Here is a 238,307-nt window from a genome sequence, read left to right as displayed (position 1 = left end):
AAACACTGAACACTGCTTGAGCTCAGCAGGAGGGCAGTAGAAGGCTCCGGGAATGAAGTCATCACCTGACTGAAGGCCTGGTAACTGGAGGCTAATAATGATGATCGTGATAATGATGATAATAACTCACATTTATATAGTGCTTTAAGGCTTGTAAAGTACTTTATATCCATGATCTCATTTGAGGCTCATCATAGCCCTGTGTATAATAATACAAATGGCCAATTCTGGCTATTTCTAGCCAGCAGGGCTGGAGCACTAGCCCCCTTTCTCTCCAAGAGGTCCATCTTAGCTTTTCACTTGGTCCTACAGACTAGGTTCAATCCTAGGGGAGCCTGGCATCTAATGGAGGGAGTGTCTGTGTGGGTCTGGTCAAGCTCTTTTATTTGTGATCTCTGGCTTTTAATGCTCAGACCACTGAACCCTAGGGAAAATCACTTAAGGCTCAAGTTTTGTTTGGTCCAGGGCCTCCTCTAAAGAGTGGAGTAGACAGTGCAGCTATTATGAAATGCTTAACATGAGAGATTTGCAAATGTGCATTAACGAGGACAATAACAAATAACTTCTAACTACTGTTATGCTTTCCTGGTAAGTTGGTACTTAATAGAGAGTGAAACATGAAGTCTTTCTGTAGGATTGCTGAGTCAATGTTTCGCCTTCCCCTGGACTCTGCACTGTCCATAGAAATTCTTCCAGGTCCTCATCTGCTGACAAGGTAAGCCAGGGCTTGGTCTCTTCCTCCTGTGTGTGGTCATCATCACTGAGAAGCAGTGGGGTAGTTATAGTGGCTCCTTTGGAAGTGCAGCTGGCACTGATGGAGGCTCAGAAGCCCCTAATCTCTTTAACTCATCAGATTGCCTCCATAACTGGAAATAATAATAATAGAATCACTCCTCAGTCAGCTCCTCGGGAAAGGAGTACAAAGCAGAAGAGGAAGCTGGGGCTTTGAAATTCAATCTAAGACTTAGCAAGACCTGTCAAACAGTAGGCACTTAATAAATGTTTAATGACTAAGCCAACATGTTATCATTAGCTGTCATGTATTTGAAACCATCATGTGGCTAGAATGAAGGAAGGGCAACCCTTCCCTGACCCATAATGAGAAATACTCATTCCCTTTTACTGAGTGGGCTATAGTTCCCAGTCCTACCCAAACTCACCTTAGGATGCTAGAACATATCTTCCTATCACTCGGAATAATTGTAAAGATGGAATTTTGCAATCTATAAAGTAATAGTAGGAATTCTCATTATCTCCCTCTCTAGTACTCAGGTAGTAGGAGTGGAAGGTATGGCTCTTTCTTCCTCCTTGTAGATGTTCCAAGGAACAGCTCTGGGGTACTTTGAATAGAGGAAGGAAAGGGATGTTTTCTTCTCTGCTGTGCACTTTTTACTTAATTTTCCCCTCCTCCTCTCCTCTCCCTTCCACTCTTGGCCCTAAAGAAGGCTACAATTAAACACAAAGGTAGATAGATAGATAGATAGATAGATAGATAGATAGATAGATAGATAGATAGATAGATAGATAGAAAGATAGAGATGCATATATCTATAAACATATACATATGCACACATATACACACATACACACTCATACACTTATAAGTAAGACCATATACTATGCTTATTTCCACTTGTCATCTGTTTCTCTAATTGTGGGTAGCATCTTCCTTCATATATCTAACTCTTTTCTTGTTTTTCTAAATTAACCAGCTCATCATTTTCTATACCACAGCAACATTCCAACCCAATCACATATCTGCATCCCTTCTATTCTTTTTTTTTTTAAAGTGAGGCAATTGGGGTTAAGTGACTTGCCCAGGGTCACATAGCTAGTAAGTGTTAAGTGTCTGAGGCTGAATTTGAACTCAAGTATTCCTGACTCCAGGGCTGGTGCTCTATCCACTGCGCCACTAGCAGCCCCTGCATCCCTTCTATTCTTGGCTACGTAGGTTTTATTTATACAAGAAAATTTTAATTTAAAATGATCAAAATTATCTATTTCACACTTGAACAATTCTCTCACCTTATAATATAGTTCAAGGTCTGATACTGCTGAATCTGCTTTCTTTACATCTTTTATCTCTAGTTTGTTTGAAGTTCCTGACCTTTTGTTCTTCCAAATGAACTTTATCATTTTTTTAAGTTAAATAATTAAAAAAAATAATTTAGTTGGGATATCTTTGAATAAATAGGTAAAATTCTCATTTAAAAAATTATGCTGGCTTTACCTACCTATGAACAAAAAGTATTACTTCAGTTATTTAGATCTGATTTTATTCATATAAAAAGTATTTTATGCTTATGTTCATATAGTTCCTGTGTCTCTTTTGGCAGGTATACTCTGAGGTATTTTATACTGTTTAGTTGTTTTAAATGATCTAAGATTATTGAAGAATATTGCTCACACATAGTATAGTTTCCTTATTTTTCTCTTTTGATTAAATCTATTTTAGCTTTAACTTTATCTGAGATCATGATTACTACCCCTGCTTTTTTACATAATAAATTCTACTTCTGCCCTTTATTTTATCTTTGTGTGTATCTCATTTTTATAGCATTTCCTGAAAGCAACATATTATCGAATTCAAATTTTTAATCTGCTATCAGTTTCTTTCTTTTTTTTTCCAGGGCAATGAGGGTTAAGTGACTTGCCCAGGGTCACACAGCTAGTAAGTATCAAGTGTCTGAGGCCAGATTTGAACTCAGGTCTTCCTGATTCCAGGGTCAGTGCTCTATCCACTGTGCCACCTAGCTGCCCCTGTCAGTTTCAATTTTGTGGGTAAATTCATCCAATTCACATTCACTTATATATTTTTTAAAGCTAAGAAACTTCAGCTTCAAATTCTCTCCCTCTACTTTCTTTTCCAGTAAAGGAGAAAGCAAGAAAAATAAAACTTATTATAAATATAACTAGTCATACAAAACAAATTTCTTCATTAGGCATGCTAGTAAAATAGAGAATGAAGGTGAAAAATATAGATACTTCATTCTATACTCTGAATACATCAGTTTTCTGTTTAGAGGTCAATAGCATAACTCATGATGGAATTGTGGTGGCTCATAGCGTTGATGAGTTACTAAGTCTTTCAAAGTTGATTATCTCTATAATATTGTTATTACTTTATAATATTGTTATTCTTCTACTGGTTCTGCTTACTTCACTTTGCATTGGTTCACATAGGTCTTCCTAGGCTTTTAAAAAATCATTCCCTTTATCATTTCTTATAGCGCAATAGCATTTCATCACATTCATGTACTACAACTTGTTTAGCCTTTCTCCAGTTGTTGGGTATCTCCTCAGTTTCCAATTCTTTGCCTCCACAAAAAGAGCTGCTATAAATATTTATATGCATGCTCCTTTTATTTTTCTTTGATCTCCTTGGGGGTATAGCCCTAGTAGCAGTATTGATAGTTCAAAGGGTTGTTGTTAATCCTTCATTCAGAAGAGGGAAATTTTGGAGGGAAAAATAATGAGTTCTGTTTTGGACATATTCAGTTGAAAATTTTTTTTTAAATTATGAAAGTATTTTATTATTTTCCAGTTACATGTAGAGATAGTTTTCAACATTTGTTTTTATAAGATTTCTAGTTCCAAATTTTTTTCTCCTCCCTCCCCATGTTTGAAATTTCAATAGGACATCCAGTTCCAAATACTCCAATACTCAGTGGGTAACCTGGAATTGGAGCTGATGAGAGAGTCTAGTATTAGATATATAGATATGGGAATCATCTGCATAGAGATGAATCCATGGGAGGAGATTACCAAGTGGGAGGATAGAGAAAGACAATAGAATAGATCCCATGACAGAACATTGGGGAACACCAACAGTTAGTGGACATGATATGGATGGAGATCCAGCCAGAGAGACTGAGAAAGAGTAGTCAGACAATTAGAAAGAGAACCAAGAGAACAGAGTCTTAGAAACTTAGAGAAAAGATAGTATGCAGGAAAAAAGGTGGTCAATAGTGTTTAATGCTGCAAAGTGGTAAGGAGGAACAGGATAAAAAATAAAGGCAGGAAAGTGACAGAAACACACTACATGCCACAATCTTATTTTGTGGTTCTCTGGAAATTTTAATAGCATGATTATTTGTCTCGGTTAGTATTATTGCATAAGTAATGTAATTGTTTTTGGATTAGTTGGACTTTCATACTAATGCGTTCAGTTGTTACTACATTTTTTCTTTTCTCTTGTGATTTCCAAGGTGTTCTTTCAGTGATGCTGATTCTAGCTTAAGACACTGATTCGTGATAAGTAATCAGAATTTCAGAGTTGGAAGAGACCCCTCCACATTCTTTTTTGGTGACATTATCAACTCTCATGTGTTTAATTCTTGTCTCTTTTCAGATGACTCATATATATATATATACATACATACATATTATACATATATGTGTAATATATGTATATATTACATATATATATATATCCAGTCTAAGTTGCTCCTTTGATCTTCATTTTCACATCACCAACTGTCCATTAAAAATTTTAAACTAGATGTTCAAAATTTTAAAAATTTCTTATTTATTTATTTAGAATTTCCCCCCACTTTACACGTAAAAACAAATTGTAGCACCAATTTAAAAAACTTTGGGTTCAAAACTCTCATTCTTCCTCTATATCCCCCCCCCTTAAGAACTAAAGCAATTCTATGTAATTTATACATGTGCAGTTGTGCAAAACATAGCCGACAAAAATATTTTAGAAAAAGGAACTAATGACAACAAAATATACTTCCACCTTATTCAGATATCAGTTCTTTCTCTGTAGATGGATTGCATTTTTCATAAGTCCTACAGAGTTGTCTTGGATCATTGCATGCTGAAAATAACTAAGTCATTCTCAGCAGATCATCTTACAATACTGCTGTTATTTTGTATACCCTACGTTTCACTTTGCTCATGTAAGTCTTTCCAGATTTTTCTGATAATATTCTGCTCATCTTGTTTTTTATAGTAAACTACATTTATATGGTGCTTTAAAGGGATATTTCCTTACAAAACACCCAATAATAGCTAACATTTATACAGTACCTTATACCTGACAAAGAATTTTCTTCCAATAGCCCAGCAAATTAAGTACCACCACCATCATCATCCTTATTCTCATTTTACATTGCTCTTGCCTCTGCTTCAATTTTTTTCCCAGTTACTGTTGCTGTTTCCCTCTATCCTATTTGCTCCCCATGATATTTACTCTATTTTCTATCTTCTTTTACCCTATGCTTCCTTAAAGTGTTTTGCTTCTGAATGCCCCTCTCCCAATCTGCCCTCCCTTCCTTCACCCCTCCCCCTTCATCCCCTTCCCCTGCCACTTTCCTGCAGGGCAAGACATATTACTATACCCACTTGATTGTGTATGTTATTCCCTCTTTGAGCCAATTCTCATGAGAGTAAGGCTCTTTCACTCCCCTGTTCCTTCCTCATCTTTCCCTCCACTTCATACGTTTTTTCTTTCTTTTTTTATGTGAGATATTTTGCCCCATTCCACCTCTCCCTTGCCCTTTCTCCCCATGCAGTCCTCTCACTCCCTAATTTTATTTTAAATATGTCATCATGGGGCAGCTAGGTGACACAGTGGACAAAGCACTCACTCTGGACCCAGGAGGACCCATGCCCAAATCCATCCTCAGACATAAGAGACTCCCCAACTGTGTGACCCAGGGCATGCCCTTTAACCCGGACTGCCTCACAAAAAAAGATAAACAAACAATAAACGCTTTATAGATATCATCACTTCATAATCAATTACCACGTGTGCCCTCTGTCTAAATTTATTCCTTTCAGCTGTCCTAATACTGAGAAAGTTATTATGAGTTAGAAGTATCATCTTCCCATGTAGGAATGTAAACAGTTTAACCTTTTAACATCCCTCATAATTTCTTTTTCCTCTTAACCTTTTTATGCTTCTCTAGGGCCTTGTTTTTTAAAGTCAAGTTTTCTATTCAGTTCAGGTCTTTTCATCACAAATGCTTGAAAAAGTTTGAAAAGCCTAAGAGAAGATGAGTGTGTACTTTGGGAGATAATTGAACAAACAAGAGGAACTCTGACCACAGGGAACATTTATTGAAATTAAGTAACTGGGGCATCTAGGTGGTACAGTGGATAGAGCATCGGCCCTGGAGTCAGGAGGACCTGAGTTAAAATCCAGTCTCAGACACTTAACACTTACTAGCTGTGTGACCCTAGGCAAGTCACTTAACCCCAATTGCCTCACTAAAAAGAAAAAGAAACTAAGTAACCAAGCCTCTCCGAATAGATCCCCCACGCCCACATGGGCTTGGCCAGATTATAATGGGGACAGCCCATGTGAGTGTGCTGAGAGACTAAGAACTGCCCCCTTCTGGTAGGAGAGACAGTTAGAGGCAATTAGAGGCAGTAAGAGGAAGAGGAGAGTGCTCTAAGAGAAACGGGGAAGGAAGGCAGACAGAGGAGCTGCTGGTGTTTGACCTTTGGACAAAAAAACAGAAGAGATTACAAAGCTAGTTCTCCTTAAAACTACAGATTTTGGGTGGTGGTGAGTTTGTTTTTGAGGCAAAGCTAGCTCTTTGGAACTAGTTGGGCTGGAGGCAGGTTTGGGGTGCCTGAGGCCTTTTTACTCCAAAGATTTAAATTCTTTCTCATTGTCCCTAGCTCTATTAATCTCACTTGTGTTTTAAATTTGTTCTCATTAATAAACCTGTTTTGTTTTTGAAAGAGGCTGTTTCTTTTCTTACCCCAATACTATGGCGAGCTGCTCAATTAACTCTTCCCATACTAAATTTGGCCCTTACACATTGAAGTCCCATTTTTACCCTGAAAGATTATACTCAGTTTTGCTGGGCAGGTGATTTTTGGTTGTAATCCCAATTCCTTTGCCCTCCACAATATCATATTCCATGCCCTCTGATCCTTTAATGTAGAAGCTGCCAGATCTTGTGTTATCCTGACTGTGGCTCCACAGCACTTGAATTGTTTCTTTCTGGCTGTTTGCGATAATTTTTTCTTGACCTGGGAGCTCTGGAATTTGGCTATGATATTCCTGGAAGTTTTCATTTTGGGATCTCTTTCAGGAGATGATCAGAAGATTCTTTCAATTTCTATTTTACCTTCTGCTTCTAGAATATCAGGACAATTTTCCCTGACAATCTCCTGGAAGATGATGTCTAAGCTCTTTTTTGATCATGGTTATCACGTAGTCCAATAATTTTCAAATTATCTCTCCTAGATCTATTTTCCAGGTCAGCTGTTTTTCCAAGGATATATTTCACATTGCCTTCTATTTTTTTTATTCATCTGGATTTGCTTTCTTGTGTCTTGATTTCTCATAAAGTCATTAACTTCCATTTGTCCAATCCTAATTCTTAAGCAATTATTTTCTTCAGAGAGCTTTTCCATTTGACTTTTCAAGCTGTTGACTTTTTCCCCCATGACTTTCCTGTATCACTCTCATTTCTCTCTACATTTTTTCCTCTACCTCTCTTATTTTATATTTAAAGTCCTCTTAAAGCACTTCTATGACCTGAGACCAATTCATATTTTTCTTGGAAACTTTGTATGTAGGAGCTTTGACTTTGTTATCTTCTTCTGAGGGTGTATTTTGATCTTCCTTGTCACAAAAGAAACTTTCAATGGTCTTCATTTTTTTTCTGTCAATTCATTTTTCTCAGCCTATTTCTTGGCTTTTGACTCCTTCTTAAAGTGGGGCACTGCTTCCGTGATGCACTGTCCCAAACTTCAGGGGGTCCAGGTGGATCGATTTAAGGAGAGGTAGGTTCTTCACTCTCCTGACCTGCACTCTGGTCTGTAGAACATATATATTTTTTAAATCAAAAGAGTATTTATTATTTTCCAGTTACATGTAAAGATAGTTTTCAACATTTGTTTTATAAGATTTTTAGTTCCAAATTTTTCTCTCTCCCTCTTTTCCCTACCCCCTCCCCAAGATGGAAAGCAAGCTGATATAGGTTATATATGTACAATCACATTAAACATATTTCTGCATTAGTCATGTTGTTAAAGAAGAATCAGAACAAAAGAGAAAAACCTCAAAAAAGAAAAAACAACAAAAAAAGGAGAAATAGTAGGGTTCAATCTGCATCCAGATTCCACAGTTCTTTTTTCTGGATGTGGAAAGCATTTTCCATCATGAGTCCTTTGGAATTATCTTGGATCACTGTATTATTGAGAAGAGTTGAGTCTATCACAGTTGATCCTCACACAATGTTGTTCATACTGTGTACAATGTTCCCTGGTTCTGCTCATTTCACTCAGTATTAATTCATGTAAGTCCAGGTTTTTCTGAAATCCACCTGCTCATCACTTCTTATAGTACAAAAGTATTCCATTACATTAATATACCACAACTTGTTTAATCATTCCCCAATTGATGGACATCCCCTCAATTTCTAATTCTTTGCCATGAAAAAAAAAAAGCAGCTACAAGTATTTTTGTACATGTGGGTCCTTTCCCCTTTCAAAGAACATCTTAAACTCACTTGTCCCAAACAGAATTCACTATCTTTGATTCAGCCAAACTGCCTTCTTTGTTTCATGCACTTGATACTCCATCTCCCATCTTGGTATGTTTGCACTTGTCATGGGAAGCATTCCCTCCTCACATGTGACACATAACAACATCTCTCTCTTCCTTCAGGATGTAGCTGAAGCACTACCTTTTACATTAAACCTTTCCTTATCCACCCTATGGCCAAATTCTTCCCTTCCTAACTACCTTGTAGTTAAATAAATTATATCTATTTGTATGCTCTGTATATTTATTGAGTCAACACTCAACATTCATGTGTTTAACTTTCATGACTTCAAGCATTTTAGTGATTTTATTAGTAATCTCATTTTCCTTTTTGTGTGAGCAACCTCACACATTTGGGGTTATCACAGTAGAGAAAAAAGAGAGGGGCTATGTGTACAAGTTTGTGGAGCTGCTGATACTGTACTAGGAACTTCACTGGTCTTGTTCACCCTCCCATTGTAAAGAACTACAATTTGTTGCATATTTTCATCCTTTGCCTTTAAAACTCAACTTTTATTTTAGAATTATGCTCCCAAAGTGTTGTCTAAATCCTTTGGATTTGTAATGATTGTAATGATGCCCCCTGCTGAAGACTTACTGTAGCAAAGGTCTGCCATGAGGAGAAGGCCTCTGAGGGCAAGCCATGCAGTCAAGGTCCTTGGTGTCAGGAAGTGACATTTGCTTGTGGGTACTGTCTATCAAGGCTACCAGCCAATCAACTTGAGGAGCCTCTCATTTCTGGGAGGAGGACAGGAAGGAGGAAGCAGACGCTGGTGGATGGTGGGTTGGATGATAGTGTCTCTTAGAAATAGTTAGATTTTTACCCTTCTCTCTGATCCTAATGCTCTTTAATAAATACTTAAAACACTTAAACACTCTTGCTAATGCTTATAATTTATTGGTGACCACTCATTAGATTTTAGATAGTATAGCTAGAATTTTAGCCCTTTACAGATTCCGAGCCCAAGTGTGCAAAGTTAGTGATGTCGGTTAGTGAAAAAATAAAGGTGTCAGATAAACTTTATGCTGGGATGTCTGCAACTGCTTTCAGCATAATCAACCAGCTGGTTAGGGACATCAAGGCTGCCCATCCCATCAATCAGTTGCAGCCTCAAGGTCAAATGTCAACTGGCTTCTGTTATGCTCCCATATTCTGAGACCCTTAAGGATCTCAAAACAGCATTTGGAGCAGGCATTAATGACTGGCATGTCCTTCATGATTTCTGATTTCATTCACCAGCCCTTCAGGGCTGACAGAGTGTCAGAGGTGATGGTGACACTTCATCAGTCCTGGTTCTTCTTACAGAAGCAAGTAAAATCTCAGCAACCTTTCCCTTGCTTTTCAGAATGCAGCCAAGGTGAACAGATTTATAGCAGTAGAATATACCATACAATGTTCTCATACAACATCTGGCACAGTGGAAGATAAGATTCAGGTTAAAAATATTTTAGTTTTAAGAATTTTATTTGCTTCATAGTTTTTATGAAATTATACACTTAACATATTACTAAAAGTGAATATTGTCAGAAATAAAATTTAAAAAATCCATATGTTAGCACAAATGGTCACAGAATTCTAGGAAATTACTGTGCTAGCAAAAATGTTTTGCATGTCACTATTTTTTTTGTGTACTACATTTTATAGGTTATTTCATGGTTACTATGTTAGAAAAAGTTCATATTATTAGAATTGATGTTTTGTTATAAAGAATTGAATGCAGAAAAATGTATTTTCAGCAATCTCTAGTGAAAGATTATAGTTTTTGGTGATGGCAGGAATCTAACGACCTATTTCCTATAAGTTCAATGTATCAACATTTGCATTTTTCATAAATTTTCTAGGAACATTACCCCTGCAAAAGTTGAAGGTCAAACACACACACATTCTTGAGAATAAGGATTATCTTTTTGTTTGTTTTTTTGTATTTGTATCCCTGGTGCCTACTACATTGAATGGCAATAGTAGGTTTTGCCTATTATTTATTTGCCTAACAAATAGGTTTTAATTAATTGACCTTAGTGGCCATTTAGTCCAAACTATGTTCACCAAAAAAAAAAAAATCCTTCTCTGACATGACGAAAAGGTTTTTAATATATCTTTGATTGAAGACTGGCACTGAGAGGAAATCCACTACCTCCTAAGGCAGCCCATTATAATGTTTTTTGGTGGCTCCAGTTAAGAAGTTTTTCCTTATTGCCTTTTTTTTTTTTTTTTTTTGGTGAGGCAATGAGGGTTAAGTGACTTGCCCAGGGTCACACAGCTAGTAAGTGTCAAGTGTCTGAGGCTGGATTTAAACTCAGGTTCTTCTGAATCCAGAGCAAGTGCTTCCCTTATTGCCTTTTTGCAAATACTACTCACTGCTGTTAGTTCTACCATCTGGGTCAAAGCAGATCAAGTTTTGAATGTGCCAGCTCTCCAAATACTTGAAGACAGCTGCCATTACTCTATTGTTCCCCCATTTTTCCATTCCTCACATGCATGGCATGGATTTGAGGTCTTTTGACATCCTGGTTACCCTCCAACTTATCAGTCATTACCTTTCCCTGATATACACCCTTAAAATTTTTTTTGAAGTAATAAACATTTTTATTTATAGTTTTGGGTTCCATTTTTTATCCCTCCTTCCCTCCCTCCCCTCATCCCTCCCTGAGATGGTAAATAATCAGATATGGGTTATACACGTATGATTATGTAAAACATTACCATATTAGTCATTTTGTATAAGAAAACCTGAATAAAAGAAAAAATGAAAGAAGGTGAAAAATAGCATGATTAAAAGTCTGTGTTCAATCAATAACAGTTCTTTCTTTGGAGAGGGATAGTATGTTTCATCAATAGTACTTTGGGATTATCTTGGATCTTTGTATTATTCTGGGTTTTTTAATTTTTTAATTAAAAAAAATTATTGAATCTTTATATTGGTGAGAATAGTTGTCATTCACAGTTCTTCATCAATATTGCTATCCCTGTGCATAATGTTCTCTTGGTTCTGCTCACTTCACTATACATCAGTTCATACAAGTCTTTCCAGGCCTTTCTAAAGTCACCCTGATTGTCATTTCATATAGCACAATAATATTCCATCACCATTATATACCACAGTTTGTTTAGCCATTCCCCAATTGATGGGCATTCCTTTGATTTCCAATTTTTAGCCACAACAAAAAGAGCTGCTATACTTTTGTACAAATAGGTCTTTTTCTTTTTTGGGGGATGCCTTTGGGATATAAATCTAGCAGTGGTATTGCTGGATCAAAGGGTATACACTGTTCTATAGCCCTTTGGGCATAGTTCCAAATTGGTCTCCAGAATAGTCAGAGATTATTATTATTTTTAATTATGATCTCGTGATTATGCTCTCAGTTTGTAGAATTAGGCTGTATCTATGGTTTTCATTCATGGGCATAAAAGACAAAGAAGAATGCCTATGCCAGCATGTGAATTTAATCTCCTCTGAGGGAATTGAGAAAGACGGCATAGATCAAGCTGTGCTCAGAGGCAACTATGGGATAACTTTTGGTTTCTTAACTATGTGAGTTGAGTTGGAGGTGGGGAAAGGGCAGTGCTTAAGCAACCATGATTGTGCATTCTTTTATAAATGGAATATTTGTAACCAGAGGAGTTCTTGTGTAATGTGCATGCGTCCTCAAAAGACTTTGGGACAGAGAGCTGTGTTTATTGGAAGAGGGTCTCCAGAGGCTTTGCAAAGGGTGAGCATAGAAAAGACAGCTGGTAGTGATAGAGTAGGGAGGTGTTAAAGAGGAAATTATACTGTAGCAGAAGATCATAATGCCTGCTATTTCTCATCCATATGTGATCTTCAGAAACAACCATGTTAAGGAGATAGAAATAGTATGCTTGGGAGCAGAGTTTACAGTCTATAGCTGTGTGGAGCACCCCAGATTTCTATGATTATCTGCAGAGTGTTTTGCAAATCCCAGTACAACTGCATGACTTTCCTAAAGTTTCCTAATACCTCCTAACCCTGTGAATTCTTTCCTAAAAGACTCAACGTTTTACTACTGATAACATGACATCACATGGTACTATCCATTTTTGGCAGTAGTCTTTTAGGAAATAATTCAGAAGGCCAGTAATTCATGAGACTTAGTTTGAGAAGAACAAGCTTGAGCCAGGTTTTAAAAGCTTGGGGGCAGAAAGGTGGTATAGTGGATAAAGCACTGGCTCTGGATTTAGGAGAACCTGAGTTCAAATCCAGCCTCAGACACCTGGGTAAGTCACTTAACCCTCATTGCTCCACAAAAATCAAAACCAAAACCAAAACAAAAGTAATATGGAAAGTTTTTTGGTTTTTGTTGCTGTTGCTGTTGTTGTTTTTGTTGTTTGTTTGTTTTTTTTTTTCAGGGCAATGAGGGTTAAGTGACTTGCCCAGGGTCACACAGCTAGTAAGTGTCAAGTGTCTGAGGTCAGATTTGAACTCAGGTCCTCCTGAATCCAGGCCCAGTGCTTTATCCATTGCGCCACCTAGCTGCCCCTCCATATTACTTTTATTTGTTTTTGTTTTTTTTGTTTTTGTTTTTGTTTTTTTTTGGTGAGGCAATTGGGGTTAAGTGACTTGCCCAGGGTCATACAGCTAGTAATTGTTAAGTGTCTGAGGCCGGATTTGAACTCAGGTCCTCCTGAATCCAGGGCTGGTGCTCTGTCCACTGTGCCACCAAGCTGCCCTCCTCCATATTACTTTTAAACTATTTTTTGTCACCTCATGACTCTCCCACTCCCAGGATGTACCTCCATTAGAACTGGAAAGAACCCTAGAAGTTTTGCTTATAAGACAGCTGAATGAAAGTGACTCAGACATCATTTAGTTTAGCTTCTGTTAAAATACCAAATCCCATATCTGGTATCTCTAATAATTGTTCATGTAGAGTCTATTTGGAGGCCTGTACCACTGGGGAATCACTACTGCTAAAGGAACCTTATTCTAGTTTAGAACAATATCAATTTTTAGAAAGTTTTTCCATACTCTGGATTTAAATTTATATCTCTACAATTTTCACCCACTGGATCCAGCTAGTCCCTCTTGCCTTCCTGGTCCAAGAAGGATAAATATAATCTTTAATCCACATAACAACTCAAAATATTTGAAGACTGCTCTCATGTGCCCCTTAAGACTAGGCTAAATGTCCCTGGCTTCCTTAGCCTGTTTCAGTTATGATATCGTTTCAAGTTCCTTCATCATCCTGCTTACCTATCTCATGACATGTTCTAGCTTGCCAATAACCCTTCTGAAATGTGGCACCTTCCCAGAACTGAACACAATACTACAGTGGCGTGCTGACCAAGACAGAGTACAATACAGGCTATTGTCTTCTTCACTGAGCGCTAAAGAGGTCTTGATTCTAACTAGTTCACTTGGACTCAAATTCTGGCCCTGTGGCTTAACTATTTGTACAACTCTAGGCTAGTCATTTAACCTCTGAGTCTTGCTTTCCTCATCTGTAAAATTAGATGATTAGGTGATATCTACAGTCTTTCTGTTTCTAAATATAGGATCACAGGATTTTGTTGTCAATTTGAGTGCATTAGCTTTTTTGGCTGCCACATCATATTGCTGATTCATATTGAGTTTACAGCCCATTAGATACCTTATATCTACTTTTTAGCCATGATTCCCCCTTTCCCTCTACCCTCTTTCCCTCTCCTGTACTTGAAGAATTAATTTTTTTGAATTCTACTATAGGAATATTATATGCCTATATGCACACACACACACACACACTCATTCACACATATACATATACACACATATACATAAGTGAAATGAAAGTTAGGGTAAGTAACTGAATACAAAAGAGTAATATGATCTATAAGAATAGTGTCAAAAAGCCTAAAGTTTAATAAGAGCTCAAGTTATGGGATAAATGCTAAGGAAAGCCATAAGATTTACAAAAAATTCTTTTATCTACATATATATAGGGGAAAAGGAAGATCAAGTAGAGAAATCCTGTTCATTGTATATGGGAAAAAGATAAGTGATTAGTGAGAAAAATCAGGACTACTAAATTCCTTTTTTGCTTCTGTTTTCTCTACCATGGGAATACTTTTCACATTAGGAAAGGTAGACCAAGAATTGAAACCCAAGATAAATAAGGACACACACTTATATACACACATATGCACATGTGTGTATATGTACGGATTATATACACATATATGTATAAAGAAAGAACTTTATATTAAAAAGTTTATATATACACATTTGTACATATACACATATATGTATACACATTTATGTATGGGCAGCTAGGTGGCACAGTGGTTAAAGTTCTGGACCTGAAGTCAAGAAGACTCATCTTCCTTAGTTCAATTCTAGCCTCAGAAACTTATTAGCTATGTGACCCTGTTTACCTTAGTTTCTTCATCTGTAAAATGACCTGGAAAAGGAAATGGCAAAACCAGCCGAGTATTTTTTTCAAGAAAACCCTAAATGGGGTCATAAGTCAAACATGACTGAAATGACTAGACAGTGTATAAATAAAGAACTTTATATTAAGTTTATATATCTGTCTACATATACATATGTACACACATGTTCATATCTATTTCCATAAAATTTCATCTTGTTTGTGTCAGTTCACTGTTTGCCTTTTGAGCTCTTAAGATCGCAATTTTATCACCCAATAGATGAACTAACACTCTCATCTTTGTGTCATTTATAAATTGATATGTCTTCATTAATGCAACAACATTGCCAGTCATACAACAATATTGACTGGGACAGATCCATTTATCAAATGTAGTACAGTATAAGAAATACTAGCTTTAGAGCCAGAGAACCTAAGGTTTGAATCTGGTCTTTGCCATTTGCTATTTATATAATCTCGAGCAAATCATCTAACTTCTCTGAGCCTCAGTTTCTTCCTCTGTAAAATGAAAGTTAGTCTAGATTATATATGATATCCATTATATCTCCAAATCTATGATCCTACCAATGTTATTTGGGTCTTTTAGTCAACCATTTTGAAATTCACCTGATTATATTCTTATCTAATTAACAAGGATATTATAAGACATTTTTCAGATGCTCTGATGAAATTCAAAATACGCCAAATCTACAGCATTACCATGATCTACTAATTTAATAACCCTGTAAAAAGATTAGGTTAGCCTTGCATGACTTGTTTTTAATGAACCTGTACTAGCTCACAGTGTTAACTACTTCCTGTTCTAAGTGATCACAAACCTTTCCTTTAATAATCTTTTTGTAGAATTTTCCCCAAATTGTTGTCAAGTTCACTCACCTATATGTTCAAAGTATGTGCCTATATGTATACATGTTTACCTTTATTTCAAAGTGTCCGATTTCTTTCCATTCTTAAAAAATTGGTTCATTTGCTTGCTTTTTCAAGGTGTATTGATACAAGTCCATTAGTCATAATTCCCAGATTCTTTCAGTAGCCTGTACATATATTTCCTCTCGTCTCCAACTCTATTACTGCTAGGATCAAATAAAAAATCCTCCGTCATTTAAAATTCTTGACAACCTGGCCTTTTCTACCTTATTAATCTTAAACTTTATTCCCTTCCATATAATTTACGATCCAATTGCATTTTTCTTCATGCTTTTCCTGTCATATAAAGCTTCATTTCCCAACTCTGTGCCTTTCACTAACTGTCCCTCATGCCTGTAGTGCTCTCTTAACTCATCTCATATAATGAATATAAAGAGGGATAGGGATACAACTTGTGTGATTTCATTGGTATATGGAACTACTCAATGAAGAAGTACTCTCTATCAATGCAAGCCAGCATTTTCTTTTCAATTTGTACCCTTACAGAGATGCCTAGAACATCAAGAGATTAAGTGACTTGCCTAGAGTAACATAGTATGTGTCTGAGGCAGGATTTGAACTCAGGACTTCCTGGTCTCAAGGCCAACTCTCTATTCCATTTCACCACCTAAGCATACTGCTTCCTAAGAGAATATATAGAGATAAAAGCATGGTAATTAGGGAGAGAATGTATGAGTAGGTGGAGGATTTAGAGGGTGGTGCTCATATTCAGTCTTGAAGGGAGAAAGAGTCTATGAGGTCTAAGAGAAAGTGGATTCTAGGCATAGGGATGACTAGTGCAAAGGTAGACATGTGGGGATATAATACCATGGATGAATATGTTGTGTATGAGGAGAAGAAAAAAGGGCAATTTGGTTGGTCGGGTCACAGAGTGTGGGAAGGGGAGTAATATATAATGAGCCTGAAATGGTAAGATGGGTCCAAGATGTGAAAGAATTAAAAAAACTAGACAGAGGAATTTAAACTTTATCGTAGAGTCAATAGGGAGACATTGGAGTGTATTGAATTGGGGAGTGATATCTATGTTTAAAGAAAATATCTTCATGGGGGAATGGACTGAAGTAAGTATAGACTTGAGACAGGGAGAACTAATAGGAAGCCATTTGAGTAAGGTAGGTGGTGAATGTTAGATGCTAAAGATGTTAGGATATGCAGTGTGAGGAGTCCAGGATAGTGCCAAAGTTCTGAGCTTGGGATGCTGGAGGTATGCCTTGGAAAGAAGGTGGAAGGTTTTCTCTATCCCTTCTTTGGTCATGAAGTCTTTCTCATTCATATTTCTGAAGTTATTTCCTTCCTTGCTCCTGATGTGACCTGATGTGTAGGTGGCTCAGTGAATAGAGATGATGGGCACTTTAGTCAGGAAGACCTGAGTACAAAATCTGCCCTCAGACACTCACTAGCTGTTTCACCGTAAGCAAGTCACTTAATGTCTGTTTGCCTTTGTTTCCTCATATGTAAAATGGGGATAATACTAGCACCCACTTCCCTGGGTTGTTATGAGGCTCAAATGAAATAATATTTGTAACATGGAACAGTGTCTTGCACATAGTAGATGCTTAATACAATAATATTACATTGCAGTCCATTCTCCAATAAATGAACTTCCATTTTGTTTCCAGTTCTTTGTTGCCATGAAAATTGTGGCTACAAGTATTTTATTTTATAGGAAGTCTTTCTTTTTTGTCATTGATATCCTTGGGGTATATACCTACCAGTGGATTTTCTGGTAAGGGTATAGATATATTAGTTATTTTATTTAAATAATCCAAATGGGTTTCCAATGGCTTTACCAAATCACAGTTTCACTTGTAATACATTAGTGTGCCTGTCTTACTACAACTCCTCCAACATTGAGTATTTTCATCTTTACTAGTTTACTGCGGGTGAAATGAAACCTCATGGTTGTTTTAATTCACATTTCCTTTATTAATGTGTGGTTTGGAGCATTCTTTCAAATGGCTATTAAGAGTTTGCAGTTCTGAGAACTATTTGTTCATATCCCTTGAGCACTTCTGTACTGCAGAATGGCTTTGCTTTTCAGGATTTTGGACAGAAATAAGTGTAACATTTTGTCAAAAGTTTTAAAAACATCTATTGGTATAGTCATGTGATTTGTATTCGTTTTTGTCAATGGTATGGTATATTATGTTATAGTTTTTCTTATATTGAAACAACTTTACAATCTTCCTATAAATCCAACCTAGTGCTACCACCTTTACTAAGAACTTCTTATACTTCACCCCACCCTTTCATTCTTTAATTCAGCCATATGCTCCACATATGATGTTCCATTTCCTATCTCATTGCTTTTTTGCACTTGTCCTGCTGCATGCCTGGAATGCATCCCCTTCTTAACTCTACCTCTTGGAATCCCTGGTTTCATTTGAGACTCACCTCAAGTGTCACGTCCTTTTTGTGTGTGTGAGGCAATTGGAGTTAAGTGACTTGCCCAGGGTCACACAGCCAGTAAATGTCAAGGGTCTGAGGCCAGATTTGAACTCAGGTCCTCCTGAATCCAGGGCCGGTGCTCTATCCACTATCACATTCTTTATGAAGCCTTTTTTAGTTTATCCTCCCTCCCTTCCCCAGGCTGGTAGTGTATCCTCTCTCTAAACAACCTTGTATTCATTTGTACATATTCTGAATATACTTTTATGTTTATTTGTTCTCTCCTACATTATCATGGCTCTTGAAGGTTCCTCTTTGCCTTTGTATTCCTAGCTCTTAGCATAGTACCACCCCATAGTAAGTTCTTAAGGAATGCTGTTGATTGTCTGATGCCTAACCATGAATGTATTGGATAGTTGTTAAAATTGTAAGAATTTCAATGACCAAAAAAACTCCTAGAAGGAGAGATGAAGAAAATAGGATCTAGAAAAGTGTCTTACTTCATCTAGGCATCTTAGCTAGTCCTGCCAAGTTCAGTGAAGAAAGGAATATATGCTAATAGTTAAATTCGGAAAAGTAGTCATTTTAATTTAGATATAGGAACATTAAAATTATCATGTTTTCCTGGGCCCCTTAAAAATTACCAGGTCTTGAACCATGTGTACATCTGACTTGCATTCACAGTGACTCAGTGTATGCTGCCACCTGCTGGTACTTATAAAATGTTCATGTCTGACTGACAGCTATTCATGGCCACTGCAGCTGCTGCTGTCAATTCTAAAAATTAATTTATTATTTCACTCTATTTTTCCTGCCCCTTAATGTCAATAATAGTTTTTGCCAGTGACCATAATGGAAGCAAATCTTACCTCAGGTGTCATTTGTACCATCAAATCTGACCTAAGCTTCCATTTCCATCATAATGGCTTGTATGGGTTATTCTTAGTCACTTGACCTTTTGTTTTTTAGTGACTACAATGGGATTATCTGAATTCAGATCATTGTCAGAATTGCAGGATCTAAGAGTGGAAAAGGCCTTCATAGGCCACTAACTCAACTAATATCTGAAAAAGCATTGCCTCCCCCCCACACCCTCTTTGCCCATCAATTGGGGAAATGGCTGAACTTGTTGAAGTATTTGATGATGATTGAACAATACTGTGCTATAAGAAATGATGAGGGGGATGGTTATATTGATTTCATTGAATATTTCCCAATTACATGTACAATTTAAAAAAACAATCATTTAAAAATATTTTGAGTTTCAAATTCTTTCCCTTCCTTCCATGCCTCTCCCCCCCTCCCCCCCTTGAAAAGGCAAACAATTTGTGGGAAAGTTTTTCTGACTTTAGGCCTAAATTTGCTTTTTGCAGCTCCTACTTATTGTTCCTAGTTCAGCCTTCTGAGACCAAACAATACAAGCTTAATTCCTTTCCTATATAAAAGCCTTCCAAATTCTTGAATCTGTGAATTGTAGTAACCCATTTAGTATCTTTCCTCAGAGGTTCATTACTACTTTCCTGTAATAGGATGTTCTGTGAGTTTATACTTACAAGACTACAGAGTGTAGTAATATTAAGTTTTAGAGAATGTTTCAATTTTTTTATTATATGTTTCATGCATAACAACTGGACAATAATTGTAAAATCTCTAAAAGATTATGAATTTCCTTAGACACGTTTTTGAGAACTCTTTTTTTTTTTAACCTTTTTTTTTTTGGTGAGGCAATTGGGGTTAAGTGACTTGCCCAGGGTCACACAGCTAGTAAGTGTCAAGTGTCTGAGGCTGGATTTGAACTCAGGTCCTCCTGAATCCAGGACTGGTGCTCTATGCACTGGAGAAGTCATATTGTTTGATTTGGTTATTGGCAAAGCTATTTAAAGTTGTCTTAAGCTTAATTTTGTAGGAAAATTTCCCAGTTGATTACCAGTATCTGAAATACCTGAGGGACTTTACAATCACACCTGAAACTCCACAGCTGAGACTTGATAGCCTTGATCATCAGCATCTACACCTGAAAGACTTTCCATAACTACACCCAGAGGACATCTCAAGATTCATCTGAGAAAAGACTTCCAAAGACTTAAATGGTCATTTTCCTGTTTATAATGTCCACTTACTAAAGGGGAATGCCCCCTTTAATTTTTTCTCTGTAATATCCACCTGCTAAAAGGGGAGTGCTCCCTTTAGCTTTTGTTAATGGGTTGCTCAATTTCTTTTTCTCTTTTCATTCTCTTTACTTTGTTAGTCATAAATATCTGTAATGTTATTGCTTCATGTAAGGAAACAATGTTTCTTCGTGAAGCACAAGGGGGACTGTGAGAATCAGAGTGCCACCTGCCTTCTGAGAAAGACATTGTGAGAACCAGGGCAATGCCCTCCTGAGGAGAAAGCATGTGACTAGCATCTGGAAGTTACATCTATTCAGAGAACCATCTGTAAGTCATGTCAATCAATGCTACCAGCAAATTAGCTTGGAGCTGTATATGGGGACCACACATGGGGAGGACTGCAGGGAGCTTCAGCTTGAGGGGTATGGGGGAATCTTTATTTTGGTTTGGAGGTCACGGTAGGAGCAGCTGCAGGTGCAGGGAACTAGGTTCTTTCTTTCTGAACTCCACATGTTTTCTTTACTAACCGCTATTATACTTAAATAAATGCTTAATGCCCCAAGGACTGGTGCTATGAGTTTCTAATTTAAGGCGACCACACATTAGATTTTTAGACATCACAATTAGATTTTAAGCTTCACAAGATCATGAGCTCCCACTAGTGTATCTCCTATTAACAGACAGTAGCCTTGAATAGTTTTTAGCAAAGGCATTGCACTTACCGAGATGGCATTGCACACATCCTTTTCTTCCCAAAACATTGGGATATACTTTCCTACAAATACACAGAATCCATTGGAATAATGGTCCCAAACTTAGAATATAGTGATATTGTGTCACACATGTTAGGAGCACATGTATTCAAAGCTACTCTATTTACTATAGGGTCTAGATATCTTTTCATTCCTAGTGAAGTCCTCACCAGGCTCACAAAGCTTCCTCCTAGAAGCAGCATTCCTTCTGGTGGGTCATCTAGGATCCTTGGGCCTGCTCTTCTCTGTAGTTTGATTCTTGATTGCTTAGGCTATCTTTCTCATAAGTCACTAGTTAACACTAGCTATGCCCTTTCTTTGTTGCCCCAGGTCACATTCCTTGAATCTGTTTCTAGCTTCAAGCAGCTGTCTGTCTGTCTCTATCTTTTCGGAGTGTTTGTCAATGATCCCTCAACTGTACCTCAAACTTAGACTTTTCCAATTGCTAGATTGTGTGTTTCCCTCTGGGCATGTATATAGATACCATGGCTAATATAGGTAGGGAAGAGAGAAATTCCTCTTGGTTCTTCCCTACCTATAGTTCTAAGCCCTCTGCTCAGCTAGATTCAGCTGAGTTTGTCTCTCTTCAAGCAGCAGGGAACAGTCCTTCATTTTTTTGGGGGGGCAGGGCAATGAGGGTTAAGTGACTTGCCCAGGGTCACACAGCTAGTAAGTGTCAAGTGTCTGAGGCCGGATTTGAACTCAGGTCCTCCTAAATTCGGGGCCGGTGCCATCTAGCTGCCCCGGAACAGTCTCTACTACTTGAAGTTCCCCTTAAATTTTCTTCCATCTTTGCTCTTCTTTTTGGGTATTCTCTGCTTCTGTTCTCTTCCATGAGTTCTGTTATTCCAAAGCTTTGAAGAAGAGTTTCCTTGTGAGAAGTAACTCATTTCTGTCTTTTGGCTTAGAAACCTAATTTCATATTTCAGCTAGACATTCATGACTTAAGTAGGCAATATATAATTGGTCTATAGTCACCAAAAATTCTAATGATTAAGATTTCTGATATTCACTATGCGTAAATGAACTCCTATTAAACAGGAGATTTTGGCCATCTTTACCTTCAGTTAAGTACTATTCTCTGAGGGCTGATTTCTCTACCAGAATTGTCCATGTTTTTGCCCTTTTCTACAAACAAAACTACACATACCTAAAACGAGCTGCATCTTACTTCTAGATTATCACATACATTTGGATGGGTTACCTATAGAATTTTTCCATCAGTTATGTATATCTAGGACAGAGAATACAGATGTGGGGTTCCATTTTGTACAATCTACAATAAAAGAAACTGAGGCAGAGCTCTGAGTCAATAGCACTTTATTGAAGGGTCCATAGCCCCCTCAAATGAAATAGACCTCAAGCCCCCTTTACTTAAAGTCCTAGTTTTATTGTGCTTGCTACCCCAGATGATACAGAAGAGGCAAAGCAAAATACATAGTCTTACTGGTTGATAGACCTATGTCTCGACTTTTGAGGAGAAATTTTAGTTCCTTTTTATGATAGATTAGCTGGCAGAGGATAACCAAATATGGACAGAGCTGATGGTCTTTCATTTGTCCCATTCTGGGCAATAGATGGGGGAAAAGAAAGAAAGAAAGAAAGAAAGAAAGAAAGAAAGAAAGAAAGAAAGAAAGAAAGAAAGAAAGAAAGAAAGAAAGAAAGAAAACAGGGGACAGCTAGGTGGTACAGTGAATAGAGCACTGGCCCTGGATTCAGGAGGACCTGAGTTCAAATCTGGACTCAGACACTTGACACTTACTAGCTATATGACGGCAAATCACTTAACCCTCATTGACCTGCAAAACAAAAACAAAATGAAAATAAGGTCATCCATTGGTCAAGTCCTCATAGGACCTATTGGCCAAGTGTCATAGGACCATTTCCCTAGTGAAAGGATAACAAGGGTGGAGGCACAACTAAAAATAGCTGGGGGGCTTTCCATACCATTAAGTCACCTCCACCACACTGGACATTGGTTAAACAATTGGATTTGCTTGATTGACTAATTGTATATCAGTAGTTAAGTACAATAGTAACAATCACTGTTCCTATGGAATCAAACTCAACTGAATAATACTAACCTGGGTCTAAAGAAAACCCAGTCTTAAAATACCAACATTCTACTGGTGTTGCTCCATTGCAGCAAAGCATGGAATATAACATATTCTGACGAATTAAAAATGACTATCACCCAGAGGGCAATGGAAAAGAGAATGATTAGTGTGTGTGGTCTGTTACATATAACCAATGAGTAATTTCAAAGAACAGGAGCAAAAAAGACGTCAACAAATTATAAAGTAGGAAAGGAAGATAGGCTGGTCATTAGGTGAGGAGTGACAGGAAGCTAAAGTGTACTGTTGCAATATTAGTAGAAATCAAAGAAAGTCTTTAGCATGTTGAATGGAACTTCTGTGGTAAATTTTTGGACAAGAATCTCATAATAATAGCAGGCATGGGGAGTGGGGAGAGGTTGCAATCTGTATCATTGGAGGGCACTGCCAAATCAATGAAATCACAAATCTATTTGAGTATTTGCGGATAACTTGTGACTCTACGAGGAATAGGGCCCCAAACTCCTATAACAGATACTCAATGTACAATATCAGGATTAGGTATTTCCAGACTTGACTTTACCCCACAGAAAATGTATCACTAGCCACAGAAAGAAAACATTCAAACAACTGGTCCTTTACCCCTGGAAAGGAACTGAATTTTGGATTATTATTGGGGCAATCATTTGTTATTCTGATGCCCTATTGCTGATGAGGACAGCTAGGGGGCACAGTGGATAGAGTGCTGGGCTTGGAGTTAGGAAGACATCTTTCTGAGTTCAAATCGGGCCTCAGACACTAGCTGGATGACCCTGGACAAGTCAGTTAATCCTGTTTACCCCAGTTTCCTCATCTGTAAAATGAGCTGGAGAAGGAAATGACAAATCACTTAAGGAACTTTGCCAAGAAGAGCCCAAATGAGGTCTTGAAGAGGCAGACCCAAGTTAAATTGACCTAACAACATTACTGAGTGCTCAAAAGCTATTCTTTTAACAATGTGTTCTGCAACTCTACTAGGAATAGAATTGAAGCTCACCGTTCCATACTTTGTAGCCTCTAACCTCTTCTTGTGAAGATCAGGGCAACATTTGATCTTCTCCACTTCGATAGGGCATGACTCCCATTCATGAAGAACTTTCCGACGTCATTATGGCTCATCAATCCCACAAACTAGTTCTTTCATTATTCTAGGAATTTGATCGACCAGACCTGGTAACTTAAACTAATTGAGGGCAGCTAGATGCTATTCTGACCTACTCCTCACTTGTCTTCAATTTCTACTCCCTGCTATTTTTCTTCTAGGCTTCCCAGTTGAAAGATCATTCCCCTTATAAAACAGTTTCTCTTTCCCTGGATTCTTGTCTTCACTTCTTTTAAAACATGTGATCCATTGCAGAACACTTCTATTCATATGTGAGGAAATGGGGATGGTCTCCTCTCAATAAGAATGTAATAGTCACCATTCAAATTATACTCCTCCAGACCTGTTTTAGGACGAAGGTCTCAGTTCCCTTCCTCCCCGTCTGGCAAACAAAATCACATGGTTCTTAGACCCCTGAGCTGGTCTCAATTAGGTCAATAATTATGGAAATTAAGGTCAGGAATACTGAATTCTGATTAGCTAGTTTTTTCCCTTAGAATGTAACCCTTGAGTAATTGGACCAGTGATGAAAAAGGGGAGGTTTCATTCACGTTAGGGACTAGGGTTTAAAATGGGGTCTTCGAGTCCTCATTCTTTGCACCCATCAGCTGCACACTGGGTTGCCCATTCTCGCGAAAATGACAGCAAACGAGCCTTTGTCACGTCACTGCTGAGTTCCAGAGAATTATTGAGCAGGAGTCGTTTTCCTCACATCATATATATAGCACTCATTCATGTAGTATGGCATAGTAGAAAATACCTGGGAAAAGGAGTCCTGGTTTCTAATCCTAGTTCTGGCACCAGCTAGCAACATTGGATAAGGTATTTAGTTGTTCTGTACATTAGTTTCTATACTTGTAAAATCAGTGGATTGAATTTACCATCTCCATGGCTTTCACTAGCTCTGAAATTCAATGATTTCATAGCAACATTTTAAGAAGCTCCCTTTTCTCCAAATGCTATCTATTCACTTGCTTTCCTGTCTAAAAAGTCAGGAAAAAAAGGCTGCAATAGATACTCTCAGGCAAGCTAGGCTGACCCATTTGGAAAACCTTTCTAGGGCCATTTAAAACCAAGTGAATTTTGAATACACTTTAAAGAGGGCAATTAGCCTTGCCAAAGAAAGGTTAGCTCTGATTAGATAAGTAGGGTGAACAAAAGAATGAACTCATTAGAAACTACTTTGGTAACATTCAAGCTTTGAGGATTGAGGCTGTAGAGTCTGGTGGGAAGAGTATTGGAGGAGAGTCAGGAGACCTCAATTTTAGTGTCAACTTTGTTATTGACTAGTTGCCTCTCCCTAGGCAAATCTTTTAACTGTTCTGCAGCTTTTTGGGGATATTAACATCTACTCTTCCTACCTCTTAGCCTTATTAAGATAAAATGAGATGCACATGGTTTGAAAAGTTAATACAAGTGTTTTTTTTTTTTTTAAATGACTGTGGAAAGTAGTAGGATTAGTTCTTACTTGGGCAGAGTTTTATTATCCTACTTGAAATGAAGAACTATAATAATTTTAAATAGTTCTAAAAGGCTATAGCATTTCTCTGGACTAACTGTTAAGTCTCTCTATAAAATGGGAACATTTCCACCTATAAGTTGTAGCCTTTTTAGTGTACCTCCAATTCATGATTATTGAATAGCAAAAAGGATTTAGGTAGAAATAGCATAGTTAGCTGAAATCTGTTGAAAATTATCATATTTCTGTGACACTTCAACTATACCTGAAGATTTTTTTGGAGCTGTTAATAGCACATTACTTAGTTATCATGCTACATTTTTTTATTTCTTTTGCCTACTTTCTTTACTTTTCTTGCAGTGAAATGGCCCCTAGTTCATAACATCTGAACTGGACAGTTAAGCTCAGAATATTTTTTGGAAAATAGTTATTTATGAGGCAAGGTGGCTCATATCATCAGCTTCTGGATGGTTCCTACTGTAGGGGCTCACTTACCCGCCTCACACCATCTTCTCATGTCTTCTGACTAGTCTCCCAGACTCCAGTGAGTTAAATCTTCTTCTTTAGGGGCAGCACATCATGAGGTTAGGCCTTAAGGGACATCTTACTGTTTAATCATATGCCTCCCTCAGGGCAGCTAGGTGTCGAAGTGGATAAAGCACTGGCCCTGGATTCGGGAGTACCTGAGTTCAAATCTGATCTCAGACACTTGACACTTACTAGTAACCCCCATTGCCCTACAAAAAGAAAAAAAAAATCATATGCCTCCCTCAAAGCACCTCTGTCAACCCTCTCTGCTTAGACTTATTCCTTAATATTTAGTATATACGGGGCAGCTAGGTGGCACAGTGGATAGAGCACTGGCCCTGGAGTCAGGAATACCTGAGTTCAAATCCGGCCTCAGAAACTTAACACTTACTAACTGTGTGACCCTGGGCAAGTCACTTAACCCCAATTGCCTCACTAAAAAAAAGAAAAATTAGTATATACTTACCCCCTTATATACTCCTCATCTCAGTGATGGCGAATCCCTCTGCTCCAAATCTCCCTTCCCCAACCTTAGCTCTTCCTTCTCTTATTCCTACCTACCTCAACTCTGCTCTTACACTGTCCTGCTCCAGATCTTCTGGCTCTCCCACTGTGCCCTGTGGAACACACGTTCCATAATTCACAAGTTTCCCTTTATCTTAAACCTCTTCCTTTCTCACTCCTTCCATCTTCTGACATTCGCTGAGATGGGGCTTCTGCCTGATAACATCTCTTCCTTGGCCAAACTTTCCAGCACTTGCTATGGTTTTTTTCCCCCTTTACATTCTCTATTCTCTGGTGTATGAGTATTTCAGGGAGAAGGGTTGCAGTTATAATACTCCTTGCTCTCCATTGGCTTTACTAGATGTTTCCTTTACCATCATTACACATCAACCTCTGCTTTGAGGTTCCTGCTATCAAAATTTATCACCCAATACAGATACTAGAGGACATTATCTACTAAAACTTCAAGGTTCACTGTCTTTTTTTCTACCTTAATTCTTTCTCCCATACTGGAAGACTTCAATATTCATATTGGCTTCAATATTTATATTGATATTCCCTCACATACTTTAACTTCCTAATTCCTCAAGTGGCTTAGTTTTTCTGACCTGCTGTGCCACTTCACCTCAGCTACACACAGACATGGTCATAACTTTGATCTTGCCATCACCTAAAAGTGTTCAGCTTCCATGTTCATGAACACTTAAGTTCCTTTATCTGATCATAATCTTTTATCATTCCATCCTTCCCTTTTCCTTATTACCCTTAACCTTGTTCTTCCTCCTCACCAGGACCTCAACCCTCTCTTCCTTAATACTTTCCTAAGCCATCAGCCCTGCCTTAGCTACACTTTCCTGCCTTTTGGAATCTCAACCCTTTGGTGAATCAGTTTAACTTTAAACTGTCCTTGATTCTCAAATACTTGCTTCCTTGCCCTATCTACTAATCAATCCTTGTCAGATCCAAACCCTGGGCACTTTCATCATCTGCCTTTTTCTCCTTATCTTGACAAACTGCTCAGTGGAATTGGAGGAAGTCTCAAAACCATATTAATTGAATATACTACAAATTTATGTTATTTACTCTCAACTGGGCCCTCACAACAGCAAGGCATTTCTTTATTGCTTTCTAATCAAATCTCTGTTGCACTCAACAGAGCAACTGTTCCAAAATTTCTCATCTCTACTGGTACTCTCCGTCCTATCCTCCCTTCTCAGATGAAGACCTCATCTAACACTTCACCAAAAATAATCTGGGCTATTTGCCAAGATCTCTATCCCCTCTCAATCATACATTGCTGATGTCCTTCTCTACTCTCTCTCATACTCCAATCTCTTATGAAGAGGTGGCCCTTCTTTTTGTCAAGCCCAACCTTTTTTCATGAACCCTTGATCCTACCTCCTCCCCTTTCTCCAACAGATTGTCCCTACCATCATCATCATTTTTTAATCTTTAATCTCTCCTTATCCATTGGCTCCTCTCCTGTTCCTTACAAACACTTCTCCCTCATCTTCAAAGATGCTCATTCTATCCTACTTTCCCTGCTAGTTATCATCCTATATCTCCCCTCTTCTTTGTTAATTCCTTAAGCTGTCAACACTTGATTCTTCTTATTTCATTTCTCTCATTCTTTTCTGCAGTTTCTCACTTTTTCTGTAATCTTCCTTCTGACCTTATTACTAAAATAAAACTGCTTTCTAAAAAGTTACTATGAACTCCTAATTGCCAAATATAATGTCCTTTTCTCTGTCCTCAACCCTATTATCCTCTCTGTTGCATTTGACATTGTTAATCACTTTTTTACCCTGGATACTCTCTTCTTTCTGGGTTTTCATGATATTGCTCTGACTTGGCTATCCTCCCACCAGCTTTACCATTCCTTCTCCAGTATCTCTTGCAAGATATTTGTCCATGTCATGCTGCAAACCAGGGTGTGCTCTCCAACTCTGTCTTGGGTTCTCTAAGGGAAAACAATCCTCTTCTCAATAATTCTCAGGAACTCGGCAGCGATGTGACAAAGGCTCATTTATTTCCTTCTCATGAGGAGGCATCCTAGTGTGTAGCTAATGGATGCAAAGAATGGGGGCTAGTAGGTCCTGTCTTAAACCCTAGTCCCTAATGTGAATGGAACCTCCCCCTTTTCATAACTGGTCCCATTACTTAAGGGTCACAATCTACTTGCAAAAACTAGCTAATTGGAATGCAGTATTCCCATCCTTAATCAGTTCTTCCTTATATGGGAATGGACCTTATTCTTCCTTATATGGACACAACTCAGGAGCAGACCTTATTGAGACCAGGGCTCCTTGAACCATGTGATTTTGTTAGCTAGAGGGGGAGGAGGGGATCTGAGACCTTTGTCCTAAAAAAAGATCTGGAGGAGTATGATTGACTGTTATATCCTCATTGAGAGGAGACAGCTACCCATTTTCTCACAGGTTCTCTTTTCTTTTCTCTCAATATTATCTCATTTGTTGATTTCATAGGCTCTGATGGGTTTGATTTTTGTCTCTATGCAGATGAGTCCTAGATCTAGAATCCAGGCTAGTTTTGATTCTGCACTTCAATCCTTCATTTCCCAAATAGGTGCCAGAGGTACCTCAACTCAACAAATCAAAAACAGAACATGTTATCTTTCCCCTCTATAATCCTCCCTCTTCTGAACTTCCTTATCAGTATTGAAGACAAAACCATCTTCCAGGACACCCATGTTATCCTCTTGTGGCAATCTTGTCATTTCTACTTCTACAATATTGCTGCGCCTCCCCATATGTCCCATCTGTGAGTATCTTTCCACTCATATAGCCACCACTCTAGTTTAAATTCTCACAACTTTTTTCCTGGACTATTGTGCCTTCTAATTGGTCTCCAAGCATTAATTCTCTCTTCATTTAAATCCATCTGCCACACAGCTGCCAAAGTGATTTTCCTAAAGTATACATCTGAACATGTAACCTCCTCTATTCAATAAATTCTAATGGCTTCCTGTTATATCCAGGATCAAATGTAAAGTCCTTTGGCATTTAAATCTCTTCACAACCTGTTTCCTAGTTTTCAAGTCTTAGATTTTTGTCCTTTCCATGTAGTCTGTGATCAGCTCCATTGGTCTACTTCTTTTCCTACACACACAACTCTTCACCTCCCATCACCAAAGCTTTATACTGGCTGTCTGTTTCCATTCTCCATCAGCTGCTCTGCCTAGTTCTGATTCCCATGCCTACCCCAGGATAAACTCATCACTTGAAATCTCATCATCATGAAGATTTGATTCAACTTTGTTACTCAACCCCTTCCCAGCTTCCTTAGCCACTGATTGGAGGGCTGGAGGGCAGAGCAATAAGCTCCTCCCAAAGCCTTCTTTTATAGAGGGCTCAAAAGTTTCTAGCTAACTTTTCCTTTTAACTCTACAAATGTCATGTCTCTGAGCTGGGGACCCTCTGGTGTTTCCTACCCCTGAACCCTCTTCAGTTTCTTTTAGTGTATTGTCTTCCGGTAAGCTCCTTGAGAGCAGGGACTGTTTTTCTTTTTCTTATTTATATGCTCAGAGCTTAGCATAGTGCCTAGCACATAGTAGGAGCTTAATAAATGTTGACTGATTGACTCTTATGCTTAGAATGCTCACCCTCCTTACCCCACTCTCCTTTAGAATTCCTGGCTTCCTTTAAGTTTCAGTTCAGACGCCATGTTCTGCAAAAGGCTTTTCTTGTTCCCTCCAGACTCTGGAGTCTTCCCCACAAAGGTTATCTATGTATGTATTTGTTTATACCTATTTATTTATATGTTATCTATTCCATCAGAATGTAAACTACTTGATAACAGTTACTGTTTTTGCATTTCTTTGTATCCCAGAGTTTAGCACAGTGACAAATATTTGTTAATTGATCTAGAATCAAAGAATGGCTTAATTTAAAAAAAAATATGTATTGCATTTGTAACTCTTGACCCAAAGCCCATTGGTATAGGTCTCTCTCCCCTTCGATGGAGATGAATGCCCTGCTCTGTGTGAGGGGTGGGGTGAAGTTGGTGATAGCAGATCTCTAGCCTTCTTCAACCCTCTTTGAGACTCTTCAATCATTTAGTCACTTTGGGGGCTTTTGCCTTCCAGATTTGAGAGAAGAACCCACTTCGGGTTGCTGAAGTGTGAAAAACCCCAAACCCAAGCCTCTGGATAGACAAGAGCAGAGCTGGCAGTCTCCAGCACGTTCTCATCCCCAGATTGCTAAACTGGGAGAATGCAGAATGGGTTTGATTTTTGTCTCTATGCAGATGAGTCCTAGATCTAGAATCCAGGCTAGTTTTGATTCTGCACTTCAATCCTCCATTTCCCAAATAGGTGCCAGAGGTACCTCAACTCAACAAATCAAAAACAGAACATGTTATCTTTCCCCTCTATAATCCTCCCTCTTCTGAACAGAAGAGGGTGAGATACAGAACTCTCTTCTCTTTCTCTTGATTGAGGTGGATTACATTTCTTCCAATCGGAGAGCTCCTTCATTGTGTATCATATGGTATATATTCTCCTATGTATAACTTCTCTGATTTCTGTTTTGCTATGTTTTGAATAAATGGATTTCTTTGCTCTTTGCCATGTATGTTCATTGTGGAACTAGTATTGGTGGGAAAGGGGTCAAACCTTGAGTATAGAGCTTGGGGTCCTGCTTCCCCCCAATGATAATGACATAGTGATCATAAGTTAGATTGAACCCAATCATATCCCCTAGATTAAGAATATTTAAGGGAGCATAGCAGGGGGATATAATTCAAGCCTGACCCCCTTTCCCTCTGCCCTCAATTTCCTGCTTTTCCTCCTGGCAGGAATTAAAGTCTCTTTTAGAGAAAGGTGGGAGGAGATAGAGATGTCTATTCTGCTTCCCTTTGAGACACATGTGGACACTTTCATGATACAGGTGGGGGAAAGCCCTCACAACAAATGAGTCTCACTACACATGTGGAACCCACTCTCTATAGATGGGGTCATTATCATTACACATTAGTTAAAACCATCTATGATGATGAAACATCTTTATTTCCTCTCCATTTTTCTAGGATCCATTCAGTTCTTCCCTGTTGTAAAAACAAAACCAAAGCAACCAAAATTAGGATGTCAGGATATGTGGAATTCAAGAAGTATTAATTTTTTATTGTTATTTTTGGGTATGGTGTATTATAAAATGGTTTAGGTTGATGGACATTTCAGCTGCTTTAGCATGCTACTCCCAGCAGATGCCACTGTGGTCCTGTTTATCAAACATTTCTTCATGGATTTGAGTCAGTAGATTTCTTACACAGTATATGAATTCTTTTTTCTTACACAGTATATCAATTTTTTTCTTTCTGTCTATAACTTCTCAGGGTCTTTGGTTTATGCCCATATTTTTCATTAGGTTTCATTTCTCATTGTCACTTTCCTGTTTAAATATAGGTATATGTGTGTGTGTGTATACATATATATATATATATATATATATATATATATATATATATATATATATATATATATATATATATATATATACCTACATACACATCATGTGTATGCATGTGTAAATATGTATGTTTCAATTCCCTCAAATGAAAAGAAGTTTATTGGAGATGCAAGGAAAAAAAATGTTTCCTTTGACTTTCAGACATTGTGGTTTTGCTAAAAACACACATCAATGCACAGTCAAATGGGTGACCTCTTTTGTTCTCCCACTCTGTAGGGAAACTGAAGTGTAGAGTACTGAAAGGATCCTACTCAAAAAATATTGTCTTTGTCAAGAAACTACATTATGAAAAAAAAGTAGAGGGGTCTTCTGGAGTCACATGCATTTTGACCTATTTGCATAATGGATAGAGTTGGATTTGGGGTCAGGAAGACCCAAATTCAATTTCTGTCTCAGAAACTATTTGTAGGATTCTGAGCAGGTCACTTAACTTCTCTGGGCCTCAGTTTCCTCATCAGTAAAATGAGGGGGTTGGACTCAATGCCCTCTAAGGACTCTTTCAACTCTAAATATATGATCCTCACAATAGCTCTGTGAGAACTAGAGAAGCAGTGTCATGTAATGGAATGAGGCCTAGACAAGAGTAAAAAAGCAATAATTAGCTGTTGTGATGGGGCAGCTAGGTGGTGTAGTGTATAGGAGGCCTGGAGTCAGAAGTACTCCTCTTCCTGAGTTCAAATCCTGCCTCAGACACTTACTAGCTGTGTGACCCTGGGCAAGTCACTTAACCCTGTTTGCCTCAGTTTCCCCATCTTTCAAATGAGCTGGAGAAGGAAATGGCAAATCACTCCAGTGTCTTTGCCAAGAAAACCCCAAATGGGGTCATGAAGAATATGACACAAGTGAAATGACTCTACAACAAGAAGCTGTTTGTTGTAATAGTGAAAGTGTCATTTAACCTTTGAGCCTCAGTGTCCTCTTCTGTAAGATGGAGGTAATAATCCTGGCACTATTTGCCATGCAAGGTTATCGCAATGTTACAACAGACTCTAAAACATTATATAACTGAGTTGTATTTATTATTCTCATTTTTCACATGGGAGAGACAGCCTTAGTGTAGTTAAGTGTCCAACTCTTTGTGACCCCATTTAGGGTTTTCTTGGCAAAGACACTAAAGTATTTTGCCATTTCCTTCTCCAGCTCATTTTACTGATGAGGAAGCTGAGGCAAAAAGGGTTAAGTGACTTGGCCAGGGTAACTTAGCTAGTGAATGTGTGAAGCCAGATTTGAACTCGTGATGAGTTTTCCTAACTCCAAACCCAATGCTTTATCCACTGTGGGGCTACCTAGCTCCCCTCAGTAGTACTAAGAATGTATCTAAAATTGTAGGGAAGGTACATTTCCCCCCTCTCCACAAGGAAAGGCTATTCCATAGATATATAGTCCTTAAAATTATAGCTCATGAGCTTCCATGATGCGTTTACCTTAAAGAGTCTGCCAAATTATACCTTTAGTCCAAAGAACTTCCTTTTCTCAGGCTACCTCCTTCACAGCCTCTTCAACCACCACTTACCACCCATACCAGAGACCATGCCCTAGAAGAGCTTCTACCTAGGGGCTCCACTCCATTCTCCTGATTGCTGACTGACTCTGGGAACACTATTTCAAGAATGCCTTAGCCCTGCTTTACTTTATTTTATCTACTCTAAGACAGAGAAGGGCCCTATCTTTTTTAACTTAAAGCAGCTCGGTTGCACGGTAGATAGAGTACCTGGTCAGGGAGACTTCAAGTCTGGCCTCAAACATTTACCAGATGTGTCACCCTAGGCAAGTCACAACACTTTTTGCTTTAGATTTAAAATGAGCTGGAGAAGGATATGGCAGATTAGTCCAGTGTCTTTTTCAAGAAAACCCCAAATGGCGTCCTAAAGAGTCCGGACTGAAACAATGGAGCAACAAAAGCTTACAGTGAAGATTGGGAGATTGAAGAGTAAGTTTCCTGACCATTCAGGAAGGCAAGATGAATACAAATATGTGCTGAGTCCTTAAGAGCTTTGGGTACTGGAAGATAGCTGTGGTAAATAGCTGATTTTTAGGTCCAGTACTTGGGTTGTCTCTGGGCTTTCTGGTCTAGTAATTTAAGCCTCTTCTAAGTTTTATTTGGGGATTTCTTCAGAATTCAGTTTACTTTTTTTTTTTTTTTTTTTTTTTGGTGAGGCAATTGGGGTTAAGTGGCTTGCCCAGGGTCACACAGCCAGTGTTAAGTGTCTGCGGTCGAATTTGAACTCAGGTCCTCCTGACTCCAGGGCTGGTGCTCTATCCACTGCGTCACCTAGCTGCCCCTCAGTTTACTTTCAAAGCAGCCAGGTGGGATTGATTTTTTTTTTATGATTGGAAATATTTTTCTCCTCATTAGAAAAGAATATGGAAGAATGAGATTTGATCTGCCTTTGCTGAGACTGAATGTATTGGCATTACTATTGGCCACCATCACCCAATTGCCTCTGAAGAGGTCTACTGAAAGAAGCTCTAAGGGAATCATATTAGTATGTGAATGGGGAAAGAATTGTTTTATTTTGAATAACTTTTTGGAAATGAAAGTGTATCTAAATAAGCAGTCCTCATTCCTATAGTTGTTTATCATCATAACCAGTCAGTTGAGGTGTGACATGAGGGACCCTGACAGTGAGAGAATGTAAAATAAGTAAAATTTCTGGAATTTTGGTTTTATCTAAAATTATTCTGAAGAAACTATTCTATATCTATATATTACATAACTGCTAAAGGAAATGGTATGTGTATGTGTGTGTATATGTGTGTGCATGTATGTGTGTATGTACGTGTATAAATTTGGCATTGGAAAGGCCAAGAAGCATTGTGTCACCATGGACTTTGCTGTGATTCTTTTGTGTAAACCATGGGGGAGACACTTGAGAGGACAATGATTAATTCTCTCCAGGATCCCAAAGAGCTTTATGGAATTGGGGATATGAACAGGTATGCCAACTGGACCCCATTTGATTTGTTAAGGAAAGTGGGTGCTTCATCAGTTTAAAAAAATTAAAAATAATTTCCAGTTCACTCTGAACTTTGGATATTGATTCTTGTTTGGTCTCTTCTAGTTTTTAGGAAGTCTATTTTCAGGGCTTGGTTTACTATTTTATCTCCTAAGCTATTTATTTTATTTCTAAGTTTTTGATCTAGAGATTTTAATTCTTTTAAAAAATGTTTTGCTTCATTTCTGCTAGGTGTTCATGAAGTCCTTGCTGAAAAGACATATTTTCCTTGTAGTCACTGCTTTTTGTTACAATTACTCTTTCCCTCAAGGATGGATTTTTGGGTGATGCTAGATCTATGATAATTTTTGATACTGATCAGTGTCTTATTTGGTTTACTCATCTTTTCAGCTTTAGTTTATGAATTGGAGATTTGTGCCAGGACCAGACTCTATCTTCCACTGAATTTTTGGGAGGTGTTGTCCACTTATCTTATTCTTGCTCTGAATCACTTGGGTTCCTACACTGACCATAACCTATATCTTTAACGATAAGAGCAGTGGTTTTTCTGAACCCTCTATGACATTTCAAGACTAGGGATCTTGGATTCTCTGGATTCATGGCATGTCCCAGACTCAGCACTGTTGTGCCACACTGGTTGCTGCTGTCCTGGTGGCTTGCAAGGTTTCTGCTATTGATTTCTGATCACCCTGGAGCATTGTGACTACCCTGGGATCTGTTTTTGCTGCCTCTGGACACAGAGCCCTACTGGCTGTGACTTCTTCCAGTCTATCTCTAATCATGCTGGGAAGATATAGGCTTATTTGCTTGTGTTAAAGCTGGATTTGGTGGTAATCTCCTTTCCTATTGTCTGTGAGGGCTCAGCAAACTCTCACACCAGGGCTGCTCATCCACCTTTGATGTCTGCCTTTCACCTAACTCTCACCTATGGCTCCAAGAAGCTGTACTATTCACAGGGGCCTGTAAAACTGTCTGGACAGAAGGGCTAAACTAGGTTAAGGGCAACTGACAGGCCTCAATCTCTAGTTGAGTTAAGAGAATGCCTACCTTAAGCACATGAAGACTTTCCTCTGTGGAATGGGAACAGGGGAACAATTTGTTCCAAAGGCCACGGAACACTTAGAGCCTGGTCAGAGATCAAAGATGCCAAAGTCATCCACTGCATCCTAGGTCACTTCCAGTTGTCGGAATGTTTGTTCTGACCCTGGATTTTGAAGACTGGAAGATAGAGGGAGGCGAATGACTTTGCACAACTCTGCCTCACACTTAATGGACATTCTAGTTCTGGTATTCACTGGACTAATTGACCTTTGAGGTCTTTTATAACTATGAAACTCTTGGAAAACAGTAGCAGAGTCTAGTTCAGGGACTAATTTCTTTAAAAGAAAAAGGGTAGTTGCAAAGGGTGATGGTGGGGGGAAGAAGAGCTCAGGATTTAGTAAGCCTAGTGATTTATTCAAAATAGAGTGTAATTCAAACAACTCTTGCTTATTTTACAAATAACTAGCTACCTTATTTTTTAAAATAAAAATATTGAATAACTCAAGTCTATTTAGCTCTGGTCCCCTGTGTTTGGAGGTAACAAGGGGGTGACTGTATGGTGAACAGCAATACAGGCTGTCCCCAATTTACAAAAAAGTTGTGTTCCAAAAGTTCATTTGTAAGTTGGTTGTTTGGGACTTGGAACATATTTTTCCATAGAAGCAATTTATGTATGCTGGTTAGGTTTCCAGGCCAGCTCAAAAAAAGCTGATTTAACTCATAATGTAGCTGAGGGATATTACTAAAGTTACTATTTCAGTGCAATCTAATATAACATTGGTTTATGGGAAAATAGATTTTGAATTCCAATCCCAATCCAATAAAATTTTATGAAGTACCTACTATGTGCCAGGTAGGGCAGCTGGATGGTGAAGGGGATTGAGCACTGGGCCCAGAGTCAGGAAGACCTAAATTCAAATCTGGCCTCAGACACTGGCTGTGTGACTGTGGGTAAGACATTTAACCCCATTTACCTCAGTTTCCTCATCTGTCAAATGAACTGGAGAAGGAAATGACCAAAGCATTCCAGTGTATTTGCCAAGAAAACCCCAAATAAAGTCATGAAGAGTTGTACATACTGAAACAACTGAATGATAACAACAAAATGCACCAGGAACTGTACTAAGAGCCAGGGAAACAAATAAGAAAGGCACTCTCTGCCCCCAAGGAACTTACAATTTAATGGGGGATAAAACATTTAAAAAGAGACAGAAAGGTGGGGGAATGATAGAAGTGGGAATATGAACTGCGGAATTTTGTTGGAAAAACAGCATCTGCAGAGTGGAGTGAGTCTAGAAGTCCAGTTTCTGCCATCTATAAAGGAAGGCATTGGGAAGAGTTTGGTACTCTACTCTTCAGTACTCCAGTTAGAGGGGAGGAGAGACTGAAGGAGGTCCAGTCAGTAGAAATGCTTAAGTTTGCAGCATGATGAAGAGCTTAATCTGGCAGGGGCATCTTGTTGGGGTCAGGGCAGGGTGAGGGTTGGGGGGAGGGGAACTTGAGGGAGTAGGGTCATAGTTTGGAGATTGTTAGATACTCCTGAGCATGAGAAATTTCTCGATTGTTTACATGTCCTTGAGATGTATCTTTCTATTTCAAACACTTACCAGGAATTCTGAATTAAGTAACAATAAGACAGTTGATATTCACTTACACTCCTCAGCTGCAAAGCTATATAAGGGTTATCCATATACCAGAAAATTTGTAAGTCAAAGATTTCCTCTATTTTTTAGCTATAGTCCTCACTCCTGATAAAATTCCTACAGGATCTTGTGTGTCTTATTCAATAGGTCTGTATTGCGATTGTTGAAGTGTGTGAAATATTTTTACATCATTATTCTTATAATTTGAAAATCATTTTGCGTTTTACTCTACCCAGTTGGTGATCTGGTTATGCAAGAATAATTGATTCTATAATGGTTGAATATTTATAAAACATATAAAATACTCAGATGACTAGAACAAGAAATTATTTTTGCATATTAAGTTATTTCCTATATGCTAAAATATGATAAGCTTTAAAAAAATGATGTCTTAGGGACTCACTCTGCCTAGCACCTTTTAACGCTTCTTTTTCTCCATTCAAATGTTTTATTGATGCATTTTGCCTTATATTACAGTCATTTCACCCCCACCCCCCAGGCTCAAATTAAAACCTTCCTTGGGATAAAGTAAAACAATTAAGCTAACTGCTCATTAAGAAGGCAATGTGAAAGGTTACAAGAAAGATTAATTCTCCTATACAAAACTCCCAAATATCTGAAATAACCCCATGAAGAGCAATGATTAAAAAAATAAGCTAAAAAGAAACAAGTAATTTCCTTCACCAGTCCAGAACTATATAAAAAAAAAACAACAACAAAAAACAAAACCAAACGCCAAACACCAGAAACTGTTGTAGCTGGTATAGGGGTGTCTCCAGAGAAGCCAACACAAATATAGATAAATGTGGAAAATGGAAGAAGAACAAATAAGGATTTATGCCAGAGAAGCCAGCATAAACTCCAATACACCAGCATGAAGCCAGTGGATATAGAAAGAAGAACCTTGCCAGGGAAGCCAGCATGAGGTTCCACAAATAGAACTTAATCTAGCTAGCACTATGAATAGGGCAGCTAGGTGGTGCAGTGGATAGAGTGCTGAGCTTAGAGTCAGGAAGACTCATCTTTCTGAGATCAAATCTGGCCTCAGATACTTACTAGCTGTGTAACCCTGGAAAAGTCACTTAACCCTGTTTGTCTCAGTTTCTTTCTTCATCTGTAAAATAAGTTGGAGAAGGAAATGGCAAACCACTTCAGTATCTTTGCCAAGAAAACCCCAAATGGGGTCATAAAGAGTTGGACACGACTGAACTACAATAGCACTATGAATGGGGGCTCATAGGCCAGACTCTAGTCTGTTAGAACAGAAATTACCCAGACCCAGACCCCATAGGTCACTTGCATAGGGAGACAGGACACGATTGCCCTACTTGGATTATTAGGAGCCCATGACAACTTAGCATCTGGGTATTAGCTCCAGGAATGTAGAATGCCTGAAACCAGAGGGATCTCCAGCATCATACTGGGGCTTGTTAGGGTTAAAGCTGGAGATGGAATCAACCCCCTGACTGGGGATCATATAAGAAGACAGGGTCTGTCCAAGGCACCACCATTAGACTGACACAGAAGCCATGGGTTGAGGTTGAGGGAGGGGCCTAATGCCAGCTATCTGATTTGGACTGGAAGTAGAAGAAGAATTCAAACCACAGAGGGGACAGGACCAAACAAATTCAACCCAAATTATCCCAGAATGCAGGATGGCCTAGACACAAAATCCTAAACCAAGAACTGGGTAAAAATATGAATAATTTAAAGAAAACAGGAACTCAATGAAGAAATATTATGGGAGAAATCCAAGAAGTTAATATGGAAGAAGAGAATAAGAATAAATAAGCAGAGCTTGAGGGAGGAAAAAATGGCTTGACCTCAAGGAACACAAGATTATAATGAAAAAAAATGAATGAAGATATAAAAGATGAAATTGTAAATAAAATTGAAGTTTAGGAAAAAAATTAAAGGAGAATAAATAGCTTAGAACAAAAAGCAGAAAACTTATTCAAGTAATGGATCCCTAAAAGATAGGGTGGAGAAAACAGAAATCAAATACTTAATGAGACAAGGGAAAATATTAGTTCAAAGTTTTAAAAAATGGACAAAATGTAAAGTTCAAAAAATATATAAAAACAACTTTACTGGAAAAGAGGTCAAAGTAAGATAATTTAATAATCTTTGAAATCTCTGAGAACCATCACCAAACAACAGTCTGGGAACTGTACATTAAGAAATCCTAGAAGGGGGGGCAGAGCCAAGATGGTGGAGGAAAGACATTAAACCCACAAGGCTCCTGATACAATTACCCCCAAAATAGCAATAAAAGAACCCTTGGGGAAGAAAAATACACAAAAATACGGGCTGAGAGTTTTCTCCAGCTATAGATAGATTTCAGGGGGCCGTGCTGGGCCACGAATAAAGCCTAACCCTGAAATCAGGCCAATACACCAGACACCCACCAGAGGAATTTGCCCCAATGCATCTGAATCGGCTGCAGCACCGGTGTCTTCTGGAATTGAGTGTGCGATCGGACTGAAGGGCTAGCGGGGGGGGGGGGGGGTAAGTGCAGGGGTACCAGTGGACTAGGGAGAAGGATTCGACTGTCCCACCCCAGCGGGGAACCAGGAAGAAATCCTGAGTGGCAGGAGACCCAGGTGGGGGAGGGAAGCAGGGGAGCAGTCTCATCAGAAGCTGAGAACTACACCACAGAAAGCTTTGCTGGTTGGTTGCTTAGTAAAGTAGGCTTGAGGTTATCTCCAGACCTGAGAACAGGCCAGGTGAGATTAAAGCCTGCCCCCTCTCAACCCAAAACACCTGGGACCCTTTGAAGCTGAGAACAAGAGTGGAGCTGAGAAGCAGCCCCGCCCCCCACCCCGGCATCCTACCCCTCTCCAGTGGAGAGTTTAAAATCAAATGAAAGTGAGACCAGGCAGGCTGAGAAGAAGCCCAACCATCTCCCGGGCAATGCTGTAGCTTGAACAGTGTGTCCTGGAAGCAGCGCCACACTTTAAGAAGGAGTTAAAAGCCAAGAAATAGTAAGCCAGGATGAGTAGGCAGAGAAAGCAGAAGATCATCAAAAACTTCTTTGGAGGTAAGGTAGACCACAAGACAACCTCAGAAGAAGAAGATAATAACAGGGTCAAAGCTCCAACACCCAAAGCTTCCAAGAAAAATATGAACTGGTCTCATGCCGTGGAAGCTCTTAAAAGGGACTTTGAAGAGAAAGTAGGAGAAATAGAAAGAAGATGTAGAGAAAAAGAGGAAAGAATGGAAAGGGAAATGAGAGTGATGCAGGAGAGTCATGAGAAAAAAGTCAACAGTTTGAAAAGCCAAATGGAAAAGGAGATTAAAAAACTGTCTGATGAAAATAACTGCCTAAGAATTAGGATTGAACAAATGGAAGCTAGTGATCTTATGAGAAACCAAGACACAGTAAAGCAAATCCAATTGAATGAAAAAATAGAGGGCAATGTGAAATATCTCCTTGGAAAAACAGCTGACCTAGAAAATAAATCTGGGAGAGATAATTTGAAAATCATTGGACTACCTGAAAACCATGACCAAAACAAAAGCCTAGACACCATCCTCCAAGAGATTGTGAAGGAAAATTGCCCTGATATTCTAGAAGCGGAGGCTAAAATAGAAATTGAAAGAATCCATTGATCACCTCCTGAAAGAGATCCCAAAAGGAAAACCTCCAGGAATATTATAGCCAAATTCCAGACTTCCCAGGTCAAGGAGAAAATACTGCAAGCAGCTAGAAAAAAGGAATTCAAATACTGTGGAGCTCCAATAAGGATAAAGCAAGATCTAGCAGCTTCTACATTAAAGGACCAAAGGGCATGGAATATGATATTCCAGAGGGCAAAAGAACTGGGACTTCAGCCAAAAATCACGTACCCAGCAAAACAGTATAATTTTTCAGAGGCAAAAATGGGATTTCAATGAGAAAGAGGTCTTTTAAGCATTTGTGATGAAAAGACGTGAACTGAATAGAAAATTTGACTTTCAAATACAAGATCCTGGAGAAGCATAAAAAGGTAAATAGGAAAAAGACTTCATGAGGAATATTAAATGATCAAACTGTTAACATTCCTACATGGGAAGATAATACTTTGAAATCATAAGAACTATCTTAGTAAGAAATTCACAGAAGACAGGGCTGAACTGAATATGAAGGGATGGTATCTGTAAAGCATTTATGTTTTGTTCTTAGTGGGGCAGACAGGGTGGGGTGTCTTATGTCTGGGGCCAGATTTGGGCTTGGGGCCTCTTCGGTCCAGGGCTGGTACTTTGTCCACTGTGCTACCTAATTAATCCATGATTACATCATTAAAACAGGGTTGAGGTGTAGAAGGAATAAACTGGGGGAGGGAGAAGGGGAGAGATGGTCTGGGGAGAGGTAGTTCACATGAAGGAAACGAGAAGAAAGCTTATGGAGGAGAGTAGAAGAGGGGGAAGGAGTTGAGGAATGAGTGAACCTTAATATCATCAGAATTTTCTCAAAGAAGGACTACATACTCAAGTAGATAGAGTAATATATTTTTGCCCTGGGTGAGGGGTGGGAGAAAAGGGGGGATGAAAGAAGGGAAGGAGGAAAGGGAAGATTGGGGGAGAGAGCAGTAAAAAACAAAACACTTTCAAGGAGGATGAAGATGTTCTGCATTACTGCACCAGTATGACATATTGAATTGCTTGATCTCATAGGGAGGGTTGAGGAGGGAGGGAGGAAGAAATATTTAGAACACAGAATTAGCTCAGGGACCCTGATCTCACTGGAGTGGGCTCATGGAGGGAATAGTGTTCATACCCAATTGGGAGGAGCAATCTATTTAACCCTGCAGGAAAATAGGAGGGGAAGAGGATAAGGAAGGAAGGGCGAAAAAAGGGAGTGCAGAGTGAGGGAGAGGATAGTCAGAAGTAAAACACCTCTGAGGAGGAATAGGTAAAAAGAAGATAGAGTAAATATCATGGGAAGGGAGTGGGATGGAGGGACATAGTTATGATGATTGATTATAATGGCAAAATGTATGGTACCTACTTTTTGTTTTGTGAGGTGGTTGGGGTTGAGTGACTTGCCTACGGTCACGCAGCTAGTGGGTGTTGAGTTTCTGAGCCCAGATTTGAACTCAGGTCCTCCTGACTCCAGGGCTGGTGCTCTGTCCACTGTGCCACCTAGCTGCCCATATAGTACCTACTTTGCTGGGCTTTTATGAAGAAAATTCTCTGTCAAGCTTAAGGTACTATATAAAGGTTATGATGAACAGGATACTATCAGAAAAATGTGGAAAGACCTACATGAACTGAAGCAGAGTGAAATGTACTGTATACAAAATAGCAGCAATAGTGGGGGATGATCTGCTGGGAAGCATGTGGTTATTTTCAGCAAGGCAATGATCCAATATAACCCTGAAAGACTTATGAAGATTGCAGCTCATCTGCAGAGAAAGAACAGATAGTATCTGAAAACAGATGGAAACACATTAACATTTTTATTTTAATTTCCTCTTTGACAATTCCTTAATCTGAAGTTTTGGGTTTTTTTGACTGTTTTCTCTGACAACTAGCTAATATGGGAATTTTTCCATGACTACTCATGTATAACTTATTTTGAATTGCTTGAGTTCTTGTGGGTGGGGGGTGGGCATGGAGGGGGGAAGAGAAGTTGGAACACAAAGTTTTTTAAACATTGATGTTAAAATTTTGTTTTTACATATATTTTGGAAAGTAAAATTCTAAAAAAAAATCCTAGAAGAAATATATTCAACCTATTAGAACTAGATAGGAAAGGGAAAAGAGAAAGAATCCTCTCATGCCCCTTTGAAACAAATCCCAATCTGAAGCTCAAATCCTGAGCTTTCAAGTAAAAAAAAAAAGTACTTTGAGCATTTAAACAAAAAAAAAAAAGAAAGAAAGAAAAAAAGAGTTGACATATCAAAGAATCAAAATCAATATCATGCAAGCCTTCATAACAACTAGAAGGAAATGAGATCTTGGGATTATATTAAAAAAGGCAAAGATAAAAACTTACAACCAAAGATAAGTTACCCCCAAAAGCTGAATATAGTCCTATAGGGGAATAAATAGACTTTTAATGAAACAGGACTTGTAAGCATTCCTGATGTAAAGACTAGAGAAGAGTAGAAACTTTGGAATGCAAAGGCAGGAGTTAAGAGAAATCTAGAAAGGTTAATATACTTGAATAACTGGAAGGGGCTACACAGTGATAAAATAAGTGTATTCTAATATGAGAAAGAGACATGTCCCTTCAGAATCCTACTTTCTCCAAGGGTTACAATATGACAAATACCATAGATATGGTTTTCTTCTGTTTCATTGATTCTCAAAAACTAAAGAAAAGGGAGGGGAAAAAGAGGGAATAATGGTGAGGAATTTCTGATTTAACTTAAATAGAATGTGTAAGCAGAAGAGCATGCAAACACATTCAGGGGTGAGAGGAACAGCTATCTCATGTCTTCATTCTTATTTGAACTGAATGAAAGAAGGTTGAACAGACACACAAAATTTGGTGTAGAAACATCAAATGCAAAATGGATGAATGCAGGGACAGGGTGAATTAAGGAATATTTACTATAGTTTAGGGCTCTCTGAGTGAGTTCCTATATTTAGTGGCAAAGGCCTTTCTTTTTTAATTTAATAAAATTAATTAATTAATTAATTAATTTTGGGGGCGAGGCAATGGGGGTTAAGTGACTTGCCCAGGGTCACTTGTCAAGTGTCTGAGGCTGGATTTGAACTCAGGTCCTCCTGACTCCAGGGCCGGTGCTCTATCCACTGTGCCACCTAGCTGCCCCCCAAAAGACCTTTCTTAACTACTACTTGTGTTAATTTGATGTTCAGAATACAAGGAAAAGGAAAAGGCCCCCACACAAATCTAATGTATCCAACAAAAGAGTTGTTAGATGATGTTCAGTACAGACAATCAAGGACTCAGGAGGGCTGGAAGTAAGGGTGGAATGCTGTCATCCTCCAAATGGACATCTAAATTGGTGTGGTGACATGGCTATTATAAGGGATAGATTTGCATCTTTCCTTTTTTTTTTTTTTTTTGGTATAGAATATATGCTACAGATATTCTCTCCATTTCAAGGATTCCAGGATGGTGATTGGTGGGTAGTATGGTGTTATCTGTTACTTCTTCCTTTCTTCCTTTCTTCCTTTCTTTTTTTTTGGTGAGGCAATTGGGGTTAAGTGACTTGCCCAGGGTCACACAGCTAGTAAGTGTTAAGTGTCTGAGGTCGGATTTGAACTTAGGTCCTCCTGACTCCAGGGCTAGTTCTCTATCCACTGTGCCACCTAGCTTCCCCTACCTCTACTTTCATATCTATGTTTTGAGATCTTTGAACTTGATAATTGGTTGAAGGAGATGAGTGTACGAGGACGAAATGTTATTTGATTTAGTCAGGGCTGGTGAACAAGAGGTCTATAAAGAGTCTTATCCATTATACCAAGTGCTATGGGGCCATCTGGGCTCAGATGGACATTTTGTGGTTATTATTAGAAAAATAAAGGGAGTCTTCAGCTGGTTTCAGAGGAAAGAGGAAAAAAGGAAAAACCAAAACAAATTAAAAAACCAAGGGACAATTAATATTTGTAGTACACATATGAAGTATTTTGGCTATAAAATTATCCAAAAATTATCTGCACCTGTTTTAAATTTTTTGAAATGTCAGAAGACTGTTTTTGGATTATTCTCTCAAGAGAGGCATCAATCAATCCATCAATAAATTAATCATCAATAAACAGTTTTTAAAGTGTCTACTATATGCTATACATTGTGCTAAGTGCTGGTGATACAGAGTCAAAAGACTATCCTGTCATCAAGGACCTTACAATCCAAATGGGGTAGACAACATGCAAATAAATCTACACAAAGCAAGCTATATACCAGATCAATAGGAGATAATTAATAGAGAAAAGGCAGTGGAATTAAAAGGGGTTGGGAAAGGCTTCTTGTAGAAGATGAGATTTTAGTTGAGACTTAAAGGAAGCCAGGGAAGTCAATAGTTGGAACAAAGGAAGGAGAATATCCCCGTCATTGGGAACAGCATGGGAAAATGTTCGTAGTGAATCAGAGGCTTTATGGAGGTATTTACACTCTTTTTTTCTTGGAACTATATTTGAAATGTTAGCTCAGATTCTGTAGAGGAGGAGAAAGAAATTCTAATAAATGAAGATCATCACAGAGAAATAACCTTACTTATTAATGCATTTATGTAAAAATGTAAGATTTATGTATATATATTCTATGTCAGTGTTGACTAATTTATACTAATAGAGTAAGAAACAATAGCACTTGCAATTAAAAGTTTAAATAGCAAAACTATATAAAATCACATACAACTAATAAGCCATAGAGATCATAGATCAGATACCATGAAATGAATTTAAGCAAATATTAAAAAATATTATATCATTATATTTATTTGAATACTATACAAATTATATGTAAAATAGATGAATAAAGGGCCTAACAAAATAATGGTTCTGATATATGAACCAAAGAGAGAGAAAGAAGAAAGAGAAGTACAGGCCAATATTCTTAATGAATATTGATGAAAAAATATTAAATAAAATGATATTAAAGAGGTTGTGGCAATATGTCAAATATTATATATGAGGTTGGATTTATACTAGAAATTCAAGACTGATTCTGTATTAGGAAAACTATACACATAATAGACTATATTACTATACTACATAGAGTTCCTGGACCTGCTCTCCCAATCCATATTCTGAGTTGGAGCGTGGGTGTTCCTAAATAGAGGTTGTCATGAGTTAATCACCACCTGGTGACCTGGGTGAGGAGTTTCTGCACCTGGAAGCTTACAACATTTCTTCCTTCTTATTTGAAACCTGCCAAGGTAGAAGTGAGTGGTCATTTATTTTGTGCCTTTGTATTCACATTCAATTCTAGTTCAGCAGCCAATTAAAGAGCTTTCTATTGCATATAGTAAGCTGGCAAGAAAAAGTGAAATAATATCTCTACATGTTCTGACTTGGTGGCAGATGGTCTTTTTATTATTTACTATCACACATTTCTGGAATAAGGCTCACCAACCCTCCATTCAGATTGTCAGCAGGCAGAGCAGACTCTGAATACTCCAAGTAATGGGTCTCCATCTGCCAATTCCCTGTTAGGTCAATAACAAAAGAAATAATAAAAATCACATTATTACATCAAAAGACGAAGAAAAGACTTTTGAAAAAATAGCATTCTCTTATATCAAAGGTATTAAAAATCATAGGAATAGGGGACAGCTAGGTGGCAAGGTGGATAAAGCATCAGCTGTGGATTCAGGAGGACCTGAGTTTAAATCCATCCTCAGACGCTTGACACTTACTAGCTGTGTGACCCTGGGCAAGACACTTTACCCTCATTGCCCCTCAAAAAAGAAAAAAAAAACATAGGAATAAAAGGTACCTTCATTAACATGGTAAATAGTATCTATCTGAAACAAAAAATTGGCATTATTCATAAAGGAGAAATGCTAGAAGCTTTCCCAATAAGATTAGTGTAAAGCAAGGATTTCTATAATTTCCACTGTTATTTCATATAGTTCCCAAAATGCTAACCATAGCAATAAGGAAAGAAATATAAATTGAGATATTTACCATAGGCGGGATAGAAATAAAATTAGTGGGTTTGTAGACTACATGACAGTTTACTTAGAGAACTATAGAGAATGAAATAACGTTAGTAGAAACAATAATAAATAATAAAGTAATGAGATATAAACTAAAATTATTATAACCATTAGACTTCTTGCACATTACCAATAAAACGCAGTAGGAAGAGACAAAAAAAAGAATTCCCTTTCAAAATAAAGGTAATTGTCTCCTTTTTTGCTATGTTTATGCTTTTAATTTCTTGTCCTACTGCTATTACTTGCATTTTAGAATTAAGTCAAATAACAGTGAGGAAGGAGAACATCTTGTTCTACTTGTATTTATTAGGAAAACTAGTCATATGCTATTGTAATTATAGTAGCTTTTGGTTTTAGGCATATATGTTTTATTTGTTGATTTATGCTTATATTTTATGTTTTTCCTAGTATAAATGGATATTATACTCTGTCAAAGGCTTTTCTTGCATTTTTTTGTAGACTCATTTTATTTGGGGTTTTTTTGTTTTGAAGATAATTAGACTAATTGTTTTTCTATTGTTGGAAAACAATCTTTGTTATATATCTGACCTGTCATGAGTAATTTTGTGGATGTAATTGTTTCAGTCTTTTCCCTAGGATTTTATTGAAAGATTCTGCATCAGTATGTATAAATGATGTTTGTTTATAGTTTATTTTCTGCATCCTTTAAAGACATACCTTTTCTTTTTGTAACTAATTTAATTTATTTCATTTTTAAAAACCTAACTGATTTTTTTGGTTGCAATTTCTGAGTAGAAATACTTCTCCACTGCATGACTAAAAGCCCCTTCCCTTGTTACAAAGAAGACTGATGCACAGGACAGACACTATATGCAGATAGCATGCTCATTGAATTTGTAGCTCACATTAACTTGGGAAGGATAGTTAATAAACAGGTTGACAGAATAAAGATCCATAAAGTTCTTTACAGGATAGAACATTGGGTTGAATCTAATAGGATGTGATTTAACAGAGATAAATGTAAAGGCTTGGGTTAAAAAATCAACTTAATAAACATAGAATGGCATGGTTAGGTGGCATTTTATCTGAAAACTTGCCATGGAATGCAAGTTCAACATATGCTAGCAGTGTGGTGTGGTAGTCAAAAAGCTAATGTAATTTGGGATGCATTTAGAGAGGCATAACTTCCAGGAACAAGTTGGTGATAGTTCCATTGTACTATGATTGATTAGATCCCATCTGGAATATTATGCTCAGTTCTGGGTGCCATAGCTTATGAAGGGTAATCAATATGGTGAAAGACTTTAAATCAATATCATATGGAGTTCAGTTGAAGGAATTAGTGATGTTTAGTCTGGAGAAGAGATGACTCAGGAGAAAGGAACATGATAGCTGTCTTTAAGTATTTGAAAGACTTTCATATAGAAGGGGGATTAAATTTACCATTTGGCCCCAGAGGGCAGCAATAGTTGAAAATTGCAAAGAGGCAAATTTGGCTTGATATCACGAAAAATGACTTAATAAGGATGATAGTGGGCTACCCCTCATTGGAGGTACTCAAGAAGGGGTTGGATGATCATTTTGAATATCTTCTTGTGGGGATTCTTCTTTAGGCATAGGTTAAGAAAGTAGGAAAGTCCATTTCAAATCTCATATTCTATAATCCTTTATATTTTGGATTTCCTTGGGTTATATTCTTAGTAAGAGTATGAAAAGTTTAATAAGTTTCCTCTCAATTCCAAATTGTTTTCCACAGTTAGGATCAATGTATTGCTACATCAATAGTCCATCATTTTGCCTAGCTTCTCACCTCGTCAACATTAACAGTGTCTATATTTTTTCATCTTTTCCAATTATGAGATTAAAACTCAGTTATTTGATTTGGTGGTGTGCTCAATATGCTTTTGGGAGTTTATAATAGTCTTGAATAGCATTCATATCCTTTGATTACTTATCTATTGGGAGACAACTCTTTACCTTATATATGTATTGGGAGTATGGTGCATGCCCAGCGTGCCTCAGATAATGTTTCTTCATGGAATTTGCTAGGCTGAAGATGACATCTGTCCATCTGGATAATGCTAAAGAGCTGCTTCTAAGAGGATCATGATAAATGTAGAGGAAGTGTCTTGGAGAGACTATGGAGCTGGACTAGGGTACACACTTCGTAGCTGGTTTTCATCAGCTAATCGTATCATGAAGAGGAGGTTTTTTGGCTGCAGTTATTTAAGAAGGCCTATCAGCTTCTGTTTCTTCCTTCTCTTCTTGGCTTATGTGCTCATGGGGGAACTTTGCAACCAGTGAAGGAAATAAAGCCTATGGCCTTGTAAGTTTGAAAGATCCAAAGTGTTCTTTAGCATCCCCTTGTTCCACCATCTAGGTTTTATAGGCAGTGTAACATTGATATTCCAAGGAGCAAGGTATGGCTTTTGGGAGTGACCTTTGGAAATGCCATGCAGTGGTAGCTGAGATACAGGCTCATCTGCTGTTCAGGCAGTACGTGGAAATAAAAACAGTGGGACCAAGGCTATGTGGTAATTAAGCTAAGTTTTGAGCCTAACCGAACATCCCTCTTCCAACTGAGGTAGTGTAGGGGGGGATTATGTATATTTTTTCTTGCTATTTTTTTTTGAAACAGAGGGAAGGGATTCATATAGTGTCAGGCACTGTGCTAAGTGATTTTGACAAATATTATCTCATTTGAAGTAAATATCCTTTTATAAAATTAATTTTGATGTTAAGTGATTACATGCGACTGTGGTTTTATAGTTACTGACTCTCTAACAAATGGAGCTGATGGCAATAATGACAAAACCTTGAGTGGAGAAGTAGCCTGCCTTGACCCTGAGAGAGTGGGGCCAGAACATTCATGATATATAAAAATGATTATTTTTTCTATTTTTCCCCTCAAAATGAAACCAACTTTGTCAACTCATTTGTTTACCCCAAGGAGAAAAACCAACAATACTTCCATTTAGCTATGATTCCTTTAACCAATTCCATTTCTATTTATAATGTGCCTTCCAATATTGACTTGGTTCATTTCTTCTATTAGTGCTTTAACTTATTGGTCAGTGGACAAAGATCATAATTGAATAAAAACAATTAAATTCGTATTTGAAAATGGGCCAAGCATTTGATAATTCTCATTGTACTTTGTCCCCCCCTTTTTTTCTGTCACTGCCACTATAATTATAGCAATAAGAAAAGAATAATCTGACTTTCTCTGGATATTTCCTCATTTGAAAAAAAATGAGATTGGAATAGATGACTTCTAAGTTATCTTCCAGTTCTAAATTTTCATAAGTCCAAGCAAATTATAATAAATAAGCTAACATTGGAGCAGCTAGGTGGCACAGTGGATAGAGTACCAGCCCTGGAGTCAGGAGGACCTGAGTTCAAATCCAGCCTCAGACCCTTGACATTTACTAGCTGTGTGACCCTAGGCAAGTCACTTAACCCCAATTGCCTCACCAAACAAAGCAAAACAAAAAACAAATAAGCTAATATCAGGGATCTACTTATTTGTTAAATTAAAACAAAAAAAAATTACTTTATAGAGTTAGAAAAACAACAAAATTCATTTGGAAGAACAAAATGTCATGAATCTCAAGGGAATTAATAAAAAATGGAAAAAAGGGGGACTTTGCCGTATTAGATCTCAAACAATACTACAAAGCCATAAACATCCAAACAGATAAGAAACAGAGAAACTGAACATCAGAACAGATTAAGTACACAATATATAGAAGCAAACAACTATAGTAGCATACTGTTAGATAAAACCAAAGACCACAGTTATTTGGGCAAGAACTCATCATTCAACAAAAATTGTTGATAAAACTGGAAAACAGTTTGGCAGAAACTAGGTGTAGACCAAAATTCATACCATTTACCAATATAAACCCCGAATGGGACATAACTTAAGACATAAAGGATGAAATTATCAGCAAAATAGAAGACCAAGAAAGAAGTTACATTTCAGATCAATGGATTGGAGAAGAGTTCATGACTAACCAAGAGTATACCAGAAGGTAAAATGGACATATTTTTTTTTGGTAAATCTTTTCATTTAAACAAATACAGGATGAGAAAAGAAAAAAAAGGCCATGTACACAGCATAATATGAGAGGATTCAATATAAAACAATAAATTTCCATTTCAAGAAATATAATATATATATTCAAGAAATATAATAAATACTACACATTGTTTTCAAAACTGCCTAGCTTTTCATTGCTTCCTTCTAGGTTTTCTTTTGTTTTCTGTGGTGCACTTTTTACTTTATTTCTTCCCCTCCCTCCCCCCACATTAAAAAAAAGTTACAATTAAACACAGACATATATATATGTACATATCCACAGATATCTATAAATAAATATACATGTACACATAAATGTAAGACTGTACTCTGCTTATTTATACTTGTCATCTGTTTCTCTGAAGGCGGATAGCATCTTCCTTCATATGTTCAAGTCTTCCATGTTTTCCTAAATCAACCAGAGCATCATTACCTATATCACAGTAATATTACAACCCAATCACATCTTATCTGAGAGACTGTTTATGATAGTTTTTCCACCTAATTTCCTGAATTCCTTCCACTCTTGGTGGCATAGGTTTTATATATACAAGAAAATTTTAATTCAAAATAATTTCCCTGTACACTTCAACAATTTTCTCACCTTATAATATAGTTTAGGGTTTGATACTGCTGAATCTGCTTCTGTTATATCCTTTCCCTCAGGGTTCTTTGAAGTTCCTGACCTTTTATTCTTCCAAATGTATCTTGTCATTATTTTTTCTAATTCAATTATATAATTTTTAGTAATTTAATTAGAATGGCAGTGAATAAATAGATTGGTTAGGAAAATGGGCACAAAATAAAAGAAACATTTTTGCATAAACAAAAGCAATGCAGCTAAAATGAGAAAATAAGCAGGTAAATGAAAAAAATATTTCCAGGAAGTTTCTCTAATAAAAGCCTCTTTGTCAAGTTCTGGGGATACAAAGAAGGCCAGACAGTCCCTACTCTCAAAAAGCTCACAATCTAGAGGAGGAAAACAACACAGGAAAAGGAGGGGAAGGTACCGACAATAAATCATGATAAAGCCCAGAGGATTCCAGTTGGGTAGGAAATGAAGAGATGGCTAGCATAGATTCCTGCATTAAAGGAGGATCTAGGAGAAGCTTTTCACTTCATGTCCTTCACCCTTTCCAAGAAGAGGGAAGGAGGGGCTCCAGGGGCATAAGGTACTAAACATATGTATGTTCCAGGCTTAATGTGATTTGGTTGTATGATGAGGTTTTTGAGGCTATGATGGAGTTCAGAGGAGTGCAGCCTTGTAGGAAGTGAAGCCAAAAGGGATAACAGGTACCTCATACTGAAAATAGCATATAGTAATGTACTTTTTGGTAGAGCTGTGAACTGGCCCAGGCATTTTGTAAAGCAGTTTGTGACTATTCCTCCCCCCAAAATTAAGTTGTGCATACTCTTTGAACTAGTGATACCCCTACTATATCAATACCCCAAAGAGATCAATGAAAAAGAAAAAGGACAAACATTTATACCAGCTCTATTCACAATGGCAAAAAATTGGAAACTGAGTGGTGCCTGTCAGTTGGGGAATGGCTGAATAAGTTATGATATATAAATGTGATGGAACACTATTGTGTTATAGAAAATGATGAAAGAGGATGATTTTTTTTGCTTGTTTTTTGGGGGGCAATGAGGGTTAAGTGACTTGCCCAGGGTTGCACAGTTAGTAAGTGTCAAGTGTCTGAGGCCAGATTTGAACTCAGGTTCTCCTGAATCCAGGGCTAATGCTTTATCCACTGTGCCATGTAGCTGCCCCCAAAGGAGGATGATATGAAAGATATCTGGGAAGATTTGTATGAATTGATGTATATTGCAGTGAGCCGAATCAGGAGAAGAATTTATACATTAACAATAATATCATATAGATTATCAACTTTGAAAGACCATAGAACTCTGACTATCATAATGACCAACCATGATTATAGAGGATACCAATATTTTAATAGGGAGATGATAGACTGAGTACACAGATTGGGATATAGTATTTTTGGACATGACTGATGGGAGAATTTATTTTGTTTGACTATACATTTTTGTAACAGATCTTATTTTTCTTGCTTTCTCAATTGAGAGAGTAGAATGTGGGAGGAAGAGAAGGCAGATTTTCATTTTAAAAAGGATATAACTAAAAGAAGAAATCTGACATTAAGGATCTATTTTTTAATCATTAAATTCTAAATAAAAAACCCTAACAACTCCTGAAGGTAAGCATAATCTATAGATTTTATATCCATAGTCCTAGACATTGGGAATTGTCTGTACTGATGACTCAAAAGTATGGCAAAGTTTTTATGTATTGAGGGAAATTTAAATTACCTTCAGAGTCCAATGCTTATTATGAAAGAAAATTTGACTGTAAATTTTTATATTTTCAACTAGTTTGGAAACAAAAGTATTTTGGGGTTAAATTTCAATTAACCAGAAAATTAAATTATCTGAATCTCCCATTTCCTGAATATTCCAGTTAAAGATTTACTCCATTAGTTACTTTCAATTTAACACAGCAACAAAAAATTAACTATTTTCCTTGGATTTTTTTTGGGGGGTGGGAACCTGTTTTTAAAACTTCCTTAGCTTGTTAAATTTCTTAAGAGAGAAATGGAAAAATTAAGGAAATAATGGCAGAATCTAAAAATGTAAACCATATGGGAAAACTTTACAAGTGGTATAAACTGCAGATGTTATGAATTGCTATAAACAAATATTTTTTATTTTAGATATTTATTGATCTTTACATGATACATGAAATTTTGCAAAAGGTCATTTATATATTAACATTTTTATTTGTGTTTTTTTGGGTGTTGTTTTGGTCATATTCTGCATACTCCTTGGACAGAAATTGACATAATTAAGTGAGTTTCTTTGTAGTTGAAGAATTATATCATTCCAATAGTCAAATTTTTACAATAGCATGATTAGTGTAAAATAAGCCATAAATAGAGGAAAGTAATAAAAATCAGGATGTAAATGCAAAATTAATCTAATGCATTACTAAGGGAAGGAATAAAACTACCTTTTTTTTTTGAAATGAACTAAGATAAAGGAATAAAAGCCAATCAGGAAGGTGTCATATAAAGACAGAAAGATTATTCCTCTTTAATATAAAGCATGATTAGACATTTTAAAAAGTTCCAAACAGACACTTTTTGTCTGATGAAAGTCTTTTGTTTGTCTCTTTATGTGGTCTTTCTTAAATTCATTATACTATTGTGAGAAAGTAGGTTATTTTTATAATTTAATTTCTTCTCTTCTCAAGAAAGGCTTAACTTAATTAAAGTCTTTTCTTTGTTTGATGAAGTGCATTAGGTTTGTACATGAAACCTCCAGCATTTAATTTTTTTTCCTTCTTTTTCTGGGCTGTTGAAAGCTGTTTTGTTCTGCACAGCTGTGTTCTCTATTGCATAACAGCTACTGCAGTTCACTTTATAAACCTTTTTAATAGGGTGGACAAAATTGTCCCTGGGGTTTTGCAAATTTAGGTCAGTAGCATAAAAACACCAGTCCAATTTGTGTATTTAAGCTGACTTGTTACAGCCAATCAGCAGTAACTTAAGCCACCGAGTAGTTCTGTCTCTGTGGAGCATCCTTTTGCATTGTTACTTTGATTTCTTGCAGAACATTTGTTCCAGCAATTAGAGGGTTAGATGTTCAGAAAAGACAGGGATTTGCTTTTTGAAGTCATGTTTAGTTTTCCTTTATCAAAAATGGTCTTGAGAATGTCCTTTAAAGGTAAATAGAACTTTCAGCAATATACCTTGGGATGATTTATAAACTGAGGTGTATAGCTAGCCTCTTTTGGAATGTTGAAATGAGCTTTGCTAGAAAACTTCAAGGGCTTCAGAAAAATCGTAGTTTTTGGCCTTACTATTTAAAGGTTATTTTCTCTTCTCAAGGTGGCCTTTCTTGGAAATAGTTATGACAGGCAGTGAAGGTATCTCAGAAATGCATGTTCAGAGAAATATCTGTTGAAACTAGTATTGAGTCAGTTCTCAGTGGCTATTGGTCCCAGTGACCTGACCTCCTGGTACCAGTTCCCCGGCTGACAAAGATTTGTACAACTTCTTCCCATCACAAAAAAACCCCTGCTTTTCTGGAAACACACACTAAGACCAATTTTTCTTATGTAATCAATTGAAGGTATAATATCTGTGTGAACGATTCCTAGATACCTCTCTTGAATTAATCGAAGGTAATTATCTAGGTAGGATCAACCTGCTTAATCACATTGCGAAAGAGTGAAGTGCTTCTTGCCTTTGCACAAAATCAGATGATGAAAGGTGTTGGAATTGGTTAAAAGAATTAGATATACTTCTGGGCTTAGTTATGTGAGGGGAGGAGATTCAAGCAACTTTATTTCCAGAGTCGCTTTTCAAGAATGCTTTGAGAAGATAGACTCTTTGTAATTTATATGAGAAGGAAGCAAGAGTGGGAGAGACAGAGTCCAGAGGATCTGTCCCTTTTCTCTTTTCTCATTTCCTCACTGACCATGTCATCACAGAGGCTCTGCTAGTAATAATGCATCCATATAGTATCTGAGAGAAGACAAGCTACAGAAGTGAAGAGAGTGAAGCTAAGCACTCTACAAGTGGGAAACTTTGTACAACCCAGAGAGGAACTTAACAAGGATTCCACAGAAAAGAAAAAGTCTTCCATCCAAATAGGACATTTGAGTTACTCTTTTGCTACATGTACTCTTAAAGCTTGAGCTCAATTTCCTCTGGACTCTAAATATACTCATGGGAGAATGTTTATGGGAGTGATTTGTACCAATTGTTCTTATTATACTAAGTAAATACTCTTAACTAAAAGCTAAATAATTCTGGCTGGATAGTTGATATCAATTGATAATCAATGGATAGTACACCAATGGGAGCTTTTGAGTAACAGTATTAGAAAATTACCATCAACACCTCAGGATAACCCCTATTTCCCTGAAGGGAGAAGTGGTCAGCTACCATTAGGGGGTCCTGGCTTGCTAATTTGAGTGGCAATTTGGCAGCCCAGAGCCAGTGCTATTCTTGGATAATACTTGAGTACTTGAGTCTTTGGCCAAGACAAAGTCATTCTTCTGAGATCTTAAGGTATATAACATCCCTGGCAGGGCAGCTAGGTGATGCAGTGGATGGAGTGTACTGGGTTTGGAGTCAGGAAGACATCTTCCTGAATTCATATCTGGCCTGACACTTACTAGCTATGTGACTTTGGTCAAGTCACTTAACCTTATTTGCCTCAGTTTCCTCATCTGTAAAAATGAGCTAGAGAAAGAAATGGCAAACTACTCTAGTATCTTTGCCAAGAAAACCCCAAATGGGGTCATGAAGAGCTAGACATGACCAAAACAGCTGAGTAACAACAAAAAGTATCACTAGTAGAATATTGCTGTTAAACTGTGGGTTATTTAGAAAGTGTTATTATTATTTTTATTATTATTATTTATGGAATACTGGACACTGGAGGGTTGGAGTTCTTGGGATGGCCAGTCCTCCCCAGGCCTCCTCACTATAGAAATAGAATTCTTGCTCTATAGTCACTTTTTTATAGGGGTGGTGAGAGAAGTATCTAATCAATTCCTTAGTACTAGAGAAGTCTTTGGTACTGATTTAATAAATGCTTATCCCGACTGGTAGTGACTAGTGGCCTAAATCCACATCTCGCATTTGGTGACTTGTTTCCTCTATTAACAGTAACTGAGTGATGAGTGTGATCTAGCTGAAATGAAAACTTTTACTATGGATCCTGTAATGTTTCCCTGTTGTCTTCAATTATGAAGAACCCAGAACATTCATCTTAGAGTTTAAAATTATTTCAGCTTTTCATTGACTACTAGACATTTATGTATGATGCATTAAAGTGAACACATCTGGTAATATTTGATGCTTGCTAAAATTCTATATAGTATTCTAAAGAAGGGGGAGAAAGTCATTAACTAGGGCTAGAATGGGTTCATTTAGAACAAATTATGCCAGGCTTAACTAATTTTCTTTTATGGTACCTTTACTAGAGTCATAGCTTAGGATAATCCTCTGAACATGGTATAGGTGACTTTCAGCAAGGCCTCTGACCAAATCTCTTGTTCTACTCTTGTGGATATAATAGAGAAATATTAGCTAAGTGATAGCAACATTTGCCATATGCACAGAATTGGTTAATTGACCAGACCACAAAAGTAGTGAGTAGTCAGGAGGTGGCTCGTACTGAGCTACCACAGGACTCTATCTTTGCCCTTTTATTCAATGTCACTAAACCCCATGAGGATGGGGGCCTTATCTTATCTAAACTTTGTATCTTTCCCTCCTTTGTTTCTATCTGCCTTTCCTGAGGCAGCTGAGTATTGTAGTGGCTAGAGCACTGGACCTATAGATTGGAAGGCTTCATTTCAATCTAGGCTCACGCACTTACTAGTTGTGACCTTGGGCACTTAACCTCTGTCTGCCTCAGTTTCATCATCTATCAAATGGCGATAATAATAGCACATATCTCCCCTTGCTTTGACAGGATCAAATGAAATAAATGCTTGTTTCCTCAGTTCCTGGCACAGTGGTTTGTACACAGTAGGAATTTAATAAATGTTTAGTTTTAATTCAATCAAATATAATTTCATAAAGACCTTATCACCCTTACTTATCAATTCAGATTTGAATGGCACAAACTGGAAAGGATAGCTGATTCGTTGGATGTCAGAACTGGCATTCCAAAACATCTCAATAGACTAGAAGGAAGAGCTGGAGCTATCACTGTGAAATAGAATAGGATTAAATATAAAGTCCTTTGAACCTTTCAGAATTATAAATCAGCTGAACAAGTGCCAGATTGAGAGACATATCTATAATGTGATTCATATGAAAAGGACTCAGGGGTTCTAATGGATTGGAAGGTGTTTTGAAAATTTCTAAGTCACAGTGTTAGACAAAGAAAAAATCAAAGTGTCCAAGCCAAAAGAAAATAGATTTCTTGAAAGAGGGATCCTGTCTTACAATAAAGTTGGTCTCAGGTTTTAGGACCCAAAGACCCCAAGCCTTAGGATGCATGGATATTTATACACAATTCAACAAAATCCAAGTGGTACATATACACTAAGAATGGAATAGGAAGAAAGACACCACTAGTCAGATATCAGAATAATCATTTGCCATTCTATATACCCTACTTAAAATAGCATTGTTACTAAGTAACAGGTTCATAACATAGGAAGCCATCGATTGGCATGTGTTTGCCATTTTGGATGATGCCTCTCTTACCTCTATTCCTCTGAGTTGTTTTCTGTTGTAAAGGACTTTGACCATATTGTCACGGCTTGGATTTCCAACTCCTCACTGGCTCTGATTGGTTCCTTATAGCTCAGAAGTTAGTATTTTAGGTATCTGACCTTTAAGTTGATTGTTAGCTATACCTAACCACAATTGGAAGTTAGATAGTTGAATTTTAGGTAAGTTGTAGAGTAGATAAGTTGACAATATAGCATTTGCTCCTACCAATGTCTATCTTACTTACTTCATTATCATTTGCTTAAGCTACTAAAGAATATCATAGTTTGTAGTCTATAAACTGCTTAGTACTACTATTAAATCACTTGTATCTAAGAGATGGGGAAAATCCCACCCACAGAGGTTATCAGATTTTAAGATGCTAAAAAACGGGGAGGGATAATTTAGATACTGGATCATAGAGTCAGAATTCAACTTTTTTTTTTTTACTAGTTAGAACATTGGACTGAATCTAGTGAGATGAAATTTAAGAGGAGCAAATGTCAACTCTTACACTTGGTTACCAAGAATGAATTTCAGAAGTGTGAGATGGGGAAGGCATGGCTAGATAGCAATTCATATGAATAAAATTAGGGTAGGGTTTGGGGATTGTAAAGTCAATCTATGTCATCAGCGAAATATGGCAGTTAAAAAATGTTAATGCATTTTAGGCTACATTAAGAAAGGAATTGTATCCAGACTAGGAGAGTGATAACCTTACTGTATTCTTTATATGTCACACCACATCTGTAGTATCATATTTAATTCTGGGAGCCATATCTTATGTAGGGCATTAATAGTACCTAGAGGAGCATGACTGTGATGGAGAAGTGCCCTGAAATGATGGATTGGTTAATGTAAGGCCTCTTAAACTTTAACCCAGGTATATAAAATAGATATACAAATTCAATATTTACTGACAAATTTTTATGACCCCTCACATTCAGTTATGTGACAGGGTTGGAACCCATAGTTTTGTTTTTGTTTTTTTTTGTTTTTTTTTGCAGGCAGTGGGGGTTAAGTGACTTGCCCAGGGTCACACAGCTAGTAAGTGCCAAGTGTCTGAGGCCGGATTTGAACTCAGGTACTCCTGAATCCAGGACCGGTGCTTTAACCACTGCGCAATCTAGCTGCCCCACAGAACCCATAGTTTAAGAAGCTTTGGGTTAAAGGAACTAGGGAGGTAAGCTTGAAGAGAAGATTCAGGAGAGTCATGGAACCTGGGTTCAAAAAGTTGAAGATGTATCATGCGTTAGGCATTAGAATTGTTCTGTTTGACCCCAAAGGCAAGTTGCAAAGAGACAAATTAAGACTTGATATAAGAAGGAACTTCCCAACACTAAAGTCATCCCTGAATAATGAGCTGGCTACTTTTACCTTTTCTTTGTAGTAAACATGAAAACATTTAGTTCTCTCTGTTCTTTTAAATGAAATGTCATCTTGGTGGTGCAGAAAATGTACTGCCAAGGTTGCTGGGAGTAATGCAACAGGAGGATAGAGAAGTGTTTCTCCATTCTGCCCTGCCACTGCCTGCCCCTCGACGTGCAGCCTCAGACAAGTCACTGTTTCATCATGGCTCACTTTCTTTTTATGTCCAAGGGGGATAGCACCTACCATAGCACTATGATGAGAGCCAGTGAGATGGTTTAAGGCTCTTCTTGAATGGAAATATTTGAGTCAAGACTTTGATTGTTATATTCCAGACTGGCTGTGTTGAAGTAAAACATCAAGAATGACTGGTATGTCCAGAATTAGGACCAAGATTTTTGTATAGTATGATGTTCCTGATTTCTTCTGCAGATAAATTTTAAACTCAGTGGGTGGCTGTTCTTCTGGTATAATCCAGTGCCTTTGAGGAGTTTCTGCCTTGTGCCCATGTTTAGCAATTGCACCATGTTCATTAAGATGGGACCTAGCTCCACAAGGCTGACTTGCTCTTTCTTGGTTATGTTCAGTTCATTAGGAACATGCATTTCATCTGTTTTTAAAGTGAAATTGACAGGGAAAACATTTTCAGCCTGGGATTCCAGTGAATGGAATTCACTCCTGCCAGACATTCTCTTGAGACAGAGCCATTCAAACCTGAACCAATAGCATAAGGCTCTTTTCTTTGCCTGACCTTTCTATAATCCACGTATGTGGGCCCTGGAAAGCTACCTCAGTAACCAGCTTGCTCTCCAAAGACAGCTCCTCAAGATCCAGCTGCCAGGTAAGGAATGTGGAAAAGGGACCTTCTCATGCATGGATACTTTCTTCTTGGTGCTATGGCAAATGGATTAGAAATTGAAAGGTCAATAGGGTGACACAAACTTATCCTGCTCAGAATAAGAGACCTGAGGTTTAATAAAAGTTCTCTCTGTTCAACTTAGGGAAATTTTTAATTTTACTTCAAAACTTAAATTTAGCTATTTTGAAAGCAACATGGAATGGGTCAGGAATTTTTAGAAAAACCACTGGAATTTTCCCATCTTGTACAAGTCCCTCCTGGTTAAGCTGACACTTGTACTGTTTATCAAACTTCGAACAATCCCATTTAGCCCTCTCTTACGAAAGCAGTGACCTTTTAAGCTGATAGGCCCCCCCTTCGCCCCCAACTTATTCATGCTCTAGATTTTTGTCATCTTTCCATTTAAACCTCTTTCAGGGCATTTATAAACAAACATAGTTTCCAAATGAGAAAACAGAGGCAGGAGAAAAGAGTAGTATGATACCCTGGCTAAAGTCACTTAATTAAATGCTAGATAGATGCAACTTGGGGCCAGTTGTGACTTAGAAGAGAGGGGTCAGATTGTTATTTAATGAGTTTGAACTTCTCAAGTCCATAGACCTAGCATGTCTAGAGCCCTTATAATTGGGATGGACCTGGAACCAATTCCTGGTACAACTTTGGATCTTATGGTCTGCCCTGCTTTGGATCTGTACCATTGGGACTTTTCATAAGGGTTTCAGCAGACCATCCTTCCTACCTCCCAAAGGGTTTACTTCTCCAATCCCATGCCCCAAAGAAGGGGATCTGATCAAGTCACCAGGAGGTGGAATAGAGGATCCTTGATTCAATCTCTTCTCTTTATCTCTTTGTAAATTCACATTAACACCTCCCTTAACCCTTGGCCATTCATTTTTAGTCCTTTGAGGATGTTAACTATAAATCTAACCCACTACACCCAGTTCTCAGAATAAGGAAACAGAAACCTTTCCTTTAGCCCATTTTCTTTTTAATGTCAGAAGGCCATGCTTCTTTCTCTTATGACGGGCGATTGGTAAAAAACCTTTTCACAAAAATTAAACTCTTTGGTACATGGCAGCTGTGTTGACAGTTCTCTTGTACGATTAAATGTTGATGTTGATTTTAATTTGGGCCTCTCCTCTTCCAGAATTACTCCTCTTCCTTTCCCAAGTCAGTACCCCTTCATTCTTTAAGTATTATTCCCTTCATTCTTTAAGTATATAGAATTCTTGTTAAAATCATATGTAAAGCCTAATAGTCTTTATTTAATTCACAATTAATAAATATTTATCAAATACCTGCAATGCAATGTAATGTATTTATGGGTTCATGTATATATGCATATTTATATACACATACATGCATGCATACACATGTACATACATACATATACATCCTTATACATATAATGGAGCTTTAACAGAATAAGGGATGGTATTGATGCTGTTTACTACTGGGGGAATGGTAAATTGAGATTTTGAACTAGTTTATATTTGGGTTGTCCACCTAAATATGTAGTTAGCTTTTTCCCCTTCCTACTTTCCCATTTAATCTTCTTTCCCTATCCTTCCTGAACATCTTTTTGAAAAATGTTTTATTGATCTCCTTTGGTTTAGTATAACTTATATTTACCTCTTACTATTGTATTTAATGAGTGCTTAAGGATCCAGAATTTTACCATTGGGGAGACAGGCATGTAGATACGAATGACATATATAAATGGAATATGGGCATTTAAAAATATTTTCAAATAAGTTCCCTTCTGGAGAACTTTTACAACTGGCGAACATTAAATCTGGAACAGGGTTGTTAGGTTGCTATTGTTAAATACAAATCTCCAAAAACTGAGCTTTCTCTTTGGTAGACATTGAAATTTCTTCTGATTCCAACTGTTGTACAAAATTATTCCCATATGTGGCACAGGAAATGGAATCAAACCTGGCTGGCCTTGGAGTCAAGAAGGCCTGAATTTGAATCCTGACTTGACCCTTACTAGTTGTGTGATAGTGTTTAAGTCACTTAGTCTCTTTCAGCTTAATTTTCATTTGTGCAATGGGAATAATAATAATAATAATAATAATAATAGCACCTACTTCACATGGCTGTTAGAAGTATCAAATATCATGATATAAAAGTATATATACATAACATTTTTCAAATCTTTGTATATATATATACATATATATATATATAAATGTATATACATAAATTATTGTGATTTTTTAGTGAAAACTTAAAAACTGGAAATGTGGTAATTAAATGGTTTCAAAGTAGACTGAGGAAGGAAATAGGTTATAATAGTTCATCAATTATAGTTTAATTTCCAATTAAGTTGCAAACTTGTGGAGGACAGAGATTGCACCTTTTTGCTTTTGTGACAGTCATAAAACAGGCATGCAAAGTGTGCATGTTTAATGAAAAGAAACAGTATTCTCGTTCTCTCTAGGGAATAGTGCTTCTTGAACATAGATAAGGAACATGGTCATATATTTGAGGATAGTCATGTGGTCATTTTAAAGGAGCATTGGAGTGGGGAGTGAGAAAACTTAGGTTCTAGTGCTGTGCCTATTAAAGTCATTTTGCTTCTCTGAAGTGGATTTTTTCTCAATTTGTCAATTGATGAAGTCCATTCCTGTTCTAAACTACTATTATAGCAAGTTGTTATCTTCACTCTGTAGTAAAATATATTCCTCTCTTTTAAAAAATGACAACAGAAGGGCCAGGAAGCTAAAGTCTTTATTCCATAAGCACCTGCCCAGCTTGTCTGACAGGTGGGTCAGTGGAATGAACTGTCTCTTTGCCAAGTGCTTAGTCTGCTGCTGGCCCATCTGGCTTTTGTCAACCTTTTGGCTGCTTTGTGTCTCTTTGACTTTTCTGATTTTCTTCAGGCAGCATTTCACTTGTACGCTTTTTATCTTATAAGAAACAGTCAAGCAATGAGGGATAATGTGTTTTGGGTCTTGGGTATGCGGATGTCAATGTCCATTATGTATGCAGGCCAGAATTTGCTGGATCAGGAAGTCTGTCACCTTTGTTAATGACTTGAAACCCTTGGTGAATGATGGGTTTATTTGGCAATTCTTGATAAGTGGGTTGTTCGAAACTTCGCAATGTCGGGAGTTATTTGTAATTCCTACTTGAAAGGATGTCTGTGAACGATGACTAAGTAAGTGTCCATATTAAAAGATCATTCCTAGTTGCTTAACATCCTGTCATATATCATCTCTGATTTCTGTTTTTATTGTTTTGATCTCAAAAATATCTAATTTTTTTTTAAATGAGAACTGGAAATTTGGAAATGGTAGAACTATTTATGTTCTCAGCAAACAGCTGACCAGTATCAGTGACAAACATCATAAACATGTTGTGCTAAAACCAAAGTCCTTTGCCCTCTGTTTTAATTACTTGGAATTCACTGAACTTCAGGCACCCTCTATTCCATTTCCTACCAAGACTCAGGAATGGTGACATTTTAACTTGGCAAAATGAACAGGACCTTGCTGATTCATGGTCCTCTTAACTTCATCCAGGTTTCAACAAAGCTAAGAATTAGAATTCGGTCATTTTGCAGGTGTCTGGTAGTTCTCCCACTGGATGATGCTAAATAAAGTAACTATAAACTTAAAAAAAGTTCCAAAGCACTTTCTCTTTTTTTCCTTCTTAAAGCAAATTGACTTACTTGCAGCCTGGCTTCTGACCTCCTTATTCACTCAGAACTGTTCTCTCCAAAGTTAATAATGATTTTTAAATGGCCAAATCTAATGACCTTTTCTCAATCATCACCCTTCTTGACCTTTTAGTAGTCTTTGACACTGCCAATCACCCTCTTCTCCTTGATTCTCTCTAGGTTTTTCTGACAGTTCTCTTTCCTGGTTCTCTTCCTACTGTGTGACTTCACATTCTGTCTCCTGTGCTAGATCTTCATCCATGTCATGCCTTGCTAACTCTGGATGTCCCCCAAAGCTCTGTTCTGGGCCTTCTCTTCTCCCTCTATACTATTTCACTCATCACCTCCCTTGGATTCTACTATCATATCATCTCCATGCATATGAGCTTTCATATCTCATTTTTACTTATTAGGGTTAGCCCTAATTTCTTTCCTAACATCCAGACTAGCACCTCCAATTGCCTTTTATAAATGTCAAACTGGGTGTCCTGTGGACATCTTAAACCCAACATGTCAAAAACTGAAGTCACTGTTTCCCCTCAAACCCTCTCCTCTTCCGAACTTCCCTATTATAGACAAGGGTACCATTATCCTCCCAGTCTCCTAGCCTCACAACCTAGATGTCATCTATGACTCATCTCTATTTCCCTCATCCAAACAGTGGTCAAGTTCTGCCTTTTTACCCTCACAGAATCTCTCATATATGTCCCCTTCCCTCCACTGATGTTGCCACTATCCTCCTGCAGATCCTTATCACCTCACACATAGACTGTTGCAATAGCCTCATGGTTGGTCTTTCAGCCTCAAGTCTCTTCTGATTCCAAACATCCTCTACTCTGCTGTCAAATTCACCTTCTGAAAATGCATGTCTGACCATATTACTCCAATCCCTTCAGCCCTATTCAATAAATGCCAATGGCTCCCTCTTACTTCCAGAATCAAATAAAGAATCATTTGCTTGAATTTTATAGCACATACTGGTCCCTCCCCATTTTTCTTGTCTTCTTACACCCCTCCCCCTCCATATCCTCTAAGATCCAGTAACACTGGCCTCCTTGCTGTTTCTCCCACAAGACACTCCATTTCTTGACCTTGTCACTGGCTATCCCTCCATGCCTGGAACTCTCCACCCTCACCTCCACCTCTTGGCTTCTCTGGCTTCCTTCAGGTCTCACTTCAAATCCCAGCTTTTGCAATAAGCTTTCCTGGTCTCCTTTATCATAATGATTTTCTCCTGAAATTACCCCAATTTGTCCTGTATATAACTTGTTTGTTTGTCCCATTAGACTTTGAGCTCCTTGAGAACAGGGGATATCCACCCTCCCCTTTTTTTTTTTTTTTTAGGATCCAGTCCTTAGTCCAGTGGTCTGGCACATAATAGATATTTAAAAATGCTACTTGACTGAATGACTGACTATATGGACGTTATCCTGGTTGATTAGAAGCAGCAGAATAACAGTTGAATTCCTTGGTACCTTTGTTTTATTCTGTGACCTAAGCAACAGCCTTAAAATAGGCAAGCCTCTATGTAAATATTTGAAATTGGCCATAATGACAACAACACAATTCCATCTATGTGCATACTTTATCTATATTATTATTTCTTCCTCATAATGATCTTCTAGGGCATATAGGACAAATATTATCATCTTAATTTAATTCTGATAATTTGAAACTTGTCCTCACAAATACAAGATGGGCAAAATATGGCTGGACAGCAGGCTTATTTATTTTTCTGCAAAAGATTTGGGGATTTTTTTAGTGGACCGCAAGCTCACCATGAGTCAGTATGTGACATAATAGTCAAAGAAACCAATCTGAGGTTTAGGCTGCACTGAGTGAAACATAGTGTTGAGGAGGCAGCTAGGTGGTGCATTAGACAAAGCACCGGCCCTGGATTCAGGAGGACCTGAGTTCAAATCCAGCCTGTGTGACCCTGGGCAAGTCACACAGTTAACCCTCATTGCCCTGCCAAAAAAAAGAAAAAAAAGAAAAAGAAAAAAAAGAAACATAGTGTTGAAGGATAAGGAGTTGAAAATCTCACTGTATTCTTCCCCAATCAATCACATCTAAATATTCCATTCAGTTCAAAGTGCCATATTTTAGTAATCTGGGGAGGAGACAGATGAGGAAAACCAAGATGGTGAAGGGGCACAAGTTTATGCCATATGAAGACCAGTTGAAGAAAATGAAGTTGTTTAACTTGGAGTATAGAAATCTTGGTAGTATTGGTAGTGGTGTGAGGTACTGAGTCTACAAATCTGAGTTTAAGAATTTGAAGGTATGTCCAATAAAGGAGCGGGGAGGGAAGAGAATAAGCATTCATTTATGTGCCAAACACTGTACTAAGAATTTTCAGTCTGTTTTCAGATACCATCAGTTCTTTCTCTATAGGTGTATTGCAATTTTCATAAATCTTCAGAGTTATACTGGATCATTGCCTTGCTGAAAATAACCACGTGCTTCCCAGCAGATCATCTTACAATATTGCTGTTATTTTTTTATACAGTACATTTCTCTCTGCCTCAGTTCATATGGGTCTTTTCAGGTTTTTCTGATAGCATCCTGTTCATCATAACTTTTATATGGTACTTTAAACTTGATAAAGAATTTTCTTGACAATAGCCTAGCAGAGTAGGTACCATATGTTTTGCCATGGTAGTCAATCATCATAACTATTTTCCTCCATCCTATTCCCTTCAAATGATACTTACCCTATTTTCTATCTTATTTTGCCCTATTCCTCCTCAAAAGTGTTTTGCTTCTAAGTCCCCCCTCCCTTGCTCTGCCCTCCCTTCTTTTACCCTTCTCTCCTTATCCTTTTCCCCTCCTACTTTTCTGTAGGGTTAAATAGATTAGTCCTCCCAATTGGGTGTGTATGTTGTTCCCTCCTTGAGCCCACTCTGATGAGGTTAAGACCTTTGAGCTAATTCTGTTTTCTTAAATTTTTCTTCCTCCCTCCCTCCTCAACTCTCCCTATGAAATCAAACAATTCAATATATGTCATACACGTGCTGTTATGCAGAACATCTTTGCCTTCCTCAAAAGTGTTTTGCTTTTTATAGCTCCTTCCCCAAAACTTCCCTTCCATCCTTTCCCTCTTATCCCACCCCCTCTTATCTCCTTCCCCACCCACTTTTCCACAGGGCAAAAATATATTACCATATCCCCTTGAGTATGTATGTTATTCCCTCTTTGAACCAATTCTGATGATAGTGAGGTTCACTCACTGCCCTATTCCTTCCCCCTCTTCCCCTCCCCATCATAAGCTTTTTTCTTGTTTCCTTCATGTGAGCTACCTCTCCCCATTCCAAGTTGTGAGAAAATAATGGGATTTGGCAGATACTCAAAGGCTCACCTGGAGATTAATCTAAACTGATTGAATTAAGTGTGAGTGACTGCTGTTTAGCCTACCTCAAGTTAATTAGATTGTAACCACACCTGGATAGCCCTTAAGAAGGTATTGTTCTCAGAAGCTAAGGACTTTGAACTCAGCTGGAGACCACCTTCAAGTCCAGTGAACCAATGGATTTGGATGACACCTACCAATCAGCTTGAAGCAGTGTGTAAGGACCGCCTCTTCTCCAGACCTATAAAAAGCTTCCACATTCAGTTTGAGGGGAGTTCATGGTTGAAGCAAGCTCGTGGCAGAGGACTTGAAGAAGAATCCAACCAGGCTGGAACTCTAGGCTAGATAGGCCTTTTCTTAACTCTCCGAACACCATGTGAATACCTGGTATGCTTTAATAAATGCTTAATGCCCAAAGACTGGTGCTAAAGCTTCTAAGGCGACCACACATTTAGATTTTAAACATCATAACATCTCCCCTTCCCCCTCCCCCAGTCTATTCCTCCTACCCCTCAACCCTATTTTAAAGATGTCATCATGGGTTAGCTAGGTGGTACAGGGGACAAAGCACCAGTCCTGGACCCAGGAGGACCTGAGCCCAAATCTGGCCCAGACATAAGATATCCCACACTGTTTGCCCCACAAAGAACAAGACCCTGGAGAAGCATAAAAAGGTAAACAGGAAAAAGAAACCATGAGGGACATTAAAAGGTTAAACTGTTTACATTCTTACATGAGAAGATAATGCTTCCAACTCATAAGAACTTTCTCAGTAAGGAATACACAGAGGACACAGGTCTGAACTGAATATGAAGGGATGATATCTATAAAGCATTCATTTTTTGTTTATCCTTGTTCTTTGTGGGGCAAACAGTGTGGGGTATCTTATGTCTGGGGCCGGATTTGGGCTCAGGTCCTCCTGGGTCCTTGACTGGTGCTTTGTCCCCTGTGCCACCTAGCTAACCCATGATAGGATAAACAAAAATATGCTTCTCCAGGGTCTTCCATGGCCTGAGGCCAGTTCATATTTTTCTTGGAAGCTTTGGATGTAGGGGCCTGAGGTTGTTTTCTTCTGAGGGTGCACCTTGATCTTCCTTGTCGCTGAAGAAACTTTCTATAATTCTGAACTTTCTTTGCTTGCTTATCTTTTACTTGACTTTTAACTCCCCATTGGGAGGCCCTGCTTCTAGGCTACACTACTGTCCCAAGATTCAGAGGGTCCCAGGTGTTTTGGTTTGAGGGAGGGCAGGTTTTTCTCCTGCCTGACCTGTTCTCTTGTCTGAAGATAACCTCAAGCCAACTTGCTAGTTAACCAGCCATCAGAGCACTGTGGTGGTTTTTAACTCTGATAAGCCTGTAACCCTCTCCAACCTGGGCCTTCTGCCACTCAGGATTTCTTCCTGGTTCCCCACTGGGGAGGGACAGCTGAATTCCTCCCTAGGTTCCACCAACACCCCTGCACTTTCCACCCCTGGCCAGCTGTTCAGCCCTTTCAACGGACTGCAAGCTCAGTTCCAGAAGACACTGGTGCTGCAGCTGATTCGGAGGCTCAGGGGTTAGGTTCCTCTGGTGTGTGTGCCCGGGGTCTCTGTTGGCACCATTGCAGAGTTGGACTTTACTGGTAGCTCAGCACAGCCCCCTTTAATCTGTCTATGGCTGGAAAATAATCGCAGCCCGTATTTTTGTGAGTTTTTCTGCTCCAGGGGTTCTTTTATTGCTGTTTTGGGGTAATTGTATCAGGAGCTCTGTGCGTTTAAAGTCTTTCCTCTGCCATCTTGGCTTTGCCCCCAATAAGGACCCCCTTGCCTCTTGAGCCAGGCCATTCCATTTTTAGACAGAAATAATTGTTAAGAATTTTTTTGCTGATATTAAGTCTAACCTTGCTTCTCTATAACTTCCATTCATTGTCCTTGAACTTGCTTTCTGAGACCAAACTGTACAAATCTAATCTGTCCTTCATTTATTTCTTCTCTAGATTGAATATTCCAAAATAAGTGAGCATCATGTGTCTGGGACTCAAGACCCCTTGACAAAAATCTAAGCCATCATTACCCTTGTTAGCAAATATTGTAGCAAGTTGGATATATCAAAAAACTGTCACATTCCCCAGAAAGAAAAGGAATTATTTCAAATTCAACGTCCAAGGCCTTAGATGAAATAGTGGAATGAGAATGAATAAATGAAATAAGATGGGAAATTAAATTAGCCAGCACATCATATAATTAGCTTCCTTAAGATGTCTATTTAAGGAATAATTTTTTGAAATACAATTAAATTGACTAATAATATACATGTCGTGCTTTGAACAAGACAGTCCATTTCTGAATCTATGCCTTATCATTGGTTATGCCCCCATGCTTCCTGGAATTCTCTTCTTCCTTATCTCCATCTCCTAGCTTCCTTTAAGTGCCAGTTACAATCTTACTTTCTATTAGGAGGCCTTTCCTGATCAGCCTTAATGCTAGTGCTTTTCATCTGGTATTATTTACAATTCACCCTGTATAGATTTTCTTCGTACATAGTTGTTTGCATATCGTCTTTCCCTTTGACTGTGAGTTTCTTGAGAGCAAGACACTGAGTTTTGCCTCTCTTTGTATCCTTATCCATTAGCACAGAACTTGGCACGTAGTAGGTGCATGATAAATGCTTGTTAAATTGATTTGACATGTTTTGAAAATCTTAAAGTATAGGGAAAAGGAAATGAGGGTCTACTGGGTTGTTTCTTTTCCTGTAACCATAGAGGGAAATTGTTTTATTTTTGTTTTTGTTTTTTTTAATCACAGAACCAGAATATTCATTTTTACTGAAAAGACACAAATGTTACTCCAAATCTTTAATCAAGAATGTCCTGCCTTCTTAACCACCTGTCTGCCTTTCTAATATTGTACTTTATTTCACAGCTTCTATAGAAGTTTTATAAACTTCATGATAAGAATAACTCTTCATTCAGTAAGAGGATAGTGAGAAAGAAGTGAGCTTTTCTTTTAAAGAGAAGCTATGTACTATGTTACTGTTATACAATGCTGGTTTAAAGGGGACTTAGCTAGCATTCTTGTGAGTTGTAAGATTTTCTCATCTGCCCCAGGCAATATTTTGCAGTTGACTACTCCTAATGAAAATATGTTCATTTCCCTTTGTATTCTTCCTGAATTTTGAATAAAGGAAATTTTGATGAATAAGACTTTCTCTTGAGGGGGAAGTGGTATATCGGATTTGTGATCCTCACTTCAGGAAATATGAGGAACCTTTGTGATGGCCAATAAATGAATTTCTATTTGTTGCTGAACAATGAGACACAAAGACTTAGTCTTCCAAAGACTTTTAACTAGAATCTGTGTACTAAATCACAGACGATATGGCTGTGATTCCATTTCTTTTGGTTTAGAGGCTCATTTGTTGTTCGAAGCTACATTTTTTTGTCAATAAAATACATGGCATCAATAATAAATTATTTCAACCAGAAAGGAACTAACGTGAAGCTACTTGTGCCTGTAATTATCATGTTAGTCTAGTCTCTGGCAGCTGCCTTTGGAGTGTTGCCCATGCCACTGAACCAAGAGTGAATGTGGGCAGGACAGTTGTGCACTCATATTAGGGGATATGTTTTGATAATGACAGATTTTATAGGTCTGGAACATTATCCCTTTGTAAAAGTGTTACTTTTTTGTGAGTAAAGATATTTAAATAGGATTCCTTGAGGAGAGAAATAGGCACACTGTTCCTTGCAGTCAGCAAATCTATAATATGTGGTCCTGGTGTGAATGAAAGTATCACAGTTGCAGTTGGAAAGGATCTTCCAAAGGCCCTTGACCCCAGATAGGATTCATAGGATCATTATGAGAAATCAAGTCTAGAGCTGGAATAGAACTTGGAAGCTATCTAGCTCAATGCCCCTCATTTTACAAATGAAGAAGCTGAGGCTCAGAGAGATCAGATGATTTATCCAAGGTCACAGAGGTACCATGGTGCAGGAGAAGAGAGCAGTGGAAAGAGCACTGGTTTCAGAGTCAGGGACTTGAGTTCAAATCTCACCTCTGTCGCTTACTATCTATGGGACCTTAGACTAGTCACAATGTTTCTGGATTTCAGTTTCTTCCTATGATTGCTTCTAGTTCTAAACCTATTGTACTATGACCCTTTCTGGCGGAACTGGGATTTGAGTTCAAGCCCCGTGAATCTGAGTATGAACTCCAAGTTAGCTGCTTTTTTCACTGTGTATAGCAATTCTACCTAAACTATTTAGGGCAAGTAGTTATCTCTTTGTCTCTTTTAAAGAGATCGCCAAGAAGAAAATGCCACAATGCTTGTTAACCTGTTCTAATATTTAGTTATTCTTATAGCCAAGTAGTTCTTCCTTATGTCCAAAATAATTTTATCTTTGTCTTTGTCTTTTTCTCCATTTTGTCAAGTCAAGGATAGACACGGTATGTGCACTTTTAGCTATCAGTGATGATTGAAAGGAATTATAACAATAGATATCATTTATATAGCACTTAAATGTTTGCAGATTACTTTGATCCTACTTTGTGAAGTAGGTGCTATTATCATTACCCTTTTACAGGTGAGGAACTGAGGCTGAGAGATCTTAAGTGACTTGCCTGTTGACACAGAACTAATAAGTATCTGAGGTAGGATTCAAATTCAGTTCTTGCTGAACACAAGGCCGGTGATATATCCATGATGCCACATTTTAGAACCACATACAGCATCCCTGGATCCAGAAGGAATTTAAATGTCTACCAAAGACTGTTTTTTGATAGCAATAGCAACCTAATCAAAGTTGAACCAGATCAATTTATCAGCTAAAATTGTCCTGATGAGATTTTACTTGAAAATATAAAAATATAGTCTTTAATTTATATTTGAAGGATTAATCAACAAATAATTATTAAGCCCCTACTTTGTATCAGGCATTATGCTACGTGCTGTGGGTTACATTATAAAGAATAAAACAACTCTCTACTCATATTGAGATTACATTCTAGCCAGAAAGATAACAAATACATATTATATATGTAAATATATGTATACAACACTAATATGGAGTGAGTAAATACAAATCCATACACAGTAGTTAAATACAAGGTAGTTTGGGAAGGAGGGTGAGAGCAATTGGGAAAGGCTTCATGCAGAAGATGGTACTTAAGCTCCATTTTGGAGGAAGAGTGGGACTCAGGCAGATTTAAAGAGAGAGTGTATTTCAGTGATAGGGGATAAGTGCAAAGGCATGGAGATGAGAGATCTAGCATCACTTGTGAGCAGCAGAGATAAGGCCAATTTGGCTGGATTGTTGAGTGTGGGATGGTGATTGCTGTCCAATGAGGGTAGAAAGATAGATTAGGGCTGGTTTGCATAGGGCTTTAAAAGCTAATCAGGGGAGTTTATATCTTATCCTAGGGGCAATAGGAAGCCATTGGTGTTGATTGAGTATAAGAGGTGCATGGACAGATCTGTGCTTAAGAAAAATTGCTTTGGAAGCAGAGTATAGGATAGGCTAGAGTGGTGAGAAACTTGATGTAAGGAGTTGAATTAGGAAGCTGTTGAAATAATCTAGATAAGGGATGATGAGAACCTTAACTAAGGTCTTATCTATGTGAGTAAAAAAGAGTCAGATGAAAGAAGCATTGGAAAGTTAGGAATAGAAAAATTTGGCAATTGATTTGCTACATGGAGTGAGTCCAGGATAATGCTAGGAGTATGAACTTGAGATGGTGCTTTTGATGAAAACAAGTCTGGAAGAAGAGAGGATTTGGGGAAAGATTATGAGTTGAATTTTGGATGTATTGAGTTTGAGAGAACTCCATGACATCCAGTTTTTTAAAAAAAAATCCAATAGGCAACTGATGAGCCAGATCTGAAGCTTAAGGAGATAGAGAAGCTGGTACTACATATATCGGGATTTATGAGCCTTTAGCATAGAGGTTAAACCCATGGGAGATGAATTTACCAAGGGAGAGATTATAGAGAGAGGAGAGAGAGGCATAGGAAAGAACCTTAGAGAAAGAAGCCGAGGATAAGTGAGGTTAAGTGACTTGCTCACAGCCATACAATGAGGAAGTTTTTGAGACAGGGTTCTAATCTGAGTTTTTGACTTCAAGCCCAGAGCCCTAGCTAAACAACCAAACTGAGAACGATCAGTCAAATAGATATCATGACTTCATGGACTATGTGACTACCTCAAGCTGCGAAACTAGTGGAAGGAGAACCAGTCTTGTTTCCTTACCACTAAGGTCCCTTCCAACTGTAAGTTTATAATTCTTACGATCCTTTACCCAGATCCTGCATTAAAAGAGAGCATATCTCATTTCTCACCCAACTGGTTTATTGGACTTTATCTGCAAGATCATATCATCTCTGAAACTCACATTACCCTCTGCCTCTAGGCCTCCTATTGGAGAGGGTGAAGGGTAGACATCAGATGGCTCCTCCCAGATCATGCAATTTCTTACCCAGCTGTAGAACTTCAGCTTACTCTTCCCACACCACCTTTCCAGATTCTTTTTATGTATTGTTTTCCCCCATTAGATTGTGATCTCCTTAAGGGCAAGGACTGTTTTTTCCCTTTTTTGTTTCCTCAGTGCTTAGTATAGTGCTTGGCACATAGTAGGTGCTTAATAAATGTTCACTGACTTACTGACCTTATGGCCTACATTACAAATGGCACCTACTTGGCCCATTTTTCAGGTTAGAGGGTTCTAGCCAAGTGCGATGATATTTGATAAGTTGTCAAATAATATTTTTATTTGATAAATATTATAAATAGGGACAGCTAGGTGTCGCAGTGGATAGAGCACCAGCCCTGGAGTCAGGAGGACCTGAGTTCAAATCTGGCCTCAGACACTTGACACTTACTAGCTGTGTGACCCTGGGCAAATCACTTAACTCCAATTGCCTCACCAAAAAAAAATGTAAATATTATAAATAGATATTTGTACTTATCAAAATTCCTAGCAGATAGTATGCCCTTAATAAATGCTTATTCCATTCCCTGTCTCCTATTAACTACTCCAAGGAGCCTGCTGAGTCATCAGAAAAGGATGAGATGACATTCACTAGGGTTTCAGTTTTGTATATTTCATTGTATTAAAAATCTCTGAAAATCAGCAAAGTATGCATGGTGTATATGATTCTATTCCTTGACTGGTACTTGGGTAATAGGCATGACAAAAGTGTATTTGCAGAGAAAATCAGAAATCATCATAGTTTCACCTGAAATCCAGGAGGTATGTGATCTGAAGGGTTTATACTGTGGTTGTTTCCCTGCTGCCCTCAGTTTTGCCAAATGGAAGCTTTTGCTAGAAGAGAATGTGAAAAAGGGCTTAAAGAGAAAATAATCCCCAGAGGAAGTCAGGAAGAAAAAAAAAAGAATCTGAGGAGCCAGAGGGAAAATAGGATGTGTCAGGAAAAAAGAAAAGAGAAGTAGTAACATAGAATAATGAAAAGCTAGAAAATTCTTTGCTTCCATTAGAACTTTTCTAACCATTGAAACTACATAATAAGTCTGGGGGGCAGGGTGTCTTTCCATAGATTAAGAATCCAGATTTTTTAGAGAAGAAGCAATATTTCAAATTCCATGGAACAATAAGGAGGCATCCACACCTTATGTATGGATTAAAATCAACAAGCACTTAAGTGCTTACTTTGAACAAAGTACTGTGCTAAGTATTAAAGATAGAAAGAAGAAAAGAAAACAATTCCTGCCATCAAGAAGTTGGTATTTTGCTGGCACCCCCCCTTCATCTCCCTAGTAGAGAGTTAATGTGGGGGAGGGTTATATATACATATATGTATATACATATACATACATACATATGCATATTAATGTTAATTGGAGGAAGAAGAAATCCATAAAATTGGGTGGATCAGGAAATACTTTGTGAAGAAAGTGGTACCTGAGCTGAGCCTTGCAAAAGTCAAGACTCTGAGGTGTAGAGGTGAGGAGGAATTGCATTCCAGAAATGGGGGATAGCCTGTGCCAAGACACGAAGAAGGGAGATGGAATGTTGAGTTTGGGGAACAGCTAGTAGACCAGTTTGGCTAGAACACAGAATGTGTGAAGGGGGAGGTGTGATGTGAAATGTTTGGAAAGGTAGGTTAAGCCACATTGGTAAGGGTTTTAAATGCCATACTGAGGAATTTTGTGTTTTATCTTTAAGGCAATAGAGAATCAATGAAGAATTTTGAGTTGGGGATTGACATGGTTAGACCTTTGTCTCAGTAAATTGTTTTGGTTGCTGAGTGGAAGGTGAGGAGCAGAAAGCGGGAGAGACTAGAGGCAGGGGAGTGAAACTAGGATGTTATTGCAATAGTCTGGTCAAGAAGTGATGTGGTATGTTAGTGGCTGTGGTTGCAGAGAGAAGGGGATGGATGTGGGAGACATTAGGTAGACTTGCCAAGACAACTAACTGGATAGTGAGCTGAGGGAGAGGTAAGTCAACAATTATTCTGAGGTTGTGAAACTATGAGACTGAAAGGGTTGTGGTTGCCTCAACAATAGTAACAATAAGAAGTAAATGAAGAGGAAGAGGAGGAGGAGGAGGAGAAGGAAGAGGAGGAGGAGGTTTAGGGGAAACTAAATGAGTACCATTTTGGGCCCATTGAATTTGAGATGCTGATGGAACATTCATATGGAAGTGTTCAGCAGACGATGTGGGAAATTAAGGCTGGAACTCTGGGAAATAGATGAGATTGCCAAAGGAGGGAAAATAGAGAGAAAAAAGTCTCAGACACAGCGTTGGTAGATATTTTCCTTGGGACAGGGCATGGCTGATGATCCTCTAAAGGAGACTGAGAAATAATAGACAGATTGGAGGGGAATTAGGATAGTTTTGTGTTACAGAAACCAAGGGGTTCCAGAGGAAGGGGTAGTCATAATTTTCAAAAGTTACAAAAAGAGCAGGGAAAATGAGGACAGATAGGGCTATTGGATTCAGCAGTTATGGAATGATTTGTACTATGGAGAGAACAGTTCCAGATGAGTAAAGATGTCTGAAGCCACATTGCAAGGGATTGAGAAGTGTGTGGGAGGTGAATAAGTGAAGGCAATGACTATGAATGTCTTTTCCCAGGAGTTTGGATGTGAGGGGGAGAAGAGATATAGGATTATAACTTGGGGGTATGGCAGAGTATAATAAGGGTGTGTAATGTGTACATTTGTGAGAGCCTTTTGTTAAACATTTACTAGCATACCCTTGGTGAAGGGCTACTTCCTTTTTTAGAATAAAGGAGGTGAAAACAGATAATTTAGAAAGTCCACTTCTTTTTCTTAGAGTAAAGGAAGTAAAAATGGAGGGTAATTTAGAAAGACTTTGAGGCATTATGTAGAAGAGAAGAGACATATTCTGTTAGATGTCCTCAATTTTTCTCAGAAAGAAGGATGCTTGAATAGAGAATGCTTGAACAGATAGGGGAGGACTGGGAATAGCCATTTCAGGGAGTGATATGATATCAGGAGAGGATAAGTGGATTGCTGTTCTACAGCAAGGGCTAAATTGGGATGAGCTTTTGTAGATTAGGTTTGAATTTGCAGTGGACACAGTCAGTTGTGTGGTGTGACTTTTTCTTCCTGTGGCATTCAGAAGAATAGAAGTAGGAGCAGAGGAAGCAGAGAGACTAGGGTAACCCAGGGTCAAGGGTTGGCAAAATAAGAGGTTTGATTGAGCAATTCAATAATAAAAATTGGATGAGAGATTCAGGGATAGAAGACAATAGTGAAGACTCCTATTACTGAGCCAATGAGGAAGAGATGTGCTGTACTGGTGAATAATTCTCCAAAAGAGTTTGGGTTCAGCCAACCAGATACCTGACAAGGCCAACTAGGATAGAGGCTATTTTCTTAGATGATGTACCCTAGTTATGCCTGATCCTGTGGAGACATTACACCTACCAATTACAATTCACTACTTCTGATTCAAGTGGGAATAAATAAAGAAACCTAAAAAGTACCTCTACTATGAATTCCTTTATAGGAAACCAAAGGTTATGTGTTCATCTTCAAATAGAAGAGATATTTAAAAATCAATTATTTTGAAGAGAGGGACCCTTATAACCTTTGGTTCTATGAACTGGAACACCTTGTTTTGTAAACAAAATTTTTTTTTTTTACAGTTTAGTTTATTAACAGACAACATTAGTTTTGCTATTATAGTGTGTTGGTCTATAGCCTTACACAGCAATATGTTTCTTGATTCTGTTTTATAGTATTTTTGGTAATAATAAGAATCATCATAATGATGAGGAAATTGAAAAAAAATCCCTCTGCTTGTAGGAAGAATTCAATTTGAATGATTTCATTCTTTAAAAACCTCCTCTCACAGGGAAACAAATAGGATTAGTTCTCTAATTCAAAAGAAAAAATATTCAGGCAGAGTGACTTGGAGTGCATTAATTTTAATTTTAATTTTTTTTAACCTCAAGGTAAAAGAACTGACAGAGTTGATTCTAGCATATGTGATATTTTAGTTGTAAAACATTCAACTGTTTCTGTGAAACATGCTTAGTATGCTGAAGAAAGGTTAAACTAACCCTGGATTTATTTATTTAAAAAAATCCAAATTTTACTCTGTCTCCAGCCTTTACTTATTGACCTTGCATTTAGGTAGCACAATCTAGATCCTCCTATTCTTCCATTACTATCCCTTCTTTGCTGACATTACACTTGTACTTTGTTTTATTCTTAATGGCTGTCCTTTGATACTTCCTCTTATCCTAGTGAATATCCCTGCTTTTTACTAGCCTCCATACCCAATCTCAATGCTATGGTTACTCAAGGCTGCAGATTGTCATTTTGGGAACATTGGGAAATGAGGTGGATTATGGTTAGTGAGTCATTAAGGAAAGGACTCTGGGCTTGACCCTGTTCCTTTTAACATTTTATATCAATATTGTTGTTCAGTCCTTTATGTCTTGTTTGATTCTTCATGATCACATTTAGGGTTTTCTTGAAAAAATACTGGAGTGGTTTGCCATTTCCTACTCCAGCTCATTTTACTGAGGCAAACAGGGTTAAGTGACTTGTCCAGGGTCACACAACTGAGGTCAGATTTGAACTCAGGAAGATGAGTGTTCCTGACTCCAGGCCCTGCACTCTAACCACTGAGCTGCCCAGCTGTCCTTTTCTATCAATAACTTGTCTTTAAATACCAAACACAATGTATTATATTTGATCCTGGGGGCAGCTAGGTGGTGCAGTGGATAGAGCACCGGCCCTGGAGTCAGGAGGACCTGAGTTCAAATCTGGCCTCAGAAACTTAACACTTACTAGCTGTGTGACCCTAGGCAAGTCACTTAACCCCAGTTGCCTCACCCCCCCCAAAATAAATAAATAAATAAATTTGATCCTGCATGTAATAGAGAGCCATGGGAGCTTAATGAGCAGTGGTGTGACATGGTTAGATCTATGTTTTAGAAAAATCATCTTGACAACTCAGTGGAGGATAGATTGGCATAGAGAGAGACTTTAAGCAAGGAGACCAGTCACAAGGCTATTGCAATAGTCCAGGCAAGAGGTGATGGAGGCCTATGTATGCAAGGGTAGTGGCTGTGGGGATGGATAGAAAGGAGAAGTATGTGAAGGTTTAAGTGACAAGATTACCAATGAATTGTTTATGTGAGGTGAATGAGAATAATTATGAGGAGTCACAGATGGTTTTGAGGTGGTCAGCCTGGGTGACTGGGAGGGATGGCAGTGCTCTCAACAGTAATAGAGAGTTTGGGGAAAAGATAATGAACTTTTATTTATTTTTTATTATTTATTTATTTATATTTATTTTGGTGAGGCAATTGGGGTTAAGTGACTTGCCCAGGGTCACATAGCTAGTAAGTGTCAATCATCTGAGGTCGGATTTGAACTCAGGTACTCCTGACTCTAGGACCAGTGCTCTATCCACTGCTCCACCTAGCTGCCCCTGATAATGAACTTTTATGTTAGTCAATGAGATCCTACTGTTTGTCAATGGACAGAATGAATCACAGAATGAGAGTTGGAAGGGATTTAGTATGTTGAAGTTGAATTTTTATACCCATGTATAAAACTTTACATTGATCATTACTGAATTTCAGGGCTCTAAATGGTTAAGATACTTTTGGATATCCCCTTGAAGACTCTGCCTGTTTTGCTCTATTAGGATCTCCTTTAGTGTTCTTATCAGCTCCTCTGGGTTTAATCACCATCTCTACATATGTATATGTACTCTATGGTAAATGGGGTTTGAGAAGAAAGGAACAATTTTTAGAAGAGTCAATCAAGAATGGTAATTAAATTAATCAGTCAAGAATCAATAAACATTTATTAAGCACCTACTATGTGTCAGGCATTGTGCTAAGTGCTGATCAATGTGATTGGCCTGTAGTTTGCATGCTCCATTTCTCCCTTTTCTGAAAACAATATTGATTTTAATTACTTCACTCTTAATTAAATTCCTACATTCTCCAAAATATTTCAAGGATCATGCAGTGGTGGAGTAATCATACCTGCCTATTCTTTCAGGATTTCAGGATGAAATTCATTCTGTTCTAGTGACTTGAATTTATCAAAGGCCAATAATTGCTCTCTTACCAGCTCCCTGCTTATCTTGTACATGACCTCCCTATTAAGCCATTTTTGACTTGTCCTTTCCAGTCCAAAAAATCATTCTCCTTGTCAGAGAAAACAGAAGCAAAGTAAGAATTTAGTTGTTCTGTCTTTTCTCTGTAGTTAGTTAGTTCTTATAGATTAATCAACCCCAAGTAGTGGTCCTATCCCTTCTTTGACTCTCCTATTTCCCCCAATGTAGCAGGAAAAAGAAAAACTTTTTGTTCTCCTGAGCCTTAGCTTATTCTGAACTTTAGTACTCCTGATACCATGCATAGGGCCATGCCACATATTTTCAATATTACCTGCCTTTGCTATCATCTTCCTAAAATCTAGGTCTATATAAAATCTTAGGCTTTCAGAAGTTCCCTATACATCTGTATAAATATGTTTAGGCACATACTTTTTTTCCTTATCAGAATTTTGTCTCTTTATGTCTCCAGCATTTCATTCTTATGTCTTAAGAATTTTATTTTTAAGTCTTTGTGGACTCACTTCCCCTATAAAATTTTCAAATAGGGAAGCTAGGTGGCACAGTGGATGAAGCACCAGCCCTGGATTCAGAAGGACCTGAGTTCAAATCTGGACTCAGACACTTGACACTTACTAGCTGTGTGACTTTGGGCAAATCACTTAACCCTTATTGCCCTGTCCCCCCCCCAAATTTTTCAAATGGACATGGATCATTTTCTTGTTGATCTCCTCAGCTTCAATTAATTCATCTAAAAGTATCCACCTGTCACTTCTCTAATGAACTTTAGTCTCACATTTCCAAACCCCTGGTGGCCATCTCTACCTGGATGTCCCACAGACACATTGAATTTAACATATCCAAAGCAGAACTTATTTTCTGTCCCACCAAAGCCAGCCTTCCTCCTAACTGGAATATTTCTATTGAGGGTAACAATATTTCAGTTATCCAGGCTCCCAAAATATGAATTATTCTTGAATCTTCACTCTCCCTAGTCTTCCCATAGCTAACCAGTTGCCAAGTCTTACTGATGCTGTCTTTACAGTATCCCTGTCATCTATCTCCTTTATCCACTCATTTGCCCACTGTTGTAGTTCAGGCCTTCATTGCCTTTCACCTGTACTATTGCAATAGACTTCAAATAACTCTCTTTTTTACATTCTCTCCCTTCTCCAATCCATCCTCCACATAGTTGCCAAATCGATAGTCCAAAGCATAAGTCTGACCCTGTCAAAAAATACACTGACTTCTTCTTGCCTCTAGGAGAGAATAAAAAATCCTCTGTTTTTTGGCATTTAAAACCCTTTACAATCTGACTCCAGACTGTCTTTGCAGGATGATTTCACATTACTCCCCTTCAGACACAATTTTCTAGCCAACCTGGCTTGTTTGTTGCTTCCTGCACATTCCATCTCCCATGTCTTTGCCTTTGCACAGACTGTTCCCAATGTCTGGAATACTTTCTCTCCTTTTTTCCCCACTTTTTGGAACCCCAGGATCAATCAATCAATCAATCAACAAGCATTTATTGAACAATTATTATGTGCCAGGCTGAGCACTGGGAACACAAAACCAAAGAGAATCCCTGCCTCCAATGAAAGTACATTTGACTGGGAGGGGGTGGTACAATATAGTCACAGATAGGTAAACATGAAACATATGTAACATGCGTATATATACACACATAAACATGTATACAATACATTTACACACAGTCAATGATCTGAGGGAGGGCACTTACAACCGGGGAATCAAGAAAGGCTTTTTGAAGTCCCACTTCCTCTTCCCCATCCTGTGGATAAACGGCTCTTGAGTTCAGGGATTTTTTTCCTTTATATGTCCATGTACTATGTACTAGGTAATAAGTACTGAGAACATACAAGGACCTTAAAACCCTAATTTGTCTTTATATAAAGGAACAGCATACTGTTCCTCCATGTATAGATGTCCTGTGGTTGTTGGGAAGACAAATGGCTTACCTATTTTGAAATATCTTAGCATAATAAACACATTTTACAAATACAATATCAACTGAATTTTCCACCAGACCCATAATTTCTTTAGGATTCATTACTCAGTGGCACAATTGCTTGTTCAGTTTCCCAAGTTTCTGACTTTGGGTTTATCTTTGACTCTTTCCTCTCCTTTACTTCTCATTTCCAAGAAGTCATGAAGTTTCTTGGATTCTCCCTCTACAAAATCTTTGAATATATCTTTTCTTCTCTATTCACACTACTACTCTCTTAGTATAGGCATTCATATGCCATCATTACCTATTGTAATTGCCTTCCAACAGATCTTCCTGCCTCTACTCCCCTTTCCCCCATTACTCTTTCTGTTGCTAACAGACTAATCTTCCTTATGAATATATTGGTCATGCCATTACTCCACTCAAAAGTTTTAATGTCTTCCTTTTGCCTCCTAGTTAAAATTCAAACTCATTTGCCTGGTACTTAAGACACTTAATAATCTGACACCATATTATTTTTCTAGTCCTTTATCATACTACTTCCCTCATGTACTTTATATTCTCTGCAAATTAGGTTCCCTGTACATGTCCTGTGTTTTTCTGCTTTTGTGACTTTTGCTAATTCTCATGCCTTGGATTTCCCACTCCTACCCAGATGCTGTTTAATTTAAAATCAAGTTAAATTTCAAATCCCACATTCCCAGTGAAATATTCCCTCATATTGCCCTCTACCAGTTGATAATAACCTTTCTCTCCTTGGAAGTTCCAATTGCATTTCACATTATTTTATAGTAAAGTTAATTTTACTATCTATCATATACCCCTACTGGGCTATAAATTTCATGAGGGCAGATCTTATCTAAATTTTGTATTTTCCCCAGTAGCTGACACATTGTTCTGAATACATGTTGAGTTTAAAAATTTAGAGTAGGAAGTTTTAAAGGAGAGGAAAATTTTAGTAAATGTATTTGTCATAGAGACAATTTTAAAGAAATGTCCATGTGTTAAAGAGTATCAGAGCATTCAAAGTTGGGTGAAAATTTTATAAGATTACCAAATTAAAATGAAGTCAAATTTTAGGCAGTCATGTTAAGAATGAAGATATGACATGGGGGATGATAAGAAATCTCCTTGATTTTCTGTTTTTCCCTCTCCCTTACTCATTGGACATATTACTAGCTAGTAGAATAAAAGCTAATTTAATTGCTCTATCTGTTCTGGGGTGCTTTCTACATGCCCTTCAATTTTATCTATTTACCCTACAACCATGTGTGCATGTACCCAGAAACAGGTTTTCCAGACTAAATTTTTGACTTTTCTTTTACTCTCTTCTCTTTCTTTCTCCTCTCTGCCTTTCTCTTTCCCACCTATGACTTTTAAAATGTATACATAGTTTTTTTTCCCCCTGAACTCATAATTGAAAGCATTAAAAATGCTTCCTTGCTTCAGTTGGCATTCAAGTACTGGAAAAGGTGCTTTATATTAGGGTTGTGGTGGAGGAGTTGGACAGTACAATATTTTTTCCCATTAGCTTCAGCATATTATTTAGAAATTTTTCTGTGGTTGTTGGGAAAATAAGTATTAATAAGGGTTAAGTATTTTGAGATATCTAAGCATAGTAAAAATGTTTTAAACATACAAACTCTCTTTCGTAACAAAGGGGACTCCACTCTCATTCTTCCCTTTATTCCTTTAGAGTTGATTTTGTAGTGTATATCTGATAACTTTTCCATTTCATCAATAAAATGTAAGCTTGATTTCAGGGGAATTGCCCATAGAGATAAGGGAGCAGTTTTACAAGATGAATTGATCAAAAACATTTAGTTAGTAATTTTCAGCTCTGTTTTACCACCAATTTGCTTTGTGACTAAGTCACTTAGTGACTCTACTTTGCTATTAAATGCCTTAAATTTTTCCATCTAAAGCAGTTTGAAATAGCCAAGTATTATTGGCAAGTTGGCTGTATTGTTATTCTGGATGTCTATTATAATTTTTATGGATCCCTTTCTAAAATGTTCAGAGCAAAAGAAGTATAAAATGGGTTAGTGAATTGATTCCCATTTTGAAGACATTATACTTCTCTACCTTACTGATCTTTTCCTATGCTTTTGCCAAATGACCAAAACATAATTTCCCATTAGGGTGCCATTACTTCAGATCCAATTTCAGGTGACACTAGGTGAATCTGAATGTGGCATGAATTCTATTGCTTTTTGCTTCTGGTTAGATTTTATTGCTTTTGGCCATAGACCATTTATTGCATGTTTCTTACTTGTAGAATTGTGCTAAATTTATCATGTTAACATTTATACTTATAAAATTTCCAGGCCCTTGCTTGGGCCCTAGAAAATTAACACATGTTCAAGGCACTCTGTGGGTTATCATCCACTCAGAATTGTAGTTTATGAGTTTTCACTTTTACAAGACAATGAAAAAATAAATTGGCTAGAAGCAAAAGACATTCAATCAAACAGCATCACAAATTTAGCAAAAGAAAAGTTGTCCTTATATACACATGTGGCTAAATTTGAAAAGTAATTGTTAAAACTTCAATGTTAACATGGCAGGAGGTCTCTAGGGAAGCATCAAGGCCTTGTGCTATTTAATATTTTTATCAATGACTTGGATAAAGGCATCAAATTTGTAGATGACAAAAAGCTGGATGGGATGGATAATAAAGTGGATGACAAAAGTCACAATACAAAAAGATCTTGAGAGACTGAAGTATTAAGCTGAATATACAAAAACTTAGTAAATGTATTTGTTATGGAAAAAAATATTTTAAGAAATGTCCATGTGTTGAGCATTGAAGTTTTTGAAGTATGGTGAAAATTTTATAAGACTGCCATGTTAAAATGAAGACAGATTTTAGGCAGTCATGTTAATAATGAAAGTATGAAATATGAAATTAACCATGAATAAAATGCAAAGTTTTACAATTGGGAAGAAGCATTTACTAAGCACCTAATATATATCAAGAACTGTGCTAAGCACTGTTCAAAAAGTATTTCACTTGATGCTCACAACAACACTGGGAATTAGGTACTAGTATTATTTCAATTTTACAGTTGAGAAAACAGGCAAGAAGAGGGTAAATAAGTGACTTGCCCATGGTTACACAGCTAATAAGTGTTGGATTCTGGATTTGAATTCAGATCTTCCTGAATCCAGGTTCACCACTCTAGGCACCACCTAGCTGCCTATTGGGTACAAAAAATCAGCTTCATGAGTATCAGATGGCAGAAGCACAGGTTTGTTGTTGGTCAGTTGTTTTGGTAGTATCTGACTTTTCTGGTCTTAGATACTTACTAGCTTATTAGTATTAGTACTTATTATTTCTATTTTCTTTGCCTTATTGAATAAAAAAGTAGTGTTAATTGATAGTTTGATCCTTCAAGGAATTTAAAAATTCAAGTTATAAATATTATAAAAGTATATAACTAAAACCAAAAGTTAGTATTATTTGTATTAGAATGACATTTTTAGCTTTTCCAAGAAATATAATAATGCAATGATGCCTTCTCTTCTCCCTCTTATTTGAGAGTGAGATGTTAGTGAAAGTAAAAATAGAAGAAAATGAAATTACAAATAAAGATAGAGGCAAAAACTTGACAAAATTGTTCCTGTTTGTTGACCTGAAGTTTAATTAAAAGAAAAAATCCAGAGAATCCGCAAAGTGACTGAGGCAATACTTTTAATTAGGTAGTAGGAAACAAAATACAATTTAAAAATTAAGATTTCTATATAGTAATAACAAAATTCAGGAGGAAATAATAGAAAGGGAATTCTCATTCAAAACAACAACAAAATGCACAAAATGTCTTTGAGGCAATCTATGAAAGCATTCTTGTTTTAACTAATCGCTATTCCAAAACAGTCTATGAAAAAAAGGAATGAAAAATAATTGGAGAGACATTTATTGTTCATAGTTAGATCATACCATCATAGTAAAAGTGATGATACTACCTAAATTACTTTGCAGATTTGCTGCTCTTATCATGAAACTACTAACTGACAACTTTTTGGAACTCAACCAGATAGTAGCTGAAATAATTTGGAGGAACAACAGATCTGAAAATTCAAGGAAAATTATGAATAAAGCAGAAATGTGAGGAGATTACCATTTCCAAACTTCAAGTTATGCTATAAAGTAGAAACCATCAATCCTATTGAGAGAGAGGTATGTGCGTGTGTGTATGTATGTATGTATGTATGTATTTAACCATTTGAATACAATACCACTGTGTTCAGTAACCTTGACAACATAAATTACTTGGGGGGAAGAATGCCTTATTTGACAAGAATTCCTGGGAAATTGCTGGAAAGAAATATGGTATGAATTAGGTTTATATCAACAGCTTATACCATATGCTATGACATCTTTAAAATGTATCTGAATGTGAGAGGTCACATCTTAAAAAAAAATTAGAAGACAAACAGATAAGGGAAGTTTCGCAGCAATGGATAGGTAGAGTTTTTAACCAAATAATGAATAGAAGTGGGGAAAAAAAGATAAAATAGCCATTATGATTTTATGAAATTGCAAGCTTTTATACAAACAAAATCAATGCAGCTAGGTTTATAAGGGAGGCTTTTATTTGGTAAAAATAAAATAAAACCCCCAAACCTTTGTATCAAATAGCTCTGACAAGGGTGTGATATCCTAGATTTGTAGGTTTCTATGATAGATAGATGGATAGATCAAAAGCCATCCCCAATGGATAAGTTGTAAAATGACATGAAGAAATGTTTTTCAAAGAATTAAAAACTATTAACACCCATTAGCATATTGTTCCACATCACTAATAATAGAAAAGTGTAAATAAAAAGAACTCTGAGGTGTCCCTTCCTACCCAGATTAATTTTACTAATGACTCCATGTTGAAAATGTTGAGGAAAGATATTTGTGTTAATGCACCGTTGTTGGTGGTGTGAATTGTTTCGTTCATTTTGGAAAGAAATTTGGTATTGTGCTGAAAAGATTATTAAATATTAACATTCTCTTACCTCCAAGTATTATATAATACTGGTAGTAATATTTCTACTCATGTCCACCATATGCTTCTCCCTTCTCTGAATGAAGATCGAGTTCTTCAGAGATTGAGATATTCTTTGACTCAAAAGTCATACAGCATAACTGGACTAATATTACAGTTAAAACCACTGGCTTTTAAGTCAAAAGCTTCATGTCATTAAAAGTACTATGTAATTTCCCAAAGCTCACTCTTCTATTTAATTTTGGATCTAGTTTATTGTCTAGGCACACTGTCCAATATGTGCATACTGAAGGACTTGCTTTATGAGCTTCATGTCATAGTCGGCTCAATAATTATTCTTCATCAATCTTTTTTTTGGGGGGGGCAATCCCTTGTGGGTGGTCATGGATCTAGATGTAAGGAGGATCTGAAATGTTTTGGGACTGGTTACAATTAGCATAATGTCATCTGCCAACAAGAACATCTGTAGAATCTGATCACTTATAGCAGAGGTTCATTTTTTAAATTAAGTTTTTTCAGCTAACAAGCATTGATTTTCTCTCCCTTCAACCTCTCCCTTCCCCCTCTGGGAAAAAGGAAGAGAAAAGCCAAAAACCTAGAAGAGATTTGCACAGTCAAGTAAAAACAAATCCCCATATTAGCCATGTCTAAAATTGTATGTTTCTTTTTTTCAAATTTAGTCCATTGTCTCTCTGTCAGGAGGTGAGGATCAGAGGGATTCCTCACCTTCCTTGTGTCATGAACTCCTTTGGCAACCTGGTGAAGCCTGTGGGCCCCTTCTCAGATTCATATTTTTTTAATATATAAATAAAATACTTAGAAATACAAAGGAAACTGATTACATCAAAATAGCCTTCAGTTGTGTCTAAACTCTTTGTGACCCCATTTGGGGTTTTCTTGGTTGAGATACTAGATTGGTTTGTGATTTCCTTCTCCATCTCATTTTATAGATGAGGAACTGAGGCAAACAGGGTTAAGTGACTTGCCCAAGGTCATAGAGCTAATATGTATCTGAGGACAGATTTGAACTCATGAAGATGTCTTCCTGATTCCAAGTCTAGTGCTTTATATACTATGTCACCTATTATTCATACTCTACTTCCTAATTCTGGGTGTATCCTAAAGCCCGACCCTGGGCCCTCTTCTTTTCTTTCTCTATGTTTTCTTGGTAACCACATCAGACCCTATTAGTTCAATTCAATTTTTATGCAGATAACTTCAAGATCTCTGTGTGTAGCTCCATTTTTTCGCCCAAGTTCCAGTGCTGTTTGCCAACTGCATGTTGGACATTTTCAGCCGGATGTCCTGGAGGCATATCAATCTTGAAACATCCAAAATGGAAATCATGATCTCTCCCATCCACCCTCCACATAGTAGCTAAAGTAATAGCAGCTCCTAAACCATAGTTCTGCTTATGTTCCTCCCTGGTTCAATTAAGCTCCAGTGGCTCCCTATTCGATTTAGGATTAAATGCAAACTCCTTTATTTGGCATTTAAAAACCTTTACAACCATGCTCCCATCTAATACCTAGCCCATCAATTGCTATTCCCCTTTCTTCACATTTTGTTCCTGTAAAAATGGACTTCTGCTTATTTTTCACATATGACATTCCATTTGCTGACATTTGGGAAGAAGCTGACGTGAGAGGAGTCAGCAGTCTCCATCATACTCCTTTCCCTAGCTTGCTACGCTAGAGACTTTAGGAAATTTCCTCTTGGGTGAGATCTGGGATTCTCTTTCTTGGTCAGACTGAGTAGCCTTGCTCCCAACAGGAGAGTTCCTTCATTCTGTATTGTCTGGTGTATATTCTCCTGTGTATACCTTCTCTGAATTCTCTTTTGCTACTGACTCAGACAAATGTGTTTCTTTGCTACTTATGTGTGTTCATTGTGGAATCGGTATTTGGTGGGAAGGGAGGCATGCTTTGGATATAAAGCTTGAATCTTCCCTTTCTCTTTCATGAACAGTTATCAGAAGTTTAGCTTGAACCTAAACACCCAATTCTGTATACTGACAATATTAAGGGGGGTGGATAGAAATAATTCTAGCCCATTACCCCCTCTCTCTGAGGAGAGTAGAGTGGCCAAACATCTGGCCTCCAACGGCCTGCTTCCCTTCCTGGCAGGGATTAAAGTCTCTTGGAGAAGGTTTGGAGGAGAAGAAGCTAGATAAATGTATTCTGTCTCTCTTTGAGCGACACTATGATACCCCAATATAGTAATGGATAGTCTCACTGCAATAGTTACAGGTGGAGCATAGACTGTTATAGGCCTGTAGGGAAGGAAATGAACATTTATTAAATGCCTACTATATGCTAGGAAGTGTGCAAAGTGATTCACAAATGTTATATCACTTGATGTTCCCAGCATTTCTGGGGTGTGGTTGAGAGAATTTTTGGTTGAGAGGATTGAGACTAAAAGAGGTTTGACTTGCCCATAGTAAATGTAAGAGGCTGAATGGAATTTGGGGCTTCCTGACTCCAAGCCTGGTGCTCTGGGCACTATGGTGCCACCTAGTGGCCTCCTAAACCCAGAGAGAACTACCTGGTCAAAATGGCTTTCCCTTTGTATGTTCTGGAGTAAATGTCCTTTTAATAAAAGTACAGACAGAAACTCAGGTTTCCCTATTGTCCAGTTGCCTTTCAATATTATCTTGTTTTTATTATTATTGATTTGGGCTCTAATTATAAGCCCACTCCCTCCATGTAAGTTCTTTGTTGAGTTGAATGAATGGCACACATTGGACACAATGGATATTCATAGAATTAAAATGAGTAAATGCCATTACTTAGAAAATTAGAAGTGTGATAAAATAATGGGATTTAGCAGATACTCAAAGGCCCACCTGGAGATTAATCTAAACTGATTGAATTAAGTGAGAGTGATTGACTGCTGATTAAACTACTTCAGGTTAACTAGATCTTAAGCACACCTGGCTAGCCCTTACGAAGGTATTGTTCTCAGAAGCTAAGGACTTTGAATTTAACTGGAGACCACCTTCAAGTCCAGTGAACCAATGGATTTGGATGATGCTAACCAATCAGCTTGAAGCAGTGTGTAAGCACCACCTATGCTCTGGACCTATAAAAAGCTTCTACACTCAGTTTGTGGGGAGTTCGTGATTGAAGAAGGCTTGATGCAGAGGACTTGAGGAAGAACCCGACCAGGCTGGAACTCTAGGCTAGATAGGCCTTTTCTTAACTCCATGTGAATACCTGGTATGCTTTAATATGTGCTTAATGCCCAAAGATTGGTGCTAAAGCTTCTAATTTAAGGCGACCACACGATTTAGATTTTAAACATCACAGAAGGTTATTGGTGTCGTTGGTAATCTTTGGGAGAGTAGTTTCAGTACAATGGAGAGGTTGCTCTGGAGTCTATCTATTGGACAGTGATTATAGACTTTTGTTTTCCTATATATTTTTTTTTTCCAGTGGAATGGAGGAACAAATGAGACAACAGCTAGAGAAAGTGGCAGGTTCCAGTTAAGTTTTATTTTCAGGACAAAGAAGACCTGAACATTTTTATATATAAAAGGGAAGGAAGCCAGTAAGGGGACGGGGGAGAGATGAAAAATAGACAAGAAAGCAAAGGTTGCTAGAATAACCATCTTCTTGGGCCTATATGTCTTTATTTTGACACATATTCTAGGCCAGACACCTTACTTGTCTTCCCCAAGTTGTGTTCCCAGTCCCAGTAGTCAATAGGAAAATTCCTATGTAGTCTCACAGGGCCCAGTGATAGGGCAGAGAAATATAGCATAAAGATTCTCCAAAGGGAGCCTTTTAGGGATGCCTTTCCTGAGGGGGGGGGCATAAGGCTAAAAAAAAAATCCCTATAGGAAGCAGATATTTGATCATATTATACAATATAAAGCCCCTGTAGGCTAAAATATATCCACTGGTTGCTATGAATCAGGATAGGACAGGAAGTGAGTAATACTGCTTTTGGTTGAATTTTCAGGGAAAATGTATTTATTTAGCAGAATGTAATTATCCAAAATGGAATTCAGCCAGGGACTATGCTTAATGCTTTTATTCCTAAAACAGATTTTAAAAAAAATTAGGTATTCTAAAATGGAATTGATGAATAAGCCCAGGAAAATTTTAAAATTTCCTTTGCGCTCGGGACCACAAGTTGGTCTCAGTATCTTTCCATACCTAGGTTTGCTGTCTTTAAGAATGTACTCTAACCTGTGCTTTGGTGTGAAATGATTCTTAAAGTTACTAACTTAGGGTCAGAAATTGGACCTGTGATTTCATTAGTAGAGGGAATTTCCAATTGAGGAAAATCCATTTTCCAATGCAGCTTGGTACCTTCTATGTAATTTATAAACTTAGACAATTGCCGAGAGGTTAAATGATTTTTCTAGGGTCACCCAACTAGTATGGGTAAAAGGCAGTTCTATTTAAACATTTCTCAGTGCCTATATGCCTAGCATCGCATTCAAATCCCCTTCATTTTTTTCACCTACTTTGGTGTGTTAACTGAAGGAACAGACCCTTATTTCTATAGTAGAAAAGAAAACTTATTCCAGCAGAGGGCAGTATTATTTAACAAATTTCTTAGTCTTTTGAAGTTATTTACCTCTAAGTACATTTAGTGAATTAACTTTAAGTGCCAAAAACTGTTTTAAAAAAATGGTCAAGCTTGTTTTTCAACCAGGTGTTAAATGGTGTTAAAATTCTAATGATATTTATTCCAACACCATTTTGTTAGCTGATTATATGGTAATCTGGCCTGTTTGTGTTGATAGTAAGTAATAAAAATGCTGCAACCAAATTTATTTTGGCTTCAACGTCCATTAATTAATGAATTCATTTATTCAATAAATATTTATTGCATGCCTGCTAGGTATAGAACTGCTGTTAGGCACTCTGGAGGGAACAAAGATGAATAAGATTCTTAACCTTTAGAGTTCTTAGTTGTTTTTTGTGTCATTAATTAGGAATCTGGTGAAGTGTATGGACCCTTTTTCAGAATAATGTTTTCTACCTACATTCATAATTGAAGGAAATGCTGCATTTCAACTGGAAGTTAATGAAAATAAAAATGTAATTTCCTTCCCATTTCAGGTTCAGACCCTGTGAAATCTCATCATGGACTCAAGATTGAGAACCCCATGTCTGGTTCAACCTCTTTATTTTAAAGATGAGGAAATTGAGACCTACAGAAGTCTGACTGGTAGTAAGTTAAGAGGCAGGACTAAAATTTGAATCCAGGTCTGACATCTAATGTAGTACCTTCTCTACCATATCATGTGTCCTTCCATTAGAGTTAGAAGACATCTTGTATGCCATCTAGTCGAGCTCCTATAGTACAGATGAAGGAACTGAGTCTTATAGAGGTTAAGTGAATTGCTCAGTCACACAGGTTATAAGTATCTGAGGCAGGATTTGAACCTAGGTCCCCTGATTCCAAATCCAACAATTTTCCATTGTGTCACACTTCCCTAGTTCAGCATCTTAGGGTGGGTTCAAGAGTGTCTCAGCCTAAACTTTACTCATGTATCTGAGTCAGAAGGTGGTACCTCAGGCCCAGGCTGTGGCGTATCAGTACTTGGCATGGGAAACTCACTCAGACATAGTAAAAAAAATAACGCTTTGGAGAGATGGATTGTCAGACAAGTCGACCACTCTGACATTCTGTGCAATAGAACCTTGGTTTGAATACCAGAACTGTTCTTTACTTACAAGGAGAGGCTTGGAGCTTCTCCTACTTCCCATTCCCTATACTGGTGGGCAAATATAGACACTCATATCTTGGGAAAGTCATAATCTTCCTGGGCCTCAATTTCCTCATCTGTAAAATAGAGATGTTAGACTAGATGGCCTCCAAAGTTGTTTCCAGCTCTCAATGCTAAGATCTCAAAGTAGGCTGAGAGATATACATTAATAGGATTAGGAGTTCAAAAGAGAGAGCTAGTCTAACCCCTCTTTTACAGATGAGGGAATCAAGGCATAGAGAGGCTATGTGATTTCATCCAGGGTCAAAGCAGAGCTCAGATTCAAACAAAATCCAAGTCCTTCCATTGTTCCTGTTCCCTTTCCTTTTCCCCCCCTTTTTTCAGGGCAATGAGGGTTAAGTGACTTGCCCAGGGTCACACAAATAGTAAGTGTAAGTGTCTGAGACAAGATTTGAACTCAGGTCCTCAGGGCCAGTATTTTTTCCACTATGCCGCCTAGCTACCCCCTTCCTGTTCTCTTTCTAACTAGCAGAGCTAGAAAAGTGGCTTGATTAGGACATTCTTGGCTTTAAGTTAATATTTGTTAGACTTCAAATGGATTCAACAGATTTTTATTAAAAGTCTACTATGTGCAAGACATTATTTATACTAGGCACTGGGGAAACAGAAGACTGATACATTGTCTTTACCTTTAAGGAACTTAGGTTCTATTTAGGGGGAAGGAGATAATATCCACAGGTAAACATAATACTGGGTAATTTGAGGAAGAGAGTACTAGGAACTGGGGAATGGATTCACTTAGGTTGACATTTATTCAATATCTACTATGTAGAAGGAATGGTGCTTGGGATTAGTCAACTCTGTTTTTTAAAAATGAAGTTTTCTTGTTACCTTAGGTGCCTCACCATTCTTTCATTTTCCATTTGTAAATGTGTCTGAAATCTTCAAGTAGTTTTAAAAATGTTTTGGCTCCTGCTAAAACTGATTTTTGCCAAGGCTTATTTCATACTAGTTTTGAAATTCAACTGTATTTTAAGGGCAAAAGAATCTGTATCTTGCTTTTGCTTTTTCGTAGGTTCCCCCCCCCCCCGCCCTGCCCCCCCCACATACAATTGTCTGGAAAGACCTGTTTTTCTGACTGCTTTTAACTTGTCTATTTCTACTGGGGAAAAAAGATTATAAATAGATGCTACCAAGTCCTAGTTAAGACATGACTTCAATTCAAAAGGCTCACGATTACTAGATAAGAGCATTTTCCCCTTTTTTCCATTGTTGAACATGCTATGAGGCAACTAGCTTAAATCATACTTACACCTGACTCATCAGTATAAGTAGGACTTGGAATAGTTGTCTCTCATGTCTTCCTACTGTTCTAAGGATTTGGGGAGTTTTGTTTGTCTAGTGTTATATAACTCAAAAAGCTAATGAGCCCCCCACAGGTGCGTTTCCTGTTATGGTCATTGCTATTGTTTAGTTGTGTCAGATTCTTTGTGACTCTGTGGACCATACTGTCCATGGGGTTTTCTTGGCAAAGATACTGGAGTGGTTTGCCATTTCCTTCTCCAGTACATTAAAGCAAAGAGTTGTTAATGACTTGCTCAGGGTCACAAAGCTAGTAAGTATCTGAGGCTGGATTGAATTGAAGTCTTTGTGACTCCAGGCCCAGCACTCTATGAACTAAGTCATCTAGCTGCACTGGGCATTAGTTGATATCAGTTATTCAGCCAGATTTAATTAGCTTTTAGGAAGGGATATTTACTACAATGTTATCATTGGTACAAAATGTTCCCTTCACAAGTCTTGAACATACTTCTCCACAGGCATATACAGAGTTCAGGGGAAAGTGGGCTCTAAGTTGCAGAACACATGTGACAAAGGAACACCTCAGCTTCTGGAAGTCCCTTTTCTGGCATCCTCAAGATGCTCCCCTTAGGTAACATAACATTTTCTGCTGGGCTCTGAAAAGAGTTGTGAATGTCTATCAGTCTGTTCTTGACTCCAAATGCAGATGCTGCCATTAGTTGATCTGAGGTCACTGCTGGGAAGTCCTCCACACCTTTGATGTTAGGATCATCCTTAGGAGGGAGAGATTGAAACTCTGACCATGGCCTAGGACTCTGCTCTTTCTTCTCTGCCTCCAAAAGATTCCTTCTCCAGGTAAGTTTAGCTGCAAAACTCTTCTCTCTCCACTTGCTCAAAGCTTAAAGGGCCCATGGGCATTGCCAGGTTTCCTTAGCCAGTCTAAACACATTTCCTTTGCAGTGTCACAAGATTTTTTCATGCTTAATCTAAAGCCTATGGCTGATTGAGTGAAGCATCTTTTTACCTTGTTAAGACTTTTGGGTATGGTATTTTATCAATTTACTCCATCAATCTCCACCCTTATATTATCAAAGCCTCAGTTCACCTGGTGACACAAATTTTTGCGAAAGAATGTGGATTAGTTGATAAACCCCAGGCCTGGGATTAGCTTCACAATTTCCAAATGACTCATTTTGATTTAGAGAGACTTGGAGCTTCCCCTACTTCCCATTCCCTGTACTGGTGGGCAAGTATAGAAACTCATAATAATAATAGTTTGCATTTATATAGTGCTTCAAGATTTGCAAAGCATTTTTTTTTGGTGGGGCAATGAAGGTTAAGTGACTTGCCCAGGGTCACACAGCTAGTAAGTGTCAAGTGTCTGAGGCCGGATTTGAACTCGGGTCCTCCTGAATCCAGGGCTGGTACTCTATCCACTATACCACCTAGCTGCCCCAAGGCATTTTACAAATATTATCTCTGTAATATAAATATTACAATATTAACGCTGGGAGGTGGCCATTATTATCCTGATTTTACAGATGAGAAAGCTGAGACAGAGGTTAAGTGACTTGTCCCAGGATCACTCAACAATTAAGTGTCTGAGGCTGGATTTTAGTGTAAGTTTTCCGGACTCCAGGTCCAGTGCTTTATCTACTGTGTCATATTTTATTGGGCAGGAGTTTAGAGATGGACTAGATTGCAAGCCACCTTTCAGGACCTCTGACCCATCAGTGGTTCAATTGACTCAGAATTAAGGTCAAATTTCATCTCTCCATATCTTCCAGGACCTGACAAAACTCTGACATTAAGGAGCCAAATGTCACAGCTTCTGGCAAGGTGTGGTTTGGCCACAAAGACCCTGGGAGTTGAGAAGAAACTAATGCCAGATGAGTCCTTAGATGGGAGGATAGAGGTTTATCACTGGTACAGGATATAATGCAACACTGAAGGAACTCTCCGGGAGAATGGAGATAGGAGATGGGAGAGGGAGGGGGAGTAGTCATTCCATGGCAGCAGCCCAACCTTGGCAGCTGATATCTGTGATATTTGCAATTCCCTTTTCAAGACCACAAGAGATTACCTTTAAATGGACAATGGGAGAGAAATGCCCATAATCACTGCCCTCACTCCAGCAGAAAGAGGGAATACTGAGTGAAAACCAGACAGCAGGAATAGGTGGTCTTTACCCTTCTCCTAACTTACTTCTGCTTAATCGAGTTCTTAAAATTTATTCTGCTACAGGATACTTTTGCTGGATTTAAAAAATTCCCATAAACCTCCATGATTGATCCTTTCCTTACTTTACCTGGTGTCCCTTTGTTTTTGGCAAGAGGGCATGGGAGAGTTCCAAAGTCCCCACAGGAGAGAGTGGCCTTTCCTAAGACAAGGCTGGGAGTTCAGCCCTCCAACCCATTCTTGTAGTTTTGTTCTCTAAATTTGAGAATAAGCATGAGTCATCATGTAAGTACACTTCCAAAGGCAGAATTATTATAAATGTGGGCCATTAAACAAAAATATTTGCCCTATGGACATGAGCCTAGGAGAAGACATGATAGATTTGCCCTGGACATCTGCCCCAGCCTAAGAACAGGATATATGGGACGAACAGTGCCTTTGATGAAGGATCGAACCATTAGATATTCTGGGGTAGACTTTTCAGCAGAACAAATCTTGGAACGATCTGCCCTGTGTCAGAGTTCTATATTGTCAGAAAGTTTATATTGGGTGTATAGAGTGGTGAGAAACAATATATGATAACCAGCAATGATAGGACTTCTCTGTTGGTTCTTTTAGTTTTTATTTGCCTCTATCTCAGTTGTGATAGGCAGAGCTACTGCTTCATCCTAGATGCTCATAGTAGCAATAGCTATGCCCTGTGGACTATTTTTTCTTGTGGCAGCCAGGAACCCAGTACTCAATGACTCAGGTTTGTTATCACCAAGACCAGTGGTATCTACTACAACTTAACTGATGACAGACCTGGCTGAAGGTTGATATCTGTCAGTTACTTTCTCCATCTCAGGGATGAATATGACTATTTGGGTTAAATTAGTCAATACATTTGCCCTAAACAAAAAACAAAAAAACTGAAACCCTCCAAAATCTTCCCCAAACCACTTGAATCTGAACCACATGTTTTTGAAACTAACTTTTCTATGATTGTCTGGCTTTTCAGAACTTTGGAGTAGAAAGAGAGGGGTACAGAGCAGGTAAAATGGTAACTTGCCTATTTTTTGGTTCCATGTGCTCTAGGATTTGGCTAAAAGGCAAGAACTGGGACTGAGAATGTATCAAGGAAGTTAAACTGATGGGGTTGTTTAAAGGAAAATGGGAACTTTCCAAATTCATGGCTCCTGAGACCCTCAGATCACTTCCTGGCATGGGGTACTTGGCTGTATCACTTTGTAAATTTTACCATTCTCTAAGTCATGCTGTTTCCCCCTTATAGTGTGTCTTTAATTCCTTCATTTCTTTGGCTATGTTTTTTCTTCTAAGCCTAATTGGCCTTGGAAACATGGAACTATCATGAAGCCTTCTAAATATAGTTGGGGAAACCCATGTTTCCCTCCTTGCCTCTAAGCTACTTACAACTGATCTATGGATCTATGTATATCTCTAAGCTGGCCCGTTTGCCAAGATAAATGGTCCAGTTCAGGATTTCTCTGACTAATTTGTTCATATGTAAACTTCCCAATTCCTTTAAGTCTTTTCTTCTTCTGTTGGCCTTCCCCTAGCCACTGACCTTCACAGTCCTGGGGTTTTTTTGTTTTGTTTTGTTTTGTTTTTTTGTGGGGCAATGGGGGTTAAGTGACTTGCCCAGGGTCACACAGCCATTAAGTGTCAAGTGTCTGAGTCTGGATTTGAACTCAGGAACTCCTGAATCCAGGGCCAGTGCTTTATCCATTTTATCCACTGCACCACTTAGCTGCCCCCCCACAGTCCTGTTTTTAAACCTGGAGTAGACCAATTAGCCCTTGGCACACTGGAGCTTAGACGTGACATGATAGCTGACTTTAAGTATGTAAAAGACTATCACTGGGAAAAGGATATAGATATTCTGAAGCTTGGTCCTTGAGACTGGGACAAAGAATAACATGTGGGAGTTGGAGAGAAGCAGATTTCTGTGTTTTGAACAAGGAAAGACTTCCAAACAGGTTTTCCAAATGGAATGAATCCTAGAAGATAGTGGATTCCCTCTCACTAATGGTCTTCAAAAGTAGGTATTATAGGAATAATTGCTGGCAATGTTGTGGAGGGGATTTTCATTCATGGATAGATTGGTTTGTAAAGTCTTTTTCAATTCTAAAATGTTCTAAGTTCATATTCTTCTAATTAACCAAATAGTGAACTTAATTCTCATTGAAAATATATTTTCTTTAGGATCACAGATGTCTTTTGATCATTTATTAACACTGAGGATAACTAGTAATAAAACATGATCTTAAATGACTTTTTGTAGCACCTAGGGCATCCCTACTTACACAAGAGGATCTCAAAGAAGTTACCCAGATTCAAGACCCTCTGGAATGCTGACTTTTACTTTTAATTTCTTCCTTTGTTCTTATAAAATAAATAGCTTGCACAGTGTCTCGTATGCATGTACTCAATATGTGTCTGTTGATTAATTATTGATAGCTTGACAGTTATTATAGTCATGTATTAAATGCAAAGCATTTAATAAACAAATACTAATAGTAAATAATAAACTGAGGTCATGCAGTCCTACAAGTACATTCATCATTAGTGGGACAAGTAGACACACATAGGGAACATGCATGATGGGGACACAAATATAGAGGACACAGACCATTAAATTATACAAGATCTCTTGCATTAATTACTTACTTTTCACTCCCACTGCCTCCACTCTAGTTCAGGCAACTACGATAATAGAATAGTATAGTAGATAGAACATAGACCCAGGATTCTGGAAATCCTGAGTTTAAATCCAGCATCAAACACTTATAGCTGCATTGACTATTGGCAAGCTGCTTCACTAATGAAATTCTTCCATTTGATTCTACATATCTTTCTGAGGCATCTTTTTCAGATATGAAAGCCATTAAAACTAAACATTGAAATAAACTGAACTTAGAAGCTGACCTTCAGATCATTGCATCACAAAATATTCTTCTTTTTTTTTTTTGGTGGAGCAATGAGGGTTAAGTGACTTGCCCAGGGTCACCCAGCTAGTAAGTGTCAAGTGTCTGAGGCCGGATTTGAACTCAGGTCCTCCTGAATCCAGGATCGGTGCTTTATTCACTGTGCCACCTAGCTGCCCCATCACAAACTATTCTACAAAATATTTCAAAAATACTCAAGTATATTAAATCACTTTGTTCTCACAATACTATTATTCAGTTAGAGCAAAAATAATTTTTGTACCATTAACAAATATTATTTTTGGATTGTTATATATTTTACTTTTAGCTCATACTTTAAAGATTTTTTTTGAAAATAATTACATATTAAATTTTTCAAACCTTATAGCTCAGTTGTGTGTGTGTGTGTGTGTAAAATAACTGAGCTATAAGGTATATGTATGTATACATATAATTTATGGAGAAATCTACACATAGAGAGACTATATGTTCAAATCTTTGTGAATGATATGAATAAATAGTAAAATTATTGAAGATCAATTCTCCGGGCTATCCTTAGGGTATTTGGGGATCTAGCAAAATATTTTTTGTGGGGGTAGATTAGAAAAACCTATAACAAAAATCCTAGAGCCATCTGGCATGCTGACTGATTTATTAGTGAAGATTTAGAATAATTTAGTTTAAAACATTTACCTTTTCATAAGAGATACTGTGATTTAAAACACTAAACTGTGCAGAGCTGAAATAACCATTTAAATTTGGATTACGATTGTAATTCACTCAGCCACTCAGGTTACACTTTGCAGCATGTAGGACCACTGACCATGAAAGAGTAAATCTTCCCAACCACCCTCCTGGCTATGTACCACACTATCCATCAGATATTATGAAAAAAAATAGTTTACGCCATGACAGTTCACCTATTTCCTACTCTGCCCACAGTTCCTCGACATGACACAGTTATCTGATATAGTCACATTTTCAGAAAGTACTTTCAACACCATCCAGTAGCTGATAACTGCAAGTTATACTATATCAAACAGCCAATAATACACATTGCAAGAAAAATAAAAGCATTGCTCTTTTTTCAAAAGCATGTGTTAAGAATAAAACAGTAACTAAAACCTTCTAATCATAGATTGGAATTCTGTTTTGGTACATTTTTCATGAAAAAAAAGGCCCTGATAATATTGGTTTTCATGAAATAGATGTTTTTAAAGATATTGTTGTTACATCTTACACTAAATTGTTATTTTAAATCATTATTTCATTTTTTGTTGTGTCGACAGTCTAAATAAAACAGAGTGGAATGATGATTGGGCATTTCATAGTAACATTTTTGGAAACTTCACATACAATGACTGTCATTCTTGAAATTAAAATAATAGTAATTACTTCTTATTCAATATAAAAATATATTAAAATTATAATTTTAAGAAAATGAAATCAAGTAGAACTTCCTGTTCAATTGTTGATAAAAACATTTTCAGATATGAAAGCCATATACTAGGCAGGAAGGTATTAACAGTGGATAGAGAGCTGGGCCTGGAGTCAGAAAGACCTGAGTTCAAATCCTGTTTCAGACACTTACTAGCTATGTGACACCAGGCAAGTCATATGATATCTGTCTGTCTCAAGTTTCCTCATCTGTAAAATGGGGATAATAATAGCACCTACCTCCTAAAGTTTGTTGTGAGGATCAAATGAAATAATATTTGTAAAGTGTTTTGCAGTGTACCTGGCACGTAGTAGGCGCTTAATATATGTTTGTTTAAAAAAATGTTTCCACTGTATACTTGGTTCAATCTCATGGCATTTGGGAGTGTGATAGAAAGAGGCAGGGGCAGCTAGGTGGCGCAGTGGATAGAGCACCGGCCCTGGAGTCAGGAGTACCTGAGTTCAAATTCGGCCTTAGACACTTAACACTTACTAGCTGTATGACCCTGGGCAAGTCACTTAACCCCAATTGCCTCACTAAAAAAAAAAAAAAAAGAAAAAAGAAAGAGGCACTCAATGTAGGAACATGACATTGATAGGGTTCCCATGCCTTTAGTGTCCTCATCCTGCTGTTGGAGAGATCTGTCTCCATTCTATTCAGTTTAAAGCTATAACTCATAGCTAGTTCATGCCCTTGTCTGCTTGGACTTAGCTTTTCAAAGGCGATTGAATGCAGACTTAAGAGAGTTGAAGAGAGATAGCAACAGAGAGAATGGGGGCTACACATAGACACAGACTTGATTGCCAGAAAAGAGGTTATTGCAACAACATAGTTGTCTAGAGCAGGATTTCTTAAACTTTTTCCACTTCCTATCCCTTTTTGCCTGAGAAATTAGAATTACCAGAAAGGCAACCCTCTCTTCTGGTAGATCCCATCTTCCTGAATCAGGACCAACCCATTCCACAGGACTCAGATCCCAGTAATAATGCCAATCCTTTCCCCCCTTCATGTCTCTAGGCTGAAATAACTCATTCTTCCTTTCAGGATCTTTGTCTCACAGTAGATCTGTGTCTCTAATACTAAACTATCCTGTCATGTTGGGGCTGTGAGGTAAGGGGGTTGTTTTGAAAGTTTATGGACTGTGTTCTGAACCCCAGGTTGTATTTGAAGGAGTGTAGTCTGAAATAAGATTGAAAAGTTAGGATGGTTCTGGTAGGTACAGAAACTAGATTACAGGGGCTTGAGGACTGAGTGGGTGGTAAATAAGCGAAAGCAATGATTATAGAGTAGAACTATTTCTAGAAATTTAGCAGGGACAGAGAAGAGAGATGTTAGAGAATAACTTGAAGGATGCTGTGAGTACATGGACTTTGGGTGATACTTTGCCCACTCTTTTTTTTTTTTTTTGCAGGGCAATTAGGGTTAAGTGACTTGCCCAGGGTCACACAGCTAGTAAGTGTTTAGTGTTTGAGGCTGGATTTGAACTCAGGTCATCCTGAATCTAGGGCCAGTGCTTTATACACTGTGCCACCTGGCTTCCCCTGCCCACTCTTACCCAACAAAAGCCTGTTAATAAGATGACAGCACTCCAGATATGTTAAGGATGAATGCTATAAGGGTCGTTCTAACGATGGCCATTATAATGTTTGATGAGCTGAATGCCACTAAATAAACAGGAAGATTTACTCAAGAGTTGGGATAGAGATTTAATAAAGACGAATGAGAACATGAATCATCAAGGAAATTCTTAGTTGAATACAAATATATAATCTATCAAGATAATTCTTATACATGGAAACAATCCTTAATGATAAACCTCATGATATGAAACATATTTATTCCTGAAAGGGTGAATTTATGAGCAATTCATTTAATATAAAATATAGAAGAACTTTAAAAACAAAAAACAAATGCAATATAGTATTATTTAAGTCTTTAGATACCTCCTGAAATAGATAATTAACATGTGGATAATTAGGGTTTAATTTTTCTTATTCTGATGAGAGGTATAGGACTTTTTCCAAGAGCTGAAGAAGAAAATACAATAAGATTTGGGTCCTTCCAAGATGTTAAAGTCTACTTGGGGGCTTAAATTGATAGTAGCTATTCCCTGCCTCCCCCTCTACCCCAGCCAGATTAAAATAAAACATTTCTACTAGACTTTCATAGGCTTTACAAAGGCACATAGGGAATACTGCCTTACTCTTGTCTCTCTACCAAAAGGATTAAATCCTGCTTTATGTCTTGTTGGATTAATGTCTTTTGAGATATGGCAGTCTATATCTCATTTCCTAGTTTGTATTTATACCTTTCTGGAGTTTAAAAAGAAATGTTTATTTGATAGGAAGAGAAGCTATTTGTGGTCCCCATGCTTTCTCCACCTGTCTGTTCATATTTTCTTTGCTCATGTTTCTCATTTTTTATAGTAACTTACAGAATTCTGTTGATCAAAATTCTTCCCTTTCTCCCAAATGAGAGACTGAATTCTATTGATTCTATTGCAAGGGATCATCAGACACACTACTAGTCTTTTGACATACATCTGTCTGCCATACCTAGTAATAACCATGCAAAGGATTAAAGGAAGAAATTTCTCAATTGAAGCTCTCTGGCTATAGAACTGTCAATCACTGGAGATCTGGCTGAACCTAGACATCAGGAATTTTAGGAGGAAATGTAATTTCAGGTGCAGCTGCCACTCCAACAGGTCTTGAAATGTTTAGGAGTCTATTGAAAGGGGAGCAAGGCTATTTCTTGGGGATGGTTGCCTAAAATGTAAGACAATTTTACTTAGAGGCCCATAATTCAAACATATCCCTTGATGCAACCTGATTATTTTGGATTCAGCTGGGTGGTGCAGTCCTACAGTGTAAGACTTGGAGTCAGGAAGACCGGAGTTCAAATGCTATCTTAGATACTTACTAGCTGTGTGACATTGGGCAAGTCACTTGACCTTTATGTGCCTCATTTTCCACATCAGTAAAATGGGGATACTAATAGCACCTACCTTTCATCCTTAAAGTACTATACAAATGCTATTATTATAATCATTACTATTACTGCAAGCATAGAGCATTATAATACTATTTAAATGCTACTATTAATATTATTATTATAAGCACAGGGTATTATAATAGCCTAGCACATTCTTTCAAAGATATTTTCTTTAAAGATCAGGTCACAAAAATTCGGTCCATTTCTCCTCAGCTGTCCAATGCTAGTGCCTTCCCTATGAGATTACTTTCCATTTACAATATTTTTAGCTTAAATGTATATATACACATATGTATACACACATATATATTATGTGTTTATTGATTTATCTATTTATACATAAATTTATTTAATTATTCATCCATCCATCCATCCATTCATTCATTTATTTCATTTTAGCTTTCCCTTATTAGAACGTGAGCTCCTTAGGGCAGGAAAGTGTTTTTTCCTCTTTGTATGCCCAGCTCTTAGCACAGAATCTATTATATAGTAAGTATTTAATAAACAAAGGCTTGTTAATTAACTGTCTTACTGATTCTTCACATGTGCATATTATCCAGATATATGCTTTGCTTTAAATTGTTTACATATTTCAGATTTTCCTCCAAAAGCCCTACTACAAAGTCTCATTGTGACATGGAGGTGATCCAAATTTCTTAAAGCCAGTACAATGCAATAGAAACTCTGGCAGGTTCTATGAAACTGGGAAGTTTTGAATGTGGCTCCAAAGACAAACTGTTGTCCTTTTTGGTTTTATTTTGCTTTTATTCATCATGGAGATAGGTTGCTAGGTGATGAATATTTTGGCCATGGCCATCTGTGAATGAAAACCACAAAGTGACCCTCATTTCTTTGTGGCCCTGTGATGGTAGAAAAGTAGTAGAAAAAAGGGATGGAAGGTGCTGATTGTCTATAAATTAAGTGTTAGTACTCTAAATGCACCGTTCTTGTTCAGTGCCTAAATCCTTAAATAGCAACAACCCCATGTCTTTTCACTGACTGTCCCTCATTCCTGGAATGTTCACTCTCCTTGTATGGACCTCCCGGCTTCCTTCAAAATTCATTTCAAATTCTTCCTTCCGTAAGAGGCCTTCCCTTGACATACTTCCTCCCTATCCCCAACCAGAAGCTAATACCTTCCCTCAGAGATTACCTCCAATTTATCCTGTATATATCTTGTATTTACATAGTTTTTTGAATGTTGTCTACTCCATTAGATATTTAATCTCTTGGAGGGTAGGGATTTTTGGGGGGGCCTCTCTTTGTTTCTCCAGGTTTAGTACATTGTAAATGCTTAATAAATGTTTGTCCACTAGGCTTGTTGATGGACAGTGAGGAGCAGAATCAGATTGATATCAACAGTTTTACTCTAAATGAAGTCAGAAGATATAAGGAAACTTCAGCTAATTAAAGTATGACTCCCAAGTCTTTCTTAGGGAGAGGGATAAAAAGAAGGTGGGTAATATTTGTGCACCAAGAACCATAATTTCACGGAATCCTTTGTCACTACACCATGCATTGAGCATCATGAATCAAAGCAAAACAGAACATTTATTGCACAGAATGAAGAGGTAAACAAACTGTGAAGAACTCAAGCAGATCCACCAAATCAAACCAATGTATATTTGGATACTCAGTTAATTTGATATAGAGGTGAGCAAAGTGAGGACTATGAAATATGTTGGAATATGTGGCCCAAGATTAAGAAATGAAGGAGGTCAATGATGTAGACACTACTCCAAAGTGTGACACCTATATATCATGACCATTTTCCTCCAAGAAGAGAGCTGGCAGGTGCTAGGCATGGCAGGTGAAAAACTTTATTGCAAAAAGTGTACTTAGTTACTTCAGAACAGGTAGGGGGGCAGCTAGGTGGCGCAGTGGATAAGCACTGGCCCTGGAGTCAGGAGTACCTGAGTTCAAATCTGGCCTCAGACACTTAACACTTACTAGCTGTGTGACCTTGGGCAAGTCACTTAACCCCAATTGCCTGCCTTAAAAAAACAAACAAACAAACATAACAGGTAGGTAACCACTGATTACTAATGTGAGTCACCTAAGAATTAGCTGTTTCTAGTCAGACCATCAATTTGTTGGAGGAAAAGTCTAAATCAACACAAAATTAGTAAAAAAAAAAAAGGCTGCAGATGAGAAGAGTGTGTATAGTTACTAATATTCTTACCCTAAACTATTTACATAAGGTATTAATGCAAAAAATGAGAAAATAATAGCAGGAAAAGATACTGACATGTTGAGCTGGAGAAGGAAAGGGCAAACCACTTCAATATCTTTGCAAAGAAAACCCAAATGGGGTCACAAAGAATTGGATACAACTGAAAGGACTGAGCAACAACTACAGTAAAGAAGATAGCACGTGAGGGAAATTAGGCCTTATTAAGAGGCAGATGTGAAAGGGGAAGCTAGGTGGTGCAGTGGATAAAGCACTGGCCCAGGATTCAGGAGGACCTGAGTTCAAGTCCTGCCTCAGACACTTGACACTTACTAGCTGTGTGACCCTGGGCAAGTCACTTAACTTTCATTGCCCTGCAAAAAAAAAGCAGATGTGAAGAAAGAGTGCATTCAAAGAATGGGGGACAGTCAATAAAAAGGCACATGTATGAAAGATATAGTGCCATATATGAGGAACAGTAATAAGAGCAGTTTGGCTAGACCACAGTGTGCATGAAGGGGAGTATCATGTTATAATATTGTGAATGTAGGTTGGGGGGACAGCTTGTAAAGGACATTGAATAGCTAGTGAAATTTCAATTTTGTCCCTCAAGATTAAAGTGATTCACTGGACTTTATTGAGCAAAGTTGAGGCATGGTTGTACCTATACTTTTAGAAGCTCATTTTGGCAGATTCATCAAGGATGGCTTAGAGAGGGAAGAAGCTCCATGTAGCTCTTATGATAATCCTGAATTAGCATTATACTTATGTGTGAAGGGGATGGATAATAGAGAAATTATGGAGGTGGAAATGGAAGATTTGGCAACTGATTGGATATATGGAGTGGGCAATGATTTCAGGCACCAAGGCTGTGAATTTGAGTCACTGGAAGTATAATGGTATCCTTGACAACAATAAGGAAGTTTGGAGGAGAGGTAGATTTCTGTAGGAGGTGAGAATAATGGGAGAGGAAGATAATGAACCTTGTATTGGACATGTTGAATTTGTAATTCCTATGTGATATGTAGTTGGAAGTGTCTAATGGTCAGTTGGTATGTCAGAAATAGAACTCATGAAAGAGTGGATCTTAATTTTGGATTTATCTACACAAAAACTATAATGGAGCTCATGTGAGCCAATGAGGTCATCAAAAAAGAGAGTGTATCAAGAAAAGTAGGCCTAGGACAGAGCCTTAGGGGAAAACATTCAAGTTAAGGCATGCGATATTGATGATTTAGCAAAAGACAGTAAGAAAATGTCACATAGGTAGGAGGGGAACCAATGAAGAGCAGTGCTGCTATGACTCATAAGAGGCAGAATCCAGGATGAGAGGATGGTCAAGTATCAAAAGCTACAGAGAGGTCAAGAAGGATGAAGACTGAGAAAAGACCATCAGATGTGACAATTAAGTGATCGTTGGTAACTTTGGAGAAAACAGTTTAAGTTGAGTGATGAAGCAAGAAGCCAAATAGCAAAGAGTAAGAGAGAGAGAAAAGGAAGAAGAGGTAATGGGTATAGAAAGTGCCCCAACCCCTGCTAGGAATTTGGTTGAGAAAGAGAAGAGAGATATAGAATAAATGCTTGAGGTGTTGGTGGGTCTAATGAAGGTTTTTTTTCCCAGGGCAATGAGGGTTAAGTGACTTGCCCAGGGTCACACAGCTAGTAAGTGTCAAGTGTCTGAGGCTGGATTTGAACTCAGGTCCTCCTGAATCCAAAGCCAGTGCTTTATACACTGTGCCACCTAGGTGCCCCTTTTTTTTTTTTAAGGATAGAAGAGACTTGAGTGAGTTTGTAGGCAGCAGAGAAAAACCTTTGCATACTCACATGTCTATAAATGTACAACATACATATATATTACATATAAATATCATATACAAATTACACACTATATATTACATGCATAATACATAGATAATAGACATACAAGTTTTACATCCATTTAATTTATATATGTGAATCTTGAACCCAGATCTTCTAACTTGTTATATTTTTTAGAAAAGTTTTATTTTTCTGAACTTAAGAAATAAGTAATCATTTCTATAACATTGTAGAATAGAAAAAAAGATGTTTGCACATGAAACTGCAAATCTATCATGTACAACTTGTTTTTTATTTTAAATATATATTAAAGTTATATAACTTTTTCCCTTTTTTCTTCTCTCCTCCCACCTTTACCCTAGACATAGCTACCAATAGACACAAATGTGTGTGTATATATACGATACATATATGTATACATATACATGTAAAATCATTCCATACATACTTCTATTTATAAGTTCTTTCTCTGTATGCAGATAGCATCTTCCTTCATAGGCCTTTTGTAGTTAATTTGGGTTTTTATAATAGTCAAAAATTACTTATTTGTTTGAATTTGTTCTTAAAACACTATTGCCATTACTTTACACAATGTTCTCTTGGTTCTGCTCATTTTGCTCTATTTCATACAATCTATCCATGTTTTTCTAAGATCATCTATTATACCTCGGCAACCTTGAATTCAGAACTGATAATTATCTTCTTGTAAATGTTTTCAGGGAGGACTACCTATATTGTTGGCACCTTCAGTATTTTATCATAAGATTTTAGATTTAGAGATGAAAGTGACCTGAGATTACTTAGTCCAACCCCTTCATGAAGAATGTAAAATTAGAAGAGAAAGATTATAAGTTTTAACAAAATATAACAATAACTTCTTACTTGTGTTGCTCTCCTATCCCTTTTTCTTGTGTAGTCAACATATCTCACTTCTTTAATAATGCTTTTATTATTTTTTTTTCCGGGGCAATGAGGGTTAAGTGACTTGCCCAGGGTCACAAAGCACGTAAGTGTCAAGTGTCTGAGGCCAGATTTGAATCCAGGGCCCGTGCTTTATCCACTGCACCACCTAGCTGCTCCAACATATCTCATTTCTAATGCTACTTTCTTTCTCCCTGTAACAATTTCTGTGAGTCTTTCTTATACCATTCATCTTTGTCCTATTTTATGATTCAGTAATATCATTTTATTTCTAGATCACAATTCTTTCAATTATTTCCCAATTATAGGTTGTCTATTATGTTTCACTTTTATAAATAAAGCTGTGACATTGTTGTACACAAAGGTGCTTCTTTCCTTTTCATTATCTTCATGGCTGTGCTTTTTACTCCTCCAAAATTTACCACCATGACTCAGCCACCTTCTCATCCTGGGATTCCTCTGTGTCCCCGCCCTTCTTACCCTGAAACCTCCTTTCATCCTCTTGTCTCCCTTATCCCATTGGTGAATTCCTTCTGGAGGGGCCTTCATTTTTGGAATGGGCCCAGGATGGTCATGTTTCATCCCTCTCCCAGTTGTGATTCAGACTCTTGGGTCTTTGCCATCATCTCACCCCCCCCCATCCCCATCAGTACTTTTCCCCTTCACCTCCAGGATTAGAATGTAAACTCCTCTAGGGTAGGGACTATCTTAGCATAATATTTGTCACATAGTAAGCATTCAATAAATGCCTATTGTCTGCCTGCCTGCTATAACATCCTTAGGATTTTTTATCCCATGAATGAGATGATTAGATCAAAATGTAAGATCAGTTTTGCCTTCTGTCTATATTACTTATCCCCTTACTCCTTACTCCCCTTTTTTTCTTTCCCACTGTGCCAAGGCCATGTGGATAGTTGAGAACATCTCCTTTACATGCCACTTTTGCCTTTCCTTTTTTGACCAAACCCATTTCCTCTTTAAATGTAGGCCAATAATGAAATGAGCATCATATAAGGTTGTCACTTCAAATGACAGCATTGTCAGAGGAAAGACATAGGGACCAAACCAGCCTCTAACTTAATGGAAGCTTACCTCGGATATTTTTCAATGCCAAACCTCACCATGTACCAAGCAGCAGAATTACTCAGGCCAGTGGCATTCAGCACGTGGAAGCCCTGCCTCATACTGGTGTGGAATGATTTGTATAACAGTGTCATTGTGAAGAGGATGCCTCAGAACCACCAAGGGAAGAGTAATATTCCATTGGCTATATTTTGCAGGGCTTTCTCTGGGATCCCACACTTGTCACCAATTTGGAGATATTTGGCTCAGGTGGTGTTACCACCACCCACGTATCTCTGTGGTCTCACCCTTCCTTTGTTTAAAGTTTCCATTTTCCCAGGACCAAGACTGAATTTGTCAAGAGACGACCTCTCACAACATTTCCCTCTATCTTGGGAAAAGAGCCAAGGACAGAGCTTCTCCCACAGAAGTTCCAGAGCCCCAGGTAGAGAATAACTGTTTGAAGCAGTCTACCTTGGTTTTCTCACCAATGCTTTCCTGACTGCAAGTCTGATGAAAGATCCTTGTTCTTTATTTTACTTTGAGCTCTTCTCAAGTTGTGTTAGAAATTAGCAATCTAGGAGGAAAGGTTTGCTTTGAGGAAGAACAAAAGTATGTAATAATCTTTTTGGTGAAGGTGGAATTGATCTTAGGGATTTACAATGCTAAGCAATAATATGACAGAAACCCCACTAAATATTGCTAGCAATAGTTACTTTTAAGGAAAGAAAAACTTTTTCTTGACTAGCCCCCAACCCAAATAGCAAAATCAAAATTGGCGTTAGGAAGCACAAATGTCCCCCGGGTATCAGAGGCTTCTGTAGTCATTTCTTCCATTGCCTAGGTGCAGCCAGCCTTCTGTTTATCCAGAAACACTGCAACATCTGTTGGAGAAAGAAAGACGTATGTGTGGCCTCCATGGCAAATGAACAGCCTGGCTGGCAGGGGAGTGTTGTGTGTATTCCATGACGGCTTCTTGGTTTCGTGTGAACACTTACAAATGCTCTACATTGCCAGAAGAGAACAGGAATCATTGAACTACCAAAACATAGAAATTAAACTCAGATTTATGTGCCCTTTGCATCTCAAGCGCACTTTGAAAGGGTTACAGATTCCAAAAATACCATCTGGGATACTGCTTTCTAGGGATGTTACTGAAGTCACTGTGGTATATTCTGAGTGGTTACAGATAAATGACATTGGTTGCCTTTAAATGCTCTTTAGGATCAAGATTCCCCAAGGAAATCTACTTTAGAAGAATTGGTACCTTAGTAGATCCTTTATGCTTTGGAATCTAAGGGGAGTAGATGGGTTTTTATTTCCCAAGAAGGGGGAAACCGACCTTCTTGGCATGTCTCAAAAACAAGAAGTGACATTGGATAAGGCCATTCTCATTTAAGGTCACCTAAGACCTGGGAAGCCTGGATATAGCTCCAGGGCCTAGAGAATTATGGTGAGCCAAGGCATCCAGTCTCCAGGACAGAAGGCATATTAGATTTGACCAAGACCTTAGATGTTATCTAGTTTAATTCCCTTATAGATAAGGCCCCTGGAATTATGCAGATACTTAATATCTCTAGGGGTCAGCAGCTACTCCCTTGCTTCCATTCTATTAACTTAGGACACAGTCAGTATCTAGGAAGGGGAGGGGCATGATCCTGAGTGACGATGCCATTGCTGTCTGATGGAGCATCTTCCCCTAAACTCCTCACCTACCAACCCCCAGCCCCACCCACTAGGGGATGAAGAGAAACCAATAGCATATGGTGATGCTGGACCCGTTTTTGGTACATGTGATTCCACTAGCTGGTTTTTTGTCTCACCTGAGTCATACACAAAAGAACTTTCTGCATGGTGCTTCTTGTGTAACTCATATACCCTCTGTCTTCTTGCCCGTCCCTTGAAGGGGGACATATTGTTGTTTTTTTTAGTGAGGCAATTGGGGTTAAGTGACTTGCCCAGGGTCACACAGCTAGTAAGTGTTAAGTGTCTGAGGCTGCATTTGAACTCAGGTCCTCCTGACTCCAGGGCTGGTGCTCTATCCACTGCGCCACCTAGCTGCCCCCGACATATTGTTTTGATTCCTCTCTGTCCATAGCATTTTCTCAGTCTTCATTGTCTTTGATACATGTAGCTCTTTCATTTCAGGTGCTACCTCCTCTGTAAAGATTTCTCAAATTTCTCAAGTTGTTAGCACTTCCAACTCAAATTGCATTCTGTTTAATAAATATGTATGTATATATGCACATATGCACATTTTTGTAAGTTGACTGTAAGCTCCTTGAGGGTAGAAAATATTTTTCCTTTTTTGTCTTTGTATCCCCAACACCTAGCATAGAACTTAGCATGTGTTTAATATATATTTGTTGGACATCGTTCTATTTTAGGATAATGGTTAAATATTTTTCAAATAATTTTTTTTTAAGTGAGGCAATTGGGGTTAAGTGACTTGCCCAGGGTCACACAGCTAGTAAGTGTTAAGTGTCTGAGGCCGGATTTGAACTCAGGTACTCCTGACTCCAGGGCCGGTGCTCTATCCACTGTGCCACCTAGCTGCCCCAAATGATTTTTTTCTTAATCATCTTTTTCAATGTATGGTGCCCACAGTAACTATGCTTATAACATCAGAGCCATAACTAGAAATTCTTGTACCTGGGGCAAGTACAATAAAATATACTCTCAAATCAACCTTTTATTTTATTTTTGGCGGCAGGGCATTGGGGGTTAAGCAACTTGCCCAGGGTCACACAACTAGTAAGTGTCAAGTGCCTGAGATCAGATTTGAACTCAGATATTCCTGAATCCAGGGCCGGTGCTTTATCTACTGCACCACCTAGCTGCCCCACTCAAATCAACCTTTTAAGACAAATTTAGTAGAATGGCCAAGGAAAGAATGCAGACATTGGATATAAGGTCATATGTGAGGAAGGGTTTGTGTAGACCCCACTAATGTGAGGAGGCAAAGACTCCATGGGTGAATATCCCAAAACACATGGACGTTATTGCTAGAGGAGGAACAGAGTTGTACCTGATTGTGGAACGGCTCGCCTTGGGTGCTGTCACTGGAGGAAGTATGGTCATCTATTTTAGTTAATTGTTTTTACTAACTAGTTGCTAAACTTAGTTGTTTCTACTCTTGAAGAATTGTCAGCTTTCCAAATTTTAGTTTCCTGAACACAAAGTCCCCGTTGTCCTGCCCTAGTTACGGTTCTGCATGATACTAAAATATTTGTTTGTAAAGATTAGTCAGGTCAGTAGGTTACATTATGTTAATAAGGCCAAGTTTTTTAACTTTGACCTCTATACAGACCAGTTAATTTCATCCAAAGAAAAAAATACTATGTTTCATGGCCCTGTAACCTGAATTCATTCATTTCTCAGGAGAAGCAGTTTGGTGGTTTGCATGGAGAGCTGTTCTCTGAGCCAGGAAGATGGGTTCAAGTCATATCTGTGACATATACTAACATGATCTGGACACAAATTCAGTGTCCTGGGCAACTCACAAAGGTGACAAATGGCACAGAAGGTGCTGACATATTGGTTGAGGGAGTTTTCTTGTTTGGGGGATCCTTTTAATAGTTAAGTCCCAAGGCCAGTCTTTACTTCCAGGTTTTTGTTTTTTGTTTTTGAAATCAAGAAAGCTGTATTATGGTGCTAATGGTTTTTTGGGGGGTGGTGGTAGAGATGTTTGAGATGCTAAACTTATTCTGCTTGAATTTATTCAATAATTTCCCCTGAAACATGAAATTAAACTTCCAGTTTGTTTTGGTTCATGATATTTTTTGGCCGTTAAAAGTTCTTACTTGATTTAGAATGATAATATACAGATGGGAAAAACTGATTGGGACAAATCTGAAATTTTGGTTCTAATTTACCCACGTTTCCTGGTGTAGAAACAGCTCAACTATGTGATTTGAAATGTGGCAAAACTGAAAAAGAGACCTTCTTTTCAAAGGGTAGGTAATAGTTTATTTACTTAAATAATTATTTCTCCCTCCCCCTTTTCTCTGGTATTTTTCACTCAAATAAGGGAAATATGTAAACATCTGGCTGCCAAGATGGGTTGTCACAGGCCTGTTGCTAGTAACCCTCATCAATCTTTAGGACATTTTCATTTCTTTTTATCCTCATTTATTAATGAAAACTGACTCACTCAAAGAGCCACAGCAATTAGAGGTGAAGTTAATTGTAATTTAATCTTCTAACACTTCTCCCTTCCCTGTTTCCCAGTCAAACACTCTTATCTAAAACCTAAAGCTGTGAAATTGATTTATATACTCAAAGTATATATACTTTGCAAAATGTACACTTGACTTTGATGATGAATAGAGAAAAGAAAGAATATTGAGAATGAGAGAAGAGAATCAAAGCAGGTAGGAAGGTGATGAGTGTTAGGGTTTTAGCAGAGGTTTATTCAAGGTATGAGCTGTTGTTAAAGAAGCTTACCCAGCCATGAAGTAAGTGATAGTTTGCATAAGTATGGTCTAGTCAGAGCCCTAACTAGGGTGAGGCAAGTGGGACTTCCTTCCCCAACAAAGGCACCAGAATTTAGAGGTTACTAAGAGTACCTGTATTCCCTTAGAAGCTGGGAATAACTGAGTTTAATACCGTTAGTAAGTATAACTCATTAAAATTGGAAGCTTCCACTGGATGACATGCTTTCTTCCTTTTCGCCCTGTGGGCCATATCCCAGGTGTTCTCCTTCTTTTGCCTTGTCTTGTTCCCTTCCCTGTCAGTGGCCTCCCTGGTAGTGGCCTTGGAGTGACCAGAAGGTCTCTTTGACTTCCATCTACAAAGTAGTGCATCAGACTTTCTTTTCCACCTCTGGAAAAGAGGTGTTCCATCCAGGTTGGGGGTGTCTTCCTCTCTCACTTCCTACTAAATTGTCTTAAAAAGTTGATTTGAGGGGCAGCTAGGTGGTGCAGTGGATAAAGCACTGGCCCTGGAGTCAGGAGGACCTGAGTTCAAATTCGGCCTCAGACACTTGACACTTACTAGCTGTGTGACCCTGGGCAAGTCACTTAACCCTCATTGATCTGAAAAAAAAAGAAAAGAAAAAAAAAAGAAGCAAAAAGTTCATTTGAGGGCATCTTTCTGTTTTCCTTGAAGTATGATTTGTATTGCTCTCCCCATGAACCACACTTGTTAGTTATGGCTCAGGTTGTAGTGTACAATAGTACACTATTTATTGGAAAAATATTATTGGGAAGCCCTGCTTTGGATGGGATAATACATAAACCCTGTCAGAATGAGTTCTAAAGGAGAACCCCAAACCTGTTTCAGTAAATTGGAAATTTATTTTTTTTCCAGAATTTGGAAACTCTTACTATCAGGACAGTCTTCCTTACATTTAGGCTAAATTCTTTATGCCTTAGCTTCATGCTACATTGTTAGCCTATTTCCTTTTCTGACCTTTGCAAAGGAGATAGAGAACAGCTGGCCACCATATTCAATCCAAAAATAACTTTTCATGTATTTGAAGAATTAGAGGCATTGTGGTAAAGGGGACAGTCTCAGATTCAGGATGAGCTGGATTCATGTTCCTGATACATTCAGGCTATGTGACCCTGGAAATGTCATTTTACTTCTTTGTGTCCTAGAAAACTCTCTAAGATGGCCAGTTTTAGATTATTAGCAGATCAGTCTTGGTAGAGGAAATTTCCTTACTGAGAAATCATAGGTCTGATCCAAAACAAAACATAATACCTGAGAAATGGCTCTTTACTACCTCTAAACAGTCACTTCTTCATGAGAAAGAATTCCAATTCTTTTTCTCCTTTGCCATTAGCTTTTATTTACTTATCTATTTTTTGGTCCTTAATAAGTTCTCAGCATTTCTTAATTACTTGGTTGGTTAGCTGATTGATTTACTCCTAGATAGAAGAGTTAGGGTCTGAGCAGGACTGTGTTGGAACCAGTCAATTATTGAATTTTCAGTGTGAGCATTTACCCCTCGGAAATCAACAAATGCTACAAACCAGGATTTGATTTATTGTTTTGTTTATTGTCTAGACTTATAAAAGTGATGGAGAAAATGATTAAACTTAGAAGTATTTTTTTGCCTTAAATTTCATTTTCCTTCCTTCCTTCCTTCCTTCCTTCCTTCCTTCCTTCCTTCCTTCCTTCCTTCCTTCCTTCCTTCCTTCCTTCCTTCCTTCCTTCCTTCCTTCCTTCCTTCCTTCCTTCCTTCCTTCCTTCCTTCCTTCCTTCCTTCCTTCCTTCCTTCCTTCCTTCTTTCCTCCCCTCCCCTCCCCTCCCCTCCCCTCCCCTCCCCTTCCCTTCCCTTCCCTAGCCAGTTAATCATTTATTAGCACACTGCTGGGTCAGATCCATGATGAGTGCACATGAAAGAATTTTTTCAGGGTTATGATCTATTATGTCCCTAATAACTTAGTACTGTTCTGATGAAATGTTAAAATCATTAGCTTTATAATCTTTAGGAATTCAGCCTTTGAACTCAGAAAACATCTTCATGATACAGTGTTCTTTATATTTCTCAGTATCTCAAAATTCCTAACTACTACTAAAGATGGAGGGTTTTTTTTTAATCCAGATCAATTACAAAGTTTCTGTGGTATGAATGAATACTAGATGCTCAGAGTCAATGACAGAAGTTTTAATTCCTTCTATAATTCTCTACATGATCTTGGACAATTCACATTTTTTCAATTTGTCTGGAGTGTAGATTGAATGAAAGAGAATAGTAGTATGGAATAAGCCTGGAAAAAGGCAAGTAGTGAAAGTCCCTGAATTTCATGGCTAGTATTTTACATTTTATTATGGATGTCATGATACAAAGGAGTCTCTGAAGGTTTTTTACATTCTTTTTTTTTTTTTTTGGCGGGGCAATTGGGGTTAAGTGACTTGCTCAGGGTCACATAGCTAGTAAATGTTAAGTGTCTGAGGCTGGATTTGAACTCAAGTCCTCCTGAATTCAGAGCCAGCGTTCTATCCACTGCGCCACCTAGCTTCCCCTGAAGGTTTTTGAGCATAAGAATATAATGAAATTATATCTGGGATTTAGAAATTAAGATATTAACAATAATAGTTATTATTATATCACTATCTTATATAGCTATATATTGTATATATGTAATATATAGTACTATAATGCCAGCACTATTATACAAACTATACAAAATGCTTTATATGCATTATCTCATTTGAAATATGCTTATCCTCTTTTTAAAGCTAGATGAACTGAGGTTTTAAAAGGTTAGGCAATTTATCCATGTTATATAGCTAGAAAATACTAAAGGAAACATTTAAGCCCAAGGATAATTAACTGCAAGTATAAAGCTGCAATATTGTTTTTTTGTTTGTTTTTTTGGTGGGGCAATGGGGGTTAAGTGACTTGCCTAGGGTCACACAGCTAGTAAGTGTCAAGTGTCTGAGGCTGGATTTGAACTCGGGTCCTCCTGAATTCAGGGCCAGTGCTTTATCCATTGTGCCACCTAGCTGCCCCAAAGCTGCAATAGTGTTAAGGATAGGAGAGGGAAAAATAGTTCCAGGAGCCAGGAACTATTAAGTACTCCAGGTGAAGGGTAATGGTGACCTGAATAATGATTAATAATAACAATAGCATTGATAAAATGCTTTAAGATTCTTGCAAAGCACTTTACAAATAAATATTGTCTCATTTGATTTTAACAACAATCCTGGGAGGTAGGTGCTACTACTATCTCATTTTTTTTTTAGATGAAGAAATTGAGGCAAACAGACCATTGTTTGTCCAGGGTCATGCAGCTAATAAATGTCTAGGGCTGGATTTGAATTCAGGTCTTCCTGAATCCAGAGCCAGTGTTCTATTCACTATATAACCCAGCTGCCAAAGCTAGCTGCTTTGGGGCATTGGGAGTAGAAAGGAAGTAATTGATGAAAGAGATTTATTTTTATGTTTTGTGTTTGTTTCCTTTCAAACACAGCTCCCACTTTGTCAGACGATCTTTTCAACTTGGATATCTACTAGAACAATGTATTTTAAAATAATCTTTTTGGTAGCTTTTGTTTTTATATCACCTTAATTTCCTCATATATCTCCCCAACCCAAATAAAGTCATCTTTGTAATACAAGCAATTCAACAAAACCAACCATCACACTGACAGTGTCTGATGGTTTATGCAATATTCCACCTATGCAGTAAGATAAGGATGTGCATTTTCTCAACTCTTCTCTGGAAACAAACTTAGTAATCATAATTTTATAGCATTCATTTTTGGGGGGGATTACATTGCTGTAGTCATTATATATATGGTTTCCCTGGGTTTGCTTATTTTACTATCCATCTATTCATATGTCTTTATATCCTTCTTTGCATTTTTCATATTCATCATTTCTTATGAAATGGTAAAATGTTATTACATTCATGCCCAAGAAATGAGTATTTACTTTGTTTTCATTTCTTTCCTACCACAAAAATTGTAGTTAAGAATGTTGTTTAGTCATTTTCAATTATGTCTGACTCATCATGACCCCCTTTGTTGGCAAAGATATTGGAATGGTTTGCTATCTCCTCTAGCTCATTTTACAGATGAGGAAATGGAGGCAAACAAAATTAAATAACATGTCCAGGGTTACATAGCTAGTAAGTGTTTAAGGCTGGATTTGAACTCAGGTCTTCTTCACTCCAGGCCTGGTGCTCTACCTACTGTGCTACCTAGCTGCCTTACAGCTAAATATATTTTCAGCATATGCTCTTGTTGTTGACCTTTTTAGAGGGCTATATTTCTATCAGAGGAATATCTTTAGTCATTTTCTTATCAAAATTCCAAATTGCTTTCCAGAATTCTTGGACCAACTCACAACTTTACTAACATCACATCACTGTGCCTGTATTCTTATAGTCCCCCTCCAACATTAACTCTTCCTTTTTTTCTGTAATCTTCACCAAGTTTTTGGGTATGAGGTGAAACCCTTAGAATTGTTTTTATGTGCCTTTCTTTTATTCTTAGTGATTTGGAGCAATTTTTTCTTATGGTTAGTAGTTTAGAATGATTATTTTGAGAACGGTTTCATATAGTTTGATCACAGGCTAATTTTCAACAGAAGTTTTTTTAGTTTTTGTTGATGTTGTTTCTTTGTGAAAGTGTGCTAATAATCATATGTCATTTGAGAATCCTTTTGTGTTCTATGTTATTCCAAGGTAGTCACTCTGTACTTTTGCTCATGGTGTAACACCTTTCTTGAAATACTCTCATTCTTTCTCTGCTTATCTAAATTTTTGTCATGCTTTTGTCATGGGTCAATTCCTACCTCATCTCTTAAGTATTATTTTACTTCTTCCAGCTTAATCCCTCCCATTATCATTTCTATTGCATTTATTGTTAATATCACACTATTTATTGTAATATGGTTCTCTCAGATATCATGTATGTTAGACTTAAAACTCCTGGAGCCAGGGAATGTGTTTTTTTGTTGTTGTTGTTTGAATTTTTCAAAGAACCTAGCACAACATGGAGTATATAATAAGTCTCAATAGATTCAGGCTGATGGTTTATAGAATGACTCTTCAGGCACTGCATATATTAGCCCAACAATTGTTGAGATATTATTTGGGAATATGATCTGTCCCTTTTATGGGAACTCCCTTCTAAATTCCCAGGTAGAATGTAAGTTTCTTGAGGGCAAAGACTGTTTGGTTTTTGTCTTTGTATTCTCATTGCCTAGCAGAGTGCCTGTACCATAGTAGACACTCAATAACTGTTGGTTGGTTGATCGATACCAGAGCATATAGGCAGCTGACAGTCTTTCTTGGGAACATACTGGAATTTTTTAAAGATTAGTGTATGCAAAGGAGTTTGAATAGACATAGAGTTTTTGCTTTATGATGATAAAAAGCCTTTCCTTTTCTTATTTTCCTTTTCTTTATTTCTCTACTATTTTTCCCTTGTTCTTTCTCTGTTGCACTTCCCCATATTATTTATGTCTTTTAAGCCAAGAAGAAAAAGCCCCCTGAATTTTTCCATTTCTTCTTGTTATGATTAAGGGATAAATTGAATCTTAAGCCTTAAGAATATTTGAAATTGCCTAAGTAGGTTAATGGAAATGAATCACTAATTTTTGTTCCCTATAAATGCTATTTTAGAAAATCATTGAATCTTAATCTTGAGCTGAATTAAACCGTACCCTTCTGGGGATAGTCTTTCCTCTATTATTTTCTGTTGTATATGCCAGAAGACTGACATATTTGTGTTTGCTTTCCTTAATACAGGACAACAGAATTATTTAAGGTATTAACAGGTATTTATAATCACAGCTGCATTATTTATATATGTCACTTTTTCCCTTTCATATTGAAAGCAGCTGTGATTTGCAGAGAAACAAAGCTCTAGACTTTCGAGCCAAACAATTAACATAGGAGTGGAATACTGTAGCTACAATCAGTTTTTCTTTTAAAAAGCCAGAATTTTCCCTGTATTCCCACAAGTGTGTTATTAATTCTCTTGGCATGTTCCATAGCAAAATGAATGCATTTATGAACTTGGCTACTTCTTTTAACAAGTTCCAATAAGTGCTTCCTAAACCTTGTGTTTTTATATCAATTACATACAGTAAGCATTGAAATCAACCAAAGAGAACTACAGGGGCCAAGAAGGGTTATTCATGTTAAATGAGGATTGCTGACTGCCAAAAGGAAAATGTGGATATAATTTTATAACACCATTTTATAATTAAAGTCATAAGTGAGGTTTCCTGCTATTGTTTAAAAATGTGTCATGATAAATTTAAATCAAGGATACAGGCAAAGAAAGGTCTGCTAAGTAACAGATGAATGCCACAAAGATGGTACAGGGAACATGTCTGTTGCAGAAAAGAAACATGTGCAAACAATTTCAGTGAAATAATTACATTTATTGTATATAGATTCTGTTTTAGAAACTATAACCACTTAGAAACTCTTTTCATTCATGTCAGATTGAGGTTAATTTGTTGTTACTGTATGTCTATAGATAGATTTTTACCAACAGAGAAATTTAAAATGTTGATTTAATGATAAGAGCCTATCTTATGCTCACTTGACACCCCCAAAAGTCTCCCTTAAGCTGGAAAAAAGTGGTCATCATTTCATTTGGAAAGTTAATAACCATAAAAACAAGGCTTTGGTTTGTATTTAGTATTTCTAAACTTCCTTCATATTTGAACTAGAATCGAAATTAAAATGATCAAGGAGGCAAATTATCTCAATTTATTGTTGCATTGTCAGCTAACTTAATCTCTCGCTTCCAAAGTTGCACAAGTAAATGCTTATTTCTGTTCAATGAACATAAAGATCTTTGCCTTGACAAATACTGGTGGCAGTCCATCATATATATAGTCTGTTTCAATGGACTTCTTCCAGAAAGAAATCTCTTGATTCCCATACAAGGATAGGATTTAATCATTAGGACATTCTTGGCTTTAGTAAGTCATGTTCCTCTAATAGGAAGGCAGTTTCCAATGTATCAATTCATTCATCATATCTCTAATACAATCCATATGTTTCATATCAGAACTGAAAGGAAATTAATCAGCACACACCACTTCATCCATGTGATGTGGAGTCCCTGGTTATATCTCAAATGTCAATATCGGGAGAATATGGATGAAAAATGCAAGGAATATCACTTGTAACTCATACCACTTGTACAGTCATTTTGAAATATGAAGAGAGTGCATAAAACAATTTCTCTTCAATAGGAATATCAGCTTGATGGGTAAGTTCTGCATTTCTTAAAGAGACAAAACTCACATTGACTTGGTAAAATAGAAGGGATCAAGTCCTGATCTCTTGTTTTTAGATGTGGTTACCCATCAAACCCACATTCTGTCTATAACTATTGATTGACTTTCCTCTTATGGACCAAATATTGGCCTTGTGTTCAACTTTTCTCCCATTGACATTTAAATTCTTACCAACTTATGCAATGAACTCCACCCAAATCTGAACAGAAAGAAGAGAGGCTGATGAAATGCCTTTGGGAAATGGGACAGTTCTCTTAAGTACCCTGAGCTTCTTCACAAAATAAAAGTGTATTTTTTTTTTTTAGCATTAGTATTGTAACTGTATGGTTTTAAGTTGTAAAATGTCAAAGTCTCCAAAAATAAAAGGTTCAGTCAGCAAAATGCTAATGGAGAAGCTCATTTCTTCTGTTTCTGTGCATGGAAAGGTTATACACATACGCACACACATACTACCACTGAAAAACTGAGTTGATGAAATGGTGTACTGATATCATAAGGCATCCTTTATATAACCTCATGTGATTGGAAGAAATGTAGAAAGGATGAGGAAGTTAAGGACAGCTCACTGTGCCATTGATGCACATACAGTGCCAAGAGATCTAGAGGAAGGCTTGCAGCATGTTGGATAGATATCCTTTTTTTTTTTTTTTTTACAAATCTTATTTTTTTTGTTTAGAATTTTATTTTCCAAATTACACGTAAAAACAAATTTTGACATAAATTAAAAAAAAAACTTTGTGTTCCAACTTTTCTTCCTCCCTCCCTTCCCACACCCCACCCCCAAGAACTCAAGTAATTCAATATAAGTTATACATGAGCAGTCATGGAAAACATCTCCACGTTAGCCAGGTTGTGAGAGAAAACAGACAGAAAAAAAACTTCAGGTTAAGGAAGTATCAAAAAAAATTATACTTGAATCTGTTTTCAGATACCATCAGTTCTTTCTCTGTAGATGGATTGTAATTTTCATAAGTCCTTCAGAGTTATATTGGATCATCATATTGCTGAAAATAACCTCATATTTCCTAGCAGAACATCTTACACTACTGCTCTTCTTTTGTATACAGTACATTTCACTCTGCTTCAGTTCATGTAGGTCTTTCTGGGTTTTTCTGATAGCATCCTGTTCATCATAACCTTTATATAGTACCTTAAACTTGGTAAAAATTTTTCTTCACAATAGCCCAGCAAAGTAGGTACTATACATTTTGCCATTATGATCAATCATCATAACTATTTTCCTCCATCCTCTTCCCTTCCCATGATATTTACTTTATTTTCTATCTTCATTTACCATATTCCCCCTCAGAAGTGTTTTGCTTCTGACTTCCCCCTCCCTTGCTCTGCCTTTCCTTCTTTCACCCCTCCCTCCTTATTCTCTTCCCCATCTAATTTCCTGCAGGGTTAGATAGATTATTCCTTCCAATTGGGTGTGTATGTTATTCTCTCCTTGAGCCAACACTAATGAAATTAAGGTATTTGAGCTAATTCTAAATTTTCTTCCTCCCTCCCTCCCTCCTCAACCCGCCCTATGAAATCAAGTAATTCAATGTCATACATGTGCAGTAATGCAGAACATCTTCACCTTCCTTGAAAGTGTTTTGCTTTTTACTGCTCTCTCCCCAATCTGCCCTTCCTTCCCCTCTCCCCCCCCATCTCCTTCCCCTCCCACTTTACATCAGGGCATAATATATTACTATACCCACTTGAATATGTATGTTATTCCCTCTTTGAGCCAATTCTGATGATAGTAAGCTTCACTCACTCCCCCACTCTTTTCCTCTCTTACCCTCCCTTCCATAAGCTTTCTCTTGTTTCTTTTATGTGAGCTACTTTTCCCCAGTCTACCTTTCCCTTTCCCTTTCTTCCATTGCATTCCTATTACTCCTTAACTTTATTTTAAAGATGTCATCATGGGTTAGCTAGGTGGCACTGTGGACAAAGCACTAGCCCTGGACCCAGGAGGCTCTGAGCCCAAATCCAGCCCCAGACATAAGACACCCCACTATGCCTGCCCCACAAAAACAAGGATAAACAAAAAATAAATACTTTATAGATATCATCCCTTCATTTTCAGTTCAGACCTGTGTCCTCTAAGTGTATTCCTTTTAGTTGCCCTAATACTGAGAAAGTTCTTATGAGTTAGGAATATTATCTTCCCATGTAGGAATGTAAACAGTTCAATCTTTTAATATCTCTTATGATTTCTTTTTTCCCATTTACCTTTTTATAATTCTCCAGGGTCTTGTATTTGAAAGTCAAATTTTCTATTAAGTTCAGGTCTTTTCATCACAAATGCCAGAAAGTCCTCTTTTTCATTGAAATCCCATTTTTCCCCCTCAAAGATTATGAACAGTTTTGCTGGGTAGGTGATTTTTGGCTGTAGTCCCAGTTCCTTTGTCCTCTGGAATATCATATTCCACGCCCTCTAGTTCTTTAATATGGATGCTGCTAGATCTTGTTTTATCTTTACTGTAGCTCTACAGTATTTGAATTCCTTTTTTCTAGCTGCTTGCAATATTTTCTCCTTGACCTGGGAGCTCTGGAATTTGGCTATAATATTCCTGGAGGTTTTCCTTTTGGGATCTTTTTCTGGAGGTGATTGGTGGATTCTTTCAATTTCTATTTTGCCTTCTGCTTCTAGAATATCAGGGTAATTTTTCCTGACAATTTCTTGGAAGTGTAAGGGCCAAATTTAATATGGGAGAATTAATTGGGTGGCTGGCCATAATATTGGAGTAAGAAAGGAGATTAACAGCCTCTTTCAGAAAAAAACAAAACAGGGTTTATTGATGGGAACAAATTTAAAACACAATTAAGAATGAGGGACAAAGGGAAAGGGAATAGGAGAAGGAAAATTATATGACCTGCAATCACATCACCTCCCAGACTCAGCAGTTCCCAAAGAGCAAACAGCTGCATCCCATATCTCTCCCTCTCTCACACTAGAATGAAAAATCTCTTCCTTTCTCCTTCCCAGAAACCCCCTTCCCAACAGGAAACCGGGCCATCCACACACAGCCCCAAGCTAATTGGCTGGCAACCCTGATTGACAGAACTAACATGTGGCTACTAAAAATGCCAGTTCTCCCCACCCACCCCCCTCCAGCTTCCAGTCGCCAAAGTTCACCTGACTGCCCTCACCAGGCTTCTAGTCATGGTAATTTGGCCCAGTCTATGTAGGTGTCAGTTCGTGGTGATGACATGAGCTTTAGTGCCATGGTGGTGGCCGCAGCCGGTGGATGGAGTACCATGCTGATGCAGAATGGGCAGTGCCTGGGGCATGCTGGGGCTTCTAATTTTAGCCAAAGATGGGGTCATAGAAACCTCAAATCACAATTAATTACTTACAGAAGATTCTGTCTAACCTCGTATTTTGGTCATGGTTTTTAGGCAGTCCAGTGATTTTCAAATTACCTCTCCTGGATCTATTTTCCAGGTCAGCTGTTTTTTTTCCAAGGAGATATTTCATATTGCCCTCTATTTTTTTTTAATCATTTGGATTTGGTTTCTCATAAAGTCACTAGCTTCCATTTGTTCAATACCAATTCTTAGGCAATTATTTTCTTCTGAGAGTTTTCGTATCTCCTTTTCCATTTGGCTTTTCAAGCTGTTGACTTTTTTCTCATGACTGTCCTGCATCACTTTCATTTCTCTTTCCATTCTTTCCTCTACCTCTCTAAATCTTCCTTCTATCTGTCCTACTTTCTCTTCAAATTCCCTTTTGAGTGCTTACATAGCCTGAGACCAATTCATATTTTTCTTGGAAACTTTGGATGTAGGGGACCTGAGGTTGCTATCCTCTTCTCAGGGTGTACCTCGATCTTCCTGGTCACTAAAGAAACTTTCTATAGTTCTCAACTTTCTTTGCTCGTTTATCTTGCTGTCTTTTACTTGACTTTTAACTCCCTCTTACAGTGGAGCCCTACTTCCAAGCTACACTGTCCCAAGCTTCAGAGGGTCCCAGGTGTTTTGGTTTGAGGAAGGGCAGTTTTTTCTCTTGCCTGGCCTGTTCTCTGGAGCAAAGATAACCTCAAGCCAACTTGCTAATTAACCCACCAGCAGAACTTTGTGTGTTGTGGTTCTTAGCTCTAATTAGCCTGCTCCCCTCCCACACCTGGGACTCCCACCACTCAAGATTTCTTCCTGGCTCCCTGCTGTGGTGGGATAGCTGAATTCCTCTTTAGGTCTCACAAACACCCCTGTATTTTCCACGCCCCAACCTGGCCAGCCATTCAGCCCTCTCACCCAACTGTAAGCTTAGTTCCAGAAGATGCTGGTGCTGCAGCTGATTCAGAGGCTTGGGGGAAACTTTCTCTGGCACAGCCTGCCTGGGGACTGTATTGGTGTGATCGCAAGGGTTGGACTCTTTTTTGCAGCCCAGCACAGCCCCCTCTAAGCTGTCTTTGGATAGAAAATAATCTCAGACTGTCTTTTTGTAGGTTTCGCTGCTCCAGGGGTTGTTTTATGGCTGTTTTGGGGGGTCTGGATAGATAACATTTGGAGGTTTTGTGGGAGAACATGGATAGGATTTGTCAAGGATAAGAAGGTATGAATGAATTGAGTCATGCACTGTTGGGAGCAGAACCTACATTCATTGGATCTTTTAAAAGACTAAAAGTTTTTGACATCTATCCCATACTTAGAGAGTTGTGATAATTTGCTCTTTCCATTTCATTTGTCTTCATATGAGATAAATTGATAATGTTCTGGGATAATTTTTAATCTCAAAATGTTTTCTTGGTTCACAAAATGATTCATAGTTTGTCATGGTTGATATGGTTGTCTTTGAGAAGTGAAAGTAGATGACCTACATGTAAAGCACCTCTTCAAATGGTCTTCACAGGACTGAGTGATATCATGTTTTGGTAGGTTCAGGAAAATTGAAAAGTACATTATAGCATTTGATTTAATCAATAAATATATTGATTAGAAGGGATATATGTTTATATACATATAATTTATAATATAATAAAATAAATAAAAGGCATCAATAAAACTTAACTTAAAATTTTTAAATTAAAAAAACTCATCAGATGTGGGTTTTATCTTCTTATCTTTTATGATTCCCATTTATATTCTCTGTGGATCTTACCAACTTGTTAGAGATCTTCATTAACGTATTTTTACATTTTATGGATACCAGTAAAGAACTCTTGCTCTCTATCTGTAATTCTTTGCTCTTATTATGTGACCAGCCCACCTATTTTCCAAACAAACACTGCCTCATTGATAGTCTTCAGTCCAGTTTCAGATCCTAGGTCATCAATGGAAATGTACTATTCTCTTCTTATACTATCCAGGCATTTCCCCATTGTCCTATGGATCATCTGCAACTTTGATTTTTTGAAGATTGTGATGTTCCATTATTTTTAGCTATATAATCTTGCTGTGAGCCAATGTGGTATACTAAATAGAGTCAACTTTGAAGCCAGGAACACCCGAGTTTAAGTTTCACCTCTGATATATATTGGCTATGTAACCCTGCACATTTACTTAACTTGTTCTAGGCAGTTATCTAATACTACAAAAGTTAGAAAAATTGCCATACTCCATTAGTAGATGAGTTCCCTATACTAATGAAAGAACAGGTCATGTCCTTATCATTATTTCTATGGTATTGATGGGAAAAGGTGTTAAAAATTATACCAAGGAGAAGTTTGACACCATTAAAAGCATTTTAAAGTACTCCAATACAACCTATTTTCTTCTTTTTATTCAATCCTCATCTGAATTCCCTGTCCTTCTGTAGTACTTATCCAAAATATATTTCCTAAAATATGTCTTCCATGGACTCCTCCATAATCACGGTTTGTGCAATAGTAATCTACATTATGTAATTATTAATTGGCTATGCAGTTAATTTAAAGTCCTGCATTCATAATGACAAAGATAAAATTGTTCAGATATACAATATGGAATGTTTGTCTCAGGTCAGGAAAAAGAACTCTAGGTCTGAGTGGACAAACAGCAGAACATGAATTAGCAAGCATAATTTGGGGATTAGTACAGGAGTGGAACATAGAATAACCATGGCGGGGGTGGGGGGGTGGTAATCATCCCATTGTGTTTAGAACTATTTCCAGTTCTGGGTTCCACAGGTTGACAGGGAAATGAAGAACTTGGAGAAACTTCCGAAGAGAGCCATGGAAATGATTAAAAAGTTCGGGGGGAAAATTGACATCATTTAGCAGGGAATAAATTCTCTGAGGAAATTGCTGGGATTAATAAAACATCCAAAAGTTTAAAAATTACATAAACTCATGATCATTCTGAATGGTAACATGAATGGTAAATAGTAGATTTTTTTTTACTGGAATAATTTGACTTGGTGGCTGTTTGGGGGTAGGGGCAGAGGCAGATTCCTGCTAAAATGTCAGTTGCTCACACCATTTATAAACTTTTACCTTTTTTTTTCTTTAGTGATGTTTCTGGAGGCTAACAACACTGATTTAGATAGATGAAGAACTAGAGATTGCGACCTAAATTTTACTTCTAGCATTTTATGAGCGGCTAGGCAAGAAAACCCTCATGCCTGTATCTTTTTGGTCCTGATTTAAGGCATAAGTGAATTTTCTAGGATTTAAATATATTGGACATTTAAAGTTTATTTATGAAATATTTCTATTAAAGGCCTCTTCCAATTAATGTCTCATCAGGCATGGAGGTCTCCCCTGGTATTCAGAGAAGGCCATGCTAGGGAAGCATAACCTCCTTTTAAGTTCTACCACATGGAGGCTTTGAGTATCTTCCTGGTTTGGAGAGGCTCCTAACCATGTTGCCCTTAAGGTGGCAAATTTTTTGGCCACAGCAACAACCTATGCAGACAATCTGCCAACTTGTAGAACAAGGATTTTTTTGTGTAATGGACCTGTTTTACAATCTTGTGGAGTCTATGTACCTCTTTTGTATAAAGCATTTTCAAGTGAAAAAATAAAACACAGGGTTATAAAGTGAACTAATTATTCTAAAATAGTTATTAAAATGTTAAAAAATTCTAGATTAAGAAACTCCATTGTGATGTGCATTAGTGGTGAGAATATCCATACCACTGACAACTCAAGTTCCTAAAATCTTAAGATCATATTTATAGACCTGGAAGGAAGTTTAGAGGTCATATAGTTCAATATTTTATTTTTAAAGATGGAGAAAATGAGGCCAAGAGATGTTGTGACTTGCCCAAATTCATGTGGTAGTAAGAGGCTGAGCTACAACTTGAATTGAGTTCCTTTGACCGCAGATCCAATGCTCATTCTTTTCTACCATCTATTGAATTATTATAGAATAATGCCTTTCAATCCTTTAAGGAGATAAAAATAAGGCTGTGACCAGTAGTTTATGACTTCAAAGATTTCTAATCCTTGATTGAAGACTTTGAAGAGAAACACTGAACTATCCTTCACAAGTATTTAACCCAACTTTCCAATAAAGGATGACTCTTACATAAATCCTAATAGTCTTGGCATAACCTATAAGTAATTATGCCATTAGTAAGAGATATACCCATGTTATTCCCAAAATGGTTTATTTAAAAGCAAAAGATAAAAGAATTTTTACCTTTAAATAGAAGCCACACATCTAAGTATCTTCATAACAATATTGATAATAAACATTTATATAGCACTTAATATGTGACAGGTCCTGTGCTAAGTGCTTCACAATTATTATCTCATTTAATCTTCACAACAACCCTAGGATATATTATTATACTTCTTTTTTTTTTTTTCAGGGCAATGAGGGTTAAGTGACTAGCCCAGGGTCACACATCTATTAGGTGTAAAGTGTCTGAATTCGGATTTGAACTCAGGTCCTACTTAATCCAGGCCCACTGCTTTATCCACTGCACCAGCTAGCTGCCCCTATTGTATTTATTTTACAGTTGAGATAGCTGAGGCAGGCAGAGGTTAAATAACTTGTCTAGGGTCACACAGCTAGTAAGTGTCTGAGCTTAGATTTGTATATAGGTCTTCCTGAGTCTAGGCTCTGCACTCTATCCATTATTTGGCTTCTTTTTTCTTTTCTTTTCTTTTTTTTTTCGGGGCAATGAGGGCTAAGTGACTTGCCCAGGGTCATACAGCTAGTAAATGTCAAGTGATTGAGGCTGGATTTGAACTCAGGTCCTCCTGAATTCAGGGCTGGTGCTTTATCCACTGCACCACCTAGCTGCTCTGCACTCAAGCCATTATGTCATCAAGCTGCAAACAGGTGGCATGGGTGCTCCCTCCACTAATATCAAAATAAAAGCAAGCTGGATTTGAGGACAGCGGGCCTGAGTTCAAATTCTGGTTCTTACTTTTACTACCTATGGAGCTTTCACTTTTCTGGAACTCATTTTATTCATCTTTAAAATGAACGACTTGGAGGGGAAGCTAGGTGGTGCAGTGGATAAAGCACTGGCTCTGTATTCAGGAGGACCTGAGTTCAAATTTGACCTCAACCACTTGACACTTACTAGCTATATGATGCTGGGCAAGTCACTTAGCCCTCATTGACCTGAAAAAAAAAAGGAGTTGGATGAGATGACTCCTAAAATCCCTTCTTGCTCTAATTCTATAATCCTATGAATGAAGTAGGTAATTTTCAAGAACTACCGTGGCTGAACATTTCATCATCCTTTGGATAACCTGGTGGTAGATTTCTTAAAATGTAACCAGGCTGCTCCTTGAACAGTCAGCAAAGTCTGTCTGCCACCTGACCTGTCCTCAAAGCCTTTCTATGTTGGTAAGTTCTGAAAAAGCTCTCAGATATTTATATCTATAGCTACAGGCCCCTCATTTCTATTGTGATAGATATAGCTAACAATTATATATGGTACTTTAAGGCATGCAAAGAGTTTTACATATATTATCTCAGATACAGCTGCAATATGATTGGTTTGAAAAATAATACCTCTTACATACTGTTCTTAAGAATAATGATAAGAGGGGCAGCTAGGTGGTGCAGTGGCTAGAGCACCGGCCCTGGAGTCAGGAGTACCTGAGTTCAAATCCGGCCTCAGACACTTAACACTTACTAGCTGTGTGACCTTGGGCAAGTCACTTAACCCCAATTGCCTCACTAAAAAAAGAAAAGAAAAGAATAATGATAATAGAAATGATGGTAATAACTAACAGTTACATAGTAAGTGCTGTCTAAATGTTGGAAGCAGATAGGTGGCTCAACTGGGTCTGTAGTCAGGAAGACCTAAGTTCAATTCCAGCCTCAGACTCTTACTAACTGTGTGACCCTGAACAAATCCCTTAACCTCTGTTTGTTTGCCTTCATTTGCTGGAGAAGCAATGGCAAACCACCCCCAGTATCTTTTTCCCCCTACCATATCTTTGCCAAGAAAATGCCATGGACAGTATTGGCATGCTGTAATCCAAGGGGTCACCAAGAGTCAGACATGATTGAAAGACTGAACAACAACAATCAAAACAATGATTATTATCATTATTTATTAATATCATTGACAACAAATTTGTTCCATTGGCCATGAAAGGAGCTGAAGCAGGTGCTGTGGTGCACTTAGAGATTGGCCAGAGATCAAAGATGCCAAGGTGATCCACTGCATCCAAGGCCGTTGTCAGTTATCCTGACTTTTTATCTTGTCACTGAACTTTGATGGCTCTGGAAAAGAGAGTGAAGCTGATGACTTGGTGCAACTCTGATGCACTTAAAATCCAATTCTTGCACAAGTCAGAACATAATCCTGTGAAGCCACTGGTCCTTTTTGGAAACAAAGGATGAAAAACATTAGAACTATTATTGTCTTATGCAAATCCAATTTTGGAGGAAAGTGTGATCTTTATTCAATCAGAATCACAGAATTTGAGAGTCAGAAGGTACCTCAGCAGCCTTCTAAATCAACCTCTACACAAAAGCAATTCTCATTATAACATATTCGAAAAGAGATCATCCAGCCTCCATTTAAGGGGAACCCATAAACCCTCTAATCATCCCATTCCACTTTTGGATGGCTCAAATTGTTAGGGAGTTTTTCTTGACATTAAGCCAAATTTTTCCTCTTTGCAAATTCTACCATTGGGGTCAAAATTCAATTCCTCTTCCACTTGATAGCCCTTTTAGTCTTCTTATTTCTGTGCTCACTATGCCCAGATTTATAAAATTAGTCTCATATGTTATGGACTTAACATTATCCTAGTTGCTCCATTTTGGACCCTCCATAGTTTAACAATGAATTACTTAAATGTTGGTGCCCAGAACTGAACATGATTTTCTGGATGAGGTATGATGAGGGAAGAATACGATGAAACTATAGCTTCCTACTTCCTGGAGGCAACGTCTCTCTCAGTGTAGCAAATCTCAATACTCCTGGTATTTTCCACACAAATACATTAAAATTACAATAATTTTTCAGGTGAGCCAAAAAAACACCCTTGACAAACAGGGTAATGATTCCTATGTGTTCTTTATAGACCAGTTTATATGGTTACCCTAACTATTCAGAATGCCTGGAAACACATGACAGCTAAAGACCAAGCTCCATTTTTTTAGCCAATGAGATCCCATTTAAATCAAGAACAAGGAAAGAGCAGTTGGCTAATCCAAACATTGATGTAACTGGCATAATGACAATCTTTCCAAGATTGAATGTCTAGTGCAGTTAGCTCTGTGCTCTGAGGCTTCCAACACCTAGGTAGGTAAATCCACTGGAGCCCCAAAATATAATTGAGTTAGTTACAACATTGCTTCAATTAGTCAATTGTTCTTCATTTATATTAGTAGCTAACTCTGATGTTATCTGTTGTTGAATCCTCAGCTGTGAAATGTTTCTTTAAAGTATATTTATTTTATTTCATACATGGGCATGAATTATTAAAAAAAATCCATAAAACTCTTATAGAACATGTTTATTTTCCATTTTTTTTGGTAAGACAAAGACTTTGCTTAGTCACTTAAGGCATGGATAAAAAGAATTGTTACCAAATCAGAATTTGACTTTAGAAGTTTCTTGTCCTGAGAATAGAGTTTAAGGTCACCTTTCTCCTTGGCATCTCTTTTCCTTTAGTAATAAAAACAAAACAAAATAAAACAAAACCAGAAGCCTCTTTGTTTACAAAATTTAGAGAAAATGGGAAACATTCTCAAATAATTGGTTTCATTAAGATGGCAGTATCTTTGCCAGCCTCTCCGATGAACAAAATGGTGTTTCTTGTTTGTTTATAATAAGCTTTGAGATCCTTGGATGAGGTATATTACATTAGTACAAACTATTACAGAGAGTTTTTATAACAACAGGAATAATGCTGCTTTGTGCTGCTCAACTATAGATCTTTTCTTCTAAAGATTTAAAGTACCTTATAGACATGATTTGGATTGTTGTTAGATTGCAACAGTATTTCTCCTTCCCTTTCCTCCCCATCCCCCAATTTTTTTTTCTTTATTAAAGAAGGCACAAATACTTTCTCATGTTATAACCTCTTTAATAAACAGCTCGGAATGTTATAGAAACAAACCTGCAGATGTCTCAAACAATTAGCAACAGAAGGCTTACTGATGCCAGGGGTGTTAATGCTGCCAGAAAGCTCAGATATTTGTGGGTTACTCAGTTTTTGTACAGATGTGTATGAGGTTGAATTTCAGCTGTATGCCTGTAATAGCATCAGGAAGCATTTTGTCATGCTACTTCCTTGGGTGATCTTTTATGACCAAAAGAAGAAAAAAAAAAAGCACATTTCTGTCTTCTGAAATTGAGCTAGAATTCTGGGTAGTTTAACTGTAATCAGTGTATGGCTGAATCACAGCTGCATGTGATGGTTTGTATTATATACCAATGGCAACCAGTGCTATAAATATGGAAATCAAATACTTTAGGTTCAGGCTGATTCAAATCTGTGGGTAGGAAACGTCTGATCTTTCCCAAGATATGTTAAAAAGTGTGTGGAGGTTTCTCTTGGGCTACAGTCCTACTCACATTCATATGTATTTCTTTTGTGATGGTCCCTTGGGGTCTCTTGGCAGCCACCTTTTAATAAGGATACAGATTGGGAGGGATAGGCATGTACACACACATACACATACACACAATCAAACAAACCTCAGAAGATTACCCAAGTGTAGTTGATCTAGAGACCAGTCCTGACAGTTCCAAACCTCAAAAGATGAGCACAGAACAAAAGTTAGTTCCACTCCCTTTGAGGGTGAGACACTGGAGTTCACTCAGAATCAGGTTGCCATTTGAAAACTGTTTATACTGGAATTATCTCAGATCCTGAATCAAGCTTTTAGTCAAACCTAATGACATGTTATTGTTTATCATATTATCATATCCCTGGTGTTCGTGTTACTATTACAAGTTGATCTGTTTCAGTCCTAAAATTCTGTGATTCTGATCTCTCTGAGCTTTTACAATATAATAATAATAGCTGCATTGATGAAGTACTTTAATCTTGACAAAGACTTCACAAATATGATGTCATTTTATCCTCCCAACAGCTCTATGAGGTAAGTGCTATAATTCTCCCCATTTTGCAGATGAAGAAACTGAGTCAGAAAGCAGCTAAGTAACTTACTGAGGATCACACAGCTAATAAAAGTCTAAGGCTGAATTTTAACTCAGGTCTTCTTCCTTCTTTCTTCTTCTTCTTCTTCTTCTTCTTCTTCATCTTCTTCTTCTTTTTTGAGGGGCAATGAGGGTTAAATGACTTTCCAAGGGTCACACAGATAGTAAGTGTCAAGTGTCTAAGGCAGGATTTGTATTCCAGTCTTCCTGAATCCAAGGCTGGTGCTTTATCCACTGTGCCACCTAGCTGCCCCTGAACTCAGGTCTTCTTAACTCTAGGTCCAGCACTCTATCCACTGAGCCACTCAGTTTTTGTACAACTTTGCTTTCATCCATGATTTCATCAGTGTATTTAGATTGCAACTTCTCCATACTTTCTTATCCTATGTGATTCTTGTCTGCATTTTTCCATAAATCAACTTGGATCCACAATTCTATTACTTTGATAGAGATAGCAGTTCTTATTAATGTGTGTAGTATGCCCAAATAGTGGTTCACTTTGGGGAAATTGCAAATCTGGGAAATTTCAGTAATCCCAAAGCATTTAGCCATACAAAAGTTGTCTCCTTAATATTAGTGCTCTTCAAATAATAGTGCATGATTTCAAATCTTGGAATATCAGGGGCTCAGAGGAATCAGAATTCTAAATAATCCAAAGGGCAATGAAAGATACATGGTAGATGCAAATCAGATGTAGCATATTTCCAACAATGACTTATATAGGAGAAATGTATAAAAATATTGAAGACGCATATTAGGAAGAGATGGATGGTCAGAAGGATGAAGAAAGATTCTGGACAACCAGAATGATTGTTTTCCTCGAGAGAGTAGAAATATCTAAGGAAAATCTCCAGTATGTTGGATAGATCCTTTATGGAGGATTGATGGAAAGATATGGATAAAAACTTCTTAGGATGAGGTACAGTGGTATGTGGTTGCTGTCTCTACTGGTAAGGTACTGCCAACACTGAGTGGAACATGATTTTGTTAGCATATAGGTTGATGCATTATTTGTTAGGGACCTAAGACATGGTGTGATATTGCAGTTACATTGGGTTACTCCAATAATTTATTTGCTGTGTATTTTTATGTTCCTTGTTGGTGTTTCATTTATTGTTCAGTTGCTCGCTTTATAAGATATGGGTATAGAGAAGAGGAGGAAAAAAGGGCAAGCTCTTGGAAAATAGTGAAGTAGGTAAAATCTGCTTTTGATGCCTACAATCTTCTGTTTTTGAACCCTTTCCTTTACCATAAAGGGTCTCTCTACTTTCCCTGAGGGGTCTAGTGTTTGATTTTTCTCTCTTGGGGTGAGCATGACACCTGCACGTTGTTAGTTCAGATTTGATGTTGGGCTGAACTAAAGGACTCATAGCTCATTGAACAATCAACAAAAAGCAGTTTACTTAGGCTTAATATAAGAACAATATTTAACAAGGATATAGTAACACCTGGCTCTGGTAGATATGTCCCCTGTAGTCTCTATATGGAAACGGGTCTGGCCAATAGGTGACTCAAGGACATCTACCAAGTCTGAAGAGTGCACTCAAGGGAAACTTTTTATGCCCTTGGGTGTTCTGGAAGCCACTTCTCTGTAGTCAGAAGCTACCAGAAAGTTGCATTAAGGGAGATACATTTGAGCCTTCTTTCATCGCTGGACAAATCAGGTCTCAACTTTGTATCCTTTTAGGGCCTAACCCATGTGTATTAGGGAGAAGGAACATCCCTGATAGTTATTGGTCCTAACATATTCCCTTGCATCAAAATCTGTTCTCTAAAAATATTTGTTATTAGCTATTTACAAGAGAGTGTGAATTTTAGCCTGGTGTAGTTGCTTTTTTTTTTTGTGGGGCAATGGGGGTTAAGTGACTTGCACAGGGTCACACAGCTAGCAAGTGTCAAGTGTCTGAGGCCAGATTTGAACTCAGGTACTCCTGACTCCAGGGCTGGTGCTCTATCTACTGCACCATCTAGCTGCCCCTGGTGTAGTTGCTTTTTAATCCTTATTTCTAATTGTGAAATGCAAGGATTCCTTCCTCCTACCCCCTAAAGGAATTTCAGACACCAGATTGCAAATGAAAGAGGTTTAAGTGAAAGTGACCTTTTCGGGATCCCAAAAATTATGCCAGGTGAGTAGCCACCATCACACTCCCCTTCTTCCCCAAAGAAAAATTTGGTGCTCAAGTAATGATAATGAAATAGACTTGTTTAAAGTGTTTTCTGATGAAAATACCAAGTATTTTTTGACTTTCTGGTGCTACTACAGTGCTCTATTGTTACTAGCCTGGTTTGATACTCCTGATCTTTCTTTAGGTGTCTTTGACTCATGGAATACTAGGGAAGAGTAAAAATGAACTTGCAGGAAATTCTGAATTTCACCAGAGGTTTTTGGTTTGTTTCTTTCCTATTTAATCAATTGTACTCATCCACAGATTTATTGAATGTAGCAGGTTAGAACATAAAAGCACAAAGGTATTTATTTCAAGTAAAAGAGGTGGTGATTCAGGCCTATCATGTTCTACCCTAAAAACCAACCCAAAATACCCAATAGCATGGCATGCTAAGTTATCTCCATCAATTAATTAAAAGGGAAACTGGCACCAAGCAGCAAGATACAAAATCATTGATCCCTATGCTCAGTTAGGTTTCAATCCCAGACCAGCCCCTTGGCTGAGGTGAGGTGATCCTATTTCCTGACCACTTTGCTCCATTTCCCATGTCCAGGTTCTCTTCTCTCTGAAGCTTGTTCATGGTTCCAACAGATAATCTGTGTAGGGGTAAAATGGTCAGAGGCAGTCATATGATTTACCGCTGAGGGAGACCTTTGAGTTCATCTAGCTATGGGATAATAAGATTTTTGTAAGGAGAGCCATTGAAATCTGTCTAATCTAGCATTCCTTTTTTATAGGTGAGAAAACAGGTGAAAAAGTTAAGTGAGTTGGTGGGATTTGAACTCATATTCCCTAACTACAGATCCCTTTTCACTATTCCTTTTCTTCTATAAGAAGAATACACTGGGGAGAAAAATTACAGGTGTTTCATTCCCCATGGGTGGGGCTGAAAAGGAGACTAGCTTGGGATAATGTGGAGCAGAAGAAATGTTCATAGAAACAGTATTGGGACCAGAGCAGCTACACAATTGTGCAACCACTCCCGCTACCTCTACTTTCAGACCATCCATGTGAGCAGAGTAACTTAAGGCTGTTGTCAGGACTCTCAACAGGAACAGAATGGGAAGCCAGGTGTGCTTGGCTGCACAAGAGGCCAGAAACCTGTTTTTAATTGGATAAAAGTGCCCAGAGGCTTATATGATGGGGACATACATATACACTGTAATACAAAGGAGGGCACAGGTGTGGGACTAACCTGGAAAGAAGAGAAAGAAGGCACTGCTTATACAGCTTTGGCCCAACAGTCTCCTTTCCCACGTACAACAGGTGGCCTTGTTCTTCTCTGTTTGTTCCTTACATGTAACTAACCCAGACAACTCCAGAGGTAGAGCCAAGAGCATCCCTGGCTGACCTGGATAGGGGTTTTCTTTTTTTGGTATTGGCTTCCTCACTTTTTCCATGGACTATGTCACATCCTTCTTTGTCTCCACTCATTTCTGCCCAAGCTTGGCTTTGCTTACTGAAAGAGGTAGCAGGAGGGTCATAGGTTTATATATTTAGCTTCTACTAGCAAGAACCTTGCCTCAAGTCCTTCTCCCCTCCGGCTCTCCCATACAGTCACTTAACCACTCAGTACAATAGCAATATAGCTCTGGTTGATCCTACTTCCTCCTCTCATGTGGAGTGAAAAAATCAAGAGAAGAGTCATGTTTTGGCCAAGAATTCACTGATTATTATTCTTTTCACTGTTTTACCTTGACATTGTAAACTGCTAAGATTAAGGACCAGGTTCTTTTGTATGTTTTTATTAGCATTTAATATATCTGGGTTGTTTACTAAATGTTAACACTTAATTGTTAATAGAAACAGAAAGAGACGTGCAATATGATATTCTATAGTATTGGATTTATTTACAAACTGTAGAGGATATGGGACTTACCAAGGGTAGAGGAAAGGATTTAAAAAAAAATAACACAATTGAGAAATAGGTGAAAATTATCCCTTTCTTTCCTTGCTGTGACAGATGATGCTATAAGGAGAGAGGCCTTGTGCCTTCTTCCATGTTGAGGCCAACATGAAAGTTGATGAAATGGGCCTTAGTCCTCTGTGTCTGCATTTGTTCTTTTCTGTCTTAGGTAAAGGGATTGGAGACTTTGACTTTGTGAGTTTTGGAAGGCCAATAGCGTAATTCTCTAAGCCTCTGGGCATTCCAGTATTTCAGCTTTTAGGTTTTACAGTTAGCTCAGTATCAATTCCCTGAGGAACAAAGAGTGACCTTTGGGAGTGGATGAGATGAGAATTCATCTTGCAGAAATCCTTATTTTCATGTGAACTTGGACATGCACTTGGTGGGAGCACTAATGTTAAACTGAATTAAGTCTAATCCCATTATCTACAGAAATCAAAATGGGAGAGGGAAAAATATGCTCTTGAGGTGTAGAAGGAAAATGTACCTTTGTTATTGATATATCTTTGAAGTAAATATCCCTTTATAAAAGCTAATTGATGATAAATGGTTGAATGGAACTAAGGGATCAAGTTGGACACTGGTGGCCAACAGTGGAGAAAACAACAGATGAGTGAGTGCTCATGCTGATGTCATTAGAGAAGGGACACACCAAACTTGGAATCCTGAAGAGGGCTCTGGGATGGTGGCCTCTGGGATGGTTACAGTGGACTAGTTAGCAAGTGGGGCCTTGTCTATGATAAAATTAGACCCTTCACATTTCTGGAGATCATAAGTGATATTCTTTATTTGAGTCTTATTTCTGGATACCCTAGTTTGTAGGATCCTAGAGAAATTGACTCAAATTTATTTACTTTTTTTAGAAGTGATTATACAGTGATTTTTAATTTTTTGTCTATAAAACAAAGGGGTTTGAATGATGGCCTCTGACATTCCTTTCAGCTCTAAATCTATGATCATTTTGAAGCCCAATGATCACATTGCACTATAATATAGTGATATTTAAACTTTTTTTACTCACATGCTCCTATTAGTATAGATTTTTTAGTATATTCTCCCAATTATATATATTTACTTAAAATAAAGTACATGTACTTTGTCATTTATTATGTACATTAAAACTGACACAAAAATCAGAAATTAAAAATGATGGAATAAAGATGAATAATATTTGATCCTAGAGTTGATAGGGAGCCATTAGACTTGCTTATACTTTAGGAAAATTAATTTTGGCAGTTTAATGGAAAGACTTGAGGCAGGGGGACCAGTTAGGAGACTATTTCAGGGGTCTAGATGAGAAGTTATGGAAGTCTGAACTGAGCTTATGCCTATGTGAGTAAAGAGAGTCATATGAGAAAGATATAGAAACAGAAACAATACACTTTGGTAACTGGATATATGGGGCAAGTGGTATTGAAAAGGTGAAGATGACATTGAGAGTATGAAGCTGGGGGACCGGATGGGATGAGGGTATCCTGAAATTAGGAGTAAAGTTTAGAAACTGAATGAGTTGGGGAAAAAAGATGATGTAATGAAATCTGTAATATTTTGTAACCCATTCATACCTGCTTACTATGTTTGACTCATTGTCTCATTTCAAAGGAAAAGGGGTAAGGAAGGGCTCTTACTCACTAGTTACCAACCTTGGACAGCAAAGCCCACCCTTCAAGGGCCTTAGGTAACAGCCACAAGAACTGAGGGGTAGAAAGTTGTTATAAATTCTACGTCGTGGTGATGGTGGGTGGTTAGAATCTTCTCAGTGGTACCTGCATGACTGCTGCTGTTGGTGCCTGGGTAGTGGAATTTTAGGGGTCAATATGTGGACACCTGAGGTAGAGGAAAGGAGACAGGTTGGTAGTTTACACAGTGGAAAGGGCTGAGAATGGGAGAGTCTTGGGAGAAAAGGACAGATGTAGTTATCTTAGAAATAAGCACCATGACTAATTGAGGATGAGATGTGACCCTTCTTTCCTTCTTCGGGTTGATGATCTATGCTTTGGAGTGAGGTTACTGCCCCCTCAGTAGACTTCTACCCTTGTTTTAGGGAACACTGACAATAAAAAGAAATGAGCACGTATTGATCTGTTTGTCCTTTGCTAAATGACCTCAGATTACTGTGTTTCTTGAGTTTGTGTGGCAGTTTTCTAGTTTTTCTGTTTCTTAATTGACTAAAGTTAGGACAGTGATTACATCTTATGCTTTTTCCTATCCTTGATATGCCTTGCATATGATATACAAGGTAGGAATCCTGTAATTAATGCTGGATGAATGGGCATAAAACCATGCCATATTTCTTGGGGACTGTATCTTACAGGGTCTCAATTCCAAGCCCATGCCAATGATTCTGTTCCTCCAGAGCAAACCTCTCAGCATCCTGTTCTCACACTTGTACATGCTCCACCTTGGGTCACACAGACCTGTAAAATCTTTTAGCTTTGCCCATAACTTGTTTTAAGCACAATTCTTCTTTCCATAACTTATTTACCAGAGTAAATAGTCAACATGTTGCCGTCTACCGTTTCAGACTAATAGGACACATACTGTGAGGGTTCCCTGACTTCGGTGATAGCTACCCATTTGAAATGAGGGCAGGCAGTTTATAGTTTTAACAATTCATATTAAACGAAACTCATTTCCTCCAAGATGTGAGAGCACTTTGCTGATTCCTTCTTAATCAAAACAGATGTTTTTGAAGCTGCCTAGAACAGGATATGGAAAATTTGGCTAACTATTAAATATGGGTTCAAAGACAGATCCTTTATAGTCACCACTGAAACCATGGACACTGTCTAAATTTAGCAAATTGATACTGTACTCTTGAAAGTCTGCCTGCCTGCTGTAAATTGCTGCTATGTTCCAAAAATCTGTGTTCAAGTAGCTCTATTCTCTACTAAGAAACTTTAACAATGAGCAATGAGAATAAACATTGTGTGTGGGTCCTTTCTAATAAAAATGTGTTACATGAATATTTTTTTTCACCACAATAATAGGATCTTTTAAACTCCTAATCTCCACATGAGTTAGATGGCAGTTTACAATTTGATACAGGGAAAAGGGAAATTACTTATACAAGGCTCTATTTCCACTGGCTGAATAAAATGCTGCAAAGATTCATAGAATTTTAGAAATGGAGGGGATCTTTGAGATCATTATTCTAAGCTCCTCATTTATAGTAAAGAAAATCAGCTGAGAGATGAGATGTACCTTGTCCACAGTTACACACCTGGCCAGTGACAGGACTAGAATCCAGGGTTCTTATTAAGTTCATAATAGGTGGCATTTATTGCTATTATTTCATTTATCCTCAAAACCACCCTGGGAGTTGGGTGCTATTATTATCCCTTATGTTAAAGATTGGGAAAATGAAACCAACAGAGGTTAAGTGACTCACTTAGGGTCATATAGCTGTTAAATATCACAGACCCAGATTTGAATCCAGGTCTTTCTTATTCCAGGTCTAGTATACTCTATCCACTGTGCACTTCCACTTCTGTGCTCCGTCCCTTACACAATGGTGACTTTTTCCTCTAAGAAACACTTTTAAAGAGGCAGGTTCACTGTTATTCATTTTAAAGTCAACATATATGTGATATTGTTATCTCTATTTTGCAGATGAAGAAATTGAGGCTTAGAGAGGTTAAACTATTTGCCTGGGGTTACACAACTAGTACATGTGTAGGGCAAGATTCAAACTCAGTTCTTCCTGAATCAAAGTCTAGCATTGTACCTACTGTATAGTAGTATCACCTAGCCACTTTAGAGGTTATCTGGTCCACATTCCTTATTTTACAGATGAGCAACTGGATGTCAATGGAGGTTAAATATCTTGTCTAAGGCTATAAAGTTTGTGACTGGTCGTGCCAGGATTAGAATCTGGGTCCTCAGACCCCAAAGCACCTCATCTTACCATTATAATTAGCTATCTCCCAACTTTGTCAAGAATTAAACCCATTGCCTATATCTTTATTAGCTTGTATGTGCCATGTTGTCAATATAAATCTGTAAAATCATGAGTCCAAAAGGAATCTATGAGATCAAGTATATTTCCCTCCCCTTATAAATTTTCAAGGACTGATAAGACCTTTTCTTCTTTTCTTCTTTCCTTCCTTCCTTCCTTCCTGCTTTCTTTTTTTAATGATCAATTTTGTTTAAAGTTTTGTGTTCCAAGTTTTATTCCTTCCTCCTTCTCCTCTCCTCCCCCTCCCTTTGGTGGTAAGCAATCAGATATAGGTTATACATGTTCAATTATATAAAAGCCCTTCCTGGTTTCTGCCCTCCTGGTTTCCATGACAAAGTCTCCTCAGCCAATTCAAGCATATTTCCTTTGCAATGTCACCCCTTTCATTAAATGAATCTATGTCTTACAGGCAATGGAAACTCAAAATATCTAAAACAGAACTTACTATCTTTCCCCTAGAACCTTCTTCTCCCAAAATTTTCACATCCTCTTACAGAAATGACTATCCCCCATCCTTGTACTGCTCTTCCTTGTTATCCCTACCTTTGATTCCCAGGTTTTCTTTAAGACTTGGCTCAAATACTATTTTCTGCAGTGACATTTCCAAATCTCCTCTGCTGCTAGTGCTTCCCCTCAGAAATCACTTTTCATTTACCCTGTATGTGTCTTGTATGTACCTAGTTATTTACATATTATGGACTCCATAGAATATGAGCTTCTTAGGAGCAGAGACTGTTTTTTGCCTTTCTTTGTACCCCCAACTCTTGGCATGATCCGTCAAAAAGTATTTATTAAACCACTCAACTATGTGTAATCGTGCTTAATTAATGCTTTTTAACTGACACTACCAACCAACTGTGGGGAAATGGGAAGGGGAGAAATGGACTAAATGCTTTTAAGTTTCGGGTGATGGGTGAAATGGGGATACTGATCATTTAATCTCACTAGAAATCTAGTGAGTGAGAGCATTGATATTAATGTCTTGCCAAGGGACGTCTTATATCAACCAGGCAAGGCAAAGTCCTGTGGTGCTAGGCAGAGGAGGCTTGGATGACCAGGGAGAGGTTCTATGTATGACAAGCTATTGTTCCTCACAGGCCATCTCTCAGATGAGCACAAAAGTGCAAAGTTATTCCACGAAAGGTATTTGCATAAAGGTCTAAGTTCTCTCAGGTTGCTGAGCCCACTAACTTGCCTTATAATTTATCTGAGCCTTACTAATTGTCATCATTAATCAAATAGGGATAATAATACCTGCCTTGACACCTCATAGAGTTGTTGTAAAGCTTAAATGAGATAATAAATGTGAAGGCACTTTGAAAATTGTAAGGTATCATACAAATTCAAGGCACTCCCCATATTATTCCATTGGAGTAATTATATTCTACATAAACAAATGGTTTAGAGTTTTACCTCATGTAACCTTGCATGTCTAGTCCCATGAAGTACTACAGGATGAGTATATTAATCAAAATAGTTAATAGCTCAGATGGCTGGCAGCTCCAGAAGAAGCATTGTATATCACTCACCAAGGTATCTCTGTAATTTCTTACAAAGATAGCTGAGAAGAGAAGGATCCAGATGGTTGAGGTGGAAAAATTTGGAGTTTATGAGGAAAAGGTTAGCTATAACCAGGATCTTATCCATATTAGAGACTTTGCCAGGGTATTGTCCCATTAAGAATGTCAAATTCCCACAACCAGATCCTTTCTCTTCAAGTTACTAAAATGATAGTAAAATCTTAATATATACCATAACAATTTCTGGAAATACATTTGTACAAAATCCCCACAAATGGCCATAAATAGAATTGGGCTTTTTTTTTTTTTTTTTTTTTTTAGTGAGGCAGTTGGGGTTAAGTGACTTGCCCAGGGTCACAGAGCTAGTAAGTGTTACGTGTCTGAGGCTGGATCTGAACTCAGGACCTCCTGACTCCAGGGCTGGTGCTCTATCCACTGTGCCACCTAGCTGCCCCAAATTGGGCTTGGGCTTATTTAACTTGTTGAAGGAAAGGGGAAGAATTTAATAATGATTTATTAAAGGTAGGAATTATTTTTATGCAAATAAACTTTTTCACCAATTGTTATCTAGAGAAATGAAAGGCAGTATGATGTGGTGGAAAGATCATTGGACTTGGATCCAGAGGACCTAGGTTTGAATCTCTGCTCTACTTTTTACTGCTCAGATACCTTCGGCAAATCACTTAACCTTTTAGACCTCAGTTTCCTTATCTGTAAAATGATGGGTTGGACAGGAGCAGGAATTAATAAACTATAGCTTGAGGGCTAAATTCAGTTCACTGGCTGGCTCACAAGCTAAGAATGGTTTTGACATTTTAAAATACAATAAAATAAAAATGCAAAAATAATTCTCAGCTCCTGGTCATACAAAAACAGGTGGTAGCCAGATTTGGCTAACAGGGCCTAGTTTGCTGATTCCTGGACCATTAAGGTTCCTTCCATATAGAAATCTATGATTTTACTATCCACCCTAAGGAGTCATGGGAAAGTGGTATGAAAGATTTGAGCAGGTAGAGGTTTCCTAATTATTAAGTTATTCAAGCTTGGGATAGGTTTTGAAGTAGGCTATAGAATACATATTTCTTTAAAGGATTTAAAAATAGGATTCTCATTTAGATTGGTTGGTTTAGGGTTAAGACCTTTGATGGAAAGGAGAGGAAAAGTGGGAAGAAACAAGGGAGAAAGAGAATGAAACAAGCATTTATTAAGCACCCGTGCTTAATTATTTGGTGCTATATTATCATCTCCCTTTTACACTTGAGGAAATTGAGGCATGCAGATGTCAAATGACTTGCCTATTGTTGCACAGTTAGTAAATGTCTGAGGCCAAATTTGAACTTCAGTTTTCCAGTCCAATAAACATATATAAAGTGCCTACTATGTGCTGGGTACTATGCTAAGTGCCAGGGATACAATTAATAAAAAGACAGTCCCTACCCTCAAGAAGCTTACAGTCTAATGGGGGGAGACAACACACAAAATAGGGTATCCATCATGGGAGTATCTTGTTCTGTGGTGTTGAAACCAGGCAGGGCAGCAGATGCTCCAGATGTTGGACCCACCTACCTTCTTCTAGATAAGAGTGGTAGAAATTTATTTAACCTTTCAGGTGCTTCTAGTAACAAGTTTCTAATTTATGAACAAGGTCCCCAATCAACTCCACCCTAAGAATAAATCCCTTGTTTTATAAGACCAATGGCAAAAACACAAGCTGTTCTACCCTTTTAATCCTTTGGCTGGCTAGCATTTTAGAGAAAATTGACTTTTTTCAACTTGTAAATCTGGGATTTTTAAAAAATAGAGTTTCATATTAAATGAACATTTTATTTCAGTTACACCATCAAGTCAGCTTTATTTGTAAGTGGGAATTTTACGCTTTGATGATTTCTAACTTTCTTTAAGGTTATATTTTGTTTTCCTGAGTCTGTCCTCTTGGAGGCCTGCATTTCCACCTTTGTTGTCAGGTTTTGAGGAACCATAAGCTTCCCAGGAGCACATATTGAAATCAACCACCAGATGGAGACTTTGCTAAAATGCTTCTGTTTCAATTACCAGCTGGCAGCTGCTTTTGAAATGAGATAACCCTATGGATGCAAAAGCGCTTTGGAAATAAAAGTGGTGCTGTATGAATTCAAGATATTATTGTCATGACCTTCCAGCTGAAGCAGCATATGCTTTAAAAGAGGAATGCTTTAGTCATGTAACTCTTTCCTAGGGATACAGAAATATGCTATGCCCCAGCTTATTAAATTAAGAACACATACTTTGGACTAAAAGGCAAGCAAAAGGATCCCTGGATTGTTAGATTTGGGTTTTCTCCTCTTTTGCCTAAAAAATGAACTCATTACATTTACCATCAGTTTTCCCATTAAAAACCCTATAATCTTAGTATTTCTCTACTCTACCATACTGCTGGGAAGATGAATTAAGTAATCTGAGAATTGGCGCTACTCAGAGGAAAAAAGCTATGAGACAGAATTAATCTCTTGTAGTTTTCATTCATACTTTGGAAGGTGAAAAGTGTGAATTCTTCAGGTTGATGTTATTGGAAATCAAAACAATAAATGAGCTGTCTCTTTGTTTTCCATTTCTACTTTTTTTACTAAGGGACAAGATGTTTGAAGATTATATTCCAAATTGTGTATAGATATATTGGAAGCACGGAGTGAGGTGAAATAGGAAACAAGTACAGTTAATAATTCAGGTGCAAAATGAAGAGAGCCTGGTCTCCTTTGGCAGCAGAGGAAATGGGAAGGCTATAGCATAGAGTTTATAAGGGAAAATAGAACTCAGCAATAAAAACTGTTCTGAAGCATAAATGATAACTGACATTTATGTATTATTTTAAGTTTTCAAAATGCTCTGCAGATATTATCTTCTGAAACTCACAACTTTGTGAAGTTGACACTAAAAAGGTAATCTTTTGATAGTTCCATTTTACAGGCACTAGGAATAAGGTCCTCTAAAAAAGGAAATGTTGAAAAATTAATTGATTCTAAGATAATAGTTCTAGAGATAGGAGATATTTTAGAGATTATCTGAAGTCTTACTTCATCACTCTCATTGTCAAAAAACTTTATTCAGGGGACAGCTAGGTGATGCAGTGGATAAAGCACTGGCCCTGGATTCAGGAAGACCTGAGTTCAAATCTGACCTCAGACATTTGATATTTATTAGCTGCATGACCCTGGACAAGTTACTTAACCCTCATTGCCCCACCAAAAAAACCAAAACAAAACAAAAAACAAACACACAAAAACTTTATTCATTTCCTATCAAGGAGATGGAGATGAAGAGGTAGGAATTCCAGGCATAGGGGACAGCCAGTGAAAATGCCCAGAGTTGGGCGACGAAGGGCAACAAACAGCAAGAAGTCTTGGAATTATAACTGGCTTAATTGTGGTTGATCACCATAAGCAAGGGTGTAGTCCTTTACTAAGGGATAAAGATTATCGAACAGGCGAGGCTAGATCCTGTCACCTCCTGGGTAGGGGGGAGGTGACAAATCTGAGTTCAGGCTCCAAGGGTGTGATAAAATAGAGGCTTCTACCAATCCTTGGTTAAGGGTTGCACTTGGTGAAAGTACAGAGTAGTGCTACAACTGAAAAGAGCACTGTACTACTCTACCTAACGAGTACACAGTATCACCCAGCCAAGTTGGTGGGCTAGTGGCAGAGTGATCTACCTGACCCAATCTGGTAGTTCAGTAGCTAAATGATCTCCCTGATCCTTAGTAACAGCTACATCTAGGACCATTCCTGTTCTAACCAAGTAGCAGCCTTGTCTAGTGATGAGCTAACTCAGTAGCTGAGTGACCTGCTTGACACAGACTTTCAATCCCGCTTTGTGACCCCATTTGAGGTTTTCTTGAAAAGATACTGGAGTGGTTTGCCATTTCCTATTTCTAGCTCATTTTACAGATGAGAAAACTGAGCCAAACAGGGCTAAGTAACTGGCCCAGGATCACATGGCTGGTGTCTGAGGCCAAATTTGAACTCAGGAAGATGAGTCTTCCTGATTTCAGGCCCAGTGATCTATTTGCTATGCCACCTGGCTGACTTAACTTAGCCAGTTCATTTGAGGAGTGATGTAACTTTGTCCATTACCAATGCCATGTCCCATGGCAAACTTCTGGGTAATTTTCAAACACCCATCTTTAATACAAAGTATTGCTGGATTGTTGGCAACTGCATTGATTGTTGTTCTTAAGTTTTCCAAAATTGCCTTGTCTTTACAATGTTGTAGTCATTGTAGAAATTGTTCTGGTTCTGCTGAATTAGTTCTGGATTAATTCATGTTTTTCAAGTTTTTCTGCCATCCTTTTCATTAATTCTTATTGTACGATTTTCCATTATATCCATATATCATATTTTGTTCAAACATCTGAATGATAGACACTACCTTAAATATCAGCTTATTATTAATTTTTTAAAAAACCAAAGCCCTGCTATGAATATATATGTACACACATATATATGTATATGTATGTATATATGTATTCATCTATGTTTGTGTGTACACACACACACACACACACACACACACACACACACACACACACCTTTTCTTTGATCTCTTTGGGCTTTGGGCCTGGTATCCCTGGGCCAAAGGGTATATGCAGTTTAATGACTTTTTAGACATAGTTCAAATTACTTTATGGAATGGCTAGCCCAATTTATTTTGCATTTTTCTAATTATTAATGGTTAGGAGCATTTTTTCATATGATTGTTGATAGCCTGTTTTTCTTCTCTTAAAATTTTTCCATTTATGTATGTTGACCATTTATCTATTAGATAATTGTTCTTGTTTTTTACGTATTTGTTTCAGATCTCTTTATGTCTTTGATAGTTGATCTTTATCAGAAAAAGTTTTCTTGAAAGATTTTCCCCAACTTTTTTATTTCTATTCTAATTTTAACAGTTAATTTTGTTTATGCAAAAGTTTTTTGACTTTATATAATAAAAATTGTGCATTTTATCTTCTGTGATCTCCCTTGGTCTTTGTGGGATCAAAATTGGGAACTGAGGGGGAACTTAGAGGCCTCCTTATTTTATAAATGAGAAAAATGATGCCAGGTGAGGTTAAATGACTCACATAGATAATACTTGTCTGAAGTAAGATTTGAACTCATGTCTTCCTTACTTCGAGCCTAGCACTCTATACGCTATGGTACCTAATCTTACCCTCTTCATACTTGTGAAAGTTATCCCTCAGCACTCCTAATTTGTTTATGATGTTATATTTTATTTCTAGATGTTGAATCTATTTGGAGCTTATTAAGGTATGTGGCCTGTGTTCTTAGTCCAAACCTAGTTTCTGCCAAATTGCTTTCCAGTTTTCTCAGCAGTTTTTGTTGAATAGTGGAGTCCTTGCCCCAGTATTTATGGCTTTGAAGTTTATCCAACACTATGCTGTGTTTGTTTCCTTCCTTATGTTATGTATGTAATTTATGTCACTAATTGATTTCTCTATTCTTTCACCAAAACGGAATAGTTTTTATGTTTACTACTTTGTAGCTGGAGATCCGGCACTGTCAGGCCCCCTTCCTCTGCCCCTCCTTTTTCCAAGATTTCCCTTTTGTTTCTCCGGATAACTTCTGTTATTATTTTTCTATCTCTACAATGCAATCCTTTAGTATTTTGATTGGTATGGTACTGAAGAAGTAAATTAAATTAAGAAGGCTGGTCATCTTTTACTGTATTGGCATGACCCAACCAGGAGCAATGAATTGCTTTCCACTTAATTATTTATGTCTTAATTTCTGGAGAGTATCACACGATTATACTATTGAAACCAACTCTACAATGAATGATACATCCTAAGGGCATTTCAGTAGAGATCAATAAAGGAGCTTCAGGAAATAGCCAACTTCACCACTCCCTTGGGCATTGCCATCTTTCTTATTTTTTACTTTTCAAAAAGTATAGATTCTGTTTGTTTTGTGGGTAGTAGGGATATACTAGATGCATTTTACTTAAAGCAGTTAGATAACTGATCTTATTTCCTGAGCTTGATCCTAAAAAATAATTCCTTCATCCCCAGCCCTTTGCCTCTATCTTTTATTTCAGTAGTTCTCACTCTTTTATTTTTACTGTGCTAATCCTGTTGTCTTCCTTTGGGAAGCAGTAGGTGGAGCTACAGACTTTTTATCATGAAAAAAGTACAGTTGTCACCCATTGCCTGTTTAACCTGAGCAAGTATACATTTCCAAAAATAACAGAGGCATTTCCAAGTATTCCAGAAATATATGCAAGACTGTTTAGTCATTCATAATCACCCCTTTGCAAGTACTACAGATATTCCATACAAAATCATTCAGAAGGGGAAAAAAGTTTGCAGGATGCCCTATATTTGGGGCTGGGGGTGAAATGGGGGAGAGGGGGTAGCAAAGGTGGTGGATGCTAGGGGGAGGGGGAAGGAGGAAGAGAGACAGACAGACACACATACACACAGAGAGGTAGTTCTTTCACAATTTTTTTTCCAGGTGGCTAAGGGGCCCAGAGAGAAGGCGGTGGCGGGGGTGGTAAAAGGTCTTTTCCATCTGCGTCAGAACTCTGAGGACCTCCTCATTTCCCCTCTCAAGATACCTTTTTGAGGCCCCAAACTGTGGTTACTACCTTTTTAGAATCACAGAAAGGTGAACTAGGTTAAGTGACTTGAGACAACAAGAATATCACGCTCTTATAGTAGATGATTCTTTTCAGAGAGCTGAGTGGTGAGGCCATTTCTCCTCAACTATGATATAACTCCTTGAAAGGCTGAGAGGGCTTTTGTTATTTTCATTTGTTTTTTCTTTTATGACCGTTGGATTCCTTAGCTTTTCCCATTACAGTTTCATTTATAATGGGGTGCTTCCTGATTATTAGTTGAACTTGAAAATAAAAGAGAGCTTCTTTGTGGGGAAATACTGGATGTGTAGCTTGTGAATATTCAGTGGCTTTTTTTTTGTCCAGCCTATGTTTTTATGGGTGTGGGTGAAGATATTCCTTCTGCCAACTTAAATTGACAAATATTGTTGTACCTTATAGTGTAGAGGGTTGTTCCAGGGCCCTGAGTGATTCAATGACTTGCTCAGGTTTATGAAATCATTATGTGTTAGAGTCAGGACATGAACTCAGATCTTCTGGATTCTGACACAGGCTCTCCAACCACACTGATGCCATGCGCCTCTCAGTTCATGGTAGTTGAATATGATTGTACCCAGCAGCTAAGTTCTGAGGTAAAATTACTTAGTCCAGTGTCAACATGATAATAGGAAGATAAGAGAGGGAGAGGGGGAGGGAGAAGGAGAAAGAGAGAGCGGGAAAAAGAGAGGGGGGGAGAGAGAGGGGGAGGAGAGAGAGAGAGGGAGAGAAAAGGAGAGAGAGAGAGGGAGAGAGGGAGAGAGAGAGAGGGAGAGAGGAGAGAGGGAGAGAGTGGAGAGAGAGAGGAGGAGAGAGGGAGTAGAGAGGAGAGAGAGAGGGGAGAGGAGAGGAGAGAGAGAAGAGAGAGAGAGAGAGAGAGAGAGAGAGTAGGAGAGAGAGAGAGTGAGCGAGCATGCGTGCTAGGGAGCATTAATGGCTGTGGGGATCAGACAAGGCTTCCAGTAGGAAGTAGCACCCAACTGATACTTTAAAGAAGCCATGGATTCTAGAAGTTGGAGGTGAGGATAGAGCATGCATGCTCGAGTGGCAGTCTGCTCAAAGAAAGGTAGGAAGACAGGGGATCACTCAATTTACAATATACCTCTAGGAAATCCATTTCTTTGATTGCAATATTGATAAGCTATATAGAAAAATGCAGTACAATTTGAAGAGGAGAAGAATGATGTTCAATGACTGGTCCAAGGTCACACAATTATTAAACAATCAGTATTTGAATTTCTATATTCTGAAGCTTGTCTTTCCACTACAACATATCTATTTGTGTGAAATATGTCCAACATAGACCTGAATTCTAATATAGCCTCAGGTATTGCTAGATGTGTGACCCTGGGAGGTCATTTAAACCTCTGTCCTGTCTCAGCTATCTTAACTACAACATGGGAATAAGAAATTGCATTTTTCTCCCAGGGTTGTTGTGAGGATCAAATGATATTTGTAAAGCACTTAGTATGTCTGGCACATGGTAGCACCCATGGCACTTAACAAATGCTTCTTTTTTCCTTCCTTCTCAATTATGACTTTACTTTCTCATTTTCAAGTTAAATTATGAGGGTATAAATTTAGAGATGATGTACATCAAAAATATAGTGCATTATTGTCTAGATCCTTTTTTCCTTTCTGCTGCTTTGTCACTGAAATAAGTTTGTGAGGAGTTATTGATTTCTTTTTATAAGACATTAGCGCCTCTTATCTGTCTGCTTTACTGTGTACAGTGGTGGGGTTTTTGGTTGCTGGCAGAGAGAGAGAGGAAGTCTGTAATCAGAAGTCACCAATACAGGGTACCAGGGGACGTGCTTCAAGCAAAGCCAAAGACAAAGACTGAGGATGGATGGAAAAAATCTTTCCACCACCAGAAATTTGAACTGAAGGGTTCAAGTTAGCCAGTCAAGCAGTCAACAAACATTTATGAAGTGTTTACCATGTGTCAGATCTTGTCAAGAGTGTTGAGGATACAAAGAAAGGCAAAAACTGTGTCTGCCCTTAAGAACCTAACATTCTAGTGGGGAGATAATATGCAAAAAAACCCCATATAAGATATACACAGAGTATATATCAGGTAATCTCAAAGGCAAGGCACTAATAGTAGGGGTGACCCAGAAAGGTTTCTTGCAGAAGATGGTGTTTGAACTGAAACCTAATAATCCTGGGGGCAGAGGTGAGGTGGGAGAGCATCCTAGGCATAGCAGGGAAGTCAGTGAAAAGACCAAGAGTCAGTTAATGGAGTGTTGTGTGCAAGGAAGGAACAAGAAGAAAGCCAATCTTTCTGGATCTTGAGTACATGGAATTCTAGGGTAAGATTGGAAAGGAAGCCAAAGGAGCCCGGCTGTGAAGGACTTTAAAAGCCAAGTACAAGGTTTTATATTTGATCCTGGGGCTAATAGGGAGCCATTGTAGTTTATTGAACAGGCAGAGACATGGTCAGACATGACCTTTAGGAAGATCACTTATATAATTCAATGGAAGGTGGACTAGAATGGGGAGAGACTTGAACAAAGGAGACCAACCAGAAGTCTTGTTTCAATAATTCAGGCATGAGGTGATGAGAATTTCTATTAGGGTGGTGGCTGTGTCAGAGGAGAGAAGGAGACATGCATGGAAAATATTGTGAAGGTATGAATGACAGGACTTGACAACAGATTGTATATGTGTATCCATAGGGGATGAGTTTGAAAGAGGAATTGAGGATGACCCTGAAGTTATGAGAGTGGATAACTGGAAAAATGATGGTGCCCTTGACAGTAATAGGGAAGTTGTGAAGAGGAAGGGTTTAGGGGTAATAATGAGTTCTGTTTTGGACATGTTGAGTTCGAGCCGTCGATGCAACATTCAATTGAAGATATCTAAGAGGCAATTGTCGATATGAGGTTGGAGGCCAGGACAGATCTTGAGACTGGATAAATAGATCTGAGAATCATCTTCAAGGAGAGCTTCAATGTTAGAAATGTAGAAGGAAAGAAAGGAGGCAAGATAGTGGGCAGAAAGAGTTTCTAGGTCTCACCTGCATTTTCTTACACCACTACTGCACGAGTAGTGTTAGTTCATGAATCAGACATCGGTTAGAGTTTATTGTGTTTCTTGCCAGTAGGAAAGCAGTATATCGAAGGCAATATTCAATATTTAGTAATGTTTCTTGAACAGATTATCTTGATGTTATGACATGTGGTGGAGAACGAATAACAGTGGCTTTGGAGACTGGGAACCTGTGTTCTCAGCTCTGCCATCACTACCCATGTTTCTTGGGCAAGGTCACACTGGGAGTAAGCATCAGAAGGAGAATTTGGACCCTGGGGCTATGAATTTTATTTATCTGACATGGAGTCAAGATTCCAGGCAAGAGACAATCCAAGAGCATCTTTCATATGATATTCATGTGTGTATTTCACCCTCTTCCTTAATCAATACTGTTCTGTGAAAATGATAGGATAGAAAGGGAGGCAAATTACATGATGATGTTACTCTGACAGGGCTGAAAGCTGGCTAATCTGACAGCTGGAAAGATAATTTTCATCTTCTCAGGTTTCATAGCTCTCAGCACCTTTAAGAAAAAGTCCTCCTTAAAAAAAGGTGGTGAGCAAGCTAATTAGAATTTCAAAGGGCATATGCAATCATAAAAATCTAATCAGTTTATATTTTCCTGTTTCTTAGAGCAAAGGTTTTTATCACCTTAATCTGTTATGAGTGAAATGGCTAGGCTGTTTCACTATTTGAGAAGTAGTTCAGATTTGTGTTTTAGGGATTATTTTTTAAAATGCTATTTTATTATCAGAATAAAGAAAAAAATCTTGTCTTTTTAGATAGAACTAAGAACAAAAAGGAAAACTTTTCTTGTCCCTTTGTATCAATAATTAAATTTAACAACCATTTATTTTTTCATTCATTCATTCATTCATTCATTCAATAAATACTAATTATGGCCTACCAGGTTCTAGATTTACAGAAAGGTGAAAAGTAAGTAATTTGGTATAGGCCACTTACTATAACATCAGTGTTTTAAAAGGGTTTTAAAAGCCAAGTATAGGGTTTTGTATTTGGTCCTGGAGGTAATGGGGGGCCAATGTAGTTCTAGGGGTATTAAGAAAAAGTGAAAATAGTGCCTTCAAGAAGCTAATATTCTTTTTTTTGTTTTGTTGTTGTTGTTTTGCAGGGCAATGAGGGTTAAGTGACTTGCCCAGGGTCACAAGCTAGTAAGTGTCAAGTGTCTGAGGCCAGATTTGAATTCAGGTCCTCCAGAATCCAGGACTAGTGCTTTAAATAGACATATGTGCGATATTCCCAAAGTAGATGCCAGGGAGGGATTCCAAGAGACAGAGAAAAGGAAGATGGTCAATTCAAGCATAGAGCTTGATGGTCAATTCAAGCCTGTGTGAAATCATAGAGGCAAGGTATGAAATGGCATGTGCTAGAAATGCAGGCAGGTCAGTTTCTCTGGAGCATAGTATGCTTGAGGAGGAATGATATACTATCAATCTGCCGAGGTAGGTTGGATTCTTGGTATAAAAAACTTTAAATGCCAAACTGAGAATTTTTTATTTTATCCTAATGACAATGGGGAACCACTGAGGATTGTTTGGTAGGGGAATTGACATGATTAAACCTGAGATTTAGAAATATTAAATTTGTGGGTATACATGGGGTTGACTGTAGAGGAAAGGGACTAGAGGCAAAAAAGTAGTGTAGAACCAGTGTTCAGAAGAGAGATGAGGGCTAGATATGTAGATCTGAGAGTCATCTGCAGAGATAGCTAAGTCTATGGGAAATAATGAAATCACTGAGAGCATAGAAAAAGAAGACTCAGGAGAAAGCCTTGGACTACACGGTTGATTAGGAGGGTTGTCTCAGGAGGGTATTCTCTTTATGCCTTTCCAATCAACTATTTCTAGAGTTTTCATGTCCTTTCTTAGTTGCCTTTAATATACTAAAGGTAGTATATGTCCCTTATTTTATTTCTCTTATTCTTTTAATGCTCTTAGGTATGGGAGACATACCTTATATGTGACATACAGGTAATGCTCCAACTCTTTTCCATTTTACTTCTTTTTATCATTAATGTTATCTCTGAAAAGGTTTGGAAGGAAAGTTTCAGATTATAAAAAAAAAAACAAAAACAAAAACCCAAACAACCAATAGTCCCTCTGACTCTTCCAATAATATTACATATGTTCTGCTTAAAGATACAGAGAAAAACATCAAAGGTTATTTAAAATTACATGTTGGGCAGCTAGGTGGCACAATGGATAGTGCACCAGCCCTGGATTCAGGAGGACCTGAGTTCAAATTCAGCTTCAGACACTTCACACTTACTAGCTGTGTGACCGTGGGCAAGTCACTTAACCCCAGTTGCCTCCTCCCTCCCCCCCCCAAATTACATAGCAAATTTAAATAGATAGAATGCATTTAGGACACTCACGTTCTTTCTCAGTGTTTCTTCTCTCTTACACTGTGGGGAAAACACTGGCAAAGAAATAAAACATTCATTGTAGTTAAATACCTTAAAGTCTAATATCCAGTGTCTTCATACTGTCTTTCCCCTGACTGTACACAGTGATACCCCACCCCTATATCCAGTGATACCCCTAGCTTCTTTGATAGTATCTCAAGCACTGAACTTTTTCCTTCTTTCCCTTAATTAAATGTATTGTTCTGTGTCTTATTGCCTCAAGGTTTTGATCTATAGTGGGTAACAGTAAAGCTGGTAAAGTAGTTTATGTTCACTATGGAGTGCATGCTACCCTATCAGATGCATGTTTGCATTTTAATAGATAATTTGCATAGATAATTTCTCAACCTTCAAGATACTAAGGCCAGCCCTTTTAAAATAGATCTGTGAGCAGTGGAACCATCCTGTACCTTTGATCCTATTTAGAACTTCATAGTCCCTTTTTCAAAAAATTATGTGTCTTTAAGAGTAGGGTTTATTCTCAGTCTTCACTCATCAATCCATTTGACTTGACATTTAAAAACCTAGTTCCATAAATTCAGCTGTTGTTTTTATTATCTTCTTTATTTGAGAAGTCCTTCATCTTTGATGTTCATTTATTCATTCAAGAAATATTTTTAAGTGGTTACCATGTACAAGACACTGTTGGGGATACACTAGTAAATAAGAAAGTCACTGTCTTTAAATAGCTTAAAATTTGGTAGGAGAGATAAGACAAATATACAAGTAACTGGTACAAAGGAGAATGTAAATGAGCCAGAGCCAGAACTCTATAAGAGTTCAAAGGAGACAGTCAGTTAATAAACATTTATTAAGTACCTACTAAGTGTCAGCCACTGTGCTAAATGCTGGGGATACAAAGAAAGATAAAAGTGACAGTCTTTATTCTCATGGAGTTCACAGTCTAATGGGGAGCCCATATTCAGACAACTATGTACATTCAAGCCATATATAGGATAAATTGGAAATAATCAACAAAGTAAAGGAAGTAGAATTATGGAGGATTAGATAGGCTTCCTGCAGAAAATAGGATTTTAGAGGGTACTTGGGGGTAGTCAGCAAAGACATACAACTTAAAGAATAGTGGAAGGAAATTTTGATAATGACATAAAAACAACAATTTTGTTAAACTCAAATGGAAAAAAAATTAAAATGGGAATTTTTTAGTACAATAAACAAAATGGGTTTTTTGGGTTGTTGTTGATACCTTAAACAAACAAACAAAAAATGCCATAAAAAGTATACCTATAGAATTTGTAACACAAAATTTGGGACTGGAGCCATCTACCCACCTGTGCTTTCAAGTACAACCTGGGGGAGATTAGACAAAATTAGCAAGGTAGTAATTCGTGGTGATCTTGGGTGCCTTTTGTGGTTTCAGAGTCACTTGGAGTCATTTTAGTCAATACTAGGATTCATGATAAATCAACTGAATGCACTTGGCTTTTTCAAATCACTCTAAATCTAATTAGAAGATTATCTCAGTGATTTAATGTACTCAGTCACAGCCCCTTTGGCTGTGGTATAAATTTAAACTCTGGTTCTCTAACAAAAAATTTGCAGAGGAGATCCTACCTAATGTTTTATCCTAAAAAACATCCTTTGCTTGTAGGTGAGGGGTGGAGTGAAGGAATAAGTGGTGATTGGGTGAGAAGGGAGTCGCAAAGCTGTAGATACAGCTGCTTAGGCAGTGTCCATGCTTATGTTTCTATGTGTCTCTGTCCCATACAAATGCTTTCTTTCATGGGCCTGGGGAACGGTCAAGCAGGTTTTGGAGATTTATTATAACAAAAAAATTACAAGTGTACTCTATGTTTGGCCCTTAAGCGTGCTGCATACGACCCTTTGTAGAACTGAACCATGGGCTTTTAGGTAGCGTGATTCCAGAGTTCTAAGAGGACCCCTTTGCTCTCCCCAAATCCACACATTTTCTTTCTGGCAAGGGCTCTTGCTGGAGGACCAGTTGTTAAACATTTATCAGCATGCCACTGACTTTATAGTTGACCAAGTGCTTCTATATGCTATCTCCATTTGATGCTCATAGAAATCCAGGTAGATTTCTTTACAAGTCTCCCCTAGAGTTGATATTATTTCTATTGTCTAGATGTTGTAGTGGGGCAATTCTGACTTACAAGTCTGTGTTCTTCCTACTATATCATGCTGTTGCAGGCCAACTTCTTTGTTTCAGTTTTCCTGAAGGCCCTGTTAAAAATCTGCCTCATAGAAAATCTACCATTTCACAAAGAATTTCCTAGTATGCTAGTCGTTACGATCGCTTTATCAGTCATATCTCTTCGTTTCTCTTTGAATGCAAGCATGTTCATGACCTTCTCTGGCCACCAGAACACACTGCTTCTCTTTGTTTGATATTATATGGGGGAAACAGCTAAATCCTACCAATCCATAAAGACTCAGCTCCAGTGTCCCTTCCTCCATATGCTTCCTGATTATTCAAGTATGTCTCCCCATGGATAATAAGTTCCTTTAGTGTAGAAGTGTGTTTTATATTCTTTTGCATTCTCTATAGCTCCTAGTTCTGGATGGGGGACATAGTAGAAATTTGATAAACGCTTCTTGGTCAGTTTGCCTTTGGATTTGAATGCCTTGTCTATTTTGAAAGGAGGGATAACACGTTAAGAATTATTGCACCAGGGGCAGCTAGGTGGCATAATGGATTAAAGCACCGACCCTGGATTCAGGAGGACCTGAGTTCAAATCCGGCCTCAGACACTTGACACTTACCAGCTGTGTGACCCTGGGCTAGTCACTTAACCCTCATTGCCCCCCCCCAAAAAAAACCCAGTTGCCTCACCCCCGCCAAAATTACATCTCATTCTAAGCAAATTTAAATAGATAGAATGCATTGAGGATACTCCTTAACATTCTTTCTCAGTGTTTCTTCTCTCCTGCACTGTGGGGAAAAAACACTGGCAAAGAAATAAAACATTCCCTTCTAGGACTGAAAATGGGTCCATGACTCTTTCCACACCCTGGTATTAATACTAGTTTTCTGTTTTTGGATCTTTGAGTAGTTGACTCCCAAGACAAGGGGAGTTTTATAGTGAGTGCTATTCCTTCATGTAATTCCTTTAGAGCAGCTATGGTACACATCACTCTATTTTAGGGGTTATTGGAGTATACAAAATCAAGGCTGTGTTCTTGTTCCTAAGGGTCTTATAAATACTAAATGATTTTTAGATAATGTGATGATGCTAGAGGAAAAGGCTGTGCACATGGAGAGGAGCATTACAATCTTTTTCATATTCCTCTGGAGGAACAAAGAGAGGACAATATTTTTTCTTGTTTTTTCAGTTGGATTCCTAACAAGAATTCTGGCTCTTGTAGCACCTGGGACCCCCAAAGATTTGGGTTTATTTTCCACTTATAGGTCCTTAAAACATAGCTGTCGATTGATCAAAATGACCATATTAGTGATGGATATGGAACTTGACTAAAGCCACATCCAAAAAAGGGCCATGTAATAATGCCAACTCACTAGCACTCATCACTGTGTTTCATTACACCTGAAATTTCCACCCAGTTGAGTGTCTTTGATTTTGTTGCTCAGCTCAATTCCATCTATGAGATTGTCAGCCTGAGGATCCTATCTTAAAAAGCAGGTCTATTGATGAGCTAAAACATGTTACTTTCTGCTTACTGTGTGCAGAGCACTGGACTAGTCGTGGGAAGCTATAAAGCAAGTGGGAGACATTTTTCTGGGACCTATTTTCCTCATTAAAATGATTGAGATTAGACAAAATGATGTCTAAGGTCCCTTCCAGTGTTAAATCCTTTGAGTTTATGAACAATTAGTCAGCAGTTATTGAGAAGAGGCACAGTTCTCAAGGAATTTGCTATGTCATGGGGAAAAGAAGCTCAGTATAGTAATTATAAATAAGCATGACAGAAATAAAATGAGATATACATGGTGAAGTGTAGCAGTAGAAAGAGGTACACTGTTAGGATGCTTATTCAAACTTGAATATTAGTATCGGGAACTTCCCTCCCCGTGATTTATTTTACCCACAGTTACATAGCTATTACATGTCAGAGACAGAATTTGAACTCAAATCTTCCTGCTTCTAAGCCCATTATTTTATTCGCTATCACACTGACTTTGTTGCATTCATAGATAATAAGTAATCTTTAATGTGGAAAGGACAAAGGATGAGCGAATGAACAGTTTATCTGGTGTCAGGTTATCTGGAAAGGTTTCTGGAAAAGAAGAGCTCTGTGATGGGGAAAAAGACTGAGATTGGAAGGAAAATCATTCTCAGGAGAGGGCAAAGGTCATATAGGATACTACATAAAAGTAGGCAATAAAAATTCTTTGAGTGACAATCCAACCAAGGTGATTGATTAGATTTTCATTTTCCAAAGCAAAATGAAATATAAAAACCAGGAAGTATCACAAGGACAATAGTAAATGCATTAGTCTGTACTTTTTTTTTTTTAAGGGAACATGCATTTTTTGGTGAGGCAATCCACATGTTTTTCAGAGAACCAAGAAAATTATCAGGGTGAGTGGTAGAAACATGGAACAAACAGGGACTGCAACATTGATATTTTATTTGGGAAAATGTTGTGAGAATTTTATATGCTTTTTACTGTGTTCATGTGGATATATGGAACATTTGATATCTTCAAATAGTTAGATTTCAAAATCTAACCTATTTGCATTAACTTCCCACTTGGAGCCCATGAAGGATATGTTGGTAACAGTATGATTATTTTCTGTGAGTACTAATAGACACTAATGGTAGACTTTTCTCAAAGAATAAAAAGTTTACTCAGATGGTGAGATAATTTTACAGTTGAGCTAAATGACCAGAGAGCATTTTTACAGCTACTTAAGTAAGTTAATATTGATTTTATTACACTTTTTCTATTATTTTATAAGGAAAAGTAGTGAGAATATGAGGTGTCTGAGTCTGTTGGCTGCTTTTATGAACCTGCCTGCCTGCTTTTTTATTAACCATTTCCTGCTTTTCTAGGTAGTTGTGCAGACTACACATGGGCCCGTGCCGCTAGGTCAGCAAAACAGAATCAAGGGGGAAAAGTCAAAAATGTGTAATCTGATAGAATTCAGCCCTTTAGCATGCGCACACTCACATACATTTTATGTCCTGAGCTTGGGTTACCTGTTTTCTAGGGAACAGAGTAAAACCCCCTTGTTGAAATGCTAATGGTAGGGTTGGGAGGTCTCTGATTAGAGTAACCAGAAAACATCTCCACAAATCCCCATTTTCCAGAATTGCAACTTATAGAACTCTTGGGACCGGCCCTTTTGTTGTTGTTGTTCAGTAGTTTTTCAGTCATGGTCGACTCTTCATGACCCCATTTGGAGTTTTCTTAGCAAAAATGCTGAAGTAGTTTGCCATTTCCCTCTCCAGATCATTTTGCAGATAAGGAAACTGAGGTATATAGGTTTAAGTGATTGTCCAGGGTCACACAACTAATGTTTGAGGCCAGATAGTGTCTCTGCCTTATCTGTGTAACGATTGGAATAATGCCACCTGCTGGAGACTTACTGTAGAAGAGTTCTGCCCATGAAGCAAAGGTCTTTGAGGGCAAGACCAGGAGTCTTTTCTTTGGCGTCAGGAAGTGATGTGGGCTAGTGGGAGGAGGAAGGAAGAGACTGGCGCTCCATCTCAGGCTCTTTCCTGGGGACTCTGGTGGAGAGTGGAGCTAGAAACCTGCTCTCCCTTTAATAGATAGATGAATGTAGGCCTTTCTCTCTCTTTACCAAATTCTTATTCTCCTTAATAAATGCCTAAAAGTCTAACTCTTGCTAAAGCTTATAATTTATTGGCGACCACTCATTAGATATTTTAGACAGTCTAGCTAGAATTTTAGCCCTTAACATCTGATACTTAATTCATTGTCAATTTGCTTCAAATAATGACTAAGAATGTTAATAGGATCATGGCTTTATACCTGGAAAAGACTCTAGATATCCCAACCCCTTCATTTTACAGACAAGGCACTGAGGCCTATGGAGGTGAAATAACTTAACCAAGGACCCATAATAGGTTGTTAGTGACAGAAGCAGAATTCAAATTCAGTTCCTCTGGCATTAATTTTGGTAGCACATTGTAACTCATACTACAAAAAATACCGAGGTCATACAATTACTGAAATTTTCATGTTCCTTTAATGAGTGATCAAATAATGGTTGTTACTTATTTCGCTAATTTACTTAACCACTCAGACCTATTTGTGCTGTTCCTCTCAAGACATTTCTGAGTTTCTTGTTTCTGGAGTCACTCTGCCTTTGTTGCTTTTTATTAAAATCAGATCTACAAGTCTCTGGAAAAAAAAATAAAAGAATAAGTCATCTAGTTATCCAGCAGCATTGTAGCTTGCTTCCTCTGTTTGGAAAGGATGCGTGAGATTTGTATGTTCTAGATGTTTCCCTCTAGTTTTCCAAATCTCAGGCCACTGTATCATTTAATGTATGTTTATACTTTGCCCTCTAACATGATTTTTCACTTAGACTGAAATGTAAATACAGCTGTTGTCACAAATTGTCTCGACCTGTCAGATCTTTGTTCCTGTAAAATTAGAATTGGGCAAGATGAGGGCAGGTCTCTGAAATGGAGTTTGGGTGGTCCTAAGCTTTTATTCGAAGGGGCTGGAAGTCAAAGAAGTTAGGTGGCCCCATGAAACTTTCTTTGTAGTCTCCAGCTGTGCCTTCTTCACAAGGATGTGTTTTATTTTATTTTATTTTTTGTCTTTAGACCTTACCAGTCCTTAATATACCAGGCTTTAATATGGTTGTAGGATTATTGTTATTATTTTTCTACAAACATGTTATTTGAGGACTTTGGCCTTAATAAATTAAAATTAAAATATTTTTGGATTAAAATAAAACCAGACTCTGCTACTTATATGGGAGGCTGTTGAGTTTTCAAATACATAGGTAACAAAAGGTAGATTTATTATTTTTTACTTTCAATTAATTAATTTTTATTAATGCATAAATTCTGTTATTTTTAATTAATTTTTAATGTGAGGTGTCATCTTTATCAAGAGGCAATATATCATGGTGGATAGATCAATAAGGTGTGGAGTAAAGGAGACCTGAGTTCAGGTCCTGGCTCTGACATACATTAGTAACATGACCACAGGGAATCCATTTCCCCTCTCAGTATCTAAGGCAATACTTTAAATAAGTGACAGAAAATTCCTGATCTGCAAAATTTCCACAATGGGAGTTATTACATAGATAAATTTAGGCCTGCAAACCAATACTTCCCACCCCTTCTCAAAAATTTGTAATTGTCATTTTACAGTTGTTCTTGTCATGATCCAGTTTGGAGTTTTCTTGGCAAAGTTACTGGAATGGTTTTTGCATTTCCTTCCACTCATTTTACAGTTGAGGAAACTGAGGTAAACAGGGTGAAGTGACTTGCCTGGGGTCATACAGCTGGTATAAGGCCAGATTCAAACTCATGAAGATGAGTCTCCCAGCACTCTATCTCCTGTCCCACCTATCATTTGCATGGGCCTTGGTTGACGGCCCCCTTCTGACTAATAATAAGATTTGGAAAGTTCTTTATCTCTCTCTCTCTTTAAAATCTCTTTTGATTTTCACAAAAACAAACAAAAAACCGTGAGGCAAATACCATAATTACCATCATTACCATTTTATAGGTGAGGAAACTGAGGAAAGTCTGGAAGACAAGTTAAGTGACTTGTTGATGGTCACACATCTGGTCAATACCAAAGGTAAGATGTGAACCCAGTTCTCTACTAACACAAGTCCAACACTCTTTCCACTATACCATGTCCTTTTGGCCTGGATTTGTAATAAATTAAATTTATTTTACTATGAGTGGCTGTAGAAGATTAAAACACTGGCAATGAGAACAACACTGGGTACATAGGAAGTAGTCAATAAATACTTATTGATTAGATTAAATGCCTCAATTAGAAACCTAGTTCTTAAACAGAATGGGAAAAAAGTTAATGGCAGAATTCAAGGTACAGACTAGAAAGGCTCATATTCTTCCCCAATAATTTCACAGGATGATGGATTGGGGCCATTTTGAGTTGATTGTCAAAGTCATTTTGATAAAAGTGACCCCCTAAACACTGATTAGAGAAGTATTTTTGTTTCCAGATATGTACCCCTGTATCATGTTTTGGTGCTTGAAATTGGTAGTCCTTTATGTTAAGGTCTTTTCCCTACAGAATCAGTCTGAAGGAATGTTATTGGCCATATCTATAAAAGATGCTAGGTGGCACAGTGGATAGAGTTCTGGGCCTGAAGTCAAGAAAACTCATCTTTGTGAGTTCAAATCTGGCCTTAAACACTTAGACACTAGCTGTGTGACCCTGGGCAAGTCATTTAACCCTGTTTTCCCCAGTTTCCTCATTTGTAAAATGAGCCAGAGAAGAGAATGGGAAACCACTCTATCTCTGCCAAGAAAACTCCAAAAGGGGTCACAAAGAGTGGGATATGACTAAAATGACTGAACAACAACAACAACAACAACAAAAATCCTCATTATAATGTTCCCAACAAGTCATTGCTTGAAGACCTTCAGTGAGGGGGAACCCACTACTTTCTGAGGTAATCCATTTTGCTTTCAGATGTTCTAATTGTTAGAATTTTTTTCCTTTTATCTAACCTAAACCTTCCTTTTTGTAATTCCTACCCATGGTTCTTAGTTCTGCCCTCTGGGGCCAAATAGAACAAGTCTAATTTCTCTTCCATGTTATACCCTTTCAAATACCTGAACACAGCTATCACCTTTTTCTTACGTTTTCATTTTTTCAGACAGAATATCCCCATTATTTTTTCCATCAGTCCTCATATGACATGCACTTTAAGGACTTTCAATATCCTCTTTGCTCAACTCTGTAAACTCTCCAGTTTATCAATGCCATTCCTAAAATATGGCTCTCAGAACTGATTTACAATACTTCTGAATGACGGTTAAAATATATCCAAAAGTAAAAATGGCCTATGTTGGAAGATAGTGGGTTTAAAATAAGAGCTGGAGGAGCAGTTGTACAGAGAGAATTGGAACAGAGAGAATTCTTTTTCAAGTATGGATTGGATTAAATGGCCAGCTGGAAACCCTTTCTAGCTCTGAAATTTTGTCAGTGTGTGACTCAGATGTAGTCTTACCAGGGCAGAATAGAGTGGCACTATAATTTCTTCATTTTTCAGAATACTCCTATTAACATGTAAACCTGTAATGTGTACACATAGTGTGGCAGTGAAGAGAATGTTTGTCTTGTATTCAGGAGATACTTAGGTTTAAACCTTACCCCGGCCACTTCCTGTAGGTATCTAGGTGGCACAGTGGATAGAGCTCCAGGCCTAAAGTCAGGAAGACTCATCTTCCTGAATTCAAATCTGGCATTAGACACTAGCTGTGTGACCATGGGTAAATCCCTTAACCCTGTTTGCCTCAGTTCTTCATCTGTAAAATGAGCTGGAAAAGGAAATTCAAACCACTCCAATAAACTTTGCCAAGAAAACTCCAAATGGGATCGCAAAGAGTTGGACAACTGAAATGACTAAACAACAAACTTACTACCTGGACAGGTCACTAAACACCTCTGAACTTTTGTTTCCTCTCTAAAAATTTAGGACAATAATACCTGTAGTTTTATTCCATAGAACCAAAATAAGTGTTAATACATAAGCACTTTGAAAATCTGGGAGCATTTTATAAATATCAGCTGATATTATTCCAGATTTGTAATTGTTTCAATGTGGATACTTCTTCCTCTGATGAAGGTTGTGATCCATTTACATTTTTAATATATGGTCCTTGGGAGTTGCTATGGCTCAAAAGGTGATGACTTCCCTCAAATAGAGTCTGGCCTTTGAACCACAAAAGTAATAGTTTTCAAAGAGACAGGATTAACTTCGTATCTTTATGAAGACTTTAGTGAAGTAAAGATCAAATATAACAATGAATGTTGATTCACTGATTGGTAAGTATTAATCAAACAGTGCCATATATAAGCCACACTTAATTATTACAAGATTAAATTTAGCTAATTTACTGAATTAACTTATAAGTTTAGATTCATTAGAGAATGGGACACAAAGCAGGTGAATACTCATGGGTGAAAGAGAAAAGGGAAAGATCTGTGTCACAGGATTCTGCTAAGGACACTAGAGAGAGATTGGACACCAGAGATGTGGGTCTTAGGCAGCTAAGGTAGAGAGTGGGGATGGGGAATCTGAAGACAGAAATTAGTTTGAGGTAGATGGCAAAATAAATTTCACTTTTAGCATACATTTTCTGAGGTTGGATTTGGTACTACATGTGTTTGAAGTGAGGCCTTCCTTGGGGCCCCATTGAAGCATCAAGATGTCAGCTTCCTCTTTCCTAAACTAGACTCCTCCCTTCCACCCCAACTCAGTCAAAAATTACTTTCTTTGAGGCCAGAGATGTAGAATGTTATATCTTAAACAAATAAATATATAAATTGCTTAACAGTCGACGTAGCCTCTTTCCTCTAAAGAGACCAGGTGAGGGTACAGAGGCTGTTTCATCCCATCTTTTCTAGGGCTTTCAGACTTCTTCTGTCCCCCTAGCTAGTGCATCAGCTTTGATTCTGGACAGTATATTTCCAGTTTTGAGGGTGGCCAGGTTTTCAGTGTTCTTTATGTGGGTTATTCTCAGCCCACATGTTAAAAATAATCCATGGCGGGAAGGAGGGGTGCTCAACTTTATGACTAAAAACAATCTCTTGGGAGCCAAAGAAACACACAGATAATGTTTATTCCCTATGCTAAAAATAGGCAACCTGGTATTTTTAGTCAGTTCACCAAAATATGGTGTCTGGACTCAAATTCAACTGTGGGTGCCAGGCTTCATGGGCTAGCATTAGGGTTGCAGGCAGGGAAGCAATGGTTGAGGGCAGAAATTTAAGAAAAGAGAAGTTTCTATTGCAACCAATTTAAGGTTCCCAAATAAGGAGTTTGTAGTCTAATTTCCAACATTTTCATAGTTGGAGGAACCCCCCCAACAATATACATATGAAAAAATGCCAAGGAATTATTGAGTGCCTAAGACTTATGGCTATTACATCCTAGATTGTAAAATATGGTCACCACTTTCCCTTAAAATTAGGAAGGAGTATTCTGGGATTACAACACGATTAATTTGTTTGCTCACATATAAATTATAAATGATTCAACTAATTTTAAAAAATTGCCAAAGTTAATTCAACCCATAGGGATTTGTTTTTTTTAAACCATCTTCCCCTAAAACCTCATTTTGAGATATAGTTTAATGCAGTTTTCTCCTTCACTGCCTGAACTAAATCAGTACTTTTAGAAAATATGAGGGCCTTGGTCAAGGGTTTCATACATGCTGCTACCTGTACAAAGTTCTCATTAGATTCCTTAAGAGTTTGAATATGGGGGAGGGGTCTAGGGCTGCACAGACTTAAATGATTAAGAATAATCCCCCAACAATAGGGAGTGGATTTTTCCTTCTCTTAAAGCCAAGTAGTAGGGGAAATTTCTCTCCTTATTCTTTCTTTTCCTCTTAAACAAAGCGGGCACCAGACTTGACCCCATAGTTTTCTGATCTTGGATCCACTTAAATCCCACTGGATTGAGTTCAGCTCTGAGGTTAAAGGAGGAGGGCAGGGGCATGGAGAACCATAAACACACCCAGAGAAAAGTAATGCTGAGGGTAAGCATCAGACTTACTAATAAAGATAGCATTTTAGTAGCTTCCATGTTGGGTGACTAAACCATCCACCTAATGTCCTCAGCTGAAGGGCAGGGATAAAAATAGGGAAGAATCCACAGATGGTCAGGGGGCCCCCTTCACATGCACAAGGGCCTCTGTTAACCTCAAAGCAAACAAGTTCTATAGCAGAAACATTTTAAGGAATGTTTGATGAAGTGTAGTCAGAAGCTGGAAAATCTTACTCAGACTTTTGACCTGCTGAGGATAGATTAGAGTAACTTGGTCCCTCTCAGATATTTAAAGTCCTTGTATAGCAATATTGTGGCTACAGATGGGTATGTTATCAAGCTATGTGCTCATTATATAAGCCATGGAAAGTTAAGCTTTTAAAACCACTACTTCTGTTGCGTAACCATTCTAGGATATGACAGGTGTTGCAGTTGGCTAGAAACAACGAGGGGGGTGGGGCATAGAGCCAAAGAACTCAAAGACTGAAAGAATCATGGAGAATTCCTTCTACCATTCTATGTTCTACCATTCTATCATTTTAAGTCATCCAGTCCTGGCCCTATATTTTGATGGATCTATGATTTCATCATTTAGTTACTCCTGTCAATGGTTACACCTGCCATTCTTGCCTATGGTGGTGGTAGTGGGGTTTTCTCCCTGAACCTGCTAGCAGTCTTCCTTTAATTCTCTTGACATTGCATAGATGCCATGGGAACATATAGGCTTTTTGTTGGTTTTGCCACATTATCAATCTACCTCCTTTTCTGATTATATAGTCTTTTAATAGCATCCTTTATGCTGCTTTTCTTGCATCATTTCTAATCGGTAATCTGTCATAACCCTATTTGTACTCTACTATGTACACCTCCATTGCCTTTAGGTGATGGCTAACTTGAACTGTTTAGAGACTGTGGTATTTAGTGACTTGTAGCCATACATCTATCTCTAGATACATCCACTAAAATGAGCCTGAACAGATCAAGATATGTAAATACTTCCACAGGAAGATGTTCCATCTCATGATTACATCTGTGAGATTAGGTGGAAATATTCTTGTACCATTCTATATCTGTAATTGAGTTCCTTTCTGAAGGAAATAATGCATTTTGAGTGGTGACTTTTTCAGATAAGTTTTAAAAATTCCATTTTTAAACATCTTACCACTGAGAAGTAGATGAGATTGGATTCATTCATTTTCCTTAGGTCTCTGTGAACTGGTCTCTGCATCATAGATTTATTTAATGGGCCTGATCAACTTTATGACTTCCATTAGGAAGATTTAGGTGAAGTATATAAAGGTCTTAAGAAAAAGGACAAATTTGAGTATCTGCCGTATTGTGCTGAAAGGGAAACCCAGAATGAGAGAGGGACCCACTCTGCCAGGCCACACAGAAAGTTAGTGGCAAAGGTGGGAGCCCACAGATTCTGACCAGCTCCCAAGTGGTGACCGCTGCCCCAAGGTTCCTTCTGGTTAATGATTTGCTTTCACTTGAAATTTAAAAATAAAAAGAAGCTGAAATTTCTCTTCTCCCTTATGCTGTTCCTCCCCCACCCCATACACACACACACACACACACACACACAACACAAACACACTTTTTTGACTTGAGGTTTTTTGGGACTTGTTGGGGCTTGTTCGGTTACATCTCTGACACACCTAGACACAGTGCCATGTGTGTATGAGGAGCTTGAAAGTGAGCAAATGGTACAACCCACCAGTGATTTGACAGTCCAACCTTTCTTCTCCATGCACCCGGGGAAGAGATTTTTTCATTTCATTACTACATCATTCACAACTTGCTGTCACCAAGCCAAGAATCACATAACCTTATCCTGCACTCACATTAGCACGAATAATTTAAATCAACATTTCTGTTAGTTATATTGGGGGGAAAATTGTTGTTTGGGAAATTGGGTGCATCCACTGGGTGTGTTGATGGTGGTATGTTTTTCTTGCTCTCTGTAGGCTCAAGTGCTTGTCTAAATATGGTACCCTAACACTGCTTGTGTTGTCTTGGTGGAGCTGGTAAGATTTCTCTTCACTACCTCATATGCTATAGTATCAACAAAATCCTGTCTTTGTAATTTTCATGGTTTCAGTGTGAGAGGTGTGTGTGTGTGTGTGTGTGTAAGAGAGTGCAAAGGAGGGAGAGAAAGTATGAGTTCTCCACAAACTGCCAAAACTCAGTGTTTGTTGAAACAAATTCATTTCTCTGTTCTTCTACTTGGTTACCCAAACATTCTTTTGACTCCACCACTATGACCTGGGCATCCTGTTGTCAGCATAAAAGCACCAGAATGAGCCAAACCCTTGATGGCCAGTTAGAAGACCTGTCCCAATCCTATCCACACTTGGATTTTCCTCTAAGCTTTTTAAAAAAATGAATGAAGTACAAATGGATGATAAGCATTTAGTAAGTGCTTACTATGTGCTAGGGAATGTGTTTAGCACTGGGGATACAAATAAAAGCAAGAATGATAGGCCTTGCCCTCAAAGGACTTACACTATAATGAGGGCAGATGATACATAAAGGGTACAATGGAAGGGGAAACTTAATAGGGCAGAAGAAAAGAAAAAAAACCCCAGAGGAATAAATATTATAGAAAAGAGTTTTAAAATTATATATGTCCAGGGAAATCTTTATTAACTAGTAATCTATTAATTACATATCCATTAACATATATCTAATATCATATATTGGTTCCAAAAGGTTTGTCATGCCGAGGTAGGCGTGGGGATAAACTCTCACTCTCTATAAAATGCTCCAATGGCATGAGTCTCAAAGAGCCTCTGACAACCGAAGCCCAACTCCTGGCCTTCTCTTGGCAGAACTGTTTCCACTAACAGGAGAAGGGGAGAAGGTGAGTCACTGGCACCTTAAAACCAGTCGCTTCAGGCAGGTGGGGCTCGTTAGTCTTGGCAGGCAACCCGCCTAGGGGAAGGAACCCTGATTTTAAACCTCCACTGCCTTGTGGCTATACCCATATATGGGAAAGGCTTCGGGAGTTAACCCCGAGGAAAAATCAGGAGTCGGAGTCCCTTAGGCAGTTGGATGTTGGACATCACATCCCTCTGGCAACTCCTGCGGAGGCACTGGTGCCAAACTGTATTGGCTCTGCCTCTCCTTTGGATCCACCAATGTTGTGGAGAGGGAAAACCTGCTGCATGGGCAACAGCTTGTTTTCCATATTGATCCACCCAGGCCAGCGCCCTGGAGAGGACACTCTGGCTACTCCTCATGGGGTAGATACAACACGGGATGCGGCAGTTACCAATTATAAGTCACTCAGGAGCTGCGGCTCCTACATTGGACTGCACAGCCACACTGTGGCCTGTGGCTCTTCAAGGTGCTGATCCATGGTCATCCGCGACTGGTGGAGGCCTACTACTACTACATATCTATTACCCTGAACTCTTCTTAGTTTACAATATTTTGATGATATTTGTAATGTTAATCCTATGGAGCTCTGGAAGGCATTGTCTTTCTGAGTCATTAAAATATTACATTCTGTCTAGTTTTAGTTATAAGTGGATTTGTTTGGATTCTAATTCTTTTAAAATAGGCAATCATATATGGAATACACACACATATTCTTGTTAATCAGAATATTTGATTAACTTGAATATCTGTTTCCCAACTTTTCAAGGTCACCAAGTTGACTAAAAATGGTGTACTAATAGTTTCCACTTATGCCATATTTTTACAAGGTATCTGAGGGAGAGGAATGTACCAAAATCATGGATAAAAATCTCAGGTCATATTAATATTAAAAATATAGCAACCTAATATTAAAAATATAGCATCAATAGCTGCTGAGTGATAGATCTATTTTTCAATTTATACCAAATGAGCATGAATCCACCAAACATGAAGTAAGAGCACTCTTAGTGAGGGTATTTGCATTAAAAAAACAGGCTTTTGAAAGTGGTATTCTGTAAGGGATCACAAGGAGATTGCATAGGCTATAGGATACCACTTTGTTTATTGTTTGTTGACCGTGATACAGCATTTGGTTGATTAGAGCCAAATGTTACCTTTTTTTTTGTTTTTTTTTAGTGAGGCAATTGGGGTTAAGTGACTTGCCCAGGGTCACACAGCTAGTAAGTGTTAAGTGTCTGAGGCCGGATTTGAACTCAGGTACTCCTGACTCTAGGGCTGGTGCTCTATCCACTGCGCCATCTAGCTGCCCCCAAATGTTACCTTAAAGGATCTTTTCCAACAAGGTTTCTGCATGCATAAATTAAAATCCCCAATATTCCTTGAAAACAACGGAAAAAACCTTGTTCAAAAACTCTGAACATAGTCATCAGATGACACATAAAATGGAAATGCATGCTCATCAAAGGTCCTCGGTACCATGATGGATGAGTTCAAGTTTAAAAGGCATTCTTTGTCTATGGTTAAGTCTTAAAGATGGTTGTGTTTTCAGAAGATATTATGCTGATTGGCTTAAGACCTGTTATTATTAAATCTGTCATTGTCCATGGGCATTTTAACATTTTTATTAATAATTTGGATGAAAGCATAGATAGAATATTAAATTCATAGATGACACAAACCTGGGTGTGATAAGTAATACATTGAGTGACAGGGAAAATATCAAAAGATATTAAAAGTCTAGAATGTTGGGTTACCCTTCATAAAGGAAAATTAAATAGGGATGATTTAATGTCCTACACCTTTATTTTGGAAAAATAAGTTTCATAAATAAAAGATAGTGGAAGTACAGCTGGATAACAGTTTGGAAAATACTTGGATGTTTTAGAGGATTGCAAAGTCAATATGAATCAATAATATATTTTGGCAGGAAAAAAACAACAAAACTCTTGTGATCTTAGTCATTTGCATTAAAAGAGTATTATATCACTGAGTGACGTGAGCAGAACCGGGGAACATTGTGCACAGTAGCAGCAACATTGTATGATCAACTGTGATAGACTTGGCTCTTCTTAGCACTGTAATGATCCAAGACAATTCTAAAGAACTCATGATAGAAAATGTTCTCCACATCCAGAAAAAGGGAACTGTAGATTCTGAATACACATTGAACTGTACTTTTTCTATTTTTATGTCTGTTTTTTAATTTTTTTTTGAGGTTTTGCCCTTATGTTTTGATTCCTCTTTCACAACATAACTAATGCAGAAATATTTTGAATGTGATTATACGTATATAAGCTATATCAGATTGCTTTCTATCTTGGGGAGCGGGGAGGGGAGGGAGAAAGGGAGAACATTTTGGAACTAAAAATCTTATGAAAACAAATGTTGAAAACTATCTTTACATGTAACTGGAAAATAATAAAATATTTTTAAGATTAAAAAAAGAGTATTCTCTCCAGAACTAGGGTAAATGATGACTTGACAGTTGTATTTCCAGCTGCGGGAAAGGGAATATGGGTTGAAATAGATTAAAAAAAATTCATAGTCATATAAAATGCTATAAATCATTATTTATTAGAGAAATGCAAATTAAAACAACCTTGAGATATCATTTTATACCTATCAGATTGGTAAAATGTTTGAAGGGGAAAACAATATCGGAAGGGAAGTGAAAAAATTGGGAGACATTCATTGTTGGCAGAATTTTGAACTGATCAAGACTTTTTGGAGAACAGTCTGGAATTATGCCAAAGAGTTCTTAAATTGCCTATACCCTTTGGTCCAGCAATACTACTACTAGGTCTATTTCCAGAGATGATGAGGGGAAAAGGAAAAGAATCTATATGTTCTAAAATATTTATACCAGTTCTCTGTGGTGTTGAGGAATTGGAAACTGTGCTGATGCCTGTCAATTGGGGAAGGGCTAAACAAGTTGTCGTGTATGATAAATTGTAATACTACTGTTCTATAAGAAATGATGAGCTTAATGATCTTAGAAAGACATGGAAAGACTTGCACAAAATAATGAAGAGTGAAATGAGAAAGAACCAAGAAAATTTTGTATACAATAGCAGCAATATTATTGTAAGAACAACTTTGAGCAAATAAGTAATTTTGACTATTATAGATACCCAAAGTAACTACAAAGGACATATGAAAGAAGACACTATCTGTATCCAGAGAAAGAACTGATGAATAGAAGTATATATAGAATTATTTTACACACACACATGCACAAACAGACATACACATATTTGTGTCTAATAGTAGCCATCTCTAGAGTGGGGAGGGAAGGAGAAAAAGGAAAAAATACGGGATAACTTTATTATATCTTTAAAAGGAATAGCAACAACCAATATTTTGCTAATCCACTGTTGGTGGAGTTGTGAAAATATCCAACCATTCTGGAAAGCAGTTTGGAGCTATGCCCAAAGGGCTGTAGAATTGTGCATACCCTTTGATCCAGCAATACCCAAAGACATCTCTAAAAGAAAAAAAGACCTATTTGTACCAAGATTTATAGCAGCTCTTTTTGTGGTGGCTAAGAATTGGAAATCAAAGGAACGCCCATCAATTGGGGAATGGCTAAACTAACTGTGATATATGAAGGTGATGGAATATTATTGTGCAATAAAAAATGACAAGCAGGATGACTTTAGAAAAGCTTGGCAAGACATGTATCATATGATGTATTGAGAAGTGAGCAAAACCAAGAGAGAGAGAGCACTGTACACAGAGACAACAATAATGTTTGATGAAGAACTGTGAATGACTTGACTTTTCTCACCAATGCAATGATCCAAGACAATCTCAAAGGACTATTGATGAAATATACTATCCACATCCAAAGAAAGAACTGATATTGATGGAACAGACTGAAGCATGTTATTTTTCACTTTTTTTTTTTTTTTGCAGGGCAATGAGGGTTATATGAATTGCTCAAGGTCACACAGTAAGTGTCAAGTGTCTGAGGCTGGATTTGAACTCAGGTCCTCCTGAATCCAGGGCCAGTGCTTTACCTACTGCACCATCTCGCTGCCCCTATTTTTCACATTGTTACAATTTTTGTGTGTGATTAAGTTTGCTTGTACGCAGTGACAAGTATGGTGATGTTTTACATCATCATACATGTATGACCCATATCAGATTGTTTGCCGCCTTGGGGAGGGAGGAAGGGAGGAATTATTCTCTAACACTATTCTACCGTATTATGGAAATGTTTGTTTCATTTAAGTTCAGAATAAAATAAATACTTTAAAAAATTAAATGATGCATACTTTTCCCATATGTAAGTTGCATATAATAGATTTGCAGTTTCATGTTCAATCTTTTAAAAAATTGTATTATGTTATGGAAATGCTCATTTTATTCTGTAAATTAAAAAATAAAAAAATTAATTGATTAAAAATATGGTCTCTGTGGTCCTTTATAACTCTGACATCCTATAAGGTAAAGATCATATTAAGGTTTCAAATGTGGGATAGTGGTGAATGATAAAGGACAGTGAAAGAAATAATGAATTTAGAAGAAGGGCTGGGGTTAGAGGACAAGAGAATAAGGTCCATTTTGGGATGTCAGTGGGAATGATACTGAGGTGAATATTCATTGTTGACATTTGGAGCTCAGAAGAGAGGTCAGACCTGTAGATATTGATTTGGGAATCTGTTCTAAAAAGGAGACAGTTGAATCTGTGGGAGTGAATGAGATTTCCAAGAAGAAAGAGCATAGAGAGAAGCCAAATTACAAAGGTTTAAGGAGAGAGTTGGTAGTGATGGACTTGAGATATCTTAGAGGAAACTTTTTCAAATTTAACAGTGAATGGGAGGAGAGAGATGGGGTGGTAGTTGTATAGGTAGCCAGGTTATAGGAATGATTATTATTATTATTTAGATTTAGGATAATTGAAAAAGTTTATAGACAGATGGGAAGGAGAGAATAGAGAGGGATAGATTAAAAATAGATCAAAGGTACATAAAGTAAGCAGAGAGAAATACATATACAATGTCTAAAACAATGTAAATGGAAAAAACCAGTTACTACGGAGCAACTGAATGTTGAAAATCATAAATAACAAGCTTAAATCCAAAAAAGAAATAAAATATTTCTCCTCTCCTTTTCTGAGGTCAGCATCCATAGGCGTGGAACATTGCATCTAATGCCAGATTTATTTTTTTTATGTGTTCATCAATCCATAATTTTTTTCTCTATTGCTTTTTTGTTTGAAGAAAAACCTTCATTAGAGAGGATCTCTTGGGAGTGTAGGAGTTGATAAAAATACAGGAGGGAGAGGAAATGACTCCTACAGCAAAGTCTTGGAGGAATTGAGGAGATGATCTAGGGTATATGAAAAAAGGAAAGAATAACAGTATATAGAAGCATTTTGATGGATTCAATATTCTCAGTGAACTGGAATGCCAAGTAAGTGTTATGTAAACCTGAAGTTTAAGGTTTTGAGGAGTGAGAAAAAAGTTTTGACTGATGTCATTTAGTTCAACCTGTATTAGAACAAAAATCCTGCAGTATTCCTTACAAAGGGTCATCCAGCTTCAACTTGAGGTGTACCTTGTAAAGGGAAACAGACTCCTACAAATATAATTCATCCTTCTTTAAAAAAATTAATTGTCCCCCCATTTATTTATTTCACACTACTTTTGAAAAAAATTTAATTGTTAGGAAGTTTTTTTATATTGAGCTGAATTTTTTTTCTTTACAATTTCCACTCATCGCTCCAAGTCCTGTCCTTTGAGGTTAATCATGACAGCTATCTTCTCCCAAGCATTCTCTTCATCGTGCTAATAGTCCCCAGTTCCCTCAACTGATCCTTTTTGATATGTTTTAAAATATATTTTGCTAATATATTTTATTACATTGCCTAGATTTCTTCCCATATCCCTCCCATCATTTTTCCTAGAAAACTTTCACTCATAATACATATTTTTTTAAAGAAAGCAAAAGAGAAAGAGAAAAAATATAAGCAAAATCAATCAGTACATTGAAAAACTCCAAAATTATATCCAATGTTCCATACCTGTAGACCCTCCATCTCTGTAAAAGCAAGGTCTTTTCTTCTTTGGCACCAACCTTGCTTTTTGTGATTTTGCAACATCTATTTTTCATTGTATGGTAGTTGTTCTTTCCGCTTACATAGTCGTAGCCATTATGCACATTTTTTTTTCTGGCTCTGCTTACTATACTTTTCATCAGTTCATGCAAATCTTTCCCTGTTTCTCCATATCTATAAAGTTTGTCACTTATTACTTCACAGTAATATTTCATTGTGTTAACTTATCACAATACTTGGTCATTCCCCAACTGATGGGCATCTAATTTATTTCCAAATCTTTGCTACCACAAAAAGTGCTACTATAAACATTTTGGTGTATATAGAGTCTTTCTTTCTGTCAAAGTCCTCCTTGGGGTTTATACCTTACAATTTGAATCTCTGGATAAAAGAACATGGCATTTCAGTCCCTTTATTTGCATAATTACAAATTACTTTCCAGAGTCATTGTGCTAACTCAGAGCTCCACCAATAATCCATTAGTATAAGGATTTGCATGAACTGATGATGAGTGAGATGAGCAGAACCAGAAGAACATTATACACAGTATCATCAACATTATGTGTTGATCAACTGTGATAGAGTAGATTTTTCTCACCAATCCAATGGTACAAGAAAGTTCCAAAGGACTCATGATGGAAAAGGCTCTCCAAATCCAGGAAAAAAAGAACTGTGGAATATGGATGCTGATTGGACCATACTATTTCTTTTGTTTTTGGTGCTGTTGTTTTTCTTTTTTGAGGTTTTTCCTTTTTGCTCTGCTGTCTAGGGGAGGGAGGGAGAAAAATTTGAAATTGGAAATCTTATATAAACAAATGTTGAAAACTATCTTGACATGTAGCTGGAAAATAATAAAATACTTTTATTTTTAAAATAATCCATTAATATGTCCATCTTTCTACAAGCTCCCCAACATTAATTATTTAATAGCATATTTTTTATTTCCTTCATTATGGCGGTTATCTTCCTCTGAATATTCTAAAATTTATTGTAACATTATAATATTTAAAGCTGAAAGGTACCTAAGAGATCAAGTCCAACTTATACATTTTACAAATGAAGAAACTAAGGACCAGAGAGTTCAAGGTTATAAAACTGGTAAGTACTAGATCTAGGTTGTGAATCCAGGTTTTTCTCTCTCCAAAATCAGTGTCTTTCTATTGTATTACTTTTCCTCTTGCAATGACTAATGGACATCCCTTTTTAAAAAAAGTTACATTTAGAACCAAATATGTTCCTTCAAATGTCTTCTGACCAGGGAAGACTACTGTAACTGAATTTCCTCCATCCCTGGAATGTTCTCTTTCCTCACCTTTTTTTTTTCTTTTTTTTTTCTTCCTCACCTTTTGTCTCTTGAAATCTTTGGCCTACTTCAAATTGAGCTCAAGCCCCACTTTTTGTGGGAGGATTTTCCTGCCTCTCTCCAGATGCACTTATTACCTTCCCCTCTAAGATTACTTTCCAACTACTCTATGTACTTTGCACATAACTATTTATGTACCTGTTATTTTCCACCCTTGAAATGTAAGCTATTGAGGGTAGGTTCTGTCTTTGCTTTTTCTTTGTATCGCCAGTGTATAGCACCAGGCCCTATTATGTATTGGGTTTAATTCAACACTTAATCAATGTTTGCTGCCAGGTTAGCAGTCAAATTCTGTTAATTTGGTCTTTGACTACATCAATAGAGGTATACAGAAGGCCTTAGCCTTCTAGACCTCATTCTTTTAGGACTATGCCACACTTTGTGTTCTTCTTTAATTACCTGTTTTTGCTTCCATCTTACATATGTATCCTTTAAAAAAAATCTGAGTTGGTGGATGAGTTTTCTTTAAATGTTTTTCTTGTTTCTTCCTTTTGGAATGATTTGTATTTGTGTCTCAAAAATTTCATTCATGATAGCTTCATTTCCCTCCTGGTCTAATTTCTCTTGTAAAATTTTGGGGGGCAGCTAGGTGGCACAGTGGATAAAGCACCACCGCTGGATTCAGGAGGACCTGAGTTCAAATCCGGCTTCAGATACTTGACACTTACTAGCTGTGTGACCCTGGGCAAGTCACTTAACCCTCATTGCCCAACCAAAAAAAATAATAAAAAAAAATTTGGGCTATTTTTGTACTACCTGGCCTTGTTCTGAATTCTAAAATCTGTTCTCCCCAAATCTAGGGCATGAATCCACTTATGTATGACTTCATTCTCTTTATCAATTATAAATGCTGGCTTGGGGGTAGCTAGATGACACAGTGGACAGAGCACTGGCCCCGGAGTAAGGAGTACCTGAGTTCAAATCCGGCCTCAGTTAACTGGCTGTGTGACCCTAGGCAAGTCACTTAACCCCAATTGCCTCACAAAATTAAAAAAAAAATAAATGCTGGCTTGACATGATGATTTAGTGGGGTACAGATTAGAAGGTTTGAGATCTAACCATAGCTTACACATAAGCTGTTGAATTTTGACCTTTGTGAGCACCTGTTCCTTTGGAAATTGGGAAAAATATCTGTTGCACCAAACTCTCAGGGTTGCTTTTGATACTCAACTGACAAAAGAATGTTGGATCTGGTGTCAGAAGGCCTGAGTTTGAATCCCTTCTTTTCCACTTAACTACCTATATGATCTGGGTCAACTGACTTCAATTTTCTGAATTTCAGTTTATTTTATCTATAAAATGAGAAGATTGAACTAAATGAACTCAAAGGTCTTTTCCAGATCTAATTATATGAGCCAAAGAAAAATGTATCATGATAATTTGTTGTTGTAGCTGCTCAGTTATATCTGATTCTGTGTGACCCCATCTGCAGTTTTCTTGGCAAAGATACTGGAATGGTTTGCCATTTCCTTTCCAGTTCCTTTTACAGATGAGGAAACTGAGGCAAAGAGGGTGAAGTGACTTGGCCAGGTTCACACAGATAGTAAGTGTTTAAGACCATATTTGAACTTAGGTCTCCCTGACTTCAGGCCTAGCACTCTGTCCACTGTCCCACCTAGCTGCCCGTCACAATAATAGTATTTACATATTTCTTTGAGGTTCACAAAGTGTTTTATAAATAGTATTTAATTTCATCTTCAAACCTTCATTTTATAGATGAGGAAACATTCTGGAAGATTAAGTGATTTGCCCATGGCCACACATCTATCTTGTATGTGCCTGAATTTAGTCCTGTAATCACCTAGTTGCCTAATCTGTTTAATAAACCTTAAATACTATATAAATATGTGTTATTGTTTTATTATTAATAATAATAATTTAAAATATTGTATCAATTTAGATGAGATTCCTATATACTCAGTGGGAATACTATTGAAGTTTAGATCTCTACTCTCAAAACCAACTGGAAAAAGGTAGTAATTTAGGACTCTAGCCTACTGAGTTGTTAGTAATTATAATACTTTCTTTCTGTATATTATGTATGCATATACACATATCTATATATGCATGTTTGGGTTTATATATACATATGTGTATTCACATATATACACGTATACACACATATATATTTATATATGAATGAATTAATGAATGAATGAATGAAGTCAAGAAGACTTATCTTTCTGAGTTTAACTCTGGCCTCAGATACTTACTAGCTATGTAACTCTGGGCAAGTTGCTTTACCCTGTTTGCCTCAGCTTCCTCGTAAGTAAAATGAGCTGGAGAAGAAAAGGACAAACCATTCCAGAATCTTTGCCAAGAAAACCCAAAATGGGGTCATGAAAAGTTGGATGGGACTGAAAACAGCTGAAGAATAACAAAAACAACAACAATTAAACAACAATTATACTATAACATTATACATTATTCTAAAAACAGAAAAAATAAATGTTGGTAGGTTTTTGTCAACCTAGGCATCTAGATATCATAGTGGATAAAGAAATGTACTTGGGAGTCAGGAAAATCTGAATTTAAATACTGTCTCAGACACATAGCTGTGTGGAACTAGACAAGTCAGTTAATTTCTCTAGGCCTTAGTTCCTCTTTAAATGAGGGGGTTGCAGTTGATAACATCCGATTTTCAACTATTCTCCATTTTCATGAGAAACACATTTTAGTTATTCTGAAAAAACACTATTCTAGCTTTATCTAATCTATGATCCTATGAGGTACTGGCAATCCTAGCCACCAGTGAGAATGTTTTTTCTACATGGAAAAATGAATTTAATGTCTAAAGCTTACAAAAACATCTGTAGACCATTCTCATGTATAGAATCTAAGACTTTATTGACAATGGAAAGGAAATTAAACATTGGTTATAGAAGGGAATGACAGTCCTGTTGTTGTTGTTCAGTCATTTCTAACTCTTCATGACCCCATTTGAGTCTTTCTTGGCAAAGATTCTAGAGTGGTTTGCCATTTTCTTTTCCAGCTCATTTTACTTATGAGGAAGCTGAGGAAAACAGGGTCAAGTGGCTTGCCCAAGGTCATATAGCTAGTAAATGTCAGAGATTTGAACTCAGGAAGATGAGTCTTCCTGACTCTAGGACTGGTGCTTTATCCACCTAGAAGCACTATAGGTTGGAGGAACTCTTTGAGGATTTCTGGTGAGAGTGACATATGTACATGGTAAATAGTGCCCTAAAAATGCTATTCCTCTCTGGGTTTTCATAGCTACTTTTTGTTTCTCCCACCCCCATATCAATATTCAGTGGCTTTGAAATACCTTATAAAAGAGCTCTATGATTAATGGGTTCTCAGTAAATGTTTGGTGATTATATAAGGCTTTGCACAATAACTATGCTCCTTGAAGAATTTTTTTTGTGGGGTTGGGAAAAATGAACAGGAATTTTAAGACATACTTAATTTGGACTAGTACAACATTTTTTTTCCTAAATTAAAATAAATTCTTTTTGTACCTTCTCAAATCAATGCAAAACTTGCATAAGGTTAAGTTTTGAGAATCCTCTCCTAAATCAAATTTCTATTGTCAAAGCAGATGGAGAAATCGAAGAAATGATTTAAATAATGTAAGCTCCAAACTCATTGTGTAATGGAGGCATATATTATCTCCCATTTCTCCCCATTCCCTCCCCCCATTAATAACCTCATTTATTTACTTTTCTTTGGTACTATAAGTACAGCCAGAAAGTTGCATAAGAAAGTATACATCCACCAAATGCTGAAGACTTAGTCATGTCCCAAGAATAAGTGTTTTTCATTGGGAAAAACAGTAATATCCTTGATTTTTCCCAGGGGGGTAAAGTTAGTCACTTTTGCCAGTTACTAATACTATAGTTTTTGTATTTTTCTTTAGCTGTTCCATGTGGACTTGGGTGTTTTTTCAGCTCACAGCTGCATTGGTTAGACCAACAATTAGCCTAGTATTTTGAGTCATATAACAAATGTATTTGGTCCAAGGAAATTACAGTACCTATAACAGATGGACATGCTTGAGTCACATATTAACCAACTAGACAGATCCTATATTCTCTTCTGCTAAATTTGAATAATAGCAAGCACTTATATACCTCTGTAAGGTTTGTAAAGTGCAATCAGTGTTATTTCATATAATCCTCACAACAACCCTGTGATGTAGGTGTTATTATTATCGCCCTCATTTTACAGGTGAGGAAATTGAAACTAAGTGAGGGAGTGTCCTGCCCAGGCCCATACAGCTAGTCACTCTCTAAGACAAGATTTGAACATGGTTTTTCCTGACTCAAGTCCAGTATTCTTACCCACTGTCTCACTTAGTATTCCTATACAAATAGGACCTGGACTTGTGATTTCATTGGTATAAAGAACTCTCAGATGAGGAAAATCTCTCTACTGGTACAGGTCAACACTTTTGTAAAGAATTAATTGTTATTTGAGGTTTTTAATGCCTCGGTGGGCACTGGCCTGGGGCTCCGCAAACCCGTTGTTCTCCACCCACTGGTTGTAGCCGTTGCCATGGTGCTGGCACCTCACGTCATCACCACTCGCTGACACTTACATGGACCTGGCAAAATTATAATGATTGGAAGCCTAGTGAGGGCAGTCATGTGACTGTCAGAGCGGCCATCCCATTGGCTGGGGCTGTGTGGGGTTTTTCTGGGATTGGGGGAGGAGAATTGGGCATTCTAGCAGGATGCTGGAAGGTGACAGGAGGTCTGTGGCATCTTCTCAGCTGATTCCCGGGCTATGATATTTTCTCAGGTTGCATAATTTCCCTTTCCCCATTTTATTTCCTTTCCCTTGATCCTGCTGATCCTGTGTGTGTGTGTGTGTGTGTGTGTTTTAAGTTCGTTCTTGTTAAAATAAATGTTAAAATAAATCCTGTTTTGTTTTGAGGGAGGCTGCCGGTCTCCTTCCTTGCCCCAATATTGCGGCAAGCCGCTTAGCTAGCACTCCCCAATTAAAATTTGATCTCCACACTTTTCTATATCTAATAGTCTCAGATGCCTGCCTAGATCACCAAGATGATTAAAATTATATAGCCAGGCTCACATAGTTGTTATATATATATATATATATATATATATATATATATAGAGAGAGAGAGAGAGAGAGAGAGAGAGAGAGAGAGAGAGAGAGAGAGAGAGAGAGAGAGAGAGAGAGAGAGAAGTGGGATTTGAATCCAAGTCTTTCTGGCTCCTAGATCAACTGTGTATCCACTATACCACCTGGTTCCCCGTAAACTTGGGCTTCCCAGCATATAGTACTATCAAAGATTACAAGCAGAGGCTGGCATTTGAGTCTTAAAGGAAGCTAAGGCTTCTGAAAGGCAGAATTAAGAAAGAAGGACATTTCAGGCAAGGGAGTGTACAATGTGAATATACAGTCAGGGGATGTTTTGCCTAGACTAGGAAACATGAACTAGTCCAATTTGGCTGGGTCATAGAAGGGGAAAATGGGACCCGAGGCTGGAAAGGTGGGTTAGTCATATTCTAGAGTTCCTTAAGTGATGGATTAAAGGGTTTGTATTTTATAGTAGAATTAATAGGGAACTGCTGAAAGCTTTTTAGTAGAGGAATAACATGAGAAGACGCATCTTAGAAAGATTATTTTGGCTGATATTGTAAAGTATGGATCAGAGAATGGAGAGATTATAGGCATTAAGACCAATTAGAACCACATTTCAATGAAGCTACTTCAATGAGCTTCAATGAGCTACTTAAGAGCAAGGATGGTTTTTTGCCTTTCTTTGGAGAGTGATGATAAGGCATAAGAAAGGGTGAATAGAAGGAAGTAGATGAATGCAAAAGTTATTTTAGATATGTAATTTACAGAACTAGGAAACTATTTGGATAGAATAGCCAAGAGTGAAAGAAAAGACAAAGGTAACTTCAAAGTTTTTAACCTGTTGATAGATGGTACAATCAAAATGATTAGTAAATATTGGGGGAAATAGTGGGTTTTTTGGGGGGGAAATAATACTTTTAATTTGGACATGTCAAATTTTCACTGCCAGGGGGACATCCGTGTGTAGGTATTTGGTAGCCAGTTGGCAATGTAGGATTGACATTCAGTGGTGAGATTAGGGTTAGATAGAAGTTATCTTTCTAAAGACAGTATTCAAATCCATGGGAGCAGATGAAATCTCCAAGAGAGAAAACAAAGAGAAAAAAGAGGAGAGAGCCAAGGACAGAACCTATAGAGACACTTAGGCTTACTTTTCTATAGGAATAGCTTCCAGGCTAATTTCTCCATCTCCAGTCTCTCTCCCTCTCTAATCTATCCTTCATACTACTGCCAAAGTAATCTTGCTTATATGTAAGAGTTATCATGGCAAATCTTGTGCTAACAAACATTCAGTGGTTCCTCTCTCTATTGTCTACAAAATAAACTTTAAACTCCTTAGCCTTGCATTCAAAACCCATCACAATCTATCTCTGAAATCTCTCTTCCTTTTAAAATTTTGTTCTTTTTTTATTCTGAACTTAATGCCAAATAAAACAAACATTTTCATATGCAAAATAGAACAGAAGAAAAGGATTAAGTATGAAACTGTGAATACTACATAGAGTTTACTTTCTTCATAAATATAATAAATTCAATATGCAATTTTCAAGTAAATTAGATATGTAATTTTCAAAGTTATCCTACTTGTCTGTTTCCCTTTGGTTTTTGTCTGTCCATTTCTCTGCATTTAAATATATTTTCATGACCCTGTTTTCTTTTTTCCCTTTTTTGGAGAGCAATCCTATCACTACCTTCCCCTTGCCTTTCCCACTCTGTCATTAAAAAAGAGAAAGAAAAACAAAAACCTTGTCATAAATATGTATAATCAAGGAAAAATAATTGCCACATTGGCCATGTCAAAAATTTATTTTATTAATCCCCTGTCAGTAGTTTAGAAGCATAGTTCATGATAGATCCTTTGTAATCATAGTTGGCTATTTCATTGATAAGAATTCTTAAGTCTTTCAAAGTTGCTTTTCTTTATGATATTGTTATTCCTGCATGAAATGTTTCCTGATTTTGTTTACTTTTTTACTCTGCTTCTATTCATTCTAGTCTTCTCAGGTTTCTCTGAAACCATCCCTTTCATCATTTCTTACATATTCCATTATATTAATGTGTCATAATTTGCTATGCCATTCTACAATTGATAGGTCACTTAGTTAAATAACACCTAACAGTGCCTATTATGTGCCAGGTATTCTGCTAAGCATAAGGGATACAAAGAAAGGCAAAAAAAAAAAAATCCTTGTTCTTAAGTAGCTCACCATCTCATGGTTCGACAATATGCAAAAAACCTTTAGATACAAACAAGATGCATATACACATGACATATACACTCATATATATGTATACATAACAATATATGCCTGCCTGTGTATATGCGTATATATTTACATACACACAGGATAACTGGGGAGGTAATCTTGCAGAAAGTGAGACTTTTGCTGAGATTGGAAGGAAGCCACAAAAGCTAGGAGGCAGAGATGAGGATAGAACACTTTTGTAATGGAAGACAGCCGGTGAAAATACATTGTCAGGAGATGGAGTTTTGTGTGGATCATAGCATATGTGGAGGGGAGTAAGGTGTAAAAAGGCTAGAGAGGTAGAAAAGGGACAGGTTATAAAGGGCTTAGCAGGCCAAACAGAGGATTTTATATTTGATTCTGAATATAGCAGAGAACCACTGATTTGTTAAATGGTGAAATGGTTAAGAACTACTTACAAGGAGGGAGGGAAACTAGGTGGTGCAGTGGATAGAGCACCAGGCCTGTAGTTAGGAAGACTCATCTTTGTGAATTCAAATCTGTCCTAAAATGCTTATTAGCTGTGTGACCCTGGGCAAGTCACTTAACCCCATTTGTCTCAGTTCCTTGTCTGTCAAATGAGCTGGAGAAGGAAATGACAAACCACTTATGTATTTCTGACCCCAGTTGGGGGTCACGAAGTGTCAGACATGATTGAAATGACTGCACAACAAGGAAGGGAGATCCTTTTGTCAGCCTGGAGGATAGATTGGAGTGGAGAGAGATGATGTACAGAGACTAACCAGTAGCCTATAGAAATAGAGTAGATGTGAAAAGATGAGAATTTGCATCTAGGTGATTGTAGTATCAGAGGAAAGAAGTGGAGATGGAGATGCTAAGAAGGTAGAAATAATAGGACTTGACCATTGTTTAGATATGGGATAGATGGTGAACAAAAGTATAGTTCTTGGCTATGAGAGAAAGAGCAACAATAAATATTTTTGTACAGATGAGTTCTTTTTCTTCTTTCTTTTATTTCCTTGGGATAGAAACTTAGTAGTAGTATTAACTGGTTAAAATTGGGCATAGTTGCAAATTGTTTTCCAGAATGGCTTGACCAATTAATTCATAACTCCACCAACAGGAAGTTAGTGTGCCTATCCTCCCACATTTCCCCCAACAATTATAAATTGCTCCTTTTGTTATCTTTGCCAACCAGACGGATATAGGGTAGAACCTCACACTTATTTTAATTTTAATTTCTCTAATTTGGAGCATTTTCATGTAATTTTTTTTTAATTAAAAAAATTGGAGGGGGGCAACCCCAGCCACCTTTATTGTTAGAACTTTTACCAGCAAGTCAGAAGCATGGTATTGCAAATTGGCTTTCTTCTTGGACTGAACCTCCAGGATCCCCTCCATGTAGTATTCTTGGATGAGTTCAGTGACTCCCCATCAAAGTGCAATCATTCCTGCTTCCATGCACACAGTCCTGCATTGGACCCTACTGAAGTTGTTGCAATGCCAGCTCCTCATAGTTCACATAGGGATTCACATTCATCTTTCAGGAAAAGGATCTGCATGATCTTGGCTCTGCCTTCCTTATTGAGCATTGGGAACTCAATCTGGTGGTCCAGATGATTGGAGTAGAGCAAGGTGGGGTCCTAGATGTCCATCCTGTTTGTAGCGGCAATCACCTTGACTTGGATGTTAGGCTGAAATCCATCCAGCTGGTCTAGGAGTTTCAGCAGTGTTCTCTGAAATTCTCGATCCCCTGCCTTCTCATTTTCAAAGCACTACATCCAATGGCATCCAGTTCATCAGTGAAGATAATGAAGGGGACTTTCTCTTTGGCCAATGCAACGGCATTTCAGACAAGCTTTGCTCCATCCCCAGTGAACATCTGTAGCAGCTGGGATCCACCCAATTTAGGAAGGTAGCCCTGGTCTAGGCAGCACATGTGTGGGTTAGCAGGGTCTTTTCAGTACCTGGGGGTCCATACATGAATACTCCCTTTGGAGGCTGAATCCCCTAATTCTCAAATTTCTCTTTATGATTCATTGGAAATACAACAGCCTCCACCAGCTCCTGGATTTGCTTATCCCCCTCCGATGTCACTTGTACTGCTCTGTCGGCCTCTCAGTCACCTCCATGACCTTCATTTGGGAATCATCCTGGGTGGGCAGGGTCTCCAGGATCAAGTAGGAGGAGTCTTTATTTACTTCCACTAGGTCTCCAGGCTTCAACTTCTTTGCATCAACCAAACCAATCACTGGCAGGAAATAGATCTGTCAAGTAGTGTTTTTTAAAAATTTTATTCATCCATCCATCCATCCATCTACCCATCCATCCATCCATCCATCTGTATATCTATCTATCTATCTCTTTATTTTTCAGGTAGTAGTTTTGACCACAGCACATTTGCCCTAACTCTGGGAGTCAATGTTTGTACCATCTTCTTCTTGGTCACTGGGGTCAACATCCAGAAGCTTAAAGACACTGGAGACAAGGTAGGGCTGAGTCTTGTTCACTTGTCCTTCATAGCTTGTACTTCGTTTGTCCCATGTAACACTTCATTTTTCCTGATCTTGATCTCACTGCCCAAGAGACCAGTCCATTGAATAATCTCTGTGAACATTTTGAGCATTTTCTCCCCAAATCCCATTTCGTTAGACCTCATCCCACACAGAAAGAGGCACATTCAACACTATGCTGTGAGATTCCCTGGAGCAAAGGAAACGTGCCGGGAATAAATGTCTAGGGCTGAGCACTGACCACCTCGGCCTAGCCTGATCTCATGCCTCCTGTCTGGGAGCCTTCAATCTCTTCCTTTAATAAGTGGGCATGACTCTGGCGAATCTGTTAACCCATTTGGAGAAGGGGTGAGGGTGGTAAGAGGCTCTTGTAGTTATTGATAGCTTTCTTTTCTTGACAGCTGCCTGTGCATCTCCTTTGCTCCTTTATCTACTGGGGAATGTTTCTTGTTCTCTTACATCTGAATCAATTTTTTAAGTATCTCAAATGTGAGACCTTTATCAGAGAAACTTGCTTTAAGTATTTTTTCCTAGTCAACTGTTTTTCGTCTGCTTTTAACCCATTTTGTGTAATGGAAATTATCCATTTTACCTTCTGTAAACCTCTTTATTCTTTGTTTGGTCATGTACACTTCTATCCATAGTTGTGGAAGTTCCTTCTTGCCTTATAATTTATAATTTGATTTTTTATATTTGTGAAGTATCAATTTGGACCTTATCCTGGTACATGGTATGAATTGTTTCTGCTACACTTTCTAATTTTCACAGAATATTTTGAGATATAGTGACTCCTTACCCCAGTATTTGGAATCTTTGTGTTTATCTGACACAAAGCTACTATGTGTATTTGCTTTTGTATGTTTTGTACACAATTTGTATGTTATCTAAAAATCCAAGTGCAAAAGAGAAATTTCATTCAAAATAATCACAGAATATATAAAATATGTGGAAATCTTCCTACCAAATGTACAACTATATTAATATAATTACAAAGCACTCTTTAAAGAAATAGCAATATAATAAAAAAGACAAAGGAACAAAAGATCAAGACTCTCAAGGGAAATAATTTTGTTACATGGCAAGGGAAGGGTCTTAGCAGTATGAGATTTCAAAGTATGAGATTAAAAATGTCTCATATTAGTAATCATTTAAATTATTTGGCACTCAAAAATAGATAGGTTTATCTGCATAACAAATTGTGTGCAATTCCTCAAAACTTTTTCTAACAATGGGTTATTTAAATAATTTATTTCTTATTCTATTTATTTATTTTGTTTTTATAAATACAAATTCATTTCATCTAAGTTTTGTTGGCATATTGTGAAAAATAGTTTCTGATAGTTTATTTTATGGCTTCAATTGTTTTGAATTTTCTTTTTATTTTGGATATGGACAATGTGGTTTTCTATTTCTTTTTAAAAATAAACTTGCTAATAATTTGAAAATTTACTAGCTTTAAAAAACTCTACTTTCATTTACCAATTTAATTGCTTTTTGCTTTCAGTTTAATTAGTTTCCTCTTTGATTTTCAAAATTTCTCATTTGGTGCTTAAAAATTTGTTGCTTTTCTTTAATTGCATGCCCAATTTATTCTTTTGTTACTTCGCTCTTTTATTGATGAAAACTGTTTTGATTTTTTTCTTAAAGAATGCCCAAAGTTTTGGAATATTGTCTCATTGATTTTTGCTGAAATTTCCTATTGGTTCAATGATTTTTTTCTTTAACCCATGTGTTCTTTAGCATTAAAATAGTATTCCTATAATTTTTAATCTTTCTATCAAAGAACTTATTAAACATAGACTTTACTTAATTGTGACTAGTAAAGGATACGTTTAATAAATCTGGTTCTCAATATTTGTTTCTTTAATGTATAGTCAGTTTTTGTAAAGGTGGCAGACAGCTGAGAAATATTTCTACACCTTTCTATTCCCATTTAGTTATCACCAGAAATCTATTATATTTAACTTTTCTAAAATTCCTATTCACATCCTTAATTCTTTCTTGTTTATCTTTTTGTTAAATTTGTCAAGGTCAGAAAAAGTTTAATTGAGGCCATGACTATCACAATTTTACATTCTACTTCTCCCTACAATTTAACTTTTAATTTAAGTATTCACATACTCTGTAATTTGGTGCATATACCTTAAGAATTGATATTTATTCATTATGGTGCATCTAAGCATAATGTAGTTTATTTGTCTATTATTTTTAATTGTGTCTATTTTTATATTAAAACTTGTATTATAAATTTAAGAATTTATTTTCAATTATGATTGCTACCCCTAACTTTTTGAAGTAACTTGAAACATAATAGGTTTTGCTACAGCCTCTTAACTTTGTGTAAAGCATGTTTCCTGTAAATATCTTGTTGGATTGTTTCTAAACCATTTTGCTATTCTGTTTCTGTCTTATGGATGAGTTCATCTCAGTTATGTTCACAATTATTGTCACTAATTGTGAATGTCCTTTTATTCTGTCCTCTTGTACTTTTTGCTTTCTTCATATTAGTGGTATGTGATTGATATGAGCTGTTTCTGCTTTATTGTCTTTCTTCTCTTCCCTTTGTCATGTCTTCATCCTGAGCTTTTACTTTCTTTCCTTTCAATCGCACCTCGCCTTTATATTTTTGCTTATGATAAATCTTTTTGATCCCACCCTCCACTTATAACCCCCCACTCCTCTTATTTCTCTATTCTTTCTCTTATACTTCCCACTCCTCTCTCTTTATCTCTACCTTTTTATTTATTGAGTTTAATATATTCCTACTTGAGTTTAATATATTCCTACTCCTCTCTTTACTGAAGTTCATGTGATACCCATTTTTCCATTTCTGCTTCCACATCTGTGTATTCTTCACCTTGTACACCTCAGTTATGTGTTACTAAATTATCTTATCTTTTTCTTCATTTATTCTCCAGAATATCCCCATTTCCTCCTTTTTTCTTTTCTTAAAACTATCTAATTAGAACAAAACTGTTCCCAGGCTCTCTTTTTGTCCTATTTAACTCTTTCTATAACCCCTGAAAACATTAGGATTCTGAAGAGACACTTGTTTTTATCTTCTATTATAATTTAAACACTTCATCATTGAATAGCTTTTTTTTTTTAATGGGGAAATGGGGATTAAGTGACTTGCCCAGGGTCATACAGCTAGTAATTGTCAAGTGTCTGAGGCCAGATTTGAACTCAGGTACTCCTGAATCCAGGGCTGGTGCTTTATCCACTGTGCCACCTAGCTGCCCCAAATAGCTTTTAACAATATACTTACCTTTCTAGTTTTCTCTTGACTTTCATGTTTGCATTTCAAAGCTTCTATTTAGCATGGATCTTTACATCTGGAATTTTTATTAAATTAAATGTTCACTTTCTCCCTGTAGAATTGTGATTTTTCAAATTAAGTGACTCTTGATTGAAAGACTTTATCTTTTAGAATATAATATTCTAAAATATCCTTTCCTTTGTAGTGGTGGCTGTCAAATCTTGAGTAATACTTATTGTGGTTCCTTGGTGTTTAAACTCTTTCTGCCCACTGATATATATGTACAGATATATACACATATACACACATATATACTATGATGTGTGTGTATATGTATATATGGTAGAACATTCCTGGAAGTTTTCATTTTGACATTTCTTCAAGAAAGTGGCTGGTAGATAAATACTCTTTTGACTTTGCCCTCTGTTTTTGATCCATCTAGGCAGTTTTCTTTTATAAGTGCCAAAAATACGACATCCACATTTTCTTAGTTTCTTTGTTTTTGGAAATGACTTTCAGGTAGTCTGATGAACCTTAGATTATCTCTCCTTTGCATATTTTCCAGGTCAGTTGTTTCTGATTGTATATACCTCATATTCTCTACTGCTTTTCTTCTTTCCTTTAATTTGGCTTAGCTATTTCTCATCTTCTTATGGAGTCATTGTTTGGTCTATTTTAATTTTCAGGGAGTTCATTTCTTGGGTGATGATTAACAATTTCTGTTCTAAGCTTCCCTTTCCTTCCTAACTCTCATTTAATATAATATTACATTTTAAAAAATCTCTGGATTAATTTCTTCTAGATATTCTTGTCCTTGGGGCTAGGTAATTTTTTTCCTGCTGAGTCTCTGTTTGGATTTCTGGAGTTATTCCTCTTCTGGGATTACCTCTTGGGCTTTTGTCAGTCCATAGTATTTCTTCATTATAGTTGGCATTTTTTTCTGTTTACTCATGTATCTACCCTTAGCTGTTGGATTGAAGTGTTGTGTTTGGGTCAGACTCTATGATGTACTCTACTCTACGATGATGTGGTTGATGTCCCTGATTGGTCTTGTATGTGATAGTTAACACTAGGCATGAAACTCTGTAAGAATTCTTGGGGTTTGGCTTAGTCTCCTGCTGGATCAGCTCAGGTTGTGACCCTGGCTCCTGTGCTTTGCACAATTCCAAAACTGTAGTTTACTTCATCCTTCCCTGTGACCTTGCCAGGCCCCAACCAGAGTTGTTTTCTCTAATAGCAAGCCGCCTACAAGACCAGAAGTGCTTTGCTTTGCAGTTGCTGCCTTAGGCCTTTCTCCTGCTATGGTTCTTGCTGTGGTTTGGGCATTGGATTCCTGGGCTCTAGACTGACTCTATCTCTTTCTGTAGTTTCAACAAAGACTTCCTGGCCTCTAGGGAAAGTACAGGCTGCCTGGGGGCTGGTCTACTCCTATGTCCTGCTGGAGCTCAGGTGTGGGTTGCCTAATCTATTACACTGCCTGATATTGCCCAAAGGTGTGGAGGATATTGGATTTCCCAACATCTTATTGTTGTCTTAGTGGTACCTCTGGATAAGTTGACAACAGTATCTGCACAGGACCAAAAGACAACATACATGGAAACAGATTTACCATGCTGAAGGAGAACTTCTTGATTAACTTATGGGTAAGAAAACAGGATTTCCACCAATCAGGAGCTATGACTCCTGACTGCCATATGTGCTCGATAAGTTTATACCCACTTTTCCCTGGACTCTGAATGTTCTTATGGGAGAATGAGTCACAGGCTTTTGGGGGATGTTTTATAACAGTTGTTCTTATTGTATCATTGTAGTAAATACTGTGATAAAATAATGGGATTTAGCAGATACTCAAAGGCCCACCTGGAGATTAATCTAAACTGATTGAATTAAGTGAGAGTGATTGACTGCTGATTAGCCTACTTCAGGTTAACTAGATTGTAAGCACACCTGGCTAGCCCTTAAGAAGGTATTGTTCTCAGAAGACTTTGAACTTAACTGGAGACCACCTTCCAAGTCCAGTGAACCAATGGATTTGGATGACGCTAACCAATCAGCTTGAAGCAGTGTGTAAGGACCTCCTATGCTCTGGACCTATAAAAAGCTTCTACACTTAGTTTGTTGGGAGTTCATGATTGAAGCAGGCTTGAGGCAGAGGACTTAAAGAAGAACTGGAACTCTAGGCTAGATAGGCCTTTTCTTAACTTTCTGAACTCCACGTGAATACCTGGTATGCTTTAATAAATGCTTAATGCCCAAAGACTGGTGCCAAAGCTTCTAATTTAAGGCGACCACACAATTTAGATTTTAAATATCACAAGACCATATTAAAAAAGCTATTTATGGCTGACTGACTAAATTGGTTCTCAACTGATAATCTTAGGGTGAAGCACACCAAGTGAGAGTTGCTCTAAACCAGTGACATTAGAGAATCACTCTTGTTAGAGTTATGGGGGCACTGCTAAGGAAGAAAATATATACTTTAGGACCCAAGATACATCCTTAGAAGTAGGAGTGGGATAATGATCTTCAAAGCTTATGTGGGTTTTACATCATAAAGTCTCCATCTAACATTTTAGATGCCTCCTTCTAGTTCTCTTGAAACTGACTAGTGGAGCATAAGGACTTTCCATTAGTTATTTCTCTCTCTCTCTATAGGACCAGATCAATTCCTTTTCTGCATATACATCTCCCTTATACATGTATATCTACCTCCTTTTCTTCCTCTCTTTCTTAGCTTCCCTTTCCTTCTCCTCTCTTCCCTTTTCCTTCCCTTTCCTTCTCTCCCTCCCTCCCTCCCTCCCTTCCTTCCTCCCTCCCTCCCTCCCTCCCTCCCTCCCTTCCTTCCTTCCTTCCTTCCTTCCTTCCTTCCTTCCTTCCTTCCTTCCTTCCTTCCTTCCTTCCTTCCTTCCTTCCTTCCTTCCTTCCTTCCTTCCTTCCTTCCTTCCTTCCTTCCTTCCTTCCTTCTTTCCTTCCTTCCTTTCCTATCTTTTTGCCCTCCTCCTTTGCATGACCAAGTATCCTTGACCAATTCAAGCATAGTTCCTTTGCAATGTCACCCCCTGTCATTCATTTGCTTGGGAAACTTCTAAATTGCTTAAAGAATTTTTGAGACTGGTGCAAAAAGGCAAAAGCTTTTGGTTAATTGATTCAATAGAGGCATTAGGTCCAGCTAAGGTATTAGGGCACAATTACTTTAAGTGGAATTTGGTGGTTATCTCTTCCCTTACAATAGGATCATAGATTTAGAGCTATAAGGGTTTTAGAAGTCATCAAATCCAAGCCACTCCATTTCATAGATGAGGAAGCTGAGTTATATAGAGATAAAGTGAGTTTCCTAAATAAATAGGTAGTTAGCAGCAAAACCAGGGTATGAAACAAGATCCTCTGATTCAAATTCCGTGCTGTTTCTACGTTTGGTTCCAAGAGTTACTGTTCTTTGAACCAGATACTTTGTGGGGACTCCATTCTTAGGAGGTTACTGACAGCAAGGAAACTCCCATATAAACAAAATGGTTTCATAGCATTATTTGTGATAACAAGAAAGTGGGAAAAATATGTGCTCCGAGTTGGGAAATAACTAAACAAATTTTAGTATAGGACTGTAATGAAATATTATGCTGTAAGTCATGCTGAATATGAAAAATCAGAAAGAAATGTGGGAAGATTTATGATGTGATACAGAGTAAATAAATCACAGCCAAGAAAATAATATGCAGAATGAAAATAACATCAATATAAGGAGGCAACAAATCTATAGCCAAATACAAGTATCAAATGGTTAAATATATTCAGATGGCCATCATGTGTAATGATATATAATATTTCCTTAATCATGACATTCTGCAGAATATCTCTTCAACGTTACAATAGGCTTATATGGATATCAAAGCAAAGATTCATCTTTTTGCCAATATTTGATGATTTATTGTTTTGAGGGAAATAAGCTTTTTAAGGGAGTTTAAATGCTTTTTGGGAAATGTGTGGAAAAACACACTTTTTAAAAAAATAGAAAACTGACTACATTCCTTAAAAAGACACGTTCCTCAGTCACTTGCTGGACTAAAAGAACAATGATTTTTGAGTCTCCTATCTGTAGTACACATCTTCTCTCGGCCTTCTCAAGAATGTTCATTCAGGGAAATTGGCAGGATTTTTTTTTCCAACATCTCATTCTGTTTAAGTCCATAGTGGCATTTAATTTGATTTTGCATTCTGTCCATAACTATTTCCCCCTATTTAATTTTAATAAATAAGGAAGGATTCCACCCATTCTGTCCATAACTATTTCTCCCTTATTTCATTTTAATAAATAAGGAAGAATTCCACCACCTTTTCAAAAAAGAAAAGTAGCCAGGAAAAAAGCAACTAAATAGTTATGACTAATGAAACTTGGGAAGAGAGCAAGAATGTAGGACTCTAATGGCTTGAACACAAACACTTCCTCTTACCAGCATATAAACAAATCTGGGGAAACCCATTCCTTTCTGCAGCATGTGGGAAAAAAGAATGTTATTGGTGAAGGTTAAGGAGACCAGTCATGGAAGCCGAGAGTAACTTTCAACTCAGTGGGAGGCTTTAAAGGAAACTGAGCAGAATGCTCAATGGGACAGCAAAGTCAGAGATGTAAGAAGAGGGAGATCAGGAAGTAATCTTATCGGATTCAGTGTCAGGGTGGCCCCAGCACTTCAAGTGTTTGTTCGGATGACTATAAAACTTATGACTCTTCCGGAGAGCAGCTATCTTCAGAGGGTCGAGAAGGGGAGGGTGTTTGACCTTTAGCTAAATTGGTCCCTGAAACTGCATCTGATAGAGAAACGTGTGGGTATTCTCCTGTCACCTAATCACCATGTTGGCAAGTGGTGTTATCAGAAATGCAGAATTACCTGATAAGAGAGAAGTCTGATTTTGGTATTTTAAGGCACTTTAGGGTCTCTTCCACACAAAGCAGGGTGGATATTGGGACTGGGGTAGAGTTGTAGGTAGAAGAGAGGGAAAAGATTTGTAGGGTTTCGTTTCTTGCTTTTTTCATCTTCAAATCCACTGTTAAGAAAAGCAGACCACTTGGAGGATAAATGTGTCACTTGCAGCTGCAAATGATAAAAGAACAGACTGGAAATGCTTTCATCATGCTGGGTGCTCTCAAGGTTGTTCAGAACAGCTGCTTTCTCCTTTGTTATCTTATGTCTCCCTGAAGCCAATCTCATCTTCTCTCATGAACATTCCTCTTTTTGTCCTATGCTAAGAACAGAGATTGCATCTGCTTTCCACCCTGGAGCCAGATCACCTTATCACTCAGGCAATATATCCCCTGGTGAGGGGGGGGGGCGTCTTTTGGTGCACATCTCCCTTTTAAAGTTTATAACCAGTTGTTCTTATATATACAGAAAAATCAGGCCCCCAACAGGATCTGACTGTGCTGTTTGTAACTGTTTATGACTTTTGGTTTGGACTATCTGGTCAGGACCATAAATACACAGTTAATCTGCCTGTTAGCAATAACAGCCACCTTGGCCTCAAGAAAAGATTAACCACACGTGAAACCATAGATTCCTTTGCTCCACACCCGACTTTTTCTGAATCATCATTGCTGTGAAGCTTCCAGGATACCTATATTCTGGTTCTGGCTCTTCCGCTAATGAGCTCCATGACTTTTAAGTGAATCATTTAAATTTTATGAGCTTCAGGTTTTTTTTGTTTCCCTTTGGTAAAACGGGGTGGGGGTAGGAAAGTAAGGGTTGGATTAAATGAAAACTAAGGTTCCTTTCAGCTCTATAAACCTATGATTGAATCCAATGGCACTATGAAAACTGATTCAAAATCAGGGGGACTGGTGGGACATAAGATGTTGAGTTTTTATAGAAAGGAATGAGTCCATTCTTCTCTGAGTACATTTCATGATATAATGCAAAGAATCCCTGGCTTTGGAGTCATAAGATCTGAATTAAAAAATCCTACCTTTGAAACTTAATGTGCGAGCTTGGGCAAGTCACTTAATCTTCCTTGGGCCTCAGTTTATCTGTTTGCATAATGATGAGAGTTGGACTAGATGGATAACAGGATGATATATCTAGAGCTGGAAAGGCCCTCATAGGCCACGTAACCCTAGCCTTTATTTACCAGATAAGGAAACTGAGGACAAAGGAGATTAATTAACTTGCCCAAGGTCACACAGGTAGTTTCAGGGGGTAGGATTTGAACCCAGACCCTCAGACTCTAGAGCCAATCTTCATTTTACTATTTTGCCTCCAAGGGACCTTTAAATTCTCAGTTTATGATTATAGGGTGCCACTGCTGGTTATCTGCCTTCCTCATAACTGAAATGATAATAGTGATATTTTATATTCATATTGAGTTTATAGTTTTCAGAGTATGTTTATGTTGATTTCTGAATATGGGTGAGGTTGTTAGGGCCGGATCATCTCCATTTCACAGATGAAGTAAAGGAGACTCAGAGAGGTTAGTTGACTTGTAAGTTGCATAGAGAATTCACCCAGTAACAGAATTGAGCTTGGATCACAGATTTTGTCCCCTTGCTCAGCACTCTTTCTAATATACTATGTGGCTTTGACACATAAATGGTCGGCTTGGTCAGTGTTTTTCAAATTATCTTTTCAGACTTTTTCACAATTGAAAAGGACACTACTTATGGAAAAGAAATGTAAAAAACCTGGACTGTTATCTATTATAAGACATGTGTGCAAAATTTTTTTTATTATATTTCTATGTTGATATTTTTGGAGTACCAGGTATCCTGTTATGAAGCCAGTTTATAGAAGACATTGCTCCAAGGATGGGGACCTAGGTAGGAGGAGATTCTTGATCTCTATGATAGCTTGTGGATTTCTGGAATCCTTGAGGCTACCTTAAAGTCTGGCTCTATACTGGGTGAAGGTTGAGGTACCTGTTTTTTTTTTTTTTTTTAAGGCAGGCAGTTGGGGTTAAGTGACTTGCCCAAGGTCACACAGCTAGTAAGTGTTAAGTGTCTGAGGCTGGATTTGAACTCAGGTACTCCTGACTCCAGGGCCGGTGCTTATCCACTGCACCACTTAGCTGCCCCGAGGTACCTGTTTTAATCTAGAAACACTGGGAGTTATGCTGAGGATGATCCAAAGGTCAAGGTGGGGGATTTTGGGTAGTGTCAGTTTTGGGGCTCTCTGAAATTTCAGTGTTTCTGGGAAAGGACTATATAAAAATGAGCTTTCTGGAATACTACCCAAGAATAGCCAGGATAGTGGAGAAAACCTCTTTGGAGAAGAAAGAGGGGATATGGAAAATTAATTTGTCAGCTGATCCTTTATAGAAGACTATGGATTGTTACTAAAAGAGGTGGCTATAAACCACAATTATCTGCACCCCACCCCCCATAAGTCTGTTACAATGTCTATTCTAGTTGTCTTCTGATGACTTTGGTCCCTGAGGCCTTTATCTCTGGCTTGGAGGTGAGCCAGCATCAGGCCCACTTTGTGAGTCAAGTGTCAGGACATGGTGTGCATTGAGTCGGCCTGAAACTTCCTCTGGTCCAGAGATAGCTTACTGTTATGAGGAGCTCTCCAGTACCAAAGTTCAATTCCCATCACCTTCAGTCAGGTCTGGAATCTCAAAAGGTATAAGTGGTCAGTTTTTTAGTGTTGACAGATTAGAGGAGGCAGTTGTTTAACAAAATAGCTGCTTCTGGAGGATGAAGGGTAGATGGGTGATTAGGTTAAGCATGCACATTGAGCTGAGTGGATAACATCTTCGCTAAAGCACTATGTGTTTCTATCTTCCATTGTGAGATGACGATGTCTACTAGGACCTTCCTGATAGTTGAGAAATTCTCCTTGGTTCTGTGTCATGAAAGCATAACCCTGAATGAAGAAGACATTATCTATAAAACATATAAGAAAACCGACCTTGCATTCTTAGATTTCTGGCCTTTTCCCCAGCATTATTAACTGGCTGGTCATGTCATGAGAAGAGTAATGTTATTCTCTTCTATATATAAAGAGCTCTCTCTTCTCTGTCCTTTAAGTACTTCTTGTCTATTTGGTTCCTATATTGCATATCATACATTGCTCTCTGTTGGTCATGTTGTATATATCTTATTTCTTTAAATTTACCCTAAACTCTTAAATGGCCTGACTTTATAGTTCCACAGTGTCTAGTATATAATAGGTATTCAATAAAAATTTGCTGAATGAACAAAGATGAAGTTTCTGACCTACTTCTATTTAGGGTGTGTATTTTGAGTTGTTTGCCAGTGGTAGGGATGCATTTCCATTGAATTCTTGGTGAGAGGCAGTGTGATATAGCAGATAGAGAATCAGGAAGACCTGGGTTCAAGTCCCATTTCTGAAACATTGGGGCTTCATGACCTTGGTCAAGTTAGTTAACCTCTCAGTGTTCCAGGCAACTCTCACAGATTTGATATTTAAAAGTAGGTACTATTCTATTGGTAAGGGGAAGTTTTCTAGTTGAGAATTCCTTATAGCAGTGAAATCACTAGTTTAATAAAAACAAAACAAAACCAAACAAAACCTTAGGAATTCTTCCTTGATACTATCTTATTTATGGAACTATTGGGTAGGGTTAAGAAAGCTATTGCTAGCTGTGAAACAGAGCAAACTGATGAAGGAATTGAATTCTTGGTTTTGGCCTTATTAATCTAGTGCTATAACCAATTATGCTAATCAGTCATTAGAGGAATATGCTTTATACCTCATTCCCAACCACCTGACTTCACCTCTACCCACAAACACTTTCCTGCCCCTCTAGTTCAGAATACTTTTAGAGAATCTCACTGGTCATTTCCCCACAGAATCACAAAAGCTTAAAGATGCAATGAATTTTGAGTCTTAAGCTTTTCTGAACAGGAAGCTTCCTCTATAAAAGTTTCTGACAAGGAATCATTATCAAGGATTTGCTGGTAGACCTCCATTTTGAGAGGATTCTTTACCTTCTATGGCAGCTCATTCTACTTCACAATAGCTCTAATTATCAGGAACTTTATTTTCTCTTAATGAGCAGAAATCACCCTCTCTGTACCTTAGGATTGTTCCATGAGAAGGCACTTTAGAAAACATCTCATTAAAACCCTTCATTTTACTGATTTTACATGCTAATGTAATTTTCATCTTCTCAACTAGCTTGTAAACTCCTTGAATAAAAAGACTGTCTCATGCTTCTTTTTATTTCCCAGTGTCCCTAACATGCATACTTAATAAATGTCTATTCAACATTCTCTTCAATTATGATACCATCTTGTATGTCTTATAATTTTATTCACATAGTTCTGTGATCTCAGCATTCAATAGTTACATCCAATGATGCCGATTACAACACATCCATGACTGCCTATCCTGCAGAACTCTTGTCCATCTCATTTGATAAGATCAACATACAGTGACTATCGAACATGCCAGAGGCTTTCTCTTTTTTGCTTTCTCTTAAAACTGGGAGGATATCAATGGAGCTCTCAACTCTCTAGGCCAGGTGAAGCTTCAACCATTTATTAAGCACTTACTATTTTTTAGGCTAAGCATTCTGCTATGCATGGGAGATATAAATGAAAACAAAAGAAAAATTATCCCAACCCTCAAGGATGTTACATTTTACCGGGGGAAGACAACACACAAAAGGAACCTGAAAAGAGGAGTAGGAAGGGACTACTTGAGTAGGGATAGGTTGGGTAAGTCTGGAGAGTCAGAAGTAGAGCAGGAAGGGAATGAAAGATGGCTAGCCTAGGATCTTTGCCCAAATTGGAGGCCCCAGGAGGAACTCACTAATGGGAGAAATGAGTCTGAATTGTGGATGGATGTTCCGTGGTGAGAGTACTGAGAGAAGTTCCAGGGTGATAAAGCCCTGTGCAGATGAGGCAAAATGGTAAAGCCCAGAGAGTCAGAACCAGAGCTTCTGTCCACTTTTCATCCTGTCTTCTTGTCACATGACCAGTCCATCTTCTCTTCCTATTGTGTAGTTCCTTGACGACATCTTTTATTCCTGATTTTCCTTAAAGTCCATCTTTAGTTATTTGCTACAATCTGTTCATACTCACTATTGCCTTCTGTGCTACTAATTTTTCATTTTACAGAGGCAGTTTGTTTCATGTCTTTCTATCATATAATTCCAATGGAATGTTAGTATTAAAAAGATGTGGAGAAGGAAATGGTAAACCATTCTTGTATCTTTGCCAAGAAAACCCCATGACAGTATGGTCCATGGGTCATAAAGAGTCAGACATGACTGAACAACTGAAGAAAATTAAAAAGATGGGCTTTTTATTTCATGAAAAGCTTGAGGTCAATAAAGGAATTAAAAAAAACTTTCAAGGGCAGTCTAACCTGTCTTCTTCCCTCCTCTTCAAATCTGGGCCCAATTCGTTGTCCATCTGTACCATCTGTTCTAGATAAACCATACCTTCTGATAGACAAGCTCTATAGGATGCCCATCTAAATGCATGATGAAATAGCAAGAGACATTCTTTATTCACTTACTCTTTATTATAAATGAAGAAACCAAATTCCCTTGAGTGATTACAGATCTCTTCCAGGAGGTTTTTTCTATGTTCTGAGGCTTGATGCAATCAACACTTGAAATCTGCAAACAGAAGCATCTGGGGGCCCTCACTATCCATAGGAAATCCCTCTTCAACTTGGATCCTAAGATGGATCTCCTCGATCACAGTGTTGAATACCTTTGGTGAATATATATTTGCCCTTTTTATAATTTTAATATATGAATGGGAGACTGTTATAAATGGATTTTTATTCTACAAAGTCAAATGCTTTTTTATAATAAAAATAAATACAATGGAATATTCTATTTTCTACATTTGTTAGTTAATTGTGAGATGGCAAAAATATGCTCCATTGCTACATCTAAGATGTAAAAGTTATGTGTTTCCCACTAATACTCTCATTGAGATTGCTTTCTATTTGTGCATACTTTCACAAAAATTATGTATTGATTGTAGAGTAGACATAGAGGTCAGTAGCTACTGAGTTTCTTTCTGATCTTTGTGGGGAATTTTTTCCACATGCCTTTGTTATCTTATCTGCTTTCCAATATCTTGTATGTTGGTCCCTCAATGCATTCACAATTTTACCTCAAACATGAGACTCCTCTACATACAATTGATCCCATCTGGCTACTTGTCTTTTTTTTCTCTTGTGCCTTTTTTATTTGCTCAATAAGTATATCTTGGACTACGATGTTAGAGTCCAAGTGTTGTGGTTTTGCTGTCTTTGATGGAGAAAGCATTTGTTAAAATGCTTTTTGCAAATCTTTTTCTGTTTTCTGAATGGCTGAATTCTTTCCTTTTCCATCCTTGAATGTCCTTGGATGACTTTACTTAGCCGAATATGTTGTCAAGCTTTCTTTAAACTGGTTTTACCCGCAACTACTTCTCTTTGCTTTATGAGATGCTGCTACACATAATTGTCCATCATCCTACTTTGTAAAGTTTTACAACCAAATTTATATTCTAACCCATCATTGCTTTTGGCATCTCTCTCTCTTCATTTGGCAACTAAGTCAGATGTTTGATGAGTAAAGTACTTTCTGGGTTCTTTTGGTCTTCTTGTTGTGGTAATTAATTTACACTGGTTAAATTTAGGATGAAATTACTTTAGTCATTGTTGATGTTATTTCTCTTGTTCATTTCCTATTTTTGATGTTCAATTCCTTGTTTAAATAGTTCAGGGTTAAGTTGTCTAAATTATATGTCATTTTTTCTTCTTCTTCCCGCCCCCCCACCCCGACTAATTTTGATCTTAGCTCTGACAAGTTGTGGTCTGACTCTACCCAGAAAGCTGACTCAGGGAGAATTCCCATATCAATAACAAGAAATACCTTTGAGCCATTCTTCTACTTAGCTGCAACTTCCTTCTTTCTTCTAAATTTGTTTATAGAAGGGTTTTTAACCTGGGGTCCATGAACTTAAAAAAAAAAACCCAACCCAACAACTTATAATTGTATATCAATTATAATTGGTTTCTCTTGCAATCTTATATATTTTGTGTAATATATTTAAAAACTTTATTCTTGGAAGGGGGCCATAAGCTTCAATAGTCTGCTTATGAGGTTCATGACATGCAAAAAGGTTAAGAACCTTTGGTCTAAACTAAGAATGTCATAATTGATGTAATTCAACCTTTCCATCCAACAGTCATTGTACAAGGATATAAATAGTCATTGTGTATAGATGTTCTAAAAATTAAGGTTTTTAGCCCTCTTTCCCACCATTCTGTTACCGTCACTTCAGGTAGACATTAATTTTTCTTCTTTGTTTAATGGCTTACTATGGCCAAAGAACAAATCATCACCAGGTGGTCAGCCTAATGGTGATGTATTTCTCTGTAGGTAGGCTGGTCCTCAGAAAAGTTTCATTCTCTTGCAGGGGTCATACCTGAAGCTTCTCTAGCACTGTGGGACCAGCCAGAGCTTGCCATCTGCTTGCAGAACCTTTAAGAACCCAGGGTCATCTCACTGACACAATGAGGCATTGGAGGAGGACTTCTTGAAAACCATCACTTTTACTTTTTTTCAAAACAGTGCCATCAACTTGCTTATTTTATTTTTACATGTGGCATTTATTATTATTATTACTATTATTATTATTATTATTATTATTATTATTATTATGTTTTGTGGGGCAATGAGAGTTAAGTGATTTGCCCAGGGTCACACAGCTAGTAAGTGTCAAGTGTCTGAGACCAGAATTGAACTCAGGTCCTCCTGAATCCAGGGCCAGTGCTTTATCCACTGCACCACCTAGCTGGCATATATTATTAGAAGGGGAGCACAATGTAGTGAAAAGAATTTGGAAGTTTGAGTTAAGACCCACGTTCAAATCCCTCTTCTCACATTTATTTGCTAAGATGATGATGGCTAAGTTTCTTTGTCTCTTCTAGCTTCAATGATCTCATCTATGAAATGGTGTTAGCAATACTTGTACTACCTACCTCAGGATTGTTATGAGGAAAGCTTGTTGTAAATTTGAAATTGGCCTATATGTATGAACTATGATAATTATCATCTGCATCTTATAGTTCTAGAAACTGAGGTTCATCCAAGTTATAAATAAGTCCTCCAAAGACAACAAGGTATATTTGTAGTAGAGCAAGAACTGGATAACAACCCAAATGTTCTAAATCCTAAACAGGTGCTCTTTTTACTGAAGTCGGCTGCTTCTATAACACAAGAGCCTTAGGGCCCAATATGTGAGTATTTGGCAACAGACTGTTATGTGAGATGTTCAAAATGGTCTCATGATTTGGGTAAGAATTGCTTGAGTTCGAGTTATTAGATTGTTTTGTACCCCTTGGGGAAAGCCCCAGATAACACCCCATGCAATGGCATAGTCTCATAATGCAAAACGGCCAGAGAAAAGAGGGGAAATGGATGAAAACATTCTTGCAAGATTCTAACCACACAATGAATTGGTTTTGACCAAAATGAGGCCCAAGGGTCATGCATTAAAATAGTTTGAGATATGTTTAGTTAAAATTAAACAGAATCTCAATATTTTGGCTGAGGTAAGTGGAAGTGTCAGACACAGACTACAAATCTGTGGCCAGAAACACTCACAAATATTCACAGAAGTATTCACATATCTCAGAACAAATGTATGCTAAGCCTGTACCCATGTTTAGAATTTCACATCAATAGCCCTAGGAAGATTTACAGAAACTGGGTCTGATTTCCTAATAACTTTTCTACAGGCTGCATCGTCACACAGCAAGTGTGTTTACTGCTTAAAAATAAACAATGTAGACAGGAAACTGATGCTAGATAAACATGATCCTTTTGCTTTACTCCTGCATTTCATAAGAGGTCAGTGTCTTGATGTCACTTTTGGATTCAAACTGCCTTTCTCCAGCTTCCCAGGATGTCAGAGAATTAGGTTAAAATTTCTATTCAGCTTGGCAATTAATTACTTGATATTCTAAATTACATTAGTGAATAAACAAGATGAATGTGTATGCATGGGTACAAAGCCAAATGAGATTACTTTCACATTAGGAAAGACATACTTGGGGTGGGGGGCCAGAGGAGAAAGAGATTTTTGGTTCCTTTGTGGGTTGAGGCTGGACATTTTCATTGGCTGTCCTCCATGTCTGGAATTCTCTTCTTCATCTCAACTCCTGAGTTCTTTCAAGTTCAAGCTAAAATCCTACCTTCTACAGAAAGCCTTTCCTGATCATTCTTAATTCTAATGCCTTTCTTGTGAGATTATTGCCAATTTATGATGTATATATCTTGCTTGTACATAGTTATTTGCATGTTGTGAGTTCCTGGAGAGCAGGGACCATCTTTTACTTTTTTTTTTTTTAATGTACCCTGGGGCTAACAGAGTGCCCGGAATTGAGTAGGTTCTTAATTAATGTTTATTAACTGACTGAGACTTGAGGCATGATTTTGGGCCAGGAAAGATTAGTTGAGATCTTCCTCCCATTTTTGAATGGGTATCCAAGTCACAAGAAAAACCAGGGTGGATATAAATGCAAAGGCTGTCTGTTACTTCTAGGTAGATTCATTTACCTGGCTTAGGAATGAAGTAATGTGATACCTTTCCTCAGATAAATAGACCTATGGACCAGTTTAAAGGATAACATGCACAGGTAACTATATGCAGCTTCACAGTATTTGGGGCTTGATGGGGAGCTTGGAGGGCATCTAGGATCATTCCCCTCCTACCCTCCTAATTTACAGGTGAGGGAACCCGAAGCTCAGAAGGTGAAATGACTTCTCTAAAATCACACGGTAGAGTTGTAGAGCCAGGATTCAAACCATTTTCTATTACTCCAAATCTGGTGTTCTTTCCACTGAGGCAGCTGGTGGGGCAGTGGATAGAGTGCTGGGCCCAGTATCATGAAGACTTGAGTTCAAATCCACCCTCAGATATTTACTAGCTATGTGACCCTTGGAAAGTCACTTAACCTCTGTTCACCTCATTTTCCTCAACTGTCAAATGTGGATAATAATGAGATCCATGATGCCTTTCAGCTCTGACAATCCATAGTTCTGGGATTAAAAAAGCAAACTCTGTGAGGCATATTCATGATTTTCTGGCCTGTTATTCCATCCCTCCCCCCCCCCAGTTCTCTTTATTTGCTGGGGTATATGAGAACATATGCTGCTCCAAAGAAAACCAACATCAAAGGACTTGAGTTCAACTTAGGGATGCCCTGAATAACTTTCCAGGAAGGAAGGAAAGGAGGCATTTATTAAGCACCTACTCTGTTCCAGCTACTAAGCTAAGTACCTAGATCAGATACCTCATTTGATCTTCACACCATCTATGCATATAGGTGCTATTATTATCATAACCATTTGACAGTTGAGGAAACTGAGGCAAGCAGAGGTTAAGTGACTTGACGAGGGTTGTACAGCTAGTGTTGGAGGTCATATTTGAACTCAGGTCTTTCTTGGTTCCAGGTCCATGGTTCTATCCTTTGTGCCACATAGCCTCTGAGAACACAATGTTTGCTCTTTTCGTGACTTGGATTACAAAGTCCTTGCCATCTTTCATTTGCCTTCTTGAAGAGGACTACAACTTAAAATTCCAGCTCCAGGTTGGAGGCAGTGATACTGACAATTGAGAACCAACCAAACAACCCAGAAAGGGTTTATTATAAAATTGTTGCTAGAACTGAAACATGGATTCCCCAGTGTTATCATTTTCTCCAGAGTGACTTTTTTTTTTTGCTTACAATTTCCTTCCTAGAAATACAGAAATATTACTTCAGAATGGTCATAGCAATGAAAAGGACAAGTGAAACAAAGTAGACAAAGACCCCAAGCCCATTTCTCAGCACCAGGTAGTAAAAGAGGAGAAAAGGGGAGGGTATCTCTTCCCCTTTCACCAGCTAATTCACGAAACTATGTGTGACCTTAAATCTTCACTTTCTCTGGACATGTAAAAGTGGGCAAGGGGGCAGCTAGATGGTATAGTGAATAAAGCACTGGCCCTGGATTCAGGAGTACCTGAGTTCAAATCCGACCTCAGACACTTGACACTAGCTGTGTGACTCTGGCAAGTCCACTTAACCCCCATTGACCCCACAAAAAACCAAAACACAACAAAAACAACAATACAAACAACAACAACAACAACAACAACAACAAAAGAGGGTGAGTGTCCCAATCTGAATTGTTTGAAAGATGCAGCCATCTTTTGGTTACACAGCTGAATGGAGAAAAGGCTGATGCCACACATGTGGGAGGGAGATGTGCGATGGCTTTTCCCAGGAGTAGGGAGCCTCCATGTCAGGTGATCTAGCCTGTGTAAAGGCTTCATTCCATGTGCTATAGTGGTTAGAAACTGGAATTTTGAGTCAGAAAGATTTGGGTTCAAGTCCTGCTCATATAGGCTCTGTGTTCATGCACAAGTCATTTAACTTGGTGCCCTCAGACAGCTAAGACCCTAAATTAGACATGAGCACCAGCAAAAGTAGTTTTTGTACTGAGCATTTTTTTTTCTTTTTTTTTTGGGTGAGGCAACTGGGGCTAAGTGACTTGCCCAGGGTCACACAGCTAGTAAGTGTCAAGTGTCTGAGGCTGGATTTGAACTCAGGTCCTCCTGACTCCAGTGCCGATGTTCTACCCACTGCGCCACCTAGCTGCCTCCGTACTGAGTATTCTTGATGGTGATCCAGATCATCCATCCATACTTACTACATCCTGCCCCCCCCCCTCCCGGCCAGGAAAACAAAAACCTGTAGTAACAATCTGAATGGCAGTGAACTTGCAAGTTTTGAATTACTCTGGGAGGAATGGGATTATTCTAAAGACTAACCTTTTTCTGAAACGTTTTTTTCAATCAAGTGTTCTCGAATTGTATTACTTCTACTGAGTCTGACTAGGTGAATTTTGTTGTTATATGAATCTTTCTCAGGCCCTGACATACTTTTCCTAGGCACGGTGGAGTTAGTTTTCATAATGCTTGATGGGAATGACTGTCTGAAAATTTAGGTTTGAGTCCTAGACCTGCCACTTAGAAGCTTGTGACCTGAGGCAAGTCCCTCAGACTCTATGCATCTCAGCTTCATTGGTAAGAAGGACATCAGAACATTAGAATAGAAAGGCTCGAATAAGAGCCAAGAATCATAGAGTCTAACTGCTAAAAGGAACCTCAGAAGCCATCTAGTCTCTCAAATCTGTATAAGAATCATCTCTATATCCTGCATCACATATAAAGAGATTATGTCACATGAGGATTGATTGAAGGAACTGGGATATTTAGCTTCAGGGAAGGGAGATCATAGTTGTCTTCTAGTATTTAAAGGTAATTACTTGAGGTTAGGGTAGCTGGGTGGCACAGTGGAGCACTGGGTCTGAAGTCAGGAAGTTGTTGTTTAGTTGTTTTCAGCCCTGTCTGACACTTCATGACGCCTTTTTGATTGTTTGTTTTTAGCAAAGATACTGGAGTGGTTTGCCATTTTCTTCTCCTGCTCATTTTGCAGGTGGGGAAACTGAGGCAAACATGATTATGAGACTTGCTCAGGGTCACACAGCTGGAAAGTGTCTGAGACTGGATTTGAACTCAGGTGTTCCTGACTCCAGGCCTGGCACTCTATCTACAGGAAGTTCTGAGTTGAAATTTGACCTCAGACTCTTAATTTTGCTTAGGACTGGTCCTATTTAAATGCGGGCTAATAAGTCAAGAGCAGCAGAAAATCAGAGCACTCTAGAAGTCAATATTTTTATTCACATTTTGATTTCATTTTGACTTGTCAAAGCCAAATGTCACTTTAGTTAACCATAGAAGATAAAGATTGATCCATATGAAACCTATTACCATAAGAATGGGATGATTATGAATAATTTTGCAAAGTGATTACTCTAATATGTTCAGCCTTATTTCAGTTTCCACCCTCTGTAGCATCTGTGCAATGTGAATACTCAATGAAACCTAGTGAAGTGTGCCTGTCGGAAAAAGCCCGGAATGAGCTCAATCTTTCTTTTTCCCTCTGACTCTTTTTCTAAGAATTCCATCCTTCTTTTCATTTCCAGCTGTGAAAGTGGAACCCCCACTGAGTAAACAGGGTACATCAAGATCTAAGGGGGATCTCCAGGGTTGTGCAAAACCCCTGTGGCAAAATGTGAAATCATGCAATGTGCATCCATTTGGGACTTTGCACACAGCCAACCAGCCAGCTGGATTTCATTCCAGCTTCAGTTTTTTGGCATGGTAAACCTTATGTCATAACTTCTAAATGAATGGATTTACTTTTTTTTTTTCTTTCTAGAGATGTGCATTTCTAAAAATCTTTCATTGATGCTTTTTGCTATTTACTTCTCAGTTACTTTTCAATATCTCTCTCTTCTCTTTCAGAGAACAAAGAAAACAAAGAAAACAAAGAAAAACAATTAAGCGAAACCAACCAATGTAGTATTAGTTGCATCTTAACAGTGTATGATCTATTTAGTACCTATAATTTACCATATTTCTACTGAGAGGAAGGATATTTTATTATTGAATCTTTAGGGTTTCTAACCTTTTTTGAAGGGTGTCAAGCACCCCTTTAGCAGTCTGGCAAACCCGATCGATTCTTCCTCAGAATGTTTTAAGATACATAACATAAATATATAGAATTAAAAGTAAAACAATTATACTGAAATATAGTTATCAAAATGTTTTAAAAAACAAATTCACAACCCCCTGGCTAGCTCCTCTCCTAGGAGAAAGTGTATTCTTTGTACTTAATCTGATTTTGATTGTTTTCATTTATGTTGTAAATTATTGTTTATTTTGTCCCTCTATTTCTCTTTTCTTTGCTCTGCATCAGTTGAGCTATGAATATTTTCTGGAGGGTTTCTACTTTGTTGATTCCTCAAAGCCTCATTTTATAAGGGAAAATCAATGACAGGTGAATTTTCATTTTTCATAAATGTTGCATCTGTTAGGCCTGTATTATACTTACTCACTCATTCTCTCTGAGTATAGAGTAATCAAAGTAATTTCAGTGTTGTCAACATTTTTACTTGTCTCTGATAGTTGACTTTATTCATGTACTCTTCATTGTATAAGGAGGTGTTAGTGTCTCTTGGCATCTAACTGATTGTGTTGGCCCATATTATGAGAAGGGGGTAGCCATATATATTTGCACCTAATTGAAGATGATAAGTATGGCAGCAATGCCCATGATCCTAGAGGAGTATTATGTGACTCTTCAATTTTAAATGTACAGACACAAAGTAAGTGTAAAGGGAAAAAAATGCCAATGGTGTGAAAAAGAAAAAAGTATAAGGAAGAAAAATATTATTTGCAAAATTAATACATTCAATAAACATTTATTAAGTGCATATTATGTTCCAGGTAATGTGTTAAGCACTAGGGATGCAAAGAATGGCAAGAGGCAATCCTCTTTTTCAAGAGACTCACAAGCTAATGGAAAAAAACAACACCTTTAAAAATGACTGAAAATAGGGCAGGAGGAAAGGAAGGCAAGGTACCCTGCATGGTGACATGATGGTATCCAGTGGACCGCAGTGGGGAAATTAATAGATGGCTAGCTTAGGCACCTTCCTTAAATGGAGGATCTTTTAGCTCTCCACTCTTCACCCTCTCCAACAAAAGGGAGGGAAGGGCCTTAGGGACAGGGGTATTGCTGGAATGTAAATTTCAGGGTTGATGTGATCCTACAGGATGATGAGGTTCCTGGGATACATGATGAAATCTGTAGGAGTTCAACTGGGTGGTAAATAAAGACTTTCACAGCAGAATAGTAAATAGTCAATAAATGATTTTGAATGAATGAGTTAAGGAAATAAATGGTTGAGTAATATAAATACTGGAGTACTCTATTCAGTGTACTATACCAAAGATAGAAGCCTTGTTTCAAGTTTCATCGACTAAAGACCATTAATATCTTTTCCCTCACAACACATACATCTAATTATGCTTCATTATATTATCTTGTATTACAACACTTGATCCTCTTAAAAGCAGAAAATGGTAAAATGGCTTTAGACAAAAGGCACCAAGGAAGCATTTTTTAAAAGAAACAAATTGGGGGCAGCTAGGTGGCGGAGTGGATAGAGTACCGGTCCTGGATTCCGGAGGACCTGAGTTCAAATCCGGCCTCAGACACTTAACACTTACTAGCTGTGTGACCCTGGGCAAGTCACTTAACCCCAATTGCCTCACAAAAAAGTAACAAATTAATATTTGTCAAGTAGTTTTAGAGTTGAGACCAAAACCCTAGTTTCTTCACTCCTAAGCCAATGGTCTATCCAATAGACCATGCTTTTATCCCCAAAAGTCAACCTTTAGCATGTATTTTGACCATCCGAGATGTTTTTAAACCTGGGGCATATCCAATGAAATGAACAGTCACCATATGCTCCAAGGGTATGGAATTTTGTGAAACCAGATGATACTTTGCAAATAAAGAAGTCTGCTTGAAATCAGAACATCTAATCCACTTTTAATAGTCTCCTTGTGTGAACAAAATTATAAGACAGCAAAAGGTAGGAAGCCCAGCTGAAGACCAGTACTGGGCTTATGGAATAAGTCTTGGTGTGTGAGTCATAGTACCCAGAAATATACTCCTGTGAGATCTTGTATGAAATTACAAAGGAGAAGCTCACTTAGTTGCAACCAATTTATGAGGGTGAGGTAGCTCATGGAATAATTAGCTAATCACTTAGGTGTTGATATCTTTCCTTTGGTGTTAACCTTATTCATTTATCATAATAATTATTTTTCCATTAAATATTGTTCTCTGTTCTTCAACTTGAATTTCAAGTCCTATAGCTTTAAGATAGAATAAACAAATCTCTTTGGTATGTTTAAAACAAAGAAGAAAACATGTCCCTGTAGTTTCATTGTTACTAACATTTCTATTACATATACACATATACACACTCATTCATACACACATGCACACACATAATTAGGTTTTATGCTCTCGGATATTTCTGAAAGTACTTGAACTAACAACTTATAAATTAAACATTATGTGAGATAACATTTTAATAGTGTGATAGAACCATGAATTTTATTGTGCTGGATACTCCATTTATCATTGCAAACACTGAAGGTCTTACTTTTATGCTTGTCCAATGTCAGGCAAGGTTGTGGATAACATTGTATTATGTTCATCCCATTCTTGAAGGATGATGAGTCTATCTCTCTTTTTTTTCTCATCATATGTATCTTCAGTAATCTCTTTATGCCAGTCATTGTGTGAATATCATTGATAACATGTTACAGCCCAATTATGTCTACCATGTATCTTTGCACTGCCCTTTTACTTATTTCTAATGATTTTTCTTAGACCATGATGTTCCATCATCTCTAGCTGATAGCATCATTGAGAGAATATTTATGTTAAAGAAACAGATTTTTGCAACAAAGAGCAGTTTGGAACTGTTGAATGCACCGAAGAATTTTTTCCCAAATGAAATCAACCCCATCTCTTCCTTTTCTAATTGGGGTTGGTTAAGAGACTTAAAGATAAATATGAAGGAAGAAGAAATTGGAGCAAAACATACCTGAATGGGGCAGCTAGGAGGCACAGTGGATAGAGCATCAGCCCTGGAGTCAGGAGTACCTGAGTTCAAATCCGGCCTCAGACACTTAACACTTACTAGCTGTGTAACCCTGGGCAAGTCACTTAACCCCAATTGCCTCATTAAAACAAATACCTGAATATTAGTACCAGTTACTTTATTTCATTGTGTGACCTTGGACCAAGTCAGTTAAACTGTCTTAGTTTACTAATTTATTAATTTGTTGTGGTAATTAAAATTATATTATACATTTATATAATGCCTTACGGTTTATAAATATTTGTCCTCCTTATCCCATAAGGTTTCTGGGAATATCAAACAAAATGAGAATTAAATGTCTATGAGGACACTTTTTAAACTCTAATGAGCAATGATATAAGGTGCTTCTCCTATTAGTAGCATAACTGGCTGATACAAAGCATGTGTTAATGATATTATAGATACCAATTTATACTAATAGAAATGTGTGTTATTTGAAAGATATGTAGGTTCTCATCCTTGGAGGTCTTCAAGAAAAGACTTGGATGGCCACCATCAGGGATATTATAGGCTGATCTCATGGTCATGGAGTAGGGAGTTGACCTCTGAGTCTCTATTACTATGATAATAATACTATCTATAATCAAAGGATAATATACTAAGCCATGGACAAGACCCTTCTTCTCTGAGCCTCAGGCAGAACTTCCTATGACTTATTTGCTAAGTTATTAATGATTACAGATCCTTGATTTATTAATCATATTAAGAAAATAATAATGATTTGCCTCTAATGATAAGCATACTGTTATAAATCCATTAGGATATTGTTGAAATAAAATTCATTTGGATATCTTGGAATATAGAAAATTAATGAAAAATTTCCTTTAAAAGGTAAATCTATTTGTTCATAATTATCTAAGGCAATACTGGAGGCTGCCAATAGATGGCACCATGGCTTTTAGAAATTCTGTTTTAAGATTCTTTTTCCAACAGTAAATAATGGTAACAACAGTTTAAAAATTTCTACTCTTGCTAACACACACACACACACAAACATGCACAAAGAAAAAAGAAAAAAAAAAGAAAAAAAATCAGGAATAACATAAACCAGAGAAAATAATAGGACTAAAAGAAAACCTGAATATATTAGCATCAACTAAATGCTGTGTGGTCCACCATCCCTTTGGAGTTATTCTTGTAGGATACAAGGGTTTACTTCCTTGGAGAGAAGTTAAAAATAATACTAAAATTTCAGTTCTACATTTAAGGTCTAGGAAATAATCACTGGCTTACTGTGTATACTTTGAGTGTTATAGTGATGATACCTGTGAAGGCAATGAACTTCTCCTGAAACAGCATAATATGACTGTAGACACCTATTATTATTATTATTATTATTATTATTATGCTTGCTGATTGCCTGAATTCTGATTTCTTTTCTTAAAGCAATAGTCTTGGGCAAATGTCATACCTAGCTAGCCTTATTTAATCTTTTTTTTTTTTTTCTAATTTCCAATCCTTTCCTGAACTGTCTGGTTGATTTAAGGGATGAGGAGGGGAAAGGTGGTTGCAGAGAAGGTCAGAACTTCCATACCTACTTCAAATAAAGTTACATGGTTGCCCAGGTATTGGCCTTGGGTTATCCAATTTGTCATTCCCAGAAATTAACTCCTTTAGTCAGAAATATATTGAAGGAGAGAGAATCTTGTTCTACCAAGAACTAGCTTTGATCCTGAGTGAACCAAGTGAAGGTTACTACTCTATGAGATATGACTGTTGTCACCAAGTGTTTCTAATTTCATGTGACTGCCAGTCCAATTATCTGTTTTCTTGTTTGATTTTCTGGCAGCCCTGCCTCTTAGACTGTTACCCCCAAACTTACTTCTTTCTTCCCTTTTTCCTATTACAGAAGTATGAATCCTAGTCCAAATCTCTTCAAAGACAGGTAAGGACATGTATTCTCACTTTTAATAGGATGATGCCAAAAGCCTGGTTCTCTCAGTTTCAGTGGAGACCACTCCCTTGAAAAATAAATGAACTAATAATAACAATAACAGTAGTAAAAATTCAGAAGGTAGCTTTGTTGGGGCAAGGAAAAAATTAGTGTTCCTTTGCCTTGCTTCTTTATCCTCCCTATAGGAGGCACTGTGTTTTCTGTGTATCAGAGAACATGATGTCTTGATTTCTCCCTCTGGTGGGGGGTCATGGATGGTTGGGGCTTGGCTGAAATGACTAAACAACAACCTCCCTCAAATCGAGCATTTATTATTTCCACAGTACCATGATTTCTATGCTCTCCTCCACCTCTACAATCCTATGTTTTTTTAAATGTCTTAAATATTTCAGTGCATTTACAAAATAATATGGTTTGAGAGTATTGGGATGAGACATTCCTTCTACTGTTGTGATAAAATGAAATCTTAACCTTTACAGGGAAAGAGTTGTCAAAAAAGAGTCTACTGTTTTTCCTGGTCTGTTTTAAACCCAAATCAAGGAATATATGTTATATCTTCATGTAGATGTAAGGGCACCTTCTAGGTTGGCTGTAGACAAATATTGTGATCTTGGTTTCTTCATCTCTAAGTTGTGTGGATTGAAAAAAATTGATCTCTAAGTCTCCTCTTGCTAAAAAAATTGAAGGTACAGATATCTCATTTCTAGCAGTTACAGATGATTTGAGAAAATTTGATTTCGTTAGTGTAGATCAGTGATGTCAAACACAAATAGAAAGGGATTTTTTTGGTTTCATATTGATTTAGAAAACCACAGATCAACATTATCTATGTTGTATTGAATTTTTATTTATTTTGTTATATATTTCCCAATTACATTTTAATCTGGTTCACTGAACTAGACAGTTTTGTGGACCTCTGGCCCTAGCGCTATGAGTTTGACACTTCTGTACTCCTGAAGTGGGAATGCTCTTCATGAGGCAGCAGGAAAGAATGTTCAATTTGGAGTCTGAGGAGCTGGGTTAAGATCCCAGCTCTATCTACTACTTATTATGTGTGTAACCTGAGGCACATCTCCTGAGGGTAGCAGGTAATTTGGCATGGTGGATATAGCACTGAGATTGGTATCATGAAGATTTGGGTTTAAATCCTTTCTCAGAATAAAAGTTGTATATAACTTATAGGATTGTTGTAAAGCTCAAACTTATATAAAGGACTTTATAGACCTCAAAGTGATATGAAAAAGTGGTATATCTATATGTCTATCTTTATATAGATATATGCACATCTGTATACACATATATATACATATAATATACATAATAGACATACACACATATCTGTGTCTAGAATATTTATTTTTGCTAGAGGTCATGTAAATTGCTATAACTCTGAGACAGGATTTAAACCCAAATCTTCATGACACTAATCCCAGTGCTCTAGCCACATGATAGTGTCTATTTCCAGCACTTAGAACAGTAAAATACATTAAACTAGCAGTTAGTGAAAGAATTCATAGCCATTTTTTTAAGAGATGGTTCACTTTACAGATTTCATCATGAAGTGTGAATAGCTTTTTTTCAGTGATTCCAGGACTACCCTTTGGCAAATGCCAGTAATAATAGCTCATATTTCCATAGCAATTTTCAGTAAGTTCTTCAGAATTTTAAATGCATTCTACCTGCAGATTACTATACTGAGTATTGTAGAGAGATACACAGAAAAAAGGATAGAGGTTGTGTCTGCCCTAAACAACTTAGCTAGCCACTGATAGAAGAAACATTTTTGTAATAACTGACTAAAAGTATCCTTCCCCTTTCTCAAAGACTTCTAACTTCCCCTTCTTCATTTAGCAGATGCTGTGACATGTTTATCACCTCCTTTCTCACTGTAGGCATAATTATTATGTAGTTTACCTCTGGTGAAGAAAAGTAAGTACTTCTCCTCTCACCTCTTTCATGTAGTATGCCCCTGGGCCCTGACTTTTATAAATACTCTGCAGTTTTTGCCAGGCCTATAGTAGGGTGACCAGGCAGCTACTAATGAAGTTTGATTTGAGGGACAAAGGAAGTCAATGGTCAATAAGCATTTCTTAAATACCTACTATGTGCCAGCTTCTTGGAGCCAGAGGTGAGAGATGGGTGAAAGTTAAACACCAGAGATGGATGAACAGCCCTGAGAAGGGCTCAGCAAGCCCTCAGACCAGAGGTGTTAGTCCTCTCTGAACATCCCATATACCCTAAACCACATACCCTGGTAAAACTGTTTCAGCAGACATGCAAAACCAGGTTGAAGGTAACTGACAGGCCACAAACTGGTCAGTGAGTTAGGGAAATGTCTACCTCAAGCATGGGAAGACTTCCCCTGGCAGAATGGGTGGATAAGAACAATTTGTTCCAATGGCCATGAAAAGTGGCTGAAGTAGGTGCTGTGGAGCACTTAGTGCTTGGTCAGACATCGAAAATGCCAAGGTCATCCACTGCATCCCGGGCCAATAGCAGTTGTCTTGATTTTTGTCCTGCCATTGGACTTCGATGACTCTGGAAGAGAGAGTGATGCTGATGACTTTGTGCAATTCTGCCTCACTTAAATCCAATTCATGTGCAAGTCAAGACATCACCTTGTGATATCACTGGTCCTCTTCGAAAACAAAGGATGAACACTATGTGCCAGGCACTGTGATAAATGCTGTGTATTCTTCCTTCATGGAAACTACATTATGTAAATGTAATTTACATAAATGTTACCTGATCAAATTGGGACTTTAAATTAAAATAATTATTAGTGATATCTCTCTAAACTGCTATTGAAGCCAGTTTGTTACCTAATTTCCATGAATATTTCTGTTGCTCTATATTTTTTTATGGTCCCAATGGATGGAGATTGCTTTCTTTTATCCTAAATTATTCCCAAATAGTTCTATGATCTCTAAAAATAGACAATATACCACCTTCTTTTTTATTCAGATCTTCTTACTCTTAAAATTCTTCCTAGTTTGAAGATAAAGCATGCAATTGGTCCTAAACTTGTTTGGAAAAATTTTGTATGAATATCTATATCTATATCTATATCTATAAGACACACATCAGTAAGTTAACTTTCATTATTGTCACTTGGATCCATACAATGTTGATTGATCTTGAATTGCCTGTGCTGATGAGAATAGAAATATAGTCAACTCCACAGTGCTGTCTAGAATATGCATATCAGAGTGTGGCTTTATAATAATAAATGAAGAGAAGTTTGTGTTTAACTGCAATGGAGTGGAAGGAAGCATCTACTTTATTTTTCTAGGTGATTACATGACAAATAAGGAGGTCTGCAGAAGGTATGGGAAGTCTGTTTATCATGTAAAAAACCAGCAGATCACATGGCAAGAATTATGGATAACACATGGACTTACTGATTACAGACTTTGCTACAGTTTTGCAAATGGTGAGTGGGAGTTAGAAAACTCATTAAAATGAAACAGTGGTCTGGTTGGATCGAAATGTTGTGTCCAAGACTGTCAAATTTTCATTTGATGAATCTGGGTTTTCATCATCCAGACCACTGATAAATTGAAATGTATATTAATGCAATAAGGAAGAATTTGACAGGGTGATAAACTACCTGGATGTTTGTTGAGTATCCATGCTTCCTTTCCTTTGTGTAGGAGGGTTCTACTGTCCCTATGACTCTCTTGGTATACTTAAGAATAAGAGGCTATTCTATATATTTTGCTTAATTTTCATACCCCGTTACTCTTACTCATCCCTGGGGATTTGATTATACTATTATCTGCTTAATATTTCTTTGTCTTTGATACCCAATCTGATATTGTAAAATATTTGGAATTTAACAGTTTGCAGGTAGTCACTCATAGTTAATGCTTTTAAATATTAGGGCATATTTTGTCACCTTCCTTTGACAAATACGATTTTTTCTTCATGTGTCTTTGATTGTAGAAAAAGAGAAAATGGAAATGCCTAAAGTGCTTATTTTCAGGTTGGTTTTTACTACTAACATAATAAAAATTATTTAAAATTGTTAAAGCAGTCCATCATTCAAAAACATGCTATTTTAGAATAATCTGAAGATTAATGTTATGATTTATGAGTGTATTGAGACAGCAAGTGATATTTGCTCTCTGCTAATGTCTTACTTTGATGTCTCAGTAGGGGATGGAGGTGACCAGGAATCTTCAACAGTTATGCCAGGGGAGCATAAACCCAGGAAAATATTAACAAGCTGAAAGAGCTTTGAGTACTCTTTAGTGCTCTATTGCTACATAAGTACCAATATGACTAAGTTTGGTCTAGATCATTATCAGAAGTCTGTTCACCAGATGATGTTTTTTCTTTTGGCCCTATAAGTAAGTTGTGAACTTACTACAAAAGCATGGAGGGTTTGTAATATATTTTGATGGGGGTAGCTAAGAGGCTCAGTGGATAGAGAGTTGGGCCCGGATTAAGAAAACCTGAGTTCAAATCCTGATTCAGCCACTTACTAGCTGTCTGGTCCTGGACAAATCAATTAAGCACTGTTTACCTTAGTTTCCTGTCTGTAAAATTGGGGTAATAATAGTACTATCTTCCCAGGATTGTTGTGAACATCAAATGAGATATTTGAAAGCACAATGCTTGGCACATAGTAGGTCCTATATAAATATTATCATCATCATTACTATTACTATGGACCCATACAAATGAAATGATGGTTTTTTTGAACAATTTAAGTTAGGCAAGTTTTATAAAATTTTGTGTAGTCTGAGCCAACCAGCACTTCCAATGTACCTGTTTCACTCGCCTTAAAAACTAAAACAGAAACACCACTCCCCCAGTCAAACAAACACTTTTTGTGTAGTGTGTTTCCACTTTAAAAGCTGCTAGTCCATTAGTTAATTATACATTTTTTGGATATAGGATTTTTAAAACTAGATTTTGTGTTTTCAGTTCATTAGGGTCAAATGTCTTCAGAAGTAATAAGTTTGTACAATGAAAAGAGAGCTGGTCCTGAAGTCAGGAAGACATGAATTCAAAGCCAGCTTCATACATGCCTTTACTGTGTGACATTGGGAAAGACACTTAACTTTTTTCTGCTTCAATTTCTCCAAGTGTTCATTCAACTACTTCAAGTACTAATATGATAAAGATCACAATAATACCTACCTCAGAGAGTTTTTGTGACAATCAACAGATATATGTACAGTTTCTGCAACATATTGTTCCTTTTTTCTTTCTTCCATTATTTGTTGGAGAAATAAAACTAATATATTTTTTTTTTGCAGGCAAAGGGGGTTAAGTGACTTGCCCAGGGTCACACAGCTAGTATGTGTCAAGTGTCTGAGGCCGGATTTGAACTCAGGTACTCCTGAATCCAGGGCTGGTGCTTTAATCACTGCGCCACCTAGCTGCCCAAAACTAATATATTTTGATAGAAAAAAGTACACTTTTATCTCAGGGAAAATGTATGGGTATTTTGGATGAAAACATAAAATGATTTTCTTATTTATCAGAGGTTTCTTTTAGAAAAGGTTTAACACAGGGGGAAGAAAGCCAAACAAAAACCCTCTGGAACCCAATCCCATGACTTGCCACTCCCACACATAGCCCTGGGCAAATGTTCCCTTATAATTCCAAAGCTGAGAGAACTTCAGAGAAGTTGCTATGACCTTCCATTGAGCATGAGCAATTGATCAAGGAATGTGTTTAAATAGGTTCCACAGCCTGGTTAAGTACCTCCATTTATCTAGAGATTGTCTAAGTTGTTTCTTATTCTCCTTAGAAAGGAAAAAGGTTTAACAGTGAATTTCTTGGGGAAATAATTTATTTAGGTTGTTATGGGACTAAGTAAGAGGTCTTTTGAATGCCATTCTCCTGGGAGTAACCAGCTCTGGAATTCATTTAGTCCTCCTCAAGTTCAGTTCTTTCTACATTTTAGAAATTATTAATGAGAAATAATCAAGTTAAGTGAAATAAGAAATAACCCAAGGAAAAAGGAACCCAGCATTAAAAAAATTTCTTTTGAGGTTTGAAGGAAACTATATTTCACTTCAAGGCATCTGCCTCTGTTTTCAGATTTTGGTGGGATCCTAAAACAGACACATACCACAAGAGGGTAAATGGCATTATTTTTGGCTTTGCTAAGGATAGGGAATGCTTGCAATCTCATGGGAATTTTAAGCCAATTGGAAATCCGAGAGAAACACTTTCTTAGAATACTAAAGTTGATAAAAAGAAATGGGAAAATTACAATTGTCTGCATGATAACCACTTTGCATACCATGATTAAAGTTATATCAGAAGTTGGAATGAATTTACATACAGAAATCACTTTTTTGTGATTTACATATGCATATTTTTTTTTTTAGTTGTTAGAGTTTTACAAAACACTTTAAAAATTATTCTTTTTAAAGTAGAACTAATTGGTTTCTCCCAAGGACTTCACATGACATTTTTTTTAGACCAATTATAGCTATTTAAAAGTGGTTGAAGAAAGACGAGACTTTTAAGAAACAATGCATTTCATTATTATCCTGACTCATTTTGAATCTTTTACAAGAAGTTTTGGGTTTTGTATGTTGACAGTTTTATATTTTTAAAATTTATTAACTCCATATATTTGTTTGTTTACTCAATGATGAGATAGCAAATGACCTTCCTTTTTTGACTTTTTTTCTAGTAATGATTTTGTGATTTCTCTAAATATCTCTGCCTTTGCATATATACTTATAGTAATAACAAGCATATGAAATACATCTGTACTTCTATAGACTTTTCCACTGTTCAATTTAGGGAAAGATTTGTTATAGGGCCTAGCACCCCAGTAGTTCTCTGGGGTACATCAAAGAACCTTCTCCTTGAGAAACTAAACCAAAGGATAGACACACCTAAAGAGTTAAGTGGAACCTGATCAGTACTGAGCTAGCTGAAGGATCACCACCCTTGATTCCAGTCTCCCTCATCCCTGGGGAGATAAGATTAGGTGTGGCTGCTGCTTTTGTGTTGGGAGGAAGAGAGAGATGGCTTGAGAAATCGGAAGCCACCCCTCACTCAATTCCCCCAGCCACCACCAGTGGGGGATGGATGGTCCTCCCTCAGTAGGGGAACTTTCCACAGTCAGAGGATCACCTCATCAGACCACCATTGGACCTCTATAAAAGTATCTGTCTGTCTCCTGCTTGAGGAGATTGGTATCTCAGAGCCATGCTCCATGCCATGCCTTCTCCCCTTGAGAAGTCCAAGGATTTCTCTCTTGGTTTCCCTTCTCCAGCCCCTAAATAAATTATCTTATTCTATTGGATTTGTGTGCAAGAGGGTATAATTCTTTGAAGAGAAATTCCTAAGGACCCTTACCTCAACCCCTACCCCTATCCCTATCCCAAACCCCCTACCCTATTTCCCCACAACAGATTGTAAACCATTTCAAGTAAGTGGCTAGTGTGGGATATCTGAACTTGGTAGAACCTATTTTGGAATAAGAGATATATACTACACCCATATAAAGTCTTACTCTTTGGAATATTGATTGGTAGAATCCCTAAATCATAAGCATTTTAGAACTGAAAGGCATCTTGGAGAATAACTAGTCCAACTGCCTACTTTTTCCAGATGAGGCAACTAAGTCTTGAGAAAGGCTAAGTGATGTACTCATAACCATACAACAAATTGGTGAAAAGATTTGGTACCAAAACAAGGGTCTTTTGCCTACCAGGTTATATCTCTATTTTACTATGCTATGTACCTGACTGAACAAGGCTGTCTTTTGCAGTGTTTTTTATTTTTTTGTATTAAAAAAAAAAAACCACTTGGATAAATATGCAAAACAAAGTCTACTTAGATTTAAATTTATCCTCTTAACTCCCTGCAATCTAGTTATATAGATTAGTAGTTGTCTGTAGTTGAGTATATTTTGAGAAATTAGTCAGATCAACTTTGGATCATTACAGAATACTTCTTCCTAATTAGAAAGATTCTACCTTTGTTACAAATATATATATATATATATATATATATATATATATTTTAGTGAGGCAATTGGGGTTAAGTGACTTGCCTAGGGTCACACAGCTAGTAAGTGTTAAGTGTCTGAGGCCGGATTTGAACTCAGGTACTCTACAAATATATTTTTAAAAATATTAATTTTTAACATTTTTTCTTTTTAAATTGTAAGTTCCAAATGTTCTCCTTCCCTCCCACTCCTCCTCCACCCACTAATACAACAAGCAATATGGTATCAATTATACATGTGCAATCATGCAAAAAATGTTTTCATACAATCAATATTGAACAAAAATTAAAAAGGAAGTGAGAAAATTATACTTTAATTTGTATTCAGAGTTCATTATTTCTTCTCTGGACATAGATAGCATTTTTTCCATCATGAGTCCTTTGGAATTATATTAGAGCATTGTATTGATCAGAGTAGTCAGGTTTTTCACTGTTGATACTCATTATAACATTGCTGTTACTGTGCACAATGATTGCCCTGTCCTCACTTTACTTTGTAAAACTGCAAGTACGTCTTGCCATGTTTTTCTGAAACCATCTTTCTTGTCATTTCTTATAGCATAACAGTATTCCTTCACAATAATATCCTGAAACTTGTTTAGCCATTCCCCAATTGATGAGCACTGCCCCCCCAGTCTTTAATTCTTTGCCACAACAAAAAGAGCTGCTGTAACATTTTTGTATATATAAGTACTTTTCATTTTAGTTTGATTTCTTTGAGATATAGACCTAGTAATAATATTGCTGAATCAAAGGGTATGCACAGTTTTATAGCCCTTTGGGCATGGTTCCAAAGTGTTCTCCAGAATGGTTGGTCCAGTTTACTGCTCCACCAGTAATTCATTACTACACCTATTTCCCCCTCATCTCATCATTTCTGATAGGTGTAAAGTAGTACCTCAGAGCTGTTTTAATTTTGTTTCTCTAGTTAATAGTGATTTAGAGCATTTTTATATGACTAGAAAGCTTTGACTTCTTCTAAAAACTGTCTTTCATACATTTTGACCATTTATCAGTTGGGGAATGGCTCTTATTTTATAAATTTCACTCAATTCTCTATATACTTGAGAAATAAGGCGTTCATCAGAGAAACTTTCTGTAAAAATTTCTGTATTATTTCATTTTCTATGGTATCTTTAACAAAATGTAGTTTCCCTGAGACAGCTAGGTCAAACAGTGAACATAGCACTAGGCCTGGAGTCAGGAAGATTTGAATTCAAATCTGACCTCAAATACTTACTAGCTATGTGACCCTGGACAGGTCACTTAACCCTGTTTGTTAAGTTTTCTCTTTTGTAAAATGAGCTGAAGAAGGAAATGGCAAACCATTCCAGTATTTTTGCCCAAAAGAAACCAAATTGGGTCATGAAGAATTGGACAAGGCTGAACAACATTTCCCTGATTTTCTTTTAAAAATTAGTTTAATTTTTTCTTTTGCTTTATCTGAGATCATGATTGCTACCCCTGCCTTTTTTTTTAACTTCTGCTGAAGCATATTAGATTCTGCTCTAGCCCTTCATTTTAACTCTGTGTGACTTTCTGTTTCATGTGTCTTTTGTAAACAACACATTTACTGGATTATGGTTTCTAATTTATTCTGCTATTTGTTTTCATTTATAGATGAGCTTATACCATTCGCATTCACAGTTGTGATTACTGTGTATTTCCTTACATCCCATTTTCTTCTGTTTCTTCTCTCTCTTTTTAACCTGTCTCTCCTCAAAAGTCCATTTTCCTTATAACCACTGTCTACCTTAATCTGCTCTGCCTTTTATCACCCCTTCCCCCACTTTCTCTTTCCTTCACTTCCTGTTTCCCTATTGGTAAAGATTCATTTCTATACACAATTGACTGTATGTATATATATGTGTGTATGTGTATATAAATATAAATTAAAAAAAATATATATATATATAAGTTTAAAATCTAATTGCAAGGTCTAAAATCTAATGTGTGGTCACCCTAAATTAGAAACTCATAGCACCAGTCTTTGGGGCATTAAGCATTTATTAAAGTATAATAGGGGTTAGTAAAGAGAACAAACACATGGAGTTCAGAAGGAAAGACCCTAGCTCCCTGCAGCTGCTCCTATTATGACCTCCAAAAGAAAGAAAAAAGGATCCCCAGTACTCCCCTAGTGGAAGCTCCCTGTGGGCCCACCCAGGCGTGGTCCCCCAAAACAGCTCCAAGCTAATTGGCTGATAGCATTGATTGACATGGGAGTTCTATGAGTAGACGTAACATGCTATGAATAGATGTAACTTCTGGACGCTAGTCACATGCTTTTTCCTTGGGGTGGCACTGCCCTGGTTCTCACAATGTCTTTCTCAGCAAGGGAGTGGCACCCTGATTCTCAATATATGTGTGTGTGTGTGTGTGTGTGTGTGTACATGTATATACATATATACGTATTTATGTATATGTATATACACATATACATATATGATAAACTAATGGGATTTGGCAGATGCCCAGGGGCCACACCTAAAGATTGATTTGGAATTGATTGAATTAGGTGAGACTGAGAAAGTGACTGAGATCCTACTTAAGATTGACTAAATTGAGACCACACCTGGTTGGTCCTGAGTGGGGTGTTGTTCTCAGAGGCTGTGGACTACAACATCAACAGGAGACCCACCCTCAACCAATCAGCTTGAAGGACCTCCCCTTTCAGGGAGGGAGACAGGAAGTAAGAAGCTGAGGCTTGCTTGCTGAATTTCTCTCTTTTCATTTGGGACTTGGGTTTGGTGGGAGACAGAGAAAAGGCAGACAGAGAGAGGAAAATAGATAGAAAGTAGATAGACTTTTCCGGCATAACGGGATCCCATGTGTTGTCTTTAATCTTTAATAAATCCTTAAAAGCCTAACCTCTTGCTGAATTTATCAGTAAATCTTAGCCAGTTTCCTCCCAAAACTGGGTGGGGGGGGCAGGTAAGGACCCACATTAGATTTTAAACATCACAGTTAGAATTATAAATTTATTTTATCTCTATTTCTATCTCTATCTATCTATATATCTCTATCTTCCCTCTTTGAACCAATTCTGATGAGAATGAGGTTCAAGTATTTCTTACCACCTCTCCTTATTTTCTCCTCCACTGTAAAAGCTCTTCCTTGTGTGCCTGTGTTGTCTGAAAAATTCCCCCCATTCCCTTCTGCCTTCTCCTTTCACTCAGTGTATACCTTTTACTTACCCTTTCATATTTTTTTTAATTTTATTTTTTTAGTGAGGCAATTGGGGTTAAGTGACTTGCCCAGGGTCACACAGCTAGTAAGTGTTAAGTGTCTGAGGTTGGATTTGAACTCAGGTACTCCTGAATCCAGGGCCAGTGCTCTATCCACTGTGCCACCTAACTGCCTCCCCTTTCATATTTTTTAGAGATCATTCCAACATAATTGACTCATACTCATTCCATCCATCTATGTAAACTCCTCTTAACTGCCCCAATAATGACAAAGTTAACAATTACATGAATTATCTTCCCATATAGGAATGTAACCTTATTGAGTTATTCATTTATTTATCTATTCACTCATTTATCTATCTATCTGTTTGTTTTTTATAATGGATTTCTGATAGTCCAATAATTCTTAAATTCTCTGTCCTGGATCTATTTTCCAGGTCAGTTGTTTTTCCAATGAAATTTTGTTTTATTGTTTCTTGAAGTCTCAAGTTAGCTTCAAGTTGCCTAATTCTAAATTTTAAGAAATTATTTTCTTCAGTGAGCTTTTTAAGGTGCTGTTTTTTCATTTTTTGGTGACTTTTTATTAAATAAAGCAAACTGTTAATTTTCTCTCTTCCTAATATTCTTATATCACTCTCATTTCTTTTCCCATTTTTTCCTCTACTACTCATCTCTTTCTTTAACTCTTTCAGAAATTCCTGTTGGGTTTGTGTACAATTAACATTTTTCTTTGAGCCTTTGGTTGTAGCTGTTTTCACATTATTTTCTTCTGAGTTTGTGTCTTGGTCTTCCTTGTCACCATAATAACTTTTTTTAATGGTCAAGTTCTTTTTTGTTGCTTGTTCATATTTCCAGTCTATTTCTTGACTTTGAACTATATGTTAAAGTTGGGATCTGCTCACTTGCAAGTGGGGAGGTACTGTCTCAAGCTTTAGGCTTTTTCATGCTGCTGTTTTCAGAGCTAATTCTGCAGAGTCTATAAGTTGTTGGTGCTTTCAAGCTGGGGTGATGTGGGAGAGAGGGATGGATGCTGTGCTTTGGCTTTCATCCAGGAATGGTCCCTGCTCCCCTATAGCCACAAGCACCAGCATGGTGCTCTTGGCCCTGGAACTGTGACCAAGGCCTGTACTTCCTTGTCACTGGCCACAAGTGCTCTTTTGCACCCTGGAGCTGTGACCCAGAACTATGTATGAGTAATAGAGTTTCTAATAAGTGCCAGCTGTATTCAGTGACATTAAGGGCCTCCCTGAAATCTCTGACCAGTTGTCCTATCCTATTACCATCCCTGAGCTGAGAGCTTCTGAAGCTGCTAGTGCAGCCACTGTTGCTGTCACTACTTGTGTGTGCTCCAGACAGGACTCTACCACAGTGTCACAGAACTCTCCTGTAGACTTTATAAGTTTTCTTAGGCTAGAAAAAATGTTTCACCCTTACCTTTCATTGGCTCTGCCACTCCAAAATTTGATTTGAGGCATTATTTTAAAGTTATTTGGAAGAGAAGGTTGAGAAAGTTCAACTAGGGTGCTGCTTCTAATCTACTATCTTGGTCTCTACCCCCATTACAAATATTAAAAAAATCAATCACCACCTCCTGAGGAATATTATCCTCAGCAGAACTGTGAATGGATGACATTTTTCTTATGTCTAGTGCAAGGAGGTTGAGAAGAAGTAAAAGTCTTTTTATAGCAAATCTTTTTAAACTGTGGGCCATGACCCCATACATGTAACTGAATGTGGGGGTCATGAGAAATTTGGCAGTAAGTGTTTGATTTATATACTTATTTTATATACCTATATACTCAGGGTCACATAAAAATTTCTCAGGTGAAAAGGGGTTGCAGGTGGAAAAAGTTTAAGAAGCCCTGGTTTGTAAGTGCCCTCTCTACATAACAGTGCTTTGCCAGGGAAATCAACTTTGCCCATATGAAAAGGGAGCTTTAGAATCTTGTGGAAGTCAACACATTTATGCCCCTTCTCTTCTATCACTGGAAGGTTCATCTTAGGTGTCATGAAGGCTGTTGAATCCTCTGCAATTCTGGTAGCTTGAAACTGTTTGAACTCCATTGGTGATGGCTTCTACATACCTCTGTAGGACTGGACCCTGAGTTGGTTTTCTGAAGGGTTCTTGGTCTGAAAAGACTACATTTTTCAGGTAAAGTTCTATCTCTACCTTCACTTTGTTTTTTGTTGCTGTTGTTTTTGCAGGCCAACAAGGGTTAAGTGACTTGCCTAGGGTCACACAGCTAGTACATGTCAAGTGTCCGAGGCTGGATTTGAACTCAGGTTCTCCTGAATCCAGGGCTGGTGCTTTATCCACCGTACCACCTAGCTGCCCCTCTACCTCCACTTCTGAATCCATGTTGCTAATATCTAGGCCAGATAAGGAAGCAAAAGAGCCATGAATAAACCAGCCTCTGGATTTTTGCTTGGGAGAAGAAAGAGGTGTGCTACTTGGAGTCGAATGGGCTGAAGTAATCAATCTGACTTCTTTTTTTCATCTATTAATTTTATAACTTTAATTTATGGAGTGTCTCTGCCACTCAGTGGTACTTGGTTTCTTCTGTGGTGGGGTCTTTATGGGGACTACATACCAGGTCTCTCATCCCTGCCTGCTATTTATGATGTGCGTAGTGTTGTTCATCATCACTGGACCTTGTTCCTATCATCACCAGAAGTTATAGTAGGAAAGTACAAACTAGTTTCTCCTTCCTTCACCTTGGAAAGCTATTGGTACATCAGATCTAGAATGACTGGCTATTCCCACAGAACCTTCCTGTAACCATCAGTTGAAGGTGGGATCATCAGTGTGGTATTCTCATGGGCATCATCATAACTGAATGCCTGATGGTACATTCCAATCAGAAGGAATATCTTTTCTAGAAACCCACTTACACTACTCAATAGCAGGCACATCTGGCTCTCTGGATGACATCAAAGACTACCATGAAAGACTATCTGGGTGTTTCTCTAGATAGAAATTCTGGTTTTCATGGTGGAGGTCTATGGAAGTTATGCAGAGAGAACAAAAATGTCAAAAGGGAACATTCTGAAGCTGGTGATGAATTAGCAAAGAATCCTAAGTGGATCTTGTGCAGAAGCTCCACTGACATCTGGGTCTCCACTGGGAGGTGGGGGGGGGCGGGGAATGGAGAGAAGAGAAGGGGAGGGGAAGAGACCTTTCATAGCTAGAGGATCCAGCATTATTATGTAACTGAGACTAGCAAGGCTCCAGGGTCCCCTCACTCCCTAAACCCTAAAGTGTGGGAGGCCATGACTGAAGCAATGCCAAACCCAAGCAGACTTTCTCAGAGTATACTCTGTAGTCTTTGGAAGTGGCCATAGCCCTCTTTAAAGATTTATTTTATATAGTAGAGACATTATCATCATTGTCATTGTCATTCTCATTATCATAATTATCATATCATCATCATCACAACCTAATGAATCCTAATAAAACATCAACTAGTGAAGAATAATTCATCAGGTCTATTTTTGGCATAAATAAACAGATGACAAATCTTCATTCTATTGATATAGAACTGAAAATAGCCTTGAGAATCCAACAAATAATCTGCTCTGGAACTGGAGCTTTACCACCGACAAATGTGTTCTTCATAACTGTCTTGATATAATATCGATTCATACAGATTTTAAGAAAAAAAACTTTAAAAAAGATGTTGTCCTGCCAAATACTCATAAATTCTAAGTTGCATGTATTGAAATTCTCTTAGATTTAGGAGAAATCAAAATCATGTATAAACTGGATAAAGTATCTATCATCCTTGAAGTCCTATCTGTTCCTAGGGTTGTCCCAAAGATGCTTTCATTGAGACTACAGAAGATGAATTTACCTCTCAATCAACTACAAAAAGGAGTAATTTTATTTACCTGCTCCCAAATCTGAAGAATATAAAGCACAAAATAATAACAGGATAATGACTTGTCTCAGGATGATTTTTAGCTGAATATCATCAGAAAAAGATGAGAACCATGAGAATTAGTTGATATTTATATTTCGCTTTAAAGTTTGCAAAGCTTTACAAATGTTTTCTCAGCTAAGGAGATTATTCCGTAGATTTTGTAGATTTCATTGGAAATCAGAGAGAGAGAGAGAGAGAGAGGGAGGGAGGGAGGGGGAGGGAGGAGAGAGAGAGAGAGATTGCTGTGAAATGGGGTTCCAGTTCAATTCCGTGTAACTTTTAAAACTCTTTAGCATCAAGTTTTGGGTGTCAGGACATTTAGGCTTGAGATTTTATTTTGTTAGGAGTCTTGTTGGTCCCATCCATTTGATAAAATAAAATAAAGCATATTTAACATTATAATTTCTTTTACTAAATGTACCATTAAACCAAGTTTAGGTAAAATAATAAAGGTGGTATAGTTTTTGTCTATATGTGTGTGTGTGTGTGTGTGTGTGTGTGTGTGTGTGTGTGTGTGTTATGGATGTCTTTGGCAATCAGGTTAAGTTTATGGACCTCTTCTTAGAATAATGTTTTTGAATGCATAAAATAAATGCATAGGATTACAAAGGAAATGAATTCCATTGCAATTTAGTTATCAAAATATTTTGAGAAAGGTTCACAGATTCCAGGTTAAGCACCAGTGCATGTAGAGTTTCCTCCCCACTGGCATAAAACCAGTGTTCTCTTACTTTCACATCACTACACACTATTAAAAAGTGGTCCTAATTAAAAATTATCTAATAAAAACTTGCTCTCAGAATCTTTTTTTTCACACTAACATAAAAGCAGTTGGCTCAAAGTATCACCTCTGAGGAGTATTTTTCTTTTAGTAGGAATTGAAACCTTAATCTAAGAGAATATTTCCTTAAGAGATGGAATGCAGGCATCTTGCAGTGAGGGGGGTGAGGCATCAGAGTCTTTCAAGAATTCCATGAATCATAGCAGGGTATCTGTAACTCCACCTACAGGTAATAGCTTTGCATATGAGAACCAAAAGTAAATTATGGGGGTAAACATTCATAGGGACTCTCTTTCACACCAGCACATTTGTACATGCCAAATGTAGACCCACAGTATGACTGAGATGGGTTTGAGAAACCTTTATTGTACTCAGATACAGATACACAGCCCTTGTGGGCAGGGCAGAGATTCTGATAAGCCAGAGAACTGAACTAAAGATGTTGAAATTGGTATTATGCAAAGCATTCATGAAAATATTTTTTAAAGTGCAGAACTTTTAAAATGAGTTCAATACTCTTGTAATTTTACCATTTCCAGTTATCTAGGTGGTGCTTTTTAATTTTTATCCATTGTTTTAATATATCGGGTGAAGTTGGATATAGAGCACACCAAATTAAGATGCTTATTCATCAGAGCAGTTTGTTTGGAGGTTCAGTATTTCAATGTAGAGAGACAAAAATTCAGGAACGGCTCCCTCCCCCTACCCCCAGTTTGAAGGAGGATCCACAGTTTTCCAGGGAGAGGATTTGTATTGTATATTGTATATTGTTCCATCTTCACTGTTCAAATAGAGGGAGACTGGCCTAAAGACTGGTACTGAGGCTGTAATTAAAAAGACAGCAAGAACACTAGGCTTGGGTACAGAAGGCTTGGGTGCAAATTTTGACTCCACAAGTTAGTTTCAAGAGAAAACTTGATGGTAAAAGAGAGAATTGAGGGGAAAGGAGGGGAAAGATCTAGGGCACATCGTTAGTTTCTTTAATGATGGAATCTCTTTTAGGTATTTTGTAGTTCTGTTATTTCAGTCCTGTCCAACTGTTTTTGAACCCATTTGAGGTTTTCTTGGCAAAAATACTGGAGTGGTTTGCCATTTACTTCTCATTTTATTGATGAGGAAACTGAAGCAAAGAGGCTTAAGCGACTTGCCCAGGGTCACATAGCTAGTTAGTGTCTGAGGCTGGATTTGAACTTAGGTTTTGCAAACTTCAGGCTGGGTACTTTATCCACTGCCCCACCTAGTTGTACCCTCTGTTAGACAATAGTGTAAGGTGAAATAAAGTGGATTTGCCTCTATTGTGAGGATCTTCTGTGTTAACAACTTTTTGCTTCTCAATCATATTTCCACAAAAATTATGCCCCAAACCAAACTCCTTGGTGAGTAAAAATAGGAAAAATGTTGGAGTTTTTGTTTTTTCCTGTTTTCATAAACTTGAGAATTTTCAAGAATATATTAAGCTATTATAAGAATTCTCATCTCTCAACCCTTTTCTACCTCTTATTTCAAATCCCATTTTATTGTGTGATTAACCTCTTTGCCCTGACAATTATTGCCTCATAAACATAACTTTTAGTGGATAACAGCTAGGGCAGTTTATGGATCTAACAACCAAAGTATCCTGGTAAGCTGGGTCCTTATTACTTGGGCTAGAGATGGTCGGAAGGAAACCTTTATCAATATATCCTTGCAAGTTCTTAGATGAATGATATTTATGGATATGAAGTTTTATTTTGTCATTGCCATACTAAAAGATGAAACATCACTTTTGGAGCTCTATATGAATAAATCAATCAATAAGCATTTATTAAGTTCCTGCTATATTCCAGGAACTGGACTAAGCACTGGGCATACAAAAGAAGCAAAAGACAGACCTTGCCCTTAGGGAGCTTACAGTCTAATGAGGAGTTTACAAACTATATCACTCTACTCTTCTATGGATTGCCAACTCTTAAACAACTGTGCTGATATAGAAAAAGAGTATATTTCTGGGATGTGTGTGGAAAATACAAAATAGTGGATAATCTAACATTCATTTTTGTTTGCCTTGGGAAACATGAAAAACAATATGTGTATATAAATATGTATACATATGCAACGGATTTGCATGTACAATTGCTTTCCTTAGGTCAGTATTAAAGTAAGCTTATATTTCTTGAACAAGGATATGAATTATGGTGGAAAGTTGGACTTCTCCAAACAAGATCCAGCAGTGGAAAGAATCCTCAATTTGGTATATGATGCTCTATCATTCCAACACTGTCTGTATTGGTAAATGACATCTCTGGGCCTCATTTTCCTTATTTGTCAAATGCGGGAATTGAACTAATAATGACTTCTAAGTTTCCTCCTAACACTAAATTTATGATCCTAGGTACTTAATACATTTTTGTTGAATGAATTGCATTATCTATCTAATGGGTAGCTGTAGATAGTTTTTCCTTTTGGCTATTTTTAAGTTATTTAAAGTTATTTTGGTTTTCTTAAAATTGCATAGAGTTGGCACTTGGAGTAAGAAAAATCTAAGTTTAAAACAAACTTTGGCTAGTTACAAATTCAGGAAAATAAAATTAAAGAAAAATTATCCTCTGTATATGGCAGCTAGGTAGTGTAGTGGATAGAGTACTGGACCTAGAGTCAGGAAAACCTGAATTAAAATCCAGGCTCAGATATTAGCTGAGGAAACTCTGGGAAAGTCACTTAATTCCTATTTGCCTCAGTTTTTCATCTGTAAAATGAGCTGGTGAAGGAAATGGCAAACCACTCCACTATCTTTGCCAAGAAAATCCCAAAGGAGTCACAAAGAGTGGGACATGACTGAAATAACAGAACAACAACAAATATCCAAAGCTATGTAAGACTTTAAGATAAGTCAAAGAAGACTTGTGATCTGCATTGAAAGAGGGATTTTCATACTGGGACTTTCATATGCTGACAAAAATCATAGATCTTTTAGGAATTTGATATTTCTTATAGTTATAGCCCATCTTTGGGTAGTCTTCTTCCTTCATTTATGAAATAGGTATTTTATTTGGAAAAGAACATTAGAGGTCTGTAAGAAATGACTTTATATGACATATTTTAATTTAGAGACTTATCAGACCTTAAAAATACCCAAAAGATAGACTAACATTGGATTTGATTCAACCAATTGGATTTGGTTCATCTAATAAAACCGCAATCCAGAATATTTGAGTCAGCTTGACAGTGTTATGAATGATAGTATACATGAAATGTGCAGTTTACATGTTTGGAGGCATTCCAGTGGAGAAGATATATTTTTACTCTGTGCATAAGTGATAATGAACCTGTTTTTTCTAATCACCCAGACTTCTTCCAAATGAAAACCCTCTTCATTTTCTACATCTCCAGATCCATGTAGTGAATTGAACACTGGGGATTTTTATTTGGTGTCCCTTTTGGTAATCTTTTTTTTTTCTCTCATTTTGGTGAATGTGTAATCTTAAACTGCATTAGGCAACAGGGAAACACCTTCTAGACCACTTTTCATTTGAGTATCTATGTATATAACTCTCAGTCTTATCAACAAAATTGGATGAAGCCATAAAGTTCAGAGGTTCAGTTTGGATTAGCCACCACTGATCCAGCTGCTTATCGGGACACTTATCTAAACGTACCTAGAACTGTTTGGTCTGGAAATCCAGATGGGAATTTTATAAGATCAGACTTTTTCCACCAGACTTCTGCTTTCCTCCATAATTAAGGTTAGAAATAATTGTAAGGACTGTCTTATTTATGGTATGTTTTGTTCTTTTGTTTCCTTAAAGGATAAGTGTTATGTAAGTATAAAACATATTTAACAATTTTAGCTTTTTGAGGTAAGAAAAATGATAATTAAAAAATCTAAAACTGATTGTTCCTGTTGTTTGACATGGAAGTTACGCAGGCCACATACATTCTGCACTTAATGATGCTAACCAATGGCCTTAGAAAGAAAGGAAATTATTGTCATCATTATTATGATCATTATTGCTACTATTAATAGTTTCTATTTATGTAGAACTTCTGGCTTTTCAAAGTACTTTTCATAACCCCATCATATTTTAACTTAATAACATCTTTGTAAGATTGGTAGGGAAAGTTTATTCACTCCACTTAAAAGGACCATTTCTGAAGTGATGGACCCTAGCTTTACACCTTGCCTCACCTAAATGCTATCCATATGGCCTCAGGTATTTTTCTTCTATGAAATTTGGTTTTCTCATGTAGAGAATGAGACCATTTCTCTACATGCTTTCTAGGGTTCTTTCCAGAGCTAAATTCTATGAATGTGGAGCCTGAGACTCAGAGAGGTTAAAATACTTTCCTGAGGGTCAAACAGCTAGTAAGTTGTAGAGTCAAAATTTGAATCCAGGTCTTCTGATTCCAAGCCCAGTCCTTTTGCTGCCTTTTAAATTACAGCCTGTAGTGCTAAGCATAGAATAGGCACTTAATAAATGGTTTTTGATTTATTGATTTAATTGTGAAATTAATTTGCATGCTATAAACTATTATTATTGTCAAGGATTGTTATTTGATTGTTCAGCTGAGTTCTTTTTGGATTAGAGGTATTGAATAAAATATTTGAAGAACTTGAATACTGGATGAGAAATGCCAGACTTGTATGATTCATAATATGAGTAGATTTCATTTATGAAAAGTCAGTGATCTAGCAGAACCTCGACTTAAATAAAAGGAATAACCTTAAAGAAAAAGATGGATTTTACTTGTGTTCATTGTTCCTTCCTGCTTTGAACATTAGCCCCGATGGCACACATACATGGAATATACTATTATGATGCAGCCTGTGAGAGGAGGACTTGAGTTGGGTTCATATTTGGTGCACTTCTGTCTTCTTTCACTGTGATTACTCTTGGTGGGCACTTGGAAAAGAAGGGAAATGTCTTTTAGATTGGTATGTGTTATGGAGAGTAAAAAGGGAACCTTGTACTTTATCTTTCACCTTAAAAATCTTGAACAGGAGAATGTATTTTTCCACTGGATCCTTTTTTTTTGGTAAATAGCTAAAATGATGGGTTATGTAGAGACATACTCATGGTCTCTATATACATATACACATATTGCTAATTGTTTAAAACTATTTTCTTATAAATGGTGCCATTGCACTTTTATGATTTAGCACAGATAGGACTTTTGGAATGGAGACTGAATTGAGAGTTTAGTCTTTCATCTTTGGAGACCTTGGTTCAAACCTGGCTCAGGTCATACCTGAAACAAGTTTGATCGTGCAAATATAACCTCTCCAAGCTTTCAGCATGAGCAATAATTATAATTAACCCAAATCACTCCAAAATATTTTGGCATTCCATTCAACTACATAAAATATTTGAACAAGTTAAGAACAGGAACAAAATACTTTATAGTGTAATGAGAGAGATTATGTTTTTTATTGAAAATCATTGTATCCTTAATGAGAAAACAGAATCTCTATTATAAGCTAATGAAAAAAAGAGAATATTGGTGCCACCTTTTAGTTAAATATTACATTGAAAAAGTTTGTCTTTGTTGGACTCCCTTGAATCACTCTCTTTTTCCTTGGTGGGGAGGTGTTTCCCTTTGCTATTTTCCCAGGTTCCTAGCACCATCATTCAACTTCTATTTTGCCCCTCTTCTCAAGAGTATACACATTACTTTTTCAAATGAGAGTAGCCATGCTTGATCACTTAAAGTGTTATTTTGCATTTCTTTGCATTTTTGTATGGGGGTTTAGAGTAAGAAGGAAGTTAAATCAATCACTGAATTATATCAATTACTCAGAATTTAGCAAACACATTATAAGCTAAGCACTATACTATACTGGGACTACAACTATCAAGAATGAAATAATCTCTCATCTCAAGGAGCTTACACTGAAATATAAAAATATCCAACAAGTACACATAAAAGTATATATTGAATAAATATAAAGAGAAGAAATACAAATAATAAAAAATAGTTAAATAAAAGGTAGTTTGGGGGAGAGAGCACTAGTAGTTAGAGACATCAGAAAAGACTTTGTGTGGAAGGAAGTGCTTAAGTTGTGTCTTGAAGGAGGAGAGGAAATCTATAAGGCCAAAGTGTATACAGTACATTCTATGCATGGGTATGGCCAGTGCAAAGGCATGGAGTTGTGTGTAGGGAAAAGAGAGAACACAGTTTGACTGAATCTCAAAGCAAAGGAAGGGAAGTCATATCCAATGTTGCTTAAAGGTATTTTGGAGCTGAACTATCAAGGCTTTTAAAATCAAAATTGTGGAATTAATATTTTATCCTAAAGGCAATAGGGAGCCATTGGAGTTTACTGAGCAGGGGAATGACATGGTCAGATCTGTATTCAAGGAATATCACTTAGGTAGTAGTAGGGAGGATTGACTTGAGTGACAAGAAACTTGAGACAAATAGACCAATTAGGAAGTTTCTGTAATAGTCTAGGTGAAAGATGATGAGTGTTTGAACTAAAGTGGTGGTTTTATGAGTAAAGAGGAGGTATTGGACATAAGAGATGTACTGGAGGCTGAAAGAGTGAGATTTGGCAACTAGTTGAATATGTGGAGAGAGAGAGAGAGAGAGAGAGAGGGAGGGAGGAGAGAGGGAGGGAGGTGGGGGGAGAGAGAGAGGAAGAGGGAGAGAGGGAGGAAGAGGGAGAGAGGGAGAGAAGTCAAGGATAACCTGAAGGTTACCAATATGTGAGACTAGAAAAATGGTGATGTCTTCAACAGAAATAGGGATGTGCAGAAAAGGGGTGGGTTTTAGGGGAAAAGAGAAGTTCTGTTTTAGACATTTTGAAATTTAGTTTTAAATGTCCAATTGGCAATTGATGATGTAGCACAAAAACTTGAGAGGGATTGCGGCTGCAATTCTATGAATAATCTGCAATCTGCATAGAAATGATAATTAATGTTATGGGAGACAGAGACATACACACAGAGAGACAGAGAAAGACACAGACACAGACACACACACACACACAGACAGAGAGATAGAGACAGAGACAGAACAAGAGAGCGACCACACCTCTGGGAACACCCATAGTTAGGGGGCATGGTAGGGATTACAAGCCTGTAAAAAAGACTGAGGAGGAATGCTTAGACAGCCAGAAAGAAAACCAGGAGAGAGTAATGTCACCAAAATGCAGAGGATTGAGTATCCAGGAGGAGAAGGTGGTCAGCAAGTATTAGATTTGGAAGACAGGTCAAGAAGAATGAGTTTTGAGAAAAGACCAACAGATTTAAGATTGTTAACTTTGGAGAAAGCCATTTCATTTGAGTGATAAGGGTAAAAACCAAACTGCAAAGGGTTAAAGAAGGAAAGGAGAGAAAGTGAGATAAAAATGAGCCCCCCCCCCAAGTTTAACTGAGGAATTGAGGTGACATACAGGATAATAGCCTGGGGTGGGGGTGGACTGGCAGAAGCTATGGAAGGATTTTTATGTTTTGGAGGAGGTTTGGTTATGTTTAAAGGTAGTAAGGAAAGAAGCACTAGATTGTTAGAGGTTGAATTTTGTTTATAATAAACATTTTTATTTAAAGTTTTGAATTCTAAATTCTATCCCTCCTTCCCTCCCTTTCTTTCTCCCTCCCTGTGGTAGCAAGCAGATATAGGTTATACATGTACAATTATGTAAAACATTACCATATTAATCATTTTGAATGAGAAAACTTGGATAAAAGAAAAAAAACGAAAGAAAGTAAAAAATAGCATGTGTCAATCTGTGTTCCATCAATATCAGTTCTTTCTTTGGAGGTAGATAGTATGCTTCATCATTAGTCTTTGGGGATTGTTTTGGATCTTTGTATTGCTGAGAATAGTCAAGTCATTCAGTTCTTCATTAAATAATATTGCTGTTTCTGTGCACAACATTTTTCTGGTTCTGCCCTTTTCACTATACCTCAGTTCATATAAGTCTTTCCAGGCCTTTCTGAAATCATCCTGCTCATCATTTCTTATAGCACAATAATATTCTATTACAATCATATGCCACAGCCTGTTTAGTCATTCCCCAATTGATGCGCGTTCCTTTGATTTCCAATTTTTAGCCACTACAAA

The 238,307-nt window shown here is 37.5% G+C and overlaps 2 pseudogenes; both read right to left on the bottom strand.

The window, feature by feature from the left end:
- Positions 1-95,101: 95,101 nt before the first annotated feature.
- LOC122739321 lies at positions 95,102-187,849 on the bottom strand (annotated as a pseudogene).
- A 100-nt stretch (positions 187,850-187,949) lies between these two features.
- On the bottom strand, positions 187,950-228,476 carry LOC122739320 (annotated as a pseudogene).
- Positions 228,477-238,307: the final 9,831 nt, after the last annotated feature.

The sequence above is a fragment of the Dromiciops gliroides genome, chromosome 2 (genome assembly GCF_019393635.1).
Source record: "Dromiciops gliroides isolate mDroGli1 chromosome 2, mDroGli1.pri, whole genome shotgun sequence".
Lineage (NCBI taxonomy): Eukaryota > Metazoa > Chordata > Mammalia > Microbiotheria > Microbiotheriidae > Dromiciops > Dromiciops gliroides.
The sequence above is the reverse complement of the archived record's forward strand: the minus strand, read 5'-3'. Positions and strand labels throughout refer to the sequence as shown.